The sequence below is a fragment of the Diadema setosum genome, chromosome 18 (genome assembly GCF_964275005.1).
Source record: "Diadema setosum chromosome 18, eeDiaSeto1, whole genome shotgun sequence".
Taxonomy (NCBI): Eukaryota; Metazoa; Echinodermata; class Echinoidea; order Diadematoida; family Diadematidae; genus Diadema; species Diadema setosum.
Window position 1 is genome coordinate 11,457,802 of NC_092702.1, and position 236,310 is coordinate 11,694,111.

At 39.7% G+C, this 236,310-nt stretch overlaps 2 protein-coding genes across 4 annotated transcripts; one reads left to right on the forward strand and one right to left on the reverse strand.

Moving 5' to 3' along the window:
- Positions 1-101,783: 101,783 nt before the first annotated feature.
- On the reverse strand, positions 101,784-206,751 carry LOC140242105 (ornithine aminotransferase, mitochondrial-like). Of its 3 annotated transcripts, XR_011902122.1 has the most exons (10): positions 206,580-206,665; positions 189,821-190,059; positions 181,006-181,230; positions 179,922-180,145; positions 173,630-173,752; positions 161,850-161,978; positions 153,494-153,607; positions 112,519-112,663; positions 104,745-105,584; positions 101,784-104,710 (listed from the first exon to the last, which is right to left on the reverse strand). XR_011902122.1 is itself a non-coding variant. In XM_072321867.1 (9 exons), the coding sequence occupies exons 2-9, from the start codon at positions 189,999-190,001 to the stop codon at positions 105,421-105,423; spliced, it is 1,305 nt and encodes a 434-aa protein (XP_072177968.1). In that variant the 5' UTR covers positions 190,002-190,059; positions 206,701-206,751; the 3' UTR covers positions 101,784-105,420. The 3 variants fall into 3 exon arrangements, 2 of the variants coding, with proteins under 2 accessions (XP_072177968.1, XP_072177967.1); XM_072321867.1 differs by lacking the exon at positions 206,580-206,665 and adding an exon at positions 206,701-206,751 and having other exon boundaries at positions 101,784-105,584; XM_072321866.1 differs by having other exon boundaries at positions 101,784-105,584.
- Positions 206,752-210,001: 3,250 nt separating this feature from the next.
- Positions 210,002-234,881, forward strand: LOC140241987 (uncharacterized). The gene is made up of 2 exons (XM_072321729.1): positions 210,002-212,996; positions 234,613-234,881. Exons 1-2 carry the CDS (start codon positions 210,002-210,004, stop codon positions 234,879-234,881), a joined length of 3,264 nt encoding a protein of 1,087 aa, XP_072177830.1.
- The last annotated feature ends 1,429 nt before the right edge of the window (positions 234,882-236,310 follow it).

Sequence of the window (236,310 nt, forward strand, 5' to 3'; positions counted from 1 at the left end):
TGCTTTTTCCGTTATGGGATCAAAATTATGGAATCAGTTACCGCTTCAGTTAAGGGAACTGTTATCTACAGAGTCATTCAAATCCAAACTTTAAAACTTATCTGTTCCTTCCATACTGAGGACTGTAATTGCTGTTTGTCATTAATGTTGGATCAATATTGTATTTCTAATTGGTATATGTTGTATTCTTTATTTGGTATATATTTGTTTTTGTTTACCATTTTCTTCTTTGTTGAAATGTATGAATATGTATATGCATGTAAATATACGATATCTTTTCATTTTTGAAGCGCCATGAGCACTGAAAAGTGGATCTGTGTGCTATACAAGTAGCCACTATTATTATTATTATTATTATTATTACATCACACTGAAATACCACTAAACGAAAAAATTGCTTCGTTTACACATCAGATTGATATGACACTTTTGTTACAGTTTCTCAATGTGTTTTAAAACAATTTTCTTTAAGTGACAAGTGGTTTGAATAAGAGGGCTCAAATGCTTCAAACTGAATGAGATGAATCCAACTGGAACCAAAGTGATAAAATCATCGTAATGTATAAGCAAAGCAAATTGTGGGCTAAATCTACTTCGTCACTCTTGGCGCCTCTTTTGGTTACCCTTAATGTTCAAGTGCCTCATATATTTGAGCACTCGAATGCCAAGCACAAATCTTTCGTTGAACGTCAGTATACTCCTGCGCAATTTGGTATAATGTTTTGGCATATTACTTGCATATCGTTTGCTAAAGGGATTTCGTCGCCTTTCCCGCCGTTTTGGTCACCCTGTAAGTTGAACTGTCTGATGTATTTGTAACCCGCTTTTATCAATTATATTTGTCTGTAGTACAAAGCCTTGATAAAGAACTTTGAGAAGTAAAGTAAAACGTCATGCGATTTGATGAAATTGTTGGCCAGAAGAAGACATCGTCATGGGTTTCTTTTTGTTTCGTCACCCTTCATGTAGAACTGTCTAGTGCATTTGACTGAAAACACCGGTCAAGTAAATTCTCGATAAAACACATTGACATGCGCGCATGTAAGTCGATTTCGTCATCCTTGAGCACTTGAAAGCAAACGAATGTCTCCTAGAGACTGGCTAATGGATTTGAGCCATGTATAGTGTAAAGGACAAATTCGTAAAAAACCCGACTGACATTCATGCAACTCTATCGAAAGTAATATATTATCGTTATGCAGAGGCAAAGCCAGTAATGTTCTTTTCGTCATGTTAAGCACTCAAAGTGCAAAGCACAAATATCATGGAGAAAACGTCTTTACTGCTATCTTTCGTCACCTTTTGTGTAGTGTCTCTGTGCTTCAGGAATTAAACCAAAGCGCGTGTCCATTTGGAAAAAAAAAATTGTAAAGCAGACTGAGAAGCCTTTTTTGTCACCCTATGTATTACTAAAATTTTTTCAAGCATCCAACTCAAATCGCGTGTCTTTGGGAAAAACTTCTTAGTATATATAGCACATTGAGAAGCATTCACCTTTCAGTAAAGCATTATAACGATATTTGAGGGTACTGGTGGCTAAAGCGATTTCGGCATCGTATTTTTTGTCAAACGTTACATGTCAAACGGTAATTGATGAATTTGAAAACTCCTTTCTGGTAGAGCACATCTTTTCACTAAGAAGTATACAAAAATATATTGGATTTAGCTAATTCCCTCAGTATTTATCAGGTCCCTGAATAGTACCCTGGATCCCAACACAAACACACTACACAGATACATCCCTCAATCTGGAGACCGGCTAAGGCCCATGCAAGGTATAAACTTTAACTCTTTTCGCTAATATGTTGTACTGAATAAAGTATTTTGTGCTTTTTTTAGACGCGAAGTGACTTTGATTATCTGAAATGACTGGCCGTTCCCCGAATTGTAGGGGAGAGCGGGGAGAAGTGGGACATTATTTCAAGTTCTCCGATATGGTAGGTTACATAAAGAGCCACAAGCTCGGGGTGGCACTATTCTCAATTTTCTGCAGTTAATGAAAAGAAAAAGCCTTATTTTGGGGGAGAAGTTGACCCACCCGTGGGTAAAGTGGGACAACGACAAGGGAGAAATGGGACGGTTGGGGTAAAGTGGGACATCCTATAGAAATGTCAACGTTTTAAGGCGTAATGAAACGTTGCTAATGAAAACAATCAAACATGCTTTGAAATGATCTTTATTTCAAGAAAACAAATTTGAACAACATGTTTGAAAATCTGAACTGCTTTTGTTTCCTGAACAAATTATGCCCAGTAGTTAATAAATATAAACTAAGGCCTGCTGCATCTCCATTATCTTTATTGGTCTGTGCATTTTCTTTTCAGAGTACATCAACTGTGAATTTGGGTAATAAATATTGTTTAATTCAACTTTCATCTTAATATGTCTGTTTGTTTTGTATGAATTCCAAATACATGTAATGGTTTTATGAGGGACAAATGGGACACGTTGTCCCAACTGTCCCTCACATGACATATACATAAATATGAAGGATTACTCAGTAACCATGCAGGCATTTGTCAAAAACAAGTTATATTAGTTGCATATTAAAAAGGCTCACCACCAAATGTAATGGTATTATGAGGGACATATGGGACACGTTGTCCCAACTGTCCCTCACATGACATATACATAAATATGAAGTATTACTCAGTAACCATGCAGGCATTTGTCAAAAGCAAGTTATATTAGTTGCATATTAAACAGGCTCACCACCTGATAATACCATTACATGTATTTGGTGGTGCCCTTGAAATCATGAATACAAAGACAACAGGTTAATTAACCTGATTTCACAAAAAAATATTATATTTTGGGAAAATTTTCAGCAGCAATTTATATATACTTAGAATTTGCCGAACTTCATGGCTTTCTTAGTGTGATGTATGGTTGCTAGGGACTTATTGTAGATATCAGCCAATCGCTGATTGGTTGAACAGTTTTTGATTCAGAGAACGTGTCCCACTTGTCCCAGGTCCCAACACACCCCGCTCTCTTCTACCCTGGATCCCAACACAAACACACTTCGCGGATAAACACCTCAATCTAGCAGCCGGTTATATCTAAGTACAAAAATATTTGTTTTTATCTCTTTTCGCTAATACGTTGTACTAAATATAGCATTTCAAGCTTTTTTTAGACGTGAAGTCAGTTTGATTTTGTGAAATGACTTACCCGCCCCCGAATTGTACCCTGGATCCCAACATACACACACTGTGGGTATACACACCCAATCTTGTTACCGGTTATACTTTTCTCAAAAAAATATCAATTTTAACTCCTTTCGCTAATATGTTGTACTGAATATATTTTTGAAAGCTTTTTTTTAATGCTAAGTCAGTTCGAGTTTGTGAAATGACTTACCCGTCCCCGAATTGTACCCTGGATCCCAACACACACACACTTTCCGGATACACACCTCAATCTTGGGCTCGGTTATATTTTACTCCGAAAATATCAATTTTAACTCTTTTCGGTAATATGTTGTACTGAATATATTATTTTGAGCTTTATTAGATTCATAGTCAGTTTGATTTTGTGAAAAGCATGGCCGGTCCCCAAATTGTACCCTGGATCGGCAACACAAACACACTTGGCAGATACATACCTCAATTAAGGGACCAATATATCCATTTTAAATGTTTTTGCTAATATGTTGTACTGAATATCGTATTTTGAGCTCTTTTAGACGAATAGTCAGTTTGATTTTGGGAAATGACTCGCCGGTCCCCGAATTGCACCCTGAATCCCAACACAAACATACTGCGCAGATACACACTTGAATCTAGGACCGGTTATATTTAAAGACCAAAATATAGACTTTAACTAACTAACTAATATGTTGTACTGAATATAGTATTTTCTGCTTTTTTATACGCGAAGTGACTTTAATCATTTGAAATGACTGACCGGTCCCCGAATTGTACCCTGGATCCCAACACAAACATACTGCGCTGATACACACTTGAATCCAAAACCGGTTATATCTAAGGACCAAAATATAGACTTTATGTCACTCTTTTTGCTAATATGTTGTACTCAATATAGTATTTTGTGCTTTTTATACCCTCACTCACACAAAGCGAGTATGCAGGTATATAGGAATCACTTCGATGCCAGGTCGCCGAGTGGTCAGTCGGGCGGTCGGTCAGTCCGTTGCAAAAAATCTTGTGAATCGAAGTACTATCTCATTTTTGGGGCAATTTTCCCCAAAATTTGGCATGTGTGACGGCTATCAGAGGTAGATAAGAAAGACAGCTTTTACGTCCAGTATCACTATCAAATGCGTTGATATAGCAACTGTAGATTTTCATAAAACTTGTCGATGAAGCTACTTCTTTTTATCTTTTTAGCAATTAACTCCTAATTTGGCACGTGTGACCGGATCAAAGGAAACTGGGAGATAAGTCTTAAGTGCAAATTTATTCTTAAGTTGTTGACAATGTGTTACCATGGTTACAACATTTTTGCACTAAGAAGTACACAAAAATAATGTGGATTTAGCTAATTCCCTCAGTATTTGGCTGGCCGACCAATAGTACCCTGGATACAGGGAGGTGGGAAGAGACTTCCCACCTCCCTGCTGGATACCAACACAAACACTCTACGCGGATACACACAATCTATCGACCGGTTATATTTCAGGACAAAAATAATGACTTGAACTCTCTTCGCTAATTATAAGTACTGAATATATTATTTTGAGTTTTATTAGGCCCGAAGTGACTTGGATTATCTGAAATGACTGGCCGATCACGGAATTGTACCCTGGATCCAACCACAAACACACTCTGCGGATACACACTTCAATCTAGGGACCGGTCATATTTTAGGACAAAAATATAGACTTTAACACTTTTCGCTAATATGTTGTGCTGAATATAGTATTTCGTGCTTTTTTAGACACGAAATGACTGATTATCTGAAATGACTGGCCGGTCCCCAAATTGTACCCTGGATCCCAACACAAACACATATAGCGCTGATACACACTTCAACCTAGGGACCAGTTATATTTGAGGACCAAAAGATAATTTTTTGTGCAATTGACCCCAAATTTGGCATGTGTGACTGCTATCAGAGGTAGATGGGAAAGACACCTTTTACGCCACTATCAAATGCGTTGCCATGGCAACGGCAGATTTTCATTGATATTGTGGATCAAACTACTCTTTATCTTTCGAGGAATTAACTCCTAGTTTGGCACGTGTGACCGGATCAAAGGAAACTGGAAGATTAGTCTAGTGCAAACTTATTCTTCCGATGCTGACAATGTGTTACCATGGTAACAAAATCTTTTCACTAAAAAGTAAACCAAAATATTTTGGATTTAGCTAATTCCCTCAGTATTTGGCCGGTCCCTGAATAGCACCGTGGACCCTAATACAAACACACTACATGGATACATCCCTCAATCTGGAGACCGGCTAAGGCCCAAGGTATCAATTTTAACTCTTTTCGCTAATATGTTGTACTGAATAAAGTATTTTGTGCTTTTTTTAGACGCGAAGTGACTTTGATTATCTGAAATGACTGGCCGTTCCCCGAATTGTAGGGGAGAGCGGGGAGAAGTGGGACATTATTTCAAGTTCTCCGATATGGTAGGTTACATAAAGAGCCACAAGCTCGGGGTGGCACTATTCTCAATTTTCTGCAGTTAATGAAAAGAAAAAGCCTTATTTTGGGCTTTATTAGATACATATTGAGCTCTACTGAGCTCTATTAGATACATAGTCAGTTTGATTTTGTGAAATGACTCGCCATTGGCCGAATTGTACCCTGGATCCCAACACAAACATACCGCGCTGATATATACTTGAATCTAGAACCGTTTATATTTAAGGACCAAAATATAGACTTCAAATCTTTTCGCTAATATGTTGTACTGAATAAAGTATTTTGTCCCAAGATTGGGTGTGTATACCCAAAGTGTGTGTGTGTGTTGGGATCCAGGGTACAATTCGGGACCGGCCAGTCATTTCAGATAATCAAAGTCACTTTGCGACTAAAGAAAAATCTTCCAGTTTCCTTTGATCCGTCATACGTGCCAAACTAGGAGTTAATTGCTCCAAAGATCCAGGGTACAATTTGGGGACCGGCCAGTCATTTTAGATAATCAGTCATTTCTTGTCTAAGAAAGCACGAAATACTATATTCAGCACAACATAACAGCGAAAAGAGTTAAAGTCTATATTTTTGTCCTAAAATATGACCGGTCCCTAGATTGAAGTGTGTATCCGCATAGTGTGTTTGTGTTGGGATCCAGGGTACAATTCCGGGATTGGCGAGTCATTTCAGATAATCCAAGTCACTTCGGGCCTAATAAAAGTCAAAATAATATATTCAGTAAATATAATTAGCGACGAGAGTTCGTCATTATTTTTGTCCTGAAATATAACCGGTCGATAGATTGTGTGTATCCGCGTAGAGTGTTTGTGTTGGTATCCAGCATGGAGGTGGGAAGTCTCCTCCCACCCCCCTGTATCCAGGGTACTATTGGTCGGTCAGCCAAATACTGAGAAAATTAGCTAAATCCACAATATTTTTGTGTACTTCTTAGTGCAGAAATGTTGTAACCATGGTAACACATTGTCAACAACTTAAGAATAAATTTGCACTTAAGACTTATCTCCCAGTTTCCTTTGATCCGGTCACACGTGCCAAATTAGGAGTTAATTGCTGAAAAGATAAAAAGAATAGGTTCATCGACAAGTTTTATGAAAATCTACAGTTGCTATCTCAACGCATTTGATAGTGATACTGGACGTAAAAGCTGTCTTTCTTATCTACCTCTGATAGCGGTCACACATGCCAAATTTTGGGGAAAATTGCCCCAAAAATGAGATAGTACTTCGATTCACAAGATTTTTTGCAACGGACTGACCAACCGCCTGACTGACCACCCGGCGACCTGGCATCGAAGTGATTCCTATATACCTGCATACTCGCTTTGTGTGGGTGGGGGTATGAAAAGCACAAAATACTATATTCAGTACAATATATTAGCAAAAAGAGTGTAAAGTCTATACTTTGGTCCTTAAATATAACCGGTTTTGGATTCAAGTGTGTATCAGCGCAGTATGTTTGTGTTGGGATCCAGGGTCCAATTCGGGAATCGGTCAGTCATTTCAGATAATCAAAGTCACTTCGCGTATAAAAAAGCAGAAAATACTATATTCAGTACAACATATTATATTTTGGTCTTTAAATACAACCGGTCCTAGATTCAAGTGTGTATCTGCGCAGTATATTTGTGTTGGGATTCAGGGTGCAATTTGGGGACCGGCGAGTCATTTCACAAAATCAAACTGACTATTCGTCTAAAAGAGCTCAAATTCCTATATTCAGTACAACATATTAGCAAAAACGGTTTTATTTTGAGCTTTAATAGACGCGTAGTCAATTTGATTTTGTGAAATGACTGGCCGGTCCCCGAATAGCACCCTGGGTCCGAACACACACACTTTCCGGATACACACCTCAATTTTGGGACCGGTTATATTTTACTCCAAAAATATCAATTTTAACTCTTTTCGCTAATATGTTGTACTGGATATATCATCTTGAGCTTTATTAGACACGTAGTCAGTTTGCTTTTATGAAATGACTGGCCGGTCCTCGAATTGTACCCTGAACTCCAACACACACACACACTTTCCGGATATACACCTGAATCTTGGGACCGGTTATATTTTACTCCAAAAATATCAATTTTAACTCTTTTCGTGAATATGTTGTACTGAATATATCATTTTGAGCTCTTTTAGACGGAAAGTCACTTTGATTTTGTGAAATGACTGGCCAGTCCCCGAATTGCACCCTGGGTCCGAACACACACACACACTTTCCGGATAGACACCTCAATCTTGGGACCGGTTATATTTTACTCCAAAAATATGAATTCTAACGCTTTTCGTTAGTATGCTGTACTGAATATACTATTTTGAGCTTTATTAGACGCGTAGTCAGTTTGATTTGTGAAATGACCGGCCGGTCCCGAATTGTACCCTGGGTCCCAACGCACACGCACTTTCCGGATACACACCTGAATCTTGGGACCGGTTATATTTTCCTCCAAAAATATCAATTTTAACTCTTTTCGCGAATATGTTGTACTAAATATATTATTTTCAGCCTTTTTAGACGGAAAGTCACTTTGATTTTGTGAAATGCCTGGACGGTCCCTGAATTGCACCCTGGGTCCGAACTGAGACACACTTTCCGGATACCCACCTCAATCTTGACACCGGTTATATTTTACTGCAAAAATGTCAATTTATCTCTTTTCGCGAATATGTTGTACTGAATATACTATTTTGAGCTTTATAAGATGCGTAGTCAGTTTGATTTTGTGAAATGACTTACCGGTCCCCGAATTGTACCCTGGTTCCCAACGCACACACACTTTCCGGATACACACCTCAATCTCGAGACCGGTTATATTTTACTCCAAATATATTGATTTTAACTCTTTTCGCGAATATGTTGTACTGAATATATTATTTTGAGCATTTTTAGATGGAAACTCACATTGATTTTGTGAAATGCCTGGCCGATCCCCGAATTGCACCCTGGGTCTGAACACGGTCCCCCACTTCTGTCAAATAGTCTGCACCGAAACCCGGTCAACGAATTGCACCCTCGGTGCGTATGTGTGTGCCTGTATGCGTACGTGTGTCTGTTTGTGTTTGTGTTTTGATGTTTGTGCGAACGAACTTTTTTGAGCAGCAGGCACTACTGTGGCAGTGAAAATGCCTCCAACGTGTATGAGCACGTGTTTATAGAGTTCACAGCAGCGTTGATTTCAAAATAGTATGGGTGTGTCAATTTCAGCGGTGAGGCGGGCTAGGAGAGAAAGAGACCGAGAAAAAAGGCATACGAGGAAGGTACCCTCCCTAAATGTTATCTGTCTTTGTTCATTTGTTTTTTTCACTTCAGTCATATTCTTCCATCAGTCTTAACTGCAACTTCAATATCACTATTCTTTGTCATGTGCACACCGCCAATACATACGTATTGTAAACAAACACCAACAAACACTCAAATAAATCCTCATAATGCCACCTCAACACTTTTTTTTTTGGTTTTTCCTTGTTTTTTTTTATTTCATTCAAATCATTCATAAATCAACCCATTCTGGGTGTAACATGAACAAAAACGTTACAAATGCAATTCAAAACACAAACAAATCCGTTTGTCAATTTATACTACAAATAATCTCACTTCAACATAGGTAACTGGATTATAAATCAACCCTTCTAGCAATTTCTTCACGAGAAAGTTTGACATGTACCAAACCTATATCCCTTGAATATATTGGTTTGGATCATGTAACTCCTTCTTACTTACAAGGGCATATACATAAAAAAAAACAAATACATTAAACAAATCTAGAATGAAATCATTCATAAAAAAAAAAACAACCAACAACCCTCCCCCCTAACCGAAACAAATCTACATCTATCCTAAATATTAAATCCTACCAAAATCTGTCATACCATTTATAACTATCCTTCTTAAAATCAAATCCCCATCCCACCAACCCCCGATTAACCAAAACCTAAATCATCCCACACCCACATTCACCAACCCACATACATACACACACCCACACACATGCACACACACACGGGTGCTGTTCGTTATTCCGAAGGTTCATTTATCCAAAAGACACAAATTCCCTATACCTAGAGGTTCGTTAATCCGAAAATGAAGAAGGGTTCGTTAATCCAAACATTTGTGGCGTTATTCCGAAGGTTCGTTATTCCGAAGGTTTGTTGATCCGAAAATGAAATTCGTAATAACGAACCTTCGGACTAAAGAGCCTTCGGAATAACGAAATGTAACCCACACACACACGAACCGATACCACCTTCCCTCCTGATGAAACGACTTCCCAATGTTGATACAGAAGACAGTATGCATAAAAGCAGCATCCACCCGCATGCAAGTACCACTCCGAATTCATATACAAATCCGTCAAACAAACTCATCAAACTCAAAGCTGCTGATAAAATCAATATAACGTTTATGGCAGCAACAGCTTATCCCTCCCCTATCCCTCCCCAACGCGCAGCCAAAGTACATACGGTGACATAATAAACACATTCTTCCATCATATTACACTAACACACACACACACACACACACACAAACGGACACTAAATTATCATGTGCGCGAGCACATACACACTTCCTTGAAACCTCACCATGACTTTTTACATGGCATGTTTGCATGGATGTAGCCATGTAAGTTATGTGTTGGTATTTCAGTGACTGTGTCAAGAACCGATATTACCCAGCAAAATGTGTTTCAAGGGCGGGCGACAATTTAAGACGCCAACTCCGTCAAAAATTGTCGCCTGTTTCGGGGGCGACAATCTTTGTCGGAACAGAAGGCAAGGGTGACGAACTCGATTTAGCCCACAATTTGCTCTGCTTATACACTACATCACACTGAAGTACCACTAAACGAAAACAAATTGCTTCGTTTTCACATGACATTAATATGCCACTTTTGTTACAGTTGGGAGTTTCTCAATGTGTTTTATGAAGAATTTTCTTTAAGTGACAAGTGATTTGAATTAGACGGCTCAAATGCATCAAACTGAATGAGATGAATCCAACTGGAACCAAAGTGACAAATCATTGTAATGTATAAGCAAAGCAAATTGTCGGCTAAATCTACTTTGTCACTCTTGCCGCCTCTTTTCCTCACTTTTTATTTTCAACTGCCTCATATATTTTAGCACTCGAATGCCAAGCACAAGTCTGTGGGGTGGGGGGAATATCGGTATACTCCTGCGCATTTTGGTATAACGTTTTAGTATATTAGTTGCTCATCGTTTGCTAAAGGGATTTCGTCGCCGTTTTGGTCACCCTGTAAGTTGAACTGTCTGATGTATTTATAACCCGCTTTTATCAATTATATTTGTCTGTAATACAAAGTCTTGATAAAGTACTTCGAGAAGTAAAGCAAAGCGTCGTGCGATTTGATGAAATTGTTGGTCAGAAGAAGACATCGTCATGGTTGTGTTCTTTTTTGTTTCGTCATCCTTTATGTAGAGCTGTCTAGTGTATTTGACTGAAAACACCTGTCACTCGAAGTAAATTCTCCATAAAACATTTTGACAAGTAAGGCAAGGCGATTTCGACACACTTGAGCATTTAAAAGCAAACAAATGTCTCCAAGAGACTGGCTAATGGACTTGAACCATGTAGCATAAAGGACGGATTCGTAATGAAACCGAATGAGATTCATGCAACTCTATTCAAAGTAATAAATCATCGATACGCGCAACCAAAGCAAATTGTTCGCTTAATCCAGCTCGTCACGTTTCCGGACTTTCCGTCACCCTTTGTATTAATCTGACATGTATTTAAGCACCAAAGTGGAAAGCACAAATGTCAGGGAGAAAACGTTTTTACTGCTTTCTTTCGTCACCTTTGTGTAGTGTATCTGTGCTTCAGGAATTAAGCTTTTTTGGTCACCCGATGTATTACTCAATGTTTTTCAAGCATCCAACTCAAAGCGCGTGTCTTTGCGAAAAGCTTATTACTATATTATATAGCACATTGACAAGCATTCACCTCTCAGTAAAGCATTAAAACGATATTTGAGCGTACTGGTGGCAAAAATGATTTCGGCATCAATGCATTTTTTTTTTGTCATACGAGTAAATGATGATTTTGATAACTTGTATCTTGTAGAGCAGTTTACAGAGCAAATCGTAAAATATCAAGGATGCCAAGTTCAAAAAAAAAAATTATGAGTGAGATTTTCATGACTCGCATCTAGGCGCACGAATGTGCGCGCGAGCGAGGGTGTGGGAGGGGTTTTTCCCCCTCCCACAGTAGGTAGGGAGCTTTTTCAATTTTTAGCTCTTAATGGTGCGATTAGGTGCATACTTACATATTGTAAGTGACTATTTTTTACTTATTTTGAAAGACAAAGGGAAATATAAGTTCAATTGCAACTATCACTTTAATCCTTTGAGCTATGCTCAATATTATAGGTCAAAGTTGCAGACTTCGCCAGATTACTGTAAATGACGCAATTAAGGGAAATGAAACGAAATGTCATAAAACTGTAAGTACCTCGTGTATTATACGATTTATTTAATTTGGTAAAAAGCATTAAATTCCTCTCCAGTTACCCATTTCTTAAAACTGACTGATGTATTTAGACAATAAGCAGCAGCATGCATTTCGAAGGAAGGTAGTATAATGATCTAAGGTTAGAACCTTACAAACATGTTGTTGGTTTAATCGATTTCGTCACTATTGTCTGTATAATATACAAAATCGTTATATCACTAAGTGCTTTGATGAAGAACTTTGTATTTAAGAGAAATAGAATGTAAAGCAGCAGATTAAAAATACATCAGACAGTTGTAATTATCGGATGGCGAAAAAAAGTGGAAATTGCGACTAAAAATGCTGTTGTCATGTTCCATATCGTCATGCTACTTCGTTTTAGAGTTTCAGTTCTTGTCAATGTGTCATCCGAAGTTCTCTTCCAAAGCATGCCGGATTATAACATTTCCAATGAAAGGCGGCAAGGATGACGAAATCAATTTAGCCCACAATTTGCTCTGCTTATACACTACGTCACACTGACGTACCACTAAACGAAAAAAAAATGCTTCGTTTAAACATGACATTGATATCCCACTTTGAAAACTCGTATCTGGTAGAGCAATTTACGGAGCAAATCGTAAAATACTTGTGCTATGTTGAAGGAATCATTTTATTCTTTGCGTCATTACTGTAAATGTCGCAATTAAAGGAAATGAAACGAAATGTCATAAAACTGTTAGTATTTCGTGTATTTATTTAATTTGGTAAAAAGCATTAAAGTCCTCTCCAGTTACCATTTTCTTACAACTGACTGATGTATTTAGACAATAAGCAGCATGCTTTTCGAAAGAAGGTAGTATAATAATCTACGGTTGTTGCGACATAAATTGTCGCCCCGTCATAAATTGTCGACTGGCGACAATTTATGATGAAGGCTGGCGGCAAAGATTGTCACTCGCCCTCGAAGGACATTTTGCTGGGTACATCCGTGCAAACATGCCATGTAATAAGTGACGGTGAGGTTTCAAGGAAGTGTGTATGTGCGCACGCACATCATAATTGAGTGTCCGTTTGTGCGTGCATGTGTGTGCATGCATGTGTGTTAGACCTAGAAGTACGACTTTACTTAGTAAACATAGGGAATTCCAGTTTAAGTTGTTACACGGGGTGAATGATAATCTTTGTTCTTTTTGTCAATTGGAAAGGGAAACTTATTCACATATATTTTTTGATTGTGTGAAAGTAAAGCCGATATGGCAGTTTCTTATTGAGTATTATGATTTAGTTGAGTTAGAAGAAGTAGAATGGAGAAATATCTTCTTGGGTTTACGAGGTAGTTCAAATCGAATCAAATGCGTGAATGCCTTGTTAATTTTAATGAAAATTGTAATATTTCAGTCAAGAGAACAAAATAAGTTACCCAAGAGGGAAAAGATAAAGAAATTTGTTTTGGATTTCATAGAGGAGGAAAAGAACGTTGCGGTGAAAGCAGGTAAGCTTGGCTTTCATTTGCAAAAATGGGAGCAGTTGAAACTTTCATAGAGAGTGTTTTGTTTTGTTTTGGGCACATTGATAGTTTGAATTATATATTATTTCTTTTTTTTTTATCTTTCTTCCCCCACGTCAGATGTATGGTCAGTTTAGGTTTTAGCCGTATTAATGTTTAGGAATCGGTATGTATCAGCATTATGGTGGTACTTTTTTTTTCTTTCCCATATAAAACGTTTAGTTAGCTTCGGTTTTTGGTGTGTGTCTGTCAAAGAAACAGGTAACCAAGATACCACACGTATGTAGTGTGATTTGGCGTGCAAATGTTCGTGTTTGTGAGTGCGCACTTGTGGGTATGTCTGTTGTTGTTGTTGTTGGTTTTTGGTTGATGTCTAGTGTATATATGGGTGTGTGTGTTGAGGAAAGGTTACCGGGGAGGGGGGGGGTATGTTAGTGGGAAATAGGTGGGGATGGTTAGGGTTAGGTAGATGTAGTTAGGTAATAGAGTAATGGTTAAGGGGCTAGGCAGGAATATGGTTTGTTTCGATAATATACACATAGCGTTAATTTGTTTCGTACGGGGGGGGGGTAGGTAGATAGGTTAGATAAAAATGATGAGGTTTGTTCGGTTAATTTAAGAATGCTTTCTTATGATACGTTTCGGGAAATGCTGTATTCTCAAGAGAGAGTAAGAGAATTTATGTAATGAAGTGGATATTGAGCAATCTGATCAAGTTGATCAAGAAATTTTTTTCCCTTTTGAGAGTTATATTTTACCTGATATATTTATGTATATAGCGTGTGCTCTGCAAAAAGAAAAAAGAAAAAAAAAGGAAGATAAGTTTAAAAAGTGATTTAGTAGCACAAATTTCTTATTGGGTGTGTGAGTGATAAGGCACATTCGGATTGGCTTGATTAGGCTGATCAGAATAGCTTTTTCTGAGAATAATGCAGAATTTTATGTCATTTTTCTTATAAAAACAGGGTATGATTTGGTTAAAAAGACCCAAATATATTGTACTGTATGCTTGAAAAATGATTTAGCAGCACAAGAAAGAAGAATACAGCTGCTTTTTTGTTGTTGGTGGTAATATTAATTTTATTTTTAATATGGATTTGATATTGAATGAAACTCAAATAAAGAATATTATAAAACAAAAAAGTGTGTTAGTGTATATGATGGAAGAATGTGTTCATTATGTGTTTTGGCTGCGCGTGGGGAGGGGTAAGCTGTTGCTGGCATAAACATTATATTGAGTTTATTAGCAGCTTTGAGTTTGATGAGTTTGACGGATTTGTATATGAATTCGGAATGGTGCTTGCGTTCGGGCGGATGATGCTTTTATGCATACGGCCATTATGTCTATGATACGTATCAACATTGGGAAGTCGTTTCATCAGGAAGGAGGTGGTATTGGGTCGGGTGTGTGTGTGGGTGTGTGTATGTATGTGGGTTGGTGAATATGGATGGGGGATGATTTAGGTTTTGGTTAATCGGGGGTTGGTGGGATGGGGATTTGATTTGAAGAAGGAGAGTTATACTATTTTGGAATCAACGCTGCTGTGAACTTTATAAACACGTGCTCATACACGTTGAAGGCATTTTCATTACCACAGTAGTGCCTGCTGCTCAAAAAGTTCGTTCGCAGAAACATCAAAACACAAACACAGACACACGTACGCATACAGGCACACGTATACACACAGACAAACCACGATCACTATTCAACCACCACACATGCACAGTTTCCACATATTGTATTATTATACTCCAAACACACACACATACACACACACACATATGCAAACGCATACACAAGTCACTTATTGTACGCACCTACAAATCATACACAGCACATACCATGCAGCCCCCAACACACACAGCTATACGCCACCCATGTCACATACATGTCACATACCACCTACATGTCACATGTCACATGTCACCTACAAATCATACACAGCACATACCATGCAGCCCCCCAAACAGACAGACACACACACACACACACACACACACGCATAACTTACCAGTCATAGCCACCCCACCAAAGCATAACACCGGAGCAACCACCCTAACCACGTAATTCGCAGTGCATGGCCGGCGACAATTTTTGACGCGGCGTCAACTTATGTCGGAACAATTGTTTTTGCCATCACAAATTGTCCCCATCGAGGTCAAAAATTGGGAACTGCACAAGCGCCAAAATTTATGCGACAATTTATGCCGCCAACTCCGTCAAAAATTGTCTCCGTCAAAAAAAAAAAAAAAAAAAGAGCCGGGGCGACAATTTATGTCGCCACATTCAAAGATGTTGGTTGAATCGATTTCGTCACTATTGTCTGTATAAGTAAGTTACAAAATTGTGATATCACTAAAATCGTTATATCACTAAGTGCTTTTCTCAAGAACTTTGTATTTAAGAAAAATAGAATCTAGAGAAGCAGATAAAAAAATGCATCAGACAGTTTTGATTATCGGATGACGAAAAAGTGGCAATTCCGACAAAATCTATTTAACTAAAGAAAATGCTGCCGTCTTGTTCCATGTCGTCATGCTACTTCGTTTAGGAGTTTAAATTCTTGTCAATGTGTCATCCGGTTCACTTCCAAAGCATGCGGGATTTTAACTTTTCCAATGAAAGGCGGCAAGGGTGACGAAATCGATTTAGCCCACAATTTGCTCTGCTTATACGCTACATCACACTGAAGTACCACTAAACGAAAAATATTGCTTCGTTTTCACATGACATTGATATGCCACTTTTGTTACCGTTTGGAGTTTCTCAATGTGATGAAGAATTTTCTTTGACAAGTGATTTGAATTGATCAAACTGAATGAGATGAATCAAACTGGAACCAAAGTGATAAATCATCTAATGTATAAGCAAAGCAAATTGTGGGATAAATCTACTTCGTCACTCTTGCCCTTTCTTTTGGTCACCCTTTAATGTTCAACTGCTTCATATATTTGAGCACTCGCATGACAAGCACAAATCTTTCATTGAATGTCAGTATACTTCTGCGCAATTTGGTATAACGTTTTGGTATATTATACTTGCTTATCGTTTGCTAAAGGGATTTCGTCGCCTTTCCCGCCGTTTTGGTTATCCTGCAAGTTGAACTGTCTGATGTATTTGTAACCCACTTTTATCAATTATATTTGTCTGCAATACAAAGTCTTGATAAAGTACTTTGAGAAGTAAAGCAAAGCGTCGTGTGATATGAAGAAATTGTTGGCCAGAAGAAGACATCGTTATGGTTGTCTTCTTTTTGGTTTCGTCACCCTTTATATAGAGCTGTCTGGTGCATTTGACTGAAAACACCTGTCACTCGAAGTAAATTCTCCATAAAACACATTGACATGCGTGCAAGTAGGGCGATTTCGACACACTTGAGCATTTAAAAGCAAACAAATGTCAAATTTAAGCACTCAAGTGGAAAGCACAAATATTATGGAGAAAACGTCTTTACTGCTTTCTTTCGTCACCTTTTGTGTAGTGTCTCTGTGCTTCAGGAATTAAATCAAAAGCGCGTGTCCATTTGGAAAAAAAAAACGTGGTAAAGCAGACTGAGAACCTTTTTTGGTCACCCTATGTAATACTCAATGTTTTTCGAGCATCCAACTCAAAGTGCGTGTCTTTGAGAAAAACTTCTTAGTACATATAGCACATTGAGAAATATTCACGTCTCAACGATTTCGGCATCATTGCATTTTTTGTCAAACGTTATATACGGGTATATGATGAATTTAAAAACTCGTGTCTGGAAGAACACTTTAGGGAGCAAGTCGTAAAATACTTGTGCTCATTTTATTCCTTGCGTCATTACTGTAAATGACGCAATCAAGGGAAATGAAACGAAATACCATAAAACTGTAAGCAGTTCGTGTATTATACGATGTATTCAATTTGGTAAAAAACATTAAACTCCTCTCCAGTTACCCTTTTCTTACAACTGACTGATGTATTTAGACAATAAGCAGCATGCATTTCGAAAGAAGGTAGTATAATGATCTAAGGTTCTGTTCAAACATGTTGTTGGTTGAATCGATTTCGTCGCTATGTCTGTATAAATAATATACAAAATCGCTATATCACTAAAATCGTTATATCACTAAGTGCTTTTATGAAGAACTTTGTATTTTAAGAGAAATAGAATGTAGAGAAGCAGATTAAAAATACATCAGACAGTTGTAATTATCGGATGACGAAAAAAGTGGCAATTCCGACAAAATCTATTTAGCTAAAGAAAATGCTGCCGTAATATACCATATCGTCATACTACTTCGTTTTGGAGTTTAAATTGTTGTCAATGTATCATCCGAACTAAGTTCTCTTCCAAAGCATGCGGGATTGTAACATAAATCGTGACACGGAAAGGTGGCAAGGGTGACGAAATCGATTTAAGCCCACGATTGTCTCTCCTTATGAATCACACTAAAATACCACTTAACGAAAAAATTGCTTTGTTTACACATGATATTGATATGCCACTTTTCTTACAGTTGAGAGTTCCTTAATGTGTTTTATGAAGAATCTTCTTCAAATAACAAGTGATTTGAATAAGAGGGCTCAAATGCATCAAACTGCTGTAAATTAAGGGTGAAGAACTAAAAAGGCAACAAGTGTGAAGAAATCTGTTTGGCCAACAAAATATGCGTAGATAATACATCAAATTGCACACTTATTAAGAATTGTTTTCTTCTCCAAATGTTCTCAGTGTAAGATAGCGAGAACTTCCTAGAGCAGAAGTCACTTGAAGAAAATTCGTCATAAAACAGAATGAGATGAATCCAACTGGAACCAAAGTGATATATTATCGTAATGTATAGGCAAAGCAATTAGTGGGCTAAATCTACTTCGTCACTCTTGCCTCCTCTTTTTGTCACTATGTTCCACTGATCATATATTTTAGCACACGAATGCAAAACACAAGTCTTTGGGGGAAGCGTCAGTATATATACTCCTGGGCAATTTGGTATAACGTTTTGGTATATTACTTGCATTTCGTTTGCTAAATGGATTTTGTCACCCTTGCCGCCGTTTTTGGTCGCTAACCCGCTTCTATCAATTATATTTGTTTGCAATACAAAGTTCTTGATAAAAGCACTTTGAGAAGTAAAAGAAAGGGGAGTGCGATTTGATGAAATTGTTGGCCAGAAGAAGACATTGCCATGGTTGTCTTCTTTTCGTTTCGTCACCCTTTACTTTATGCAGAGCTGTCTGATGCATTTGACTGAAACACAAGTCACTCGAAGTAAATTCTCCATAAAACATATTGACATGCATGCAATTAAGTCGATTTCGTCACCGATGAGCATTTGAAAGCAAAGAAATGTCTATGGGAGACTGGCTAATGGATTTGAGCCATCTAGTATAAAGGACAAATTCGAAATAAAACAGAATGAGATTCTTGCAACTCTATCCAAAGTAATATATCATCGTTATGCACAAGCAAAGCAAATTGTGGGCTAAATCTATTTCGTCACGTTTGCCGCATTTTTCCGTCACCCTTTATATTAATGTAAGTCATGTATTTAAGCACTCAAATGGAAAGCACAAATATCTTGGAGAAAACGTCTTTACTGCTTTCTTTCGTCACCTTTTGTGTACTGTATCTTTGCTTAAGAATCAAATCAAAAGAGCATGTCCATTTGGAAAAAAAACTTGATAAAGCAGACAGAGAAGCTTTTTTGGTTACCCAATGTTTTTCAAGCATCCAAATTCAAAGCGCGTGTCTTTGGGGAAATACTCCTTAGTATAGCTTATTGAGAAGCACTCATCTCTCAGTAAAGCATTATAACGATATTTAAGCGTACTGATTGCTAAGTCGATTTCGGCATTATTGTATTTTTTTTTTCGTCACCCTTTACATATGAGGGTAAATTAAAAATGTGAAAACTCGTATCTGGTATACCAGTTTATGGAGCAAATCGTTAAATGCTTGTACTAGGTGTTTCAAAAAACATTTCCCACTTTTGATTCTTAATGATTCAAAAACTATATTGAGATAACACTGTCATTGATATGAGTGATAGCTGAATAGTGTACAATTTTGTTGGAGGTGGTTTAAATATGAAAGCATAAATCAGTTTCATGAAATCCATGGTTAATTTCACAGTTAGGTTTCAGATTTTGCTCTATTTTCAACCCTCTGTACAAAACTTTCACTTTGCACAGGGGTCAATTGGTGTGTATGGGAGTATGTGGTTAACACCCTGACAATGGTCCTGAACAATGGCCAGGGTTTGAATGCTTTATTATTTATTCATGAGAAATTCCACTATCACAGCTAGTCTTTATCCATTCTGAAATGTGGTGTTTGCAAGCACATGGAAACATGTGCTTACTTTTTCCATGTGCATGCATTTTACCCTTTACCGTGCTCGAATCCAGAGTAGCAGTGTCCAGGGCAATCCACATGAATTATTGATTAAGCATTCATGTGCCTGGGAACGCAAGAATGAGGCCTAGTCAACAGGTGGTTCAGGTAGGTCCATTGTTCAGGGCCATTGTCAGCACACACTCACATACACATCATTGGTTCCTGTGCAAAGTTCAATTTTTGAACAAAGGGTTAAAATTTGACCAAAATCTGAAACCTTACTTCAAAATCAAACTTGGATTTAATGAAACTGACTCATGCTTTCACATTCAAATTACCTCCAACAAAATTGTACACTATTCAGCTATTACTCATATCAGTGACAGTTGTATCGGATGAATAGTTTTTGAACTATTAATGGTCAAAAGTGGGAAATGTTTTTTGAAACACCTAGTACTTTATTGAAGGAATCATTTTATTGTTTCCGTCATTACTGTAAATGACGCAATTCAGCGAAAATTAAACGAAATGTTATTCAACTTTGAACACTTCGTGTATTATTTTATTTATTCACTTTGGTAAAAAGTATTAAATTCCTTTTCATTTACATTTTGATTAGAACTGACTGATGAAATTGCACAATAAGCAGCATGCATTTCGAAGGAAAAAGTATAATGTCTGAATCGATTTCGTCACTATATTGTCGGAATAAGGAATATACAATATCGTTATACCACTATACTCTTAAAGTGCTTTATCAAGAACTTTCATTGTGATGTATAAGCAGAGCAAATTGTGGGCTAAACCGATTTCGTCACCCTTTTCATGTCACGATTTATGTTACACTGCCGCATGTATTGAAAGAATCGAATGCAAAGTGCATGTCTTTGGAAGAGAACTTAGTTCAGATGACACATTGACAAGCATTGAAACTCCAAAACGACGTAGTATGACGATATGGTATATTACTCGAGCATTTTCTTTAAATAGATTTCGTTGCAATTGCCACTTTTTTTTTTTTTTGGCACCCGATAATTACAACTGTCACTCGATATCAAGAACCTCCTATTTTGAGAGCACAAGTCACTTGAAAAAAAAATTCTTCATAAAACAGAATGAGATGAATTAAACTGGAACCAAAAAAAAAAAATCATCGTAATGTGTAAACAAAGGAAATTGTGTTTTAATTCGACTCTGTCACTCTTACTGCCTCTTTTCATCACTGCCATATTTGAGAACTCGAATGCAAAGCACAATTCTTTGTTGGAAACGTCAGTCCTGTGCAATGTGGAATACAGACTTGGTATATTGCCTATTTTTGCTAAAGTGATTTCGTGTAGAGCCCACTAATGTCACAACGACTACCTAATGTCATAACACGTCGACGACAAATGTCAAAATCGAATTAACCACAAATGTCACAATTTCCAAATTTACTACAAATGTTATAACGCGTCCCAGGGGGCGGGTCCAGGAATCCAGAAAGGGGAGGCGCCTTTACAAAATCAAAGGCTGGTGCGACCCCCTCCCCATTTTCTTCTTTTTATTTGTGTTGTTTTAACAAAATATAGAGGGGGCACCAGAGGGGGATGCGCCCCCTCTCGATCCACGATTGCGTCAACCATAAATGTAAAAAACGAATTAACCACAAATGTCATAACACGTCGACCACAAATGTCAAAATTTCCAAATTTACTGCGAATGTCATAACGCGTCACAGCGGCGGATCCAGGAATTCTGTAAAGACTGGCGCAAAACCACCCCCCCCCCATTTTCCTCTTTCTTTTGTTTGAACAAAAATAGAGACGGGGAGTGGGCGCCGTGCCCCGCTGTAGATCCGCGACTGCGTCAACCACAAGTTATGTCAAAACCCATTGCTTGCATTACAGGGGCGGATCCAGGAATTCCGTAAAAGGGAAGCACTTTTACGATATTAAAGGCTGCCATACCCCCATTTTGTTCTTTTTATTTCTGTCGTTTTAACGAAAAAAAAAATACAGGGGGGGCATCAGAGAAGGATGCGCCCCTTCTCGATCCATGATTGCGTCAACCACAAATGTCAAAACTCATTGCTTGCCTTACAGGGGCAGATCCAGATAAAGGGGAGACGCCTTTTCAAAATTACAAGCTGGCGCAACCCCCCCCCCCTTTTCCGTTTATTTCTGTCATTTTAACAAAAAATTGAAAGGGGCACGATAGGGGGATGCGCCCTCTCTTGATCCGCGACTGCGTCAAACACAAATGTCAAAACTCATTGCTTGCCTTACAGTGGCAGATCCAGGGATTCCGTAAATAGTCCATGGGCCAAGACCCGAAAAATGGGTTATTGGTACCACCTGAAGTGGCAAAACCTTTTTGGTGTCATTTTGTTTGTCGGACATTGATAGCATTTCCAAATGAGTAGCTTAGTCATAATAAATGAATTTTTAACCAATTTGGTCTCGTTTTTATATCCCTATACTTCTAAATCGAAACTAACCGCTATACAAAGAAGAGCACTGTCTTCTGTATGTCCACAGGTGTTCTGTTGTAAACGCGGTGCGCTTAGTCTTTATTGAAGGCAGCGAAGGGAATATCCAAAGGGTTATGATGTCCACAGCTGTCACGCGGTGCGCTTAGTCTTTATCGAGAACAATGTACCGTTATCATATCTAAACTTCCTATAAAAGGGATTATCTATACTACCCTCTCAACAAATACATCAGTTTTAAACGAAAATCACTCTGTTCATTTACAATATTATTTATTATAATGTATTGTAGTGTACCGGCACATTGTTTTTGCATTATCTTTCATTGTTGGTTGGAAATAAAGCGGCATTGGCGTGCTATTAGCGTTTTCACCGGAAAATGATAAATAATTGAAAAATACGGTAAAATTCACGAGGAATTGTTTTTGTTGTTGTTGTTTTTAGATAAAGGGATATACACGGTATTATAAGCTTTGGATATTCCCTTCGCCGTCTTGAATAAAGACTAAGCGCTGTGGACCTCATAACCTTTGGATATTCCCTTCGCTGCCTTGAATAAAGACTAAGCGCACCGCGTTTACAACAGAACACCTGTGAACATACAGAAGACAGTGCTCTTCTTTGTATAGCGGTTAGTCTCGATTCAGAAGTATAGGGATATAACAAGGAGACCAACTTGACTAAAAATTCATTTATTATGACTAAGCTACTCATTTGGAAATGCTATCATAGCTTGATAAGCATATCTATGCCCAACAAACAAAATGACACCAAAAAGGTTTTGCCACCTCAGGTGGTACCAATATCTGGCCTGGCCCATAGACTAAAAGGTGAGACGCCTTTTCAAAATTACAAGCTGGCGCAACCCCCCAATTTTTTTTCTTTTTATTTCTGTTGTTTTAACAAAAAAGAAAATAGAAAGGGGGCACAAGAGGGGGATGCGCCTCTGTTATGGCTAAAATTGTCGCCCCGGCACAAATATTGTCCCCCTTGCTCCGGTGTTATGCTTGGGTGGGGTGGGTATGACTGGAAAGTTATGAGTATGTGTGTGTGGGGGGGGGGGGGAGTGCATGGTATGTGTTGTGTATGATTTGTAGGTGCGTATTATGTGACTTGTGTATGCCTTTGCGCATAGCTGTGTGTGTGCGTGTGTGTTTGGGGTATAATGATACAATACATATGTGGAAACTGTGTGCACGTGTGGTGGTTGTATAGTGGTAGTGGTTTGTTTGTCTGGTGTATGTGAGCCTGTGTGCATACGTGTGTCTGTTTGTGTTTGTGTTTTGATGTTTGTGCGAACGAACTTTTTGGGCAGCAGCAGGCACTACTGTGGCAATGAAATTTAAATGCCTTCAACGTGTATGAGCACGTGTTTATAGAGTTCACAACGGCGTTGATTTCAAAATAGTATGGGTGTGTCAATTTCAGCGGTGAGGCGGGCTAGGAGAGAGAGACCGAGGGAAAAGGAACACGAGGGAGGTACCTTCCTTCGATGTTATCTGTCTCTGTTGATTTTTTTTTCTCACTGCATTCATATTTTTCCATCAGTCAACTTCTATATCACTATTCTTTGTCCCAGAATAAGTTTGGCATGCTTTATGCATGAGCGAATAACTTCGACACGCCGTAAATAATTTCTCAATCGTTAGTTGATTTCAGTACAAACGAACTGCCATATGCACACCCCAAATACATACGTATTTATAAACAAACACCAACAAACAAACAATCCTAATAATGCATATAAACTACCTCAACACACATTCTTCCATAATATGCAATAACACACACACGCACACGCACACACACACATACACACGCACGAATGGATACTCAATTATCATGTGCGCGCACACTATTACACACTTCCTTGAAACCTCACCGTAACTTTTTACATGGCTTGTTTGCATGGATGCAGCCATGTAAGTTATGTGTTGGTATTTCAATGACTATGTCAAGAATAATATTACCCCCCAAAATGTGCTTCGAGAGCGGGCGACAATTTGTGCAGTCAAGCTCCATACACAATTTTTCGCCTCTTTCAGGGGGCGACAATTTGTGTCGCAACACGCCTCCCTCTCGATCCGCGATTGTGTCAACCACAAATGTCAAAACTCATTGCTTGCATTACACCCCCGCACCCCCCATTTTTTCTTTTTATATCTTTCTTTTTTAACAAAAAATAGAGAGTGGGCACCATCGTACCCCCTTTTTTTTCGTTTAAACATAAGAAATAAAAAGAAAAAATAAGGGGGAAGGGGTGTTGCGGCACATTTTGGTAAATTACCAAAATGTGCAAGTTACCAAAATGTGCCGATAGTGGACCTATACCTGACGGGATCAACTATTACCAAAATGTGCAGTTAAAAAGTGAATTTGCCTGCACATTTTGGACAATCTGCACATTTTGGTAACTGAACTAAAAACCCATGGATGGGCTTGAGATTTATAATACGGTCAAGGAGTTAAGGTGATATGGTCCTGCTGCAGCAGTAAAGACAGGCAAGACACTTATTTAGCTCACCCGAGCTGAAGGCTCGAGTAATCTAATGCGATTGCTTTTCGTGCAGGTATTCTGTGTGACCTGCGTACCAGGTGCGTGGGGCTGACAACTCAGTGAAGGAATTCCGCTGAAGGAATGGCAGAAGTATCACAGAATGTCATTAATCTGGCCGCATACGGGGACTGCGAAATACATGCGTGGGAGTTGACTGCGAGGTGCTGCCGCTAAGGGCCTCCCACTGGCGTTCTGCGTGTACCTCTGCGGGCAATTCCCACGACTCACCCTGAAAAAGTTTTGGTCATGCTGTATACTTAGCTGCGGGTAAATCGGACTTGCGTGCGCACCTCCGGGCAAATACAGGCGAGATACGCGCTAGGTACTGTCAGGTGCGGACCAACTGCGGAGAGCTCCGGGTAGCAAATTTGCTTCCCCGCAAGTCAAACTTCCCCAGATACGGTATGACAAGGCCTTGAGACCCTTACCGGCAGCACCTTGCAGACAACTCCAACGCAGGTACTTCGCAGTACTCGTAAGTCGCTCGTAACAGAAAACCGATAAATAAGGCCGTGTCACATCTTTCCGGGCAAGCCTTTGCGTGCGACTTGCGAAGAACAATTTTTACTACCCAGAGGTCCCCGCAAGATGACCTGCACGTAACACATACCTAGCACGTATCTCACCTGTAGTCGCCCGGAGGTGCGCACGCAAATCCTTTTTACCCGTAACCATGTTAAGGCCTTGTCACACTTTTCCGAGCAAGCTACGCGGGCTTGATGCGTGTGAGGATTTTCCAACATACCGGACAATTTCTGAGGGTGGACAAGGATTCAGGTGCCCCCTCTCTTATTTTTTTGTTTAAACAACAGAAATGAAATTTAAAAAATGGGGTTGCGGTAGCTTTACTTTTGTAAAGGCGCCTCCCCTTTACGGAATTCCTGGATCCGCCCCTGTGTATCGTTATTACATTTGCAGTAAATTTGGAAATTTTGACATTTGTGGTCGACGTGTGATGACATTTGTGGTTAATCCGATTTTGACATTTGTGGTCGACGTGTGATGACATTTGTGGTTAATCCGATTTTGACATTTGTGGTCGACGTGTCATGACATATGCAGTAAAAATGGAAATTTTGACATTTGTGGTCGACGTGTGTTGCGACATAAATTGTCGCCCGTCACAAATTGTCGTCTGGCGACAATTTGTGATGAGGGCTGACGGCACAAATTGTCGCCCGCCCTCGAAGCACATTTTTTGGGGGTAATATCATTCTTGACATAGTCATTGAAATACCAAAACATAACTTACATGGCTACATCCATGAAAACGAGCCATGTAAAAAGTCACGGTGAGGTTCAAGGACTTCCTTGTGTGCGCGCGCGCATGATAATTGAGTGTCCGTTTGTGTGTGTGTGCGTGTGTGTGTTTGTGTTATTGTATATTATGGAAGAATGTGTTTATTATGTGTTTTGGCTGCGCGTGGGGAGGGGTAAGCTGTTGCTGGCATAAACGTTTGATTGATTTTATCAGCAGCTTTGAGTTTGATGAGTTTGACGGATTTGTATTTGAATTCGGGGTGGTGCTTGCGTGCGGGCGGAGCATCCGCCCACACGCAAGCACCACCCCGAATTCAAATACAAATCCGTCAGCTCCTTTTATGCATACGGTCCATTATGTCTTACGTATCAACATTGGGAAGTCGTTTCATCAGGAAGGAAGGTGGTATTGGTTCGGGTGTGTGTGTGGGTGTGTGTGTATGTATGTGGGTTGGTGAATGTGGGTGTGGGATGATTTAGGTTTTGGTTAATCGGGGGTTGGTGGAATGGGGATATGATCTGAAGAAGGATAGTTATAAATGGTATGACAGATGTTGGTAAGATTTAATATTTAGGATAGATGTAGATTTGTTTCGGTTGGGAGGGGAAGGGTTGATCGGGTTTTTTTTTTAATGAATGATTTCATTCTAAATTTGTATAATGTATTTGCTGTTTTAATGTATATGCCCTTGTAAGTGAGAAGGAGTTACATGATCCAATATATTCAAGGAATATAGGTTTGGTAGATGTCAAAACTTTCTTGTGAAGAAATTGTTAGTAGTGTTGATTTATAATCGAGTGATCTATGTTGAAGTGAGATTATTTGTAGTATGAATTGATAAATGGATTTGTTTGTGTTTTGAATTGCATTTGTACAGTTTTTGTTCATGTTACACCCAGAATGGGTTGATTTATGAATGATTTGAATGAAATCAATGAATATCAATGGAAAAAAAGTGTTGAGGTGGTTTATATGCATTATGAGGATTTCTTTGAGTGTTTGTTGGTGTTCGTTTATAAATACGTATGTATCTGCGGTGTGCATATGGCAGTTCGTTTGTGCTAAAATCAACTAACGATTGAGAAATTATTTACGGCGTGTCAAAATTATTTGCTCATGCATAAAGCATGCCAAATTTATTTTGGGACAATGAATAGTGATATGGAAGTTGAAGTTAAGACAGATGGAAGAATATGACTGCAGTGAAAAAAAAAATGAATAAAGACGGATAACATTTCGGGAGGGTTGTTACGGCACATTTTGGTAAATTTACCAAAATGTGCAGGACATTGACAGCACATTTTGGTAACTCCCTGCTCCTCCACAATCATCACATAAACAAATTGTAAGCGCAGTTGGTTTTTGTCCCCACCGAAAAAGGCCGAGTCACACCTTTCCGGGCAAGCTCCGCGGGCTTGCTGCGATAAGGTTTTCCCAGCAAGCAGGAAAATTATCATGCCCGGAGCTGCGCACGCAAGTCCGATTTACAAACAGCCAAATTTTGAGCAGCATCTCGCAGGCAACTCCCACGCAGGTACTTCGCAGTCCCCGTATGCGGTCAGCGCGGCCAAGATAATGACATTCTGTCTTTTCTGTTGGACTTCTGCCATTCCTTCAGATGAATTTCTATGAGTTGTCAGCCCCCACGCGCCTGTCACGCAGGTCACACAGAATACCCGCAAGAAGAACATAAGTAGCACGCATCCAGCCTAGTAAGACACATACGCACAACTCGCGCAAATCCTTGTCCGCCCTCAGAAATTGTCCGGTATGCTGGAAAATCCTCACACGCAACAAGCCCGCGTAACTTGTTCGGAAAGGTGTGACAAGGCCTTAACATGGTTACGCGTAAAAAGGATATCCGTGCGCACCTCCGGGCGACTACGGGTTAGATACGTGCTAGGTACTGTTACGTGCAGGTCATCTGTGGGGACCTCTGGCTAGTAAATATTGTTCTTTGCAAGTCGCACGCAAGGCTTGCCCGGAAAGATGTGACAAGGCCGTGTCACACTTTCCGGGCAAGCTACACGGGCTTGTTGCGAGTAGGGATTTTTTTTTTTTCAGCACGCAGGAAAATTTTCTGGGGGCGGACAAGAATGTTTACGAGTTTCGCACTTGTGTCTTATTTGCTAGACGCGTGCTACTTACCTTCTACTAGCGTGTATTCCGTGTGACCTGCGTGAGAGCTTTGAAACCGATCCGTTTTCTGTTACGAGCGACTTAAGGGTATTGCGAAGTACCTGCGTTGGAATTGTCTGCAAGGTGCTGCCTGTATACGAAGGGTCTCCTACTGGTGTTCTGCGTGTACCCCTGCAACTCACTCGGAACATATTTTGAACATGCCCAAGGCCTTATACCGTACCTGAGGAAGTTTGACTTGCGGGGAAGCAAATTTGCTACCCCGAGCTCTCCGCAGTTGGTCCGCACCTGACAGTACCTAGCACGTATCTCGCCTGTATTTGCCCGGAGGTGCGCACGCAAGTCCAATTTACCCGCAGCTAAGTTTACAGCGTGACCAAAACTTTTTCCGGGTGAGTCGTGGGAATTGCCCGCAGAGGTACACGCAGAACGCCAGTAGGAGGCCCTTAGCGGCAGCACCTCGCAGGCAACTCCAACGCATGTATTTCGCAGTCCCCGTATGCGGCCAAATTAATGACATTCTGAGCCTTCACCGAGTTGTCAGCCCCACGCACCTGGCACGCAGGTCACACAGCATACCCGCACGAAAAGCAATCGCAATAGATTACTCGAGCCTTCAGCTCGGGTGAGCTACTTAGTAAATAAGTGTCTTGCCTGTCTTTACTGCTGCAGCAAGACCATATCACCTTAACTCCTTGACCGTATTATAAATCTCAAGCCCATCCATGGGTTTTTAGTTCAGTTACCAAAATGTGCAGGCAAATCCACTTTTAACTGCACATTTTGGTAACAGTTGATCTCGTCAGGTATATGTGCACTATCGGCACATTTTGGTAAATTACCAAAATGTGCCGTCACTTACTGACGGCACATTTCGGTAACTTGCACATTTTGGTAATTTACCAAAATGTGCCGATTTACCAAAATGTGCCGTAACAAGGGTACCTCCCTCGTATGCCTTTTCTCTCGGTCTCTCTCTTCTAGCCCGCCTCACCGCTGAAATTGACACACCCATACTACATATATTTTGAAATCACCGCCATTGTGAACTCTATAAACACGTGCTCATACACGTTGAAGGCATTTTCATTGCCTGCTGCTCATTCGTTCGTTCGCTCGTTGGCGCTCAAACATCAAAACACAAACACAGACACATGTACGCATACAGGCACACGTATCCACACAGACAAACAAACCACTACCACTATACAACCACCACACATGCACAGTTTCCACATATTGTATTATTATACTCCAAACACACACACACAGCTATGCGCAAACGCATGCACAAGTCACATAACACGCACCTACAAATCATGCACAGCACATACCATGCAGCGCCCCCCTACACACACACACACACACACACACACACACACACACATACGCATAACTTACCAGTCATACCCACCCCACCAAAGCATAACACTGGAGCAACCACCCCAACCACACAATTCACAGTGCATGGCCGGTGACAATTTGTGCAGCTACGTTTCATTTTGCCATCACAAATTGTCGCCATCGAGGTCAAAAATTGGGAACTGCACAAGCATCACAAATTGTCGCCAGATGACAATTTGTGACGGGGCGACAATTTATGTCGCAACAGACGTGTTATGACATTTGTGGTTAATCCGATTTTGACATTTGTCGTCGACATGCTATAACATTTGTGTTTAATCCGATTTTGACATTTTTCGTCGACGTGTTATGACATTAGTGGCCATTATGACATTTGTAGTCGACGTGTTATGACATTAGTGGTCGTTATGACATTTGTCGTCGACATGTTATGACATTAGTGGTTGTTATGACATTTGTCATCGACGTGTTATGACATTAGTGGTTGTTATGACATTAGTGGTCGATTTTGACAAAAGTGGGCTCTACAGCGCCTCCCCTTTTTGGAATTCCTGGATCTGCCCCTGTAAGACCAGGCGTCCACTAGGGCGTTGACAAGACCCGGTCAAGACCTGGAAAGCAAATTTGGTATTCCGCGCTCGTTCGGCTACATCTCCGCACGTTCCTGAAAGTGTCCGTTCACTGTCCTAAACATGTCCGGGCATTTCCGCATCTTCGGGAGAGAGAACAATTTCCGCATCCAAATTTTGATCGAGACCAAAATTTGGACGCGGAAATGAACTTCCTGACCCCCTCGGCAACTTGTCCTGAGGACATCGTCACGACATCCCGCCTGTCCGTAACCCTTCCGCTCCTTCCGCAAACGCTCCTGAAAGAATCCCGCGGTTGTGGTTAAGCTTCGCGAATGAAAGCGGAAGACACCAGCAATGTTCTAGGACAGCGCGGAGCCGATGTGGATCTATAACAACCTGCTCAACAGCATCATTTCCCTTCTCAACCCGCGTTATCAACACCTTAGCAACGACAGCAGCTACTGATTCTGTTGTGACGTCATCAAGTCATACCCTGAGGAAGACAATGGTCCTGCTATTTCGTCGACACTTTTAGCGATCCACTCTGATACACATGGAGTTAACTAGCTGTTTAGCAGTTGCATTCTTTGCTCTTCTTTTGAGAGAAAGATGCATATGCATTGAACATGGAAACTCTGTACTCTATGCAATGCGCGTACACATACTGTGAGACAAAAATGCTGCGGAGCTGCTATTCCTTATTACAGTAACTCTATAGCAGCTCATCGCATCTCACTCCTGTTATCGGGAGATGTCAGTCCTAACCCTGGGCCCCTTGATAGAAGGTATACACCGAGTGAATTACATACACCTACTGCCCGCCAAACCTATGACTGCAACACCCTGCGATCGTTAGCACCTTCTACCACAGGAAAATGGTGTAAACTGGATGGTAATATTTTGGATATAATAACTGATCTCGGTATTACAAGGAAAGGAAAGCCTTATTGTGGAGGAAAAAGTATAAAGAGATTGAGTAGGCATATGACTCGCTGGCAGACAAGTTCTCCTGCTTCTAGTACATCTAATTCCACAGCAAAGCAAAGTACTGAGCAATGTCATGAGAAACGATTTCAGCGTCCTCAGTCAAGAAAGAATATCTCCTTCTGCATGATGAATGCAAGATCACTGAAAAATAAACCTGCAGATTTCATTGATTTTGCAACTGACAATGATCATGTCATTGGTGTATGCGAAAAGTGGCTGTCGCCAGATGTTGCTACGGTTGGCCTTCTTACTCCAAGTGGATTTTTATTCCGACATGTTCCACGTAAGCACAAGAGAGGCGGCGGTGTTGCAGTACTCATCCGCAGCAATCTGGAACATGAAATCATGCAACTATAACACCTTTGAGTTGACCCTGATTGAAATTCTGCATAAGACAAGGAATGTTCACCTAATGATAGTATATAGACCTCCCAATCCAAACCAATTCAATGATTTCCTTGAAGAATTTTCTACTCTTCTGGATGAACAACTTCCACGGAGAAGTGACCTCATAGTATCAGGTGATTTCAACATTCAGATGAATCTGCCTTCGCCTAATACCAAGAAGTTCACAGATCTGATGGCTAGTCATAATCTTCAGCAACATATACAAGAAGCCATCCATTCCCGAGGGCATATACTTGATTTGCTCATGACAAGGCAAGATGATGTGACAACTGTCCAAAATATCAGGGTCTGTGAGGGCATCTCTGACCACGCTGCCATAATGTGTGAAATCAACACTCCTGTCAAAATCTCCTACAAGAAAATGATATCAACCTGGAAAGTGCGATCAATCAACATTGGTATGCTGCGTGAAGATCCGATGATGGAATCTCTTCCTTTTATTTGCTCAAGTGCTGAAAATGTTGAAAAAGCTATCAGCAATTATAACTCTACTTTGTCGACGGTTCTGGACAAGTACACTTTTATCCAGAAGCGCTGTATTACCCTTCGCCCAAACACTCAATGGTACAATGAAGGAATTGCAAGTGCGAAACTGCGTCGAAGGCAATTAGAAAGAAAATGGAGGAAATCGTTGTTAGAGATTGATAGGCAGTTGTATTGTAAACAACGTCAGTATGTCCGTTCACTACTCAGGAAAGCGAAAACTGAATATCACTCTAAACAAGTTAATGACTGTGGAAGAGACACAAAGAAACTCTTTCAGGTTGTAAACAAGCTTCTTGGCAGAAAACAAAAATCCCCTCTACTTGAGCATGATTCTGACAAAGAATTGGCTAACCAGTTTAATCGGTTTTTCGTCGATAAGATAGCGAATATACGCTTATCCTTACCATGTGTCCGTGTGGTTAAAAGTGAAGCTGAAGTTGCAACTACTTAAAAATTAGACTCACTAAATCCAACCTCTGTAACTGAGGTTAAGAATATGATTATGAAGTCTCCAAATAAGTCATGTGAATTAGACCCTTTTTGTACGGATCTGATAAAAAAAAATGTGTATCAGTGACTGCCAGTGCCATTACGAGCATAATAAATGGCAGTTTTGCAGCAGGTGTTGTGCCAAATGAATTGAAAACAGCGGTGATATTTCCAACCCTCAAAAGACCTCATTTAGATAAGAACATGTTAAACAACTATAGACCAATTTCAAACCTGCCATTTGTTAGCAAAGTTATGGAACGTGTTTCCTTTTCACGCCTCCGAGACTACTTGCAAGAGAATGATGTTCTTGATAGCCACCAATCCGCGTATCGCCCTGATCATAGTGTAGAGACATTACTTACTGACCTAACAGATCAATGTTTGAGACAGATGGATGCTGGGAATATCACTGCAGTTGTTTTACTTGATATGTCGGCAGCTTTTGATACTGTTGACTATTCTATTCTTACCCAGACTCTCAGATCTGTTGGTGTCACAGGACTTGCATTAGAGTGGTTTCAATCTTTACCTTACCAGCCGTTCACAATATGTTAAGATCAATGACAGTAGCTCTGATCCGGCTGCACTTACTTGCGGTGACCCGCAAGGGTCTGTAGGTGGACCACTTCTATTCTCACTATATCTTTCAAGGATTAGACACATTTGAAAGACACGAAATTCAGTATCACTGTTATGCAGATGATATACAAATATTTGTATCTTTTTCACCAACTAGGACTGAACTCTCTGAAGCTGTAAAACGATTGGAATTATGTATTGATGATGTTAAGGCATGGATGGAAAGAAATGGTCTCAAATTTAATGACAGTAAGTCAGAATTTATTCTGATAGGATCCAAACAGAATGTCTTAAGTCAGAATTTATTCTGATAGGATCCAAACAGAATGTCTAAAGTGAATTCTGATACATGTTATGTTAGAATTGGCAATAGTAATATCAAGCCTTCGAACAAAGTTCGTAATCTTGGTGTTGTTTATGATGCAAATCTGACATTCAAAGACCACATCTCATATGTATCCCAATCTGTAAGGTTTCATTTGCGTAACCTGGGCTCAATTCGGAGATATTTAACTAGATCAGCAGCAGAAAAACTGATGCATGCTCTTATTTCGTCTCGTCTAGATTTCTGCAATTCTCTGTTTTGCAGCCTTCCACAAAAAGAACTCAGTAAACTGCAACGTCTTCAGAATTGTGTCGCTAGATTACTTACTTTCAAGAAGTTGTGCATACTGCCCCAATACTTCGGTCCCTACACTGGCTTCCTGTAAAAAGCATACGTATTAACTTCAAGATTCCTCTTCTTGTTTACCGTATATACAATTGCACAAATTTGACCCTGTCTACTTTCAATATACTCTTCATCTTCACCAACCACCACGTAATCTCCGTTCATCAAACTCGCTAAAATTACAGGTACCTCGAATCAAGCATAATTGGGGGATCGGGCTTTTTCATATATGGGCCCAAAACTATGGAATGGCCTACCAAAATCTCTTAGAGAAGCATCTTCCATTGATGGTTTCAAAAAGAATCTCAAGACATATATTTTCAATTTAAATTAACAATATTGTATACCTGTATGTCTAGTATGTGTACGTATATAGGCCTATTGTTTGTTGTTTTATTGTCTTAGTTTCTGTGATACTGTTGTAACGTGACACAATATGTACTCTGTTCTATAGCGAGTTGAGTATCTTTTTTAGGTAGAAATGTGCGCTTTATAAGAGTTTCACTATTATTATTATTTACTATATATGCAAGTGTACGGAGCCGATGCGGACTTTGTGATCAAGACATGAAACAGTCAACACAGTCAAACGAGAACTAAAAAAACACCCTCATAATCCAGTATACTTCTGACACATATATATTCATACCACCTGGTCAACAAACACCCTAAACAATGAGTTCACGGCCATAACTGAAGTAACATTCAACTCATCACACTGATACACAAAATAACACTCAACGTACAAACCAAGATTCATCCCAACACAATGCACACCGCACTGCACCGCACGTCCTTCGCACAATTACTTCCCACTCAGTCAGTGGCAAGATTTTCTTTATGTATCTCTATACCTGGGGCCATCTTCCTCTTCAAGCTTAGGTCCCCTGCATTTCATTTTTATCATTTCCTATTGCTTCCTTTCAAATATGATATTTGTTCTTGAAAAAAAGAAAATGTAAGATCCAAACGTTACGAATATTAGCTGTGTAAATGACTATGTAAGTATTTTGTTGATGTGTTGATTTGTATTGATTTTGAAATGCAGAAATAAAAACTGAACTGAACTGAACTGAACACCTTCCATGAGCGAAAGGAGTTTGGCAGTTAAAAAAAAAATAGATCAATGCAGCATCATGTCAATGAAACGCAAAAAGACCAATAAGGGAGGCGAGGTCCCCATGCAAGCCCCACAGCCAAACCTCTCTTCCACTGATTAGGAACAGGTAGATATCAGCATTTCCTAGTCCCAAATGAAGGAAGCAAAGCAGAAGGTAGTGGATATTTTGCCAACAGTAACTAAAAAAAAAAAAAAAGAAGCAGCACTCTCCGCTCCGAGTAATTTTTTTTTCTTTGTTGCGTTCTTTTCAGAAGTCATTTTCATTTGAGAGATTTTTAATAGTTGCCATTACATTGTATACATAGTGCATCATTCAGTTCGCTTTAAAGGCGACAGTTCAACTCGAAAATTTGGTCTGAATAAATTACACTGTTGGACTGAAATGCATTACCACCCTACTTCGCCATCTTTTTGTACTGGTACCAACACGCGGACTACAAGTATCATTATATATATATATATATATATATATATATATATATATAGGCGTAATACTAATTAATGTCAAAGTACTATGTTATAAACTTGAAAAATTATTCAACTTGATAATGACCATCCTAACACATTCAAAGGGGACTAGGGCCACTTCAAATCAAATAAAAAATGAATCACATCAATGTGACAAATTTTTAAAAAATAAGCAAAATGACAAAGGAGCAACACAAAAGTGCAGTTTACACTATGTGCATAACATTTACAGTTACATATGTAATACAAAAAAGACAGTACATTTGATTCAATAAAGAAGCAGGAGACCCTCAGCATAAGCATAGCATTACTGGGCTGATGGCCTCATTGGGAAATATAACTCAGGTTTGTCTTTCACAAAAATACATTTTTGTTCTACATTACAATAGTATGCTTTAGAGGGAAAAGAAGATGTGAGTGAGCGCTGTGTGGTAATGGTAATAATAATGATGGTAATGGTTTATTTTAAAAATTCATTTGCAACCATGAACATGGCTGAATTGCAGAATTTTGTACAGTGTAATATTTCATTTTATGGTAACATACATAATCATACAATCAGTCTACGATTAAAAGATAAAACTACACAATTATATACATACATATAGAAAGCCACCTGATAACCAAAATAGCAGAATTAATCAAATACACTTATACACACACATTGAGAAATCTGCTAGGGAAATTATACATAATCTTCATATCACCATCATATACATACACAAACGTATAGACTAAAATATATCAAAAATACACAAATCATTACACTTCTCCGACAACTTTCAAATTTTGTTTACATCAAGTACATGTGCTGAAAAAAAAAAAAAATTAGGCCGGCAGTGATAACATATAAGAGATGTCAAACACTCGTGTATGGAAACAGATATATATATATATATATATATATATATATATATATACACACAAATTATTATACTTCTGCAACAACTTTTATATTTTGTTTATACATGTGCTGAAAAATAATTTAAGGGGGCAGTGATAACAAGAGATATCAAACACTTGTGTATGGAGACGGAGAGAGAGAAACACAGAAGGGGTACTTGTAAAAAGGAGATAGCAAGAAAGATAGAAAGAGACAGAAGAGAATACTAGGGAAGAGAATATGCAAAAAGATATAAAATATCAAATATATTTGTTTTCATCTTATATTTCTATCAAAATCATCATTTCAATCCATATAATCTCTTAACTTTGCTATCTTTTTAACAATACTGTACATCATTATTGATCAAAATTAGATAAAAACCAAAATACCTTATCCATATAAATCGTATAATAGATATAAAATATCAATCTTATGAATGCAGATGTGAAATACACATAAAATATATGTATCAGGAAAAAAAACATTCCAAAAACTCACAGAAAATATTACAATATCATAACATTCAGGAATAATTATTGCACAACAGAAATATTGTAGACATGTGGCTTATTAAATTTCAATCACATGATTATCATTATGACCACTGATGGACGGGGAGGGCGCCCCATGAAACTGTATCAAACGGACATTGTCATATTGCTTGGTATACTCTTTTGATGTAGAGGTATGAATATTGCAGAAAGATCTCTAAAGACAACCAATAATCTCTGTACACCCCTGAGAACCATTATTTAGATGGCCATTTTTAAAACGTTGCGCTATTTCGCGTAAAAGTAATTTGAGGAGAGGGAGAGAGAGAGAGAGAGAGAGATAGGAAGAAAGAAGCGGGGGCAAGAGAGAGGGAGAGAGATAGGATAGAGCGAGATAGGTATAAAAGCCCATTGCCATAATGCCTCATAGATAGTGCAACCGAACAATAAAATATAAATTATGTAACATACAAACAATCTGCAACTTAGTTTGTACAAAATACCATACAAATAATATATCATTACCAACCTGATTAAAAAGAATTCAACAAATCAATGGGATACGGTACTGATCTGTTGCGGAATCACTGGGTTTTGCATCATAATCGTTCTCTGACATTTGATTTGCGTAAATCTCTAATGTTCTTACATAGGGGTATGAGGCAGGGAATCTTATCATTTGAAAACAAGTTCTCAAATCTCAAATGATAACCAATGTACTCTGAACACCAATAAGAACCACATTTGTATGGTAATTATAAAACTTTGCACTATGTCACAAAAAAGTAGTTTGAATAGGGGAGATAGAGAGAGAGAGATGGGAAGAGAGAAGCGAGAACGAGAGGGAGAGGAGAGAGCGAGATAGGTATAAGGGTCTAAAGAGATAGTGCCTCGTGGATAGTGCAACCGAACAATAAAATATAAATTATGTAACATACAACCAATATGCAACTTAGTTTTACAATATATAATCATCAGCCTGATTAACATGAATTCAACAAATCGATGAAATACGGTACTGAACTGTTACGGAATCTCTTTGTTTTGCATCTTAATTGTTCTCTGACATTTGATTTGCGTAGATTTCTAATGTTCTTACAAGGGGGTATGAGGTAGGAGACCTTATCATTTGAGACCATTTTCTCAGCAAAAGTCAGACATAATTGTTTCCTTCTGTCAGCCAAGGATGACAAGTTCAGGAGAGTCAGAGCTGTCTCGTATGATGAATAATTCGTGCCTAAGATTATTTTCAGACTTCTTTTCTGCACCCTTTCTAAACAGTATACTTGTTCTTTATTTAAGCCACCATTCCAAACAGGGCAGGCATACTCCACAAGGGGTCTAATGAAGCCAATGTATATGGTGCAGAGATCCTCAATTGGCAATCCGTATCCTTTCAAAATCCTAATGAGATATATCCGTGCGTTAGCTCGCTTAATCATAAAATCAACATGATCATTCCACTTTAGATCATGACGAATGTGGACTCCCAGCAATTTCACAGAAGTGGATTGTATGAGGGGTTCTTGGTCAATTTGCAGTGGCCATGGGTTTGGGGGATTTTTCATGAAACAGACTTGCATACTCTCACATTTAGCGGGGTTAATTGACATTCCATTGGACGTAGACCATTCGGCTAAACGCTTGAGAGTCGCTTCCAATAAAAGGGGTTGCTCTCCGGCGAATCTTGAGTCAACAATGGAAAGGTCATCGACATACTTCCAATATGCTGTATCACTATCACGTAGCGCATCGTTGATGACGATTAAAAACACAATTGGTCCAAGTTTGGTCCCCTGAGGTACTCCGGCCTTTAGAGTCGCCCACTTGGATGTGGCACCACGGTAGCGCACGCATTGGCTCCTGTCCGTAAGGAAGTGTGCTATCCAGCGAATCAGCATAGGTTTCACTCCCAGAGAGATCATCTTTTGGACGGCAACAGTGTGGTTGATTCGATCGAAAGCCTTGTGGAAATCGGTCATGACAAGTGTAGATACAGCTTTACTGGTCTCTGCGTGCTGATAAAGGTGATGCAATAAGTCAACTAGGTAATGCGTAGTGGATAATCCTTTCACATTACCAAACTGTTTGTTGTCAAGCTGCGATCCAATGGACTTCATCAGCCACTTCGAGACGAAACCCTCAAAGACTTTGGCGAAAGTATCAGTCAGAGAGATTGGACGGAGTTTATCAATTCTCGCAGGAGTGGTTTTAGGGACAGGGACAACTACAGCTCTCTTCCACATCGTCGGGACGGTACCTTCAGCAAGTGAAGTACTGTAGATATGGGCCAATGGGACACTAAGTTCAAATGCAAATTCTCTAATGATTCGGCAAGGTATCATGTCAGGACCAACCGCTTTCCCAACCTTCACCTTCCTAAGTTGCAGATAGACGTCCCATGGTTCAACGCGGGGAGGAGGAGAAGGATCAGGTAAGTATGCAGGTAAGTCTTTAGTGTCCATAGCAGGTACATCTCCAGCGACCGAGGTGAAGAAGGCATTGATCATATTCGCTATGACGGCGGTGTCATCTCTGTTAACTCCAGGAACAGTTATGTGTGAGTTGACATTTCTCATGTTGGTCATAATTTTTATTTGTTTATACCATTCTGCAGGATTGGCCTTTTTATGTTTCTTCACTCGGTCGTTGTAATAACTGTGCTTGGCTTTACGTATCTCTTTTTGAACACGTTTAGCAAGTTTCCTGGCAAGTTTCTTGTCACCACTATTGAAAGCAGCTTGTCTTTCCTTGATCATAGATTTGATGGCAGGGGTAACCCATTGCTTGTCGCGACAGTGTATTCTGGTCATTTTTGTTGGCAGAAATCGATCAATCTGGGAGTTAAGAGTGGCATAAAAAGATTCCGTCTGCTCGTCTGATGAGATGCTGTCTATCACAGAACTCCAATCATAGCTTGTGATCCAGGACCCGAATCGCCTCAAGTCTGAATCTCTAAGTGGTCTTGTTATCCGTTTTGAGGTAGAGTTTTGATAATGACGAGGGGTACTCGGTGACCATACCACCATGTTGTGATCACTAGCTCCTAATGGACAACAGACGAGTGGTTGGTCATAGAAGTTAGGGAAGTTTGTCACTATCTTGTCCAAAATCCTACTATCTCTCGTTGGCGTCTTGACAACTTGTGTGAAGTTTGCGTTAGCAAGCAACGTAGTTAAGTCAAGCTGGTTGAAATCTCCCATAATCGCTATGCCAGTATCTGGATGTTGGCTTAAGATCTGGTCCATGGTATCCTGTAAGTGATCGATGAGTCTGTCTGTCAGTACACTGTCTGGCGGATGGTATACTACTGCTACGATCAGTTGCGAAATTGCTCGCGGAAGCCGTTGAGGTCGCATTTTCACCCAAAGAACCTCCAGTTCTGTGGGCACTTCAATTTTCATTTGTTTTGGGTTACATGTTTCCAGCACATAAAGCGCAACACCACCACCTTGTCTATGCTGTCGCGACTTTGTGAACAAGTTGTAATTAGCGATTTCTGCGACGTGCATTGGCATATTGGCTTTGAACCATGTTTCCGTTACCGCTGCTATAGCGGTTTTGTTTTCTCTTAGAACTATTTCCATTTCATCTAATTTGTTATTGAGTGACCTCGCGTTGCATAGAAGAAAAGATGAGATGTTACAGAGTTATGGCAGCGTTTTGTCGTCTTTATCTGCACAAGGTTTTCATACCGTTTCATTATTTTCTTGTGTCGATACCGGCGACAGTAATTTATTACGACGTTTATTCCTGAACAGTTTTCCGTTGTTCGTAGTGTACTTTCTCTCACCTCTGATTGTCTTGCTAGTGTGCCTGTTAGAGGACGGAGGTTATTCAGGTTGGCCCCATTCTGTCCTGGAGTTGCCCTTTCTCTGATGACCGATGCTGTTGTTACAACTGCTATCTTTCTCTGTTTTCTCCTTCCACATCTCTTTCCTCTCCTTGTACGAATAGAGTGTGATGGGCTGATGCCGAGTGCTGTGATGTGTTTCCTCACCTGTTCTGGAATATTTCCTCTTTCGCAATGATTCCAAAGCGGGTTGCATGTGAGCAGGGATGATCGCTCATACCTGATTCGCTTAGTGTTTCCACTAGGTAATTTGTCATCAAGTGCGTATACATGATTGCCGTTTCTGGTTGGTCCTGGGTTTGGCTTCACATCCCCGGACACGAGGAGTCGTAGTTGAAATGTTGCAGTAGTGTTGGCATGATATGATATCCTTGCTCCCAAAAATCTGCACTCTCTCAAATCGCTACTGAAAAGTACATAGGGTCTACTTGGTGGTTGTGGTAGTACCTGAATACGTGCACTTGGGTCTGCGACATTCCCCACAGCCCAGCCGGACAGGTTAACAATAAACACAATAGCGATGAGCTTCACTGGTTCCATTACTCACCCTCCTCTCAATTCCAGCTGTCTATACACTGCTGTACTCCAATTTGATTCTGGTCAAGCATGACTGTCTAGGGCAATGTGGTGTAGCTTATCATGGCTACTAGTGGGAGGTCGCCACAATTATAGACAAACCTTTCAGTCCCAGATGAGCTCAAAGTATCACGAAATTTCCAGCCAAAATTGTCTCACAGCATCCAGGGATTCACTATAATGCTTTGGTATCATCAACAAATATGGTACTTGAATGAGAACTGCAAAAAATTGCAAAATACACGAGAGCGGTACGGTGGCATCAGCCTGCTAGGCGATTGCCAATTGACTTGTGGGTGAGTTGAATGTTTTTGTTGGGGCCATTCTATAATATATATTTATTCTTCAGTATATCAGTATATCAGTACAATAATACTAATAAATTCAGACCAAAACATAAACAAAATCATATCAATTATACTTTATTTTACTAAATGCATTGAGTTAAAATTGAGTTTATATTTCTTTAAACTAGCTTTGAAAGGAAACAGAGATGTTCGTGTTTTTAGGGAGTCGGGTAAAGCATTCCATGTATCAGGTCCGTGATGCCTCACTGACCTGTGAGCTTTAAGTGCTATCTCAGCATCTCTCACAGCGGCGTAAATCCCGGGGGGGATGGGGGGGGGGGATGGCCTGTACAATCATCCCCCTGAAATTTGAGAAAAAAATGGAGGAAGCAGAAATGTGATCGTATCAATTTTGGCATATTGCATGACGTTCGTACGCCCGCCTTCAGACAGGTAACAGAGCTGAACAGTATTCTATCTTGTAGGATAATGTATACATAATTTTCTCAAGCGCTCGCTCGCGAAGAAAGTAATATCAACATAAGGTATGGTCCAGACGTTGACAACGTCAAATAGCATAAATAGGCTTACATGTAAACATGCTATGAAGCGAGCAACTCGGGACCATCTGCAAATTATGTATGAACACAAACAAACAATAACAACAACTATACCGCCATAATTGAACCCCCCTCCTCTATTTCCTGAATCATTCCTGAAACGATGATGACTCTGATACATCTACGGGCATACCCAGGGATGATCAGGGGTATCGAATCTATCTGGGGGGGGGGGGGGGCAAAGGGGCATTTGCCCCGCCCCCACGGAAGTTGGGGGCAGACAAGTCATTTGTCCCCCAAGCAATTCCCGAGATGAGGACAAATCTCGAACTTTCTTTATGGAAAATTGTACAACTATACCGCCAGAATTATGCACCGGATCGCTGAATTGCAATCATAAATATGCAAAAGCTCCGCTACTGGGTTCCTTTTGATAGACTTTGTACACTTTTGAGATCTTTCACTTACAAAAGCTCCCTCATATGCAGAGGCGTCGATGGAGGGGGGATGGTTCCCCCATAAATGTATTGTGGACAAACAGATCATTTTGCCCCTCCTCGTAACTCCCGAGATGTGTAAATGTTCTTACTTTTTTGATAGAAAACTGTCTAAATATTTCACCCAAAGATGGCTGAATTTCAATTCTGAAAATACAAAATCTCCCTCGCGTAAGAGGGGGTTAGGCGTAACCCCTCCCATACCCTCCCCGTTCAGTAATTTCTACTTAATACACTTTAGATTGACAAATTTCAAAATGTTTCATCTAAAGTGTGCACCAGGTCTGTTACTTCAGTTTTAAGAAATGCAAATGTTCCTTGGGTGGAAGGAGATATCTAGATATTTTCAATTAACGGAGGGTTACACCCCTCCCCCCTAAAAAATAGTATACACTTCTGGGATTGAAATTTCCCCCAGATTACATCATAAATGTGTTTACGAGATATTTTCATCTGAATTCTAAAAATGCAAAAGCACACTCGTATGCAGGGGCGTGCAGTGGCGTAACTATACGGGGGGGGGGGGGGGCATGTGCCCCCCCATCAGGTGGTAAAAAAAAAAAAGACTTACCAAAATGGTAATTCAAGGGTTTAGTAAAGGGTTTAGTAATTAAAGAGGTATATACTGTGAAACATTTCTTCAAAAAGCCCGGAGCCGACAGCGTGATTCCTGGTTGGCATTCGGAATATAAGCAGGATATGCACAGTGTACTCAAAACATCCGAACGGCAAAAAAGAGTCGCTGCAATGTTGCGCAATGTGATGTAGAATGTATACACCTTTGTACCTTACGTTTCGTTATATCAAAGCTAGATCATTGATTTTGCAGTGTTGCTTTACATACTTGTCTATATCAAAATGCCTTGCATTGTCAATAATAAGACTTGACCTGCAGGGCCCCGTTGCAAGAAAGTTGCAATCAATTGCAAATAATTGCTAATTTTGAAACAACCATTCTGATTGGCTCAGGGTCTGCCCTGTTAAGAAGACATGCATGCAACAATGATTTTGATTGGCCAGTGACAATCAGTTGCAAGTTGCGTTTAAACGCAAAGTTTCTAGCAACGGGGCCCTGGGCTATTTTCTAACTTTTCCATGCATATAAAATACACACACAAACACAAACAATAAGGGGATGCTCTAAAGTGCAGATTTTGGACATCCTTCCCCCGCTTGGTCACTTCGACGCCACCTCGCTAGTCATACCTCCCCCAATCATGAACGTAAACCGACACCCTTGACTACCAGTGGCAGATCCAGGGGAGGGGGGGGGGGCGGAGCTTACCGGGCTCCCCCTTAATTTCCAACGCGAAAAGATGTAGCTACAAACGGCAGTTTTAGGACTGTAAAATTTTCAAGCTGGCTCGCTCTCCTGATTTTGCTGCCAGTAATTGCCAGCAGTTGCGCCCGGTGCGCCCCCATCCCTTACTTTCCAAAGCGAAAAAAGTATAGCTACAAACGGCAGTTTTTGGACTGTAAAATGTCAAAATTTTCAAGATCGCTCGCTCCGCTCGCTCGCATTTAATCGTTATGTCATTCTCCTGATGTTGCTGCCAGTAATTGCCAGCAGTTGCGCCCGGTGCGTCCCACCCCCTTAATTTCCTAAGCGAAAAAATATAGCTACAAACGGCCGTTTTTGGACTGTACAATGTCCAAATTTTCAAGCTCGCTTGCTTCGCTCGCTCGCATTTAATCGTCATGCCATTCTCCTGATGTTGCTGCCGGGTAATTGCCAGCAGTTGCGCCCGGTGCACCTCCCCCACCCCCTCCCTTAATTTTCAAAGCGAAAAAATATAGCTACAAACGGCAGTTTTTGGACTGTGTTCAAATGTCAAAATTTTCAAGCTCGCTCGCTTCGCATTTAATCGTTATGCCATTCTCCTGATGTTGCTGCCAGTAATTGCCAGCAGTTGTGCCCGGTGCGCCTCCCCCTCCCTTAATTTTCAAAGCGAAAAAACTGTAGCTACAAACGGCAGTTTTTGGACCGTAAAATGTCAACATTTTCAAGCTCGCTCGCTTCGCTCGCTCGCATTTAATCGTTATGTCATTCTCCCGATGTTGCTGCCAGTACGTGCCGGCAATTGCGCCCGGTGCGCCCCCCTTAATTGCCTAAGCGAAAAAATATGGGCCTAGCTACAAACGGCCTTTTGGGGACTGCACATTGTCAAAATTCATGATCGCGTTCATGATTTTCAGTGTAAGAATTAATACAAGAAGTTTATCTAAATGATACCATTTTATAGGCAAAATTGTTCAATAATAATCTACATAAAATGTACTGCTACCTTAAACATGTTGGACTGTTTCGTAAGTCGATAAAACACGCAAAAAAATGCATCAAATTGCACCATTTACAACATAAATATGCAAAAAGTTCTCACCCTCCCCCCTCGCTCGCATCGCTCCCTCGCATCTAACCGCTCCCCCTAAGATCAAATCCTGGCTACGCCGGTGATAGACCCCACTATTTAGTGGGCCTTCACAGTGATGTCGGACAGGCGAAGCAACAGCTGAAATACCACGATGTAGTCATTCAATTATCTATAATATTTCTTTTTCTTACTTGTTTTTGATAGGAAAAAAAATCCCAAATTTCACCAAAAGTGTGCACCAGATCGCTGAATTTCAGGTCTGAAAATGCCAAATTTTCCTAGTGTGGGAGGGGGTTACCTCTCTCCCACACCCTCCCCCGGCTAGGCCGCTCCACTCCCTCGCACAGATATTCAAACTCCAAGTCCATCCCCCACCCCCCATTATTAAAACGGAACGATGCCCCTGGGATGATTGCTTTATTGACTTAAATCAAGAACATTGAAGAATACAATTAAAAGCTACAGGAAAATACCTACTACGTTATTACATGCAAAGAAATGGATATTTACATTAGCATTTTATTGAATTTATTTGGGCATTATTCAGGGCTGCGCTACGTTTTAGAAAGGGGAGGGGTGTCAAAATCGCCTGTCATTCAAGAAGAAAGAACATCAAAAGACAAGAGAAACAACAACAAAATGTCTTCATACTTTTAAGGTCTGATTTTCCGCCGAAAGTCGGCTGACGACCAAAAAACAAACAAACAAACATACTGTAACGAGGTTTTCAACACTCATGGATGTTGGCGTACCTTTCACGCATCATTCACCTGCACACACACCGGCAGTCGTTGAAAATCAAAGTCCCACACAAGTCGTATGTGAACCTTGGTGTCGGCTGGACTTTTATTCAGCCGAAAATGATGTGTACAGTTGGAGTGAAATGATTCTTCACTCAATGAGCTACTTATTTGAAGATGTCGAGTTGTAACTAACTATTTTGGGGTCTTGCACCCTGGTTTTGTTTCAGGCTCTCAAGCTTCATGCATATGATTATTTTAGTGAGTCCGCCCCTCTTGGAAACCAAATTAAAATGTAACATTAAATATGGCACATAGATGTCCCTCCCCTTGCCGACACAATTAACCAATCATATAGATGACCATTGGTCATCTGCTGAATAATTATGAAGTGGACACTCCACAAGGCACTGTCAGCAAAATAAAGACTAGTGTCAGCACAATAAAGACTAGTGTCAGCACCTAGGGACTAATGTCAGCACATTACCCCCTTGTCAACTTAAAGCTAGTACTCATGGGGCAGATAAAACTGTCACTCCTCATCTTGTTTTGACCAGTGTCAGACTTCCACCAGTTATACCTTTTCTTTACAACGGGTATTCCCTTGTCTCGATTCCAGGTGCCTACAGCTGACCATTAAAACAAGTGTGATCCCTCTCATCGAATTCAGGATACCTTATGTAACGTACAAAGAAGGGTCATATCAGCACTTTGAGACACTTTCTTATTCTGTACATTGTCTACCAGGAACACTTTGTTATTATGTACATTGTCTCCCAGAAACAATTTGTTATTATATACATTGTCTCCCAAAATGAAGCTTCTCAGCAATTTCAGCATTTCTCATTTTCGAGAAAGACACTCATCAGCAGTTTGGCTTCTCTTCTACTTTGGATGGTCTGCCTGGACCGATCTGCAGCTCGAATTCATTATAGGCCCTATATTAATAATAATAATAATAATAATAGTGGCTACTTGTATAGCGCACAGGTCCACTTTTCAGTGCTCATGGCGCTTCAAAAATGAAAAATATCAAATATTTACATGCATATACATATTCAAACATTTCAACAAAGAAAAAAATGGTAAACAAAAGCAAATATATACCAAATAAAGAATACAACATATATCAATTAAAAATACAATATTAATCCAATATTAATGACATACAGCAATTACAGTCCTCAGTATGAAAGGAACAGATAAGTTTTAAGTTTGGATTTGAATGACTCTGTAGATGACAGTTCCCTTAACTGAAGAGGTAACTGATTCCACAATTTTGGTCCTATAACAGAAAAAGCACGATCACCATACCCATGTTTTACTCTGGGTGTTTGGAGTAAGAATGCATCTGATGATGAACGTAGCCTTCGTGTCGGATTGTATTTTTGAACAGAATTACTTATGTATATTGGGGAAAAAGAATGAACTGAATGATGTACTAATAACAGAATCTTGAAAATAATCCTTTTTTCTACAGGTAACCAATGTAAGGAACGGAGAACTGGTGACATGGAATCAAACTTATTAGTAAAAGTTAACAATCGGGCAGCAGAATTTTGCAACCGTTGAAGTTTTGTGACATCTTTTTTTGAAAGATTACACAACAATGAATTCGAAAAATCCAACCGAGAAGAAATCAAAGCATGAATAAGTATCTCAGCTGCAGATTTAGACAAATATTTCCTTATGAAACTTAAATTACGCAACTGATATCGAACATTCCGCTGAATATGAGTTACATGACTTCGAAATGACATTTCCTGATCAAATATGACACCTAAATTACGGGCTGTTTTCGACGGAGTAATGCAAGTGCTACCGATGTTGACATGACATGACTGATAATCAACTTTGCTTAACATATGCTTTGATCCCAATAACAGAAACTCAGATTTATCATCATTTAGTTTAAGGCCATTGGATGTAAGCCAAATTTTCAGGTCTTGCAAACATGCTTCGAGTTTTACAATGGCGGATGACAATGAAGACACAGTGGGTTTAAAAGACAAATAAAGTTGTATATCATCCGCATAACAATGATAACTAATACAATGCTTGCGAAATACTTCACTAATTGGTTGCATATACAGAGAAAAAAGCAGCGGGCCTCCAACAGAACCTTGAGGTACACCAAACTTTGTCATAGTTTTACAAGAGGTAGAATCACCAATTCTGACATAATGAGATCGATCACATAAGTAGGATATAAACCAATCAAGAACAGTTCCTTTGATGCCCAAATATCTCAATCGTTGAATCAGAATAGCATGGTCGACTGTGTCAAAAGCTGAGCTCATATCAAGCATGATAAGAGCAGTGATGTTACCACTATCTAATTCTTTGAACACAATATCTGATAAGTTGACTAACAGTGTTTCTACACTATGACCAGGCTTGTACGCAGATTGAAATGAATCAAGTAATTCATTATCTTGCAGATACATTGTCAGTTGTGAGAAAACAACCTTTTCGAGCAATTTACTTAAATAAGGTAAATTTGAAATTGGACGGTAATTTTTTAAACACTCCTGATCTAAGCCTGCTTTTTTCAAAGTTGGATGAATAACTGCTTCTTTACACACCTGTGGAACTACACCTAATCTCAGGCTAGCATTTATGGTTCTTGTGATAACGGGTGCTAAAACTCTGCCACACTTCTTAACCAAATCTGTTGGGATTGGATCAAGTTCACATGATTTGTTAGGTGAGTTCTTAATAAGCTTTTCTATCTCATTAACAGTGACAGACTGAAACTCACTCAATTCTGACTTGACTTCACATACAATGTCATTTGGCTGTTCACAACGAGTTGGAAAACTCCGTTGGATTGCCACAATTTTATCAATGAAATATTGATTAAAACAATTGGCTAACTCAACCTGATCACCATGAGTGAGGTGTTCTGGTAAAGGAGATCGCTGTTTTCGGTAAAGTAAAGCATTAGCAACTTTGTACAACTTCTTTGTATCTTTCCCACAATCCGTAACCTTTTTTGAATGATATTGTAACTTAGCATCTTTAATCAAGGCATTTACACATCGCCTTTGTGCATGATACATCTGCTTGTGAATCTCCAGTTTTGTGGACCTTGACTTCCTTTCTAACTGTCTACGAAGCAGTTTTGCTTGAGCTATTTCTGGGGTATACCATTCCGTATTGGGGTGTATTGTGACCTTGATTCGTTTCTCAGGTGCCAACTTATCAAGGGTGGCAGTGAGTAAGGTGTTATACAAATTCACTTCATCATCAACATTATTAACTTGAGGTTCAGCTGATAAAAGAGACTTAACATGAGTATCAGCAACAAACTCTTGTGGGTTTACAGATTTCAAATTCCGTGTCACAACAAATGTTTTTTTGATGCAACGTTTAGGAAGGTTCAATTCACACATTATTGCTGAATGATCTGATATACCTTCCACAACACCGGTATTACAAAGTTGTACAGTGTTACCTTTATGAGTTATAAGCAGATCTAATACATGGCCTCGATTATGAGTTGGCTCATTAATATGTTGAATCATATTAAAGGCTGACAATAATTCACAGAACAACTTCGAATTCGAAGTTGATGAGTCCACAGGTATATTGAAATCACCTGCAATCAACAAGTCAGATGAGCAGAGAAGCTGTCTATCGAGAACATTAGAAAACTCATCCAAGAAAATCTGAAACTGTACTGAACTGGGTGGACGATATACATTGATGAAATGCAACGATTTCTGCATATAATTCAGAGTCATCTGAATCATTTCAAATGTTGTAACATTTGGGGAATCTACAATTCTGATATCTAAATGACTTTTAAACAACACAGCTATTCCTCCTCCTCGTTTGCCAACTCTGGGAATGTGCTTAAATGTGAAGCCATGTGGTATCAATTGACCAATCGGAGCAGCATCATTAGGCGTAAGCCATGTTTCACAAATAGCAACAATGTCTAATTCATGATCAAGAATATAATCTACAAACTCAGCGGTTTTGTTCTTCAGCGATCTGGCATTTAACATAGCAAATTTCATATTCATACATGAAATATCAGAATTCACAAATTTTCTTTCGTGTAACAACTTCACAGTTTGATCCCTATTTTGTCTTACTACTCTTTTACCTCTGTGAGTCTTTTTCACTCTGTTAATATGTAGTGCTGTTATTCGTTGCCATGTCACTTCATTAATCCTAAGGCACTTACAAGAAGGTTGAGTGGAGTAAACATTGTAAGGGTTCAGCTGTAAAAGGTCCGAAATACTATATGCACGTCTTGTATTGTTATCAACAGCATGATCTTTAGTAGCTGACACACTAAATGACGGACCTGGGTTGATTTCAACATCTCCACTGGTAAGCAGTGACATGTGAAAAGTAGAGCTTGCATTCTTATAATACAAAATGCATGCTTTTGAGTAGCCTTTTACTCTGATACCGGTACTAGACATGTTCTTATCATTCTTCACAGTTGGTAATATAGACCTACTAAAAGCGCATGTGGCTGTACAACAATACATACATGGCAAAAGAGTCAGTATTAGACTCACAACAAACATATTCCTCATTCGTTCCATTATACTGACCATTATCATCACTGCATTGTGCAAAACGTACATACAAATTTAAAAAAATTTAAAAAAGCTACAGCTCATTCAAGTATACAACAGTTGAGCGCATGAACACATTACATAGCGCGTATGACTTCTACGCGCTTAACAGCCCTAGGCTCGCATGAGCGCATGCTAAACACATACCCTACCTGAATATGAAGGCTGTGGTGTGGCTCCCGTGCAAATGATATCAAACCCCAAATCCAGTTTGCCGATTTTCAGCCAAATCCTCGAATTACTTAACACAAAAATGGTCCAGGAGATTCACAAAGCACATACAATACAGCTGGCACAGTGACACAAAAATAATATCACAGAACAACACAAAAATCATAAACAACTCAGAGCACAGAAAAGAGGCAACCACGCAGGGCGCTCTCTACGTTGAAAATATTCCTTTAATATGCTTCGTCACACATACAAAAACAAGAACAAAAAGTTTTCATATTTTTGCTGCCACTTCTCTCCCACTTTGCATGGAAAAGAGTGGGACATTTGATCCCTGTAAAGTGTGTGTGTGTGTGTGTGTGTGTGTTGGGGGGGGGGGGGGCAAGCTTCTCCCCCCACCCCCCAAGGGCTGGCGCCGGTGCGGTTATGGGCTTGTAATCGTGGTGATGGTGACTATCGCCGATCATCCCCCCACTCCTCAGTACGGATTTACGCCGTTGCTCACAGCTGGCAGGCTGGTATTTGAAGCAATAGGGCAAAGCGAATTTCGCCTGGTGTGGCCTCCACGACCAGGCGCGGTGGAGCACCCCAATTTGCATCTCATTATCGCCCCGTTCTATTTGAATTTCCAACGGGCATTCACGGCTGCCCGAAACTGTGTGCATGAAAAAGTCAAATCTTTACCTTCTCCTTGTGCCGCTATGCGTGCCGCTAGTAAACTCAAACTTCCCACACTATCTAAGTTTTTAAAAAACTTCCTTTTGATGAAAAAATTATGAAATTTGCTGCACTAGAACTTGAGATATTAAAGCGTTTTGAAAATCACCTCTCACAAAACATGCTCTCTGTTTTTTTTTTTTCCGACTGGACTATGGCCGGGCTCCAATGTGTCCGAAATTAGCAACATAAGTTCATCAGGCCTCAATCCATATATGGTGAAAGTTTTCGCTTGGTTCCACCTGTACTTTTTGAGAAATCAACTTGTTTCTACAGGGTTTGGAATAGAAAACTGTAGTCAGCGAAACAATTGAAATATTGGGCATGCGTGGTACGTGAGATTCAGGATTTCGTGCTCATAAGTTAATGCATTGTTGGTTTGCATGTGACGCAGTCAATTCTGCTGAGTGTCGCACGGCGGTGACTGCTGAGCTGCTGCCGCGCACGCTGCATGCAGCAATGCGTTGTGTGTGCTGTGACCACAGAACTCTATAGTTCTGTGCTGTGACATGCAACGCTACAGTGACGCGATTATACATACATGGGACCGACCTGTACGCTTTGCGTTCGTGTCATTTTTGACATCACCTTCTGTTTTTTTTCCGACACAACCATGGCCGGGAATATTACGGTGTGAAATTTAAAATGCAAGCAGATAAATAAATTTCGGTGTACTTTGTTCGAATGGCGCTTTGGTTCCGCAATCACACTTCGTGAATTCTAGGATGATTTTCGAGGCATATTTTTGGTAATTTTGCTCGCCAGGTTTTCGCTAAAATTTCACATTTTATCATTTGTCAAATCCTTTAATATGTTATATGTGCATATTCGGACATGTTTTCAAATTCAAACTAACTCAATTTTAATCCGAAAATGCTAGGTTTCCTTAAATTGTTATTAGCTTGAGAAATTGTTTACTTTTTCTCAACTACGCGAGTACATGTTGTTTACTTTATGCAAATGAGGCTCGGCTGCCGATGGATTTCTGCGAGATAATAAGCCAGTTCGGAGATAGCTCATGTGCACATGGGTACAAATGACCTTTCATTTTTCTCAGTTGGTTAGGCACTTCACTCAATTCAAAGCGACATAATGCAGTAGCTTGCCCAACATAGCAATTTATGGAACTCGTATTCTAACAAAGAATGAACCTGTGTAGATGAAGTGACCACAATGGTTCGTCAATCAACACTTTGGGAAGCATCCATTTCATTGTGCTGTTTTGAATACATTAACAAACATTTTCTATTAACATTGCCAAATACCAGGCTTGCTGACAGGTGGATGTACTGGCAGGCTAAAAAGCAACTTATCTCTCGGTACAAATGACCTTTTTCTGCTCATGCTCCAACTGGAACCCCGAACTGGCTTATTGGGATGCTCCACCGCCCCTGCGACGGCTAGCAGTCAAATGAGAAAAATGGAAAGTCGGCTCCCAATTTACAACCTTGCCCTATTTCCTCATACTGTCTGCATATCTAACTCTTGTTGTCCGCAAGTCATCCTGATTGTCCTCGTTCATGATTTAATCATTCCTGGTGTGATCCTAGATGTTTCCGCGCTGCCCGGCTACGATTAGCCTATTCCGGAGTATTTCGCGCTCTTCCGGAGTGATTCCTAGGAATGTCCGCAGTCAGTCCGCGGACATTCCGCGGACGTTCCTAGGAACGCACCTGGCACTTCGCACAAATTGCGCAAGAATAATGTTCGGCTTCATTGTCGGAAAACATTCGGAGAAAAACTTTTCCGAATGTTGGATTTTGTCATTCGCGTCTGTTGCGACACGGATTGTCGCCCCTACACGGATTGTCGCCTCCTGCTCGGGGCGACAATCCGTGATGGGCGTTGGCGGCACGGATTGTCGCCTGCCGTCGAAGCACATTTTGCTGGGTAATATCGTTCTGGACATAATCATTGAAATACTAACACATAACTTGCATGGCTACATCCATGCAAACATGCCATGTAAAAACTCATGGTGAGGTTTCAAGGAAGTGTGTATGTGTGCGTGCACATGATAATTTAGTGTCCGTTTGTGCGTGTGCGTGTGTGTGTGTGTGTGATGGAAGAATGTGTTTATTATGTCAGTTTTTTGCGTATGTGTTTTTTTTAGATGCGCGTGGGGAGGGATACCTAGTAAGCTGTTGCTGGCATAAACATTGATATTGATTTTATCAGCAGCTTTGTATTTGATGAGTTTGTTTGGCAGATTTGTATATGAATTCGGAGTGGAGCTTGCGTGCGGGCGAATGCTGTTTTTCTGCATACGGTCCATTATGTCTTATTTATCAACATTGGGAAATCTTTTCATCAGGAAGGATGTGGTATCGGTTCGGGTGTGCGTCGGTATGTGGGAAGGGGGTTACATTTCGTTATTGCAAAAGTTTGTTATTCTGAAGGCTCATTCGTCCGAAGGCTCATTCGTCCGAAGGGTCATTATTCAACGAACCACTAGGTATGGGGAATTGTGTGTTTCGGATAACTGAAGCCTCGGAAAAAAACGAAACTTCGGAATAACGAACCTTCGTGTGTGTGTGTGTGTGTGTGTGTGTGTGTGTGTGTGTGTATGTATTTGGGTCGGTGAATGTGGTGGGATGATTTAGGTTTTGTTTAATCAGGGGTTGGTGGGTTGGGGATTGGATTTGAAGAAGGATTGTTATAAATGGTATGACGGATGTTGGTAGGATTTAATATTTAGGATAGACGTAGGCCCTAGATTTGTTTCGGTTTGGGAGGGGAGAGGGTGGTGGGGTTTTTTATGACTGATTTCATTCTAGATTTCTGTAATATATTTGTGTGGGTTTTTTTTTTTTATGTATATGCCCTTATAAGTAAGAAGGTGTTACATGATCCAAACCAATATATTCAAGGAATATAGGTTTGGTAGGGCCCTATACATGTCAAAACTTTCTCGTGAAGAAATTTTAATAGTAGGGTTGGTCTATAATCGAGTTATCTATGTTGAAGTGAGATTATTTGTGGTATAAATTGACACATGGATTTGCTTTTGTTTCGAATTGCCATTTGTAACTTTTTTTGTTCGTGTTGCACCCAGAATGGGTCGATTTATGAATGATTTGAATGAAATCAATAAATATCAAGGAAAAAAGTGTTGAGTTGGTTTGTTTGCATTATGAGGTTTGTTTGAGTGTTTGTTGGTGTTTGTTTGTATTGCGTATGTATTAGCGGTGTGCAATGGCAGTTCGTTTGTGCTAATTAATCAAGTAACTATTGACAAATTATTCGCTCATGCATAAAGCATGCCAAACCTATTCTGGGACAAAGAATAGTGGTATGGACGTTCTAGTTTATAAGACTGATGGAAGAAAATGACTGCAGGGAAAAATGAACAAAGACAAATAACATTTGGGGAGGGTACCTCCCTCGTATGTATTTTCTCTCGGTCTCTCTCTCGCCTAGCCCGCCTCACCGCTGATATTTGGTTGACACACCCATACTATTTTTAGATCAACGCTGGTGTGAATTCTTTAAACACGTGCTCATACACTCTGAAGGCGTTTGTATTGCCACAGTAGCGCCACTATATTCCACATACACACGTAAACATACAGGCACACGTATACACACAAACAAACAAACCACTACCACTATGTAACCACCACACATGCACAGTTTCTACATATTGTATTATTATACGCCAAACACACACACAAACACACACACACACACACACACACACACACACACACACACACACACACCAAATCATACACATCACATATCATGCAGCTCAAAATACACACACACACACACACACACGCATAACTTACCAGTCATACCCATCCCACCAAAGCTTAACACCGGAGGAACCACCCCGAGCCCGGGGCGACAATCCGTGACGGGGCGACAATCCGTGTCGCAACGAATTTTTTGCCAACACGGATTGTCGCCTTCGAGGTCAAAAACTGGGAACTGCACAAGCGTCACGGATTGTCGCCAGGCGACAATCCGTGTAGGGGGCGACGATCCGTGTCGCCAGCGCCCGTCACGGATTGTCGCCCCGAGCAGGAGGCGACAATCCGTGTAGGGGCGACAATCCGTGTCGCAACACGCGTCCTTCGCAAATCGTTTCGCGTGCTCCGTGAAATCCCACCCTAAGGGCCTCCTACTGGCCGAAAAACGAACAATAAAATAAAGAGGGGCACCAGAGGGGGGTGCGCCCGCCTCTTCATCCGCGATTGCGTCAACCACAAATGTAAACACTGACGCAATCGCGGATCAAGTATTTCGCAGTCCCCGTATGCGGCCAAATTAATGACATTCTGTGATACTTCCTGCCATTCTTTCAGAGGAATTCCTTCACTGAGTTGTCAGCCCCACGCACCTGGCACGTAGGTCACACAGCATACCCGCACGAAAAGCAATCGCAATAGATTACTCGAGCCTTCAGCTCGGGAGAGCTAGATAAGTTTCTTACCTGTCTTTACTGCTGCAGCAGGACCATATCACCTTAACTCCTTGACCGTATTATAAATCTCAAGCCCATCCATGGGTTTTTAGTTCAGTTACCAAAATGTGCAGGCAAATCCACTTTTAAAGGGAAGGTACAGTTTTGGTGGAGATGAGAATTGGGTTTTTAACTTTTTGCGAGATACCAAGAAAACACTTCAGTTCAGAGCATATCATTATAAGAGGAATTCAAAGTTTATTTGATGAAAATCGGGTTTGGAATGACTGAAACATCCAAAAATAAAGTAAAACAAAGCGATCATAAGAAAGTGTGGGTCCAACACTTATCAGAATCGCTCTGTTTTGGATATCTCAGCCATTTCAAAACCAATTTTCATCAAATAAACGTTGAATTCCTCATGGAATTACATGCTCTTTAATATTTCATAAGAGGTTTCTCATAACCTCACAAACAAATTTTAGAAACCTGAAATTAGGTCTCAACCAAAACTTTACGATCCCTTTAACTGCACATTTTGGTAACAGTTGATCCCGTCAGGTATAGGTGCACTATCGGCACATTTTGGTAAATTACCAAAATGTGCCGATTTACCAAAATGTGCCGTAACAAGGCAGTTTCCACATATTGTATTATTATACTCCAAACACACATACACACACACAGCTATGCGCAAACGCATACACAAGTCACATAACACGCACCTACAAATAATGCACAGCACATATCATGCAGCGCCCCCCTACACACACACACATACGCATAACTTACCAGTCATACCCACCCCACCAAAGCATAAAACCGGAGCAACCACCCCAACCACACAATTCACAGTGCATGGCCGGCGACAACTTGTGCAGCTACGTTTCATTTTGCCATCACAAATTGTCGCCATCAAGGTCAAAAATTGGGAACTGCACAAGCATCACAAATTGTCGCCAGACGAGGGCGACAATTTATGTCGCAACAGACGTGTTATGACATTTGTGGTTAATCCGATTTTGACATTTGTCGTCGACGTGCTATAACATATGTATTTAATCCGATTTTGACATTTGTCGTCGACGTGTTATGACATGAGTGGCCGTTATGACATTTGTCGTCGACGTGCTATAACAAATGTATTTAATCCGATTTTGACATTTGTCGTCGACGTGTTATGACATTAGTGGCCATTATGACATTTGTCGTCGACGTGTTATGAGCATGGGCGTAAATCCCGGGGGGGGGGGATGGATATATCCCCCCACTTTTGAAGGAGGGGGGGGGGGGATGGCCTGTACAAATATCCCTGTAGAGCCCACTAATGTCAAAATCGACCACTAATGTCAAAACAACCACAACTGTCAAAACACGTCGACGACAAATGTCATAATGACCACTAATGTCATAACACGTCGACGACAAATGTCAAAATCGGATTAACCACTAATGTCATAACACGTCGACGACAAATGTCAAAATTTCCATTTTTACTGCAAATGTCATAACACGTCGACGACAAATGTCAAAATCGGATTAACCACTAATGTCATAACACATCGACGACAAATGTCAAAATTTCCAAATTTTACTACAAATGTCATAACGCGTCACAGGGGCATATCCAGGAATTCCGTCAAGGGGAGGCGCCTTTACAAAATCAAAGGCTGGCGAGACCCCCCCCCCCCCCATTTTCTTATTTATATTTATGTTGCGTTAACAAAATATAGAGAGGGGGCACCAGAGGGGGATGCGCCCCCTCTCGATCCGCGATTGCGTCAACCGCAAATGTCAAAATTGGGTTAATCACAAATGTCATAACACGTCGACCACAAATGTCATAACGCAACACAGGGGCGGATCCAGGAATTCCGTAAAGGGGAGGTGCCTTTACAAACTCAAAGGCCAGCTACACCTCTTCGCTTTCTTTTCTTTTTTCTTTCTTTTGTTTTAACAAAAACAGAGACGAGGAGGGGCCGCAGCGCCCCCTCTAGATCCGCCACTGCGTCAACCACAAGTCAATGTCAAAACCCATCATTTGCATTACAGAAGCGGATCCAGGAATTCCGTAAAAGGGGGAAGCCTTTACAAAGTCAAAGGCTTCCACATTCCCTCCCCATTTTTTTTTTTTAGGTTGTTAAAAAAAATAGAAGGGGGGGGGGGCACCATAAGGGGGTGCGTCCCCTCTCCATCTATGATTGCGTTAACCACATGTCAGAACTCATTGCTTGCATTACTGGGGCGGATCCAGGAATCCCGTAAAGGGGAGGCGGCTTTACAAAATTAAAGCTGCCGTACCCCCTTCCCATTTTCCCCTTTTTAGTTTTATTGTTTTAACTGAAAGAGAGTGAGAGAGAGAGAAGGGGGGGGGGGGCACCAGAGAGGATGCGCCCCCTTCTCGATCCGCGATTGCGTCAACCACAAATGTCAAAACTCATTGCTTGTAATACAGGGGTGGATCCAGGAATTGCGTAAAGGGGGGGGGGCACCTTTACATAATTAAAGCCTGGCGCATCCCCCCATCTTTTTGTTATTATTTATGTTGTTTTGAAGGGTAAAAAAAGAGAGGGGGCACCAGAGGGGGATGCGCCCGTCTCGATCCGCGATTACGTCAACCACAATGTCAAAACTCATTGCTTGCATTACTGGGGCGGATTCAGATTTCCGTAAAGGGGAGGCGCCTTTACAAAATTAAAGCCGCCGCACCCCACCCCCAAATTTCCCCTTTTTAGTTTTATTGTTTTAACTAAAGAGAGAGAAAGAGAGAGAGAGAGAGAGGGGGGGGGGGGCACCAGAGGGGGATGCGCGCCCCCTTCTCGATCCGAGACTGTGTAAACCACAAATGTCAAAACGCATTGCTTGTAATACAGGGGCGGATCCAGGAATTGCGTAAAGGGGGGGGGGGGGGGGAGGGGCACCTTAACTAAAGCCTGGCACATCCCCATCTTTTTGTTATTATTTATGTTGTTTTGAAGATTTTTTTCTTTTTATTTATGTTGTTTTTTACGGGGGGGGGGGCACCAGAGGGGGATGCGCCGTCTCGATCCGCGATTGCGTCAACCACAAAATGTCAGAACTCATTGCTTGCATTACAGGGGCGGATCCAGGAATTCCGGAAAGGGGAGGCGCCTTGACAAAAATAAAACCTGCCGCACCCCTTATTATTTTTTTTATTTCATTTGTGTTGTTTTTACAGCAACAACAACAACGACAACAACAACAACAAAATAGCTACCGCACCCCTATTTTTTCTTTTTATTTCCGTTGTTTTAACAACAACAAAAAAAGATAGAAAGGGGGCACCAGAGAGGTATGAGTCCCTCTCGATCCGCGATTGCGTCAACCACAAATGTCAAAACTCATTGCTTGTAATACAGGGGTGGATCCAGGAATTGCGTAAAGGGGGGGGGGCACCTTTACATAATTAAAGCCTGGCGCATCCCCCCATCTTTTTGTTATTATTTATGTTGTTTTGAAGGGTAAAAAAAGAGAGGGGGCACCAGAGGGGGATGCGCCCGTCTCGATCCGCGATTACGTCAACCACAATGTCAAAACTCATTGCTTGCATTACTGGGGCGGATTCAGGATATCTGTAAAGGGGAGGCGCCTTTACAAAATTAAAGCCGCCGCACCCACCCCCAAATTTCCCCTTTTTAGTTTTATTGTTTTAACTAAAGAGAGAGAAAGAGAGAGAGGGGGGGGGGGGGCACCAGAGGGGGATGCGCGCCCCCTTCTCGATCCGAGACTGTGTAAACCACAAATGTCAAAACGCATTGCTTGTAATACAGGGGCGGATCCAGGAATTGCGTAAAGGGGGGGGGGGGGGAGGGGCACCTTAACTAAAGCCTGGCACATCCCCATCTTTTTGTTATTATTTATGTTGTTCTGAAGATTTTTTTCTTTTTATTTATGTTGTTTTTTAAGGGGGGGGGGCACCAGAAGGGGATGCGCCGTCTCGATCCGCGATTGCGTCAACCACAAAATGTCAGAACTCATTGCTTGCATTACAGGGGCGGATCCAGGAATTCCGGAAAGGGGAGGCGCCTTGACAAAAATAAAACCTGCCGCACCCCTTATTATTTTTTTTATTTCATTTGTGTTGTTTTTACAACAACGACAACAACAACAACAAAATAGCTACCGCACCCCTATTTTTTCTTTTTATTTCCGTTGTTTTAACAACAACAAAAAAAGATAGAAAGGGGGCACCAGAGAGGTATGAGTCCCTCTCGATCCGCGATTGCGTCAACCACAAATGTCAAAACTCATTGCTTGTAATACAGGGGTGGATCCAGGAATTGCGTAAAGGGGGGGGGGGGGCACCTTTACATAATTAAAGCCTGGCGCATCCCCCCATCTTTTTGTTATTATTTATGTTGTTTTGAAGGGTAAAAAAAGAGAGGGGGCACCAGAGGGGGATGCGCCCGTCTCGATCCGCGATTACGTCAACCACAATGTCAAAACTCATTGCTTGCATTACTGGGGCGGATTCAGGATTTCCGTAAAGGGGAGGCGCCTTTACAAAATTAAAGCCGCCGCACCCCACCCCCAAATTTCCCCTTTTTAGTTTTATTGTTTTAACTAAAGAGAGAGAAAGAGAGAGAGGGGGGGGGGGCACCAGAGGGGGATGCGCGCCCCCTTCTCGATCCGAGACTGTGTAAACCACAAATGTCAAAACGCATTGCTTGTAATACAGGGGCGGATCCAGGAATTGCGTAAAGGGGGGGGGGGGGAGGGGCACCTTAACTAAAGCCTGGCACATCCCCATCTTTTTGTTATTATTTATGTTGTTTTGAAGATTTTTTTCTTTTTATTTATGCTGTTTTTTAAGGGGGGGGGGCACCAGAGGGGGGATGCGCCGTCTCGATCCGCGATTGCGTCAACCACAAAATGTCAGAACTCATTGCTTGCATTACAGGGGCGGATCCAGGAATTCCGGAAAGGGGAGGCGCCTTTACAAAAATAAAACCTGCCGCACCCCTTATTATTTTTTTTTCATTTCATTTGTGTTGTTTTTACAACAACAACAACAACAACAAAATAGCTACCGCACCCCTATTTTTTTCTTTTTATTTCCGTTGTTTTAACAACAACAACAAAAAAAGATAGAAAGGGGGCACCAGAGAGGTATGAGTCCCTCTCGATCCGCGATTGCGTCAACCACAAATGTCAAAACTCATTGCTTGCATTACAGGGGCGGGTCCAGGAATTCCGCAAAGACGTCTTTTCAAAATGAAAGGCTGGCGTAACACCCCTCAACTTATTTATCTATTTTTATTTTTACGGAATTCCTGGACCCGCCGCCGCGGCCCCTGTAATGCAAGCAATGAGTTTTGACATTTGTCGTTGACGCAATCGCATATCGAGAGGGGGAGCATCCCCCTCTGGTGCCCCCTATCTATTTTTTGTTGTTAAAACAACAGAAATGAAATGAAAAAAAAAAATAGGGGGAGCGGCATGTTTTAATTTTGTAAAGGCGCCTCCCCTTTACGGAATTCCTGGATCCGCCCCTGTAATGCAAGCAATGAGTTTTGACATTGTGGTTGAGGAAATGGGGGATCTAGACGAGCGCATCCCCCTCTGGTGCCCCCCCTGTTTTTTTTTCTTCAAAACAACATAAATAATACCAAAAAGATGGGGGGTGCGCCAGGCTTTTATTATGTAAAGGTGCCCCCACCCGCCTTTACGTAATTCCTGGATCCGCCCATGTTTTACAAGCAATGAGTTTTGACATCTGTGGTTGACGCAATCGCGGATCGAGAAAGGGGCGCATCCTCTCTGGTGCCTGCCCCCCCCCCTTCTCTCTTTCTCTCTCTTTCAGTTAAAACAATAAAACTAAAAAGGGGAAAATGGGAGGGGGTGCGGCAATTTTAATTTTGTAAAGCCGCCTCCCCTTTACGGAATTCCTGGATCCAGGAATTACAAATATGACATTTGTGGTTGAGGCAATCAAGGATCGTGAGGTGGCGCATCCCTCTCATGTGCCCCCTTTCTTAAAAAAAAAAAAAACAACAACAACCCAACATAAATAAAAAGAAAAAAAAATCTTCAAAACAACATAAGTAATAACAAAAAGATGGGGGGGGGGGGAATGCGCCAGGCTTTAGTAAAGGTGCCCCCCCCCCCTTTACGTAATTCCTGGATCCGCCCCTGTATTACAAGCAGTGAGTTTTGACACTTGTGGTTTGCCCAATCGCGGATCGAGAAGGGGGCGCATCCCCCTCTGGTGCCCCCCTCTCTCTCTTTAGTTAAAACAATAAAACCTAAAAGGGGAAAACTGGGAGTGGGGTGCGGCAGCTTTAATTTTGTAAAGGCGCCTCCCCTTTACGGAATTCCTGGATCCGCCCCTGTAATGCAAGGAATTAGTTTTGACATTTGTGGTTAACGCAATCGCGGATCGAGACGGGCGCATCACCCTCTTGTGCTCCCTCTCTTTATTTTCTTCAAAACAACATAAATAGTAACAAATAATGATGGGGAGATGAGCCAGGCTTTAATTATGTAAAGGTGCCCCCCCCCCCTTTACGTAATTCCTGGATCCGCCCCTGTATTACAAGCAATGAGTTTTGACATTTGTGGTTGACGCAATCGCGGATCAAAATGGGGGCGCATCCCCCTCTGGTACCCCCCTCTCTCTCCCTCTCTCTCTCTATCTCTCTCTTTAGTTTAAACAAAACTAAAAAGGGAAAAATGGGGGAGGGGTGCGGCAGCTTTAATTTTGTAAAAGCGCCTCTCCTACGGAATTTCTGGATCCGGCCCTGTAATGCAAGCAATGAGTTTTGACATTGTGGTTAACGCAATCACGGATGGAGAGGGCACGCATTCCTCTATGGTGCCCCTCGTCTATTTTTTTAGCAACATAAATAAAAAGAAAAGAATGGGGAGGGAATGTGGAAGCCTTTGACTTTGTAAAGGCTCCTCCCTTTTACGGAATTCCTGGATCCGCTTCTGTAATGCAAATGAAGGGTTTTGACAGTAACTTGTGGTTGACGCAGTGGCGGATCTAGAGGGGGCGCGGCGGCCCCTCCCCGTCTCTCTTTTTGTTAAACAAAAGAGAAAAAGAAAAAGAAAGGGGAGGGGTTTCGCTGGCCTTTGAGTTTGTAAAGGCACTTCCCCTTTACGGAATTCCTGGATCCGCCCCTGTGACGCGTTTTGACATTTGTGGTCGACGTGTTATGACATTTGTGATTAACCCAATTTTGACATTTGCGCCGGGTTGACGCAATCGGGGATCGAGAGGGGCGCATCCCCCTCTGGTGCCCCCTGTCTATATTTTGTTAACGAAACAGAAATATAAATAAGAAAATGGGGGGGGGGGTAAGGGTCTCGCCAGCCTTTGATTTTGTAAAGGCCTCCCCTTTACGGAATTCCTGGATATGCAACTGTGACGCGTTATGACATTTGCAGTAAAATTTGGAGATTTTGACATTTGTCGTCGACGTGTTATGACATTAGTGGTTAATCCGATTTTGACATTTGTCGTCGACGTGTTATGACATTTGCAGTAAAAATGGAAATTTTGACATTTGTCGTCGACGTGTTATGACATTAGTGGTTAATACGATTTTGACATTTGTCGTCGACGTGTTATGACATTAGTGGTCATTATGACATTTGTCGTCGACGTGTTATGACATTAGTGGTTGCTATGACATTTGTCGTCGACGTGTTATGACATTAGTGGTTGTTATGACATTTGTCGTCGACGTGTTATGACATTAGTGGTTGTTTTGACATTAGTGGTCGATTTTGACATTAGTGGGCTCTACAATCCCCCCCTGAAATTCTCCCAAGAAAAAGATGTAGGAACAAAAAAAAAAACAAACAAAAAGAAATGTGGTGATATTAATTTCAGCATGATGAATTATTGCATAGCCTATAATCTAGGCGGAGAATGCAGTTATTGTCTTTGTAACTTGCTGTGGCGCTAAACGTATGATGCAGCGAGATAATTGTCTTTGTCAAGCGATATATCTGATGCGGCAAGACTACGAACAGTGGACGCATTTGCGTCCGCTAGGCGCCACGATCGGTGGCAGTTTTTTTTTTTTCCGTATAAGAAGACTGCCACCGATTCAGAAAAAAATAAGAAAACAAGGACAAACAACTGGATCATAGGTAGTCCACTGCCTGGACTGCCTTCGTGTATGTACGGTGTGTACTAGCATGGTCGCACACGGAAGTACCGTCGTTGAGGGCGTGTAGTATAAGGAGAGACCCCCCGAAGAGGTCTTTTTTTCGGGGGGCAGCAATTTGTGGACTCGCGCAATGCGTGGACTGTCGCGATCGAGAAGACTTCGCGCTACCGCCAATGAGGGCGTATGAGAGAGTGAGAAAAAAGAAAAGAGTCCCGTATCGGGACTAGATCATAGGCGGTGTATTCGCGCGCATCCACTGTTAGTAGTCTCGTCGCATCAGACCAGCTGCATCCCCACCTAGGTTATAGGCTACATACTGTAATGCATGAGCCATGACGTTCGCACGCCCGCCTCGTGATGAGAGCATACTGCTGAACAGTGCTAGCAGCGCTCGCGTACTTCTCTCGCACGCCAATGTATGTAGAGCGATATCGACCGTAATGCATGGTTCGGATGTTGAACTACTATAGTTGCCACACAACCAGATAGCAACCAGCTGCATGCAACCAGGGAGGTGCTCTTCCCACCTCCTTGATGCATTACAGTCTGTAGGGCCATGGACGCAGGCATGAACGAGTGCACCATGCCGAGCGCGATACGACTCATGTCGAGCTCCGCATGAGTTACCCAAAGATCTAGATAACAAACGAGTTCGTTAATGCCCCAGTCACACAGTGCTTTACGATGGATTACGTCCGCCGCGGATAGATACGAATGAGTGGACGCAGGGGGACGCAGCGTAGACGCATGCATCCGCAGGGACGTATGTAGACGTAACTGTCCGTAACTCATCCGTAAAGAAACGCAAAATGACGTCGCCGAAACTGCGAAATTTTGAAATGTTAAAAATTTCGCAGAGGGACGCCAAGGCCTTGTACGAGTTTCAGTCGTAGGAATTGCAACATGTTTACCCTCTCCATATTGGCAGTGATTTTGCTCAGTATAATTCGTTTGCCTCCAGAAAAAACAAAAGGAACGGGTGTCGATTCCCATATTTTGCCATATGCAAGTAGCTCCTTTAATCTAGTGAACATTGCTTTAGATTAATGGTTCAGACCTATTAACCAGATTTCTTTTTGTTTTCATGGGAGATGTGCAAAAAACACGAGAAAGTTCACCTGTTAACAAACATACATCAATAGATTAATAAGACAAGTTTATTCGCAGCCAATTTTATTGATATGCAACATTCATCTCACGAACAGAAAATGGATTCTTTAATCCCTAATTAAACAATCCCACAGAAAAGGCAAGACATTCTAACAGTTTGCCAGAATAGTACGAAAAGATTTTCATTTTTTTCTAGTGAATAGGACCTACTTGGAATTGAGTACTGAAACGGATATTGTACCTTACCAAATCATTTTCACACGTTGGTAAGAATGTATAAAACCTTAAGTGTGCCGTGATCCTGAATGAATTTTACAACTGTATTTTAGAGCCTGTTATGTTGTTCGAAAATAACGTTGCTTATCATGTCATTGTGCTTAGTAGGGGCCAGATATGAAGCCATTAACTTGACAAAGATGGAAAAAAGGTGGGCAAAATAAAAAGAACTATCTCTACTAAAAGGAAGGGCTGAACTCATTTTGATTTCTGCAAATATGAATGGTGTTTAAATGGTAATAAAATATGCAAATATTCTTTAAGAAAAAATCTCAGGAAATTATTCAAACTGTCGGCATCATATGCCCAATTATGTTTGAACTTTCAAAGGCTACAGTATGTTAACATCTGATAGACCTGGGCTTCAGAAGTGCTCTGATATGTAGGCCTATGTTGCGAGATTTATAGTTAGTAAACGTTGGGTTGTCTTCAATTAAAGTACGGTTTGCTTAATCTATTCCTGTGAGGTAACTGAAGTTAAAAGGTAACATTTCCTTCAATACGAGATGAACTTTCAAGTTTTCAATCTCCGCCTATACGGTCCTTATATAAGGCCAAAAAAAAAAAAAATGGTTTGTTTGCCCTTCGCGACCGACCGAAAATCACGGAAATTTCGGTTCGCGTTTTTTTTTTTTTTTTTTTTTTTTTTTTTGCTCTTTCAAGTTTATTTTTTTCCACAAATTTCATCTTCTACAGATTGTGAATGGTTTTAAACCCAAAATTATCCATTTTAAGCTAGAGAAAGAATGAAAAAAAGGCTAAAAATTTTTGTTTTTTTTTCATCTCATCGACCCGTCGTAATTGTGTTCGGGCCGCGCGGGTCCACAGGCTACGTTTTATAGCATGCATTGCATGCTACAATGTAGCTACCTTTTTGGCTCACATGCGTGCACGCGCACGAAATCCAATCAATGCATGTGCACTTAGTACATGGCTGCACACTGGCGACCAGTAATTCGCGCTAGCTTGCGCATTGGCGCTGCTCACGCACTGCCATGCCATGCAATACAATGGTCATGCAAAGCATGTACAGTGTAACTGCTTTATGTTTGCTTGCGATCGGCGGTCATGCCAGACAAGAAGCATTGATAGAATTAGAAGCTCACGCATTTCTGGGTCATTTTACTCACGATCCGATCCCGGCTTCGCAGCAGCGTGGCAGTTGACATGTTAGAACTAATTTACTTGTGTCGATTTTTAGAAAAGTAAAAACATATTCGATATTCAGCAATACAGTAAATGGATCTGATTGCGTTCAGTTTCATTTTACACAGTCATTTCACAAATGAATATTTTCATTCGTTCAGAATGATCTCACAATGAAGATAGGCGCAAAAAGGATCACGAAATCGGCCCTTCCGTGTACTTTTTAAGAACGCATGCACAAAATGTGAAGAGATAATACTAGGGAGAAAAAAAAATCATGAAATCATCGCAGTCCCGCTTACATATGAGGTAGAAATCGTCCCAAAAAGGATCATGAATTCGGCCGGCCGCGTCGTGCACCTTTCAAAAGCTCATGTACGAAATGCGAAGAGATTATAGAGGAGAAAAAACAAAAATAAAGGACACATTTGGTACGTGCATCATAAAAGATTACAGCCGAATAAAAATTCACGAAATCAACGCAATCCCGTTGAAATTTGAGGAAATAATAGGCGCAAGAAGGATCTTGAATTCAGTCCTGCATGCCGTGTTGGTTATCAAAAGGCATGCACAAATGCGACGAGATTATCGGGAGAAAAATAAAAAACACATTTTTACCCTTCTGGTGCGTGCATTACAAAAGATTACATCCGAAGTAATTAATGAAATCGCCACAAACCCGCTGATATTTGAGGTAGAAATAGGCGCAAAAAGGAACGTGAATTCGGCCGTGTCGTATACCTTTTAAGAACGCATGTACGAAATGGGAAGAGATTAGCGGGAGAAAAATAAAGGACACATTTTCATCCCCTTTTGGCGCTTGCATCATAGATTACAGCCGAGTAGCAATTCATGAAAATTTCGCAATCCCGTTGAAATTTGAGTAAACAATAATAGGTGCAAAAAGAATCTCGAATTCGGCCCTGCATGCAGTGTATAGTTTTGAAAACGCATGCACAAATGCGAAGAGATTATCGGGAGAAAAATAAAGAACGCATTTTCAACCCTTCTGGTGCATGTATCACAAAAGATTACAGCCGAAATAATTAACGAAATATCGCAATCCCGCTGATATTTGATGTAGAAATAGGCGCTAAAAGGATCGTAAATTCGGCCGTGTCGTATACGCATGTACGAAATGCGAAGAGATTATAGGGAGAAAAATACAGGACTCATTTTCAACCCCTTTTGGCCCGTGCATCATAAAGATTACAGCCGAATAATAATTCATAAAGTCATCGCAATCCTGTTGAAGTTTGAGGAAACAATAGGTGCAAAAAGAATCATGATTTTTGGCCGTGTCGTATATCTTTTAAGAACGCATTTACGGAGTGCGAAGAGATGATGGGGAGAAAAATAAAGAACGCATTTTCAACCATTCTAGCTGGTGCGTGCATCACAAAAGATTACATCCGAAGTAATTTATGAAATCGTCACAATCCCGCTGACATTTGAGGTAGAAATAGGCGCAAAAAAGTATCATGAATTCGGCCGTGTGGTACATCTTTTAAGAACGCACTTACAAAATTCGAAGAGTTTATCGGGAAAAAATAAAGGACGAATTTTCAACCCCTTTTGGCGCGTGCATCGTAAAATATTACAGCCGAAGTAATTTATAAAATCGTCACAATCCCGCTAATATTTGAGGTGGAAATGGGCGCAAAAAGGATTGCGAATTCGGCCCTGCATGTCGTGTACCTTTCAAGAACGCATGCACAAATGCGAAGAGATTATCGGGAGAAGAATAAAGAACCCCTTGTATCGCGTGCATCAGAAAATATCACAGCTAAAATAATTCATTAAATCATCGCAATCCAACTGACCACCAAGAGCAGGTTACGCAGCAAGTTCGTGCGCTGATGTTTAGAAAAAGTCACAAACGCATTTGATACAATCTGATTTTGTTCATTATCATTTTACACTAATTCACAAAGAAACATTCTAATGTTTTCCTGTCTTTATTTTTAAATTTCTTGTGCAATAAATAATGCAAGTTTAACAAAAGAAATTAATCTGTAAAATGTACATGGGGGGGGGGTACATCCATAAAAAACAAGAAAATAAGTTTGCAAGTCATTTAATGTTTTTTATGTTGTCGTTGTTGACCGGTAAATTTTCTGTTCGGACCTGTAAAAAATAGTAAAACGGGGCATTTACCGGTCCGACAGAGACAGGTCGGACCGGCAGAAAAAATGGGTTAGTGTGCAGCCCTTCACAAGATGGCTACTTTTGCAGCATCTGTTACCAGCTGTCATGGCACCAAAACTGTTTGGAGTTCAGTTGCCAGCATCTCACTGGAAGGTACTTTTTTGGAGCTGTTTGCAAAATTTAACAAAGATGAACGTTATAAGTGTTTGTCAGTGAGTGTTTCTGCCTCGCGTACCGGGCCCTGGCAAGACGTAAATTTGAATGAATCTTTTGGAGTTTTGAGTGCTTTGACATGGAAAAAAGGGTACCCTGTAAAAAAAAAAAAAAAAAAAAAAAAAACCGACCTACCGACCCTCTTGGGTTTTGACAATTAAGGGCAAACAAACAATTTTTTTTTTTGGCCTAACCTTGCGTTTCTGATAATGTTTATTGTTTACTCTCCAAAGGAATGGGGTTAGACATAAAAGATAATATTCTATATGGTCAGTTGGAATTACGGAACATAATTATGTTATTAGAGTCCACAAAGATTGTCATAGAGACACATACGGAGAAAAAACTGTGCTTGTTTGTTTAACCTTGTTTGCTTTGTTACTGTTTTATGTTAAGGTTTTTAACACATAATGTACAAAACTGATCTCGCGGAATAAATTTATTCAAGTGAATAAAACCATATTCACCTTTATCCAACAATTTGTTCTCAATTAGTGTTTTGATCAGAGGAAAACTAGTGTGTTAGTTGTCGCATGTCACAAGTTATCCCGGGTTACATGAAGAGCTGTCACTATACCTTGCCACTACAACTCGACTTCTGTGGAAACCGTTGTTCGTTATTCTGCCAAGTACCATTATATCCCCCCCCCCCGAAAAAAAAAAGCGCAAGCGCGCGAAACCGAGCGCTTTAAAAGTTCAATCGTGTGCAGTGGATGAAGTTGGGGGAGACAATAATCATTTTTTCCCCCAAGCAATTCCCGAGATGAGGACAAATCTCGAACTTTCTTTATGGAAAATTGGACAGCTACCGCCAGAATTATGCACCGGATCGCTGAATTGCAATCATAAATATGCAAAAGCTACTGGGTCCCTTTCGATAGACTTTGTACACTTTTGAGATTGACGTTTTATTTCCTTATATTTATCGAAGAGTGTGCAGCAGATCTTTCACTTACAAAAGCTCCCTCATATGCAGAGGCGTCGATGGAGGGGGAGGGGGATGGTTCCCCCTTAAAAGTATTGGGGACAAACAGATCATTTTGCTCCTCCTCGTAACTCCCGAGATGTGGAAATGTTCTTACTTTTTTGACAGAAAACTGTCTAAATATTTCACCCAAAGATGGTTGAATTTCAATTCTGGAAATACAAAATCTCCCTCGCGTAAGAGGGGGATAGGCCTTACCCCTCCCATACCCTCCCCGTTCAGTCATTTCTACTTAATACACTTTAGATTGACAAATTTCAAAATGTTTCATCTAAAGTGTGCACCAGGTCTGTTACTTCAGTTTAAAGAAATGCAAATGTTCCTTGGATGGGAGGAGATATCTAGATACTTTCAATTAACGGAGGGTCCCCCCTAAAAAAATAGTATACACTTCTGGGATTGAAATTTCCCCAGATTACATCATATGTATTTACGAGATAATAGTTGCTGCCAGTAATTGCCAGCAGTTGCACCCGGTGCGCTCCCATCCCTTAATTTCCAAAGCGAAAAAAGTACAGCTATACAAACAGCAGTTTTTGGACTGTAAAATGTCAAAATTTTCAAGCTCGCTCGCTTCGCTCGCTCGCATTGAATCGTCATGCCATTCTCCTGATGTTGCTGCCGGGTAATTGCCAGCAGTTGCGCCCGGTGCGCCCCCCTTATTTTTCAAAGCGAAAAAATATAGCTACAAACGGCAGTTTTGGGACTGTAAGATGTCAAAATTTTCAAGCTCGCTCGCATCAGGGAGGTGGGAAGAGAAACACCTCACTGCTCTCATTTAATCGTTATGTCATTCTCCTGATGTTGCTGCCAGTAATTGCCAGCAGTTGCGCCCGGTGCGCCCCCACCCCCCTTAATTTCCTAAGTGAAAAAAAGTGCAGCTACAATTTTCAGGCTCGCTCGCATTTAATCGTCATGCCATTCTCCTTATGTTGCTGCCGGGTATATAATTACCAGCAGTTGCGCCCGGTGCGCCCCCCTTATTTTTCAAAGCGAAAAAGATATAGCTACAAACGGCAATTTTGGGACTGTGAAATGTCAAAATGTTCAAGCTGGCTTGCATTTAATCGTTATGTCATTCTCCTGATGTTGCTGCCAGTAATGTCAGCAGTTGCGCCCGGTGCGCCCCCACTCCCCTTAATCTCCTAAGCGAAAAAATATAGCTACAAACGGCCGCTTTTGGACTGTACAATGTCAAAATTTTCAAGCTCGCTTGCTTCGCTCGCTCGCATTTAATCGCTATGCTATTCTCCTGATGTTGCTGCCGGGTAATTGCCAGCAGTTGCGCCCGGTGCCCCCCCCCCCTTAATTTTCAAAGCGAAAAAATGTAGCTACAAACGGCAGTTTTGGGACTGTAAAATGTCAAAATTTTCAAGCTCGCTCGCTTCGCTCGCTCGCATTTAATCGTTATGTCATTCTCCTGATGTTGCTGCCAGTATTAAATTGCCAGCAAATGCGCCCGGCATGCGCCCCCTTAATTTCCAAAGCGATATATATATATGTATATATATATATATATATATAGCTACAAACGGCCGCTTTTGGACTGTACAATGTCAAAATTCATGATCGCGTTCATGATCTTCAGTGTAAGAAGTTTCTCTAAATGATACCATTTTATAGGCAAAATTGTTCAATAATAATCTACATAAAATGTACTGCTACCTTAAACATGTTGGACTGTCTCAAGTCGATAGAACACGCAAAAAAAAAAAAATGAATCAACTTGCACCATTTACAACATCAATATGCAAAAAGTTCTCACTGGGAGGGGGAAGCTCCCTCCCACACCCTCCCCCCTCGCTCGCATAGCTCCCTCGTATCTAACCGCTCCCCCCAAGATCAAATCCTGGCTGCGCCGGTGATAGGCCCCACTATTTAGTAGGCCTTCACAGTGATGTCGCACAGGCGGAGCAAGAGCTGAACGATGTAGTCATTCAATTATCTATGAATAATTCTTTTTCTTGCTTGCTTTTTTATAGGAAAAAAATCCCAAATTTCACCAAAAGTGTGCACCAGATCGCTGAATTTGAGGTCTGAAAATGCCAAATTTTCCTCGTGTGAGAGGGGGATACCCCCCTCCCACACCCCCCCAGCTAGGCCGCTCCGCTCCCTCGCACAGATATTCAAACTCAAAGTGCCTCCCCTACCCCCCATCATTAAAACGGAACGATGCCCCTGTGATGATTGCTTTACTGACTTAAATCAAGAAAATTGAAGAATACAATGAATAGCTACAAGAAAATATCTACTACGTTATTCAAGAAATGGATATGGATATCTTATTAGCATTTTATTGAATTTATTTGGGCATTATTCAGGGCTGCACTACGTTTTTGAAAGGGGGGGGGGGGCAAAATCGCCTGTCAGTCAAGAAGAAAGAACATCAAAAGACAAGAGAAACAACAACAAAAAAGTCTTCATACTTTTAAGGTCTGATTTTCCGCCGAAAGTCGGCTGACAAGAAAAAACAAACAAACAAACAAACAAAACAAGAACAAAAAGTGGGTCAATGTCTAATTTGCATAAATTCAAAGTGGCCGCCATGTAACCTATATAGGCTTATAACTTAGGACGTAAAACCCATAGAAAGTTAGTTCTTGCGTCTAAACCTATGTTTCTTAGGTCAACGAACACAATCATGACATCAGTCGCAACTTAAAAGTATACCTTTGTACATAATTTGCATAAGTTTGCATATGAATGCATCCAAAATGGCCGCATAATGGCCTGTTAATATCTCTGTAGAAATCAAATTCTGTTGTCTGTGATACCTATGTTTTTCAGGTCAAGGAAAACGATTATGATGTCAGTTGTGACTTTGAAAAAATACATAATTTTGCATATTATATATGCATATAATTATTTGCAAAATGGCCGCCATATGGCTTGTGCATGCCATAACTCCGATTATTTCATCCGTAAGTGGGTCCCTTTGTGTCTGGTATTGCTGAATAATTGCTGCAGTACTTACAGTTAGGAGTAAGTCTCCGAAAATCTGCATAAATATACATATAAATACCCTTATTCAAAATCATACTAATTAGGATATATATAACATACAACCTGCACAATGTTGATTATGATGTCTGTGTCTATTATTTCAAGGGCAGAAAACATTTACAGTTCACATCCTTAATGATTATCTTTACACCCAGTTGCATGAATATGCATGAATTTTCAAATAGGCCTACTTTGCCACCCGTGATTTCCTCAAATAAAGCCTCTGAACGTTAATCAATTTAAACAGCATTGAACAGAAATGATTTTAATCTAACTTTAACTTCAAATTAGCTTCCAAGTATGCTCAAAAGGTACACAAAAATTGACATCTTCGAATTGTTTAATGCATATTTGTAACTATGTTATAATATTTTTGCAAGAGGGAGGGTACATCAATTCATTATGAGCATGTTTATCTATAAGTTGATATACAACAGTTACATGAGTGTGGTATATGTAGTAGATTTTTTATTTTGGTCATAATAGTTGGCGCCTTGTCACTCAGTGACTTTCTGAAAAAGAGACCCATAGGTTCAGAGCTCACCTGAGTATCTCAAGTTCACCTTCCATGCAATCTTACAGACTACTAACAAGGGATAACACATCAAAGTTGGAAGCCTTTAGAGACCTCCAGGGCCAAGGAAGACTAGATACAAGTGTAGATAGAATAGACTAGTATAGATATTTAGATACAAGTATGCATTAAACATAAAAGTAAATTCTCACATTGTATGCAAAAGTATGAGATGTTTCAAACAATTGAAAGATTGCAAATTTTGTGTACCCATTGAGCGCACTTAGAAGCTAATTTGGAGTTAAAATTAAATGACAATATTGGTTCTGTTTGATACTGTTTACATTGATTAACGTTCAAAGGCTTTATTTGAGGAAATTATGAGTGGTACAGTACTTGCAAATTCATGCAAATGTATAGGAGTAAAGATAATCATTAAGGTTGAAATAATAGATAACAGACATCACAATCAACATTGTGCAGGTTGTACATAATATGTTTATCCTAAAAGTATGAGTGTATTCATATAAGTAATTTGAATGAAGGTATTTATATGTATATTTATGCAGATTTTCAGTGACTTACTCCTGAATGCAGGTGCCGGTACTGCAGTAATTATTCCTGGCAGTGAAGATAAGGGACACATAGGGACCCACTTACGGATGAAATAATCGGAGATGTGGCATGCACAAGCCATATGGCGGCCATTTTGCAAATAATTGCAAAATGCACATATATGTAAATTATGTATATAGGAATGCTTTTGAGATACAACTGACATCTTAATTGTGTTCCTTAACCTGAAAAACATAGGTATAGACAACAGAATTTAATTTCTACAGGTTTTATTTACACAGATATTAACAGGCTAATATGGATTAAATTATATGCAAATTTATGCAAATTATGTACAAAGGAATACTTTTAAGTTATTACTGATGTCATAATTGTTTTCCTTGACATAAAAAACATAGGTTTAGACACAAGAACTTACTTTCTATGGATTTTGTCTCCCAAGATATAAGCTTAGATAGGTTACATGGCGGCCATTTTGAATATATGCAAATTAGGCATTGATCCACCACTCGAATTTCAGGGAACTTTTGATATGTTATTTTGATAGCTCTTCCAGATCAAATGCAATTGGAATGGTTTCTGTTGCAATTTGTTTTGGGTTGACCCCTTTTTTTTTCATATTTTGACTGGACTACAAAGCGGTGGACGACTTCATGTGTCAGCTAAGCGTATTGTTGGCTGAAAAGATATCGACACCGTTGCCACCTTTTTCTGTAACACTTTACAGATGTAAATCTGATACATTTGAGCCCTCTAATCCAAACCACGTGTCACTTGAAGAAAAATTCTTTATGAAGCACATTGAAATGGATGCAAGTGTAAAACTAGAAATGTCGCTATGGCGACTGATGCCTCCGCCATAATGCATGATTCTCCCAATAGGTGTATAGTACAATGTCTTCACAATGTGTAATGACAGTTTCACATAACTCGCAAAATATTGAAATGACAGGTTTGTCAGAGATATCTTGAATGTTCACTTTCCTTGAACTAGGTTTGCTATAATCAGGGAGGTGGAAAGAGACCTCCCTGCTATAATTGTCTAAGAGTGCAGGTACACGTATTTGGGGAATTGAGGATTTTTACTTGACTGCTGACCGACCCTTTTATAAGTTTATGCATTGGGTAATTTTCAAGGTATGAAGAAAGAGTGTAATTACAGTACAAAATATACCTTTTTTGCATTTAAACCTGGCCTTTGACCCTTAACCTTTGACCTTCTGGCTGGAAATTTCCCAGAGAATCTCCAATAGGTAATACATATATATATTAAGTTTTAAAACTAATAATGCAAGCATTGCATATATACTAGTATATGAGGGAAATAGTAAAATTTTGAGGAGTCGACCTTGACCTTTGACCCCATGACTATTGACCCATGACCCCTTAATTCCCTAGATAATCCCTGCCAGTCAGTACATGCGTATGTACCAAGTTCCATGAAGATACATTGAACCATTTGCGAGAAAAGTGAAATTGTATCATTTTCATCTAACCTTTGACCTTTTGACCTTTGACCTAATGACATGAGACTCTCTCTGGAGAATCTTTATGCAGTAGTGTATGTCTACACTAAGTTTCAAGAAAATACCTTCGGGCATTGCATGGATATGGGGGAAATAGTAACATTTTTAGCATTTGACCTTGACCTTTGACCTCTTGCCAATGTCACTAAAATCTACTCAACTAATTGCCCCATCATACATCATCCTTGGACCAAGTTTGGTGAAAGCTGCTTCATCCAATTTTGAGTTATCACGTAAACAGATAAATTTTAGGATTTGACCTTGACCTTGACCTTTGACCTCGGTCCCATTTCACTACAAAACTAATCAAGTAATTGTCTCATCATACATCATCCTCGGACAAAGTTTGGAGAAATTTGCCTGATCCAGTCTTGAGTTATCGCGTAAACGGATACAATTTCATGATTTGACCTTGACCTTTGACCTTTGACCTTACGTCGATTTCACCCAAAATCTAATCAAGTAATTGCCCCATCATACTTTACACTTGGACCAAGTTTGGTAAAATTCCAGCCAATATTACTTAAGTTATCGCGTAAACGAATGCGGACGGACGTACGTACGGACGTACGTACAGACGTACGTACGGACGGACGGACAACCCGAAAACATAATGCCTCCGGCACCACTTCGTGGCGGAGGCATAAAAAAAATGGTATATCAATTTGATTGCATTGAAGCCTCCTAATCGAAAGCACATGTCTGGGGGGGGGGGGAACTTTATGATATGACACATTGAAAAGCATTTAACTACACTGTATAAGCAAACTAGTAAGATGATCTGCAGGGCCCCGTTGCAAGAAAGTTGCAATCAATTGCAAATAATTGCTCATTTTGAAACAACCATTCTGATTGGCTCAGGGTCTGCCCTATTAAGAAGACATGCATGCAACAATGATTTTGATTGGCCAGTGACAATCAGTTGCAAGTTGCGTTTAAACGCAAAGTTTCTAGCAACGGGGCCCTGATGTATTATCCTAGCATATTGTGAGCTGACTTGACTTTATCACCGTTCATGTTTTATGTTCAACTGCCCGATATGTGTTTGAGAACACGGATGTTGGGACACGGATTGTCGCCCCCGGCTCGGGGCGACAATCCTTGACGGAGTTGGCGTCACGGATTGTCTTCTGTCGACAATCCGTGACGCTTGTGCAGTTCCCAATTTTTGACCTCGATGGCGACAATCTATGATGGCAAAAAATATTTGTTGCGACAAGGATTGTCGCCCCGTCAAAGATTGTCGCCCCGGGCTCGGGGTGGTTGCTCCGGTGTTAATCTTTGGTGGGATGGGTATGACTGGTAAGTTATGCGTATGTGTGTGTGTGTGTGTGTGTGTGTGTGTATCAACGGCGTAAATCCGTACTGAGGAGTGGGGGGATGATCGGCGATAGTCACCATCACCACGATTACAAGCCCATAACCGGACCGGCACAACCCGGGGGGGGGGGGGGGGGAGAAGCTTGCCCCCCCCCCCCCCACACACACACAATACTTTACAGGGATCAATAAATGTCCCACTCTTTTCCATGCAAAGTGGGAGGGAAGTGGCAGCAAAAATAGGAAGACTTTTTGTTCTTGTTTTTGTTTGTTTGTTTGTTTTTTGGTTGTCAGCCGACTTTCGGCGGAAAATCAGATTTTAAAGTAAGACTTTTTTGTTGTTGATTCTCTTGTCTTTTGATGTTCTTTCTTCTTGACTGACAGGCGATTTTGACACCCCCCTTTCAAAAACGTAGCGCAGTCCTGAATAATGGCCAAATAAATTAAATAAAATGCTAATATGGATATCCATTTCTTTGTATGTAATAACGTAGTAGATATTTTCCTGTAGCTATTAATTGTATTCTTCAATTTTCTTGATTTAAGTCAATAAAGCAGTCATCCCAGGGGCATCGTTCCGTTTCAATGATGGGGTGGGGGAGGGACTTCGAGTTTGAATATCTGAGCGAGGGAGCGGAGCGGCCTAGCGGTGGGAGGGGGTATCCCCCTCTCACACGAGGAAAATTTGGCATTTTCAGACCTGAAATTCAGCGATCTGGTGTACACTTTTAGCGAAATTTGGGATTTTTTGCCTATCAAAAAACAAGTATGAAAAAGAAATATTCATAGATAATTGAATAACTACATCGTGGTATTCAGCTCTTGCTCTGCCTGTGCGACATCACTGTGAAGGCCTACAAAATAGTGGGGCCTATCACAGGCGTAGCCAGGATTTGATCTTAGGGGGAGCGGTTAGATGCGAGCGAGGGGAGAGGGTGTGGAAGGGGGGTTTCCCCCTCCCACAGTGAGAACTTTTTGCATAGTCATGTTGAAAATGGTGCAATTTGATGCATTTTTTGCGAGTTTTACCGACTTGAAACAGTCCAACATGTTTAAGGTAGCAGTACATTTCATGTAGATTATTATTGAACAATTTTGCCTATAATAATTTAGATAAACTTCTTGTATTAATTCTTACACTGAAAATCATGAACGCGATCATGAATTTTGACATTGTACAGTCCAAAAAAAGGGCGCAACGGGCAGAACTGCTGGCAATAACTGGCAGCAACATCAGGAGAATGACATAACGATTAAATGCGAGCGAGCACAGCGAGCGAGCTTGAAAATTTTGACATTTTAAGGTCCTAAAACTGCAGTTTGTAGCTATATTTTTCCGCTTTGAAAATTAAGGGGGGGGGGGGCGCGCACCGGGCACAACTGCTGGCAATTACTGGTAGCAACATCAGGAGAATGGCATGACGATTAAATGCGAGCGAGCGAAGCAAGCGAGCTTGAAAATTTTGACATTGTACAGTCCTAAAACTGCAGTTTGTAGCTATATTTTTTCGCTTTGAAAATTAAGGGGGGGGGGGCGCACCGGGCACAACTGCTGGCAATTACTGGTAGCAACATCAGGAGAATGGCATGACGATTAAATGCGAGCGAGCGAAGCAAGCGAGCTTGAAAATTTTGACATTGTACAGTCCAAAAACGGCCGCTTGAAGCTATATTTTTTCGTTTTGGAAATTGAGGGGATGGGGGCGCACCGGGCGCAACTGCTGGCAATTACTGGCAGCAACATCAGGAGAATGACATAACGATTAAATGCGAGCGAGTGGAGCGAGCGAGCTTGAAAATTTTGACATTTTACAGTCCCAAAACTGCCGTTTGTAGCTATACTTTCTTTGCTTTGGAAATTAAGGGATGGGGCGCACCGGGCGCAATTGCTGGCAATTACTGGCAGCAACATCAGAAGAGCGAGCTAGCTTGAAATTTTTACAGTCCTAAAACTGCCGTTTGTAGCTACACTTTTTTTCGCTTTGGAAATTAAGGGGGAGCCCGGTGTGCTCCCCTCCTCCCCTGGATCTGCCACTGGTAGTCAAGGGTGTCGGTTTATGTTCATGATTTTTTGCCTTGAGCATTTAATGCCTTGAGCATTTAATGCCTTGAGCATTTAATCAAAGTGGAGAACGGCGCTATAGAAATTGTATGTATGTATGTATGATTGGGGGAGGTATGACCAGCGAGGTGGCGTCAAAGTGACCAAGCGGGGGAAGGATGTCGAAAATCTGCACTTTAGAGCATACCCTTATTGTTTGTGTTTGTTTGTGTGTGTGTGTGTGTGTGTTTTATATGCATGGATAAGTTAGGAAATAGCCCAGGTGAAGTCTTATTATTGACAATGCAAGGCATTTTAATATAGACAAGTATGTAAAGCAACACTGCAAAATCAATGATCTAGCTTTGATATAACGAAGCGTAAGGTACAAAGGTTTACATTCTACATGACATTGCGCAACATTGCAGCGACTCTTTTTTGCTGTTCGGATGTTCTGAGTTCACTGCGCACATCCTGCTTATATTCCGCATGCCAACCAGGAATCACGCTGAATCAAAATCTTATGTCGGCTCCGGGCTTTTAGAACAATGTTTCACAGTATATACCTTTTTAATTATAGTTAAACGAAATCTCAGGAAATATCTTATTTCTTGATCACCCTTTCATGTCGATTTGAAAAGCAGTTTACTAAACCCTTGAATTACCATTTCGGTAAGTCTTTTTTTTTTTTTCTTTAAACCAGCGGATTGGGGGGGGGGGCGGGGTACATGCCCCCCATCCCCCGTAATTACGCCACTGCATGCCCTTGCATACGAGGGTGCTTTTGCATTTTTAGAATTCAGATGAAAATATCTCGTAAACACATTTATGATGTAATCTGAGGAAATTTCAATCCCAAAAGTGTATCCTATTTTTTTTTAGGGGGGGGGGGACCCTCCGTTAAATGAAAGTATCTACATATCTCCTCCCACCCAAGGAACATTTGCATTTCTTAAAACTGAAGTAACAGACCTGGTGCACACTTTAGATGAAACATTTTGAAATCTGTCAATCTAAAGTGTATTAAGTAGAAAAGACTGAACGGGGAGGGTATGGGAGGGGTTAGGCCTATCCCCCTCTTACGCGAGGGAGATTTTGTATTTTCAGAATTGAAATTCAGCCATCTTTGGGTGAAAATATTTAGACAGTTTTCTATTATGTCTATCAAAAAAGTGCGAACATTTCCACATCTCGGGAGTTACGAGGAGGAGCAAAATAATCTGTTTGTCCCCAATACTTTTAAGGGGGAACCATCCCCCTCTCCCTCCATCGACGCCTCTGCATAATTATGAGGGAGCTTTTGTAAGTGAAAGATCTGCTGCACACTCTTTGATAAAGATAAGGAAATAAAACGTCAATCTCAAAAGTGTACAAAGTCTATCGAAAGGGACCCAGTAGCGGAGCTTTTACATATTTATGATTGCAATTCAGCGATCCGGTGCATAATTCTGGCGGTATAGTTGTACAATTTTCCATAAAGAAAGTTCGAGATTTGTCCTCATCTCGGGAATTGCTTGGGGGACAAATGATTTGTCTGCCCCCAACATTTCCGTAGGGGCGGGGCAAATGCCCCTTTGCCCCCCCCCCCCCCCGAGGTAGATTCGACGCACCTGATCATCCCTGGGTAAGCCCATAGATGTATCAGAGTCATCATCGTTTCAAGAATGATTCAGGAAATGGAGGGGGGTTCAATTATGGCGGTAGAGTTTTTGTTATTGTTTGTTTGCGTACATAATTTGCAATTTGCAGATAGTCCCGAGTTGCTCGCTTCATAGCATGTTTACATATAAGCCCATGCTATTTGACGTTGTCAACATCTGGACCATACGTTATGTCGATATTACTTTCTTCGCGAGCGAGCGAAGCGAACGAGCGCCTGAGAAAATTATGTATACATTATCCTACAAGATAGACCCCGTTTACAGTGCGGGGCCGGGCTGCGATTTTTTTTTCCGTAACCCTAACGCGTCGAAATTGCCAATTGTGTCACTTGAGCAAAGACTATCAGTGTACTTGGCTGGTTTTGTACGCATGCGCTTGGACTTCTTACTGTACTGCTGTACAGTATGTACACATATACCAGTGGCATGGTCGTCTGCTGACACAGAATCAGATTCGAATGTGAATGGCACGCCCTTCGCGAATGGCACGCCCTTCAAACATAACAACGGGTTTGTGTGTAGGTGTGTGTGTGTGTGTGCGTGTGTGTGTGTGTGTGTGTGTGTGTTTAAAAAAGAAGGTGATTCAGCAGCACAAGTGTGTGCGTAAGGCAGATATGGATTGGCTTGAAGTTACTAAGTAATCAGAAAGCCTTTTCTGATCGAGATATTCATGCAGAATTCTAAGTCAAGTAATACGCTACGCATGGTTATAATATTATACTCTGTAGGCCTATATTGTACTGTGTGTAAGAAAAATACGATTTAGAAGCACAAGAGATAAGAATTCAGCTGCTTATTTTTGTTCAAGTTAATTTCATTGTATTGAAACATGGGCCTGATATCGATGAAATTCTAATGAAGAATATAATTTTTTTTTAAAGTTTTTTTTTTTGTGTGTATTATTCTGTTCGCACTGCAAGTACACACTCAACAGTAACACGTTCCCATTAATCGAAGTTCCAGAGGAAAATGAGAAGTGAGGACACAAGTCGTACTTGGTAAATTGGAGCTTTATTCGAAGACGTTTCACATGAGCAAGCCATTTAGCAAGTACAGTATATCATTTTACAAAACTCGGCACTCGGTATATCGTGTACAACATAAGCAGAGAGGTGACTCACCTTGCTGGTATATTAGCAGGGAGGTGAGACTAAAATTCTCTCACCTCCCTGGTACACGGGAGGGTGCCTTTTTCAAGCTAAGTTACAAATCACTGGTCACTTTCAGACAGCGATCACTTGTGTTCAGATTATTTATGGGCTGCCTTACGCGGCAGCCTCAAAAGTGGAGTGAGCGTCAGGTGGTGTCCGTTGACAAGCCACGAATGATTTTTTTTTTTTTTTTTGGGGGGGGGTAGGATAATAGTGCTGATTGATATAATGATGTATACATAGGCCGTGAGGTAAAAGAAATTTCATTTCAATTCAATTCAATTCGATTTTATTGTCCGTTTCTGGAAATTTGTTTTGTTAGCATGCATACAAGTTACAACGATACATACAATATACAGAGCACACGTTTAACATGGATACATAGACATGATAAACACACAAGAGATATACAGCAATACAATGTCAATGTCATTGTCAGAATATAACATTAAAGAAATATTAATCTGTATAAATCAACGTTGTGTTGGGTGTGGTGTGCATTAACATACACAAGTGTGTAAATATGTATCAGATTTATAATAACTATATAAAACTTTTAAACTATAAATTAATACATCTTTACGTCTAAATAAGTGATTGTATATATAAAAATCTCGAAGGCTATTTACGTGCGTGTGTGTGCGTGTATATGTGTATACGTGTGTGAACGTACAAAAATGTAAGTCTATGTTTTTTGACAAAACCGTATAAATTACATCCATACGATTGTTCTTTTGTTTTTGTTTTCCACAGCTGAGATAGTGTATGATATAGTAATTTGCTAGTCAACTGTTAGGATGGCGTTAACAGCTGTCTGTGAAGGGTTAGTGTATAGGATCGCATTTGTATAACATAAAAAATCTACGGTTTAAAGATGTTAAAAGAAATGACAGTATGCAATGAAACATTGTGCCAACATCCCTGTGACGTTTACATGAATGGTTAGTCCAGCGTGGCACGACATAACTACGTGCATGTATAAGGTTGAGCCAACATTGGTTCGAAACCAAGATGTGCTCCACTATAGGAATTAATCACCTACACAGTGTTCAAAAATTCATTCTGCCCCCCTCCCCCACAGAAAAGTGGTGTTTTGATGTGCTCGTCACTTAATTTATGAAGAGTATTTTGATAATTTTCTCCTTCGTAGGCATTATTGTTGTTAAGATGCAAACTCGAAGTTTTCATCAATATCTTGCAAAAGTAAATTGGAAATCTAAGCTTGGAATGAATTATGATATCAGTATTATATAGGCCTAGGCGTACAACTGCAGCAATTGCTATTGTTAACATTGATCATGTTTATTAAGCCACACAGAATCAGATTCAAAGTGGGCATTAGGTCTAATTGGGTAACATGAATACACTACTTGGTTAATTTGGGTTTATACTTCTCCAACCTCACGATGACTGTGCTTTAAAAAAAAAATGATTCAGAAAAGCGTAGTAGGCTCCTTTTTAGTTCAGGTTCATGTAGATCAAGATATAATTATGATTAAATTCTCATGCACTAACATCCAAGATGAAGATGGGGAGGGAGGAGAAGCTTGGGGAGAGTAATCATCGATTTCGATCGATAAAATCTCTATATTAATATATTAATTCAATCAGCTTTATAAAGGCATTTTGAAACAGCGTTTATAAAGCAAACAGCAACTCATTTTCATTCTAATATCACGTACGGTTTGAATTGATCTATCAATATAGATATATAGGTCTATATTTTTTGATGTTCACTTTATCATTGCCAAACCTATAGTTCTCCTCATCAAGTGCCTCGTTACCTCTACCAAAACGACCATCAGTGAAGGAAACCCAAACCCAAAGAGAAATGTGGATTGAGTGAAAGCAGCAACATTAGTAAAACACATCATTGTCAGTTAAAGGAAAATCGCACAATTGTAAAAGATGCAAAAGTTATGCATTTTTAACGTTTTGATGTTGGTACAACTGGATAAGGGGATACTATAAAAACCGCTTTCAGAAAGTAGGGGGAATGATTACTGCCTTTAACATAACTTATGTCAGTATCAATTAAGTTGATGGAATGTGTAATTTTCATGAAAAATGATTTCTTTGTGGAACTCTCTTCATGTTTTCTTTACATTGTTGTCCACACATGACGTCATGGACTCTAGTAGTCTCCTTATCCAGTGATTACAACACCAAAACTATAAAAATGAATAATTTTTGCATCGATTGTCGGATTTTACTCAAACTTTCACTAATGTTGCTGCGTTCACTCAATCCATATTGCTCTTTTGGGTTTTGGTTTCCTTTAATATCAAGCAATCATCACTACCATCATTGCTTCAATTAGATTATAAAACTGAGGGATCGATCACAGAAAAGAGTTCTGTGGGATCGACCATAAACATCATTACTATCATTTCACAACTGGATATCATCTTATCATCATCATCATCATCACCATGATTGCTACTCGTATTTACCATCGTATACAAATTACCACAAGCAATCTTCCTCCACCATATTGCACTTATCAATACTTTTTTTTTCATGTCACCAATCCATCAACAACTTCACGAAATCTCTTGCATATTTTCAGCTTCATCATTTTCATCAGTCTAAATAAACATTGCGACTATCAATATATTCCTACTCGATCCCTCCCTTCAAGGGGGGATTAAAGGAATATCGATTCTATTTGGTTGTATATCGATTTTATTTGGGTGTATATTGATGTGTTAAATATTTTTTTTTTTCTTACGACGCACTGTCATGCTGAAAGTACAGCTCCATTTAATATAAATATTCTTTTTTTTTTCTTATGAATGCACTGTCATGCTAAAAGGACAGCTCCATTTGATTTTAATGAAAGTAAGTAAGCAGTTTATGTTGTTGGTTTTTTTTTTTTTGGTTTTTTTTTCGGTGAATTGTATATTCTTTACGAATGCACTGTTTCTGCTGAAAGTACAGCTTGGTTTGATTTCATTATAATTGTGTTTTGTTGAATCGTGGATTCTATGATACATGTGATTTGATTTATCATGAAACTGTATTGAATATGGAATCAATAAAAGATTACGGGGAAAAAAATGCCCACATGGCCTAGCACCCTTATTGTTAGTCGATTCAATGGATGATGAAGATAAATGATTGAATATTAAAACACTGATTTGTTTGTTTGTTTGTTTATAAGAACACTAGCCGCATTCACACGTGTTAAGCTGGTTACCGAGCGCGCTCCAAAACTCGAGTTCTTGTTATACTCGTAACTTTTCATGAAACTTCATGATCGATATATTAGATATAGAAACAATCACCTGGCATTCAAAACCGGTATCAGATTCCCAGGTGGGTTCATGAGTTTATGAGTAATACACATTAAGGGAAGCGACTTGAAACGATCGTTTTATAATGTGTTGTTATTTGGCACAAATTAATTTCATTTATTCTAATGGTGAAGGATAACCAAAAGAAAATTAATGTACCCGATATTAGCCAAATTTAAGGTCTTTTCATTAAGTTGGAACATCAAGCATCTGTTCAGAGTCACAGACGCTACTTTTTATAATATGCATTTATAGGAAACTGATATACGTTTAAACGACGTTAGCCATCATTATGGTGTCCTATATAGCTCCATACCAAGCCTGGACAAAAGTACGGAATCTATCAGCAATGTTGCAATGTGTGTGTGTGTGTGTGTGTGTGTGTGTGTGTTTTCTTTGCACCGAAAACTCGAGGGCGGGCGCCTGAAAGTGCAATGATTGCACCTTCCATGCACTTTGTGTGGTGTGTCTTTGTGTGTATGTGCGAGTGCGTGCAATGTGTGTTGTGTGTTTGTGTGTTTATGTGTTTGTGTGGGTGTGGTAGGTGTGCAGTATATCGTTACTTGCAAAGTTTCGTGTATGCTAACGTAAAAATCGTAATCAAGACTTATTCTGAAAGAAAATGAAAGCGAGGTCACAGCTGGTCGTTGTTCACGTCTGAAAAAGTAAACATTCTGGTTATAATCATAAAAGTGTCAGAAATTGTGCACTCTATTGTTAAAAAAATGTTTGTTATTCAAACTTCAGCGTGTTTTATGAACACATATTTATATATTTCAAGATTGAGCCTGCTGTGACCTAGTTTAGCAACCATGTCATAAAGCATTACAAATTTTTCTGATACAATAATGCTAGCAACTATATATGAATAGGTGGTAGACGTGGATATAAGGCTTAGGACATTTGCAGGAGTAGGGTAGGTTAGATTTTTATCATGATTTGTACCTTGAGCTGCTCACAAGCGCTTTATTAGATCTTAAACTGAAATACTGATAAACCAACTAGCCACGACTTCAAAATGACGTCAAAATCACGTCCATTTCCCTTGTTCTTGAAGAAAAGGCGTCTTTCAGATGTATTCCTTGTTTTCTTTTCCAATATACGTTAAAAAGTCATGAATTGACGTGTAACGACGTGCTCATGACGTTCTGACGTACATCTTGTCTTTAAAATTGTGATTTACATGTCATTAAGACGACTCCTATGTGACGTCTTTTGGACAACTTCCTTTTGAGCAAAAATACGACATATTGACGTCAGTTTGAAACGTTAATATGACGTCCAGTATCTTTGTTTATTTTCGTCTAAAAGATTTTTTTTTACGTCAGTCTCGTCTTTAAATTAGTAATTTACACGTCTTTATGACGTCTTTGTATAACAACCCAGACGTCAGAAAGACGTCACAAATATGTCGTCTTTTAGACGTCATCCATTTGAGCAGAAATACGACTTTCTGGCGTCAGTTTAAGACGTCTAAATAATGTCTGCTTTCTTTGCTTATTTATGTTAAACAAACGACAATTATTGCGCCTTTCTGAAGTCTAAACAATAACGTCATTTTTATATCTTCCATTTGAACAAAAATTCCTCTTATTGTTGACAGTTTCGACGTCTTTCTGACGACAGTAATGACGTGATAATGTCGTCATTCTGACGACAGTATGTCGCAAAGCAAACTGATATAACTCTATAAAACTCTATAACTAGTAGGCCTAATTACATGACGTTATAAAGACGTCGAAAAACTTACGTAAACGTAACGTTAATATGTCGCTAATATAACGTCATAAATAAGTCGCAAAACAACATAAATTTAACGTTAATGCGTCATTAATATGACGTGATAAATACATTGCAAAGCAAACCAATATAACTCTATAAAACTATTCGTAGGCCTAATAGAATGACGTCATAAAGACGTCGCAAAACTGACGTGAACATAACGTTCATATTTCGCTAATATGACATCATAAACACGTCCCAAAACAATGTAGCCTAAATTTCACGTTATAATACGTCATAAATACATTGCAAAACAAGCTGATATAACTCTACAAAACTATAATTCGTAGGCCTAATTATATGACGTCATAAAGACGTCACAAAACTGACGTGAACATAACGTTCACATGTCGTTAATATAACGTCATAAATACGTCGCAAATCAACGTAAATTTAACGTTATGATACGTCATTAATATGACGTGATAAACACGTTGCAAAAAAACTGATATAACTATAAAACTCTATAATTCGTAGGCCTAATTATATGACGTCACAAAGACGTCGCAAAACTGACGGGAACATAACGTTCACATGTCGCTAATATAACGTCATAAATACGTCCCAAAACAATGCAGCCTAAATTTCACGTTATAATACGTCATTAATATGACGTGATAAATGCATTGCAACGCAACGGTAATTTTACTTCACTTATGCGTCGTAAATACGACGTAAATAATACGTCACAAAATTGACTTGAATTTTACGTCTTTAGTTCGTCGCTAATATGACGTCATAGATACGTCGCAAAACTGAAGAAAATTTCACGTTAATACGTCGCTCATATGACGTCATAAATGCGTTGTAAAACAAAGTATATATTACGGTATTAAGACGTCATTTAAATAACGCTATGAATACGTTGCAAACCAACGTAGATTGCGTCATTAATACGTGTTTATGACGTAAAAATTACGTTGCAAAATTGACGTAAATTTTACGTCATCAATATGTCACCAATATTAGGTAATAAATACGTCGCAAAACTGACGTAACACATCAGGAGGTCCATAATATGACGTGATAAATTCGTTTCAAAGAGACGTTGAAATCACGTCATTTTCTGGTCATTTTCAGACTTGCGACAACTTTGACCATGTAGTTGCGACCAAATTGAGACGTCTTTTTGACCTCCGTCTGCTAGCTGGGATGTTCATAAAGTTTGTTCCATCCCTTTCTGCCAATTCAACCGCTCATATGACTACTTTAGTATTAGTGATATATGTTTTTCCTAACCAATTTCTGTGCATTTTCTGCACGCATCCTAATGCATCCAGGCTGTAGAAATCGACAACTTTTGCTGATCTGAGATACAACGTCAAACGTTGAAATAGATGAATTTACAGGTCTGAAACCTAAAGTTAGGGGAAGTCCAAACTAAAGATAACTTCTTAAAAAAAAAAAAAAAAAAACCCTTGGCAAATAGAAAAATATTGTTGGTTAAAGATTGAGGAAAACTTTCTTAAGAAAGGTATCATTCTGATTTTCAACAAATTATAATCGATCAAGAAAATCAGGCAATCTATGACGTTTCCAGTGACTTCCTATACAAGAGAATAGAAAAGAAAGTACATGTATGCAAAATTTCATATTCTAACGTAAAGGCATCATTTACCTTTTGCATATGAAACAAAAACCCAGCATCGGTGCTTCAAAGTAGTTCTTAAATGTGCGTTAGGGATAGAAACAACTAATGTAAATATTTGAACCATTATCATCGATGTTATGTATTTTTAGAATAGTTATAATAGTTATAATATAGTTATAATAAAAATGTTTCCAGATTAAACCGTCTACAGTTATGGTTTAGTGAGAAAAATAGTGATATCTCCTTATATTTCATGCTTTATTGAAAACGTTTTATATGGTGGGATGTGAAATGACCTACACATGCATCAAAAGTGATATCTTGAACATTTTTTAAATCACTGTTCTCAACGGTAAACAGGAATTTTAAAATACATGTTTGTATTCCATTTTAAATTCATCCTCTTTAGTAATCACTCCAAATATTTTACAAATAACCTCTGTGACATCAGTTCTATTACTTCATCAAAACATCATGGAAAATACATTTCAAATAAATTTCTCAATGATATCTTTACAAAATACTCCATGACTGAATTTCTCTTTTCTAATGTTTTCATCGAGACACTCAGCGATTAGAAACATTGTAATAAGCGCTTTATAAATGATATTTCTTGCGAGACAAAGGAAAAGTGTCAGCAGAGGGCGAACAAAACCACAGGAATACCAGTAGTGGAAGCAGACGGCAAAGCAGAACGCGATGCCGATGGCGAAGTGGAAACACGCACACACAAACACACACAACACACACACACACACACACACACACACACACACACACACAAAGCCGTTGTTATGACAGTTCACAAGGCGGTGTGCCATTCTCACATTCTAATCTGATTCTGTGGTTAGCAGACGACCATGGTACTGTATACAAGAAAGCAACACAAGTATCGCAACCAACTACATGTAGTACACTGATAGTCTTTGCTCAAGTGCCACAATTGGCAATTTCGACGCGTTAGGGTTACGGAAAAAAAAATCGCGGCCGGGCTCGGCCACGGCTCGGCCGCGGCCGAGCCCTGCCTGAATTGCGTGGCCGAGCCTCGCAATTTTGTCCATTTACACTGCTGGGCTCGGCCGCGCTTTTAACTCAAACCTTTCAATATTTTGTCGTAGTGGCGCTCTGCTTGTAAACAAACGCAATTTGGTATAGCCTGGTTTTCAGACCCTTTGCCAACTGGATTCCGTGGCGACGAAGTCGCCATTCGGGCAAAGGCCTTTGCCGAAGGTAAAATCCTTTGCAGGACAAAACCACCTTAAACTATACCAGTCTTCCACGTTGAGGGGGTTAATATCGTGAATAGCGAAATAGTACGGCAGAGGGTCTGGAGCCAGACTAAAATTGGCCGCGCATTTGGCCCAGTTTGCGTTTACACCATTTACATTCTGTATATTTTGTATATTTTGTAAATATGCAATTTTCTGTATATATATGTAATTTACAATGTATTAATGTATTAATTAACTGATTTTATCTGTTACGGTGTTTATTTTTAATTTTCTTCAATACCCTGACGTTGGGTGACATAAAAAACAAAACAAAAAAAAAAAACCATTGTCAAACCATTGTCATTGTCATTGTCATTGTCAAACCAAGAAGAGGCCGAAACCACCTCCAGAGCGAGGCCAAATGCGAGGCCAATTTTGGCCTCGCATTTGGCCTTTTGCGCGTTTACACTGAAGCGGGGCTGGGCTCGGCCGCGGCCGAGCCTCGCACTGTAAACGGGGTCATAGAATACTTTTCAGGGGTGGTATTCTGAGGTCGTAATTAAGTCTGTAATTAACTTCGTGATTAAGTCGTGAAGTTAATAGGCCCTTAATCATGGGCAAAATCGGTATTCTGAGGACGTAATTAAGGTATGATTAAGTCCCCTGTAATTATCTTAGGTCCCTCCCATCTAATTGTTATTCCATCCAATCAGACGCGTTGTTAGAAGCCAAAATGATGATTACACGCGCAAATATGCCCTCAATGCGCGCTCCTCCACGCCCCTGTAATTACAACCCAAGACCTCCGTGCGCACACTCCGGTATTTGATTACAACCCCTCACCTACGCACGCGAAGATCTCAACCTCTTTGCTCACATAAAATGACAAAATTCCTCGAAGATCGGCTATATTTCTTTTTTTTTCTCTGAATTCTACGGATACCATGATAACAAGGTTCAAACGATGTAATGCGTGATATCGGAGTAGTTAATGACATTCTTTGGTATCATTAAGTTTTCCATTAACTTTCATACTTAATTACACCCTCAGAATACCGATTCGTAATTAACTCTGTGATTAAGTCCTCTCAGAGGTGCACGCGCATTGATACGCGCAAACGCGTAGGTCCTTCCCGCCAAAACGCTTGTTGCTATGGTAGTTAATATATCCACTACTTAATCATGCTCTCAGAATACCAATTCGGTAATTAAGTGCTAATCAGACACTTAATTAGCTCTCAGAATACGGCCCCAGCTCTGTTGCCTGTCTGAAGGCGGGCGTACGAACGTCATGCAATATGCCAAAATTGATACAATCACATTTCTGCTTCCTCCATTTTTTCCCTCAAATTTCAAGGGGGGATCCAGTTCAGGGGGGATATATCCCCCCGGGATTTACGCCCATGGTGTCCAGACAAAGGCATAAGAATGGCATAAGATATGGGAGATGGAAAAGGAGAGTTGCTAGGGTGTTACCCTGTCAGTTGCTCTCCCTCACCTCCTGAAATGTTCAAGAACTTTAATTGTGTTTGCATGTGTGAGTGTTTGTGAAAAAAATAAGCAAAAATCAGTTAAAGTGTGCTTCAGATATTCCACATTAAATGTCAAAAATGCCGAAACACCCTTGTTTGCATGTTAAGTCTTTGACCTGTTTTAGGTATTCTTACTCCCCCCGCCTCCCCCACCCCCCCCCCCCAAAAAAAGGAAAAATCTGCCTACGGTCATGGTTATCATAATCTGCTAGAGGCATCTAACAGAGTAAAAGATGGATACCACACCTTACCCTTCTTTTGGGCATGATTCCAGTATGCTGGGTTGATTAGGGAAAAAAAAAAAAGATTTGTAGTAAGTAAAATTCTTAGAGCAATTTCATCCAATCTGCATAAACAGAGTGGCTACCAAATATCATAAAAAAAAAAACTTAACCCTGCCCATCTTCTAGCTAGAAATTGGGAAAGCCTATAATAGCACAATGGCATTATCAAAGATCTAAAATTAAACCATACATTGTTCTTGTCCTCTTTTACTTATCTACATGTATTTATTTATTTATTTATTTATTTATTTATTTTTTTTTTGGGGGGGGGGGGACATGAAGAGTGCAATAAAAAAAACAAAAAAAACCCGGTAACAATGACGCTCCCCGTAGCGTGACAGAACTGCCCCCTAAAAGCTACACCTGTAGAAACAAGGAAAAGTAGAAATTACGCGGTGCGTTATATATGTCCCCACCAGAAGTAGCATTTTGTAGCAAAATGTACAATATAGGTCAAAAATCAAGGTCAAAGGTCAAAGAAGTCAAAGGTCAAAATTCTGTGTAAAAGTTTTGAAGCCCTCACCTAGTGCCATCACATAAAGCAAACGGAATCGAAATCGGGTTAGAAATGGCGAAGGAGTAGCATTTTGTAGCCAATGTACAATAAAGGTCAAAAATCAAGGTCAAAGATCAGAAGTCAAATGTCAAAATTCTGTGTAGAAGTTTTGAAGCCCTCACCTAGTGCCATCACACAAAGCAAACGGAATCGAAATCGGGTTAGAAATGGCGAAGGAGTAGCATTTTGTAGCAAAATGTACAATACAGGTAAAAAATCAAGGTCAAAGGTCAAAGAAGTCAAAGGTCAAAATTCTGTGTAGAAGTTTTGAAGCCCTCACCTAGTGCCATCACATAAAGCAAACGGAATCGAAATCGGGTTAGAAATGGCGAACAAGTAGCATTTTGTAGCAAAATGTACAATATAGGTCAAAAAGCAAGGTCAAAGGTCAAAGAAGTCACAGGTCAAAATTCTGTGTAGAAGTTTTGAAGCCCTCACCTAGTGCCATCACATAAAGCAAACGGAATCGAAATCAGGTAGGAAATGGCGGAATAGCATTTTGTAGCAAAATGTACAATATAGGTCAAAGGTCAAGGTCAAAGGTCACAACTGAAATTATGTGTAGAAGTTTCAAAGCTCCCATGTAGTGCTATCATATAAAGCAAACAGAATCAAAATTGGCTCATAAATGACAGAGAAGTAGCAAATTGAACATTTTGATCACACAAGGACGCACACACACACGTACGGAGCCCGTTCCATAGTCCCCTGCTCGAACTCGTTCGGCGGGGACAATAAATACTTGATGTCATTGATATGTAGATGACGCTGTTCAATTAAAATGTAATTACAATCTCTTGCTCGATAGTGTGACGAAATTGCACCCGCCAGGATGTTATTTTCCCCTTGATGGAAAGCCCTGTACAGGTACATAATTGTAATGGACAGTAGATGGTGCTCCTGTTGGTTCTTGTGAGCCTTCTTTTCTTGGTGTCGGTCTCGTGGGCTTTCTTTGCTTAGTGTTGGCCTTGTGAGCCTTCTTTGCCTAGTGTTGGTCTTGTGAACCTTCTTTGCCTAGTGTCAGTCTCGTAAGCCTTTTTTTTTTTTGCATACTGTTGGTCTTGTGGGCTTTATTTGCATAGGGTCGGTTTCGTAAGCTCTGCGTAGTGTTGGTCTTGTAAGCCTTTTCTGCGTAGTGTCAAACTCATTGGCTGTATGACTCATGAGCTGTACAACTAAAGTAGTATGACTCATGGATCTATTTTTGATGTTGGTCTCGTGGATTCTTCTCAATATAGATTCTTCTAAATATATTACATTTAAATACAAACTCAGAAATATGTGTTCTTGACATACAAGATTAGATAACTCGATAAATATGTAACGCGCATATTTACCTTTCCTGATAGAGGGCGTGTTGTATTATGCAGACCTTTCTCCTCTCGTTTTTCTTGCTTTGTAATGCCAATGTGCTCTCCATTCTGAACTATGTTGTGTATATTTTGTGTATATGTATGCATGTGTTCGTGTGTGTGAGCAAGAGCACTTGTATGTGTTTGTATGTATTATTGTATTGGCTTTTTTCTGGGTACACACAACTCAATAAGCCAGTTCGGGGTTAGCTCATGGGCACATGGGTACAAATGACCTTTCTTCTTTCTCAGTTGATTAGGCACTCCACTAGTTTCAAGCGACAGAAGGCATGAGCTTGCCCAACGTAACAATTTATGGAATTCATCAGTCATGTTCAAATAAAGGATGAACTTGCATAGACCAGGTGACCAGAATGATCCTTCCATTGGCATTTTGGAAAGCATCCATTTCATTATTTTGCATTGAATGTATTAACAATCTCTTTCTATCGATATTGTCAGACACCGCTTTTGCTGTCAGGTGGATGTGCTGGCAAGCACCACTTATAGGGATCACTTGAATAATCATTACATCACAGATGCTTATCTCAGTGAATTTAAAAACCACCATGCTCTGCTGGTACAGATGACCTTTTTCTGCTCATGCTCAAAGTGGAACCCCGAACTGGCTTATTCCTAGTGTCTGTAGGCTGTCACACTGTTAGGCTTAGTCTCAATTTGTATTTTCTTGTGTTTTAAATAGTGACTGCTTACAATCATGTCTTTATTACCTGCATAATACTTACAACAGTAACAGCTAGCTGTACACTAATGAATTGATTGTATTTAGTTACATGTTATGTAGTGAGTAATCCACGCCCTACAAGCTTTGCTTTTCAGTGGACCACTTTTCCCATTGTTATATTTACTTTTTTGTCAACCTTGCAAAGTGTGCATTGCTGTTCTTGATTATTCTAAATAATTGAAATACACTGAATCATAAAACTTGATGATCCTCATATGTATCTCTTACAAAATGATAAAACTTGTGTAATGTATGCTTTGTATTTTGTTTCAACTTGCTGGATGGAAATAAAATGACATTTGAATAAAGCTTTTCATTAATGCCAGTTTTCTTGTCCATCATTAAAGAAACTGGAGAAGTAGTTTGATTCATCAAGCCTACATTTACACCTTTTTGTTGAAATATTGGAATATTTTCAATAAAAAGGTAAAAGAAAAGAAGGTGGAGGGGTGTGATAAGGAGTATCTCACCCTTTCCCTACAGAAAGAGCTGTTGCATGGTCAAAATAAAGGTTTTACAATCTGTTGCACACATTTGCTGGAAAATGTTGGGGAAATTTTTAAATAAAAAATAAGAAATATAGATATTCAGGTGTAATGAAAATCCTCTGGCTAAACCATGGTACATATCGTCGCCGGTCACACGAACCGACGAATCCCTCAGGTTTGTGTAAGAATGACAATTCGAGAAAATCGCGTTTGAAGTTAGCCAATTTTTGACTTATTTCTGCTACACTTTCATGTCTATAATTTCCAATTATTTTTGTAGTACATCAGACTTCAATTCTTGCTCTAACTTGTGAAGTTTTTATCAAATTGTATTGTTAACAAATAAGCGGGAAATCGTCAAAGAGCTGCATGCATGTATTTTCGGTCTGCAAAGAACGTTATCATTTTCCATGTGTGTCCATATGTACATGTACATTGAGCCTTGTCATTGTCAACACATGTATTACATAGTACGCGCACTGTGCGCGCGGTCAATGAACTGTTGAATCAAAAAAACTACACGCAAGTCAATGCGCACTGATTCGTCGGTTCGGTGACCGCGCGTACTAGTACCGAACCGTCACCGAACCGTCGAATCGCCTGATTGTTTAACACACGCGTCTATGGGGAAAACAAATAATATTCACAAATGGAATTACATACTTCTACAAAAGTGATAACTACGTAAAAATTACACCGAATTACACACTGAGAATTTCAGAATATGTAGTATGGAATGTCTACTATCAAAATGAGTGAAAATCTCAAAATCGAAAATTTGACCCAAAATCGAGTGATTCGTCGGTTCGTGTGACCGGCGACGATATTTATGTCTGTCAGATTTCGTTCTGTGTGTGCATCTTCATTGTTTACTAAGTCTATGGAGGGGGATAGCACTGACATTGAATGACTAGTAAACCCCCCACCCCCCAAAAACCCCCCAAAAAACCAAAACACAAACATACAAAAAACCCCGAGGCAGTGAATGCAGGGGTGACAGATATCATGATTATGATTATCCAAAGGGATACATCTTATATATGAGAGGAATATCTTAATTTTTCAAATTCATGAAATTCTTCCGTCGAGGTGTTTTTATTGCAACTGATTGACAAATTGCTCTACATCACTGTAAATAAGCACTGAATTGATCAGTGTTTAAGTAGTAGCCAAGATAAAAAAAATCATGGGCATACGTTTTTAATCATGTAACCAATGCTGTATTCTCCCTTACAGCTGGCCTTCGGTTCGAACATAGAAAGGATAAAAGGTGGGAAACAAATAAAAATAACCCAAAACTAAAAAAAGACTGTGTGCAAAGCCTCCATGCCCCTTGACCTCAACTTCATCAGTCCCCAACACTTCCTCTCATAACCGGATAAGCATGAAAGATCAACCCAACGACCACACAACAAAGGGGAAAGGTGGGTGGGAAACTCAAAAGGTATGATATTCCTCTCATATATAAGATGTATCCCCTTCGATAATCATAATACATTTCTAGGAATATCTAATCTTTTGCTTATCACATAACCAATGCTAATCAGCACAGATGCAAACTATAGCAGTGGGGGCTTGGAAACGAGACAAACAACGGTGCTATTGTGAGGACTTCCGGGCACCAGTGTTGGTACCAGTAGTGCTAACTGCGGACATCTCAAGGACAGCCCTTCCAAAAGCTGCTTCCTTTACCACATCTTTCAGATAACAGGATATGAAAGAATTCACATAAGACCAATAGACTGCATTCTGGATATAACGTGTAGCCCAGCACTGTTAAACAGTGCCCATGAAGAGCAGAGCGCTCTTGTGTCATGTGCTCGAATCGAGTCTGCATAGATGGCTTCCGGTCCAGGAATCTTGATACAGTCAACTAACCAACTGGAGATGGTAGCAGCCGATACAGTGCCAAATGGAGCCACAGTGGACAAGAACAAGGAAAACAAAGCCCTTGCCAATTTCGTGTTTTCCACATACCATTTTAGCACCTGTACAGGACACCAGGTTTTGTCCTAGACAGAAGAATGCGAGGAGAGCTTCGGAAGGAAAATTTCCACCAGTTTCATGGACTTGGTCTGATTTTTAGCGGGAAAATCTGGACAAGGGATCATCTTTACCCCTGAAGGTTCCAAGCGAATATGCCTTTGGTCAAGACACAATGAATGCATAGAACTGACTCTATGACCTGAAGCAATGGCAATCAGGAAAACCATCCTCAAAGTAAGAATCCAAAGAGAAGCCTTGGCCATTGGTTAAAAAGAGACCATGGCAAAGGACCTAAGAATAGCAGGAAGACTCCAAGTGGGAAGTGAAGTCTTTACCGGAAGCCTCTTTAAGAAGAACAGTTGTTACAATGTGGTAAGGAAGGGGGAAGTAGATACTGACCTCCAGTCAACAAAACCCTTTTGACAGGAAGCAATAGCTGACCTGTAGGACCTGACAATAGCTAAAGCAAGACCCTCGTCAAAATGGTCAACCAGGAAATCTGCAACCTGACCTAGAGAGGCAGTAATGGGATCACAAGCAAGGTCCTGACACCACTTCCTGAAGTGGTGAAGTCTGGAATCATAATTCGAGAGGATTCTCGACGTGACTCTTGTGCAAACTGCGCAGCTCTTTTAGGAAGGCCTACTTCTTTGCCTTGTTGCCTGAGAAGAGGCCAAAGAGAAAGATGAAGAGCTTTGACATCTTGGTGCTTCATCGATGAGAGAGGCTGAACCAGAAGATTGTGACAAACAGGCAGATCTCTGGGGACTTCTACCAGAAGACTCAAAAGAAGCGGAAACAAGCGTCTCCAAGTTCACCGGTCTTCTTTCACCCATGAGCAAAATTTCTGAAGTTGAGCATTCAGAACTGAGGCAAACAGATCTACCTCCAACTGAACAGGCAGTACTGCATGAATTCTCTGAAACACTTCTCTTGTGAAGCATCCATTCCCAAGGGAGAAAATTCCCTCTAGATAGGAAATCTGCCTCGACATTCTCTGAGCCAGGGATGTGAGCAGCATGAAGATCAATCTTTCTCTGGATACATCACTCCAAAGGAGTGAGGGTCAATCTGCACAAAGGAATGGAACTAGTTCCTCCCTGTTGATTGATGTATGAACAAACCATTCTGTTGTGCAACCGAACTAGCAACGAGCAGCCTAACACAAAAGACTGCGGTTCGTGAAGGACTAGCAAAACCGCTTTCAACTCTAGAAGGTTGATGTGCTGGCTGGACGCCCTCCCTGACTAATGGCCCGACAGCCATTGGGACTAGAACACTGCCCCACCCTAGACGAGACGCATCCGTCGTAAGAGTGAACTCTTGGGGTCTTTGAACAACGGGTTTTACCTGATGCAGATGAGCTGGAGGAGCCCAAGCTACACACCAATCCTTCACCTCCTCCAACAGCTTGTCTTGATTTTCTAAAGTCGGAGAAAAGTACCTCAAGAAATGCAACTGCAGACGCCTCATTAACAGCCTGCAATGCGGACCCACATCCACCAGACTGGCCAAATGACTGTTGAAGCATTGCCACAACTTTGCCTCTGCCAACAGAGAAGAAGAAACAGAATCCTGTCTTCTGCAGGATGCACTAGACTGTAGAGAATATCTAGGATAGCCCTAGATACAAAGGAACCCTCTGAGACAGCACCGACTTTATACTTCCAGTTGATGACAAAGCCCAGGCCCGGTGTAATCTGGAGAACGAGGTGGGACATGAGGTGAGCTTGGGACTCTGCAACTATTAACCAATCGTCTAGATAATAAAAAAATCCTGATGCCCTGTCTGCACAGGTGAGCTATCACTGTAGCTACTAATCAAGTGAAAACCCAAGGGGAATCCTGAACTTGAACTGAAATGCAACGTAAATGTAAGTTTGATCCTAACACTAACAAGAGACCCGCGGGTCTAGCGCTCACCTGAGTATCGTAAGTTCACCTTTCACGCAGTCACCAATCTAAATTATTCACAGCTCTACGAAAATTTGACCAGGCATTCTCAAGTAGAAGATGAAAATGTACAATAAGGGCCCAAATTTTTTAAGATTCCTTAATTACTGGGGATTGGGGCCCCCTGGGGCCCTCTGGGTGGGGCATGGTGCCCATTTTGATAAATTTAGATCCTAACCCCCTAGGGATGCTACCTGCCAAGTTTGACGAAAATCCATCATGAGGTTTTCAGGAAGAAGATGAAAATGTACAATTCAGGCCCCCATTTGGACCTTCCCCCCTCCCCACCCCTGCCCCCAAGAGGGGCACCCCTGGATCTCCTATGAACAAACTCAAAACTACAGTCATTAATGTACTCACTCATAGTATTATCTTAGCTCTATAACTTCTGATTCTAGAGAAGATTTTTAAAGATTCCTTCATTTTGGGGGTTTGGGCCCCCTGGGGGCCCCCTGGGTGGGGCATGGTGCCCATTTTAACAAATTGAGATCCTAATCCCTTAGGGATGCTACATGCCTAGTTTGGTGAAAATGGGTCATGGGGTTCTAAAGAAGAAGATAAAAATGTACAATTTAGGCCCCATTAGGACCCCTCCTCACTCCCTCCCCTGGGTCCCAATGGGGGCACCCCTGATTCTGCCATGAACAAACTTGAAACTACAGTCATCAATGTACTAACTCATAGTATTAACTTAACTCCATCACTTCTGGTTCTAGAGAAGAATATTTTTAAAGATTCCTTAATTTTTTTTTTTTTTTTTTTGGGGGGGGGGGGGGGTTTGCCCCCTTGGGGCCCCCTGGGTGGGGAATGATGCCCATTTTAACAAATTGAGTTCCTAACCCCTTAGGGATGCTACCTGCCAAGTTTGGTGAAAATGGGTCATGGAGTTATCAAGAAGAAGATAAAAATGTACAATTTAGGCCCCATTAGGACCCCTCCTCACCCCCTCCCCTGGGTCCCAATGGGGGCACCCCTGATCCTGCCATGAACAAACTTGAAACTACAGTCATCAATGTACTAACTCATAGTATTAACTTAGCTCTATCACTTCTGGTTCTAGAGAAGAAGATTTTTACAGATTCCTTAATTTTGGGGGGTTTGGGCCCCCCTGGGGGCCCCCTGGGTGGGGCATGGTGCCCATTTTAACAAATTGAGTTCCTAACCCCCTAGGGATGCTACCTGCCAAGTTTGATGAAAATCGGTCCTGGGGTTTTCAAGAAGATGAAAATGTAAAAAGTTTACGCACGACAGACGCCAGACGAAGGGCGATCGCAATAGCTCACTTGAGCCTTTGGCTCAGGTGAGCTAAAAACCCAACAGTCTGCCATACTGTTGATATATGGGAAGTGAAAGTATGCATCTTTGAGGTCTACGGACACAGAATTACGTGAAGCTCTCCCGACGATTTTGGGATGGTGAAAATCGGATGGGGACGGCTCTCTTTCTAACTGAATTGCCTTCGGAAATCACGAAAACGGTAGGGTGGGAACTGAGACTAGATAACAGCCTCACATATTTGTGTCGATTCACCGCCTTGTTGGCCACCAAACAGGTGTTCATTTGAAGGCACGGTCGCTGGTGGAACAGGCGATACCGAACGTGCAATTACCAAAGTTGGGAAGTATGTCTGAAACAATGCGACAAGCACGTAAACTGAGAGAGGGAGAAGTACAACATGTAATACAGAAGGTTCTGTAAGATTACCTGGACCTCAGCAGTGACCTGCAGCTCTTCTGCTCTTCCCAAAGGTCCGCCAGCAGAACGGAGTAAATGCAAATCATCTCCCTGGTGGAGAACGTCATCTCAATGAATCTCCATTTTTTATCAACCGCATGAAAATCAGGTTTGTGAAAGGACTCACCTTTGAATGAGACAAGGATTTACTAAATGCAAGGTTATCTGGTGTGAGTTCTTTTAAAGGAAAAGAATAGGTTATGATCCCCTTGATGGAACTTAACAGCAGAGCGAGTTCCATCATGGCGGGGCTCAATTTTTGGAGCATCATCCAAACTTGAAATCACATCCGCGAAATGGTTCGGTAAATTGATGCCCGAGTCAATGTAGGGTGCACACGAAAAGGGTCCTTTAACGAGGGAAGAAGCGGAAGCATCCCCTCATTCAGACTGAACCAAGTCTCACGTGTATTTACGCAAAATTCTCCTGACCTCCCTATCAATATCTTCTGCAGGGAGAAGATCTTCTGTGAACAATCGGTGTAAAAATTGCAAGCATGAAAATCTGAAAAATTATTGTAGAAACTCATGTATCGGACGCACCCCGACTTTCGCCGTCGAGAAAGAGAAAAAAAAAAAATGGTACACTTTTCTGACTTTATGACAAGCCTGTAAACTATCAAAAGTGTCAACACAAACTACGTTGAAAAAAAAAGGCTAGTATATGTCTCACCATAGGGGAAAGGAGGATCCAAAATCAATGAAATTTTGGACAGTTCAGAAAGAGTCCAGGGCGACTATAGCACGATGGAGAAAGAGGAAGTGTTGGAGGCTGTTCGGGCTGAGGTTAAGGGGCATGCTAACTACACGCAGCCGCTGTCGCTTTGCGACAGCGGCTGCACGTCTACCCTATTCGTATATGTTGTCATTTTCATCGGTGGGTGTATGTTTCCTTCATGAATATCTTTATTAATTGCAGAAAACTAAAATATAAGGAATCACCATAGTCTATATTATTCATTCAATAATCGGTATGCGATTTTTTTTTTAAATTACGTCAAAAACCCACCGAAAACTGTGATTAAAATCAGGTCTGTACAGCGTCCGTATTGCTTCAATCCTCATCTTCTGTGTGTTATTTGAATGGCAATCACTCTCGTATACTACAACGTAGCGAGTCGGAAAAGTTCATGACCTTGTCGGAGCGGAAGTGACCCATGTAATGTCAAATCATGAGAGCAGCACGCGCGAAAATACGTGTACGTAGCAGACGACAAGCTTTACCTAACACACAAAACGCACGGGCGTACGTAAAATGCTACCAAGGTACTTCCGGTTGTACATGCGTGGTAGTTCGTTGATTTTGTGAAGCTCGAAGAAAAAGATATCATCGCACAGTCTACTCCGAAAAATTCAACAATCGGGTCTGGATACCAACAAAACACCAAATTCAACTCAACAATCAACTCATCAGCAAAATACGATGTAGGTGAGAGGTAAAAATCATCTTATTGGTAAATTCAAACAAAATAAAAGACATTTTAATGTGACTTTGCTGTCAAAAGCGACAGTCGTATACAACGTAAAACACTAGTAGATGTCAGACTGCTGTGCTTTGCACAGCGGTCTGGTCAGGCTAGGGGCATGCTAGCCTTGTATACAGTCGTTTTTTTTTTTTTAAGTTTGGGGTTATTTTTATTTGCCTCCCACCTTCTATCCTTTATATATTTGAGCCAAAGGTCAGCTGTAAGGGAGAATACAGCATTGGTTATGTGATAAGCAAAAGGTAAGATATATTAGAAATATATAATGCCATGTGAATCCTCACACTAGATTAAAAAAAAAAAAATATATATATATAATTTGTACACACATGAAATAAACAAAAATACAGCCAAAATTACTGAATTGTTGCAAGATTTGCTCATTTACTGATCACATTACATGAAAAAAAGTAATATCAGATTTTAAAAGAGAAGGGGAAGTATGGGGTAACTGCCATGCACATTTTCAGCAAAATGATAGATATTTTCAGAGACTACATAATTGACATGATGCATGATCGTCAAATTCATGGTCATCTACCGAACTATATCATAGTATAATAACACAAAAAGTTGGGGTGCCTTTCCAACAGAAATCATAATTGCTGCACTGCTTGTGCACCCCAAACTTAAATATTTAACAGGGCTGTATCACAAACCCTACTCGTAAAATTCAGTGGTGCTGCAGCATCCTTAGTTCCCAGGGGCCTGGGCTGCAATGCTTACTTGAACATGTTTTTGTTATACAATTTGAGTGACCTATTGTACATGGTGCACTTCAACACTTTTCTTATATTTATATAATAACATCTTTCTTATATTCATCCCTCTTTATCACTCTGTCCCACAAAAGTCCACACACACACACACACACACACACACACTAAATGTACAGATGCCAAAAAAGGGAGAGTATGGACTGCACATGGAGATGGGGACTCACCATATTTTCACCATATGGGTGGTAAATGCTTGAGTAGATGTTGATGATCAAGTGATCAACACTTTTTTTTTTTGTAGCTTGTGGCTAAGAATCATTTAAGCTAAATATGCAAAAGAATTTGGTCATTGTTTAACTATATTTGATATTTTGCTTGTGGTAAAACTATGTTCTTATCAACCGAACAGCACATACAAGTGTACTTTATTACTTTACCTCTGACAGTTTCATGGACCACAAAGTCCTGAGCAGTAAATTTGTATTCCAAAAATGTGAATGGAGAATTTGCATGTTTTTATCCCGAGTAGTCTTGTTATGCCCTATGCATCATCTACTATGCAGTGGTAACAGTCAAAAAACCCAATTGATATTGTCTCCTTGACATCACTGCCAAACTGTCCACACTTCAGTTACAATTTATCAATTCAACTCTTCTTCATAAAATTAACCAATCGAGATCTTTGCGTACCAATAGATAAGTAAACAAGAGACCCGGGGGGTCTTGTGCTCACCTGAGTATCGCTAGCTCATCTTTCACGCAATCACTAATCTAATTAAAAACAGCTCTACTAAAATTTGACCAGGCTTTCTCAAGTAGAAGATGAAAATATACAATTAGGGCCCAAATTTGGACCCCTCCCCCCTTCCCCTACTCATAGTATCAATTTTAGCTCTATCACTTCTGGTTCTAGAGAAGATTTTTTTAAAGATTCCTTAATTTTGGGGAATGGTGGCCCCAGGGGGCCCCCTGGGTGGGGCATAGTGCCCATTTTAACAAATTGAGATCCTAACCCCCTCGGGATGCTATCTGCCAAGTTTGGTGAAAATCAATCGTGAGGTTTTCAAGAAGAAGAAATAAAAATTTAGGCCCCAATTCGGACCTCCCCACCCCCCAAGGGGGGGGGGGGGGAGGGCGCCCCTGAATCTGCTATCAACAAATGTGAAATTACAGTCATCAATGTACTAACTCATAGTATTCAGTTAGCTCTATCACATCTGATTCTAGAGAAGATTTTTAAAGATTCCCTAATTTGGGGAGTTTTGGGCCCCTTTGGGGCCCTCCAGGTGGGACACAGTTCAAATTTGAACAAATTGAGATATTATTCCCGAAGGGATGCTACCTGCAAAGTTTGGTGAAAATCGGTCATGGGGTTCTTGATAAGAAGATGAAAATGTACAATTTAGGCCCCATAAGGACCTCTCCCCACCCCTCTCCTCTAGGTCCCAAATGGGGCACCCATGATTCCGCCATGAACAAACTTGAAACTACAGTCATCATCGTACTAACTCATAGTAATAAGGACTTTTCGATTTGCACGTTGAGCCAGGCATCACCCTGTTATGACGTAGTTTTTACGTACTGCGCATGCGCGAGTGTCGACCCTCGGCTCATCGCACAAATTTCGAACGCGTTAACCCTGGTTATCACCGTCCACCCAAATCGGTTGCGCCGCGCTCAACCCACCTTGCTATGACGTCACACTCCTCTCGGGTATCGTGAGAAAGAGCACGATGACTCTCGGGATATCCGTGCTCAGTTCACCAGTTTTCCTTTTTCTTTCGAGAGAATATTCATATTCTAATTACATGAAAGCTTATGATCTTGATACGCCACAGCAGCAGCGCTGACATACAAACTACAGCCTCTGGTACCTACTTTATTTGTCCGTTTTCACTGTTACGCACTTTGCAACTGCCTACCGTAGTCCCACACATGCATTTACACATAATGCTTTACGCAAACAGATTTTGGTGCTTTTGGCCTAGCTAGTGCAGCAGTGCATTTGCCTAGTAGTCTTACCATGCATCATGTTTTAAAATCCACATAATTCCTCACAGGATACGCATCTAGTCAAAGACAAAATAAATATTACAAGTACAGAAATGAGTCGCAAATTCCGCATACTAGTACATGTATATGCACGCAAGGCACAGGTTGAGGAGACGTGACGCCGCGCCCGAATAAATCGAAATGTGTTTTAGCAAGTGGGTCAACGCACAGACGTGACGCCTTGACGTACTGTTGCGCTCGGCGGCACGTCCTTCCCGTTCACCCAATCGAAAACTCCCTATTAACTCAGCTCTATCACTTCTGGTTCTACAGAGAAAAGATTTTTTAAAGATTCCTTAATTCTGGGAGGTTTGGGCCCCCCCCCCCCTTGGGGCCCCCTGAGTGGGGCATGGTGCCCATTTTAACAAATTATGATCCTATCCCCATAGGGATGCTACCTGCCAAATTTGGTGAAAATCAGTCTCGGGGTTTTCAAAGAAGAAGATGAAAATGTAAAAAGTTTACGGACGACAGACGATGGACGAAGAATGATCGCAATAGCTCACTTGAGCCTTTGGCTCACTTGAGCCTTTGGCTCACTTGAGCCTTTGGCTCACGTGAGCTAAAAAACAAACAATTCCAAATCCAAAAACAAAATGAAAAAAAACCCCCACAAACTTCCAAAATACAAATACATTCAACAGACAAAAATGGGCAGGTAAAAGACTACGTGCTGTATGATATGCATTACCCTTGGCCCAGTCATCATGTAGTCAGAAGTTCAGTAATTTGCAGCTTTCCTTGACATGTCTTCTTAGTTTCCTTATTACATTAATAGCTGATCGGCAAAATTCACATTATATCCCTATATATTCTCCTCTGTTTTTGCTCACATTTTGACCCTGGTATAAGGTCTCATAAACGGAAAAGTCAAACAATGTCATAGATTGAATGTTAAGGAGTGCTGGAAATCGATAATTTTCCGGTGTATATGCTGAATTGTATTCATCATTTGAACATCCATTGTAGTTTCTTAATGCAAAAAAATCTAAAGAAGAAAAGCTCCAAAGTAAGACACAAAGAAGGCAAAGAAGGAGAATATAAGAATGTAAAAATATTTGCAATGAATTGTGCAATAAAGCAAGGATGTGCTCAAAACTTCTAATGAATGATGTCATTCCACTGACAGACAGGAAATTCACTGAATTATAATGAAACATACTGCCTAACAGCCTCATGTGTAACTTGTCAACTGACAGCAATATAACATAATGATACCCTTTTACACAAAGGAATTGATGGTTTTCTTGATGATATCCAAGCATTCGTACAGTTGCTCTTCAGTTAAAGTGAGGGGTGGGGCCAGGCGGATGATATCACCATGGGTGGGCTTAGCTAGTAATCCATTGTCACGCAGACGAAGACATACTTTCCAGGCATCAAAAGCTGAGAGGAATATAAAACAAAATGATGTTCAATGTACACTACAAATCATACTATGGCATCTGAAACATTCGACACAAAAATAATATTATAGGTAGGTGAAAATTAAAGCACATAATAACCTTAAACACATTTGCCTTCTCACACAATCATTAAAATTCTATCAGAAGTGTGGTCCTTCCTTAACATTTTGATGAAGTTTACTGATCTTGCAACTGACCTGGAGAATTGACATCAAACCCTTCAGGCATAACAAAAATTCTGGAGAAATCATGGAGAATAATACCTAGTTTGAAATTTTGTAAGATTCAGCAGGAAGAGGGCAGTTCAAACAGAAATAAAATCACCATAATTAGGCAAAAAAAAAAAAAAAATTGTTGCATTGGCGTAACCCGCCCGACCCTAAAAATTCCGCCGACCCCATGTTTTTTTATTATTTTTTTTGCTATCGATATCAAATATCTTGTTGATTGCGATCGCGATCGCACAAACCCGGAAGTGGAAACGGCTCTGGGGATATTGGATGTACGAGGGAGAGATCTAGCGCCTCGCATAAGCCTTCCTTGATCAGTACGTCATCTGTTTCCAACACGGACACGTACTCTAACAAGATGCAACAATTTTTTTTTTTTTTTTGCCTTATTGACTTGTCATCACTGTCCCTGTTTAATACCAAAACATGAATTTGTATCTTTTCACCAATATTGCTTTTAGCTTGAACCTTCTTATCTTGGCACACAGAGAGGAAATCTATTTTTCAAGAAAATTTGTTTTAAAGTTGAGTCTAGACTTTTTGAAACCACAATTTCAACCTTAAAGAAAAAAAAATATTAAAATGAATTTGACAAGTTGAAAGCACTGATTTTAAATTTGCTTATAATGAAATAATTTCCTGAAGGATTATTTGGTCACAATTGATTGGTAAACAGAAAGGATGGTTCACACTTGTTGTCCATGCGTAAGTATTTCACCAAAATCTATTCAGCAAATATGCATGATTTACAATGTACAAAGTCAATGAAAGCTATAGAAGATCTGTCAGAAACTCTTATTCTTGAGTACTTCTGTTTAACCCCTTGAGGACGGGCTAATTTTGCTACAACATGCATTTCCCTACAACATGCATTTCCCGCAGACCCCTGCCTGAGTACACTCGGGACTTGTCCTCAACAGGTTAAATATACATTTTTAAACATCTTATGGGAAAGAATGAAAAACAAGGGAAATGATGATGTCTCGTCCTGCATATCGCAATGGCTTGGAATTTTGGAAAGGCTTCCAAGCAGGGGAATGTCATTGAGATCTTGAGAAGCTGGGAAAAAAAATGGTCAAAGCTCAAAGCTATAGAAAGTTATTGAGAGTACAACCAAATATTGTGAGTACAGTATTTTTCAATTTAAGTTCATGGACTTTTTGATTTTGTTGCACTCCAGCAGTACTAAAACTTGACAAGCATCTCCTCACTAACCTAAATAACTAAAATAAATGTTTGCAAATGCAACCTTGAGAAACATTGCTTTTGAGAACATGGAACAGTACATTTCAATAATTGTAAAAATTTCATAAGGTTGACAAAAAATGGGGTACATACAATTTGATTGTTAGAAAAAACATGATCGGAAAAAAAAGAGAAAAAATACTATGTTAGGTATAAACACAGTCAAACTTAACATTGGCCCCTGAAAGTTTGCTAACCCGTTTGTGACCTTTGACCTTGTGGTGATCTTCAACTCCCCAAGAGACATCTACCACCAAAGTTTGGTGGCAATCAGTCCTACCGAGCAAAAGTTATAGGCCATAATCGAAATGCGCCGTAAAAACTTAACATTGGCCCCTAAAAGTTTGTTGAACCATTATTTTTCTATGTTTAGTTGGACCGATTTAGTTTTTCTTATGTTTTTCTTGATTTTTTTTTTTGGGCCACCAGATTTTACTTTCGGGCAACCAAAAAATAAAAATTAATGATAAAACTAACTTTTATTTTTGGTGGCCCAATCAAAAATAAAAGTTAGTGTGGAGCCCTGCCTACAGCATTCACTTCTAGTCTTTTACTTTCATAAATTGGGTCTTTAAAGACACTCAGTCGTCGCAGGCGATTTGCAGCTCAGTAGAAAAGCATGACACGCTGCTCCTCCCGTTACCGTACCCCTTGTACGTACCGAATGCTGAACACGACGCTACGCAACGCACCAGAGAACACCCAGCTAGACTACAAGAGCCGTGCGAGCCGTCCACCCTAATTTCAACATGGATGCCCGAATACCTACCGAATGTGGCTGAATGGGTGCACGCACAAAACTGTACAACAGCCATGTGCATGAAAATCTCTCCTACGGGCTCCGGTCATGACAACTGAGAGAGCTGTGTGTGTATGTACGTACCTGGCTCCAGTCTCTGTTTATTTGCACTGTGGTGCCAATTTCAGCAATCTAAGCAATAATATTTTACAATTTCTGGAAATATCCTTTTATAAATATGGTTTAATGAAGAAATATTAAAACTCTAAGCTTGTTATATCAAGTTGCAATGCATATGGCAGGTTGTTTTGTTGTTTTGATCACTGTGCAATATTGTCTGCTGCATATCCCATGTCAGCTGTGATACGTTCGGCCGGATCGTAACATACAAAGTCGACATAAAGTCATCGGTATGTCAATATCAATGTGTGTGGTGTGCGTGTACTGTTTGCAATAAAGAGTACTGCTTCAGTTCAGTTCAGTTCGGCTTAGCCATTGGTTTAGTAATGAAACTTCACAATGGAGATCAAACAGCTGTCCAACTCGAAAGACTGCAAACGTATTTACTTGTATGATGCTATCGACGAATGGAGAATGCAGAGAGCCATGTTCTTAGCATGCTTACTACTACTAGGACAAGTAATACTAGAGGCCAGAAGGGGAAGCTTCAGCGTCAGCGTGCCGATGAAAAATTTGCTTTCCACTAGCTGGAGTTGCATGAACAGTTTTGCAGGAATTTAGAATGTGCAAATTTGTGTTCCAGCATGCACGGTGGAATTGTAACTCAGCCTGAGACGTCGACCCAGCTGCCTGCACGTCCAATGCCACGGCTTACGCCAATCAAGCAACCCTAGGCCAAGTCAACAACTTCAAGGAATCCAGATCCAGATGATTTGTAAGTACATGAATGATTGAAGTGTATGTAGGACCTCTAACGTTACAGCGCCTCTCTAACTCCCATAAAATTATAAATTTCTACTTGTACTGCCTATTCTCAAAGACTAATATAGTCTAACACGGTTAGACTCGACTCTGTCTGAGGTAGAGCTTAGTAATCTACAAACTGTAATACTGTCTTGGGTCTAACGTTAGATCTATAAAAAAAAGTCATAAATTTACTCGTAATGGTTAGATCTAACGTTTATCTAGACACTGACTTTTTAATTTTACTTGAGTAGTTTGAACTAGGTAGGAGATTTCTCTACACATCCCAGTCGCTGTTATAAATAAGGTTAGATGCTGTGCTTTGCACAGCGTCTGGTTGGGCAAGGGTAGTTTCAAATCATATTACGCGAATTCCCCAAGAATACAATTTAGGATTTGCAAATAAATTTTGAATAATTGGAATAGATCTATCTCAAGCTACATCACACATGTAGTCTAGATCTAGAACTCTAGATGATAGATCTAGAATCTAGGCCCTACTCGAAGTTGAAGTTGTAAGAAAATAAAAATCGATTGTCTTTCACTTTATCAAAGACTAGCATCCCATTTAAAGATGGCAACTCAAAAATCTGTGATGCCCATGTTCGATGGGAATCCTTGCATACATGTGTATTGTTAACTATCTTGAAAATGCAAAATGCAATTCTTATAGTATAAACAATTTGCTAACACTCATAGTTACACTTATTTACAGCCTTACAGTTCTCTGTTAGTTTCTGACAGTTTCTGTTCACTGAATCTGATTCTGAAAACTAAAACAAGTAAGCAAACATTTCAATTTGATATTTATCAAGACAAATTACTAATTAGCAGATAGAGTTATTGCCAATGTTATTGTGATTTGATTCTGGTGTTGATTAGATATAGATCTATTTACAGAAGACGATGAAACGGTGTGTTGGTTGGTGCACGGCCCCCTTTTACCACGGCCACAGGTACACTGTGCATTGTAACTGTGGCCGTTGGCTCTGCACGGGTACGGGCAAGCACAGCCGCTTCCCCGATTTGTATTTACAAATGCCTGAGCAAGTACACGATACAGGGTCTCCGACCCAATCGTCCATGTTTAAAATAGACAGCTCAGCGGTCATGTCCGCAACCCATGACGATGTGTCATCGTCCATGATGGCCATCCTCACATTTCCCTGCACACATGTATCTATTGTCAACTGATTGTGGTCTGTAGCTGTACTCTAGTCTGATCTGATCTGACGAGTATAGTCGACAAGTGACGATGATCGACGCTGTGCGATGATGATGAGAGGAGGCTACACTAACAAGGTGCGTGTACGTATGTACGTGTACCATATGTAAAGGCAGCTCAGGTGCTATAACTACGGCAGGCGATATTGCGATCGCTACCGTATACCATGCATGCAATTCACATGTACAGTACATACACATCTCAGCTGAGCTCAGCGCTCAAGCGAGGAATCGAGATATTATAGCGCGATACATTGCAACAGGGATGTCTTGCGCACACACACACTTCGCTTCGTAGTAACTTCGGAAGCGAGTTTACGTGGCGCCACCCGCGGCTGAAATATGTCCATATACCCTCCGAGTGTCTTTAACCCTCTGTGTAGCATCATTGCTATGTTCAGCTGATAATGTAGCATTGTGCTTTATAAATCTACTCCATATAACATTTATTTCTTTGTCAGTGTAATCTGGAGCTCAAACTCTCTTCGGTTTATTCTGTGCCATTATGATCAATTCAAATACAGCTGTATGAAGAAGGCCCCGCTGAATGGGATAACATCGAACTGTGTTAGAATATGAATACATGTCACTCACAAAGACAACAATGCTCTGTGTAGTGCACTAGTGGCCAGTGCACTGCATCAACAAGATGCATTTCGATCTATTAATAGACTACTTGTACTGCATGTATAATTCATGCCAAGTTTGGTGAATTTCTGAACACATATTTTGAACAGACAGACAGATAAAAAAAAAAATCAATTATTAATTATGATCATGTTCTTCACTACGAAATTAGATTATATGCGCGAGCGAGTGCTCTAGAATACACACAATGTAAGAGAAAGTTATCTTTCTGATAACCCAGGATGTGTAGCTCCAATCTCTTATTGCAGGCTATAACTGCTGGCATTGCTGATAATTTATTGGAATACCTTATAACAATACCCTCTAAAGTCATTCCATATATCCAGAAACATCATTTACTTCACTTATTACTGTGTGCGAGCAAGCGAAGCGAGCCAGCGCCTGAAGGAACATGCTCTTTTCATGTGTCTTGAATACATAGATGTTATCATTTTTACCCAATAAATATCTTTCTGAAAAATATAAGTTCCAGGTGCCAAAACTCCTATCTTTCTTGTCGGCGCGATGTTTGTTACATGTCAACAGTTTTCCTTACATTGATTGTGGAATGACGGTGTGAAACAACAAATTACTGGCAGCAACATCAGGAGAATTGCATAACAATTAAATGTGAGCGAGCTTGAAAATTTTGATATTTTACAGTCCAAAAACTGCTGTTTGTAGCTATATTTTTTCGCTTTGGAAATTAAAGGGGGGGTGCGCCCGGTGGCCCCCCCCCCCCCTTGATCCACCACTGGTAGTCAAGGGTGTCGGTTCATGTTCATGATTGGGGGAGATATGACCAGTGAGGGGGCGTCGAAGTGACCAAGCAGGGGGAAGGATTTCCAAAATCTGCACTTTAGAGCATAATAACCCAGGTCAAGTCTTATTATTGGCAATGCAAGGCATTTTAATATAGACTAGTCATATTAATATGTAAAGCAACACTGCAAAATCAATGATAGCTTTGATATAACAAAGCACAAGGTACATTCTACATCACATTGCGCAACATTGCAGCGACTCTCTCCGCCGTTCGGGTGTTCTGAGTACACTGCGCACATCCTGCTCATATTCAGAATGCAAACCAGGAATCACGCTGAATCACAATCTTTTGTCGGTGCTGGGCCTTTTGAACAATGTTTCACACTATATACCTCTTTAATCATATTATGGTTAAAAAAATCTTAGAAAAATATCTGATTTCTTGATCACCCTTTCATGTCGATTTTAAAAGCAGTTTTGAATTACCATTTTCATAAGTTTTTTTTTTTCTGTAATTGGAATCATACTATAATTTGAGCAACGTTTGTCTGTCTGTTTGTTCCTCTATTCCTCCCAGGTCCTTGGTCCGATCTCCATCAAACTTAGTGGGTGGATGCAGGTTGACCGCGAAATTGCCGTTGAGGGGGTTCATTTTTGGAAAGGTCAAGGTCACTGGGGTCAAAGGTCAAATAACTTCAGACACTCGATAGAGGGCGCTATGTAGGCCTACTTATATGGGGATTCCCCCAGAAATATTATCAGACACCAGATAGAGGGCGCTATGTAGGCCTACTTATATGGGGATTCCCAGGTGTACGCCAAAGAGATTTTTCTCCTCAAAATCTCTTTGGTGTATGCCTACTTATGCTTCCAGCAAGTTTTTCCAAGATCGGACCAAGGAGTAGCGCAAAACAGATATTTGACGTCTGTTGACCCAGTGACCTTGACCATTTCTGGGGGAATCCCCATGGAGGATTTCTGACACTCCACGGGTACATTGACTAGTATTACTAATCTAGTACACCCTGCTTAATTAAGTCTACATCTCATGAGTCCACAAATCATGCAACTCATGGAAAAAGTCCCAAATTTTCTCAACATATCACTTCATAGTTGCTTAGACCTACCACTATGCTACATTTACAGTAAGCTTAACTTGCCTTTTGTCTCCTTGATTATGATGGCATTGAGCAGTCCTTTTCCTCTGACTCCAGCAATGATGCTCTTGTCTAATTGGCTTAGCTCAGATCGTACAATCTCTCCCAAATGCTGGGCATTTTCAGCCAATTTCTCATCTTCAAGAACCTGCCAAAGACCAATAATTTAAACAAAAGTTGAATACAATTTATCTTTATGCAAAGACAATGATTTTTCATAAAGTTTTCAAAATTGTCTTTTTAAAAGCATCTTTACAGATTGATAACAAACTATACAAAGACAAAAATTATTTGTTGCAAACCCCCTGCTGGCTGATGATGGCAGGGGTGCAGCATCTTAGGCTAAGTGAGTACCATCATACTCATGATACTGCTTGGACAGGCCTACCCCTAACCACAGGCCAACTTGAACAATGTGTCATCTTATAGATCAGGACAACCTCTTTCAGTTTTATGTAGGTATGAATCGAGGATAAATGAAAGATGTATTATTTAACATGGCCTGCTCCAGTATACTAAGCACAGTTTTATACACATGTACTTATAAAAGTAATGTGCACGCAATAGAACTGTACTCACAATGATTACAACACACACATACACACATGCTCATAAGATGCTTCAACCAGAGACAATATGATTTGCAAGGTAACCAGGCATTTCCATTATTTGTTTCAGAAAAAAAAAAAAATCATTTTTCTTTTCTTAACGATAAAGTGACTAATCAATACTGAAGACCATAAAATATAATACTTCAATTCAGTGAAGTAAAACAAAAAACAAAAACAACTAGAAATGTCGCTTTGGCGACTGGTATGCCTCCGCCATAATGCATAATTTTCCCAATAGGTCTAGATAGTACATGTGGACAATGTGTGATTACATTTTCACAAAATTGGCAAAATATTGAAATGACAAGTTTGTCACAAATGTGTTGAATGTTCACCTTCCTTGACCTAGGTTTAATTGGATGAATAGGAGAGCATGTATCTAGGGATTTAAGGACTTTAACTCGACTTTGACCCATTCATACATTTACGCATTGAATAATTTTCAAGGTACAGGTGTGGAGAAAAAGTGCAATTTCTGAATTGAATAGTAAATTGTTACCATTTTCATCTGGCCCTTGACCCTAAAATTCATAAGATAATCACTTTCAGGTAGAACATGCATAATATGTACTAAGTTTCAAGATAACTTGAGCCACTTCCGAGATATGGAGGAAAAAGTTAGTTCAGCACTTTCACTTGATCTTTGACCTTTTGACCTTTGAGGCAAAAAAAGGAGAAAAAAAAAAAACTTTCCAGAGAATTTCTATTAGGTTACACACGCATACACCAAGTGTAAAAAAAAAATAACCCTGCTGGCATTGCATAAATAGGAGGGAAATAGTAAAATTTTGAAGTGTTGCACTTGACCTTTGACCCCTGACCTTTGACCCCATGAACCCTACATTCTCTAGATAATCACTTCCAGTCAGTACATGATACTATGTTCCATGAAGATACCTTGAACAATTTTCCAAGGTATGGAGAAAAAAAAGAAGTTTTAATATTTTTACTTGACCTTTTGACCTTTGACCTCATGACCCAAACTTTCACCAGAGAATCTTAATTGGGTAATACATGTATACACTAAGTTTCAAGAAAATATCTTCAGGCATTCAATACATATGCTGGAAATAGTGAAATTTTATGTATTTGACCCTGACCTTTTGACCGTTGACCTCATGACCCAAACATTCACCAGAGAATCTTAATTGGGTAATACATGTATACACTAAGTTTCAAGAAAATCTCTTCAGGCATTCAATAGATATGGTGGAAATAGTGAAATTTATGTATTTGACCCTGACCTTTTGACCTTTGACCTTTGACCTCATGATCCAAACTTTCACCAGAGAATCTTAATTGGGTAATACATGTATACACTAAGTTTCAAGAAAATATCTTCAGGATTTCAATAGATATGGTGGAAATAGTGAAATTTTATGTATTTGACCTTGACCTTTTGACCTTTGACCTTGAGCATGTGCACCCAAAAGTTGATAGGCACAACTTCACCCCCTAATACACATACATGCCAAGTTTCATTAGGATACCTCAACAGGTTTCGATAGTTACCTTGTCCACAAAATTCATTACGGACGGACGGAAGGACGGACGGACGGACGGACGGACGGACGGACGGACGGAAGGACGGACGGACGGACGGACGGACGGAAGGACGGACGGACGGACAACCCGAAAACATAATGCCTCCGGCACCACTTCGTGGCGGAGGCATAAAAACAAAACCAAGACTTCATGTACTGTATAGATGCATGTACAACAATCGAGGATACTTGCACAAATGTCCCTATTTGAATAGTGTGAAAACTATTTGCCGGCATAGAGGTCCTAAATATGCAGAACAAACAGGAGCATTAGATTCCCCTACAGTACCCTGGGGCCTTAAGATGGCACTTTTTAATTTGTTTAAGAAAAGATACTCAGAACGGGCATATACCTGGAGTGGAATGTATCCCCGGTTGCCTGGAGTGAAACACTACAATTTATCCAGTTGAAGCCATTTACAAGAACACACACACACACACATACATCTTTTAATGGGCTCAGTCAAGGTTCTATATTCTCCTTGTTATTGTATTCAACACAATACTGTATAAGCTGCAATTTTTGCTTACAGATATTTTTGCAAATGATGCTAGGTCATGGACATTTTTGGGAGATTTTTTGCAAATCGACACTGAGGGTATTATAAGTGCACTATTACCCTTGTGCATGGTGACATTTTTATGTGTTGTTTAATTCGAGGTCAAACAATGATTCACACACACACAAAAAAAAATCTCATGAAAATAACAGCTTATACAGTAACATGTACATCACATTTCTTACTGAACCAACATTTTTGCTTTATCAGAGACTACAATACATATTGTATAATGAACACACATTGATTTATGTGTACACAGCATGTGAAGAATTGTGCAGGCTCTCATGCGCCGAGAGTATCACTAATGATAGATACGGCGCATTATGAATGTACATTATTATTTATTATTATATCAGGTAACTTCAATATATGGGCACACACAATCCAAAAACTCAGGGGTGCTGCAGCAACCCCAGAACCCCCCAGCTCCCAGGGGCCTCCATGACCTAACACAACATCAGAATGTGGCTGTGCTGCTTAGGGATATTTTTCTTGGCATATGACTTCTTTGTATTTTTATTTTGATATATATTCAATATTTTCTGCGAAGTGTGACATCCCTTGCAGCTGTGGTCCAGGGCCCGCTTTAAATGCACTGAAAGCTCCACGATGCTCTCTGGTGCTATCTTAGCCTTATGTTTTAGCACATGCACATATATGTGTGTAATGGAATGTCTGTTAACCCTGCCAAATATGAGAGTATGCAAGTCTGTTTCATGAAAAATCCCCCCAACCCATGGCCATTGGAAATTGACCAAGAACCCCTAATACAATCCACGTCTGTGATATTGCTGGGAGTCCACATTTGTCATGATCCAAAGTGGAATGATCATGTCGATTTTATGATTAAGCGAGCCAACAGACGGATATATCTCATTAGGATTTTGAAAGGTTACAGATTGTCAATTGAGGATCTTTGCACAATTTACATTGGTTTCATCAGACCCCTTGTGGAATATGCCTGCCCGGTGTGGAATGGTGGCTTAAAGGACAAGTTCACCTTCATTAATATAAGGATTGAGAGAATGCAGCAATATTAGTACAACACATCAGTGAAAGTTTGAGGAAAATTCGACAATCGATGCAAAAGTTATGAATTTTAAAAATTTTTGTGTTGGAACCGCTGGATGAGGAGACTACTAAGGCTCGTGATGTCATATGAGTACAACAGTATAAAGAAAATGTAAAGAAAATTCAACATATTTTCACTTTTTTTCGCATAATAAAAGAGCACTTGACTTGCCTCTTTCTAAAGGCAATGGGAATAATATTACCCGTAACATATGTCAGTAACAAGCCAAGGGAATGCATGACGCAAATCTCTCGTTTGAAGAGGCTACACCCCCGTAAATAATGCCAGTGTATATCTTGGCAATCAATGACTTAAAATCAAAGATATAAAACACCTGTTTCTTGACCCTGGCCTAATCTAATACCCCTTTCCCGCTGAAGAAAATCTTCCCCGGGGGCACCTGGGGGCACCCGGGGAACCCCGCAGTGTGAAAGGTCACTCGGTTGAAACCTAGGGGAAGCCTAGGTGAAACACCGATGAAATTTTGGGCAATTTTTACCCGAGAAGCGTCCTGGGTAAACACCGATAGTTCAACGGGAAATCACCCGGTGGTTCACCGAGAGCGCCCAGTGTGAAAGGTTGTCTCGGTGAAACACCGGGGAAAATATGCAGATTATGTCAAAGGTCATGTCTTGTTTCTGGTCCTGCACACGTTTTCAGCTAGCTAGCGCGCACTCGACCTCCCAAATCCACACGTAAAGGGTACTAGTAATTCGTGTTTGTAAACATACACACGACACTACATAGTACATGTGTGTGTCGTTTCGTGTGCAATGTGGCGTTCACAGTGCGACAGCATTGTTTTCCATCGTGCTGTGCATTGTATTGTTTAATTAGCACGCCGTGTATACAAAGCTGATATAGGTTTACAATGTACTTGATCGCTTTGATGCTTCCTCCTTCTTCGTCTTCCTCTAGTGTCTATGTAGCTCTTAACTCTTCCAGTAAAGTCTGATAGTGATACAGTCCGCCTCTTGCTTGATTTTTTCGTATTTTGTGCTTTGGCGTCAAGTGCTGGGTTTACAGTGTGCAGGAGAAATCCTTTGACGTTTTGTACTGTTGAAATTTGAGGGAATTTTGCAAATGGCTGGAGCGTGGACCAAAGACGAAGAGAGATTGTTACTTCAATTATGTAGCGAGGCAGCAGTGAACGAAGAACTGAGCGGGACGTCGGCTGACGCTGGCACCGCGTACGAGTCCCTCCTCCGAAAACTTGCTGAACATGGGATCGAAAAAACCAAATCGCAGATGCACAACAAACTCAAGTACATAAGATCACCCACGTTGCGAGCAGAAAACCCGTCTAGGGGAAAGTTTCACCGAGAGCAGTGTGAAACGACAGGACTGAAACTTTCACCGAGAGGTTCCCCGGCGAATTCACCGCGGAACCTCTCGGTGGTTCACCGAGACGGGCAGCGGGAAAGGGGTATAAGCATCAGTCATCGCCACAGCGCCACAGGGGGGGGGGGGCACCGCGAGAGGAGGAGATTGTTTTGGTTTTGGCATGGGCTATGTAGCTCCATGGTGTGTGTGTGTGTGTGTGTACGTGTGTGTGAGTGAGTGTAGACATTCAGCGTATGCAGACAGAGCATGCCTGTACTGCAGTGACCGGAACTATTGTCATTCCATTTTTTCTCTCCCCCATCTCTCTCTCTCCCTCCCTCCCTCTCTCTCTCTCTCTCTCTCTCTCCCTCTCTCTCTCTTTCTCAATGATCCAGTCAGCAGGCTGATTGTAACCAGGGAGGTAGTCTCACCTCCCCGTTGTAACTCACTGCCAAATAGCACATTGTCAGCACCGGCAAACTGGCAATGCTCTCCTTCTTATTCCTGTATTTTCGTTATTTACGGGTCAATTTTTTTCGTTCGAAATGTAAAATGGATGACCATAGAATTTCTCAATAGAATATAAAATTGAAAACTTTAAAAAGGATAGAGAAAATTGAGTTCACTTTGAATGGTCTGCCACAGGCAGATATCCTTATCATGCTCTTACGTAATACGACAGCTGCTGGAGTCATCAAACCCTGGCTTGGCCTCCAGGTTTGTCACGTCTGAGCAGAAAGTTTATTTGCAATGGACAAGTACTTCGACTCCCAACTCCCAAACGACAAATATACGCACCCCACTTTGGGAGCCCCAGTTGGGGACTCGCCTCAAACGAGGGATTGACGGCATGTTTGCTGAGAAAATGGTTTCAAATGATAAGGTTTCCTACCTCATACCTCCATGTAAGAACATCAGAAATCTACGCAAATCAAATGTCAGAGAACAATTAGGATGCAAAACTAAACGATTCCGCAACAGTTCAGTACCGTATTTCATTGATTTGTTAAATTCACTTTAATCTGGTTGATAGTTGTGTAATGTGTATGGTATATTGTAAAAAAATAAGTTACAGATTGGTTGTATGTTACATGATTTACATTTTGTTGCTCGGTTGCACTATATATGACACATTATCTCTATAGACCTTCTTACCTATCTCACTCTCCCCTCTCTCTCCCTCTCGTTCTCGCTTCTTGCTTCCTTATCTCTCTCCTTCTCTCTCCCCTCTTCAAACTACCCTTATGTAAAAAAGTGCAAAGCTTTGTAATCACCATCCAAATATGGTTCCCAGTTCGATGTTCAGAGTTTATTGGTTATCATTTGAGATTTGAGAAAATGGTTTCAAACGATAAGTTTTCTATCTCATACCCCTATTATCCGATTGTAGATTGCTTGTTGTTCAAAAAAACGAAGAAATCATGGGGGGATCGGTCGTTTGCACATGCTGGACCTTACCTGTGGAATTAGTTGCCTCAAGCTATCCGTCACATTTCGAATGTTGACTCCTTTAAAGTTGCCCTCAAGACTCATTTGTTCATGACCATTTTCCAGTAGAATTGTATATTATGATGTATATTTTTTCATTATCATTATTGTGTCATTCATTTTTCATGTGCATGTTTGTGTAAGGATTTTTGTATTTCATGACGTACTTCTTCTACTGCGCCTTGAGCACGTTAACTATGTGGAACTGGCGCATTATAAGTACCCTGTATTATTATTATTATTATTATGTAAGAACATTAAATATTACGCAAATCAAATGTCAGAGAACAATTTAGCTGCAAAACTACAGCGATTCCGCAACAGTTCAGTACGGTATGTCATTTATTTGTTGAATTCATTTTAATCAGGTTGATAATATGATTTTATTTGTATGGTATATTGTAAAAGATAAGTTGAGATTGGTTGCATGTTATATAATTTGCATTCTATTATTATTCGGTTGCACTGTCTATAAGGCATTATATGAATGAGCTTTTATACCTATCTCTCTCTCTCGTTCTCGCTTCTTTCTTCCTGTCTCTCTCTCTCTCTCCCTCTCTTCAAACTTCTTTTATGCGAAATAGTATGTGTTGCAATCACCATTCTGTTCAGAGTTTATTGGCTATTATCTGAGATTCATTTGCAATATTCATATCTCTAGATCGAAAGAGTTTCCCAAGCCACATGTCTGTTTGATACGGTTTCATGGGGCGCCCTCCCCGTCCAGCAGTGGTCATAATATGTAATTGGAATTTAGCAAGCCACACTTCTGCAATACTCCTGTTGTGCAATAAGTGTTCCTGAATGTTATGATATTGCAATGATTCATGTTTTTACATTTCTTTTCTTCTGATCGACATATTTTGTGCGTATTTTACATCTGCATTCATAAAATTGACATTTTATATTTATCATACGATTTATATTGACAATTTTATAAATACATATATTTTTTTTACGATGGTGCAATTTTTGTGACACACATATTTTTTTTTATAATGATGAGTTGAATTGAGATTCTGTATGATATTGATTGAGCTTATGTAATCAGATCATTATCATAAAATAATTTTGTTATGAGCATAATTGAAATGTGAAATATAAATGAATGTTGTTTTGTTTGTATGTTTATTGCATATGCGTGGGTAGCCCCCCCCTTATATCTGTAAGGTATTTCGTTTTTTTTTATAATTTTGATCATTAATGATATATGATATTGTTAAAAAGATAGCAATGTTAAAAGATTATACGGATTGAAATGATGATTTGAATAGAAATATAAGATGAAAAAGAAATAAATTCCTTATTTCATATCTCTCTGTACATCTCATTCCAAGTATTCTCTTCTGTCTCTTTCTGTCTCTTTCTATCTCTCTTGCTATCTCCTTCCTACCCCTTCTGTGTTTCTCTCTCTCTCTCTCCGCCTCTATACGCAAGTGTTTAATATTTCTTATGTCATCACTGCTGTCTTAATTTTTTTTTCAGTACATGTATAAACAAAATTTGAAAGTTATTGGAGAAGTATAATGATTTGTGTATATTTGATATATTTTATATTATATTAGTTTGTGTATTGAAATATGATGGTGACATGAAGATTATGTTTAATTTTTCTCACAGTTTTTTCAATATGTGTGTACAAGTGTATTTGATTAATTTTGATATTTTGGTCATAAGGTGTTTATATATATACTAGCAGCACCCGTGGAAATCCACGGGTCTGAGGGCCCCATATTTTTAGATTTATATATATTTCTTTCGCCCCGTTTTATTTGTTGAAGTGAAAGAACTTCGTGTTTGTTTATGTGTTTTTTTAAATTTTTTTATACATGAGTCCTCCCTGGCCCCCACAGACACACATCTTTTCTCTTCATTTGTAAGCTTGAAAGAAGCTTACATTGTATGTTATGATTCATACTTCTTTTACCACATTTTCAATAAAAAAATTATTTTCCCTCCCAACGCAATCCCATCTAATAAGTTGTCATCCGTTCCTAATGTTGATACACCTGTTTGATCGATCATTACACACACATAATAACACACACACACACACCTTTTCGGTTCAATAAAAAGATGCAAATGGGTTATATCATCATTTATATCCCTTTTCCGACGTTTCTATTTGAAAAACCCGTCTGTGCTCCTTCCACCCGATGACAATGTCATCTGAGCGTTATGACTTGTTCCTGAAATGCACTTGATGGATCATTCATTGCTCCCCTCCCCCTTCTCTCTCTCTCTCTCTCTCATTCTGATGTTCTTTAATTTCCTCTCGAGAACATGTGTCTATATAGACAAAGTCAGACTTTTCATTAAATCACCCATTCATGTGACCCGGACTTTTGTGGTATTTTCTTACTTCATGTTTTATATATTTCATGTTTGTTTGTTTTCATCAAAAAATTGTGGTGTTTTGTGTTTATAGAATTGTCACTGGAAGTGACGCTAAGTATTCCACTGCTCAATTGTACAGGATATAAATAAGAGTGTGAGAGAGGGTGAGAGAGGGGGAGGAAGAGGAAGAGAGAGCTCGATAAATTTCCAGAGAATATTTTCTGTCCTCTTTCTCTTTTGTCTTTTTTTTTTAATTGATAGCATTGTTTTTTCTTCCCCTTTCGAGAACACGTGTCTGCATCAACGAAATAAGGCCTTTCAGAAAATGACCTGACAATCTCACTCGGATTTTTGCCGTTTTTTGTTTTTGACTTCAAATAATTTTTTTTTCTATTTCCTTATTTTACTAATTTTCGTGTTTTGTTTGTATTGTTACTTTTTTTTTTCTGTTTTACCCTCTTTATGTGGAGGAATAGGATCGAGAGGGTCTGGATGTGCATAAAAAACAACAACACACACACAAAAAAAAAGAGAACAAAAGTATACTATAGGGACGAATGATTATTCTAGGGAAGGGAAGGAAAAAAAGTTCATTCGTCCATGACACATGTCCGAAGTCATTATGTTAATAAGTAGGCACCCGTTGGAATCCATGGGTCTCACGGCCTCGTATTTTTCTTTAACATTTATTTTCCCACGTTATGGGGGGAAAGAAAAATATTTTTGTCTTCATTTGCTCCCTCTGTTTTATTTTCATCACCAAAACTTGGTTTCATGAACCATAAAGAACCACCCATTTTATTTCCACTTGTACGGAAATTTCAAAAATAGGCGGTCGGCAAAGCGAGGTTTTCCTCTACGTCCGCACATGTCTTATGAATATTCATGTTTACAGCAGCTATGACGAATGGACAGCGGCGCGTGTAATCTGAAATGGAAGGGCACGATCGGCAAGGATAAAAATTTAAGTGGATATTTAGCTGTCCTAAACAGTCTGACAATGATACCCGACGTGAGAGCAAACTAAATGACGTACCTGAGCTGCATAGTATCCTGTAGTTGTGAAAAATACAATAAATTAGCAGCATTCGCTGTTTTCATTTGGGCACGCCAATGGTGAACTGTACGTAAATGCCCTTGTATGACCGAGCCGTGTATTACCATAATTATGAGAGCCCATATCACGTACGTGCACGCAGACAGTGTGTTTCGTGTAACCATCGTCAATACATACACAGGCGCAGGCCTGTAATCTGATATGGAAAGGAACGATCGGCAAGGGCAAAATTTAAGTGGATATTTAGCCGTCGACATCACTGCTAAACGGTCCGAGTACAATGATAGCCGACTTGAGAGTAAACTGAATGACGTAGCTGAGCTGCAGAGGATCCTGCAGTTTTGGAAATAAAATAAGGCATTCGTAGCTTCCCGTGTACCGAGAACGCATCATGATATGCAATGCAACACAGCGACAGGCTCAATGCATACACATATCTCTCTGCGATATATTGCCCGTACCCGGTACCCATAGTGTGTGTGTCATGTCTCCGCGAACGATCAGCTGGGCGAGCGAGAATGCTCACTGTGCTACCACAGATTGTATAGAGTTCTGTGTGTGCAACCTGAGCCTGCGAGCTGGCGCGAGCTGTATATAACCCGTATACATCGTGTGCGTGTGTGTGTCCAAGAACGATGATAGAGCTTTCACCACGCACTGACGCGGGATACCAGCGCGCAAACGATGCATGTCGGTGTTTGTCTTTTGTTTGTCTTTGTTTTTTGTACCGCTCTCGACGTCAACACGGAGGAGGAGCGCGGACGAAACCCGAACGGGAAATAGAAGAGACCCTCCCGCTGCCGACGGCAACGGTCTTGGGGGCCCGGAGCCGGCGGCTTCGGAGGAGATAGCCGCACAAAAAAAAGCACTGGAAGGCATGGGGACCATCCTTACGCGATTATAATATACATATATATATATATATATATATATATATATATATATATATATAATTGTGTAGTTTTATATTTTGATCGAAGAATGATTGTATGACTATGTATGATATTATAAAATGAAATGATATCGTACAAAATTCTCCAATTCAGCCATCTCCATGGCTGCAAATGAATTTTTAAATAAACCATTACCATTACCATACCATTACCATTAGTATGTGTGACAAAATTATATGAGGTATAATCCAATGATAAAGATCAGGAATATTAATGTTTGACAGGGGAAGTTCACCGGAAAAAAGGCTAAATTTTAAGAAGGAGAAAATACATCATAAACCGACTACCTGTTGAAATTTCTGAAATAAGGAAAATCATACATCAATAGAAAGCTAAGAGCACGAACAATGTCAATATGTCAGTTTAGATATACCCGAAGGCTTAATCAGACGGAACCAAAAAGCTGTATTCTTTCTGCTTTCCTGAGAGACAGTTATGATTTCGGCTCCCTTTTGGATGATGTCAGTTCTTGAACAAAGTATGACTGACAGCCCAGCGGTAAACTGCGAAACAAAGATGATAGTGCGTCGCGAAGCTCTGCTCGAAACCATTTTTGCTGCGAAATATCTTGCACGGTGTGCGTGCACGTTACTTGGTGTTTGCGCAGAAATCAACCTAAAGATCAGGTGGTATATCGTTAGACGATATCAGCAGTATCTGCAAGTATTTTGTCTCTGTGATATCAAGCGTTGCCACAATTTATCAATTATTGCCATCTACAATATATGCTGATTGCACGGATGGATTTGTCGACACTGGCATCGTCAAAGACAAAACGCAAGGTGGGACGGAGGTGTATGGTGTTTGAGTAGGCCTACATTGTGCATGCTATGCCCAGGAAGATGCTGGGCTGGTACGGTCGGGACAGAAAGGTTCACGCTGTACTAACAGGCATGGGCGAACTTCACTGCAATGCATTGTAAGTTTGATGTCATAGATGCCAGGTTTGTTTCTCTTTACTACTGTAATTGAGGATGTTCGTGTGCGTTTTAATTTTGCGAGCGCCAATATTCACAAAATTAAAATGCACGTGAAAGTTCTTGTCTACACTACATGCATTGAATGCCAGTGGCAGTTTGCGAAAATTTCATGCCGCAAAAAAGGCCATCGGCTCCAAATCGCGAAAATGTCATGCTGCGAAAATATCGTGTTTTACAGTATACATGTGGTTTTTAAAACTGATGTAGGTCTATCTGTTTATATCTGTTGGGCTTCTCATCTAACGTTGGTAGATGTAACAGAGCCATGGTCAGCCCCGAGTAGGCCCTAAATCTAATTGTTTGTACACCAAAACACTACTTACAGTAGAGAAATCTTCTCACCAAATACTACTTACAGTAGAGAAATCTTCTCGTATCACATTTCTATCGTGTAGGCCTACTTATCAGTGCTGATCCATAAAATTGTCAGCTAAAAGTTTGAAACTGAGAATGGAGACCTCTTTCCCTCTGTTCAAGAGGGAACTCAAGACCTTTTTATTTCAGTAACTGTGCTTTCTTTCAATTGGGATCTCTTCCTGAATGAAGCAATGTGGGAGGAGGTCTTACCTTTCTGCGCCAGGAGTGCCACTGTGTGACAGACATGGCGCATTACAAGACTCCATTATTATTATCATTATCAAAACATCCTTAAAAGGGAATTTTATCCTCACTGAATCAATTCTAATGAAATGTCTAAGCCTAATCTATTCTTAATCTATGTTTAGCTTACTGATTTTATGAATTAATCCAAAAAAAAAATCCTGTTTTCTTTTCTTGCACAGATCTCGCATCTGCCTTCCAAAACACAGCGCTGTTCAAATCAACTGCTGTGGCTGCCATGCATGCCGAGCCTATACCATAGCCTATGCTGTATACAGCACACGCAGTGCAAGCGCATGCAGTGTGCTTAGCTTCCTCTAACTCTAGGTTGTAAGCATGGTAAGCAGTAACTGCACCAGCAATCCCAACATGTTAACTAGTTAAAGCGCCCCGCGCCGGGGTTAAGTAAGCAGTTGATCTGAACGGCGCTGTGTTTTGGAAGACAGCTGCGAGATCTGTGCAAGAAAAAGAAAACACACTTTGTTTGGAATAATTCATAAAATCGGTAAGCCAAACATCAATTAGGTAAGGCTTAGATGCTCGACTAGAGCTGATTCAGTGAGGCTGAAATGCTCTTTTTAGGGTGTTTTGGCTAGTCACTTCTGCATATGGCAATAGATATGAGAAGATCTGTCTTTAAGTAGCTAGCTAACTTAGGCCTATTTACCATGGTCTAACTGTTAGGCCTACTATACGAAGCCCAAAGAGAAGAGACAGATACCATCCATCTAAATCATATTTAATAAGATGACAAATTAATTTTGTATTCTAACTAGCAGCCGCGGTATCACTCACACAGTCAGTAGAACAGGTCAAACGTTAGAGGAAGTCCATGCAAATCGAAGTTAAAGGTAGGGGATACCTTTTACAGACCTCCCAAAATGCAGCAAAACATTAAATATGAACCTCAGGGGACTTGTTTAGGCCACTGCTGAGAAATTTGGAAGTCAACAGTTATCTCATACAATTTGAATAATGCACAAAACTCAACTACTCAGCAGTTCTGTGTGTCAGCCACACTTAAGCCTTTTTGTTGCAGTCTTCTGTATTCTTTTATCTATAAACACAAATCTAAAAGTATAAGAGCTGATGTAATAACATATAGAGTGTGTGGCAAGAATGTATATAGAAATGTTTGTAAGTTTTGATGAACTTTCTTCACAAAATATACATGATGGACACACATGCAGTGCATGGGTCTGCAAAGGTAGCCTAGTAATGTACTGGAATTTACGGTGAGCCCCGAAAAAAATTCAATTCAAAATCTAACGGTCAATAAAAATGTACTAAATGTTATAGACCGGGGGCCCAGGAGGTTTATTCAACCGAAAAGCGGACAAGCAACTGACCTCATAGGAAGTTTACATGGACCCTGGACATCACAAAAATGCATTGCTGCCGGGTCTCATCGTTGGCCTTCCCGCCAAAATCACGCAATGTATGACGTCACTTCCGGTTGGCCCTTTTCTTAAATTTTTGAGACAGTTTGAGTTGAATGATCATTATCAATATGTCAGTTTCGGCTTCTAAGAGTGTCCTAGATATATTTTATTTGGTATCCAACTATTTTGGAGTATGTATTTACCATCTATTTGCCCATTTTCTATGTGGTGATGCTCCTGATGGTGAATATATTCATGGCAATCATTGTCGACGTCGCTGTTTTAGAGAAAATGACACCTAGATTTTGATCACTTTCGAGAAGATAGTTGTTAATACTCTCTATAAATATCTCAATCTTGTCTACCGGTTGTAAAAATCTATATCCAGCCCTTCTTGTGATTTGAGATAAGTCTAGTCTGTTCAAACATTAAAAAGTATAACCCTTCCACCATTTAGGGTAGTGCCCTCTGTGATCTGAACCTTTGCAACACAAAAAATAAACTTTGAAACAAAGCATTATTGGACACATGTTGGAGATTAATGTTCGTAATGCGCACAAAAAATTGCATATCTCGTCAGAATATTATAATGTTCTTCACTTAAAGCTTCTAGATAATTTATGGAAGAGAGTACAGGAACTAGGCAATATCTTAATCTTGTAGGCCTACATGGGCAAACAGTATTTGCATCATTACGACCAAGAGTCAAACTAAATTCGCAATATTTCGGGACACAACCTTTAGAATGTCTTCGTCATCACTGACGCTTCCATCACTCTCATCGCTTTCATCACTCTCATCGCTTTGCTCACTCCATGTCACTTCGGATTCCTCATCGTCTCGGTTTGCATTATCTGAAGGACTGAACGATGAGCCTTCGAGAGATGAGGGGACTGCACTTCCTTGGTACCAGTCTGGCTCAAAGTGCTTCTGGGTAGATTTCCACAAATAGTCTAGAAGACTGCCGTGCTGGCTCTCTTCCACATTCTGGCGACATACTGTGCTCTTCGGATGTGATTTTTAAGTGTTGTGGCACAGAGAGGAAGAGAATTAGTAAATAGCAGATGATCTTATTCAGTCTTGCAAGGGGCAGTACCTTTGTCATGTCCACTGCTCATTCGCTTGAAGACATTGTATAATATCTGGCATCATTTATGTCCGATGTTGCAAAGCCATACAGTGGGCAGATGAAGAATGTGGCAGCCCGAGTATCTACTTCCTCGTTTGAGAGAGACTGGAAAGATTTGATGTGTGTTGCACTATTTTCCATCTTTTGATAAGGTTTTACTTTCTCTTTCCTAGAGAAACGTGAAGTGAAATCGCAACCTGTCGGGGAAACTAATATGTGCATCGGTAATGTCAGGTTGCTTCTCTTCGAGAACTGCTGCAATTTTTGAGACATCAACTTACCTTTTGTTTCTGCCCGAACCAAAGTCTATAATTATTTTTTCCTTCATCCAACCTGGCACAGTACAGCAAGATGATGAAGACGGCTGTGTCACTGGACCTAACGAAGATAATGCCCTCTTATTTGCATATTAGCTTCTACATGATGGCATTGCAAGTGTCTCGGCATATCTGCTAACAGTTGGTCGTTATTTCTATCCAATAACCTGTCCATACTGGGGCTTCCTCCATTCCTACATGATATATCTTGCAAACTGTTCCTTGACTGAAGAACTCTCGAGTAAATCCTTGCCTCTATAGCGCTGAACCTGCCCTGTCCCAGTAATGAAGAATTCATTTGAAATAGAACATTGCAGGTTTCGATCAGGAACGTCTCTGGCTCCTTCAGCTGCGTGCACTCTGTGTACTGTTGTTTTAGATCTCTACGTTTTCTGAGGCAAAGTTTAACATTTTGATTCTGGGAACTGACTTCAGGAACCTGGAACTGTCAGCTGCACATATTCATCTTGAAACTCAGTCCGTCTTTTCTACCCTCGTTCAAGTGTTGTTAGGAGAAATTGCCTCGTTGTCTTACTGGCCACGTTCCTCGATGAGATATTGATGAGCTCAGAAGGACCATCATAGACAAAGGGGTTGTATGTGTTTTTGCCTTTTCCATCGCGGCCACATTCATATTGTGTGCCGAGTTCGGTCATATTCACCCTCAATGGTACCATTTCAAAAAAAAAAAAAAAAAAAGAAGAAGAAGAAGAATTATATGGTTGTCCATACTCTTATCTATTGAGATACCAAAAATTAATAATTTAGTACACTCTAAGATGATCATACAGACATGTTATTGATGGTGCTTCTATGGAATCTGTCTCAAAATTTAGAGAAAATGGCCAAATGCCACAAAAAGAACATGTTGGTGTTTTTTTTTTTTTTTTTTTTTTACGTTGCAAATTTGATTTGATCAAGATCAAGTGACCATATTTCCAGCATGCTGTTAAATTTGCAACGGTGCCATTGAGGGTGAATATGAACACGGCACACCATACAACTTCGCCGCAATTGAAAAGGCATTGCTCTCTAGATTTCTTGGATCATCAGATGAGGCGGTTAGATATGTTGCAACTATGTGATATCTGCCAACGAGAACAGCAGGGAAAGGTCTCAAGACGTAGAGGAAGACGCTGCACTGGGTGAACTTTGTGTGAAATACGAGAGCTTCTTCAAAGACAAGTGAGACAACGAGGCAATTTCTCCTAACAGCACTCGAACGAGGGCAGAAAAGACGGACTGAGTTTCAAGATGAATGTGCAGCTGCCAGTTCCAGGTTTCTGAAGCCAGTTCCCAGAATCAAAATGTTAAACTTTGTTTCAGAAAACGCAAAGAGGTCTAAAACAGCAGTAAAAAAGAGTATACGCAACTGAGGGAGCCAGAGACTTTTTTCGGACGTATGCTAGCTGTTGCAGCTGAATCAAGTGATACAATCGATCTTAAGCACATTCTTAGCTACCCTCTCACTAAAGTACCTCTTTAGCTGGCCCATCAAGTAATGGGGACACCCCTGAAGACTGAGAAAGCAGCTTTGACAAGGCTGCTTAAAGGGACTGTACAGTACTGGTTGAGGTGATAATTCAGGTTTATAACATTCCTAAGTGAGAAAATGAGGAACCTTTTATGAAAAATGAAAGAGCATGTAATTTTAAAAAGGATTCAACGTTTATTTGATGAAAATTGGTTTTCAAATGGCTGAGATATCCAAAAAAAAAGTGATAATACTGTTTTATTAGGATCTCTTTGTTTCACCTTGTTTTTGGATATCTCAGCCATTTCAAACCCGAGTTTCATCAAGTAAACCTTTGATTCCCTTTTGGATTGCATGCTCTTTGCCATCTCACAGAGTGGTTTCTGAATCTCTCGCAAAATGTTAAAGGGCTCATACAATTTTTGGTTGAGACCTAACTTCAGGTTTTTAACATTTTTGGGTGAGATAATGAGAGTCCTCTTATGAAATATGAAAGAGCATGTAATTCCAAGAGGAATTCAACGTTTATATTTGATGAAAATTGGTCATGAGATACCTAAAACAGAGTAATACTAACAAATTGTGGGACCCACATATTACTATGATTGCTTTTTTACTTTGTTTTTGGATGTCTCAGCTATTCTAAAACCGATTTTCATCAAACAAACTTTCAATTCCTCTTAGAATGGCATGCTCTGTTCTATTTCATAAGTGATTTCTTGGTATCTCGCAAAAAGTTTAAAGCCAAATCCTCAGCTCCAACAATACTGTACCACCCTTTAAAAGCTAAATCCTCACATCAACCAGAACTGTATAGTCTCTTTAAACGGCAAAACGAAGAAACAAATTTTCCTGTGATCTCAGCAAGAATGATTGACGGAGGCATCATCATTCATGAGACAATTCTACAACACAGCAGTTCAACATATGGCCAAGGGTCTCTTGAAGAGACTTTGCTCATGTCGCGGAGAGGAAATTCACTTGGTACTAGACAAAATATATCAATCCCCCTCCATCAAAGATCCTGAGGGAAATCTGCAATGTTCTACCTCACATGAGTTCTTCATTGCTGGGCTAGATCAGGTTCAGCGCCATAGAGGCAAGGATTTACTCAAGAGTTCTTCATTCAAGGAACAGTTCGCATTTCGCAAGATATATCGGAATGGAGGAAGCCCCAGTATGGACAGGTTATTGGATAGAAAATGTGGTGTGTTTCTCATGGCACAAGCTGTGTAGAACTGAGGAATGCCAACAACCAACTGTAAGAAGATATGCCGAGACGCTAGCAAGGCCATCATGAAGAAGCTAATATGCAAATAAGAGGGCATTATCTTCGTGAGGTCCAGTGACACAGACGTCTTCATCATCTTGCTGTACTGTGCCAGGTCGGATGAAGGAAAAATAATTGTAGACTTTGGTTCGGGCAATAACAGAAGGTAAGTTGATGTCTCAAAAATTGCAGCAGTCCTCGAAGAGAGGCAACCTGACATTAGCGATGCACATATTGGTCTCTCTGACAGGTTGCGATTTCACTTCACGTTTCTGCAGGAAAGGGAAAGTAAACCCCTATCAAAAGATGGAAAAAAGTGCAATACACATCAAATCTTTTCAGTCTCTCTCAAACGAGGAAGTAGATATTCGAGCTGCCACATTCTTCATCTGCCCACTGTATGGCTTTGCAACATTGGACATAATCACATCACATCCAAGAGCACAGTATGTCGCCAGAATGTGGAAGAGAGCCAGCACGGCAGTCTTGTAGACTATGGGTGGAAATCTACCCAGAAGCACTTTGAGCCAGACTGGTACCAAGGAAGTGCATTCCCCGCATCTCTCGAAGTCTCATCGTTCAGTCCTTCAGATAATGCAAACTGAGACGATGAGGAATCCGAAGGGACATGGAGTGAGCAAAGCGATGAGAATGATGAAAGCGATGAGAATGATGAAAGCGATGAGAGTGATGGAAGCGTCAGTGATGACAAAGACATTCTAAAGGTTGTGTCCCGAAATATTGCGAATTTAGTTTGACTCTTGGTCATAATGATGCAAATACTGTTTCCCCATGTACAAGATTTAGATATTGCCTAGTTCCTGTACTCTCTTCCATAAATTATATAGAAGCTTTAAGTGAAGAACATCATAATACTCGAGATATACAATTTTTTGCGCGCATTATACGAACATTAATCTCCAACATGTGTGCAATAATGCTTTGTTTCAAAGTTTAGTTTTTGTGTTGCAGAGGTTCGGACCACAGAGGGCGCTACCCTAAATGGTGGAAGGGTTATACTTTTTAATGTTTGAACGGACTAGACTTATCTCAAATCACAAGAAGGGCTGGATATAGATTTTTACAACCGTTAGACAAGATTGAGATATTTATAGAGAGTATTAACAACTATCTTCTCGAAAGTGATCAAAATCTAGGTGTCATTTTCTCTAAAAGTGCGACGTCGACAATGATTGCCATGATTATATTCACCCTCAGGAGCATCACCACATAGAAAATGGGCAAATAGATGGTAAATACATACTCCAAAATAGTTGGATACCAAATAAAATATATCTAGGATACTCTTAGATGCCGAAACTGACATCTTAATAATGATCCTTCAACTCAAACTGTCTCAAAAATTTGGGAAAAGGGCCAACCGGAAGTGACGTCATATATTGCGTGATTTTGGTGGGAAGGCAAACGATGAGACCCGGCAGCAATGCATTTTTGTGATGTCCAGGGTCCATGTAAACTTCCTATGAGGTCAGTTGCTTGTCCGCTTTTCGGTTGAATAAACCTCCTGGGCCCCCGGTCTATTACCTTCCACTTTCAATACTTTATGGGAGTTTCTAAAATGATACTCTCTTCAACATACCACTGTATTTATACAACTCTTCATTTAAGGCATGCAAATGGGATTCCCTACCTTTCAGGTCCAGAAACAACTTATGTTACAGCTTACAATTTTGAATTACAATACTAGGCAGGGACAACCCATGTTGATATCTTAAAATTCCAGAAACCCGAATTTCACCATAATCACAGGATAGTTGCTTAATCTAAATCACTCACGTAAATTTGTAGCATATCCTTCACACCCATGTGACTTTGTCGTTTTTTCCCTCAAAGCAACTCGTTCTTCCCGAGCCATTGCGACGTACGTACGTTGCATGCAAAATATGAAACTGAAGTTAGTTGTCTATATTATGCAAGAATGAGGACTGAGAGAAAAACAAATCACCAGTACACTGTATAGAAGGTGTCCAACAAATAGACATTGAGCATAGAAACCGAAAATGTACGCATGGGACTACGCGCAATGGTGCTCAATTCTTCACTAGGCTACGCTACTGAGTGAAATGAGGCAAAAACAAGTATTTGCTCTAAATTACCTAAATTTAGCAAAATTGAATAAGCCCTACTTCTCTCATGTATAACTACCTTTGCTGACTCATTGTTAGATGTAGAGTATCCTTCCGTAATAAATTTGATGATTTTGACCGCAAAATTGTCAATACGCCACTCTTTCAACCTCCACCGCTTCATGCACACACATGACATAATAATTTTGTCGCCCGCTAGCTACGGCTGTACAAATTTCATACTAAACAAACTTGTAATGAAACTTATTTTCAATTACCGGTACCGACTCATTTAATTTATCTCAATTATGATGACAAGATTCCTAAATTCAAATTCATCAAACAGTCCTTCAAAAGTAATATCGAAGAATTCAAATTTATTCAAATGTTATTGGATCGCATTTTTAATGCACGCTTGTGAATGTGGAGTATTTTCTCCACATGTGAGTAAAATTTCAGGCAAATTGTGAGATTATTCACATTCTTTCGATAGAAAAACGTTATGGTGTCGATACATTGGACACCAAACCATACCAGTTGAACAAAGTCTGATAAGAAATGCAGTTTCTAAATCGTACAAGACTATACAAACAGACAGACAGACACCAACACACACATTTCTTGTGCCATAACCGACTTAATATTAGCTTTTTACGATCGTTGCACAATGAGTTTTAGCTCCTGCGGCAAGTTCTTGTTCGATATATTAGACAGCTAACTTCAGTTCTAGATTGTGCAGGCAGCGTATGCCGCGATCTGTCGTGAAGATTGAGTTTGTATTGAGCGGTGCTTCCCCTTAAACGATTTTATTCCAATTCACGGGAGTAAGTGGAAACAAGCTATTATAGTATTAAGTATATCTTGTGATTTTGGTGTAATTTTTTCTATGCCATTTGAGATCTCTACGTGGATACGAAGTGGGCCCCATCTACATAAGTGCCCGTTTGTCCACGGCTGTCCCATCTTGTTGGCCTCAACACCCTGGCCTGCCGGGGAGAAGGCTAATGCTGATACGGCCAGGCTAGCTGCTGCGGCACCACTGCCTACTTCTGCCACCAGCACACCGTCTTCCGTATCCCCTAACTCCTCCAAATCTCTGTCATATTTGTTGCTGTCATCACTCCTGGTTTCATGATCACTCTCGTCTTCATCCTCATCAACTTCAAAACTGAGGTTGAGATTGTCTTAGGCCATTTTGCATCAATAAAAGTATCAGATTGCTTGAACTTCATTCACCGTGACTGAAACATAACTGAACTGAAATGTAACGGCCGGCGTGTTTACGCCAGCAGAATGTGTCGTTCATGATATGACGTCATCAAGTGAGTAGCTAAATTCGAATTCCAAGGCCGTGAGGGGAAATCGACACATTTTGCACCTTTCTAGAACAATTTTTGTTCAATGGTAGACTAAAAAATATAAAAAGTTGTATCTAGTATAACTTCTTGTCTTGATTTATAACAAAATTGGCCTAGTAAAAAGTCAATAGGCGGTTTAAGAGGGAGACAGATAGCTAGAGCTGGGAAAATTGGGAAAGTTGGAGATTTTGCAAAAATGGAATCAAAGCAGGAGAGTTGGAGTGCCTGTTGAAGTGGTTTACTTTATTTTTGGAGCCAATAACAAAGAATGACATTTAATGTATTCTCCATTTACAAACCTCGATTATATTTTCGGATTAACAAAACTTGCTCTATTTTTGGATTAACGTATCCTAGTCTAATTCATTTTTGCATGAACGAATCCTTATTTTTGGATGAACACACCCTATTTCATGTTTGGTTAAACAAAACAGATTAATAATTATTGGATTAATGATCCCAAATTCACTCTTGGGTGAAGGAACTCCATTATTTTTGGAATAAGGAACCTTGTTCAAAATTCGAACACTATCGAACTTTTGGGACAACTGAGCTTCAGAAATAAGGAACCTTTAGAATCACAAGCTGTAATTCTAAGAATTGAGGTCTGCTATTCATTTCTTTTCCTCATCTTTACAGCAGACATCACATGAAAAATAGCTTGCTATTCATAAATAAAGTAAATTATACATTTTTGGAAAGCTTAAGTCTCTAGGAATATGAAAGATTAAGTGTCAGAATGTGAAAACGTCTCTAGAACAATTGGAGAGATGGTGTTTTGAGACCCTTTTCTGACCGTCAGAACTCGATCTGATGGCGAAATTTTGAGAACCAAACTTATGACGTCATGCAATCAGCCCCGCCCTGTTGCTACACAGCGTTATGGTTCAAAGCGTGAATTTGGCATGATCCGCAGGCACTTTTCAGCAAGGTATTTTCCTACAAAAGGAGGTATGAGAACATTGTTCAATATAATTTTCATAGATTTTTACTGATTGAATCTATCTTGCTTAGAACTAAGAATACAGATGTTGCCTTTTTTACTTTAACTTGTGCTTTTGTGCCTTAGTCTTGACTCTCGAACAGTCAGTACCTGGTAACTCGTGCCAGAACTAGAAGCTAGCAGGCCTACATTGTAACAGAGTCCTAGGTACCTATTTGTAAATAAGACGTTAAGATTCTAAACCGAAATCGGGGAGCCTTGATTTGAATACAGACCTAACGTTAGATCTAGGAGAATGTTTCAGTTTCATTTTTGTAGTTTCACATTTCCTAAAAAATTCATATGAAGACAACTAGAATCTCTAGTGGGGCAGTAGACCTATCGATTACACATAGGCTAAAGAGTATGTGAGCTCTAGCTTTATTTAGCTTTATTTAGCGTTTAGTGAGTGTGAATGAAATACGAGAGGCTTCGGTGTGACAGAATCAACCATTCTTTGTCATATTTTGTCAATACAGGGCAAGTGTCAAAATGTGTCTCGCCCGTTTGCGTAGAAGAAATTAATGTTTTTCTAACACCCGGAAGTTCATTGACCCCACCTTTGACCTTGTGGTGACCTTCAACTCCCCAAGGGACATCTACCATCCAAGTTTGGTCACAAACACACATATGGATCAAAAGTTTTGAGCCATAATCAAAACGTGCCGTAAAAACTTAACATTGGGCCCTTAAGTTTCGTTGACCCCTGTCTGTGATTTTGACCTTGTGGTGACCTTCAACTCCCCAAGGGACAACTACCATCCAGGTTTGGTCACAAACGGACAAATACATGTACATCAAAAGTTATAAGCCATAATCGAAACGCACCGTAAAAACTTAACACTGGGCCCTAAAGTTTATTGACCCCTGCCTGTGACCTTTGACCTTGAGGTGAACTTCTTGTTTGGCAAAATGTGTAACTTTGTATAACTACTCTTCCCTTCAAGTTAGATTGAAATTGACGAAAATTAGACGAAAATAGAAAATGTTACAGAATTGCATCAGCTTTACGCATCAAATTTTGAGAGGGACGTAAGCAACGTGCTCACAGTTTTTATGTAGGCTTATGAACTAACTGGACAGCCTAATCCACCTAACTGCTGTTAAATTGATCTAGTTCTAGGTCCCAACAACACGTAATGTCAGGCCTAACGGGTAATCCCCTTGAAATTTTGCATTTACCAATCTTCATTAGATCTGTAGATCTCTAGATAGAGCTAACGTTAGAAATTTAGACTAACATTAGTCCTTCTCCTTAGAGTCCTAAAAAAACTAGAACTATCACTCAATGTGATTAATATCCCCTCCCAATACTGAAGGAGTCACAATGTAGCTCAACCAGAAATTACTTCACATGCTTTTTACTATTAAAAAATTGTTACCATGGCAATGTATTGTTCAACATTGAATGTATATTTTGCTCACTGATAGTCTCATGTGCCACAGTGCTCAAAACATGAGAGAGCAAAATAAGAAAATCAGCAATATCTATGATTTTCAGAAAAAAATGCTGTTATTTTTACCATGGCAACACACTTCTTGACATGCGAACAAAAATGAAGTTTGCACAACTATCAAATATATATATATATATATATATATATATCAAAGACCCCATTTACAGTGCAGGTCGGGGCCGAGCCCGGCCTCAATTGTGGTACTCGGTCCCGTAATTTTGTCTGTTTACAGTGCCGGGCTTGGCCCGGGCCTTTAATTCAAACCTTTCAATATTTTTTCATAGTGGCGCTCTGCTTGTAAACAAACGACTATTATTGGGAGCAGGCCTGTCGCAATTTGGTACTGCATTTGGCCCAGTTTGTGTTTACAGTGAGAAAAGGCCGGGCTTGGCCTCGGCCAAGCCACGGCCGAGACTACCTCCAGAGCTTGGCCAAATGTGCGGCTGATTTTGGCTGAAGCTGAAGGCAATAGCTGAATTAACATTATCACATGATTTTCATTAAAAATATACTGTTACCATGGCAACGCATTGCTCAACAATGACGAAAGATTATTATAAGTTTCCATATCTATGTACTCAGGGATGCCAGTGGTAAATGGCTCTAGGGCCTGAAAAAAATTTGGTGAGCTAAAATTTGCGCACATCACGAGCGCGAAGTCCCATTGGCCGGGGTCCAGGGCCCGCTTAAGGGCCCTGGAAGCTTTGGGGTTCTAGATGCTCTCTCCTGCAATCTGAGCATATGTGAGGGACCTTTTTCCCTAAAATTTATTCCTAGTTTATGGGTAATATTTTGGGTAATTGAGCCACTTTCCTGATAAATTTGAGATAAATTAATGTGTGATCCAGATAATGAAAAGGGAATTAAGATGTACATTTCAAGTCTAATGCTGTCAAAAGGTGCAAAGAAGATATACTAGAGTTGATAACATTATATGACAATTCTTACATTGATAACATTTTGATAATATTTGATAACAATTCTAACAATGCAAATTACATGTAAAGACCTAACCTGACGAGACTAAATTGGAAGGGTTTTTTTTTTTTTTGTACCTTGAGTTACCTTATTTCTTTCTCTGCTTGAGAAGACTTGACTGTTTCATGACTTTTCTCTGCTCATAGATACGGTCCTTGGCTTTTTTTGCAAGTTCGAGAACAGTTGGCTTTGGAGTTTGATCTCTATTCCTTTTGATCTCTATTCCTTTTCTTTGGGGCCTGAGCTTGCACTTGATTGCTCAGATTGCTTTCTTTTCACAGTACATTTATGTCGACTGTATGCAGTACGTAGATAAAAAGCTACTGACTGATCAACAGGAGAAGTCAATTTGTCCTTCCTGTGGTACCTTTGAATAGATGTTTGGCTTGTGGACAAAAGGTCAAATTTGACTGTTTGGATAGCATTGAAGGTATCTATGTTGAGCCAGTTTGTAGTTTTGTTTATTACATTATTATATATACTCAGTGCTCTTGACATGACAGGCTTTAGAGATGGATATTTCTTAAGCACTACTGCCCACCATTTATCAACTCTCTCCTCTGCTGAAGGCAGAGATTTATCTAGCTGCAGATGGTGAGAAATTCACTTTCATTTCCTCAGGAAGTTTTTTCAAGCATTCACAGGTTGCAGCATACCCTTGTGCCTTAGGATCTATGGCTGACAAGAGTGAAAGTAGTTTATTTTTCAGGAGCAGCTTCACTTGAAGATATTGCACAGCAGACTGATAAGCACTTCTCACTTTAGAGAGAAATGAACGAGCAGCTTCTGCACTCATTTTGAGCAGTTCCTTCTCACAGGCCTTTCCTACATAGACCTGTGAGCACTTCAACAAGTTTTCACTGATGTCCAATTCTGCAAGCTGCCTGGCTGTTAATTCACTCACACCTTCATGCTTAATAAAGCATGCAAGAAATTGTCTGAACAAGTCAGTGATGCTGTCATGTGCTTTGTGGATCATAGGTTCCTTTTGTTCAAAAGTGAGAACAAAACTTTTGAACATGGGCAGTATGCTGGTGAAGTGATGCATCAATGCCAGAGTGAGATTCCTTTCCACAAAGAGTTTTTGAACAATTCTTTTCTTGCGTTTTAATCCCTGGGGTGTCAGCTGTTTCATCTTCAATTTCATGATAACGTCATACACATTCTTCTTGTTGGCTTTGGCTTCATTGATTATTGCTTTTACTAAGCCTTCGAATTCACTTTGCTTGTTACTGTCGACCCACGCATAATAGAAAACAGTGAGGGCCTTTACCATTTCCACATTTCTTATGGTGACGTCAAATGAAGACAGCCAACGATGTGCAACTCTCTCAAGTGGAACCTTACATGCAGTGCCAAGGGCAGTGCTGATTGTGGCCAAGTGTTCCTGCAAATCAGGACTGTAATGAAAGTCAGTGTACAAATCATCACATAGTCCTTCTACTTGATGGTCGAAGTGTTGACAATATTTTTTTACAACATTGTGAATGTGATGACATAGGTCACCATCAATGTCTAGCATGTTTGTAGCAACATCCTGAAGTCTCTTTTCAAAACCAGTCTTGCTTCCCCTCATGTAAGCAGCAGAATCGCTAAGGGATGATACAACATTCGTGAAAGGTATCTCATCTTCCTCTAGTGCTTTCTTTACTGCATGGAAAACAGTGTTTGCGTTGACAGTGGTCAGTTTTAATGACACATAATGATGAACTATAGACATTCCCAAATCTTCTGAGAAATACGACACAAGAACACTCAAAACCCTTTTGTTATTTTTGGCCGTACATTCATCTATGTTGATTGAGAAAGGGTTCTTCTTCATTTCTGCTACCAAACGCTTATGACAAACAGTGGCTAATCCTTCCTTCAGCTTGTAAGTGCATGATGTTCGGTCCAAAGAAAGATCAGCCAAAACTTTGTGATCTCTGGATAACTCTTTGGCAAGGTCTAAGACCTTTGAAGTCATAGTGAATGGCAAATTGTTCTCGGCAATAAAGGAAACAACCGTAGCTTCGGCAGTGGATTTTCGGTCTTCATAATTCACATTGGGAAGAGGTGCATCTCTTTTGCCAGAACAGTTTGATGACTCATGAATGTTAGGAGGCGCACCATAGGGAAGGCTACACTTTTTCGGGCCCATTTGATTCCCTGGGAGCAAAACTGTCTTACCCGCTTCACCAGATTGAACTGCATCCACATGTTGGAAAACTGCGGGCAGAGTTGGTTTTTCTCTAAGAATTTTTGACACATTCTTATGGGCATCTGAATTCCCGTGTTTCATCAAGGCTTCCATTCCACTGCTTCCATAGTTGATTGTTTGGTTGCACACAGTACACCGCACTTTCCCGGCCACATCAATTTTTCGGAAATAATCTGACAAAAATGTTCCACTGTTATCTTTGTTCTCTATCCATTTCCATTGGAACTTCTTCTTTATTCCACCGTCTATCTTTTTGATATCTGATCCTCTTTCCACATCCATAACCAGGCAGACAGCAGTAAACCCAGTACTTAGAAAGTTTAATCCACAACAAAAGATCAACCGAACATGAATCACATCACCACACAATCACGGCTGTGCATATGCAATCACTGCATATTCGAATTCAGCACCGCGGGTATACTGTAAATACACGTGTAAAGCGAGCACAAGCCATCGCGATATCGCCACTGAACAAATTCATACACACGGTACCTAGTACACTATACACACACAAGTACGGGATGCACGCTTGCAGACATGTGCAGGCAAACGAAATAGACTTAATACCCAGTCGTTTTACTCTAATTGATAATAATACGCATTGAATCTACAATGTAAAATATGACGAGGTGTATACATTAACGTCTAACCATGGCGAGTCTATTTTCGTAACATTTTGTTTTTTTTTTTTATTTTCCGGTTTTGAATAGTGTCCAACCGGAAAAAGGACAGAAAAAAAGGAAAAGCCGGAACTTATGGTCGGAAAAACGTAAAAGCCGGAATTCTTGCTATAGCCGGAACTCTGGCATCCCTGTGTACTATAGTGGTCACATGTGGAAAATTTCAAGCCATAAGCTCAAAGACTGACTGAGGGTATTAGCTGAATCCACAATATTTTTGTATTCTTTTTCGTAAAAAAATGCTGTTACCATGGTAATGCATTGTTCAACAATGACAGAAGAATAAATTTGGCACATGTATGTACTATAGTGGTCACATGTGCCAAATTTCAAGCCAAATGCTCAAAAACTCAGCAAGTTAGCTAAATCCACAATATTTCTGTATGAGTGTTCATTCAAAATATGCTGTTACCATGGCAACGTATTGGTCAACAAAGACGAAAGATAAAGTTTGCACATCTATGTACATCTATGTACTATCTCGGTCACATGTGCCAAATTTCAAGCCAAGTGCTCAAAGACTGAGGGAGTTAACTGAATCCACAGTATTCTTGTATGATTTTCATTCAAAATGTTGTTACCATGGCAATGGATTGTTCAACTATGGCAAAAGATTAAGTTTGCACATCTATGTAACATAGTGGTCATATGTGCCAAAATTCAAGCTAAATGCTAAAAGACCGAAGGAGTAAGCTGAATCCACAATATTTCTGTATGCCTTTTAGTGAAAAAATGCTGTTACCATGGTAATGCATTGTTCAACACCGACAAAAGATTTGCTCTGATCTATATACTGTAGTGGTCACATGTGCGTGCTAAGATTTAAGTCAAATACCCAAAAACTCACGGAGTTAGGCCAATTCAAATATTTTTGTAGGATTGGTATAAAAAACTGCAGTTGCCATGGCAACAGATTTATTGACAAAGAAAAAGGTATCTTGCACAATTACACATCATGTGTACATTGATCGTATATCCCAAATTTCAAGTGAATTGCTTTAAAACTGAGATAGTTCGATCCACAACATTTTGTAAATTTAAAAAAAATTTTGCCATTGCCATGGCAATGCATTATGCAATGCTAATAAAAAAGGTGTCTCGCACACCTTCATTTGATAGTAGTCACACATGCCAAATTTGGGGTTAATTGCTCAAAAAATGAGAGTAGTTCGATCAAAAAAGATTTTATGAAAATATGCCGTTGCCATGGCAATGCATTATGTGATAACAAAAAAGGTGTCTTGCACATCTTCCTTTGATAGCAGTCACACATGCCAAATTAGGGGTCAATTCCTTAAAAAATGAGAGTAGTTTGACCCACAACATTTTGTATGATTTTTTTCAAAATTTGTTGTTGCCATGGCAACATATTATGCAATGCTAACGAGAAAGGTGTCTTGCTTCATCTTCATTTGATAGTGGTCACACATGCCAAATTTGGGGTCAATTGCTCAAAAAATGAGAGGAGTTCGATCCACAAGATTTTGCAACGGACTGATTGCCCGACTGACCGGCCACCCGACCTCAGACTGATTCCTACATACCCCCATACACACTATGTGTGGGTGGGGATTAAAAAAAATAAAAATTCTCCCAAAACCCCTCTGAACCTCTGAACTAACCACGGGGCGCTCCTTCACACAGTTATACTGTGGGAGCGCCCTGAGCCAAAAGAGTGCTATCTCTGTACAGTGAAAAAGAAACACAAATTTTTGCGCCTCTATAAGTTACTTATTTTGCCAGAAAAAGGCTCACTTTTATAATATACATACGTTTCTTACCTAATTCATACCATACGTTCACTTGTTCATTTCCACACTGATCCCATGTTACCTTGAAAAGATGTTTTTCTACAAGTTCATCTCCATACCTCTCGTTCATTCTTTGACCTCATATGCAACCTTTCTGTGGCACTTTGCGCATTGGTGATATGAATGTCATGAGATCTGCTATGTTTTTAGCCTTTGAACAAGGCCCTCTCGCTGCGCCCTGTATAGTGGCGAGCGAAAGTGTTTGAGTGAAATGCAGAGAGTGATCGGGCGCAAAATGATGTCGCACAGCAAGAGTGCCTGGTCAAAAGGCTACACTGCTACTGACTAGCGCAAGTACAGAGGTTTCAATTCCGTACTACGGAACAGTTGTCGTTCTCGATGATCCCTCCTGACTGAATCATTTAAAGTCATCGATTTGGACAGAAATGGACTATTGGCGGAACCAAACTTTCTTCATATCCTTTCAATAATTGGACTACATCGGTATGTATTCAAATTGACACATTTTTTTAGTATTTAAGTTGAAATTTAGCTGCAATATTACCCCGTACCAGATCCCAACTCCTACAATGCGCCGCCCGAACGCTAATGGTCACAGTTATAGGTTTACCTACTGTAGTGTACAGCAAACAGTTCCGATACTTTTGTGAGATGTAGGCCCTACATCTAAAACTCACCTTGTGTTCCAATGGCTTCTGCTGCTACATGCTGCTAGCTTTCTGCTGGTGACAGGCCAGCTAGAATGCATCTACTGCACTAGCTATTAGAGCTGGTATTGTGCTCAATAACCCTAGCTGCTTGTGTACTTAGTACAGAGCTGCCAATCTTTGGAAGCACAAATTAGTACTCAGCAGCTCCAAAATTCATATTTTTCCATCAGAAAGAGTATTTTTTCAGTCTCCCTCTTTTTACTATTTTGAAATAAACTCGCCGACGTATGAGGCTGAGAGGCTCTAAACATAACATTACAACACATGCCGAAGTACCGAGCTGGTCACCAGCATGATAAAGATTCCAAACTACACAATGTTCAGCGTTGATTGATTGCAATATAAATGTGTACAAGTGCATATCTGTACCTCCAAAAATGTGCTGGGCTGGCTATGGAAACTTCCACTACCTAGCAGGGGAGGGGGAATACTTTCATCTTCTCAAGAGAGCTTTTGTGTGAGCGAATGCAAAACTTTGTGTTGCTTGAAGGTTTGCATGGTGAAGTAAATGAGGGAGAAAGGTTTGTGGTGACACCATGTGTATGCAGTCCTTAAAGGACAAGTTCACCTTCATTAACATAAGGATTGAAAGAATGTAGCAATATTAGTAGAACACATCACTGAAAGTTTGAGGAAAATTGGACAATCCGTTCAAAAGTTATGAATTTTTGAAGTTTTTGTGCAGTCACCGCTGGATGAGAAGACTACTGTAGTGTATGATGTCACATGCGTACAACAATATAAGGAAAATATAAAGAGAAATTCACAAAATTGCATCTTTTGAAAAAAGTACACATTCCCTTGACTCGTTACTGACATATGTTATGGGTAATATTATTCCCATTGTCTTTAGAAAGAGGCAAGTCAAGTGCTCTTTTATTATGCGAAAAAAGTGAAAATATGTTGAATTTTCTTTACATATTTCTTTATACTGTTGTACTCATATGACATCACAAGCTTTAGTAGTCTCCTCATCCAGCGGTTCCAACACAAAAGTTTTAAAAATTCATAACTTATACTCCACAAGAACTTCACACAATCGATCAACAAATCAACACCTCACAAACACACTTGTCACAAACACTACATCCCGCTGACCTCCAGAAGATACAAACCTTTAACTCTCACACAGCAAGGACCACATTTCTTCGTACCAGAGACAAGCAGACACGGAAGTTCAACACACTACATAACAACCATACCCATACATGCATGAGAGACAAACCGACCGCCGCCCCAAACACCGTTGTCAACCTAAGCCAGCACAACCTCACACAAGCCGAACACAATGTGTTATCCCTCGGGCTCAACTTCGCAACACCACCCAAGAAGATTCCTATCACAGAAATCATACAACAAATGTGACCCTGCATCACAAAATGCACAGAAAGTCGCCAGACATGACATTTTAGTTAAGAGCATAATCTAAAAGAGCAGACATTAAGCTTTAATATGATGTATAACTCAAATCAAATGGATTCTCCTAACCTATCTAAATATTGGAAAGAAAACACACACTCAGGAAAAGTGAGAACTGAGAAAAGAGACTCTGAAGTGCAGTGTCTATTCAAGCGCTAAATCTTTACCAAGCCGCGCTGGCTGTGCAACGAATGGGACAAAAAACAGGATGTAAACCACCAGAGTAACAGCAATGAAGGGATTATCAGATTAAACTGAAATTGAGCGTGCCTTATCAACACATTCTGTTCATAATTGATGCTAACTTTCAAAGCAGTGGCATCATCCTTTTAAAAGTTATTAGACTTGAAAGTGAGGAGTGTGTACAAGGTTTTTAAGAAATGAAAAGGGGACTCTAAAAACATGCCTAATCACATTATTCTACCAAAAAATGTTCAAGATAAACTGCTGAAAAACACACTTTCCTTCACTTTTAATTATCCCAAATTTTAGCATAATGTAGAAGAAGGCTTACTCTTTCAGAAAATATGAAAAAGTCAAGATCGGTTAGGTTGACACATTTCACCTATTTTCAGTCCTCACACAAAATCAGTGTGTGCGACTTCTTGTTCGTTTTGTGGTGCACTGTCACAAATGGAACCCAAGCTCAGATACCTGAACAAAGCCACAGCTGACAACATGCGACTCCTTGTTACTCAAGCTCTCTCCACAGCCAAGCCACTGCCGCCCAACCTCAACAAAGAACAAACAGCAATAAAAACTCTACACAGCAACGCATCCATCCATATCATTCAAGCAGACAAAGGCAACGCCACGGTCGTCATGGACAAAACACAATACGAACAAAAGATACAAGATATCTTTAACACCCCTACAAACACCAAACTGAAATGTGACCCGACTCCTGCCACCAAGAGCTAACTCAATGCCAAGCTCCTCGAACTTCATCGATCTAACGCTCTCCCTCAACAGCTTTATTTCAGACTATGTGCCTCTTCCAGCAGATGTTCCATCCTCTTCGGGCAACCCAAAATTCACAAGCCATCAGTGCCTCTTCGCCCCATCATTTCTACACGAGGCTCCCCCTGTTACAAAACAGCAAAATATCTGTCAGATATCCTACAGCCACTTGTTGGTAACACAGAACACGACATTCACAATCCCAAACACTTCATTGACATTCTCTCTCACACCACTATCAACCCTATAGACACCCTCATCAGCTTTGATGTAAAATCACTCTTCACCAGCGTTCCTGTCACTGAAGCCTGTCACATCATCAAACAACGTCTCACCGATGATCTTTCTTCAAGAACACAACTCACACCACAACAGATACATGACCTCCTCCTTACATGTCCCAATTTTTTTACCTCCTTCTCATGGAGGGACACACAATACAAACAGCGACAAGGCGCAGCCATGGGCTCTCCCCTCTCACTGCCAACATTTACATGGAACACCTTTACTTTCTTAACTGAATTCCTATTTTTCTTCTTCTTCTTCTCTTGGTTTTCTCCCCCCCTTCTCTCCCCATAGTCTTATCTCTCGACTTACCTTTCCTCCGCGGGATTATTCATCCCTTCTCCATTGATTCCGCATTCCATAGTCCACATTGTTCTTCTCTTTGCTTTCATGAATCTTCACTTCTCTCTCCAACCTCCAACTCCTCCCTCTTCCTCTTCCCTTCTATTTCATATTTCTCCTCCTAAGATGTCCGAACATCTTACTTGATTCTCACTCTATCCTTCCTTACCACTCTCTCTGTTCCCTTCTCTACCGTCTCCACTAGTGCAACTTCAACTTCAACTTCCCGCCCATTACTGTCCCCTACTCTTCATTTTTTGCCCTCCTTACTACCCCCATATGTCGCTTCCCTCTTCAATTCTCCTCTTTCTAGACTCTTCTTCTGCCAAGCAACAATCCGGATAAGGACTACATACACATAGTGTCACCGCAAACCTTTCTCCCTCATGCAAAACTTTGTTGGGTGTTTCCAATTATTGTTTACTCTAAAACATAGTCATGCATGTTTTCACGCTTTTTCATTTTATTGGATTTTAAACATCATCATTTTCCTAAGTATTCCAATTTCTTTTCACCTGACTGGAATCGGAAAATCTGCCATAACGATGATTGCTAAATGCCCTACTGTGTGTGGATGTGCCAATGTGCGAAACACATGGTTTCACTTCAATTTCAAAGGAATGGGCCATGTGTCCTGCCTTGTTTGAGGTTACTGCAAGTTTGATGGATAGAATGTGCCACAGCTGAGCTTAATGGCTTTGCTACAGTAAACAGTTTATGTTCGAGACAAAAAAATCGTGTATTTTACAAGGAGAAAACAAAACAAAAGAAAAAAACCCCCACCACGAACGAATGTTGATAGCCAAAACTTTGAAAAGTAATAAGCAGTTTTGATGAGCGTGAAATTAATTGTCATGATTTTTGCTGTCTAACCAGGTGATGGCTGCATAGCTGCATCACACAGGACCTACATGTAGTGAATTTGTCTAGGCATACAAGACCTTTCATGTATTTTTGTGATTGTATTCTTAATGTACGGCCAATTTAAAAAGGCGCCCATCATGTTCACTGACCTGGAAATATAAGTTTATACATTCAAAATCTTTCAAATCGGATAATGGGAAGCCAAGATTTATGAATTTTCTGTCATTAGAGGTGCTAATTTGCATATTATGCTGGATTTTTTAAATAACTTTTAGACTTGCTCTGCAGTAGAATTTCTAGTGGTGGGTTACCCCCTACAACTGCTAGACTGACTAGACTAATCACAACAAAATGTATTTTGACATTTGGCAATTTTTTCCCCATATGCATGGAGAATCTTAATGTCAGTTTCTTTCATCTTTATTTTTTTCTCACCGTATCTTTTATATTCTGCAAAGTACTTCTTTGCGCGCAATTATTTCTAACTAAAAAAAACCAGCGTGTGTTGTGTAGTTTTCTTAATTTTCCGTTGGTTAAAAAAAAAAAAACATTCGTAAATATTCCAATTTCCTTTACTCCTAACTAAAAGCAATAAATCTGCCACAACAGTGATTGCTGCGGCTGTACATGTGCTGATGTGTGAAACACATGCTTGCTTGCACTTTTAATGCAGTGCTGGCTTGGATTTGGTGAATGCTATGTATTCAGTATAAAAACCATATGCCATTTACGAGTTATTTACATCCTAAAACATGTATTATTGATAGTATGCTTGTATTAGGCCAAAAAAAAAAAAAATGGTTTGTTTGCCCTTCACGACCGACCGAAAATCACGGAAATTTCGGGTCGCATTTTTTTTTTCTTTTTTTTGTTGCTCTTTCAAGTTTATTTTTTTCCACAAATTTCATCTTCTACAAATTTGTGAATGGTTTTAAACCCAAAATTATTGATTTTAAGCTGGAGAAAGAATTTAAAAAAGTCTAAAAATGTTTTTTTTTTTTTTCATCTCATCGACCCGTCGTAATTGTGTTTGGGCCGCGCGGGTCCACAGGCTACGTTTTATAGCATGCATTGCATGCTACAATGTAGCTACCTTTTTGGCTCACATGCGTGCACGCGCACGAAATCCAATCAATGCATGTTTTTAGTACAGGGCTGCACACTGGCGACCAGTTATTCGCGCTAGCTTGCGCATTGGCGCTGCTCACGCACTGCCATGCCATGCAATACATGCAAAGCATGTACAGTGTAACTGCTTTTCGTTTGCTTGCGATCGGCGATCATGCCAGACAAGAAGCATTGATAGAATTAGAAGCGCACGCATTTCTGGGTCATTTTACTCACGATCCGATCCCGGCTTCGCAGCAGCGTGGCAGTTGACATGTTAGAACTAATTTAATTGTGTCGATTTTTAGAAAAGTAAAAACATATTCGATATTCAGCGATACAGTAAATGGATCTGATTGCATTCAGTTTCATTTTAAATAGTTATTTCACAAATGAATATTTTCATTCGTTCAGAATGATCTCACAATGAAGATAGGCGCAAAAAGGATCACGAAATCGGCCCTTCCGTGTACTTTTTAAGAACGCATGCACAAAATGTGAAGAGATAATACTAGGGAGAAAAAAAAAAATCATGATATCATCGCAGTCCCGCTTACATATTTGAGGTAGAAATCGTCCCAAAAAGGATCATGAATTCGGCTGGCCGCGTAGTACACCTTTCAAAAGCTCATGTACGAAATGCGAAGAGATTATAGAGGAGAAAAAAAAATAAAGGACACATTTGGTACGGGCATCATAAAATATTACAGCCGAATAAAAATTCATGAAATCAACGCAATCCCGTTGAAATTTGAGGAAATAATAGGCGCAAAAAGGATCTTGAATTCAGTCCTGCATGCCGTGTTGGTTATCAAAACGCATGCACAAATGCGACGAGATTATCGGGAGAAAAATAAAAAACACATTTTTACCCTTCTGGTGCGTGCATTACAAAAGATTACATCCGAATTAATTAATGAAATTGCCACAAACGCGCTGATATTTGAGGTAGAAATAGGCGCAAAAAGGAACGTGAATTCGGCCGTGTCGTATACCTTTTAAAAACGCATGTACGAAATGGGAAGAGATTAGCGCGAGAAAAATAAAGGACACATTTTCATCCCCTTTTGGCACTTGCATCATATAGATTACAGCCGAGTAGTAATTCATGAATATTTCGCAATCCCGTTGAAATTTCAGTAAACAATAATAGGCGCAAAAAGAATCTCGAATTCAGCCCTGCATGCAGTGTATAGTTTTGAAAACGGATTGTCACAAATGTACACACAAGTAGTTATGTACATGTATCAAGGCTGTATGCATGGTTGTTTTAATGTGTATGTACACAGGGTGACCAGATTAATGGAGAACATTCTATATGATATAGATATAGTACATACAGGCTGACCAGATCAGTGGAGAATTTTCTACGTGGTATATAATGTAGCTACAGTACATGTATGCATGTGACAGGGAATACATTATAGCTCACTCAATCTAGAATGATTTAACCCATTCCAGAAAATTCTAGGAAGTGCTGGCTGAGTGAGGCACTGCCTCTGTAACCCAATGTGATTGGTAGTTAATTTTGGCAATGATGTTATGCACATAGTTAGGCAGTGAGTCATCCAGGATTCCTGGAACTTGGACTTGCTAGTATGTTCAGGTATGTGGCCCCAGGTTGGAGAAAATTACAGAATGTACTAGAAAGGGGTGAATGGATAGTATATAAGCCGGAGAAATTCTGAGGTAGGCAGAGTACCCAACACCTCTGCTCTGAGAGTTACGTCACTTCTGGCTCTGAAGCAAATTGTTATAGTCAGTCCTGTGTTACCTGCTGACCTACTATACAAACTGTGTTTGTGGAGATAAGGCCTGGGAGACATTTTGCCTGCAAAGAATTAATTTGCCTACGTTGGAGATAGACTCCATATTTTAATGTCAACGGACATTGTTACGGCAAAGCTGTGAAGGGCTGGATTCCTCGCTGGACATTATAAAGTGAATCATCATTCAACGCATCAACTGGACGTGGTTGTCATAACGTCTGGATTTTACATGTTTCGCTGTGAACATTATACCGTGGACATCTATCGTGGATTTTACCCCGGATTTATACTGTGGATTAATGCAACCTGTGCCTTTGGAGTTACGTCGGAGGAATCATTCATCGGTGCGTCAAGGATCATTCATCGGTGCATCGAACATCGTATCTGAACATTTTCAAAGAACTACTTGATAACATAATATGTAAGTGATTCTATTACCGATTTGTAATTGTTTCTATTGATCATTATTGTACTGATGTGAAAACCGATTACGAGTCTGTACCCACAATATCGCTGTTAATAAACCGCCTGAACATTAGTTGATTGTTTCTTTTGTGCGATCATTCTCAGAGTGATTTTGGTCGTAACAGGATGCACAAATGCGAAGAGATTATCGGGAGAAAAATAAAGAAAGCATTTTCAACCCTTCTGGTGCATGTATCACAAAAGATTACAGCCGAAATAATAAACGAAATATCGCAATCCCGCTGATATTTGATGTAGAAATAGGCGCTAAAAGGATCGTAAATTCGGCCGTGTCGTATATACGCATGTACGAAATGCGAAGAGATTATAGGGAGAAAGATACAGGACACATTTTCAACCCCTTTTGGCCCGTGCATCATAAAGATTACAGCCGAATAATAATTCATAAAATCATCGCAATCCCGTTGAAGTTTGCGGAAACAATAGGCGCAAAAAGAATCATGATTTTTGGCCGTGATGTATATCTTTTAGAGAACGCATTTACGGAATGCGAAGAGATTATGGGGAGAAAAATAAAGAACGCATTTTCAACCATTCTAGCTGGTGCGTGCATCACAAAAGATTATATCCAGAGTAATTTATGAAATCGTCACAATCCCGCTGACATTTGAGGTAGAAATAGGTGCAAAAAAGTATCAAGAATTCGGCCGTGTGGTACATCTTTTAAGAACGCACTTACGAAATTCGAAGAGTTTATCGGGACAAAATAAAGGACGCATTTTCAACCCCTTTTGGCGAGTGCATCATAAAATATTACAGCCGAAGTAATTTATGAAATTTGTCACAATCCCGCTAATATTTGAGGTGGAAATGGGCGCAAAAAGGATTGCGAATTCGGCCCTGCATGTCGTGTACCTTTCAAGAACGCATGCACAAATGCGAAGAGATTATCGGGAGAAAAATAAAGAACCCCTTGTATCGCGTTCATCAGAAAATATCACAGCTAAAATAATTCATTAAATCATCGCAATCCAACTGACCATCAAGAGCAGGTTACGCAGCAAGTTCGTGCACTGATGTTTAGAAAAAGTCACAAACGATTTAATACAATCTGATTTTGTTCATTATCATTTTAAACTAATTCACAAACAAACATTGTAATTTTTTCCTGTCTATATTTTTTAATTTCTTGTGCAATAAATAATGCAAGTTTTAAAAAAGACATTAATCTGTAAAACAATGTACATGAGGGGGGGGGGGTACATCCATAAAAAACAAGAAAATAAGTTTGCAAGTCATTTAACGTTTTTTATGTTGTCATTGTTGACCGGTAAATTTTCTGTTTGGACCTGTAAAAAATGGTAAAACGGGGCATTTACCGGTCCGACAGAGACAGGTCGGACCGGCAGAAAAAATGGGTTAGTGTGCAGCCCTTCACAAGATGGCTACTTTTGCAGCATCTGTTACCAGCTGTCATGGCACCAAAACTGTTTGGAGTTCAGTTGCCAGCATCTCACTGGAAGGTACTTTTTTTGGAGCTGTTTGCAAAATTAAACAAAGATGAACGTTATTAAGTGTTTGTCATTGAGTGTTTCTGCCTCGCGTACCGGGCCCTGGCAAGACGTAAATTTGAATGAATCTCTTGGAGTTTTGAGTGCATTGACATGGAAAAAAAGGTACCCTGTATTAAAAAAAAAAAAAAAAAACATCCCGACCTACCGACCCTCTTGGGTTTTGACAATTAAGGGCAAACAAACAATTTTTTTTGGGGGGGCCTTATCAGCATCACAAGTACAATGGTACATAGTTGAATTTGACATAAATACATCTTATTAGTATATTGGTGTTGCTGTTGTTTTCTTTTAAGTGTTCCACATCCTAAAAGCTTAGCTTTTAAGTGGAATACTCTTTTGCATCATATTATGATTACGTCTTCTTTTTTGTTACCATGACAAAGTGTGCATTGTTCCTTTTCTGTTGTTGTTATAATACCATCCTTATATATATATTTCATATTGTGTTCAATGAACTGTCCTTCCCAGCTGGATGAAAGTCATAATGATACATGTACCGCTTTGTATCATGTATTTTTTTGATGGAAATAAGTAAACAACTGAACTGAATTGAATTGAATTGTAAAAAATGAAGAAATGTTGATGATACGACTTACAGGTATATGAGATAATGCCAAGGGCTTTTTATTTGAGACTACCAATATAGCTTCTGGGGCCCATTGCATAAAATTTACAATATGGTAACTTTGCCATCCAATGATAACTTCCATGGAATTCTTGATTTTGATTGGCTGTTGAGTATTGTTGCCATGGTAGCTACCAGTGGATGGCAAAGTTACCATAATTGTAACTTTTATGCAACGGGCCCCTGGACATTTAGTTGCTACTCCTTAAAAACCTAGCTCTTGGTCTGCTGTGAATTTAAATAATTTCAAGGTCGTGTTCACTAATGTTGCAGATTTTCTTATTCAATATGAACATACGAGCATGAACATGGCTCTTATTTATTGCAGTAGGATTCTACAAGCAGATAAGGATTTTTTTTTGTTTTTTTTGTTCATCATTTACGGCTCAGCAAGCTCTTTAACACCAGTATCAATAAGTATCATCACTTTTGTTAAATACAGTGATAAAGCAAAAGCACTCACAGAGCACAGACCTCTGTCAAGCAGGTAATTACCACCCATATTGTCATTTCCACACACACACACACAATGAAGAATTGTTTTATGTTTAACGTTAGTCAAAGCAAAATGTTCATTATGAAGAAAAACAAAAACAAAAACAAAGAACCTATTAAAAAAACAGGTAGTGAAAAACTAGATACCCATGCTAGTGGAAATTTTCATGAAAGCTAAGTGCATGGCACAGGAATGCCACATATTCTATCAGGTTGTTAACACCATGTAAATAGCCAGGAACTACACAGAGACTCCAACTCTCCCACTTTCAATGGGAGATCTCCTGCCGAAAGCCCATTTTTGCAAAATCTCCTGTTCTCCCGTTTGAGATTTAATTTCTCCTGCCCTGGCTCTGTGTCTCCCATTGGAAAAGATTTCTTACTTATTGCCATATGTTGAAAAATAAGCCTTAGATAGCACGAGAGAGCATCTAGAACTCTAGATGCTTCCAGGGCCCGCTTAAGGGCCCTGGACCCCGGCCCCAAGGAACTTTGCACTTCGCGCGCACATCAACTTGGTGTCTCCCATTTGCTAGCGGTTTCAGGCGGGAGAATCTCCAGATCAGAAGGTGCTTGGGGTTGGAGTCTCTGACAGCAACAACATTTCTAGAAGTAGTCTGTGAGTCCAAAGAACCTTTGGAATTAATCACTTCATGGCAAACATTAAATCATATTGCATGATGTGATGTAACTTGCAACAAAAATTGTATGCCAAGATAAATATCTCTGAGTGATGCTACTGCTACATCTGGTTCAGGTGAGCTTAAAAGAAAATAACTGCTTACAGTCAGAGCAGCCATAGCAATTTTGCAGGCCAAAGGGTTGCCTCCATAGGTCGATCCATGTTCACCTGGTTTAATCTGCAGCATAACCTCATCATCAGCAAGAACTGCGGACACCTGGCAGACAAATAAAAAACAAACACACACACAACAAAAATGAACTAGGACTAGACTTTGAAATTTGTCAAGACTGACAAATTAAGGTGATCTGTTGAAACATGATCGCTTTTTTCTGTTGTACAAAATCTGAGAGCAATAGGCCATTTTACATTCTAAGTTAGAATCAAATTATTTGACCTTTGACCTAATGGCACCTTTGGTATAGCTAAATAACATCTGAAACAGAAAGATGTTATTTCCAGAAATTATTTTGATGGCACGTTCTACATGTGTTCAAAATATGACAGCAAATAAACTATTTACATTCTAATACAAAGTAAAATTATGATTTTTTATTTGAGCATTGATCATTATTTATGTACAGTATATTGTCAAGATCTCATCTTATCACAAAGGGATACACATGTTATGAAATGATGCATATGAAATGGTCTACAGGTATGCAAAATATGGGGAGATAAGGCATGTATTAAGATACAGAATGAAGCATTTTTGACATTTGACCCTAATTTACACAGCCCAGATGGCATCTCATCAAGAGTCATTAGTTTCTGTACGCACGTACTCGCTTGGGTGACACAACACGCGCGCGTCCATTAAAATCTTCGCTCGACGCATTTCTATCTACGATAAATGTCTTTCCGCTTCCGGTGTATTCGTTTTCTCCTCATTGATTGGCCTCGGACAGTCATGATCTGAATTTAGAATCACATTTTTCATCTATTCCTACCCAACCTGCAATGTCAATTTTTATTTATTTTTTCTTATTTACCGTAGATGAAAGAAAATATAATTGAAAATGTCCTGTTCTGTCAATTTTCTTAAGAAAAAAATGTAGTACTTTTTAAAATTGCCATTTTTAATTCAAACCATTTTTTTAACTTAGTTATTTACATATCATGAAAATTAACAATCTGCTTCTCAAATTGGCCATTTGGTCGAACAAGTTTATCTCACTGGATGTTCTGCTATTTTCAGTCAAAGTAGCGTGACATTTTTCTGTTGAGTGCCACATTTTCAACATCGAAACGACAGCTTCTTCAAATCTCCCGACCCACCATTTTAATCAACAGTCTGATCGATAATTCTGACCCTATGGAATGTATTTTACTATCTTATGTGAAAATTTGGGGAAAAGGATGATACGAAAGTGACTTTGAATGTGTCAAAACTTGCATTAAAAGCAGCGAAATTCAATTTCCATCGAGAAGCGAAGGAGAACCACGCCGCTTCCGTCGGGGTAGGTAAAGCACCACGAATCGCATTCGTGGCGGTCCCATCTGCTACTTTATATGTAATGGCAAATAATAACATGATAAAAATTACTTTTCGGGCTCACTAAAATTCCACTAATGAGAATCATGAGCTAATAGATGCAAGACTTGTGTCTTCTTATTCTACTTAGCTACTGTAGAAAATTTGACAAATGAAATTTTGTCAAATTTACTTAATATAACCATCCAAAAAAGTCACAACCATAATTATCAATGGGTTTCAAAATAGGCTAGCTAGCTACGCTCTAACCCTGGGGCATGCTCCGTTACAGAACGCTTCGGGCTGGTCGCAGTAGGCTACGCTCATACAAACCACACGCAACAGAAATTTACACAAAATGTCGTGAGAATAGAAACCAAGATTCTGAATTGCTTGTAATTCTTTCAAGATTTTATGAAAGGAATCGTATATAGTCTGCTTGTATTTATTCAGTTTGTGAGAAATGTTGATTGTTCATGCTCTATCATTATTATTGTCACAAATGTACACATTAGTAGTTATGTACACATATGATGTACTGTATGCATGGTTGTTTTAATGTGTATGTACACAGGTTGACCAGATTAATGGAGAACATTCTATTTGGTATAGATATACTGTAGTACATACAGGCTGACCAGATCAGTGGAGAATTTTCTAGGTGGTATACAATGTAGCTACAGTACATGCATGTGACAGGAAATACATTATAGCTCACTCACTAGAATGATTTCATCCATTCCAGAATGTTCTAGGAAGTGCTTACATATTTGGCTGAGTGATGCACTGCCCCTGTAGCCCAATGTGATTGGTAGTTATTTTGGTAGGCTGTTATGCACATAGTTAGGCAGTGAGTCAGCTAGGACTTCTGGAACAGTCTTGAACTTGCAAGTATGTGCAAGTAGGTAGAAGAATGTGGCCCCAGGTTGGAGCAAATTACAGAATGTTCAAGAAAGGGGTGAATGGATAGTATATAAGCCGGAGAAATTCTGAGGTAGGCAGAGTACCCAACACCTCTGCTCTGAGAGTTACGTCACTTCTGGCTCTGAAGCGACTTGTTATAGTCAGTCCTGTGTTACCTGCTGACCTGTTATGTTTGTGGAGATAAGCCTGGGAGACATTTTGCCTGCAGTAAATTAATTTGCCTACATTGGAGATAGACTCCATTTTTCTGTCAATGGACATTGCTACGGCAAAGCTGTGATGGGCTGGATTCCTAGCTGAACATTATTAAGTGAATCATCATTCAACGCATCAACTGGACGTGGTCATCATAACGTTTGGATTCTGCACATTTCGCCGTGGACATAAATCGTGGATTTTACCCCCGATCTATACCGTGGACTATCGTAACCTGTGCCTCTGGATTTACGTCGGAGGTATCATTCATCGGTGCATCGCGGATCATTCATTTGTGCATCGAGCATCGTATTTGGACATTTCCCGGGATATTGCATGTAATACGTGTAAGTGATTCTATTACTGATTTAGAATTGTTTCTATTGATCATTATTGTACTGATGTGAAAACTGATTACTAGTCTGTACCCACAATATCACTGTTAATAAACCGCCCGAATATTAGTTGATTGTTTCTTTTGTGTGATCATTCTTAGAGTGATTTTGGTCCTAACATTATAGAATCATAGATAGCCTATGGATTTGGATTCTATATTGCATAATACTGGCTTTAAATAGAGGCTTTATGTGATCAGTGGATACGATTACGATGTCTAGTGGCATAATTGATGATCCCCCAGCCCAGCAGAGATTCTCAATTGTAAATTTGTATGAACTTGTGATGTGTGATGTTCTGTATAATTTACGTGCCTGTTTAATTACTTTTACATGTATTGTAGATGAAGGTGGATTCTGAGAAAGTAAACAAGCTGAATAGTAAATTGTAAAAGCCAGGTAACTTCCCTAGACTAGAGGATCTATTTAAAATGACACCCAAATTATGCAAAAAACAAACAGCATCATCAACAAAATACAGTCAACTCTGCCTATGTCAAATCTTTTGGGACTGAAGAAAAAGCTTCAACCTAGAGAAAATTTGACTTATGAGCACTTAGGGGTAAAATACAAAAGAAAATAAAAAAATTGGGCCCACTATAGGAGTTCGACTTAAGCTATTATTTGACTTATAAGACTTTGACTTAGGAAGAGTTGACTGTATAATATTCACACCCCAGACATCTGTGAATGACCGTAACAAACAAAACAAATCTGTAAATACACCTGATATACAAGCACTGTACGCAAGGTACATGTATATTCTAATGAATTTACACAATTCATTGGCAAGAGTACTGCAAGAGTGTATCCAGCATCAATTGGCATACATTTTGACACAAACAATAATACGCATATGTTGTATAATGAAAATTGACTTGTCCATTAAAACAAAAGAAAACATATAAGATGAAAAGATTGTAACAAAACAAAGTACAAATAAAGTTAACTGAATAAAAGAATAAACAAAAAGAAATGAAAAGATCGATTTCTAATTGATTGATGAATAAATAAATGAAAACTAAGAAATGAAAAGCAAATAAATTATGCCTTTAAGTTCCATGAGTTCCATCCTAGAAATTGCAGGTCTGTATTATTTGTACACTTCTGTGGTGGCACTCCTTTTAGCAAGCACAACTGTGCAGTAACAGTGGTGGCACATTGACTTTGGATGTACATTTTCATCATCTTTCTCAACATCTATGCTGAAGATTTCTTTAAAGGTAGGGAATCCCATTTGCATGCCTTAAATGAAGAGTTGTATAAACACAGTGGTATGTTGAAGAGAGTATCATTTTAGAAACTCCCATAAAGTATTGAAAGTGGAAGGTAACATTTAGTACATTTTTATTGACCGTTAGATTTTGAATTGAATTTTTTTCGGGGCTCACCGTAAATTCCAGTACATTACTAGGCTACCTTTGCAGACCCATGCACTGCATGTGTGCCCATCATGTATATTTTGTGAATAAAGTTCATCAAAACTTACAAACATTTCTATATACATTCTTGCCACACACTCTATATGTTATTACATCAGCTCTTATACTTTTAGATTTGTGTTTATAGATAAAAAATACAGAAGACTGCAACAAAAAGGCTTAAGTGTGGCTGACACACAGAACTACTGAGTAGTTGAGTTTCGTGCATTATTCAAATTGAAGATAACTGTTGACTTCCAAATTTCTAAGCAGTGGCCTAAACAAGTCCCCTGAGGTTCATATTTAATGTTTTGCGGAATTTTGGGAGTTCTGTAAAAGGTATCCCCTACCTTTAAGGACCTCTGAATATCCAAAACATGTGTGATATTTTTAATCTTTTCCAAGCCTATTCCCACATATTCTGCATAGTTTGGACAGACATGTGCATCTAAGCCAGTGTTAACACAACCCCGGCGCGGGGCGCTGTGCGCTGTAACTAGTACGGTCAGTACGTACGTGTTGGGGTCGCTGTTACCCGGCGCGGAGCACGGGGCGCTGTTGTATGTGTTGGGGTCACTGGTGCGGTTAGTGTTAACACTGCTGCCAGCACCGGCAGACATGCTGCCTTCAAAGTGAAAAAACAAAAAAATGGTCGAGATAGACTTGTCAACATAAATCTAAAAATTGAAATTTAGATATCAAAAGTAAGTATAGCACAAAACACTTCGAAAAAAACTGGTTTGTGTGTGTGGGTGAAGTTGAAAACTAGAAATGTCGCTATGGCGACTGGTATGCCTCCGCCATAATGCATGATTTTCCCAATATGTCTAGATAGTACATGTGGACACTGTGTGATTACATTTTCACAAAATTGGCAAAATATTGGAATGACAAGTTTGTCACAAATGTGTTGAATGTTCACCTTCCTTGACGTAGGTTTAATTGGATGAATAGGAGAGCATGTATCTAGGGATTTAAGGACTTTAACTTGACTTTGACCCATTCATACATTTAGGCACTGAGTAATTTTCAAGGTACAGGTGTGGAGAAAAAGTGCAGTTTCTGAATTGAATAGTAAATTGTTACCATTTTCATCTGGCCCTTGACCCTAAAATTCATGAGATAATTACTTTCAGGTAGAACATGCATAATATGTACTAAGTTTCAAGGTAACTTGAGCCACTTCCGAGATATGGAGGAAAAAGTTAGTTCAGCACTTTCAATTGATCTTTGACCTTTTGACCTTTGAGGCAAAAAGAGAAAAAAAAAAAACTTTCCAGAGAATTTCTATTAGGTTACACATGCATACACCAAGTGTAAAAAAATAACCCTGCTGGCATTGCATAAATATGAGGGTAATAGTAAAATTTTGAAGTCTTGCACTTGACCTTTGACCCCTGACCTTTGACCCCATGAACCCTACATTCACTAGATAATCAGTCAGTACATGTATATACTATACGTTCCATGAAGATACCTTGAACAATTTTCCAAGGTACAGAGAAAAAAAAGAAGTTTTAATATTTCTACTTGACCTTTTGACCTTTGACCTTTGACCTCATGACCCAAACTTTCACCAGAGAATCTTAATTGGGTAATAAATGTATACACTAGGTTCCAAGAAAATATCTTCAGGCATTCAGTAGATATGGTGGAAATAGTGAAATTTTATGCATTTGACCCTGACCATTTGACCTTTGACCTCATGACCCAAACTTTCACCGGAGAATCTTAATTGGGTAATACATGTATACACTAAGTTTGAAGAAAATATCTTCAGGCATTCAATAGATATGGTGGAAATAGTGAAATTTTATGTATTTGACCCTGACCTTTTGACCTTTGACCTTTGACCTCATGACCCAAACTTTCACCAGAGAATCTTAATTGGGTAATACATGTATACACCAAGTTTCAAGAAAATATCTTCAGGCATTCAATAGATATGGTGGAAATAGTGAAATTTTATGTATTTGACCTTGACCTTTTGACCTTTGACCTTGAGCATGTGCACCCAAAAGTTGATAGGCACAACTTCACCCCCTAATACACATACATGCCAAGTTTCATTAGGATACCTCAACAGGTTTCGATAGTTACCTTGTCCACAAAATTCATTACGGACGGACGGAAGGACGGACGGACGGACGGACGGACGGACGGATGGACGGACGGACGGACGGACAACCCGAAAACATAATGCCTCCGGCACCACTTCGTGGCGGAGGCATAAAAAGGCAAATTTTGTGTGAAAATAAATATGGAAAACTAACTGTGAGTGTGATTGTGTAGAGTATAGTGTGGGGGAAGAGGACTGATTTCTCAATCATCATCAATAAATATGATGACCTGTATGAACTCAGACAGAGAGAGCACTTTCATTTTTCATATTTTTTCATTATCTCTCACAGTCACCTTGTGACCACGTCAAATTTGCTGCCAGAAAAGAGGCCATCGATGTGGTCGGCCGATAACTGGAAGTTAACTTTCGCGAAAACGCGGAACAATCAACAACGCCATCTCTCGTCCACTGTGCGTACAATGCAAATATGCACTGTGTGTCCACAGCGTCAATACACCGAGTGAGTACGTGTACATGAGCAAAATACGGGTTAAAACCCATTCCCATGATATCCCACAAAAGTTGTGGGGTGCTCAAAGAGATTTTTCTCCTCCCCACCACTAGAGGGCAGACTCTACAATGGCATCAGTGATTTCATGGGGGCTGCCATTGACCCACTTAGTAATGGCAGACTTTGCGTACTGAAGTAACATTTTTACAGCGCGTATTACGCGAACTTTTGAACTTTTACACGAGTACGCACTTCTTGATTTGGCTGCTCCTCTGTTGCTCGTTTGCTAGCGTGTTACCACGAGGGGTGAGCCTACCGCCTCGTCGTCATCCAGTACTCCCCGTGCGCTCACAAAACAATAGCACAGGGCGTATGAAGAGTCCGCACCCTAGCAGTCACTGGGGAAAATCTCTTTGGGGGTGCTTTATTTACGACCAAAAGAGGGATTCCCACGACCTCACACTTGGCCAGGAGCTGTAGAATGATCTTAGCCAATCACAGAGCTCCTTAATTTATGCAAAGAAATTTATTTTTTAATGTCTCTTATTGGCTAAAACACCTATCAGGGTTTGAGCCTGCTGAGAAACTAATCAATATTCATGTTTACAGCGCGCATGCATCTTTGTTGGCCCAGCAACTGTAGTGATTTCTTACGTGCGGTATCTTGATATCGATCTCCTCAGAGAGTGTGTGACAATATGTTTACCTGTAGATGTGTTGCATTACGTTAGTGAGTGTGGCGTAAGTTCTCTAGGTTTCCTGTCCATTTCTCTTGTTTTTCTCTCTTTTGCTTTCGTATCATTATATCCCTATACTTTCAGAGTACAATCGTACTTCTGAGTGTTTTGCTCATTTTTGTTAAGTGATTACCTCGTTTGCAACAATTTGGAGGTGAGTTTTTGTTCGAGTGTTTCTCTCTCATTCACACTCAAAGAACAGTCACAAGCTAGAGGTAATAAATGAAGATTCCCCATGCCATAGATCCAACTTTACAGATCTTCAAGAAGTCCATGGTCTATCTACAACGTAATTTTATGCATTGAGTCTTTGTATACACTATAATTGTCACACTCTGACCATTAAATGTATTCAAGACAGATGCCTCTGGTCCTTTTTCTCATTTACAACGTAAAATTTTTAATGAGACTTCTGTTATGGGTTGCTTATTACTATGTTTTGCTTAACTACACACAGTCATCATCAAGACTTGCAAAACCTGAAAATTAAAAGCACAAACTTATTAACATGAAAGTCTAGGACACTGAAATAATTGTACTGTCCCATTCATTTTCTTTCTTGTTTGTGACAACATTTAGGATATTACAAAAATTGCAAAAGCTACAGTTGAGCACACAGTTTAATCCTTCCTGAACTGTCTGAACAGTTCTTGGCTAAAGAGAGTTAGGCATCTAGAAGTGAGATGGCATAGTCTGATATAAAGGAAAATGAAAAGCTTTCATGAATTATAATAACTTACTGGATACATGCCCCCTGACAGAGCCTTCCCGAGTATGATCATGTCTGGGCGCACGTTCTCATGGTCAACACAGAGTCGCTTACCAGTCCGAGCCAGTCCAGTCTGGACTTCATCAGCAATGAAAAGAACCTGGAAAATAATGGTTAAACTTGAATGTTGATGTAATCTAAATAACAGCATTGAGCTTCAAAATAATTGTCAACCTTGGTGCAACTTCACTGTGGTGCCTCTTGATGGTATAATATAATAATTAATGGTGTTTATATAATGCATAACACAGAGTGCATATGTCCCTACATATTGTATGTGCTCAAAAAATGCAAAGATTATACAAAAACATACAATTTAAATTACATAGAGCTATCACTGAAGGTGACTAATACTCCCGTTCCAGCAGCTTAGACTTCTGTCAAAAGAATAGAATCATGGTTTATTAAAAGGTTCTGTTTGTTTGTGTGTGTGTGTGTGTGTGTGTGCAGGTCTGGAGTACCTTGTGAGTACCTTGTGTGTTTGATCAGGTCTGCCATGCTCTTTCTTGTACATCCGAAGTTTATGTATAAATCCCCAAATGTCACAAGGTTTTGGTAAATTTGTGGTTACCATGGCAAAGCTTTGTCTGGCAAACACAAAAATGAGGTCTCAACATCTATACCTCAGTGCCATAATGTCCACTAAATTTGATTTCAATTGCTTCACAATTGTGGAAGTAGTTCACTCTACAAAATTTTCAAGAAAATAATAATAATAACTAGAGAAGCACTTTGAGAGTGCATGCATGCAGCTCATTTCCACCACGTATCTTGTTCTTCCAAAGAGATATCTATGATTTCCACCCATGTATGTGCTGAAAGTCGCCCGATTTCCCAATATAGAAGCCTTTGTTACGTCATAAACCCTCAGCTGCACGGCGCGCCTCGCCCTAGCAGAAACAAGAGCACGCACTTTCGTGCGCGCATGCAAACCTCAAATACGCGCAGTCTGAACTCCCAAGTTCCTTGACCCTACCTGCCAAAATATAAAAAATCCTTTAAAAATTCCCCCAAAACTCCCGGATCACTACCAAAAGTTAATCGTTTGTTACTTGTGTTATTTTAAACCTTTCCTGCAAGTTTCATCTAAATCCATGCACAACTTTTTGAGTTATTTTGCACATGGACAAACAAACAAACGAACGAACAAACAAACCAATGGTAACGAAAACATAACCATCTCCCTTGGTGGAGGCAATAATAAATATAATAATAAATAATAGTGGCTACTTGTATAGCGCACGGGTCCACCTTTTAGTGCTCATAATACATGTTCAAACATGTCAACAAAGAAAACAAAAGTAGGCCTATGCAGTTACCACGGCAATGCCTTGTTGGGTACAAACACAATAAGTGTCTTGCATAAGTTCATCTTAGATCATAAAAGAAATCAAATTTGAAATAAATTGATTAAATACTGTGGAAAGTGGTTTTTCGACAAGATTTGGTAAAATTGTGGTTACCATGGCAACACTTTGTCTGGCACACACAAAAATCAGGTCTTCCACATCTATACATAACTTCAATGCCATAATGTCCACCAAATTTGATTTCAACTGCTTCAGAATTGTGGAAGTATTTCACTCCACAAGATTTTCAAGAAAATATGCAGTTACCATGGCAATGCCTTGTTGGGTACAAACACACAGAGTGTCTTGCATAACTACACCTATAGATCATTATAAATTCCAAATCAGAAGTAAACTGCTTAAATACTGTACTGTGGAAGTAGGTCACACCACAAGGTTTTGGAAAAATTGTGGCTACCAAGGCAATACTTTCTCCAACACACATAAATAACTAGAAATGTCGCTGTGGCGACTGATGCCTCCGCCATAATGCATGATTCTCCCAATAGGTGTATAGTACAATGTCTTCACAATGTGTGATGACAGTTTCATATAACTGGCAAAATACTGATATGACAGGTTTGTCAGAAATGTCTTGAATGTTCACTTTCCTCAAACTGGGTTTGCTATAATTGTCTGAGAGTGCAGGTACACATATTTGGGGAAATGAGGATTTTTACTTGACTTTTGACCGACCCTGTTATAAGTTTATGCATTAAGTAATTTTCAAGGTATGAAGAAAGAGTGTAATTACAGTACAAAATAGATTTAAACTAGAAATGTCGCTTCGGCGACTGGTGTATGCCTCCGCCATAATACATGGTTCTCCTAATAGGTCTATAGTACAATGTCTTGACAATGTGTGATGACAGTTTCACACAATTGGCAAAATATTAAAATGACAGGTTTGCCACAAATGTGCTGAATGTTCACTTTCCTAGAACTAGGTTCAATTGGATGAATGATTAAAACGTCAGAGTGCAGGTATTTGGGGGAACTGATGATTTTCACTTGACTTTTGACCCTTTTACAAGTTTATGCATTGAGTAATTTTCAAGGTATTGAGAAAAAGTATAATTTCAGTATCAAATGGTAAAATAGTATTATCGAGACCTGGCCTTTGACCTTTGACCCCACAGTTCCAAAGAGAATTACTGTTAGGTAGAACATGCATAAATATGTAAGTTTCATGACAATACCCTGAGTTATTTTTGAGATATGGAAGAAAAAGTGCAATTTAGCACTTTCACTTGACCTTTGACCTTTTGACCTTTGACCTTTTGGCAAGAAACTTCCCACAGAATATATATTGGGTTATACATGCATACATCAAGTTTTAAAAAAATCCTTCAGGCACTGCATAAATATAAGGAAAGTAGTTATATTTTGAGGAGTTGACCTTGACCTTTGACCCCTGACCTTTGACCCATGACCCCCAACTTCCCTAGATAATCACTGCCCATCGGTACAAGCATATATACTAAGTTCCATGAAGATACCTTGAACCATTTGCGAGATATGGAGAAAAACATGAAATTTCAATTTTTTTTTCACAAAATAACCTGTGACCTTTGACCTTTGACCCTGTGACCCTAAAATCCACACAAAGTATCATCCCCCAAGGATATACCCTCATACCAAGTTTGATGCAAAACCACCACATGGTTCTTGAGATATCGACAAAAACAAAACGGGACGGACGGACGTACGGACGTACCGAAAATATAATGCCTCCGGCCACTTCGTTGGCGGAGGCATAAAAAAAAATCTAAACCTGACCTTAGACCTTTAACCTTTGACCTTCTGGCTGGAAATTTCCCAGATAATCTCCATTAGGTAATACATGTATATATTAAGTTTTAAAACTAATAATGCAAGCATTGCATATACTAGTATATGAGGGAAACAGTAAAATTTTGAGGAGTTGACCTTGACCTTTGACCCCCTGGCTATTGACCCATGACCCCTAAATTCCCTGGATAATCCCTGCCAGTCAGTACATGCATATGTACCAAGTTCCATGAAGATACATTGAACCATTTGCGAGAAAAGTGAAATTGCAACATTTTCACCTAACCTTTGACCTTTGACCTTATGACATGAAACTCTCTCTGGAGAATCTTTAAGCAGTAGTACATGTCTACACTAAGTTTCAATAAAATACCTTTGGGCATTGAATAGATATGGGGGAAATAGCAACATTTTTAGCATTTGACCTTGACCTTTTGACCTTTGACCTCTTACCAATGTCACTAAAATCTCCTTAACAAATTGTCCCATCATACATCATCCTTGGACCAAGTTTGGTGAAAGCTGCTTCATCCAGTTTTGAGTTATAATAATACTGATAATAATAATAATAATACTAATATAGTATCACAATTATCACATAAACTGATAAATTTTAGGATTTGACCTTGATCTTTGACCTTTGACCTCTGTCCAATTTCACTAAAAAACTAATCATGTAATTGTCCCATCATACATCATCCTCGGACAAAGTTTGGTGAACTTTGCTCGATCCAGTCTTGAGTTATCACGTAAACGGATACAATTTCATGATTTGACCTTGACCTTTGACCTTTGGCCGATTTCACCCAAAATCTAATCAAATAATTGCCCCATCATACTTCATACTTGGACCAAGTTTGGTAAAATTCCAGTCAATATTTCTCAAGTGATCGCATAAACGAATGCGGACGGACGTACGTACGGACAACCCGAAAACATAATGCCTCCGGCACCACTTCGTGGTGGAGGAATAAAAACATGTCCTGCACATCTACACCTCAATATCATCATGTGCACCAAACTTGAGTTCAATTGCTTCAAAATTGTGGAAGCAGTTCGCTCCACAAGATTTTCAAGAAAATTAACCGTTACCATCTGACACCTTGTCAGATACAAACACAAAGTGTGTCTTGCATAACTACACCTGTAGATCATTATACATATCAAATCTGCAATAAATTGCTCAAATACTGTGGAAGTAGTTCACTCAAGGTTTTGGGAAAACTGTGGTTACCATGGCAATGCTTTCTCTGACAAACACAAAAAACATGTCTTGCACATCTACACCTCAATGTCTTCATGTAACCCAAATTTCATCAAAATTGCTTCAAAACTGTAGGAGTTCATGACGCAAGATTTGCAATGGACCGCCTGACCGACCACACGCTGATTTTTATATTACCCTCTTATACACTTCGTGTACGCTGGGGTATAACAAATTGAGATCCTATCCCCCTAGGGATGCTACTTGCCAAGTTCGGTGGAAATCGGTCATGGGGTTCTAACGAAGAAGATGAAAATGTAAAAAGTTTACGAATGACACACGACGGACGAAGAGCAATCGCAATAGCTCACTTGAGCCTTTGGCTCAGGTGAGCTAAAAAGTTTATGCATGTCCCATGACGCATTAGGGACGACGCACAACGCACGATGGATGAAGAGTGATTGCAAAAGCTTACTTGAGCCTTCAGCTCAGGTGAGCTAAAAAAGTTATGTAGCACCCTGTATACTACAAATATTACCTACTTCAGTCGGAACGTCCGAGTTTTTTTATCTCAAGCATTATTTTGTTTGAATTTTTTTGTCTCTTGAAACAGGTTAAAAACAGCAATGTGTTGATAAAACAAAATAGCGGCCATTTTCGGCACCATTTAGTTTTCAGAGAGAACTCCCGCCATTCTATTGGTACTTAATGTGATTCACAATTTGAATACGTATTTTATTAGGTTCCTTATGTCTCAAAGTGCGTATTGGGGTTACATAGTTGCAGGGTTATAAGGAAAACAGGAGACAGCGGCCATTTTGGGCATCATTCTGGATTTCAGGAAGAACTCAACTGGTTTTATTAGTACTTGTGTGTTTCAAAATCTCTGAATAAGTTTCTTTCTGTTTTTAGTTTCTCAAGTCCCAAAACATAAATTAAGACATTTCAAGTAAATATTGGAGTACCTAGTTGTAATGTTATGAGAAAACCGGAAATGGCGGCCATTCTGGGCGCCAGATTGGATTTCTGACAGAGCTTGAGCGCCTTTATTAGCTCTTGGGTATTTCAGAATATTTTAATACCATTAGGTACTTTGTTTGGTTCTTTGTTTCTCAAACACATATATTTTGACATTTAAAAGCAAAGTTGCAAAGTTATGAGAAAAACAGGATATGGCAGCCATTTTGGACACCATTTTGGATTGCAGAAAACACTCAAAGAGGATTTATGAGGACTTTTAGTATATTATTTTAAACACATTCCTACAGCTTTCCTGAAAAAAAAAAATCAGCTTGTTACCAGCAATGTCCAGGTTAAAACTAATATATTCTTGGCCTAACTGTGGCTGTAGCATATGCTTACCAATATCTCGGCTTATAAGCTCTTTGTACTTTTAACATATAATTCAATATTTACCATGAAGTGATAAAGTACTCTTTGTGTATGGTTGAATGAACTTAATAATACATCAATTGACTGCTAGCTGAGCTTATCATAGCTCAAACGTCCATCAGGTATCATGGTCCAGATATATGGAACACATTGACTGATGATCTGAGATGAAGTTCTTCTTTACAATGTTTTGAATCGTCCTATAAACATTTTTCTCAATGTATTTACTCGAGTTAGAAATAATGCTCTTATTAGCTCCCAACTCCTGAACACTGTATACTATCGCTTTTCTTCCCTTCTGTTCTCTTCTACTTTTTCTATTCAGCTCCCCCCCCCCCCCAATTCTTGTTCCTTATTTTTTGTTGTTGTCCTTTTATATCCACCTTGTGTTGTCCTTTTTGGTCAAATGACATTGAAAATACTTGAAAGTTTTACATTGTTTTTTCCACGTGTATGTCTTTTTTTCCTTCAGTTCAAAAAAAAAAAAAAAAGCCGTAATGTCTAGAAGCCATTATCCAAGTCAAGCAATTGCTTATCGATAACGGTCTCCTCCATCTGTATACTTAAAGGTTTGTCATGAAATATTTGTATCATTTACATGATTGTATTTGTATGATAACTCTTGTTTATATTTTCATGACTTGTGAATATTTTTGATAATGTCACACTGATTTTTTTTTTAAATAAGAGGAAAAGTAAAACTTCCTGAAAACTGAAACTGATATACTGTTATTTTAGGCCAAACAAAAGAAAAATAGAATGATGACGTCTGCAATAATTGCAAAGGGTCTTTGACACCTGACCAGCTTCTACACGCTTTGTTACTATTTCCAGGCTACTCGAGTATCTGCGGCCTATTTTACCCCTTCCTTTTGGGAACCTTGTATACAAGGTTTCTGTAGTGTCAACTTAAGACAAGAACTGGATATACCAGGTTCCCAAATGTACAAGTATGTGCACATTGGTGGCCTAAATTCATGTTCATATGTATGACACTGAGTAGAAAAATAATAATTAGCAAAAGATTAGAGCTTTTGCTGTCAACATCAACTGATTTATTTCTGTATCAGAACTGCATATATTTTTGCATAATGAAAATTTTCCAACCTGCTATTGTGCTTGCTTTGCTGCAAAACTTGTACGATGACCTATGAAGCAATTGAGGTTGAACGCACGTTTTGCCTTTAGCGGACCCCATCTGGGTGCTCCTATAGTGTATGATAAACTTGCCAGCCCAGGGTACACTCTATGTATTCATATCTCACGTCCGATCGATATTATGCATTGTTTGATGCCACATGCAGTTGATCATGAAAAGGGAATACAATCAAATACATGTACAGCTGTACTATGCACTGTTATTTCACAGAAGCAAGTGCAGTAAGTGAATACAAATTTACCTCAAATTTACATAATAATTAATAAGATTTTGGTGTTTGTTATCTATGATTAACCACATTGACTAAAACTAGAAATGTCGCTTTGGCGACAGGTATGCCTCCGCCATAATGCATGATTTTCCCAATAGGTCTAGATAGTACATGTGGACACTGTGTGATTACATTTTCAAAAAATTGGCAAAATAATGGAATGACAAGTTTGTCACAAATGTGTTGAATGTTCACCTTCCTTGACGTAGGTTTAATTGGATGAATAGGAGAGCATGTATCTAGGGATTTAAGGACTTTAACTCGACTTTGACCCATTCATACATTTAGGCATTGAGTAATTTTCAAGGTACAGGTGTGGAGAAAAAGTGCAATTTCTGAATTGAATAGTAAATTGTTACCATTTTCATCTGGCCCTTGACCCTAAAATTCATAAGATAATTACTTTCAGGTAGAACATGCATAATATGTACTAAGTTTCAAGGTAACTTGAGCCACTTCCGAGATATGGAGGAAAAAGTTAGTTCAGCACTTTCACTTGATCTTTGACCTTTTGACCTTTGAGGCAAAAAGAAAAAAAAAACTTTTCAGAGAATTTCTATTAGGTTACACACGCATACACCAAGTGTAAAAAAATAACCCTGCTGGCATTGCATAAATATTAGGGTAATAGTAAAATTTTGAAGTCTTGCACTTGACCTTTGACCCCTGACCTTTGACCCCATGAACCCTACATTCTCTAGATAATCACTTCCAGTCAGTACATGTATATACTATGTTCCATGAAGATACCTTGAACAATTTTCGAAGGTACGGAGAAAAAAAAAGAAGTTTTGATATTTTTACTTGACCTTTTGACCTTTGACCTTTGACCTCATGACCCAAACTTTCACCAGAGAATCTTAATTGGGTAATACATGTATACACTAAGTTTCAAGAAAATCTCTTCAGGCATTCAATAGATATGGTGGAAATAGTGAAATTTTATGTATTTTACCCTGACTTTTTGACCTTTGACCTTTGACCTCATGACCCAAACTTTCACCAGAGAATCTTAATTGGGTAATACATGCATACACTAAGTTTCAAGAAAATATCTTCAGGCATTCAATAGATATGGTGGAAATAGTGAAATTTTATGTATTTGACCTTGACCTTTTGACCTTTGACCTTGACCATGTGCACCCAAAAGTTGATAGGCACAAGTTCACCCCCTAATACACATACATGCCAAGTTTCATTAGGATACCTCTACAGGTTTCGATAGTTACCTTGTCCACAAAATTCATTACGGATGGACGGAAGGACGGAAGGACGGACGGACGGACGGACGGACGGAAGGACGGACGGAAGGACGGACGGACGGACGGACGGACGGACAACCCGAAAACATAATGCCTCCGGCACCACTTCGTGGCGGAGGCATAAAAATACAATGTATAAATTTCCCCTTATTAAGGGCGCATAATACAATATAATTTGCATCTAGTCATTAAACAGTGATGGCTTTTGTGGAAGAAGGGTTATTTGAAACATGGAATTCTCCGTATCGCATATAGCGCTCCGAATTTGAATGCATGTGGCGTTTAATTTTTTTACTTTAATTCTTGGGATATAAACTTCCGGTTACATCACGATGTGTAAATGTACGCTTTTAAACATATTGAACGCTGAAGTACTAGTAAGTATTCGTAGATCGTATCAAATTCTGTCTTATAATCTTGCGAATAATAGAATTAGTTTCTAATCTGTAACTTCACATTCGATAAATGGGATTCTTATATAAAGCTGCCCAATGCTGGGCCGATGATGCCAAATAACGAAATTATTGAAAATATCCATGGATGAAAGACATGAGGTGGGTGGAGTTCCCAACAGACAGAGTTCAGTAGAGAGCGTGGAAAAATCTGCTTTGCAGGAAAGACATTTCCAGAAAGGAATGTATGATTAGAGATCCTACACTACGTAGGATCTTTTGTACGATTTTCCAGAACCACAAAAGTGGAAGAAAACGTCCCAAGAGCGATCGATCTGATATCAGTATCGTGAGGTGATATCGCTTGATATCGGCTATGTGTGATAGGGAGAATTGTATAAAGTATGAGGCTTATCTTTGAAGGAATACCAATTACAGCTTAAATTATCAGCATTTCATTTATCCACTAGAAGATTTTTATCTTAATTAATGCACTTGGGGCAATTGAATAAAAACTGTTTTGTAATAGGATACACTTACTTTTGGAAATCAGATCCATAGTAGAAAAATAATTCATTGAAATTTAAACCACTATTGAAAATACTGTCACTCTATTGCAACAATTCTATGATGTGTATGCAATAGTTAACCTATATAAGTTTGTCTCTTTGGCATACCTTATACAGTCAACCTCGCGTAAGTCGACATAATCGGGACTGAGCAAAATACGTCGACTTACGTGTAAGTCGACATTTTGTCGACTTATAAATGAAAACTAATTTCCCCTGTACAGAGTAAGATTTGGATCACGATGCGGATCGCTACCCAAATCTTACTCCTTTTGCCGCCAAAACATGCCAACTGACATCAGCAACAATAATGTTTTAGTTTATGCATAAATATCACGGGGGTTAGTAACGACAACGCACATTTCCCAAATCTCTAGAGAGATTTTGAGAGAGCGAGATCGAAAACCTAGGCCCATTTCTAGACACTTTACGTTTTAAACTTGATTTGAAATAACAAACGCAAATTCCCCAAATTGCATTAAACTTTGCGATTTAAATTCAAGTGCGTCGCTGCGAAGGAATGCGTGTGTTTTCATATGATTCTGTCGAGATGATTCTGTATGATTTCGTATGATTCTGTTCAGTGCCAACTGAGTTGAAATATGTGTGATCTTCCTTCCCTAAGTTGCCATATTTGTTTTGCTTAAATTTCTATTGCCATACTCTGAAAATGAATTGTTCTCTCGCTCTGATTCGCAACATTAATTACAGCTCTGTACGGGGCGGGCCCGTCTGAAATAAATAGAAGAAGAAAAGTTTGTTCATCCGAAAACGACATCTTTCGGACAACTAACTTCGTAAAAACAAACCTCTTTCCATTGTCGGACTAATTTATCTTTGGACTGAGATTTAAACCTCCGGCATAGCGAACTTTTTGTTATCACTTTTTTCATTGACATTAAACGTTTAAACGCAATTTATAGTTTCGGACAAAAAATGCAAGTCTTTTCTGCAACGCTCTTGCATTTAAATACAGCGTTGCTTGTGATTTGATTTTTAGAGTTGCGTTTAAACGCAATTGAGTCTAAATTTCCTACAATTTTCTAGTTTTGTATGATTATCAAACGCAAGTCTTTTCAGCGTTCCGTGTGATTTGAGGGCTTTGCATTTGATTTTCAGAGTTGCATTTAATTCTTAATTTTGCATATAGGTGTACAAAATTTGTGCGTTTTGAGAATAACGAGAGGGAGAAAAGGGGTAAAGTGAACTGCCTTGGGTACTACATGTAATACTCCAGTGTAAATGAGTGTATGCCCTTTCTACTCTGGCATACAAGACAATGGACGCATGGCGCGAACGCTATCGCGCCGTACACTAGCGAATTACCAAGTAGAAATGCAGCGAATCGGAGCGGGAAAACAAATCTTTTTCAGAGAATGGCGGTCAGATTTTGAGCGAAAATTATGTCGACTTAGACGAGGGAATTAACACGTATTTCAGCTCAGGTGGCACTGAAAAATCAGGTCGACTTACGCGAGTTGTCGACTTATAAATGTCGACTAAGACGAGGAAATTTTCAAGGAATAACAAAGGCAAAAATCAGGACTTTTTTATCGCGTCGACTTAAGCGAGGTTTACTGTAATTCCTGTTTAAAAAAAAAGGTCTTCAAATAATCTAAGGAACAAGAGAGCATTCTGTCCTGCGACAGTGAAGTTGGATGGTTAATCAAACAAGGAAAAGTAGAATTTACGCGGTGCGTAATATATGTCCCCGCCGGAAGTAGCATTTTGTAGCAAAATGTACAATATAGGTCACAAATCAAGGTCAAAGGTCAAAGAAATCAAAGGTCAAAATTCTGTGAAGAAGTTTTGAAGCCCTCACCTGCTGCCATCACATAAAGCAAACGGAATCGAAATCGGGTTAGAAATGGCGAAGGAGTAGCATTTTGTAGCAAAATGTACAATACAGGTCAAAAAAATCAAGGTCAAAGGTCAAAGAAGTCAAAGGTCAAAATTCTGTGTAGGAGTTTTGAAGCCCTCAACTAGTGCCATCACATAAAGCAAACGGAATCGAAATCGGGTTAGAAATGGCGAAGAAGTAGCATTTTGTAGCAAAATGTACAATATAGGTCAAAGGTCAAGGTCAAAGGTCACAACTGAAATTCTGTGTAGAAGTTTCAAAGCTCCCACATAGTGCTATCATATAAAGCAAACAGAATCAAAATTGGCTCATAAATGACAGAGAAGTAGCAAATTGAAGATTTTGATCACACACGGACGCAAACACGGACGGACACACACACGGACACACACATGTACGGAGCCCGTTTCATAGTCCCCTGCTCGAACTCGTTCGGCGGGGACAACAAAAGAATAACCACATGATGGCACAGTATGAACAAGACCCATGATTTTTGCTTACGTTGTGCTTGTTACAAATTTCTCGCACTCCTTGGATGTAACCTGGATTGGGAACATTGACTCCTGCTTCCCCCTGTATTGGCTCCACCATGAAGGCGACAACAGTAGGATCCTGGGTGGCTTTCTGTGAAGAATGGAGAGAAGTTAATAGCAGATAGTTGAAACTAAGGCTAATATTTCATCACACAACTCTCATGAATGAAAATGCACTGGTCCCATATGTGAGATATAAGAGAGCATTAAATAGTAACGAGGCCTTGATTGTGACCAAGCTGAAATTACAACTGTACGCCACATAAAGTAGGTTGCCTTAGATTTGTAATGACATTATGTCATAGCATAACTGGGATTAGATGTTTTAGCACTTCAGTGCTAAACATGCTTGACATTGTTTTTAAGTGATTCGTTCTTGTTTTCTGATCCTGTGAAGTAATATTTCAAAGTATATTCCCTGCTCTGAGAATCCAGTGACAGAGCTTCTTCCTGTGACGACAAGCAGTATGGTACGGTGCAATTTGTTTGGAAATTTCTGTGAAATGGTAAAAATGATTAGCAAAAGACTATTTTTTAGGTAGGTAAATGTGTTTTCTATCCTTGGTGGCATATGTATAAGTGGAGGAATCATTCTTGTTAGAAAAATGAAACAAATGATGTCCAAGGTGAATCACAGGGTTGTCTACAACTTGAAATTTGAGCATGTTGCAAGCTCCGAATGTGAGAATATTACGAGAATTGTAAGTGTGCCGAGTGCTTGTCATTGCAGCTGGGGTCAGGGCTCGCTTAAGGGCCCTGGAAGCTCTGGTTTCTAGATGCTCTCTGGTGCTGTCTGAGCTGTATTTTGCATGTTTTCCTTGCATTTGAGACAGAGGGAAATAGCTATATCTAATACAATTAATTATAAAAAAAAACCCAATAATTAATTTCAAAGGTAATGATGATTACATGTTGTCTTCTGTGCTGCATGAAGTTGCAGTGAAATGATTTATACAATTGTAGGTCCTAAATATGAGTCAGCTAGGGAGTGATGTGACCGAAGAAAATCATGAAATACAATTCACTCAAGGACATGGAAACTTGTACTACTTGTCTTCCTGATGTTTTTTTTTTTTTCACATGCAAGGAGTGAAACAGCAGAAAATGTATGAGCTTCACTCAGCTTCATTTCCAGGAAGTTAAAGGTCCAGGAAAATTGCACTAAAAAGGCCTTTACAAACATTCAAATAACTGCAAATGTATGTAATCCACCCTTTTTTCCTTTGGAAATCTCAGATTTGAGCCCTAAAATGAAAAATACTACCCAGATTTTGAGGATTTCATGCTAGCAATGCCCTGTCCCCTAAAAAGTAAATTGTAGGTGTGGCTTGTGACGCGCCATTGTGATGTCATGTCAGGAATTTGTAGCTGTTCAGCTGTGTGGTAAAGTCCTACAAATTGTGTGAACTTTCACAATAAATGCTGAAATGATGACAAACGGAACTGATATACTTATTTTGCATCAGTTTTCATGTGAGATTAAAAGATTCCTTCCATTTTGTATTGTAGCTTTGGTACATCATGTAATCTTTAAGTGTTTCAGAGGGCAATCTTTATAAAAAAAATGATGTGAGTGAGCAGATAATGTTTTGGTAGACTCAGTACAATCATTTCTTGAGTTTGGCGGGTGAGTCGGGCCAATCTCGCAATGCATTGCAATATCGAAAAATCATAATGACTGGTTTACAAGTCCACGGTATTGGTTTATCTCCATCCGGCTACAACGTACAAGTACTCACACGCTTGCTCGCTGCTACTACTGTACACGCTTAAGGTAAGTATTTGCTGTACTCTGTCGATCTAGATGATCTTTGAAAGAAGAAGTTTGCATGGTGGTGTACATAACATATACTGGGTTTGCGGTTCACCATGTGTTAGTCCTGAAAAGGACTGTCAGAAGGAGAGGAGATAGGAGATGATTGATGAGGAAGAAGCGAGAAAGAGAGTGAGCGAGAGTAGAAGTATTCTTTCTTGAAAATGTGATAGTCCTAAAAAGGACTGTGAACCAGAGGAGAGTAAGGAGCAAGGACAGAAGTCTCGACATTTTGGACAGATGACTGTCCGTCCTCAGAAATGAGTGGAGGCTGGCAGTGTACGAGTATAAGTAGGAGTAATGCGGACCTGGGTGTAGCTGGGGTGGCAGTCGCGGTGCGTATGCGGACGTGGGTGTAGACTGGTTGGGGTAGTACCTTGGGTACATGTTTCACGGGCGTCGTGTGAGTTGGCAGAGGTTGTAGTGGGAAGTAGTGATGCATGTTGAGGGCGTGGCAGGCCGGGTCTCTGGTGAATTGGCGGCGATGGGAGTTCTGTTGGGCAGTGGGCAGGTTGAGATGGTCTCATTGCGTAGGACCGGGAACCAGATGCTGTTGATGTGGAGGCCAGTGTCTTGAGGTACGGTGTTGTGTCTGTGGATTTCGATTGCTTCTCGGATTCTTCTAGAGTGCTATTGTGGGATGGAAGTGATGAGGTGGCTGCTGTTCCCAGTTGATGCGGTGGTCTTCTTGCTGTGTGTGTTTCACGATGGTTGATTTCTCCCAGTCGCTGAGTTGTTGGCAGGTCTTGTGTTCTTTGAGTCTGATGTCGAAGTTGTGGCCTGTTTCCCCGATGTAGACTTTGCTGTGTTGTCGGTGGTCTTCTTTGTTGGTGGTTGTGTGCGGATCTTCTGTCGGGGGTACTGGTTGATGGTAGTGAGAGCGTTGGTGACATGTCTGAGTTCCTTGTGTAGGTGTTCTTGGTCGCTGAGTTGATAGGCTCATCTGATGAGGGTGTTGGGAATGGATTGCCGAACAGACGGGTGGTGGTGGGAGTGGTAGTGGAGGTATCGGTCACTGTGTGTTAGTTTGCGGTAGACTTGGTGAGATGGGAAACCTGAAGAAGTCTTCTTGACGAGGACATCTAGGAAGGTGATGGAGTTGTCTTCTTCAATGTCCATGGTGAACTTGATGCTGGGGTGCTGTTGGTTAAGGTGGTTGAGGAACAGATTCACGCTTTGAACCATGGCGCTGTGAACAACAGCGCATCAGCACATGCAGGGCTGATTCGTTCCTTGTGTGCCGTCATAATTTCAGTCTCCTAAATTTCGCTGTCAGATCGGGTTCTGGCAGTCAGAAAAGGGTCTCAAAATACCGTCTCTCTATCATTCTAGAGACGTTTTCATGTTCTGAAACTTAATTATTCATATTCCTAGAGACTTAAGCTTTCCCAAAATGTATAATTCACTTAATTTGTGATTATCAAGCTGTTTTTCGCGTGATAACTAATTTAAAATGGGTCAGAAATGGGGCAGAACTAGCTAAGAACGGATTTAAGGTGACTATGGATGGGCTTGAACTGCTTGACAGCAGCAAATTTAATTGACCTGACTGTGAGGGGGTACAAGTGAGATAGATGTATTGTAACTGTTCGCGAACAAATTAATGGCCGTAGTCACACATTCTACCCTGACCAAGCTCCTTACCGCCAGGATGGAATGTTTTCCCCCCTCATCCAATTACTCACGTTTGCACTTGCGTCGCTCGTAAATTTTGCAGCGCTGGGTCCTACTCAGTTTCCGGTGGGTAACTGAGAAGGACCCAGCGCTGCAAAATGCATTGTTATTTGTAGACAAATACAACGGATGACACACAAAGAGCGGTCGCAATAGCTCACTTGAGCTTTTCGGCTCAGGTGAGCTAATGAGAATTGTCAAGAAAACATGTAGACTCTAATACAATTGAGCTCAGAGCATTTGCATATGTAGGAAAAATATGTGACCGTGCATCACAAAACCAACAAAAAGTTGCACCCCTTGATTTTACATGAGGACTCAAGAAAGGTAAAATGGGTCAACCGAGTCAATCTTGAGTTTCTCTGAAAGAGTTTCGTTTTTCTTCATTATTCTTTAGTTTGGGATCATAACATGAATGGGAAAGTGTGTTTTTAGCAGATTTTCTACAACCTTTTTTTTGGGAAAGTAGAATGATCAGGTATGTCTTAGAGGCCCCTTTTTCATTTCTTGAAATCCTTCAAACACTCTTCACTTTCAAGTCTAATAACTTTTGAAAGAATAATGCTACTGCTTTGAAAGTTGGCATTAATCATGGACAGAATGTGTTAATAGAACATGTTCAATCTGAGCTTAATCTGATAATCCCTTCATTGTTGTTGCTCCTATGGTTTACATCCTGTGTTTTGTCCATTTCATCCCACAGCTAGCATGGCTTGGTAAAGATTAAGCGCTTGAATAGACCCTTTACTTCAGAGCCTCTTTCTCAGTTCACACTTTTCCAGAGTGTGTGCTTTCTTTCAAGTATTTAGATAGGTTAAGGGAGTCCATTTGAATTGAGTTATACATCATTTTAAAGCCTAGAGTCTGCTCTTCTGCCCTTAGCAAAAAATCCATGTCTGGTGACTTTTTGTGGGTTTTGTGATGCAGGGTCATATAATATTAGACCAAGCCCTCTTTGCCTAAATTTTAAGAAATCATGATATTTCTATTAAAAAAGAAAAAAAAAAATGATTCGCCCAAGACCAGCTCTAACGTAACGATAGGGTGTATGTGTGTGATAATATCTTAGTCACTGAGCTATACATTTTCAATGATTTACCAAATTCATCACAGTTTAGGAGTTACAGAAGGGAGCTTGGAGCTACTCTCCCATACCTGCCAACATTTCAAGATGAAATATCTTACTCATGGATTGCAAAAATCTTATTTTATATGCAAACTGAAGTTAAAAATCTTACTTTCAGTCAAATCTTCAGAAAATACTCATGAAAGGTATATCTAAATATTTTTTTAAAATCTTATTTCTCTGACAGAAAATCTTATTTTGCTATTTTTAATGTAAAAAATCTTACTGAATCTGATAAAATCTTATTAGTTGGCAAGTATGCTCTCCTGAATACCATTCCCAGATTGAAGACAGGCTGCATGGGCCGGAGTCAATTCGCCATGATGTCCCAACTTCAACAGATTTCTCAGAGAAAACACGCAAAAACATGCTTGTGGGACTGACGTAGATTTGAAGATTCACCTTCAAACTTCCGTCTGAGATGCTTCAAACTGGTGCACTTTTTCAGAAAATATTTAACATTACTTAACGTTGGTTATACTGATTCACTTTTTTACACTGGCTGTTTCTATCCCTAACTCACATTTAAGAACTATATTGAAGCACTAAAGCTGGATTTTTGTTTCATCTGCAAATGGTAAATAATGCCTTTAATCCCATCCTATGGTAGCTTCCCAAAGAGCACTCTCCATCTCTCTTCCACCTCCTTGGGATAACCTAGTGAGAACTAGCTTGGTGTGACGAGGGTATTAGGGATGGCACACTGTCCACTTGTGTGCTCTCAAGTTGACTAAACCTCACTGCTCTGGACTTTGCTCATAACTTTTTGAGAACACTTTCGTTTTGAATGCATACTTCTCCATTATCTATCATTTATTTGGTATCATCATTTTCTGATTTATTTCCTTAGGACATATTCATTGAAACATATTGTATTATGTCACGTTTAAGCTTTAAATCAAACTTTTCAATTGATACATAACAGTGTTTTCACTTTTTTGTTGAATTTCTGCATGAACTGATTGTAACAGGTCACATACTGTATGGAGAAATTATGGTGATTAGAGGCAACACACAGTTACACACACACGCGTACACATGAAGCTAAAAAAAAAAAAAATAGTTTGCACTCTTGCAATGCTTACCTTGTCCTTGACACTTACCTGCATCCTTAAATGAGGGACTGCTTGGTAATATTACATATGTGTAGTGCTAATATTAAACAATGGCTTGCCAACAGCCAGTGATTTACAGGAATAGTAAGAACACAGAAAGTCATATTAGGGCGGGAGCTGAAGTTTAATATACCCATAATATCAACCAGAAAGCTGTGCCTCACAGTATATTTAAGGGCATCTTTTTTCACTTTTGCTCTCCTCTCTCCAAGATTGTCTTGTCTGTATAATGAAATACGACAAGGTAGCTGACAGTTGTTGCCAGCATTCTACAAAACACATGGCAGCAACAAAGCAAACAACTACAAGATTAAGTTGAGGAACATAATGCTCCAAGGAATAATACTTTCAGACCCAGAGCAAGGTAAGTGATTATAAAAGATTTACTGGTATGTCATTAGATGTAGATTATTAAATGTAAATTATATAGATTTCAAACACAACCATGACCCCATCATCATTCTGTGACCGAACAATTAATTGTTTCCAAGAATATGCAAATATATCTTTGCATTTCATGAGCAAGTCTTACTTCAAGGGCACCCAGGTCATTAAAGGGAATAATATCAAAGCCAGGCATGTAGGGTCCAAAGCCCTCATAGCAGTCTGGGTCGGTGGAGCTAGACACAGCTGCCAAGGTACGTCCCCAGAAGTTGCCCTCAGCAAAGACAATCCTAGCCTGGTTCTTGGGCACTCCCTTCACATTGTAGCCCCACTTGCGAGCCAACTTGCATGCAGTTTCACCCCCTTCAACACCTGAAAAGAAAAATAATTGATTTGCAGCACTGAATTCAGCCCAGTGCATGGACAGAACTACCCAAGAAGGAGAAATAACAATCAACTGCTTGAAAAAAAAATGCATTTCACCATTTTAAAGTTACAAATACAAATTACACCTAACAGCAGACCTAAGGATATATCACATTCTAAATGGAGCCTTATTATTGTGTTATCCAATGGGTCTGTCACATTCACAAGCAATGAAAAGATATTCCCCTTGCATCTACAGTGCATTTCATTCTGTGCTCTTGTCTGTTGGTTGCACTGTAGCTATAACCTTAATGGGAAAGCATTTGCATATAACTCACATTCACAAGAATGTGTATGCTCTTTCTTGTGCTATTCCAGGAAAGAATGCCCGCCTAAAGTAGTCACTAACTCTCCAGTGCAATAACAAAGTTACTTATCAAAGTAATCAAGTTTTGTCAATGATTTATTTTGGTTATTCCCCTTCAGCAAATCGAAAGACTGTCAAAGCAAAAAAACTTCAAAACCTTCAACTAATTAGTAAAATACTCTTTCATCATCCATGAACAATCTTATTGAATAAAGCATGCAAACTACCTCATTGGTAAATGTAGTGAATACTTCTTATTGGCAAATGACAAAACTCTTTGAAAAAGACAGACTGCAAGTTGACCAACTACAACAGATTATGAAATATTATAACACAGAGAAACATTTGAAAGCAAATGGTACCATATTTGATATCATCTTGCCATTTCATTCACACATATGGCAACTTCTAAAGAAGTTGCCTTTCAAATTGATGAAGAAAGAAAGCCAGAACAATTTCCTATAAAGGTAAAAGATCTCCTATCCTAAGTAACACAAACCTGTGTTCATGGGAAGCACTTTGTCGTAACCGAACATGGTCGTAATGAATTCTTCATATTCTCCTAGAACATCATTGTAGAAAGCTCTAGATGTCAGGGTCAAGATTTCAGCTTGATCCTGCATTGCTTTGACGATCCTGGGATGGTTATGTCCTTGGTTGCATGCACTGTAGGCACTGAGGAAGTCATAGTAGCGTTTACCCTCCACATCCCAGACATAGATGCCTTAGGTGGGTATAAAAAAAAATAGAATGTATTTGGTAGTTAATTTGTAATAAATTTCGGGGATGACAGAAATATATCAGTAAAATGCAATGTCATCAATAAAGTCTAAAGTAAATATACAGTTTGCTGTTGTCTTGTAATTTATGATGGACAAATAATGTTTGACTCTTAAGATAAAGAAGAGTTCTTTGATTTAATCATTTTGTTTGAATAAGTCCTACCAAAGCCTCAAGACAAAAACAAAGGAAAGCAACTATTGTATAAGTCATTATTTTTGTAAAGAGTTTTAATTTTTGTGAATTTTGCAAATCACTGTTCAACCATGAATTTAACAACATGTATGAAAACATTTTGAACTGACAGGCACTAATCAGAGCTGCACACTACTGTAATAGCGGATATTTTTGCACATTTTGCGCAACCAGAAACTAACGCGAAAATAAAAGCACACAAGTATTTTTGCTTGCCACATGTTTCAGCAGTTGATGTCTTGATTCCGTGGAATTAAGAACACGTGAAACTCATCCTAGCGGCTGAGCGCGAAAAATTAGTCATGCGAAAATATCCACTTTTACAGTAACCCATCTTTTCTACAGGTCTGACCTGTCCCTGTTGGACCAGCAAGTACCTAGTTTTTTCATCTTTATTGGTCAGAAACTAGTATCTAGAAGTCGAAGAAAAAAGAAGAAGAAGAAAAAAAGACTTGTTAGCTTGTGGTTTCCCTTCCCTTTAACATGCAGTTTTGCCGAGTGTGAGATGGCAAGACGCTTCAGCTTTGAGATTGTCATGATTGTCCTGTCAAGAAGCTCTCAAAAACATGTGGTTCCAGCATGCAAATAGGCATGGACTTAGTGATAGTTGTCTCTGCCTAGGCATATGAGATTTCTTTGCATTTTTCTTTGGACATTTGATTCAATTTTTGTCACACAGAGTCCTATTAATCCTTTTGCATGGCTAAGTGAACATTTATGAATCACAAAATCGTCTGTTCAATGTTTTTGTTTCAGGCCAGGGATCGCAGGGTGGGGAAAGATTAGAGTGAGCTGTGTATGAGAGGGGAGAGGGGAATTGAAAGAAGGAATTGTTTGCTCAGCCCATTGTCTCTTACACCAGCAAATTGTCATCAATCATTTGATGTGGTCAGAAACACGACAAAAATCATTAACACCACAGCAAATGAACAACAAACACAAAGTACCAATACTCCAGTGGCTGCAGCTGCAAGACAAATATGCGTTATAAAAATGGTTGGGGAAAATGACTGATATCACAGCACAGTGAATGGGACTGGGAACAAATTTTCCCTCAAAATACTGCAGCAAAATGGACAAATTGACAGTACAAAAATACATAGCACACTTGAAGGAACTACCTAACTTTTAAATGTAAAGGGAATGGCTAAAGTGACATAAAAAGAAAACTAGAAATGTTGCTATGGCGACTGGTATGCCTCTGCCATGATGCATGATTTTCCCATTAAGTCTATAGTACGTCTTGACAATGTGTGATGAGAGTTTCACATAATTGGCAAAAAAATAAAATGACATATTTGTCACAAATGTAGTGATTGTTCACTTTCCTTGAAGTATCATGTACATGTAGGTTTAGTTGGATCAATGGCAATATTGTTTAAGAGAGCAGGTATTAGGGGATTTGATGATTGTTACTTGACCTTTAACCCTTTTATATGCAATGACTAATTTCCAAAGTATGGAGAAAAAGTGTAATTTCAGCATTAAATAGTAAAATTTTAGCATTTTAACCTGGCCTTTGACCCTTGAACTTTGACCCCATGACCCTAAAATTACCAAGAATCACCGACAGGCAGTACATGCATACATATGTACAAAGTTTCATGATGATACCTTGAGTCACTTCCGAGATATGGAGGAAGAAGTGAAATGCAGCTTTTTCACTTGACCTTTAAACTTTTGACCTTGACCTTTTAGCCACAAACTTTCCCAGAGTTTCTATTTGGTAATGCTTGTATACAGTCACTGAGTTTCAAGAAAAATCCCCCAGGCATTGCATAGATATGACGGAAATAGTGAATCTTAAGGAGTTGACCTTGACCTTGTGACCCCAAAACTCCCAAGAGGATCATTGTCAGGCAGTACATGCACATGTTTTAAGTTTCATGAGGATACCTTGGACCATTTCCGAGATATGGAGAAAAAAGTGAAAACATGACCTTTAACCTCACATCCCAAAACTTTCTCTATTTCTCGGGTAACACATGTATACACTATAACTTTCAAGTTTCAAGAAAATACCTTCAAGCATAGTGTAGATATGGGGAAAATGGTGAAATCTTGAGCATTTGACCTTGACCTTTGACCCTACACATGTGCACCAAAAAGTTGATAGGCACACCTTCGTCCACTCATGCATATACATACCAAGTCTAATAAGGATACCTCATAAGGTCTTTTAGTGACGTTGTCCACAATATTCATTACGGACGGACGATTGGATGGAAGGACGGACAACCCGAAAACATAATGCCTCTGGCGACACTTCGTGGCGGAGGCATACAAATTCAAGCCAAAAGAGGTGTGACAAACAGCTGAAGTGACACAAAGAGTAAACAAAGATTGGAGAAGTTAACGCCAGCATGAAAACAAATACATGGAACCATAGCTTGAACACTGTTCGCATGTATATTGTGACACAAATCATGCAACACTCTAACAAAAACTCACCTCTCAATTGCAGCAATATTACACAATGAGGCTAAAAATAAGACGCATGCTACTCACAAGTGTGTTTGTACTAAGGAAAACAGAGGACTAGAAGGTAGAAGGTAAGGAGAGACAAGAGACCCAGGGGTCACGCGCTTGCCCGAGTATCGCATGTTCACCTTCCATGCATTCTTGCAGACTCTTACCTGAGAACATTGGAAACTTATGGTGGGGGTAGCTTTGAGAGTGGGGGCATTTGGGTTCATTTATATATTCCATCACACTGGTAAAATACCTGCCAAGTACACTGTACTTTTTAGAATGTTGGATTATGCAGCTTTGGGAAAAAGACTTAAAGCCCTATCACTTTTGATTAGAACTAGAGAAAAATGTTATTGAATATTCATTAATTTAGGAGGTTTGGACCCCCTGGGGCCCCTAAGGAAAGCATGGTGCCCATTCAAACACTTTGAAATCTAATCCCCATGGGAATGCTACTTGCCAAGTTTGGTGAAAATCCATTATGTTGTTTTCAGCAAGAAGATGAAAATTTAGGCCCGCATTTGGACACCCCCCACCCCCCATCCCATCCCGCTTCCTTGGGTCCCAAGGGGGTGGGAGGGCACCCCTAATTTTCCCATGAACAAATTTGAAACAACAGTCATCAATATACTGACTCATTGTATCAACTTAGCTCAATCACTTCTGGTTCCTGAGAAAATCTGTAAAGATTCCTTACAGGAGGGGGTGTGGGATCCCTGGGGCCCCCAGGTGGGGCATGGTGCCCATTCGATGGAATTGAGATTCTATCCCCCTAGGGATGCTACCTGCCAAGTTTGGTGAAAATTTGTGATAGGGTTTTCAAGAAAAATATGAAAATTTGCAATTTCGGTCCAAATTTAGGCTCCCTGGGGCCCCCCAGGTGGGGCATGGTGCCCATTTGATGGGAATGAGATTCTTTTCCCCCTAGGGATGCTACCTGCCAATTTTGGTGAAAATTCATAGTGGCATTATCAAGAAAAAGATGAAAATGTACAATTTAGGCCCCATTAGGACCCCTCCCCACCCCCTCCCCTGGGTCCCAACAGGGGCACCCCTGATTCCGCCATGAACAAACTTGAAACTACAGTCATCAATGTACTAATTCACAGTATTAACTTAGCTCTATCAGTTCTGGTTCTAGAGAAGAAGATATTTTAAGATTCCTTAATTTTGGGGGCCCCAGGTGGGGTATGGTGCCCACTTGAACAAATTGAGATCCTATCCCCCTAGGGATGCTACCTGCCAAGTTTGATGAAAATCGGTCAAGGGGTTCTCAAGAAGAAGATGAAAATGTAAAAAGTTTACGCACGACGGACGCCGGACGAAGAGCGATCGCAATAGCTCACTTGAGCCTTCGGCTCAGGTGAGCTAAAAAAAAGGAGATAATGGAAGATGCATTCTAACGACTCAGAATAATACTTAAGTTACACACAGCAGTTCTAGAGAAGAAGATTTTTAAAGATTCCTTAAGTTTTGGGATTTTGGGCCCCCTGGGGGCCCCCCAGCATAGTGCCCACTTGAGCAAATTGAAATCCTATCCCCTACGGATGCTACTTGCCAAGTTTGGTGAAAATCGGTTAAGGGGTTCTCATGAAGAGGATGAAAAACTAAAAAGTTTACGCACAACGCACGCCGGACAAAGAGCGATCGCAATAGCTCACTTGAGCCTTCTCCTTAGGTGAGCTTAAAGCAGAATACTAAAGGAAACGCATATTTTGTTGGATTATTCCCCCATTTCAAGCTTAGAGCATGTTAAACACAGCGGCCTTTAATTCACCCATTTAGAAAATTGCGTTTTGGAGAACGGCTGTTTAGAAAAATTGTATCCTGAATCATGTTCAATCAGAAGATCCGTGGTTATTTTGTGGGCGTGTCCATGACGTCCTGGGGTGAAGGGCAAACCCGGAAGTATCACACAACAGCCTGAGCTTACTGATGAGAGCGAGATGTCGAGGCTCGTACCCCGAAATCCCAAGACATTTTTTATCAGAATGTCACAAAAAATGAAATAAAATTATTTTCTACTTCAATTCTCCTGTGAAATCATACATTTCCTCGTTTAAATAAAGCCTGTTACGTGTTATTTAGGCCACAAATACAGAAGTTGTCAGGCCTAGTGCCTGTAGTGGGTGCTTCGTAGTTGATCAGTAACATGCATGCGCCCATCACCGGCCGCGTATGTCGCAGTGCAGTAGCCTTCGTGTATCAAAGAGCGGAGAAGCCTGGGCTTCGTACCTCATGTACTATCAGCAGCTCCTTGGTACTACTACAGCTGTGTACGCCATATATTTAGCAAGTCCTTTTTTTTCCGCAAAATCGGGACTTGCCAATAATTTCGCGAGTGCTTAAATTCGTGGTTGTGGAGTACACTACGGAAGGGGGAAATATATACGGAAAGAGAGTTAATATTTTCTCGTGTTTTTAAATTCGCAAAAAGCACCAGGTTTGCGAAATTGGCGAAAATAAAAAAACCTCGCGAAACATTCTGCGTATGTGGAGTGCTTATACTAGATATTGAGTACTACGCAATGCGCGGGTATCGGCCAAGTCGAAGTCTTGACTAGGCGCTAGGCCGGCCGGCTTATCTGGTGATAAAATAAACGATACAGAGCACTGTGGTTTTCATCGATAAAGTGATAAAACTTTGATGGACTCGGTGAAGTAATGAATGGATCGTGCAGTGAATTTGTGAGGGTTCCTAGCTAGATAGAATGCTGATGAGCTGTGACCGGGAGTACGGAGTGAGTGTGATGTGATAAGATATGATACTACATAGTCCGACCAGATGCTGCGCTACTTACAAATTGTACAGCGACTGGGCTGTTCATACTAAGGTAGGCCCACTAGTATATCATGATCTACAGAGCGTTGTTACGGGCCGAAATCGCCAAAAATAAGACACAAAAATGTAGAAACGCTAAGAAATTCACCTTAATTCACCTCCGATTTAGAAGATGTCGATATATCACAAGATTTCATCGTGAAAATTGTTCGAAAAGCTCATGTTAGACCTCTTACTGCACAGTTCAATACCAAATTTGTGCCTCCCTTTGCCGATTTTCTCTTTAGTTTGTTCAGTAGAATTTATAATGGGTTAAAGGGACTGTACAGTACTGGTTGAGGTGGGGATTCATGTTTTGAACATTCCTAAGTAAGATAATGAGAAACCTCTTATGAAATATGAAAGAGCATGTAATTTTAAGAAGGATGCAATGTTTATTTGATGAAAATCGGTTTTCAAATGGCTGAGATATTAAAAAAAGTGATAATAATAAAAGGCAACAGGCCACGCCTTTTATTAGGATCTCTTTGTTTCACCTTGTTTTTGGATATCTCAGCCATTTCAAAACCGATTTTCATCAAATAAACTTTTGATACCCCTTAGAATGGCATGCTTTTTGACATCTCATAGAGTGGTTTCTGAATATCTTGCAAAATGTTAAACGCTAAATCCTCACCTCGACCAGAACTGTACACACCCTTTAAGTTGCTGTGGTGTTTTGTGAAAGACGTCGATTATTCCATGACAAAAATCGTCCTGAATTATAATGCAATGCTTACATAGCGCTACAGTAAAAAGATAATTTTTCGTAGAAGGGTTAATTTGCAGTTTATTATTCCAAAAATCAGAGTGAATGATTAGATCTAATTTTGTTTTTTCGAGCGCCCGTGGTAGCTGTAGTATAGGTATATAGGCGCCTATATTTTTTAAACCGACCGCCTGTTTTCCCATTGAAAAGCACGTACCCTAAATCCAGTGAATGGGCAAATATAGACCGGTGTTAACAATAATTACTTGTATTTACTACCTTAATGAGGATATTCTTCAATTCTTTTTCCTCAAGTTATTTACATGTAGGCCTAGGACCTATCCCCCTATTTTTTCTTGATTTGTATTCATGTGCGAATGTTTCAGCATATTGCGCCCCGCGTATTTTTGATTTTATACGCGAGAAAGCCATTGAGGGAGGAGGATCAGTCGATCTTCGATGAGTAGGGCCTAAGGCCTATAGAAACAGAGGTCAGTGTACGATCTTTGATAGTAAGTCTACTGTAGTAGACTTACTATCAAAGATCGTACACCGACCTTTGTTACTATGTAATTCCGGAATCCACTCTTTCTTAACATTACATACGGCCGAGCTGCGAAGTTGAGATTGCGTGAAGGATAACTAGGGCCTAGGCTATACACAGCCAAGTTGCTGCACAGCTGTGTCTGGTCGGGCTAGGCCCTACGTTACTACGTAAGGATATAAATTAATGATAGAAAAACCTAGGCCTACTGTACTGAGATGACACTGAGACCCGAGTCAAGAGCGATATTACGAAGTTAATGTGTCTCACATTTACATCAAAGCTCATCACACAGCCGAAATTTTGACATGGACTTCTATTTTCTAAACATAGCTAAAATCTTACGGTAGGCCCTAAAGCCTAATAAAAAGTTAGTACAGCATCCAGCCCGATTTAATATTGTTAGGCCTAGGCCCTACTGCTGCTCTGAAATACGAGTTCAACTCAGCACTAAGCTTGGTTCATTTTCAGTTCAGAATAAAAACAACTCTCACCAATCCAAATTTTGAAGTCTATATGGAATTGGTCCTGCATCACCAGCTTTGTCCCCTGGCCTGCCGTGTGGCAAGGGCTCGTACTGCTTCAACCGGACCGCCCTGGGCCTTTCCCCCTAGCTCGCCCGCAGCGTCTCCCTCCTGCACCCCGCCGTGCGGCTCGTCATCAACATCTACTATCTCTCCAACTTCACCAGGGTCATCATCACTAGTTTCATCATCGCTATCATCACTAGTGTATATCACTCAGTTCATCATCGCTTCCACATTAAAATTCCACCAAGAAATCATCCTAATCATCACTGACCTTAACGTATGATGTCATTATCGAAAAACAAACTTTCAAAACTTTCTTTTTATATGCAAATACCGGGTATCTACAACAACTTGTATAATACAATGCATGCATTATGCGCGAGCGTGCCTGCGGCGCTCGAGCCCTTGCGCGATTTCCTTCACCCCATGACGTCATCGGCAAAGCCTCGAAATTTACGCTGTGACCTAGATTTCAGGGGGGTGACAGGTGTAAATCTTCAATATCCTCTAACTCCACTTCAAAAAGGCCATTTTAAACGATGTAAACGACAAATTGTTCTTTGTGTCCCACTCTTTGACTTCATATATAATATCTTCAGTATTCCCCTTTAAAATGGGATAGTGTGCAGCCATGTGGATACTTTTGACCACCTGATTATTTGCAAATATTCGTTTTAGATATGTACCACACATATACCTTTAAGTGTTTTCGATAGATTACGTACAACTACTATATTGCAGAGAATTGTCTGTCTACATGAAAATAAAAGCTGACAGGATGAGAGAAGTTGTGAATACTGTAAAAGTGGAAATTTTCACACATTTTGTGCAACCAGAAGCTAGCTTAAATATAAAAGCATATTATGTGAATATTTTTTGTGTGCCACATGTTATACAGCAATTAGATGCCCCCATTCCACAAAATTAAAAACAAGCGAAATTCATCTTACCCCGCTGAACGCAAATAATTACCTGTGCGAAAATATCCACTTTTACAGTATTTGAGGAAAATTTTTTTCTTTTCAAGTGTAGCAGGTATGTGAACTTTTGGCCCAATGTAACTGGAAACAATATACCTCTCCCTTCACCTTTCACTTCCATGTACATTTTTGCAACAACTTCTTAATAGATAATCCTTTTTCCAGTTGTGTTTTAAAACAAAGTCTTAGTTACTTCATGGCATATGCACCTAACTTTCAGGTGACTCCTGCATACAAACATTACATTTAAACAGGGATGGATAGGAGTTCTTTTTCAAAATACCTTTTGCCCTTGACAATGCAACAGGAAGAGGATGGTAGTTGTGAGCACCATATTTTGACTCCCTGGCAAACACTTGGTCAGAAGTCACAGATGCCTGAAGCTGGGGCACGCTGGAATGGGTGCGGACCAGCTGTGTTGATAAAACACGTTGGAGGAAGCGCCCACAAGCATTGAACAACATGACTGATACTTAAGATGGATGGAGCTCTGTGTAATCACCTGGAAGTTACCCACGACACCTATATCAATATGAAAACAAAAGACATAGTACATTGCAGCTACATTACCTTCAGTGCCTACTCAGTGACTACTAAAACCAGAAAAATTAAAATGCAGCTCAAGATCTCAATACTGGGAACATAAAATCACAAGATTGTAGTCATAACATTAGAAATTTTACTATGGTGACTGGTATGCCTTTGCTATATCACGCTATTTTTCAAATATGTCTATACATCTTCACAATGTGAGATTCCAGTTTCATATGGTTTGCAAGAAATGTAAATGACATGTTTGAAAGAGTGATGGCTTAACCCCAAAACATGTTTATTCATGCATTCATAGAACAAAGTTTCATTTTGATCCTAAAATTGTTTCAAAGAGCTAATATTCTAGAATGTAAGCATTTTCACTTGACCTTTGTCCTTTGTGGACAATATGGATGGGGCGTGCAGTTAGTCACGCTCGTTTATGTATAGAGATCTGTATGTAAAATGGAACAGAGAGGTAGTTGCTTTTTAGCCACATCTGAGGTAGGAAAGGAGTAGGGAGCGAGGCTCATTTCAGGGCAGCCAGCTTTGTAAGGCTGTGGGGAATGGCAGTGACTTGTGAATTGTTTGTGTAGCCTGCAACTCTCCATGAACTTTTCCAGAATTAAAGGCAAGTGTTAATACTTGTGTCATTTCAATCTGATTATTTTGTCTATACTGGTGTATTTACTTGTAGTAATTCAGAGTTCATGAATGTGGTGATATCTGACAGTGACTATGAGTGATTCTTCTACCAATGTATGCAAAGACATGAGATCCCTGGCATAAATGCATAACTGAGCAGACTGCTAGGATCGAGATCAAGAGTGAACACGAATATAAAAAAAGAAGAAAAAAAAAGGAGTGAACACAAATTTTCTATGGCCCAGTTGCGTTACAATAATATAGTAGCTACTGGTCATTTGAAAGAAAAATAATCATAGATTTGTCATCACAGCAAAGCTTGGCATTTTCTCTACAACTTTCCTTGTTGTATGTCCAGTGCAACAAAAATGTAAGAAGTTACATTGATCTGAAAAAACAGAATGTCATCCTAAAGCCAAATGCCCACTGTGCGACCTGAGCCTGTGAGCTGATGCGACCAAAGATCTCACCAGCTTGCAGCAGTTCGCTTGAGCTCGCAAGGTTTTGGACATGTTCAAAAAAAATTTGCGACCTGCAGTTAGCTCGCAGGAACTCTCGATCAGGTCGCACAGTGGACGACTCCAGCTCACAGCAGCTCGCAAGCATTCAAGCCTACCTGCTCGTCCATCCAATAGGGTAGAAAACTCAGGGAAATTGTGGGAAAGTCAAATACAAGTCCAGTTATCTATGGTTATCTTACAAGAAAGACTAAAATCTTACAAGTATGTCTATAACAGTGAAAATTTCACCAAAATTGAGAAAAAAAAATTAGGGAGATTATGACATTGTGAAGTTTCACCAATTTCTGCAGCACAGTTCTCATACAGTTTGTATTTATATGCAGATGAGATGATGTCATCAACCCTCAATTTTTCTTTGCTTGTGTATAAAAGTAATGACAAACATTCATTGTTTCTGTTATCAAAGTGTAAAATATGATGTTATTCCTGGTTGAATAACTTGAAAAACTAGAAAAGCACTCTGAGAGCACAGACCTCCGCCAAGCAGCTACTTTCCACCGATGATCTTGCTCTTCAAATCAGTGATTTCCACCCACTGAAAAATCGCCAGATTTCCCAATATAGAAGCCTTTGTTACGTCATAAACCCTCAGATGCGCGGCGCGCCTCGCCCAAGCAGAAACTAGAGCACGCACTTTAGTGCGCGCATGAAAACCTCAAAAATGCTCAGCTTGAACTCCCAAGTTCATTGACCCTACCTGGCAAAATATAAAAAATCCTTCATAAAATCCATAAAAATTCGCGGATCACTACCAAAATTTAATCATCTGTTCCTTGTGTCATTCTCAAACTTTCCTGCAAGTTTCATCCAAATCCGTGCAAAACTTTTTGAGTTATTTTGCACACGGACAAACAAACAAACTAACAAACCAACGGTAAAGAAAACATAACCTCCTCCCTTGGCGGAGGTAATGATCAGTTATACATACTACAGTGAAACCCCGTTATAACGAGTTCGGTTATAACAAGGAACCGCTTATAACGAGGTGATCGCGTCGGTCCCGTTTTCCTTTGCGTGTAAACCTATGGCAGAACGAATCGGTTATAACGAGGTACCATTTCTTGACTTGCCGCTTTTCAAACACGACACAAATGAAACATTGAAAATCGAATTCATGCTATCCATGTCTTTTTCCCGTTTTGCAGAGAACGGTTCCTTCCATGTTTTCTTCTAAACCACGCAAAAAACACATTAATACCATTCGATGTTCCTACTAAATTATCAACATAATCACTCGATTGTCTTTTTCGCGAGATCACACGCGTGCGTAATGTTATAGGTCAGACCACAGCGCAACAAGGGAAAAAAGATAACGCACTCAAAAACTTTTCATGTAGCGACACTCGTGGCAAATATGGAAATTGGAATGCGTGTGCAACTCAACATTATATCCTTTCCATTTGTAGTCCTGACTTCCAGTTCTTTTGGTGGTTAGCAAATACGAGTGTATGATTATAGTTGAAATAATTAATGAAATCGCGATCTCGCCTGGTGACAGTAGCGTAAAAACTGTTGAATAACGCAATCCTGTCGCATTTTTTCAAGAACGGATGTAATTACTCTAAAATACCTTCTGAACAGTGGAAATTCTATGTACAAGACAAAGAATTTTATCAACTTACACATAAAATGTAAAAGAAAAAAATGATTAAAACTTTCAAATAATTGTTGCAAGTACATTGTACATGAACAAGATATATCATGTAGTGTACATGATCAAACCAGGGATTTTTGTGTGCACAAAATTAATTTTGCATACAGAGCAAAAATTTATGGAAGTAAAATGTGATCAAAAGTTTTTGTCTGAAATATGCGTACAGTTTTGATTGGTAGCAATTCCCAAGTTTCATGCCCAAAATAAGCTAGGCGGCTTGTATGCTAAGGTTTCATACCGCCAATGTCTGTTTCTACAGTAGGAACAAGATTTTAATTTATTAACAGTAATGTAGAACCTACAATTGCTACAGAGCCAAGTGTATGTGGCCGTTCACTACTTCAGATTTTGACCAAATATCCTTTTCCCCTTTGATTACAGTATGATGAGAAAGATATTCAATGTATAGAATAAATCAGTCAAGATGTTAAAGTTTCATTTTCATTATGACTATTTTCACCTAAAGATGCTCTATTTTACTGTGTAGGCTGCTTCAACTTCCCTGTCATTATCAAATGAGTTATTCCATGGTATACAGCTGTACTAAACCTTAATTTACTGTGGACTGTAAATTCCAATTTCTATCATACTATTACATGGGTCAAATTCTCTGGTCTGACATTGCGATACTGGTTTTACCCATGATGTTTGAGCAGTAGAACTTGGTGGTAGACCCCATCTCAACAACAACACAACAACAAATATACTACCGTAGCAATTGATTCTTGAAGGCTTGGAATTGAAGTCACAAAGTGCAAAGAATCATGAATAGAACTGCAATGCAAGGCTGTCAGGATGATGGGGTCACCAAAAATACAATGGTGTCTACATCACATAGGTACTATTTTGAGCTAAAATGAGGTCAAAGGAGGCATGAATATGCCTATTTTGATCATAAAATGCATTATGCATAAAGCAACTGCTGAAAACAATCAGTTGCAAAACACTCAATACAATATCTGAAGTAACCATGCCATGGCTGACATACGAATGTACCTATGTGATGCGGAAACCAAATTTTCGTGTCCCCATCACATAGGTACATATTTCTGGATAAAAAGAGGTTTGTGTGTATTTTCTTGTGCTGAAACAACATTTTTTGACTGTTTTACTGAAAAACATTAGGAATGGGCTAGAAATCAGTTATCAATTTTCTACAGTTTGTTCAAAGTTATCGATGATGAACATGAAGAAGATTTACCTATACTGTATGTATGTGATGCAAAAATCTAGGACACGGTGTCTGCATCACATAGGTATTCAAACTCTGAGAAAACATATTTTTCTGCACAGAATTTTGTATCAAATCGATCCATCCTATCATGAAATGTTGATGAAAGACATTTGTTTTGAATTTAATGGTGACATTTGGAAACCAGCGAGCAATGAGTTATGACTACAATACCTATGTGATGTGGACAACAAACCCTTAAAGTTGCCCTGGTCCCAAATTAAGCGTTCTTCAAATGTTCCGTAACTATGGTTTAATAATGCATCCAACTCTACAATACTTGAGGGGTATGAAGTTAGTCAGTTTTGAAGACTTCAGTGTAAAAAAGTGACTTGTGACATTTCCTTGTACCTATGTGATGCGGACACCAAAGCCCCAAATGGCTGCTACTAAAGCTTCTTGCAATTATGAAAGCATCAAGCTTCCATTCATTTCCATCTTTGGCACATGTGTATATGTTTATGGCCCAGGGTTGATTTCCTGGATAACTTTTGCAGCTCTGAACAATGCAATATTTTTGATGGAATAGCCTGCATACCTATGTGATGCTACATGCAAAGGATCAATATGAATCATCACATAGGTACAGCAATCTTCACATGTAATTTTTTAATATTAGCTTTCTGATAGCCAAATCAATTTTCTATTGTGAGTGAGACAACTCATGGTAGTGTACTTGCAATGATCTAATATGATCTATTGTAAGGCATGTGTATTAGTGTTCTGAACCCAATATGCATTTGTGTTACACTTGGTACCCCAAAAATAGGGCAGGACACCAAACATTAAATGAAGACAACAACAACAACAAAAACAGAAGATTCAATTTCTGTATCACATTTTGTAACATACATGTATGTACACACATACCATAATTACAAAAAACATTGAACTTTGGATTATGTGTTTCCAGAAATTGCATTTGTATGTGCAGGTGATGAGATTTTGCCTATGTGCCCCAACCCTATGGAAAGACCCATATATATAAAGAGACATCTATAGAGCAATCTCTAAAATGTCAAAAATTACATGCGCCTTGATCTAAGAGTAGTCTTCTGGCCTTTTTGACTACATTCGATTGCGTAGTTCGATAATTTGCTGTACGATCAGTGTACTACGATACTCTCAAACATGCAAACGCACACAAATGTCCACGTACGCAGCTACGTTGGTGCTACTGCGCTGTGCCGGGCCACTGACCAGGCAGCTGCGGCAGCCTGGCTATACTCATGCGGATGTATAAGGCTCGATGAAGGGATACCGATAGACAGTATTTGATATAAAGCTGTGTGAAGACGGAGGCGAACAAAGGAAATGTGCAAACACCTATGGTCTACGCGAGGCTACTATTTTCAGATTTGGCTACTATTACAGTGCGCACTAGTGCGTGCTGATTTATTAAAATTAACATTTCACAGTTTGGGACATTTTTTGTGATGGGATAGAATCTTCTCTAGAGTTCTTAGGACATGCTCTCACACTTTTCAAATTTAAATTTTAGAGGAGAGATTCCCTTTAAACATACCAAAACTTCTATCTGAATAGCCACTTGAATATGGGAGAACTCTTATGTAAATATTGATCAATGTATGTAACAAAGTGAGGAAAATTTTCCCTAAGAACAGTCCGCATCATCAAGAGCAAAGGGTCACCATAGGCCGCCATATGCAGGGGTTGCGCTTAACTTTTTTTTAACTAGCCAGGCGGACCAACTAGATTCAATTTTGGCTTGTCCACAAAATTTTTGACTGGCCAACAGAAATTTTTGACTAGTCCGTCTTGTTTTTTAATCGCATGACTAAATGTCAATTTTGGGAGGGCCCCAAGTACTTTTCAATTATCAAATCACAACCAGTTACCCAACATGAATATAACTCCATGGTCTCTCCCCCGGCCCACCCCCCCCCCCAAAAAAAAATGATGTTAACTTAAATCAGCAAATGTCATGGGATTTTGCATTGAGTGACAATCAACAAATCTTATTACCTTGCTGTTCGTTGTTATACTTTTTTTGCCATTGTATTTTTATCATATTCATTATCATTGCTTCATCATCATCATTCATCATCACTATGTTTTGTAACTGTTTTATGACAGGTTAAATTGTCTTCCGGGTCAGGGGCAAGATTGTACAGCCTAAAGGCCTCCTCGGAAATGTTGATGTTTATTTACGAACACACGCATGCCGTAATCACACCAACACATTCACAAGAAGTGAACAACAGGTCGATTATTCTTTTTTTTTTATCTCCAAACAAATGTTTCAGTAGTGACAAATACGGGCCTAATTAATGGTTGATTCGTTTTAAAATAAGCATTTTTGAGGCATAAACGTCAATACATGCTCACGAGGAAAACTGGAAAAATATAAAATAGTAGCAACTATTTATCAAAATTCACAATCTTTGGTATACAGAGCTGCCAACCTCTGGAAGCACAAATTAGTACTCAGCAGTTCCAAAATTCAGATTTTTTCAATCTCCTTCATTTTGCTATTCTAAAACCTAAAATAAACTCACCGACGTATAAGGCCTAGGGACGCTAAAGAAACATTACGACACATGCCAAAGTATCGTCGAGCTGGTCAGCAGGAGCACGATTATTCCAAATTATCGAGTTTCCACGGTACACGGGAAACAAAGTTCGAACACTTTTCACCTACACATCGTCAAACAAAGTATGCAACACATGAACAGAAACTCACCTCTTAATTGCAGAAAAATGATGCAATAACATCGTAAAGATCACACAGACAACGCTCTAAAAAGTCAGTTCGTACTTGGGAGATAGGGGAATAAGTGGATGAAGAAGCAAAGAAGAGAGAGAGAGAAAAGAAACAGACATTGGACAAAATAGCTGCATGTGCATGTGGCTGGCCAGCCACAGGATACAACTACCGGTATGCGGTATAACACGCAGATATCACGTCGATCGATGTAAACACCAGGGTCCGTGGGCAACCGCTAGTTTGCAGGAACAAACCCTTGTAGGTCGTGGAAAAAGTCTGCGTGCGCCAAGACTACAACACGCACCACTGGCACTGCAGCCTCTCCAGGGAGAAGCTACAACACATATAGTCCATGGGCCAAGACCAGATTTTTACGATATTGGTACCACTTAAAGGGACAAATTCTGCTTATGCATTTTGAAATGGTATGTATCTGTAGATGATATTTTGCTATGATAGCAATTCCAGAGAAGTAGCTTAGTCTCAGTATCAGCCGTTAACCCTCATAACTCCAAATACCTTTTTTAAGCTCGGTAAACCATGGAGGGCACAATCCGCTCCCTCTGTCATTTCAATATTTTTCTATCAACTGCTCTGAAATGTGGCACAAATGTAACTCAAGACATACTCTACAAAATGGCACCATCAAAACTTTTCTTGGAAACCACAAAGAGGGAGCAATTTGTCAAAATACAAAGAAAACAAAGAGAATTCCATTAAATAATATTAAATTAACTAATTTTAAGACATATGTCGGGCAGTCAAGGCGAAATTGCAACTAGTTTTTGCTGTTGATTTCTATCTAGACATATAAAGACACATTTGAACTTCATTTTAACCTTTTTCGGAGCATTTACAGGTCCAAATCTTGAGAAAATGGTGTTTACCACAGAAAAAAAATCAAGACAAAACACAAGAGGGCGCTGTAGTTTTTTCAAACATAATTGAATACTTCCTTTAAAAGTATAAAATTTTATTATTTTCTGTTGTGAATATATAAAATAATAAGTAACAAGAAGCTAAAAAAGGGTCAAAATGTGAAACGGAACTTGCTTATGTTTATTTGTTGCCATGGTAACCAAAATACTTTAACACTAATTAAACATATCTTATACAACGTATATGCGTAATAAGTATCGGGAAACGACATCAAATCTGGAGGTGATCAGACAATATATCAAACTTATAGTGAACAAAATTTAAAATGTTCAGTATCAGCGGAGCACCTCTCTCCAAATTTTTGCCATTTTGGAGATAACAATTCATCCACTGTCACATAAACAAATGCGAGGGAATCCCCATTCCACACACGCGAGCTGTTGCATTCTTCGTGTTCTTAGAGTTGTTATTCAACTATGCGATCAACACTTTGGAGAATATTTAGGGGAAAAGAGTGAAAAAAAAAAACACCGAATTTCAAAGGACACTATCAATGGTGAAATTGTGTCTGTCACCTTTTGTCAAAATCATGATTACTATATTCGTAATCAAATAATTCTGTACCACTCCAGATAACTAACATTTCGATATCGTTTTGACATAGACACCTCAACAAACAACTCCCAAGTACCAAAACGTCAATAGCGAGATATCTACATATTCAGCAAAATTAAGAGCGCAACGAGAGATAGCAAAACATCCTTTGTAATACTTATAATTCTGCAAAACGGGTGAGTTAATGTTACAAAATATACGAAACACTCTTCAGAGCAAATTTACTTCGACACCTAATGGAAAGGATAAAGTGACAGGAAATAGGATAGATAGTGCCATGATAATCATACCAAAAGATATACAAAAAAACGAACATTAATTTTAATTCAAACAAACTAATGAGCAAACACAAAATAGGCACGCAGATGTATATTATGGACGTTAATCGAAAAGAGAGAGTTTTTGGGGCGGCTTTGTTCTACTGTCTTGTTTTTATATACGATTTTCGATATACTGGGGAGTAGCAAATCTCCGCAAATGCAAATAGAGCTATATCGACGGAGCAAATTAGTGCTTATTGCAGAGTATTGTCAGAATTTTCAGAGCAATTGCATTTTGGTAGAGTTTCATAAGTCTGGAACAGGGAAGAATTATTATAACGATCCCCTCTGACACAAGGTATAAAAAAATTCCAAGTAGATACCGAGAAACAAATAGAATTGCTACATCGAAATTACTTTGCTCCGTGCCATGCGTCATGCTAGAATAACCAAGTTGCGAGAAGCACAATTAACAACCCCTCCCCCAAAAAAGGATATTTCTTCAATTGTTGAATGACTTACTCAATATCTGATAAATCATTTGAAAATGTGATGTACATGTAAACAAAAAAAAAAGTCTGGTTTGGGGGTATAAGTCTAGGAATGGGAATGGACAAAACCCTCAAATTCCCTTGCTGTGATACAACCCATATGGGGTACAACCGCGGTCATTTGCTGGTATAAAGATCTGCAAATACCTTGTTTGAGGCTGTTATCTAACTTTATATATTTTAATGGAATATACATCAGTACTCTGCTCTTCTGCTCTGTATAATCTCATCATTTTGAACTTCCATCTTTATAGTGATTACTCCATAATTCCAATTTCATTGTTCTTCCAAACAGGAAATTTATTATCACTTATCTTATTATGATAATATGTAAGCCTTGATTAAGCTATGTCTTAGAATTATTCATTGATTCAATAGTCACTCATCCAGATGTAGCCCTTGAATTGGCTATAAAACTGTATGAAAACAACCTTAAATATTGTTAGTTCTTGCTTGGCAACAGATATGAAAATATGCACAGTGGAGTGTAGCAATTTATCGTAGAAATAAATTTCCATGGGTATTTTAGCGAGAAAATGATTGGCAATGAATGATAAGAAAATACCGTTTTGCGGTAACGTCTCCCATTCATACATTTTTTCCTACATAAAGAGAGGTACCTTGTAGAACAGCATTTGGATATGGCTGCGGATGCCTTGAACGTAGACTATCACTCCACAGAGAGATACACCGCGTTCAAAACAGCGCGCTCCGTAGAGACCGTGCTTTATCGTTCTGTGTATAGTCTTGGTTCAGACGCGCGGGCTGATTATTAAAGCCCAGAATGCATTGATTAAAGACTACATTTTTCATGACTAAGCTACTCATTTGGAATTGCTATCCTAGTTTGATACACTTATTTATCCCTAACAAACAAACGGCACCACAAAGGTTTTGTCCCTTTTGGTGGTACCAATATCTGACCTGGCCCATGGACTAACAGGGCCTATATATGAGACAATGCCAGGGTGTTGCATGTAGTAGACTTAGCACAGACTCCTTTACAGGATTCACGCACGAACTAGCTCCGTTCGCGTGCTGCACACGGAGTACGCGGCGATTTGCGTTCAGCGCTTGTCACAGCCAGTATGCTGGGAACGACACTGGAGCAATATTTTAGCTAGCCACACGGAATAGTAACTTCTGAATTTGATGATTTTTAGCTAGTCTGACGTGATTTTGGGTGGTCAATGGCCAGCGGCCCATCAGCAATTTCGAACCCTGATATTGTGCTTGAGCGGTGAATGAAACTGAGCATATGATTGGTTGACATAGGAATCACCTTCCAAAATGCGAATGAAACAACCAAGCTGTTGGCAGAATGGTTATCCTGGACAGTCATAGTCATTTATTCTCCAGTATATTCCACACATTTTCTCAATTTTCTACAAAATGTACAACTTTCACGCGTGACGAGTTTGCATGATGAGTTGTATCATACTTTTAAGATGTAGGAGAGAATGTGGGATAGTTAATTGCCTGATGGTTGTCACAAAAAGTCGACTTCTGGGGGTTTGCATTTCGACCTAGTAGATATTTGATATGGCCATGATCCACACAGAGCACTGTGTGATAACACCTCAAAGACTATTCTTAAGTTTGATTGATTGGTATAGAAAATTTGTGCTCATGTTTTTGTTTTTAATGCGTACGGTTACAACGAGGCAATATCTGTGGTCCTACAGACCTCGTGAAAATAACAGAGTTTCACTGTAGTATACCATGCGGTGATCTATCACTTAGTCTAGATTTTACTCCCACTTTGTCCAATTGCAATAGCCATTATAATAGTCTCAACCCACATGGTCTAGCTAGGGTATCTAATCCCGTTTTGTTTCAGAAGGTGCTTGGGGTTGGAGTCTCTGCAATTAGACTATCTGGTCATTAGACGAAATGATAATTTATTAGCCAAACTGGGCTTTAAAGACCAAGTGAGAATTGGACCAAACAGGAATTCTAGACAATATTGATGACAGTAAGGTTAGACTAAATGAATTTGGCCATAGGCGTAGTGGTGTTAGACGAACTGTAACTATACACAGCCCTGTCGCTGTATGTACACCATGTAGATACGTCTAGATTTCTGCAATTCTCTGTTTTGCAGCCTTCCACAAAAAGAACTCAGTAAACTGCAACGTCTTCAGAATTGTGTCGCTAGATTACTGACTTTCAAGAAGAAAACTGCATACTACCCCAATACTTCGGTCCCTACACTGGCTTCCTGTGGAAAAACGTATTAACTTCAAGATTCTTCTTCTTGTTTACCGTACATTGCACAAATTTGCCCCTGTCTACTTTCAAAATACTCTTCATCTTCACCAACCACCACGTAATCTCCGTTCATCAAACTCGCTAAAATTACAGGTACCTCGAATCAAGCATAATTGGGGGGATCGGGCTTTTTCATATATGGGCCCAAAACTATGGAATGGCCTACCAAAATCTCTTAGAGAAACATCTTCCATTGATGGTTTCAAAAAGAATCTCAGACACATATTTTCAATTTAAATTGACAATATTGTATACCTGTTTGTATACAGTATAGTATGTGTTCGTATATAGGCCCATTGTTTGTTGGTTTATTGTATTACTTTTTGTGATACTGTTGTAACGTGACACAATATGTACTCTGTTCTATAGCGCCTTGAGTATCTTTTTAGGTAGAAATGTGCCCTTTATAAGAGTCTCACTATTATTATTAGTAACAGCGTCTGGTCGGGCTAGACAAACTGGGGAGTAGACCATCTGATAGTACTATTTAGTAGACCAAGCGGCAATAAACTTACTGAGAGTAATTTACCATGCACGGAGCTACATCGCCTTATTCTACTGTATAATACCAAATGAGGCCTAACTGAAAAGACAGGAAAGTGCGTGCTAATCCTGTAATTGATGTATACAAAACAAATGGACAGCGCGTGGTCCTCAAGCCTATACGCACATCACCTCAGTTGCGCGGTCTTTGAAGTTTTTGTTGTTTGTCAAGTGTCTTTGATTGTTTTTAGAGGTGCTTGATAGGCGCACACTATGTTATTTTTGTGCCGAAAGGGTGGGTTGGGTGGTGGTTAATGGGAACACTACCTTTCGTACAATCATCGTTTCGTCTATATGACCAACTGGGCTATTTTTTTTTTTTTTTTTTTTGGGGGGGGTGGGTCGATATGTAGTAGGGCTACCATACAGTCCAGAGGGACAACCAATACAACTCAGCCCGCCGTCAAAGCGAGGCCGAGTTATCCCCGAGTCCAAGTTTAGCCTGACCCTGTTCGGGTAAGTACTGAGACTGAACCTTTTTGGTTTATATTTCACATTTTCGTCGTTACCCATCGAATATCTTGTTATTACAGCTTTATTCCGCACATGTCCTAGGCATACGTTCACATTTGGGAGCGAAATTTGACAACTTTTGCAGGCGTACCAGAACTTTGTTTTGGCTTTAACGTTAAGTTACTTAAGTTAACAGTTAACATTAGATCTAACGTTATGGTATATATTGCATCATGACACAGAACCGTATACAAACACGACACTTCGATCCAGTTAGAATGTGTTATGTATGTGCTAGACTGAAAGATCCGTCTGTCCGGAGGAGCCTGCCGTCTTATATTTATATTTTTTTTTTTGACGTTATCACTCTCCTAACGTGAATAGACCTAGTTGTCTAGTAGAATTTATACAACACATGTATGGAATCTTGCCATCTGATTGGATAAATGCTGGTCACATGACATTCAGAGGAATCGGCTATCCAACGCTCACACTCAATGGCAGTGCAATAGTCGACTATTGAACGGTACAAGCGAGCCGGCAGTGCAATAGACCATTGGACACACACTGAACTTGTGTATCGTACAGCTAGATAGCTGGCATACGCGCACCCGTAGGGTTTGCGCTGCGCCAGCACGCAACAACCGTTTATGTGTACCATACCACCACCGGTCACCTACGCACGTCGCACGGCCATGCCACTACGTTTTAATATCATGGGCATGGCTACGTAGACCTAACGTTAGGCCTACCTCTTTTCACCCGAGCTTTGTTCTCGTCTCTGATGAGGATCTCAGCGCATTGCTAATCATGAGTGAAATGCAGCAGCAAATACTAAGAAAGTGATCAAATACAGTATGCTTTAAATAGAGGTAAAAAAGCAAACTCTCTAGACCTAGCTATGTAGGGTTTAGTTAGACCTTTTTCAAGACCTAGGGGGCCTACCAGAGATCGAGCCAGTAGCAGTACGCTAGTTGGCCTAACGTTAGGCGTAGCCGTAGGCTTTCGCATACGTAGTTCTCGATCTACCTATTTAGGGTTAAAACATAGAGCTCTATCTACTTTTGGTCCAAACTGTAGGCCATTCCTAAATATATCATGTGTTGTATAAAACAAATATTCAATGTTTATCATTCGTGCGACGGTACCGAATATTACATTCGGTACAAGTTTAATCGTTCTATTCAACTCCGCTTCGCGTCGTTGAATAGAACGGCTAAACTTGCACGCTCATGTAATATTCGGAACCGTCGCACTCATAAACATTGAATATTTGTACAGTTGAACCTCTATTATCCGGCCTCCCTTTATCCGGATCTCTCTATTATCCGGACGCAATCTCGCCGTGATTTTTTTATCTTTTTTTAATAATTACGGGAGGAAAGGGGGATTCCCAACTCCTTGAGAACAAACACACATGAATTACATATACTTGATACATTTCTTAATAATTATTTAGGTAAATCATCCCAAGAATTTATAAAAGAAAATGATTTCATTCTTGCAAACACGAACCTCAATTTTGGGGTCTGTTACTGAGTATAACAATGAAAAGAAAAGGTTGCAGTATACACATTACTAGTATGGTTGAGGGGTCTAGATATGAATTTGAAATGCTCTTATAATAGAAGTTATTCTATAATCGTACCTGAATTTCTCAATGAATATCACGAAAAAGCAGAAAAATCACCTCCCAGAATCTCCTGATGATACGATGACGGAGTAGTGCGCTGTCGCCGTTTGTATGTCGGACTTTCTTTTATGCGTTCAATTTCTCGGGGTATGTAAAGATCGCGCAGCTGCCCTCTGTAGTTTCATGTGTGAAAGTGTCTGCCCCTCTGCGGCTGTAACGTGCTCCGGCTTTCGTAGAATATTTTTTCACTTGATATTAAATTTGTCCCTGTTATAAGCAACAGCAGTTTTACCTAACTTGTGTATATTATTATTATTATTATTATATGTGTTATTATTATTATCATTATTATTATTATTATTGTTATTATTATTATCATCATTATTACTATTATCACCACCACCATCATCGATCATCATAATCATCATCATCATTATCATTTTCATTATTATTATTATCACTTCCACCACCATCATCATTTTATCATTCTTATTATCATTATTTCTATCATTGATATTTTCATAATCGTTAATGATTTTCATTTATAAAGTTTTCTTACAATATTTCTAATCACTTTAACCAATAATATACACGTAATATAAAATGGAAAAAAGTAAAATATGAACATATACTTTGTGTGTGTGTGTGTGTGTGTGTGTGTGTGTTTGTGTGTGTGCTTACCCATTCGTCACCCTCTCATTTTCGTCACCCATTTGTCACACTCTCATCTAATTTGTTTTCTTCATATTATGGCCCTCCCCTGTCACAAATATATCACAAGTTAGCGCAAGAAATCACAAGCAAATTCAAATTGAAATCACACTTCAACTTCGATAGACTGAAATATTTATTCCTTTGTAATATTATAATCGTTGTGTTAAAATTTGACTTAAAACTACATTTATTAACAGTATTTCAGCGTAGCTGGCAGCATACATTGTTCTTGTGTATGATGACGTCACGTGGTAAACGATCGATCGAACAAATTACGAATTCTATCGACTACGAACGAAACAAGCGAGACGACACGTCTAGGCTACAACATCCTTAGAACAGATTTTAAGGGAAGGTAGGTTTGCACAAGGTAAAAAATTGGAAATTTAGTGGAAAATTCGTTGGAAATCAAAATTTCTTACCTGCTTCCTTCTCATGTTGAGCGGTAAGTCAGGTATGTTTATTCCATGGGCGTATCGGCAAATTTTGCGCTTAGTCCTACGCGTAATATCGCTTGCTATATACGCAGTTACGCTATGCGCGATCATTAGGTCCCTGCGCGAGACCTAGTACCCTTACTATACTACATGTGGTATGGTTGAGGGGTCTAGATATCGCGCACGAAAATTTGTGATGTTCTTATAATAAGAATTATTCCACAATCGTACCTGAATTTCTCAATAAATATCACGAAAATGCAGAAAAATCACCTCCCAGAATCTCCTGATGATACGATGACGGAGTAGTGCGCTGTCGCCGTTTGTATGTCGGACTTAATTTCATGCGTTCAATTTCTCAGGGTATGTAAAGGTCGCGCAGCTGCCCTATGTAGTTTCATGCGTGAAAGTGTCTGCCCCTCTCTGGCGCTGAACGTGCTTCGGCTTTCGTAGAATATTATAAACGATTGATCGAACAAAATACGAATTCTATCGGCTACGATCATACGAACGAGACAAGCGAGACGACACGTCTAGGCTACAACATCCTTAAAAAAGATTTTAAGCTAAGGTAGGTAAATTATAAGGTAAAAAATTGGAAATTTAGTGAAAAATTCGTTCCAAAAAATAGGAAATTTAGTGAAAAATTTGTTTGAAATCTAAATTTCTTACCTGCTTCCTTCTCATTTTTAGCGGTTGTCAGGTATGTTTATTCCATGGGCGTATCGGCAAATTTTGCGCTTAGTCTTACGCGTATTAATGCTTGCTATAGAAATACGCAGTTACGCTATGCGCGATCATTAAGTCCCTGCGCGAGACCTAGTACCGATACCCTTACTATACTACAATGGGCTACATCAGTACATGTGTATATGTACGTCATTGTATATATGTACATGTATAAAGCATTGAGTCTCCCGTATCCGGCCAAATCCCTTATCCGGATGAGCCCCGGTCCCGACTTGTCCGGATACGAGAGGTTCAACTGTATACTAATTCATTAGGCTCCAGAGACAGGAGGGGATCCGTGAAACCAGACGCAGTCTCCACGGTAGACAGAAAGATCCGTCTGTCCGGAGGACTCTTTTTATATTTTGCCATTAACGCTGTCCTCCGTAGACAGGAGGGGATCCGTGAAGCCAGACGCAGTCTCCGCGGAACATTCCCCGACGGACAGATACAGACCGATCTTTCGGTCAATCTCCACGGAACATATCCCGGCCCCGACGACCAGATACAGACCGATCTTTCTAACATTAAGTTTCGGTCAAGTTATGTTCCAACTTGCTATTTGCCCTCTTAGGTAATCCCTCTTTTTATGTAGGACCAACGATAGGTCAAATAGACTTTGTGAAAAGTTAAATGGACATATTTACCAGTTCCACGTAGGCCTGGCTAGTGTCAGGTTGAGGGTCGACTGTGGTCTGTGTGCGAGTCTGTCTCCCGATTTTGCGTACATCAGCAGTGTACACTGTACAGTACTTTTGTTGTCCTTACGTTCAAAGCATAGAGTTGCATTCAATACAGCGGCGGTGCGGTCGTCATTTTAGGAAGCAAACCGCCGGGTGATCGATAGAGGGCGTACTTTTGCCTGCGTTGCATTTTCTCCTTTTCGGGGGGGGGGGGGGGGGCATCACAGAAAGTACACTCTGTGTAGCATACGGGGGTACATGACGGTGTGAGATCTTCGGAGACGGAGCGAAGCGACCGAGCGGGGGAAGGGTGTGGGAGGGGGATTCCTGGGTGGGGTACAGAGTACAAAAGTCGCGTTTATAGAGCATTTAAAAGCAATTTTTAGGGGAATCAAACATAGTGAAAAAAAAAATCAGTGGGAAGGACTATGATTATAACATACGGGGGGTACATTATGTGACAATGTGAGATCCTCTGCAAGGGAGTGAAGCGACGGAGCGGGGGGGGGGGGGGAGGGGGAGGGTGTGGGGGTATCCCCTCTTCCACGATGAGGACTTTTTGTAAAAAGAGAGTACAAAAATCGCGTTTATAGAGCATTTAAAAGAAAATTTCTAGGGAGTTAAACATAGTAAAAAAAAAAAAATCAGTGCAAAGGGCTGTATTTATGACGTACGGGGGCACATTATGTGACGGTGTGCAACGGCGTAAATCCGTACTGAGGAGTGGGGGGGGGGATGGTCACCATCACCACGATTACAAGCCCATAACCGGACCGGCGCAGCCTTGGGGGGGGGGGGGGGGAAGGGAAGCTTGGTGAACCCCCCCCCCCCCCCCACACACACACACACACTTTACAGGGATCGGATGTTATAGTGGGAGGAAAGTGGCAACAAAAATATGAAGACGTTTTGTTCTTGTTGCTTTTTTTTTTGCTTGTCAGATGACTTTCGGCGGAAAATGAGACCTTAAAAGTATGAAAACATTTTTCTTTTTGTTTTTGAAATATCTGTGAGAGGGAGCGGAACGACCGAACGGGGGGAGGGTGTGTATCCCTCTCCCACAAGAGGAAGATTTTGCATTTTCAGACCTGAAATTCAGCGATCTGGTGCACACTTTTGGTGAAATTTTGTTTTCTTTTCTTTAAAAAACAATAAGAAAATGAAATATTCACAATATATTATTGCATGACTAAATCGTGGTATAATAATAATAATAACAAATTCTTATATAGCGCATTTCAAACTTGAATAGAATTTCAAAGCGCTTTACAAACAAACAAACAAATTATACCATAATACAAAATATAACAGAAATTACACATTACTAAGCACAATATATTAGTGTTGCCATTACTACTGAGACAACTGCATTAATGACTTCAAATTTAACAATCGTAGGCTACTTTGTATAGATAAGTTTTGAGTTTTTGCTTGAAACTGTCTGTTGGCATCTGACTTCTCAGTGGGTCTGGCAGAGAATTCCATAAAGTGGGTGCGACAAAAGAAAAAACCCTTTCCCCATAAGACTTTGTTCGTATGGTGGGTACGACAAGTAAGTTTCGAGCAGAGGATCGGAGACATCTAGAAGGCTTGTATGGGGTTATGAGTTCTGTAATGTAGTGCGGGGCTGTTCCATGTAGTGCTTTGAAAGTGATGAGGAGAATCTTGTATTGGATGCGATACCTTATAGGAAGCCAGTGCAGATTTTGAAGGATTGGGATTATGTGTTCACGTTTCTTGGCAAGTGTAACAAGGCGGGCAGCGGAATTTTGAATTCTTTGAAGTTTGGAGATCTGTTTGTCTGGCAGACCAATGAGGAGACTGTTGCAACAGTCCAAGATTGATGAGACAAGAGCGTGGACCACTATTTCAGTAGTGGATTTACTGAGATAACTGCGAATTTTCCCTATTTTGCTCAAAGCGAAGGATCCGCGACGGCAAATATTGTTTATGTGACTGTTCATGTTGAGGTGACTGTCCAAAAGCACACCAAGGTCACGGACAGATGAAGAAAAATTAACTACAAGATTGCCAACAGTCAAAGGGGTGAGTTCCTTACATGGCTTCATGTTGGAACGAATGTGAAGCAATTCCATTTTACTGTCATTTAGTACCAGAGAATTGTTGGACATCCAGCGACGGACTTCATGCGGACATCGGGCCAGATCTTCCGGAGTGTGTTCCATGTCAACGGGGTCTACGGTGATATACAACTGTGTGTCATCAGCATACATGGCGCAGCTGAAACCATGCGATTCAATGATGTCTTGAACTGGTGTTGTGTAACACACAAAGAGGAGTGGAGCAATCACTGATCCCTGCGGTACTCCAAATTCTAATGATGCACAGGAAGATACATGTTGTCCTAATACCACTTGCTGTCGTCTTTCCTTCAGGTAAGACTCAATCCATTCTGCTGGAGTACCAGATATCCAAAAACGTTGCCTCATTCTATGGGATAAAATTGTATGGTCAACGGTATCAAAAGCCGCAGTCAGATCAAGCAGGATGACCACAGCTTCCTTTCTTGCATCAAGGCCAAGGAGAAGATCGTTCATCACTCTCACAAGAGCCGTCTCAACACTGTGATCTTGTCGATAAGCAGATTGTGATTTAGCTAAGAGAGAATTTGAGTGAAGATGAGCAGTGAACTGGCTACAGGCTGCTCGCTCGATAACTTTGGCTAAAAAAGGAAGGTTGGAGATTGGTCGGTAATTCTTCAATATTTCAGAGTCAAGATTGGGCTTCTTTAGAATAGGTGTGATTAAAGCAGTCTTGAGGTCACGTGGAAAGATCCCTGATGCTAATGACTGATTTGTTATATCAGTGATAGCTGGAAGGAGAATGTCGACACATTTTCCTATGACAGATGCAGGGAGCGGATCAAGCTGACATGTCTTTATCTTGGATGTAGTAATAATCTCCTGAACATCAGATTGACTGACAGCATCGAATATCTGTAACATGAACTCCTGTGGAGCCTCTGCTGAGTCGTTAAATGATGCACTGTGAACTTCACTTGCTGTAGGTACAAGAGAATGGCATAAGTCTGAGACTTTTGCTTGAAAACTGTAATAGCGCCACCTTGTGTCAGAAGTATGAACGTGTTCAGCAATAAACCACAATACAGTGCAGTCTATAACCCGGCACCAAGGTGTACACTCGTAGTGTCAATCCGAGTGAAGATATTACAAATATGGCGACGAGGATGGGATGAGCGGAATCCCAAGCTTGTTTTTCGAGTAGATTATGATGTCTACCGTCCCACTGAGATGTTTTTTGAGGACTATTAGTGGAGTTTAAGCTTAAATTTCCGACTGATTATTTTGGATTCAACACGTACCGTTGGTGTCATATGGTGAGACTGTCAAGAATAGGAATCCAAGATGGCGGCGCCCAGTGGCTACATTGGACGACTGGGTGAGTTCCAACAAAGTCGTGAGACTTTTAGTGCCTATGTGGAACGTTTGGAGTTATTTTTTGCCGCAAACAATATAGTAGAGATAGATGCTACTGATGAAGAGTCTGTGCGTAAAAACTGTGAAATCCAGACCAAAATGAGGGCAATTTTTCTCACTGAAGTTGGCCCTGCAGTGTATGAAACTGTCAAAAATCTCCTGGCACCGGGAAAGCCAAAAGACACATCACTCCAAGTGATACTGAATAAACTAAGGGATCATTTTGACCCTAAACCGCTGGAGATTGCGGAAAGCTACCGTTTTGGCACTAGATGTCAACTGCCAGAAGAGGACATCGCGAATTTCGTGGTGGCATTGAAGAAATTATCAATCCACTGTAATTTTGGAGATTTCCAAGATCGTGCTTTGAGAGATCGGTTTGTGTGCGGTCTTCGGAGTGAGAGGATACGCAGCAAGTTGATGACAATGTCCAATCTTACTTTTGATGTGGCATGTAGCACTGCAATCCAGATGGACTTGGCTGAAAAAGGGTCTAAGGCAGTGCGCCCGTCAGCCTCAGCGCAGCACCAGTCATCAGGGGAAGTTCACAAGATGTACCATCCCGCCCAAAAGACAAATAAAGCGAAGTCAACCAAGTCAAGCACAGGGACAAGTAACCATGGTAACAGGACAGGGAAGCCTTGTTACCGATGCTCAGGACAGCACTCGCCAATGAACTGCCCATTTAAGAATGCAGAGTGCTATTCGTGCAAGAAGAAAGGGCATATCGCCAGCGCTTGTCGAAACAAAAACAAGCCTACTTCAAAGCAGACCAGATCTTCAGGATCCACAAGCGGACATCGTCAATCACTACATACCCTCGAGCAGGAACCTACCACTGAGGAGGACGAACTTGCTATGTACACGATATCTAGTAATTCAACAGCTACCGGTAAACCAGCCAGAGCACAAAACGGATCATTTTCAGTTTGTGTGGAGCTAGGAGGAGCCCCTGTAACAATGGAAATCGATACCGGAGCATCAGTGAGTGTGATACCAGAAGCAGTGTACATGGAAAAGCTGAAGCAGATTCCTTTAGACGCGAAGCGAATCGAGTTGCGCAGCTACTCTGGAGAGAAAATCCCAGTGTTGGGTAGCGTTCAGGTCCCAGTCACATATAAGGGGCAACAAGCAGATTTGCCGTTGGTGGTCGTCAAGGGAGATAAGCCAGCATTGTTGGGTAGAAATTGGCTACAAACCTTGAAGCTCAACTGGAGTGACATCTTCCATGTTCGCGTAAACTTCAAGTGTACGGAGGACGTGATCAAACAGCATCCTAAAGTGTTCAGCGCCCAAGGAGAACAAATCGCAGGTCACAAGGCGAAAGTTCGTGTGAAGCCGGACGCTAGTCCCGTACATTGTAAAGCTCGTGCTGTGCCGTATGCACTCAAAGAAAAAGTAGAAAAAGAACTGAAAAGACTTGAGTCTGAAAACATTATCAGCAAGGTAGACAATAGTGAATGGGCAACACCCATTGTAGTAGTACCTAAGTCAGACGGAAGTGTCAGAATCTGTGGTGATTATAAGGTCACCATAAACCAGGTACTGGAAGGTAACATGCCAGACACACTACCCACTGCAGAAGATCTGTTTAGTACCCTCACAGGCGGGCAGGTCTTTACCAAAATGGACTTGACAAATGCCTATTTACAGTTAGGTGTAGATGATGAATCAAAGTCTAAACTGACAATCAATACACATTTGGGTCTATTTGAATTTAATAGGCTTCCTTTTGGCATATCCACAGCTCTTGGAATTTTCCAAGGGGTCATGACAGAAATCCTTGAAGGGATTGAGGGTGTGGTATGTTACCTCGATGATATCTTGGTCTCAGCTCCAGATAAGAGCACACATGATGAGAAACTGCTAGAGGTACTGAAACGCCTCGAGAAACACAATGTTCGTGTCAAACCACAGAAGTGTGAGTTTTTCAAGGACTCAGTAGAGTACTTAGGACACAGAGTTGACAAGGATGGCTTACACCCCATGAAGTGTAAGGTGGATGCCATCAAGAACGCGCCCACCCCCAGGAACATCTCTGAGCTCAGATCATTTTTGGGACTCGTGCAGTACTATGGGAAGTTCATGCAAAATTTGGCTACCATATTGCACCCTCTAAATGAGCTCCTGAAGAATGATGTACCCTGGAGGTGGACACGTGAGTGTGAAGAAGCGTTCAAACTGTGCAAATCTCAGTTGGCAGAGAGTACCATGCTTGTACACTATGATGTAAACAAACCAGTGAAGTTGCAGTGTGATGCCTCACCATATGGTGTAGGGGCTGTGATTTCACATGTGTTAGAAAATGGGGAAGAGAGACCCATAGCCTTCGCATCCCGAACACTCAGTACCAGTGAAGGAAACTATGCGCAGATTGAGCGGGAAGCGCTTGCTTTGATTTTTGGTGTTCGCAGGTTTCACAAATACCTCTATGGCAGACGGTTTGTAATTGAAACAGACCATAAACCATTGACAGCCATTCTAAATCCAACTGCGCATGTTCCAACACTGGCTGCAGCTAGGATGCAAAGGTGGGCCCTCATACTGTCAGCATATCAATATGACATTCAATACAGAAGGTCAGCGGAGCACGGTAACGCTGATGCAATGTCTAGGTTACCCCTGGCATCAGAAGTGACTCCAAACCCAGAGGACTTGTTCTATTTCTCCTATGTAGATGAGTTGCCAGTCACAGCAGATGACATTAGGAAGGCAACCCAAACAGACAAAGTGTTGTCAAAGGTGAAGGAGTACGTACAAAATGGATGGCCAAACCACATGTCAAACACTGAACTCAAACCATTCTTTGTACGGAGAAATGAACTCTCAATAGATCAAGGTTGTGTGATGTGGGGATCTAGGGTGATAATCCCTGAGAAGTACAGAGACAAACTGTTAGGAGATCTGCATGATCAGCACATGGGTATGTGCCTGACCAAGAGCTTGGCGAGAAGCTATTTGTGGTGGCCAGGTCTTGATAAGGACATTGAACATATAGTAGAACAGTGTAGTACGTGTCAAGTAGTAGGAAAACAACCCCCAAAGGTACCATTGCAGCCATGGAAATGGCCGAGTAGAGTGTGGCAGAGGCTACACATAGACTATGCAGAGATAGAGAAGCAAAACTTGTTGATTGTGATAGATAGTCACTCCAAGTGGGTTGAGGTGTTTCCGATGAACAAAACAACCTCAAGAAAAACAATAGACGTTTTGCGGGGATTGTTCGCATCCTACGGTTTCCCTGAAGAAATCGTGTCTGACAACGGACCCCAATTCTGTTCAGAAGACTTTACCCAGTTTTTGAAAAACAATGGTGTAAAGCACACTAGGGTACCCCCGTACCATCCAGCTTCAAACGGAGCAGCTGAGCGCACAGTGCAAATTGTGAAACGCGCGCTAGTGAAGCAAATGCTTGACCAAAATCCAAAGAAAAGACAGTTATCACTGTCACACAAACTAGCCAATTTTCTGATAACATACAGAAACACACCTCATACCACTACGGGGCAGACACCAGCAGAACTGTTCCTGAAAAGAAAACCAAACACAAGGTTCACACTGCTCAAACCAAACTTGGCTAAAACTGTAGAGGAAAAACAAGAAAAACAAAAGGAAAATCATGACAGAGGTAGAGTGAAAGAAAGATGTGTGGAGGTAAACCAAAAAGTTAAGGTGAAAAACCAGCATCAAAAGTGGGTGAAATGGTCACCAGGAAGGGTTGTGAGAAAATGTGGGCCAAGAACCTACATGGTCAAGATGTTCGGTAGTGGGAAAGTGAAAATGGTACACATTGATCACATGATGACAATTAAAATGGCTGAGTTAGGAACAGAGGAGAAACCAGATGAATCAGAAAATGTGACTATGACTGAAACACATGCACAAATGCATGAAAATGAAGTACATGAACGTACAAATGATAGTGAGGGATTGAACCAACATGTAAATGGAAGTTCAAATGTGAGTAGCAGTCAAACTGCTGGACTAGAGACTAGTGAAACAGATGTAGGTCAGAGACTGACCCCACCGCAATCAGAGGTAGGTGGGTCAGCCACGTTTGGACAAGGAAGGTATCCAGTCAGGAAAAGAAAACCTGTGGTCAAATTTGATGCATAAACAGAAATGCCAAATTTGTAGTTTATGCATTGTTTGTTTTTGTTTTAATGTTATATTGCTAAATTTGCAGATGGAGTAATGCAAAATACAGCAATAACAAAAGTGTTGCACAAATAATCTGTTCATACAGTGGGCTCTTGTAATAACAAACTCATTGGGCCCATTACAAATATTGTGTTTGTCAGTGTTTCCCTTATAATGAGAGTACACTGTATATGTTGCAAAATTTTGGCATACAAAAGAAAAGGAATTTGAAACAGTTTGCAAAAAGGCATACATGTATCTAATTTTAAGTTGATTTTTTTATCATTACAAAAAAATGTAGCACTAATGCAATGAAAGTTGAATATACAGGTAATTATAGATTATACCTGAAATGTTTTTGTTAATATTAAATTTTTGTACATGCATACATGTACATTCCTGCAAACTCACAGCTGTTTATAATCTGTAGTTCAAGTTTTAAATGTTGATGAAAAAAAAAAAACAACTGGAATTTATATTTAAATAATGCCAGATAAATGTTTCATGAAACTGAGTGTTTTATGTACACCGGAAGTTGAGTTTAAAGTGGCACTGATAATATGTATAACAGATTTGAAAACTTATAAATACAAGTGTATATTGTACATGCGGGTCACAGGAGATGTACTACTTTATCAAGAAGTCACATGACAAGCATGTACTTATCATATTTTGAGGATGTATTTGATTGAGATTGAAGGCAGCACAGATTTTGATGATATTCTAAACTCATATTATAACTGGTATTATTTTGGTTATTTATTTACTGTTCTAAGGTGACATGATATTTGATTGTATAATGATAGACACATACACACAAATGAGTGAAAATGACTATAGGACACATTTTGAACAAAAGCACAGTTGTAAACATTTTCTATGTGAAAGAAATGTTTTATTTAGAAAGGAAAAGTGATCCTTTATGGAGTTAACATTTTGATAGTATGCATTGCATGGGTAACAAAGTTATATGACAAGGCAAAAAAAAAAAAAAATGCATAAGCCTGCATTACAGTTATTTTAGCCTTTTATATATATTATATTGTAACCACACATGTATTCACATGTATGTAACCAGAACTTTTTCATGAAGAAGGGAGGAGTTGTAATAGCGCCACCTTGTGTCAGAAGTATGAACGTGTTCAGCAATAAACCACAATACAGTGCAGTCTATAACCCGGCACCAAGGTGTACACTCGTAGTGTCAATCCGAGTGAAGATATTACAAAAACTGTTGAGAAACAGTTCAGCTAGCTCTTGTTTCGAACTATTTCAGCCCTTGCTCCGCCTGTGCGACATCACTGTGAAGGCCTACTAAATAATGGGGCCTATCACCGGCGTAGACAGGATTTGATCTTAGGAGGAGCGGTTATGTGCCACGGAGGGAGCGAAGCAAGCGAGGGGGGGGGGGGGGGAGGGTATGGTAGGGAGGTTTCCCCCTCCCACGATGAAATCTTTTTGCATTAATAATTTAGACATTTTACAGTCCCCAAACTGCCGTTTGTAGCTATATTTTTCGCTTTGGAAACTAAGGAGGGCCGCACCGGGCGCAACTGCTGTCAATCACTGGCAGCAACATCAGGAGAATGGCATAGCAATTAAATGCGAGCGAGCGGAGCGAGCGAGCTTGAAATTTTTGACATTTTACAGTCTAAAAACTGCCGTTTGTAGTTATATTTTTCGCTTTGGAAATTAAGGGGGGCCGCACCGGGCGCAACTGCTGTCAATCACTGGCAGCAACATCAGGAGAATAACATAGTGGTTAATGCGAGCGAGCGGAGCGAGCGAGCTTGAGTCCAAAGACTGCCGTTTGTGGCTGTATTTTTTCGCTTTGGAAATTAAGGGGGGGGGGGGCACACCGGGCGCAACTCCTGGCAATTACTGACAGCAACATCAGGAAAATGGCATAACGATTTAAATGCAAGCGATCTCGAGCGAAGCGAGTGAGCTTGACAATTTTGATATGTTGCAGTCTAAAAAACTGTCCTTTGTGGCTGTATTTTTTTGCTTTGGAAATTAAGGGGGCGCACCGGGCGTAAACTGCTGGCAATTACTGGCAGCAACATCATTAGAATGGCATAATGATTAAATGCGAGGGAGCGAAGCGAGTAAGCTTGAAAATTTTGACATTTTACAGTCTAAAAAACTGTCGTTTGTGGCTGTATTTTTTCGCTTTGGAAATTAAGGGGGCGCACCGGGCGAAAACTACTGGCAATTACTGGCAGCAGCATCAGGAGGATGGCATAATGGTTAAAATTAATGCGAGCGAGCGAAGCGATCGAGCTTCAAAATTTTGACATTTTGCAGTCCCAAAACAGCCGCTTGTAGTTATATTTTTCGCTTTGGAAATTAAGGGGGCGCACCGGGCGAAAACTGCTGGCAATTACTGGCAGCAACACAAGGAGAATGGAATAATGATTAGTAATGCGAGCGAGCGAAGCGAGAAAGCTTCAAAATTTTGACATTCTACAGTCCCGAAACTGCCGTTTGTAGCTATATTTTTCGCGTTGGCAATTAAGGGGGCCGCACCGGGCGCAAAATTTACTGCTGTCAGTCACTGGCAGCAACATCAGGAGAATGGCAAAGCGGTTAAATGCGAGCGAGCGGAGCGAGCGAGCTTTAAAATTTTCACATTTTACACTCCAAAAACTGCCGTTTGTAGCTATATTTTTCGCTTTTGTTTGTCCCACTTTTATGGGGGAACCACCCCCCCCCCATCGACGCCTCTTCATAATATGAGGAACTCCACGCTTTTTGATAAATTAGGGAAATATACGTCAATATCAAAAGTGTACAAAGTTTATCGAAAGGGATCCCGTATAGCAGAGCATTTGCATGTTTATGATTGCAATACAACGATCTGGTGCATAATTCTGGCAATATAATTTGGACAATATTTTCCATTAAGAAAGTTCGAGATTTGTCCTCATCTCGGGAATTGCTTGGGGGATAAATGATTTGTCTGCCTAAACACATCCGTATAGGGGCGGGGCAAATGCCCCTTTGCCCCCCCCCCCATAGATTCGACGCCCCTGATCTTCCCTGGGTATACCCATAGATGTATCCTGACTGAGTCATCAGTCACTGTCGTTTCTCAATAATGATTCAGGAAATGGAGGGGGTTCAATTATGGCGATATATGTTTTGTTATTGTTTGTTTGTTTGTTTTCGTACATATTTTGCAGATGGTCCCCAGTTACTCGCGTCATAGGATGTTTACATGTAGGCCTATACTATTTGACGTTGTCAACGTCTGAGCCATACCTCGCAGTGTATGTCGATGTTACTTTCTTCGCGAGCGAGCGAAGCGAGCGAGCGCCTGAGAAAATTGTGTATACATTTTCCTACAAGATAGCATATATTGTTCAGCTCTGTTACCTGTCTGAAGGCCGGCGTACAAACGTCATGCAATATGCCAAAATTGATACATATCACATTTCTGCTTCCTCCATTTTTTTTTCCTAAAAATGCAGGGGGGATGATTGTACAGGCCATCCCCCTCCTCCATTTCAGGGGGGGGGGGGATATATCCCCCCATCCCCCCCGGGATTTACGCCCATGACGGTGTGAGATCCTCGGCGAGGAAGGGCGTGGGAGAGGAGGAGGTTACAAAAAAAAAAAAATTGGGGGTGTGGGAGGGGGGATACCCCCTCCCACGGTCACGGTAGGGACTTTTTGTAAAAACAGAATATAAAAGTCGCGTTTATAGAACATTTAAAAGCAAATTTCTGGGGAATTAACATATTGAAAAAAATCAGTTGGAAGGACCATGATCTTAACATAATATACGGGGGTGTGATGGTGTGAGATCCTCGTCGAGGGAGCGAAGGGTGTGGGAGGGGGATACCCCCTCCCACGGTAGGGACATTTTGTAAAAACAGACTATAAAAGTCGCTTTTATAGAGCATTTTAAATCAAATTTCTGAGTAAAAGAATAGTAAAAGAAATCACTGCGAAGGACTATGATAATAACTTATGAAAACTTTTCATTTTACTATAAGTACGGGCAGAACGAGCGAGCCACTTTTACTTTGCAATTTATCTGAAATGTATTCCAGTTTACCTTTGGGAGCAGTGATTTCATAAATGTTCAAGATATCACATTTGATGCATATGTGTAGGTCTGTTGTATCATAAAACATCCTACCATATGAAATATTTGCAATGAAACCTAAAATATAAGGAGATATCAGGGTTTTTCTCAATAAACCGTAACTGTATACGGTTTAGTCTGGAAACATTTTTATTATAACTATTGTTCACATTTTGTGTATTTAACAACACTTAACATCGATTATACGGATTCAAATTTTGACAGTGGTTGTTTCTATCCCTAACTCACATTTTAGAATTTTAGAGCACTAATGTTTTCATCTGCAAATGGTAAATTATGCCTTTTTAAACGTGATCGCATCGTTGGAACAATAAAACATATTCTTATACTGCTAGAAAGCAAAGAAGAAAATGAAAAATGTAAGGTTTACTAAAGGTATGTTTCAGCGGGCACACTTGAGGACACGAGGCTACCATCCTTACACTAAATTTACTCATAAGCTACTATTAGTGTATAGATACCTGTTGTTAGTGTATTTTGCATTTTCAGTTATGAAATTACCACATTTAGACAAGAAATATGCCTTTATTGTTCATTTTGGTCTTTAAATCAGTGATTAATTATTTGTTACAGGGGGCACTTGGGGGGGGGGGGGGGCAAAAACTCGTTTTGCCCCCCCCCCCAACGCTTCCGGCGCCCTTGCTTATGAAAACTATTAAATTTACTATAAGTACGGGCAGAGCGAGCAAGCCACTTTCACTTTGCCATTCGACTGAAATGTGATTCAGTAAAAGCATAAACGTGATCGCATTGTCCTAGCAATGAAAATTATTCTTATATTGCTAGAAAGCACAGAAGAAAAGGAACATATAAATGAAAGGTTTAGTAAAGGTATGTTTCAGGGGGCACACTGGAGCACGCGAGGCTATTATTTATATACACTAAATTATACTCACAAGTAAATATTAGTGTACAGATATAATAATGTATACGTTATTAGTGTATTGTAATTTTCAGTTATGAAATTGACATTTTTAGACAAGAAAAGTGCCTTATTGTTCATTTTGGTCTTTAAATAATTGATTATTTGTTGCACTTTTTTTTTTTTTTTTGGGGGGGGGGGCGCAAAAACTCGTTTTGCCCCCCAACATTTCATTGGGGGGGGGGGGGGGGGGAAGTGCCCCCTCTGCCCCCTCCCCCCGCTTCCGGCACCCTTGCATATAGAATATAGCATTCCTGCCTAACCATGAAATAGACTTCAAGAATAATGTTTTTTACTTTGCAATCCAGTATAGTCCCTCAATGTTCGCCGGGCTAATTTATGACCGTATTATTATGCAAGCCTACTTGTGTCCTAAGCCAATTAGTGTTTACTATATACTTCCTTATAGTGTGCAGATTGCTTACGATACATACAAATATGAAAATAACTCTTTCTTATGACTAAATTATGATAAGGAAAATTTAATTTGCTTTATTAGGAATTGCGTTCAGTAAATAAATTCTCTGGGGAGAATTATGGTAGTGTATACCATAATATCTTATCTTATCTATACGTTATCAAAAGAAGCAAACGACCTAAGGATATGCGAATGATGGAATCGATATTCATAATACCATTCGAATAATATTACATAGGGTTCTACAGCCCGGGTCTACACAACGGCGTAGCCAGGATTTCATCTTAGGGGGGGGGGGGCGGTTAGTCTGCGAGGGAGCGAAGCGACCGAGCCCGAGCGAGCGGAGAAAGCGAGGGGGGGGGGGGGAGGGTGTGGGAGGGGGGTGTCCCCCTCCCACGGGAGGAACTTTTTGCATTTTGATGTTGTAAATGGTGCAATTTGATGCGTGCTTTTGCGCGTTTTATCGACGTGAAACAGTCCCACTTGTTTAAGGTAGCAGTTTATTTTGATGTAGATTATTATTGAACAATTTGCCTATAAAATGGTATAATTTAGATAAACATCTTGTATTAATTCTTTTCACTGAAAATCATGAACGCGACTTAACCCAAGCGAGCGGAGCGAGCGAGGGGGGAGGGTGTGAACTTTTTGCATTTTGATTTTGCAAATGGTGCAATTTGATGCATGTTATATCGACGTGAAACAGTCCCACTTGTTTAAAGTAGCAGTTATTTTGATGTAGATTATCATAGTATTGAACATTTTGCCTATAAAATGGTATAATTTAGATAAGCATCTTGTATTAATTCTTTTCACTGAATATCATGAACGCGATTGAACTCGAGCTAGCGGAGCGAGCGAGGGGGAGGGGACGGTGTGGGAGGGGGGTGTCTCCCCTCCCACTGCAAGAACTTTTTGCATTTTGATTTTGCAAATGGTTCAATTTGATGCATGTTTTTGCGCGTTTTATTGACGTGAAACAGTCCCACTTGTTTAAGGTAGCAGTTTATTTTGATGTAGATTATTATTGAACAATTTGCCTATAAAATGGTATAATTTAGATAAACGTCTTGTATTAATTCTTTTCACTGAATATCACGAACGCGATTGAACCCGAGCGAGCGGAGCAAGCGAGGGGGAGGGTGTGGGAGGGGGTGTCCCCCTCCCACGGTAAGAACTTTTTGCATTTTGATGTGTAAATGGTGCAATTTGATGCATGTTTTTGCGCGTTTTATCGACGTGAAACAGTCCCACTTGTTTAAAGTAGCAGTATATTTTAGTGTAGATTATTATTGAACAATTGCCTATAAAATGGTATAATTTAAATACACTTCTAGTATTAATTCTTTTCACTGAATGGAAAATCATGAACGCGACTGAAGCCGAAGGAGCTTAGCGAGCGAGGAGGGAGAGGAGGGTGTGTGAGGGGAGGGTGTGGAGGGGGGTGTCCCCCTCCCACGGTAAGAACTTTTTGCATTTTGATTTTGCAAATGGTGCAATTTGACGCATGTTTTATCGACGTGAAACAGTCCCATTTGTTTAAGGTATATTTTAGTGTAGATTATTATTGAACAATTTGCCTTTAAAATGGCATATATAATACATTTTTAGTATTAATTCTTTTCACTGAATATCATGAACGCGACTGAACCCGAGCGAGCGGAGCGAGCGAAGGGGGAGGGGAGGGTGTGGGAGGGGGGCGTCCCCCCTCCCATGGTAAGAACTTTTTGCATTTTGATGTTTCAAATGGTGCAATTTGATGCATGTTTTTGCGTGTTTTAACGAGTTGAGGGGGGAGGGGCGGGCGAGCAGGGAGAAGGCATGGGCGAGTGTTATCTCCACCCTTCCCTTCCGATGGAGCTTTTACCTTTTTAAGGTTGAAATTGAGATATCTCGTATACGTATGAATCAACATTTGGGAAATCACAAAAAAACTGATGGGGGGGGGGGGACTGAGGGAGGAAAGGGTTGATTAAAAGGGGAAATTTCCCTTATACATGAGGGAACCTTGAGTTTTCGGAATATAAGTGATAAGTCTTGTGCACTCAGAATTAATAATAATTTTTTGTAAATCTAAAAAGTGTACTTAGTCTAGGGAAAGAGGCACAGAGGGGGACAAGGGTTTGGGAGGGGGATACCCCCTCCCAAGCACGAGAGATTTTGCATATTTTGAATTGAAATTCAACGATCTGGAGCACACTTTGAGTGAAATATAAAAAAAAAATCTTATTTCATGAAAGGTTGCAAAGGAGACCCGCTTCATGTGCATGCATACAGTATACACGCATTTTTTTTTTCCGCCTCCCAAATCCCCGGTCCAAATCTTAGGGGGGGGGGGGCGACCGCCCCCATCGCCCCCCCCCCCCTGGCTACGCCAGTGGGTCTACAGCCAACGGGGCTCAGTGAGAAAGAGAGAGACTATAGAGAGAGAGAGAGAGAGAGAGAGGGAGAGAGGGAGAAGGAGAGGGAGGGAGAGAGGGAGAGGGAGAATTAAGAGAAAGGAGCGCTTAATACGTTTTACTTATAGGTCTGCATACTTTCATTAAATAGCTCGAACTTTGAGGGACAACAATTTGGAGCAAAAAAGGCATTTCTTCAATTTCATATCATACTTCAGTAGAAATGACGCTTCTGCATAGTATAACAAGGTCCTAAATACATCTTAAACCTTGTATGCCCCGTAAAAAGAAGAAAATAAAAGGGAGGTAGAATTCACTCGGTATACTTTTGAGTATACTCGGTATACGGCCACGTGATATAGGGCTCACACCTGAATAATGGAATGTCCCAGACCCCTTCACAAATTCGTAGCAAAGATACCAAAATAAATGAAGAAAAAAAAAATATTCATCCCATACAAACTCTGCTGGTTTATGATGATCTATTGTGTCAAATCCCTACCTCCCTCCCCATCTTCCCCTCTACCCCCTCCTCTAATCCGAATTCCCCCCTCTACCCACCCCCTCTAACTCTGCTGAACTACAATTTGTTTTCTTATTATGTTCTTGTGGTACTAGATCTTATACGCAGTAGTCATCAGTATCACACAACTTAGAATTATTGTGGCATTTCTTTGTATTTCTTTGTTTGGGCTACAACTGAAATAGCTCAAAATACATACAGTTAATCTGTTTGATAAATCAAAGTATTTTACAGTACTTTGTAGGCAATAAGGTGATGATGACACCCCCTTAACCAAGGATAATTGTCTGCATCTATGCATTCATCTTATGAAAAACTAATCAAAAAGATTTATTTTTGAAAAAAACCCAAAGGGCATCATTTTCAAAAGTGTCCCTTTGACCCTTACAAAAAATAACCATGAAATTTATGGTATTACCATGGTAAAACCTCAATTACCATAGTACAACCATGTTATCAATGGTATTACTACGAGTACCACAGAAAAACCATGGTGATGCATGGTTATACCACAGAAAAACCATGGTAAACTATCATTACCATGGCACGACCACGGTACTGATACGTATACCATAGAATAACCGTGAAGTCTATGGTATTTCCATGGTCTTACCACATTTACGCGCCACAAAATAACCATGATTATTTATTTATTTATTTGTTATTTATTTATTCAGTCTTTTTTCAACAGGGTAGCCCCATCAGTAGGCAAGTACTGTTCTTACTGGGGGCCCTGCACAAACAAACATTACAGTTGACAAGACAGAGACATATACATCAAATACAACACACTGTATGTGGACAGGTACAATTCTTCCACTGAGTTCCCTACATACTTTCACACAATAACTATACACTGACAATAACACGTTTACTAGTCAAACAAGCGATAATAACATGGTGATGGCAGTGGCGTATCTAGGGGGGAGGGGCAAGGGGGGCACGTGCCCCGGGCGCCACTCCTTGGGGGCGCAAAAAAACGGAAAAAAAAACGAAGAAGAAGAAAAAAAAAGGAAGAAAAAGAAAAAAAAAAGAAAAGAAGAAGAAGAAGGAAAAAAAGAAGAAGAAGAAGAAGAAGAAGAAAAAAAAAAAAAAAACAAACTCGCCCGGAAGGGGGAGGGAGAATGGTGGGGGGGGGGGCAGAAAACCAAATCAAACAAGATAAAAACTAAACATGATGATGACGCGGACAAAATGACAATGTTTACTGTGTTCACACAAAAATTCCATGTTCTGTGAGCTGAAATACAAAAATTTTCGGCTCGCTCGCTGCGCTCGCTCGCCAAAATTTATATAAAAAAGAAGGTAAGAACAAAACCTGATGATGACAAAATGACAGTGTCTATTGTGTTCACACATGTAATTTTATATTTAGCAGGCAAAATGTTTCACGGAGCAGCGGTTGCAATTTCTTTCGTTCTGAAGCGATCGCCAACTGGATCAAAAGAAGGCGCCAACGGTTTTGAACATACGGGGGGGGGGGGGGGGGCGCAAAAAACCCCGAATCAAACAAGATAATAACAAAACGTAATGATGACGCGGAAATATACAAATTTCGGCTCACTCGCTCGTACTAATTCAGATTATTTTTTATTTGTTGGTATAAATCGTTATCTATAAGGCCGTCACTATATCTTGTTTAGAATTGTAAAATTTGGTAAGCAAAAAATGACAAGAATTCCATGTTTTGTAAGCTGACATACAAAAATTTTCGGCTCGCTCGCTGCGCTCGCTCGCCAAAATCTATCAAAATTCATTACATTTAAATCACCCTCAAAAGATCCCTTTTAAGTGCTTGAAAAAGCATCATGTGGACCTTGTTTAAAGTCCCTACCGGGATGGGGTTGCATGGGGTTGAACACTTTTTCAGAAATTAGGGGCGCAATTTTCGTGCTTGCCCGGGCGCCGTTTTCCCTAAATACGCCACTGGGTGATGGGCCTATTAAAACTTTCACTGAGAGTGATAAATACCCCCACCCAAAGCGGGAAGAAATGAACCCAACCAGCAACCATCTTATATTCTTGCTAATAACAAACTTATGAACATAATAATATGTTACTCAACATAAAATAAGAATACGAATACACTGCCCAATGGCATTCACATATACAGCTGTATATCATATCTCATATCTCTTGTCTAATGCCCAAAATCTGAGAAAAATAAATATATCGACAATTTCTGTGTTTGTCAGTGAAAACGCTGTTGCCATGGTAACACAATGTATAACATGAAAAAAATATACACAACTATGATATCATGAGATCATATCATATCCCAAATTTCAAATCCAATACTCAAAAACTAAAAAAAAAAAGGCAGTATTATTCTATAATTTTCATTCAAATGATGTTGTTAACATGGCAACGCACTTGTCAACTACATATATAACATAAGAAAAATTCAAACATCTAAATCATATAATGATCACATATGCCAGATTTCAAACCAAATACTCCAAATCCATATTTTTTAACATGATTTTTAATAATAATAATAATAATAGTGGCTACTTGTATAGCGCACAGGTCCACTTTTCAGTGCTCATGGCGCTTCAAAAATGAAAAAATATCATATATTTACATGCATATACATATTCAAACATTTCAACAAAGAAAAAAATGGTAAACATATATACCAAATAAAGAATACAACATATATCAATTAAAAATACAATATTAATCCAATATTAATGACATACAGCAATTACAGTCCTCAGTATGAAAGGAACAGATAAGTTTTAAGTTTGGATTTGAATGACTCTGTAGATGACAGTTCCCTTAACTGAAGAGGTAACTGATTCCACAATTTTTGGTCCCATAATGGAAAAAGCACGATCACCATACCCATGTTTTACTCTGGGTGTTTGGAGTAAGAATGCATCTGATGATGAACGTAGCCTTCGTGTCGGATTGTATTTTTGAACAGAATTACTTATGTATATTGGGGAAAAAGAATGAACTGAATGATGTACTAATAACAGAATCTTGAAAATAATCCTTTTTTCTACAGGTAACCAATGTAAGGAACGGAGAACTGGTGACATGGAATCAAACTTATTAGTAAAAGTTAACAGTCGGGCAGCAGAATTTTGCAACCGTTGAAGTTTTGTGACATCTTTTTTTGAAAGATTACACAACAATGAATTCGAAAAATCCAACCGAGAAGAAATCAAAGCATGAATAAGTATCTCAGCTGCAGATTTAGACAAATATTTCCTTATGAAACTTAAATTACGCAACTGATATCGAACATTCCGCTGAATATGAGTTACATGACTTCGAAATGACATTTCCTGATCAAATATGACACCTAAATTACGGGCTGTTTTCGACGGAGTAATGCAAGTGCTACCGATGTTGACATGACATGACTGATAATCAACTTTGTTTAACATATGCTTTGATCCCAATAACAGAAACTCAGATTTATCATCATTTAGTTTAAGGCCATTGGATGTAAGCCAAATTTTCAGGTCTTGCAAACATGCTTCGAGTTTTACAATGGCGGATGACAATGAAGACACAGTGGGTTTAAAAGACAAATAAAGTTGTATATCATCCGCATAACAATGATAACTAATACAATGCTTGCGAAATACTTCACTAATTGGTTGCATATACAGAGAAAAAAGCAGCGGGCCTCCAACAGAACCTTGAGGTACACCAAACTTTGTCATAGTTTTACAAGAGGTAGAATCACCAATTCTGACATAATGAGATCGATCACATAAGTAGGATATAAACCAATCAAGAACAGTTCCTTTGATGTCCAAATATCTCAATCGTTGAATCAGAATAGCATGGTCGACTGTGTCAAAAGCTGAGCTCATATCAAGCATGATAAGAGCAGTGATGTTACCACTATCTAATTCTCTGAACACAATATCTGATAAGTTGACTAACAGTGTTTCTACACTATGACCAGGCTTGTACGCAGATTGAAATGAATCAAGCAATTCATTATCTTGCAGATACATTGTCAGTTGTGAGAAAACAACCTTTTCAAGCAATTTACTTAAATAAGGTAAATTTGAAATTGGACGGTAATTTTTTAAACACTCCTGATCTAAGCCTGATTTTTTCAAAGTTGGATGAATAACTGCTTTTTTACACACCTGTGGAACTACACCTGATCTCAGGCTAGCATTTATGATTCTTGTGATAACGGGTGCTAAAACTCTGCCACACTTCTTAACCAAATCTGTTGGGATTGGATCAAGTTCACATGATTTGTTAGGTGAGTTCTTAATAAGCTTTTCTATCTCATTAACAGTGACAGACTGAAACTTACTCAATTCTGACTTGACTTCACATACAATGTCATTTGGCTGTTCACAACGAGTTGGGAAACTCCGTTGGATTGCCACAATTTTATCAATGAAATATTGATTAAAACAATTGGCTAACTCAACCTGATCACCATGAGTGAGGTGTTCTGGTAAAGGAGATCGCTGTTTTCGGTAAAGTAAAGCATTAGCAACTTTGTACAACTTCTTTGTATCTTTCCCACAATCCGTAACGTTTTTTGAATGATATTGTAACTTAGCATCTTTAATCAAGGCATTTACACATCGCCTTTGTGCATGATACATCTGCTTGTGAATCTCCAGTTTTGTGGACCTTGACTTCCTTTCTAACTGTCTACGAAGCAGTTTTGCTTGAGCTATTTCTGGGGTATACCATTCCGTATTGGGGTGTATTGTAACCTTGATTCGTTTCTCAGGTGCCAACTTATCAAGGGTGGCAGTGAGTAAGGTGTTATACAAATTCACTTCATCATCAACATCATTAACTTGAGGTTCAGCTGATAAAAGAGACTTAACATGAGTATCAGCAACAAACTCTTGTGGGTTTACAGATTTCAAATTCCGTGTCACAACAAATGTTTCTTTGATACAACGTTTAGGAAGGTTCAATTCACACATTATTGCTGAATGATCTGATATACCTTCCACAACACCGGTATTACAAAGTTGTACAGTGTTACCTTTATGAGTTATAAGCAGATCTAATACATGGCCTCGATTATGAGTTGGCTCATTAATATGTTGAATCATATTAAAGGCTGACAATAATTCAGAGAACAACTTCGAATTCGAAGTTGATGAGTCCACAGGTATATTGAAATCACCTGCAATCAACAAGTCAGACGAGCAGAGAAGCTGTCTATCGAGAACATTAGAAAACTCATCCAAGAAAATCTGAAACTGTACTGAACTGGGTGGACGATATACATTGATGAAATGCAACGATTTCTGCATATAATTCAGAGTCATCTGAATCATTTCAAATGTTGTAACATTTGGGGAATCTACAATTCTGATATCTAAATGACTTTTAAACAACACAGCTATTCCTCCTCCTCGTTTGCCAACTCTGGGAATGTGCTTAAATGTGAAGCCATGTGGTGTCAATTGACCAATCGGAGCAGCATCATTAGGCGTAAGCCATGTTTCACAAATAGCAACAATGTCTAATTCATGATCAAGAATATAATCTACAAACTCAGCGGTTTTGTTCTTCAGCGATCTGGCATTTAACATAGCAAATTTCAAATTCATACATGAAATATCAGAATTCACAAATTTTCTTTCGTGTAACAACTTCACAGTTTGATCCCTATTTTGTCTTACTACTCTTTTACCTCTGTGAGTCTTTTTCACTCTGTTAATCTGTAGTGCTGTTATTCGTTGCCATGTCACTTCATTAATCCTAAGGCACTTACAAGAAGGTTGAGTGGAGTAAACATTGTAAGGGTTCAGCTGTAAAAGGTCCGAAATACTATATGCACGTCTTGTATTGTTATCAACAGCATGATCTTTAGTAGCTGACACACTAAATGACGGCCTGGGTTGATTTCAACATCTCCACTGGTAAGCAGTGACATGTGAAAAGTAGAGCTTGCATTCTTATAATACAAAATGCATGCTTTTGAGTAGCCTTTTACTCTGATACCGGTACTGGACATGTTCTTATCATTCTTCACAGTTGGTAGTATAGACCTACTAAAAGCGCATGTGGCTGTACAACAATACATACATGGCAAAAGAGTCAGTATTAGACTCACAACAAACATATTCCTCATTCGTTCCATTATACTGATCATTATCATCACTGCATTGTGCAAAACGTACATACAAATTTAAAAAACAAAATCTAAAAAAGCTACAGCTCATTCAAGTATACAACAGTTGAGCGCATGAACACATTAGCGCGTATGACTTCTACGCGCTTAACAGCCCTAGGCTCGCATGAGCGCATAAACACATACCCTACCTGAATATGAAGGCTGTGGTGTGGCTCCCGTGCAAATGATATCAAACCCCAAATCCAGTTTGCCGATTTTCAGCCAAATCCTCGAATTACTTAACACAAAAATGGTCCAGGAGATTCACAAAGCACATACAATACAGCTGGCACAGTGACACAAAAATAATATCACAGAACAACACACACAAAAAAAATCATAAACAACTCAGAGCACAGAAAAGAGGCAACCACGCATGTTACCATGGCAACACATTGTGCAACAGTTAACCAGAAAGCCTATCTCATCTAATGACAATGTGAATGACCTTCAAAACAGAGAAAGGAAAAAAAAAGAGAGAAAAGAAGAGTAAAGAAAAGAAAAGAAAAGAAAAGGAAAGAAAAGAAAAGAAAGGAAAAGAAAAGAAAAGAAAAACAAAACCTGTCACCACAGCACATACTCTCCGACAACCACCAAAGGTGGGCCTGCACTCCTACAAACATGTACATACCATAGCAAACACATGTGTGTATATAACTTCAAGTCATTACCAAAACAATATTGCTTGTGAAAAAAAAGACAAAAAACATATACCAAATTATCAAATGTAATCATATATATGATAATCACCAATACAGTATCTTAATATTGCCGACTTTTCAGAAACTGAGTACAAGTTTAGTACAAGTAATAATATGTTATAATTATTATACCATAGCACTACCATGGTATTACTACCAGTACCACGGAAAAACCATGCCATCTACTGTATTTGCCTGGTATAACTACAGGTACAATAAAATAACTATGGTGATGCCATGTTATGGCCATCATACCATGGCATTACCACGGTATTACCACTTGTACCATAAAATAACCATGGTATCTAGGGCATTTCCTCAGTATCGCTGCAGGTATCATAAATTAACCGTGGATATACCATGTAATAACCATCATACCATAGCACGGTTCTGGCACTACTATAGGCCTACTTGTAACATAGAATAACCATGGAGATACCATGTAATAACAATCATACCTTGTACTACAACCACAGGGTCTTTAATTGTACCGCAGCATATATAACCATAGTCTTTATGTTTTCTTCTGTATTTCTAAAGGTACACAAAAATACCCATGGTGATACCGTGGTTCAACAACAACATATCAATCATGATATTCTATATTGTACATTTATAGGTACTGGTTGAGATGAGGATTCAGTTTTTTTTTTCTGTCAGATGAGAAACCTCTTAATCTCTTATGAAATATGAAAGAGCATGTACAACTGTCATTTCAAGAAGGATTCAACGTTTATTGAAGAAAATTCGTCTTGAAATGGCTGAGATTACCACCCCCTGAAAAAAAAAAAATCAAATGAAATTGACAGGCCCCATCTTTCATTAGGAGCTCTTTGTTTTAATTTGTTTTTAGATATCTCAGTCATTTCTCAGCCTGTTTTCATTAAATAAACGTTTGAGTCCTCTTCTGCTCCTCATCATTTCAAAGAGTGGTTTCTAAATATCTCGCAAAATGTTACAAGCTGAATCCTCATTTCAACCAGCACTGTATACTCCCTTTAAGTGTCAAATAACGACGAAAAAAGGTACATTCTCTACTGGTATCACATGAAAAAAAAATGGTCCCATTATAGCGATCCGTTTGACCCAACTTGTTCAAATAGTTGCAAACTGTAAGTACGCCGATACTCGTTCACATTACCATGGTGTGAATTACCATACAGTTAAAGATGAAAATTAATACCAACTCACGCCATTCCAGTTGACATTAAATTGAATGAGCTGGCACACTCTGAAAAACACCAGTCAACTCCAGCTGAATATACGATATGGTCTGGCTCTAAATCATTGATTATGAAGTTTTATTTGTACCAACTAGAAACCATGCCACTTAACTGGAAGATTCACTAGTTGACTCCACTTAGACAAGTTGACTCCAAACTAACATTTCATTCCAACTGAAACAAATGAAATAAACTGGGCAATTGTCTACCAATTAGAATTCCTTGACATAACTTACAGATTCACCACTGGATTCCAATTGCAAGAAACGGAATAAAGTGTCATACAGAAATATCAACTTTCCGATTCCTGTATGGAAACAGCTGGACATAAACGGGCCCTTAATACTTGTATTGAAATTGACTAGACACAACTGGCAGATTTACCAGTTGATTCCACTGGAAAGCGATGGAATGGAATGGTACACTGAGAAAACATAGCTGACTCCAGTTTGAACAAATGGATCAAACTGAGTGAGTTAATAATAACACACTTGATAGTAGTAGCATAGTAGTACTGGTGATAATAATAATGATAATAATAATGATAATAATGACAATAACAATAATAATAAGGTCTTATCCAGGAGAGCCTCTCCAGTGTTGCCACTGCTCTACACCACAGGGTCCTGCCATACCACTAGAAGTTGAACTGTTCTGGTGAGTATTTAATGACAGATTGAAAAAATTAGATCTATTGTGTAAATTGGAACATTAAAGCCTATTGGTTGATTCCAGTAGAAAAAAAAAAATAAACCAAAGTATGCCCTTTGACAAAGTGGGATCAACACTGGACACAACTAGCAGATTTTCCAGTTGATGATCCACTTGAAAGAAATTGTATGAAATGGCATACAACAACCAGGTGATTCCAGTAGAAACAATGAGTGCACATAATGATTTCGACACCCACAAATCATACAGCCAACAAATCAAACAACCCATGAATTTGACACCTAGCGAACAAGGCCCATATGACTGCGACACTAGGTAAATAAGGCCCACGGCACTTTTACAATAAGCCCCATGATGCAATGCCGAGCTCGTTGGCCGTATGACTTGTGGGAAGATCCCGGGACAATTGGACCAATTTGGTGCAGTTTGAATCGACTGGCAGATTTACCAGTCCATTCTACCTGTAAACAACGGTAAAAACTGGCATACTAAAACATCAACTCCATGATTCCAGCAGAATCAACTGTATTGAACCAGGCTCTTGTATACCTGTCGCAAATGACTTGACACAACTGATAGATTTATTCAACTTGAAAGCAATGCAGATTTAACCTACACTTTGATAAAGTTTAGGCCGTAACAGTTAGTAGAACCCAGGCAGGATAAATGGACCAAACTGGCATGACTGGGGAAGTTCATACCAGTTCATCAAATCTGGCAGTTTTACCAGTTGATTCCACTTTTTAAACGATTATAAACGTACCAATACATTACAGTCAAAACTATTGAACCATTATGAGTACTTGCAACAAATGAGAAAAATCAAAATATATATCAACTGATTCTATTTAAAGGTAAACCCCTTAAACTCTAAGGGACGTGGCAGGAGAGGGAGGGGCGGAACCCACCCTCGACGTTTCGAGTCTGCGATGGGACAGACCTTGTCATGAGACATTTTGACTTTTTTCAAATTCAACTTCAAATTCATTGTTGTTTTTTCCACAGCGAAATAATCTATTTGGTGACATAAATCTTGCTTTCTTCAATGACAGTATAATGCCTGTAATTTGTACAGAGAAAGCAATAATTGAAAACCAAACGTAGGGGTACAATGCAATGGTTGCTGAGGTAACAAAAGTGAAATAAATGAAATATGCATTGTGTGAAAAAAGGAGGGACCCAAAAAGACAAAGCTTGTGAAGTGCGGTTCCTTCTTCGATTGAAAAAAAATCGACGCAAAGATTGATTGAAAACAGCAACAAAGTAGCACAGAATGTTTAGGAGCCCACTGAGAAATCATATGACGGACAAACAGTTCCAAAACAACCACAAAGTCTCGCCAGTAATTTTAAGACTAAATTTGCAAGGTCTGCTCGTAGTGCTACGCAGCCACGCTTATTTTTGTAATTGCATGTCACCCCAAAACAGTCACAATTTGTGATTTGTGTGCGTTTGTGTGTGTGTGTGTTCACCTTATGGAAGAAAGTATTCTGTCATGAAACTCTTTAAAAATCTGACTATTCTTTACCGGAGCGGATCCGGGAATCCCATAAATGGGGGGGGGGGGGGGAAGGGGGGATCTGTCATGGTGCCACTTCCGGAATTAGAGGGGGCACACACGCCCATTTTCATTTTGTTTTCTTTTTATTTATTTATTTTATTTTATCAAAAATTAAAGAAGGGGCCCTCTGGATCTATCACTGCTGTAACATTAATCACTGCGATTGATTGATCTTATATGCTAATTATGGTATAAAAGTGGTCAATGACAATCTCCAATAAGAAAACAAAAGAAAATATTAAAAAACAAAGAAATACAATTGAAATTCCAAAAACAATTATATACATAAGAAAAATGGCTTTTGGAAGTCCTTTAGTGTCTGATGCATATGCAGTCTTTAAACATGTAAAAACAGACTTACAAATAATTAAGAAATAGACTCTTAATGCTTTTAATTTCTAATTTTAATTGATCACTTGATTATTTGTGCAAATTAGGCCCAACATCTTATTTGGAAGTCCTTTAGTGTCTGATGCATATACAGTCTTTAAACATGTAAAAACAGACTTACAAATAATTAAGAAATAGACTCTTAATGCTTTTAATTAGGCTAAAATAAGATGTTGGGCCTAATTTGCACAAATGATTAATTAAGATTTGAAATTGATAATTTAAAAGAAAAAACTTAAGACATATAAGACATATAAGACATAATCTTGTAGATTACGATGCGGTTGTAACAGGGGCCAAATTTCGCTACGATCGTAACACTAATGGTCGAGATCTTGTGGGGGGGGGGGGTAAGGCGAAATTCCCTCCCAAAATGCAAATTTTAGCATTTATAGCCAAATAAGCCCGGCCCGAAAGATAAGCAAACTAATTTATTCTTTATATATAACAGTTCATTTGTTTTGGAACTCATTCACATTGTGTTTTATCTCATACAAATTCCAAGTACGACCCAAAATATTATACCGGTACGTTCATGTAATAAATGTACAGCCTGTATTTAGTATATGTGTGAATGTGTGTATGTGTGTATGCGTGTGCTTGATTGTGTGTGTGTGGGTGTGGGTGAGTGCAAACACCCGGTTAGTACTAATATATCCATGGACACAACTGACTTCTTCCCATGCAGTTTAAACCTCATCTACGCAACTGGAAAATGTAATACAAGGTGATTCAAGTTGCACGATCCTTGTTTTGACTTGGTGTCTGTATCGCTCATGAATATTCATGAGAGAGCATCTAACATGCAAAAAGGAGAGGAAAAAGATAAAAGACATAAAAACCCAAAGTATATAGTCTGGGTTTAAACTTTGAAGTATGTTGGAAATTCCTCTTCTTTTTTTTACCAACTATTTCAACTTGTGTTATAACAATGCATATTCATATTTTGATAGGACTGATATTATGTATGACATGTAGTTAGTAACCATGCCTTAAACCTTTTCAGACATCAGCCCATATATAGAGAACTGATACACTAGCAATGTATCTAGGGATAGGAAGTATACTCTAGATATACAGATAGGTAGGTACCAGAGCGGATGGGAAGCTATTCAACATCGCTCGATTGCATGCCAGAACCAAAGTTAGAGAGGTTCTTATCCAAGAAATGCTGTTCGCTGACGACGCTGCTCTGGTATCGCACACAGAAGCGGGATTGCAGAGGCTTGTTGATTGTCTTGTCCCACGCCTGTAACGAAATTGGAATAACCATCAGCCTGAAAAAGACTAAGATTTTGACCCAAGGCACTGACTCTCCTCCAGACATCTCCATTAACATCTGGAAGAAGTGGACTCTTTCACCTACCTTGGTTCAGCAATCTCCAGCTCCCTCTCCCTTGACAATGAGATAAACAATAGGATAGGAAAACCTACTGCAGTCATGGCCAAACTGAACAGGCGCGTATGGAACAACAGTCAGCTGACCAAGAACACCAAGCTCTGCGTTTACCAAGCCTGCGTCCTCAGCACCCTGCTATACGGCTCTGAGTCCTGGGCAACATACGCTGGCTCAACACCTTTCACCTCCGTTGCCTCAGACGACTCCTGCAGGTGACAAATGCAGAGGTCCTCCAGCGTCCCGGCATTCCCAGCATGTTTTCACTCCTCAGCCAGAGACGCCTGAAGTGGTTGGGTCATGTGGTTGGGTCATGGAACCAGGTCGCATCCCGAAGGACATGCTGTATGGAGAGCTAAGCGAGGGGTCTCGTCCCATGAGAAGGCCGCATCTCTGCTTCAAAGATGTGTGCAAACGTGACATGGGAAGGTGTAGCTGAAGATCGTCCGCTATGGAGAGGCACCGTCAGGGAGGGCGTTCAGAGAGCTGAAGCTGTAAGGCACGTACAGCAGATCGACAGGAGAGCTAAGAGAAAGGCACGGGCAGTCTTAGTATTGGCCCCAACAGACTTCATCTGCTGCAAGTGCTCCAAGGATTGCCACTCAAGAGTGGGGCTTTACAGTCACTCAAGGCAGTGCAAACTTCTTGCCTAGCTAGTGCTACGCCATCGTTTCTCGAGCCGAATGGATGCCAACCACAGATAGGTAGGTGTAGAGTAGGATGTAGGACTTGTACAATGGTGTGGGATTCGAGGCCAGGTAATGTAGATAACATCTTAGTATTGCAAGTGCTGCAAGTGCTCTAAGGATTGCCACTCAAGAGTGGGGCTTTACAGCCACTCAAGAGTGGGGCTTTACACTCAAGAGTGGGGCTTTACAGCCACTCAAGGCAGTGCAAACTTCTTGCCTAGCTCGTTTCTCGAGACGAATGGATGCCAACCACAGATAGGTAGGTGTAGAGTAGGATGTAGGTGTGGGATTCGAGGCCAGGTAATGTAGATAACATAATAATAGTAATGCATGCTGTAAAAACCATTAATGTTATTTTTCTTTTCAAATTGTAATACCATGGTAATACCATGGTAATGTTCCACGGCACATGGTATATTCACCTCAGAAATACCACGGTATTGTACCATGGTATTTGGGAAACGCAGTAATTATACCATGGTATATACCATATACCATGAAAGCGCAGTAATATACCATGGTACATGGTAAGAGCAGTAATACCATGGTATTTTGCCATGGTACTTTTTTGTGAGGGGAGAAGCTTAACAACCCTCCAATGTGCAATTTCTCATATGATGTACACTAAGAAAAAAAAGGTTCTCAAATGGTTCTCGTCGGCTCCAAAATGGTTCTCATCGAGAGGATGTCAGGAGCTCTATGTTATACGCATCTGTCCCTAATGATCTGGAAAAACTGGTACAGCTATACAACTCAGTCCTGTCTGAATTATTGGAAGAGCATGCGCCACTGGTTACTCGCTTGATTTTCCCTCGCCCCCATGCTCCATGGTTCAACGAAGACCTTCATAAGCTGAAACAAGATCTCAGACGCTTTGAACGTAGATGGCGGTCAACCAAGTTGGAGGTACACCATCAAATCTTCAGGAAGGCTTGTTGTCACTATAAGAAAGCACTCAC

What these genes read in the sequence shown, in the direction of transcription:
- LOC140242105 (XM_072321867.1), bottom strand. Translation starts at nt 190,001, where the DNA reads ATGTTGTTCAATGCTTGTGGGCGCTTCCTCCAACGTGTTTTATCAACA. An exon ending in TGTCAGGGGGCATGTATCCA is followed by an intron (nt 153,608 to 161,849) that starts GTAAGTTATTAT and finishes TTTGTCTGCCAG; the next exon opens with GTGTCCGCAGTTCTTGCTGA. An exon ending in TTGCTATGGCTGCTCTGACT is followed by an intron (nt 112,664 to 153,493) that starts GTAAGCAGTTAT and finishes GGTCTTTGGCAG; the next exon opens with GTTCTTGAAGATGAGAAATT.
- LOC140241987 (XM_072321729.1), top strand. Translation starts at nt 210,002, where the DNA reads ATGGCGGCGCCCAGTGGCTACATTGGACGACTGGGTGAGTTCCAACAA. An exon ending in TCTGCATGATCAGCACATGG is followed by an intron (nt 212,997 to 234,612) that starts GTATGTGCCTGA and finishes AACATCTGGAAG; the next exon opens with AAGTGGACTCTTTCACCTAC.